Source organism: Pagrus major, chromosome 10 (genome assembly GCF_040436345.1).
Source record: "Pagrus major chromosome 10, Pma_NU_1.0".
Taxonomy (NCBI): Eukaryota; Metazoa; Chordata; class Actinopteri; order Spariformes; family Sparidae; genus Pagrus; species Pagrus major.
In genome coordinates, this window is record NC_133224.1 from 15,306,203 (window position 1) to 15,591,202 (window position 285,000).

At 40.8% G+C, this 285,000-nt stretch overlaps 6 protein-coding genes across 8 annotated transcripts in view; 3 read left to right on the forward strand and 3 right to left on the reverse strand.

Annotated features, from left to right (window-relative positions):
- Positions 1-4,088: 4,088 nt before the first annotated feature.
- On the forward strand, positions 4,089-124,217 carry zanl (zonadhesin, like). Its single transcript, XM_073474660.1, has 88 exons — positions 4,089-4,143; positions 19,810-19,959; positions 20,126-20,391; positions 21,769-21,853; positions 21,948-22,100; positions 23,783-23,950; positions 24,043-24,140; positions 24,231-24,309; positions 24,414-25,001; positions 43,590-43,667; positions 43,802-43,995; positions 44,144-44,285; positions 45,024-45,268; positions 45,422-45,570; positions 45,819-45,947; positions 46,878-47,016; positions 47,462-47,603; positions 48,609-48,805; positions 49,204-49,342; positions 50,023-50,139; positions 51,385-51,509; positions 54,481-54,626; positions 55,043-55,186; positions 55,697-55,804; positions 57,184-57,353; positions 58,000-58,202; positions 60,397-60,541; positions 61,056-61,249; positions 61,398-61,539; positions 62,277-62,521; positions 62,675-62,823; positions 63,072-63,200; positions 63,720-63,858; positions 64,304-64,445; positions 65,445-65,641; positions 66,040-66,178; positions 66,884-67,000; positions 68,248-68,372; positions 73,300-73,445; positions 73,862-74,005; positions 74,432-74,539; positions 76,312-76,481; positions 76,891-77,093; positions 79,543-79,687; positions 80,232-80,425; positions 80,574-80,715; positions 81,453-81,697; positions 81,851-81,999; positions 82,248-82,376; positions 82,899-83,037; positions 83,483-83,624; positions 84,625-84,821; positions 85,220-85,358; positions 88,465-88,581; positions 89,762-89,886; positions 92,594-92,739; positions 93,156-93,299; positions 93,804-93,911; positions 94,902-95,071; positions 95,718-95,920; positions 96,695-96,839; positions 97,656-97,903; positions 98,341-98,518; positions 101,020-101,128; positions 102,868-102,962; positions 103,216-103,392; positions 103,898-104,106; positions 104,242-104,386; positions 104,614-104,711; positions 104,897-105,043; positions 105,159-105,317; positions 105,519-105,646; positions 106,775-107,046; positions 107,133-107,341; positions 109,067-109,211; positions 109,437-109,684; positions 109,781-109,910; positions 110,007-110,208; positions 111,987-112,148; positions 112,551-112,681; positions 113,530-113,732; positions 113,836-113,971; positions 115,277-115,426; positions 116,528-116,621; positions 116,905-116,948; positions 122,826-122,973; positions 123,694-123,886; positions 124,050-124,217. The coding sequence occupies exons 1-88, from the start codon at positions 4,089-4,091 to the stop codon at positions 124,215-124,217; spliced, it is 13,950 nt and encodes a 4,649-aa protein (XP_073330761.1).
- A 70,230-nt stretch (positions 124,218-194,447) lies between these two features.
- On the reverse strand, positions 194,448-208,836 carry gal3st4 (galactose-3-O-sulfotransferase 4). The gene is made up of 4 exons (XM_073475363.1): positions 208,649-208,836; positions 206,611-206,727; positions 199,581-199,881; positions 194,448-195,622 (listed from the first exon to the last, which is right to left on the reverse strand). Exons 1-4 carry the CDS (start codon positions 208,669-208,671, stop codon positions 194,534-194,536), a joined length of 1,530 nt encoding a protein of 509 aa, XP_073331464.1. The 5' UTR covers positions 208,672-208,836; the 3' UTR covers positions 194,448-194,533.
- A 13,068-nt stretch (positions 208,837-221,904) lies between these two features.
- Positions 221,905-225,920, reverse strand: tm4sf21b (transmembrane 4 L six family member 21b). The gene is made up of 4 exons (XM_073474661.1): positions 225,729-225,920; positions 224,900-224,965; positions 222,271-222,422; positions 221,905-222,130 (listed from the first exon to the last, which is right to left on the reverse strand). The coding sequence occupies exons 1-4, from the start codon at positions 225,918-225,920 to the stop codon at positions 221,905-221,907; spliced, it is 636 nt and encodes a 211-aa protein (XP_073330762.1).
- A 13,958-nt stretch (positions 225,921-239,878) lies between these two features.
- mblac1 (metallo-beta-lactamase domain containing 1) lies at positions 239,879-247,986 on the reverse strand. Its single transcript, XM_073475074.1, has 2 exons — positions 247,554-247,986; positions 239,879-240,357 (listed from the first exon to the last, which is right to left on the reverse strand). Exons 1-2 carry the CDS (start codon positions 247,977-247,979, stop codon positions 240,118-240,120), a joined length of 666 nt encoding a protein of 221 aa, XP_073331175.1. The 5' UTR covers positions 247,980-247,986; the 3' UTR covers positions 239,879-240,117.
- Positions 247,987-265,675: 17,689 nt separating this feature from the next.
- Positions 265,676-269,656, forward strand: LOC141003932 (E3 ubiquitin-protein ligase TRIM39-like). 3 transcript variants are annotated; one of them, XM_073475412.1, is made up of 5 exons: positions 265,676-265,999; positions 267,082-267,210; positions 267,658-267,742; positions 268,055-268,081; positions 268,690-269,656. In XM_073475412.1, exons 3-5 carry the CDS (start codon positions 267,670-267,672, stop codon positions 269,232-269,234), a joined length of 645 nt encoding a protein of 214 aa, XP_073331513.1. In that variant the 5' UTR covers positions 265,676-265,999; positions 267,082-267,210; positions 267,658-267,669; the 3' UTR covers positions 269,235-269,656. The 3 variants fall into 3 exon arrangements, with proteins under 3 accessions (XP_073331513.1, XP_073331514.1, XP_073331515.1); XM_073475413.1 differs by having other exon boundaries at positions 265,676-265,941; XM_073475414.1 differs by having other exon boundaries at positions 265,676-265,920.
- Positions 269,657-280,804: 11,148 nt separating this feature from the next.
- mpdu1b (mannose-P-dolichol utilization defect 1b) overlaps positions 280,805-285,000 on the forward strand; it is an 11,193-nt gene continuing 6,997 nt past the window's right edge. Inside the window, exons 1-4 of the mRNA XM_073475185.1 lie at positions 280,805-280,950; positions 281,972-282,037; positions 283,686-283,818; positions 283,956-284,041. Coding sequence (XP_073331286.1) covers positions 280,824-280,950; positions 281,972-282,037; positions 283,686-283,818; positions 283,956-284,041 — 412 coding nt within the window. The 5' untranslated portion in view covers positions 280,805-280,823. The remainder of the gene's footprint in view (positions 280,951-281,971; positions 282,038-283,685; positions 283,819-283,955; positions 284,042-285,000) is intronic.

Below are 285,000 nucleotides of genomic sequence, written 5' to 3' on the forward strand. Positions count from 1 at the left end.
TCTCTTTCTACATCCCCTTTTGTCTCTGTGGTTATTTATCACCCTCTCACTCACGGTGATGTTGCTGATACAGACAATGTAGGAGCTCTCTGTGGCTGTTTGAGACTAAAGGTAAAGATAGCTTATGCTCTAACAAATAATGCAGACCTAAAGAACTAAAGATATAACCGTCTGCTATGTTTGCTCAGGTTTCGACGATGAGGTCATGTTCTGACCGTGGCTCCAGCAAGGTAACTCTGCCAGGACTGTAAAGATGTCTGGGAAGGACATGTCTGTGCATCCTCTGCCAGAGGAGACTTCAAGAAGTTCCTTTTCCCTCCTCCAATATTTGGAGCGCTTACAGTACAGTGACACCAACATTAATTTCCTGATTGCAGGAAAGGAGGAGTGGATTTTGCAGTTTTGGGATCCACACTAGCTCCAATGGTCCAAGTTAATGTCATGATATACTGGAAGCCAAGTAAGACTGTGGAGAAGCAAGCTAAAAAAAAAAATTCTCAATCACTAAAAGGATATTAAACTTATTTGATATTTATCACCTATACTTGCCTATGAAGCACAACAACAACAAATATAATATTGCACAGTATAATACCTGGTAATCCAGTCTGCTGTTCTTACTGTGTCACATGTTTTATGTCCTTTATTTATCAATTTTATTATACTATTGTATTGTATTGTATTTTTTATACAATAGAGAGTTACAACATGGTGTCAGAGTAATTGTAATCCACTTGAAACATTTAATATAAAAAAAGAAGAAGAAATGGAGGCTTTCGGAGTACCTACCTCAGGGATGGACTGGGAATCATCCAACTTACCTGATGCATGGTGCCAATTCAAGCAACATGTTCAGGGGCCCACTTAAGAACAAGATAGAGGAGGAAAAGTACAGTTTTCACCTGCTATGGATTGGGGATAAATGTCGGGACATAAGCAACACATGGACACTGACGGAGGACGATGCTAAGTTGCTAAAGTACTATGACGGATTTTCAGCTAGCTTGCATGTTTTGTGCCTGGGTGAGAGGACATACCTCTCCATATCACCAGTTGGCATTGTCATTTAAAAAGGCAAACCGGAAGACTCATGACAGCAGATATACAAGCTTGTCATGATAAAGTAGCCATTTATCACATAATTTCCATTTCTTATCTTGGAAATGGAACTGACAAAGATGCAGAGCAACCACACAAAATGTTAGAAATCATGGACACTACAGTGACAGGCTCAACAGACTCCTTTTTCTGTTTCTCTTCTTGTGCACTGGTTTGCTTAGCTGAACAGGTGGTCAGAGTGATTCAAGGTACAAGGTAAATTTATTGTCATTTTTTAAACCAGGGTTTAAAAAACAAAATAATGAGTCCTGCTACATCTATTTTAGACAATGGAGTGTTTTTCTGTGGTTTTATAGTGTACAATTGCATCGTACATCTGGCAACACTGTACTAAATATGTGTTTGTATTCTACCTGTGGATTTGGGTGCTGCATGCAGCTCTTAACCACACACTCCAGAAATTACCTGGAATTAATTAACTCTTTCCTCCACATCTTTTTGAGACTTCCACACACTCATGCACATGAATGACTCATGTCGATGATATCTCTTTATGATTGAAGTCCAGGTACCACCCATAGAATAGCTGAGGTAACAGTATTATTATTTTTAGTATGGGATTTTATTAGATCTAATCAAACAGGTTTCCTGCATGAGTCAAAATTCAAGGTGATTTACTTGTCATTATACGACGCAGGGTTGCATAACAAAATGAAGGTTTATGAACTCCTTTATGCTATACAAACACAGAACATATATACAGTGATTTATGTATAGAAACACTTAGGGTAACTGTGTACACACTTGTAAAATGGATTGTCATCATAGTGAATACATTTCTATTGCAATCGAAAATAACTTGTTGGCCAGTGATATACATGCGTCCTATTGTGCGCTGGTTATAAGGTTACAAATCAAGAAATGCAACAAAAGAAATGAAAGGAATAATAGTGTAATAGGGGAGTTTCCTTCATATCTTTATGAGACCGGGTTTCCCACACATGCACGCACATGATTGACTCATGTTGATGATATCTTTTTATGACTGAAGTCCGGACACCACCCACAGAACAGCAGAGGTTAAAGTTTATTGTTATCCATTATCTTTAAATGTTGCTTTCACAAATAAAAACAAGATTGTTTATTTAAGTGAGTTTACTTATTAAAATGATGCTCAGTATTATTTGAATTTTATTTTTAGCTGGGCATTTTTTTAGATGTGATAAAACAACTTTCCTTCAAGATTTAAAGTTCAGGGTGATTTATTTGAAATTTAACAACACAGGGTTGCATGACAAAATGAAGTTTGTAAATTCCTTTATGCTATACAACCACAGAACATATGCATGTAGGGCACTTTTTAAATTTATGTTGGGGTCAATGACAGGTCTCTGATCTCCTGTTGCTTGACCAGCCTGAGTCGCATTTGTCCATTATATTTCCCTGTGGACATTAGCCAGGAACAGCCTTAAATCCAAGATGGATTAGCATGGATCCCATTCTGGATTCCTCCCTGGGACAATCTGGCTGGTTAGGTTTGATGGTCAAAAGATGCCACGAAGCCAAAAAAGATAACTGTTAAAAAGCAAACATTTAGCAAAAAGGAGCTACCATCCGCTGCATCTGCATGTGCTATTGTTGCCATAGCAAGATATGTTTGTTAAGTGTAATCTGCAAAATCCACGCATCACTGAAAAGCATTTTGCACTAATGCCTGTTCAAACATAATGAATGAATGACTTCTTGCCATTCGTCACACCCATGTGACTTAAAGAAAGTCAAGCCTTCAGAAAAGATCAGAACAGAAACAGAAAGCACATTCCTGCAGTGTGGCAGACAGAGAAGTTCTTTATAGACATCTTACATTAAATCTGAATCGGAAATACGTTATTGATCCCCTTGGGGGAAATTGCGGAAATTACTGGCTTTTGAGTCTGGATCACCAAATGGGCAAAGCCCCAGTCCCTAAGGGTCCCACATAAATTGTTTCATTTCAATTCAGTGCAGTCACATAAATTTGATACCTGACAATAAATTAATAAAATAGTTCATTCGCATGCTTCCAGTCTTTTTGCTCATGTGATATGAAGGCATCAGCTGCTTTAAACAAACCAGGTCTTAAGGCCTGGACACACCAAACAGACATCAAATAACTAGTTGTGATAAAGGCCAACTTTTGCGTTGCCTGTGTCCTGGCCTAAAAGCTGCACCCACACCACAAAGACTACAGCCAGCAGTCAGCTAGCTCGCATGTTCTGTGCCTGAGTGAGAGGACATACCTCTCCATACCATCAGTTGGCATTGTCATTTAAAAAAGCAAACTGGAAGACTCATGACAGCAGATATACAAGCTTGTCATGACAAAGTAGCCATTTGTCACATAACTTCCATTTCTAATCTTGGAAATGGCACTGACAAAGATGCAGAGGAGAAAAATGAGCAACCACACAAAATGTTAGAAATCATGGACACTACAGTGGCTCAACAGACTCCTTTTTCTGTTTCTCTTCTTGTGCACTGGTTTGCTTAGCTGAACAGGTGGTCAGAGTGATTCAAGGTACAAGGTAAATTTATTGTCATTTTTTAAACCAGGGTTTAAAAAACAAAATAATGATTGAGTCCTTGAGTCTTTCTACATCTATTTTAGACAATGGAGTGTTGGGGATTAGTTCAGGAATCTCACAGCCTGGGAAGTAAAGCTGCTCTGTAGGCTGGTGGTATGGCAGCGGAAACTTCTGTATCTTTTGCCAGATGGCAGCAGGGTGAACAGACTGTGGCTGGGGTGGATGTCGTCTTTTAGTATCCTTTGGGCTCTGTGCAGACATCTCACCTCACCGATGTCGCTGATGCTCTGTGTTATGGTGGGGTTTTTCTTAGGACCCAAATGCAAAAATCGGAGACAGGAAGTGAGTCTGTAAAGGATTTATTGTATAAACGAGTTCTTCTTGAGGGAAACGTAGATGAGTTGGCCAGGCTGGCAGGCTGGCAGGCAGGCAGGTAGGCAGTTGGCAGGGTTCACTGGAGCCGGCATGGAGAAACTCAGGAGAGCGGGCGAGCAGGAAGCAGAGCGTAAAGGCGCTGGAGGTTCTGCAGAGGAGCCAACAAAGCCACGAGCATAAGCACAAAGCAATCACAGAAACACAAAATACTTAGAGCAATCTAGATACAATAACGAGCGGCACTGAATAGTCACCATACGGGATGGAATAATCTGGCGGCAGAGGATGATGAGAGACAGGTGCGCTTCTCTGCTGCAGCAGACACCGCCGCCACGCCCACAGACACACACACAGGGAAGGGAGAAGGGAGGGGGAAAAGGCAGATAGGGGACAGAAAAACAACCTGACTGCCACAGTAGCACCATGACACTCTGTATATGGGTACCAGTGATGTTTTGGGCTGTTTTAATCAAACATCACCAAATGTTTTAATAAAACATTACCACATTTAAATTTATCCATCCATAATTGTCTAGCTATAGTGTAAAATTACATGTCATGGAGGATTGGTTTTCCTCCTTCCTCCCCATTTTTTTAAGTCACTGGTCGCTATAAATGTGTTTGTCTGTCATTTAATTCCTCTAGTTTTATCTTCAAACTGAATTATCTGTCAACCAGTCATTTGTTTACGTGTCTCAAAGCTTTTCCGTTAATGGTGAAGGTATGAAAAATACCATCAATTAACAACTGATTTGTATGTGCATAGTTCTATCTACTACACAACTACTACTACTACTACTTCTTACAACTACCAACAGGGTGGACACACAGGATGCCTGTTTACTGCGTGGTGGCTGCATTACTGAGCTGCTGTGGCTCACTCACTTGTGTTTTCGCACAGGCTGCGTGGCGGCTGCGTCCTTGCTTCTCCTGCTTGCCCTATCTGTTTACATGGAGTTTGACTTTGATAATTACTGATAAATGTGATTTTCCTTTATCCCGCTGAAAGAGCAATAAAAGCCAGATGGGGAATGAGAGGGAGCGGGGGAGAGAAAGGGAAAGTGACAGAAAGAGAATGCACAGGAAAGAAAGCCCTTCACCTGTTGTGTGTATATTCTTCATGTCTGTGACATATTCTACACATACAGACATTAAAACTGTACTGAATTGCTGTTATGATGTCTATATGACTGTCTACAGGTTGTTTTCAGGTCAATTTTTGCTGAGAACCGTGCACGTGTCGTGGTGAGAATAGGCGAGACGTTGAATCTCTAGATCACGCGATGCAGCAGCCACGCTTGATATGCATTTTTAATTACCAGCCACCTGCTTCAACCAAACGGGAGGAAGTATTTCCCCCTTTCTCAAGATTTAGTTCAAACCCTTTTTGCCAATTATCTTATATATTTAGTTTCTATGCAAATTCATTATGGCATGTTGTTAAAATTGTAAAGACCAAAATAAATACTACTATGTATATGTTTATGTACCCATATATTCACCATTGCTCAGTTACACTCTTTTGTTGAACAATAATTGCTAAATAAAACTTGGAGGTATACATTGATACTAAATTCTGAGAACAGCTCATTCTATTGGTGTAACAAACACAGGTCCATGGAAGCAGTCATACTAAACAACCACTGCAACCTACCAGCACCAGCAAGTTATTGTCAACACAAACAGCCTTTCATGTTTTGCCATTTATTACAAATTTTACAAAAATATCAGCGCAATAGTGGACACTAAAATACCACTTTTCTTTTTTTTCACACTTTTTAGAGGAAGGAATTTGCCTTTGTGTCTGGTTCATAATAAATGAAGGCTAATTATTGAAACAGTCAAGAACATAAATATACAATGCAACATTATAATAAAAATAAAAGGAAATACTATAACAAATATAATTGCAAGTGTATGTTTTAGATTCACAAAGCCGTACAGTTTTGTGCAAACCTCTTCATCGTGGGATGTGCAAATGTTCACAGTATAGAGATTATGTCATGGGATGATGGTCATGGATGTCAGCTGATGTAATGTACAGAGACAGATGTCCTCTGGGGGGGCTTGTTGGTGAGACCAGCTGCAGATGAGAGTAAAGGGCAGGGTGATAATTCATCACTGGGTGGCTGGACTGGAATTCGGGATCTAAAAAGACAAAGATGTAGCAGGGCAGTTAGTTCAGTTAAGACACATTGTTTTTATTAGAACATGTCCGTACTGTGTTTTTTATACAGTGTGAACAGTGATGTGATCAGAATCAGATATATATAGTGCGAACACTGCAGTGTTTTGAATGTTTTTTGAAAAGCCCTTTGTATATGTAGGATCATCTAGCTCTGCAGGTCTGGTCGTTTCTTCATGAGGATAGAAGCCAGAGCTGCTCCTTGTTCATGCCTGGAGCAAGAATTTCATGGTTTACTGATTGTACACAATATCTAACTGTCACTGCTACAGTGAGACACACGTCATAAACCTTGTAATGTCCTCAAAAACGTATAGCCAAGTTACATAACAGTCTCATTACCGTAATGCCAAGTTGTTACAATATAATTCATTGAATGACAATATTTGGTAGACAATTGCAATTTAATGTCAGCTGTTACAAATAAATGCAATGAATAACTGACAGCAGAGCAAGAATACAGCTGGTCAAAATAAGACTGCTATCTTATGATCTTCACATGTGTTAACATTACAGCTGACTTAGCTCAGCTTTAGCAACGCCACAGTACCTAGAAAACTACTGCTACTACTACCACTTCTACTATAACAACTACTACATCTTTGACTGCTACTGTAACTACTGCTTTTACAACTATTTGCATTGATGGTATATTAATCATTGAACTGTGGGAAGCACAGAAAGTCTGTAATTGAAGGAGGATAGGCAGGACGGAGGTTCTCAGATGTTTCAGTTCTGCCATGGCACCTGTTCTGTCGATGAGAAGTAGCGAGAATATAATCTCCTGACAGCAATGGCCTCTCAGGTCGCATTGCTGCTTCCAACCTGTCTGATGTCCTTGGCACCAATGATTGGCTCTGCTGGCACTGGCATAGACCGACCATCTTCCCACCTCATAAAGTTGTGGAGCAGACTGTGGCTTTCACAATCTTCTCTGCCACCTCCGGAGTGACACCAAGCACCCTGGGATACAGCCTCCATGATGCCAAAGGAGCATTCAACCACTCTCCTGGCATGAGAAAGCCTAAAGTTGAACATGTCTCTTCTGAGAGGGAAGGCCTCATCAGCCACAAAGACATAGAGGACAGGGCCCAGGCATGCAGCATTCCTCCATCAGTGTTTCTCCCACATTCTCCCACATAGATAGTGGTAGTGGGCATCCACCATGGCGAGGAGAACAATTGATAAGGCTCCGCTACAATTAAAGAAAAGGGAACTGCTCCAAGGTGGGATGGATGATGGTGTAATTCCCATCAGTTGCACTGAGGCAGTTCAGAAAGGCCAGAGGGTACTGGAAATTCTGAGCAATCCTCTGCCAGTCTTCCTACTTGGGTACAGGCATGTGGTCAGACGGTAGCTCCATATTGCTTCACAGCCATCCTTCACTATATGTCCAACAGTGCAATACCACACCCGGTAGCTGAATCTCGCTTTTATTTTTATCTAATCAGTTGTTGAATTCTTACTACCAGAGAAAAAAAATCAATTTACTTCTCAGTAGGTTGGATAATATATTTTGTGCATTCCAAAATGTTTTCACTACTGATAAAATATATCCCAGTCATACTTAATAAAAGGGGATATTAAAGTGTGTACTTATTAATAATGTAGCAAAATTAGCATTTTTTCCAGCAAAGTGTTAAATGAGAAGTAACAACTAATAGCAACATGCACATTATAAGTTCTAACCCATAGACTGAAAAAATAAGGTCAAACCAAATTCATCCAGTAGGTGGTATAGGCCCATTGTTGGTCAAAGGTTAATGATGCTACCCAGAATGTTGTCTGTGCTCTGGAGATAGTCCCAGCAACATTCTGAAGCAGTAATTCAAATTGTTCCTTGGTTAGCTTAAAATAGGCTGGGAATTGGGCTCCATCCAACAGTAACTGCTAGACAAGGCGATGATATTCACCATATTTTTGTCTCTTACGAATCGTGTCATGCATCAGCATTAAGCTCGTTGTCATAGCAAGTATGAGGGCAAGCACCGTCCATTCGGTGCTCATGGTAAATATTATGTTAAATAGAAAACAAACAGATAGGCAAGTAAACACCAAAGAGGCAGTTTTGATCATACAGCAGCCACTACAAAGATATAATTGTTATAGATACTAGACACATGTGCAGCGTTTTTTTCTGTTTGAGCTCAAGCGCTTCATCCCAGCCCTCCCAAGCGCACAGCAAGTGCGTTTCTGCCCAAAAAAACACTGCTCTGTGCTGAATTCAGCTGAATAGCTGCGTCATGCTCCAGCATCCGGCAGAAATAGAAGTCCTGCAACGCAGCGGAGGCAGTGGCAGTTAACACATAGACTAGAGTGAAACCTATCAGCTCCACTGCCTTGGCGGAGCTGTGACGGAGTGGAGCCGGACTGGACATGTATCTGGTGGAATCTAGGGGTGAGTGAGGAGCAGTAGATATGGCATCCTCCATCCCAATGAGGGTCCTGGCTAGATTTCTTCGATGTGCTTGAAAACCGGTTTCTCAAAGAGAAATTGGCCAACAGCCAGTTGTCAGTGTGGTGCATCAGGGCCCATAAGACATGTCCTCTGATCATGTCTAAGTGTTTTCTAGCTCTTCTAATTGTTGACACTGGAAGGTGGGGTGAGAAGCCATCTTTCATATTCTCCTCCTGGCTGCACCAACAGCTGCCATCTCTCTCCAAGGATTCTGTTTTTGTGCGTCATTGTAGTCTCAGCATGATGGATTTTACAATGACGACATTCTTTCCAACAGTCTATCCTCAAACATTGCTGGACACAGTTCCCAGTGATCTTTTTTCTGTTGAAAAGATGTTTGTTTTTGCTTACTTGACCAGGTAATGAGATTGTGGTGATTTCATGGGTAGGAAAGGCCAAATGAGCCAGTGAGTGGGAGGTCACTTACAAAGTCCAGGAGGGACTTTAAAGTATGTCTTGTCTTGTCTTGTCATTAATGCACCAGTGTACTAAACACCAAAAGTAATAGTTACTGTTAGTTCCAGGAAAACACTCATTTAACACGGAGGATAATTTCACACAGCTGAGCAGTATTACGTACTTTTTCAATTTATATCAGTTCCAATTACTTTTCAAGCCATGTGAGGGCCTTACGAAAGCTTATTGCACCCTGTCCCTTTGATGTTGTCTCCATCTTCCCCTATTCTTTGGTTATTCAGAGGGAGAATCCTATCTAAGTCTTCCAAATTCCTGGAACAGGAGACAGATGCATTAGTAGCAGCCTGTCTGAGAATGTCTGGTTCTTCACTATGATAGCCTCAGACTTAGACTAGACTTAGACTTTATCGTCCCATGGGGAAATTCTTTTTCACAGCACCGTACCCATACGACAGCACATACAACAGAGAGTATACAAATCAGTACATTCAACAACACACCATAAAAAAAACACAGTACCAAACAGCAGTTACAAAACCACACTCAGGTCTGTTCAGCGAGACCCTTTTATTTAGGGCAGTTACAGCTGAGGGGATCAGGCTTTTCCCAAAGCAAGCTCTTCTGCACCTTAATACTCTGTACCTCCACCCTGAAGGCAGTAGGGTAAAGTGGGTGTTGAGTGGATGTGTGATGTCCTGTTCTATTGAAGTCCTAATGCATGTAATGGCCATATTATTCAGAACTGTAAGGTTGGGTGTGGGGACACCAATTATCCTGGCAGTTGTGTTGGTTATGCATGTGAGTTTGGCCCAGATTTTAACAGATAGCATATTGAAGAAGCAGGTGGAACAGTACAGTAGGATGGGCTTGATGATACTCTGGTACAAGATGGCTCCTAAGACCTACTGTATATGAGCTCACCTCTCATCTGTCCCTTTTTGTCTGTACTGTAAAATCTGCTGACTTCTTCCTCCACCTCTCACCTGTTCCTGAAATGCGTGACGATAGAGTTTTAATAGTTGAGATAAATTGGTTACTAAGTTTGGTGTGTCTAGGTGTGACTCTTGTAGATGGAGGGATAATGACTTTATAACTATGGCTTCTATCCATATCCTCCTCACAGATCTCTGATTTCATGCCACACCAAAATATTACAAAGATCAGGTCTGTCTGTCTGTCTGTCTGTCTATCCATCTATTCATCTGAAGTTAGAGGATAAGGAACAATGTGTGAGTTTAAAAATAATTTATTTTGTCGGTGTTGTAAAGGTTAAAGATTGACTGATTGCTTTTAACTAACAGGTACCAGTCAGGGTCTGACATAACCCATGGCCCGATGACCCGGGGCCAGTGAACGCTTATGCAGGGCAAGTTGATTGGGTAATAATTGGCCCCCCTGGGTGAGTGAGCACATATGAGAAGATCAGGGTTTTCCTTACCATTAGCCTATAATTTGGCTGCATGGCCTAAGCATTTTATTACAGTGCCTACAGGTGAATGAACAGGAAAAATTATGCTGATACACGTTTCTCGTCAGGCTGTGCTGTTTCTGTCCTCTTGTCTGCTTAGATAAAGTGTTGCTCGAGGCTCATGAGAGTTGTTTAGTGGAACCTTTGAATAATAACCAAACAGGTGTCATTCAAACTGAACATTTTACTTGCAAATGTGCTGCAGTTTTACAAAGAACAAGGTAAACCAACAGACTTTTGCACCCGACATCTCCTATTTATAACATCACTAAAGCTAGTGACAAAACCACTGAACAGGTTACTTCAAAATAAAAGCACTTCCTGTCACCACTGTCCATAGTAATTCTAGTAAGTAAATTAAAACACATTTTACTGTAAATAATGTATATAGTATAGTATGTTTTAACATGTCCTCTATAAACTGAATAAATTCTCTTCTCTTCTGCCTGTGTATGCCATACTATCAGACTTTACACAAAATATGGAGAAACCTACATTCATACACCGCATTCATTTACTGATCCAATATGTGCCTAATTTTATATTTTGTATATTTGTGTAATATAACAACATGACTTATCAATAAATAAAATCTAAAGGGAACTTCGCTGTTGTATATATTACGTATAATAAATCACCAAAATTATGGAAAAAAAATGTTATTTTAATTTTTTGGCTGCTGGGCCAGTGAAAATATACAAGGGGCCATTGAAACTCTGATCTACTGGCCAAGTGGGCTAGTGGGGAAAAATGTTATGTCATGTTATGTTATGCCAATGTTCTGTAATACCAGGGTAGAGATGACCTACTGAGCAACAACGGGACAGTAACATATAGGCTACAGGTCTGAAAAGGCCAAAAACCAACATCAAATGCCTAGTACTTTCGATCCCTCAGGCAGCACTGCAGTGAAATCAGGATATTACTACAGACCTGGGAACACAAAATCAGAATCAAAAAAGACTATTTTTTGTAAACACAGTTCGTCGATGAAATGACAGTTGATACCCATGGTAGGGTATTAACCTGTGATAGCCAAACATCAACAGCATCCATAAATGCTGGCAACTTCTCTGGGCCTAAGCTCATCTGAGGTGGACTAATTCAAACTGGAAACGTTTGCTGTTGTGGTAGTAGACTGCCTGCCTGGTCCAGGCTCCAATTTCCCATTACAATGTGTGGAACATTAGTAAAAAATACAACAACAGAGATCCAGAGCTGTTATACATCAAGCAGGAATGGGAAAGAATTTCAACTTGAACAATTGGGGTCCTCAGTTCTCTCGGTTCTCAAACACTTTGTACACATGCCCATGTGTCAACTTTTTTTGAACATGCTGCAGGCATTAAATTCATATTGAGTGTTTGTTTACAAAGAATAATAAAGTTTAAATTACCAATGTATGGCAGTAACAGAGGGGTCAAACGATGCAAGCAAACTCCCGCACACTGCCAACCCAGGATGCAGCGATGGTGCCCCTGCTAAATAGTGTAGAGGAAAAATTGATTTGCCTGTTGACCTCTCAACAAGTTTCATGCAGCGATTGGGATTTTGAAAACAGTACATACCCAAATAGATTAGATGCTAGGTTTAAGGGATGGGGGGCTCAAGGGTCCTTGAAGAGTGTTCAAGATCTGAAGTTGCAGCATGCATTGGATAACAGGATTTTTTACAAATCTCTTCAAGTTCAGCATTATATGGAACAATTTATGAAGATAAATAAACAAAAGTACTTGGAGAAAAGTGTAATTAAAGTCTTTATAGAGTCTTGAACTTAAACCAAAAAGCAATATAACCAATGAGGAATGGGAATGGAATTTATGTGAGTTACAATGGAAGACTTTAAGCTCAACTTTATGGAAAGAAAATCCTCATTAGGATCATTTCAAAAAAGTCATGATATCAAATCTTTCAGCTGCTGGAGATAGTATGGCCTCTCTGAGGTAAATCATTATGTATTCTGGTCCTGCCCATTGTTGATTCCTTCCTGGCAGGAGGTTCATGAGGTTTTGCAAAAAGTTTTCCAGGTGGACACTCAGTTCAACAATCCGCCCTGCTGTTAGAGAATGTTTCCTCTCATGTTAGATATTTTTATTTCAGATAATAAGTGCAGCTGGCAGGAAGGGTTCAACGCGAAAGTGTTTAAAACCAGGTATACCTACAGTTGATGATTAGATTGACATTGTCTGTGACATCTTTAAAATGGAAAAAATAACTTTTTCAATTAGACTGCAGAAGGACTTTTTGAAAGCTGGGACAGTTGGATTATGTACATTAAATAAATACAACCACTGTTTATGTAGTGTGAATTATGGTCTGTTAATTTATTTATTTATTCTCATTTTCTTTTGCTATCCTTTTCTGTGCAGTGATTGGATTATTACAAAGGCACACCCCAACAGTTTAGTTTGTTATTTGTTATTACTATTTTTGTTATTACTATTTTGTATTTAATTGCCTGTTTTGCACCTGTATTTTTATTAACTTTATTGATCCTTAGTGCCCTCTGTATTGTTTATCCTAACTGAGTAGTTTTACTCTCTTTTACAGCTGTAACCTACAGAGTACTTCAGTTAGGGAAATGAAGCCTTATGAAAATGTCAATATTGGTTGTATGGACCTTGAAGTAAGTCAATACAAAGAGAGTTTCAAAAAGAAAAAAAAAAGGAGGGGTGTGCCCATTTGGTCAAAGTATTCTGTTTATCACACAATAATCTCTATAACGTCTTACAGTACAACTTATTATTTGTCATATATTGTTTGATGGGCATCCCCACCCAGCAAATGAACTGCTGAAAGGTCAAAAAGCACACACACACAGGCTCAGATAAACACCTAGAAACTCACAACTAAAGAGAACACACCCTGTCCCTATCGCTTACAGTTACTCATTTACACATTTTGCAACTTTAGTAGTGCAGCAATTGGGCATCCACACCACCCACCCAACACATCCACCCTTGTTGCCACTGAGCACCCCCCCCCCCCCCCCCCCCCCAACCATCATAGCCATCTATATAAAGTCCCCTGCTCTGTCCATCTGCCTTCTTCTCCTGCAAACATGGAAACATCAAAGTTTCTAATTCTACTATTATGGATGTGTGGTTGCAGAGCAGGACAGGCACAGCACAGGTGAGTCATTCTCCAAAACAATCATTACAGAAATAATGACAAATCTCTCTTTTTTTGTTATTTTTACCTCAGTAAAACATTTTTTTTTGTCAAAATGTGTATCATTGACAGTTATTTAACCTATATAGTTATATAACCTATCAATGAATAAGAAAGTCCAAAAATGATCAAATCACTGATTTTTATTATGCCATACCAACACTTAAAAAAAAAAAAAAAAAAAAACAACAAAAACCACAACAACAACAGACATTTATATGAAACATGGTAACTTTCTGAAAGTATTATTCAACAATTGATGATAATGTATGACTGTCTTCAGTATTTATTTTAAGCTGAATTGAATTTTACTGCATTTAGGCCAGCAAGAAAAGCAGCTCATTAAGGATTTAATTTGACTGGGGCTAAATTGGGCACAGCCCCAGCGCATAGGCTTCGCCTCCCACCCTCAGTGGAGGGAAGACAGTGAGCAAGCAAGATGCTTGTCAGGCCATGTAGATAATGCACTAGGGTCCATATTTTAGAAGTAAATCTCAGAAGGCTCTTGGCCACACTGGTGGGTAAATGATTGTTCCAAGATATTCATGTAATAAAAAACTATGTTAAGAGTTTCTTCTGCATTTTGGTGTTGTTTACGGGCACACTGCTTCTGTCCTCTGTTGACAGGAACAAGGAGTTCATTTTACATTCAGTTGCACCTCATAAACTCTGACTGAGAAGTTTCCTTTTTTTAAGACTCCACGCCCAGAGGTGTTATGTTTTTGGGTTCTGTGCCTCCGTCCGTCCCAGTCTTGTGAACGTGATATCTCAAGAACCCGTTGAGGGATTTCTTTAAATCTCAAGACTCAAGGATAAACTGATTAGATTTTGGTGTTAAAAGGTTAAGGTCACTCTGAACTAATGGCATCCTATTCACGTAAACACGATATCTAAGAAATGTATTGAGGGGATTTCTTACATTTTAGCACAAACGGTTATATGCACTGAAGGATCAACTGATTAGATTAGATTGGCCTTTATTCAACAATACATTTGATAATTACTACAGCATTTGACACAAATGTAATATGATAATGTTCTGCAAAATATGTTCTGGACATGATTCAACGCCATAGCTCAGGAACAGCAACTTGACTGGTGCGCAGAGGCATACAACTGCAGGATAGTAATTCTTATTATCACTTTTTTGTTGAACTACATAGACGTACACAGATGATAATTTCCGAATTGTTTTACTGCACTTACTGCACTTACTGCACTTACTTGCATTTGTGGCCCTCGGATTTTTTCATCTAGCGGTCCCCTTTGCTGGTGATTCATATAATTAATTTCAGACTTTCTTTTGGGTGTGAAAGTCTGAGGGGTATAGGGTGTTGGACTCTTGACTTGTAATTTTAAATTCCGGGATACCGCCTGCATTTCTCCACAGGTGATTAGTTTAGTGCATTCAATCAATCAGGAGGTGCTTGCAAAAATATTGATTTTTATTTCTTAAACTGTTAATAAACTTGTAACCTCTAATTTATGGTTGAGATGTGATGCTGTTCTGTGTGAATTCTTATTAAATCCCAATCAACCAATCAATCTTTATTTTTTATAGCACCAATTTACAACAAAAGTTATCTCATGACACTTTCCAGTTGATGCAGGTCTAGACCATACTCTAATATATGTATTTACAGAGACCCGACATTTCCCCCATGAGCAAGCACTTGGCTAGAGGAGTCCGGTACATAACTCTATCTCTCATCTCTTTTACCGCTTTCTCCCCCACTAACAGCAGTGGGTTGATAAAGAGTAAATGAGAAAAAATAAATTAATTGTTCCAAATGGTGGTATTTAGGCCAACTGTGGAATGGCAGCAGAATAAGTGTGAACATTTGAACAAGTTTAAACTTTTTACACGGACTGTGCCTTGAACACGCAGAGAGAGGGAGAAAGAGGAAGAGAGGGAGAGACAGATGGAGGGAGGCAGAAAGGGGTTGGTAGGCATGGAGATGTACAGAAGCTACAACATAACTGAAATATGAATATTAGTGACACTAACAGCTGTAAAACGACTATAGTCGAAATATGATCCTTAATAATAATAATAATAATTATTATTATTATTATTATAACAATAATAATAATGATGATGATGATAGGAGTCTAGCAGGACCATAGCAGCAGAGCCAACCACAATCCATGAGAACCTGCAAGACGAGAAAGTACAGAGGACTACGTGGAAGAAGCGAAGTTAGTAACATGCATAAATGGGACATGAATATGGACTGATAGAGAGGAAGAGAGAGGAGCTCTGTGCATCATGGGGGTCCCCTGGCAGTCTAAGCCTATGGCATAAGGGCCTATGCAGGCCCTAACTATAAGCTTTAGGTTTTAAGCGTACTCTTAAATGAAGAGGGTGTGTAACTCCTGATCCAAAACTGGAAGATGGTTCCACAGAAGAGGAGCTTGATAGCTCTTTAAAGACTCTAGGAACCACAAGTACGTCTACATCCTGGGAACGTAGTGTTCTAGTGGGGTAAAGGGGCACTATGAGCTCTTAATATATGATGTTGCCTGGCCTTTGTATGTGAGGAGGAGGATTTTAAATTCTATTCTTGATTTTACAGGAAGTCAGTGCAGAGAGGCTCAAATGGGAGAAATCTGATCTCTAATATTCATTCTTGTCAGTATAGGCAGCAGCATTCTGGAAGTTTAGCTAACTGATTAGTGTCGTCTGACTTAATGGATAAGTATAATTGTGTATCATCTGCATAATACTGAAAATGAGTGAAGTAGCACAGAACCTTGTGGAACTCCATGACTAACTTTGCTGTATTGAGGAGTCATTGTTAACTGAGATCACTCTGATAGATATGACTTAAACCAGCAAGGCAACTTTAAGCAATGCTATTTCGGTGCTATGGTACTCTGAAACCTGATTCGAAATTCTCATATAAGCTACAGTTATATCGAAAGTTAAATAACTGATTGGCAGCTGTTTTCTCAAGGATCTTAGAGAAAAAGGGAAGGTTAGATATTGGTCTATAGTTGGCTAAAACCTCTTGATCAAGTGTGGGCTTTTTAAGGAGGAGGTTTAATTACAGCTACTTCAAAGGACTGTGGTACATCCCCCTTTAATAGGGATAGATTGATCATGTCCAGTAGTGAAGCGCTAACTAGATGTAGAACTTCTTTAATCAATATAGATGGATTGGGTCCAAGAGACATGCTGAAAGAGTGCCTTAAGTAATAATGAGTTCATGGGGACTTTGTTCCACTAAATGATCTTTTTATCTGATGCCAGAATGTAAAATCTAATAATCCTATTACATTTTTTACAGTTTTACTACTTTGTTTGTAATGTTTTAATTTACTAAAGGAATTGTATCGCTATTCAGTGTGAAATCTATTAATTGCCATCTTTAATTGATGGCTGTTTGTTCTTGTACTTACTGTCATTTGTTTAGTCCTGCTTTACAGACAGGTTACAGGGTATGTCACACTGTTAAGTAGTTAAATGGGGCCCGCTTCACAAAAGTGATTTGCACACACTGTAATAGTGGGAATGTCCTGTTTCACAAAGATCAGTCTATGAGTGCCACAGGGCTCTTGCCATGCATGGGTCGCAGTTCCATTGTTTGTTGTGATTCTTCGGACCTGTTAAAAATAATCAAGGAGGGAACTTTCCCATGTTGCTAATCACAACTTGCATGTTGGAAATTTGATGATACAGACCCTTGCTTTTGTTGACTGACTCTTAACATAGGATAATAGCTTAATGGTTGCACTTTGACTGGGGCTCTTTACCTGCAACTGCATAACAATGTAAACTGTAGTTTAAATGAGTGGTTTAGATTAATCTTTATATTAAATCCTGGACCTACCTTATACAACCATAGAGGTGTTCCTTGAAGTAGTAGTAATTAATAATTCATCCATGATCATAATTGGATATTGATACCTTCTCTTATTACCTTCTTTACTACAAAGAAAAACAAGCGGATAAGCGTTTAAGGAAGCTTTAACCTATGTTCATCCAATGTCTTTCTCTCTTTTACAGCTCGCAGAAATCATACAGAGAAGATGGTAGGTTGGTTTTAATTATCCAATAAATTCTGTGTATCTTTAGCACACATTCATACATTTAGACACAGATTTAATGGCACTTGGCAATGGCAATTAGAACAGTATATATTAAACAGTAAAAAAGTATAAATTAGATGGCATTTTCACTCAGACAGTAGCACAGCATGTGATAGCCTCCACCACAGCGGCCTTGGGATGGATGTGGACTTTACCTTTTTACAGCTCCTTATCTTCACTATCATTAGCCAATCGTGAACACAACCTAAAGATACACACAGCAAAGTGCATAAAGACATAAATTCTCACACAAAGCATTAAAATCACCATGTCAACAGTCCCCTGTTATGGGGAATTCTAGGTGTTGCTTTCACTTGACCTAACACACAGTCCCCAACTGAGATACAGTATCATAAGTAGATAAGCTTGTTTATGTTGTGTTACTAGAGGTAACAAGTAGATGCTAGCCTTTCTAGCTTTAGATTTCTTGAGCACAAAGAGTGGGGTCACATGTATCTCTCTTTACAAATTCCAATATTTGTCTCTCCCACTTCTACAGTTTGAGTTTGATTCACAAGAATGTTCACTACTGTGCACACTAAAGAGAGTGCGGATTACAGTTCTGCCAACTCCAACTCTTCCCTTATGTTTCCATGTTATGTGAAAATGATTTATTGTAAATCATAAAAGAATGTTACCGATATTTTGATTTTAATGTTCTCTTAAAAAGGTGCTCCAATCAATGGTTATCAATTAAACCAAATGTAATTTTCAGTGGAGAAAGTCAGTCCATTATCTATAACTGTTTAGCCTTTTGGAGGTCAGGGGACATAAGGCACAAGGCGGGTACACCAAATCATCACAGGGCTGACACATAGAGTTGCTGCATGTCTTTGGACTGTGGGGGGAAGCCAGAGCACCAGCCAGAGAGCAATCCCATGCTGACACAAAAAGGATAAAGATAATATACCCCTGATAAAATTGGGGCACTTGTGGATATAGTGCACTAATAAGACACCCCATTTTCATTGTGTCCCCTCCACTTCTGGAACCAAACCTATACTCATCATTCCATCAGTTTTTAGAACCACTGATCCTAGAGTGTCCCAGAATCCCAGAATGCACTGTGTGACAGTGATGGTACCCTCTGAACAATTCTCTTCTCAAGCACACAGCAAACACACATATCACACAACAATCACTTTCGCTCTTACATTTAAAGCTGGATTACCAACCAGGCAAAGTGTAGAACTGCATCAAATACAGCAGCCTGGGCAGCGGGCCTACACTTTTAAGTTTGACGAAGATTTCCCCTTTAGCGCAAATTCTTAAAACACCTCTCTAGTGCAGTAGCATAAAATGTGAAAAAAAGTCAGGGGGTTAGATATGTCAAACACTGGATTTTTCCTCTGGAGACCGGGGTTCACATTCCATTTGTGATCAGGAGTCAGGAGTAATTTGTTTCTAAGCTATGTTGCATAAGTAAGTTAACATACATTAATGATATAACATAGGGACGTGATGTAGCGATCTGACCTAGCGCTGTGATGAAGTGAGGTGAGTTACGTTGCGTACGTCACTTATGTTATGAGACTGAATGTTGTCATTTTAATTAAAAATATGGTCTTTTCGTCAACCTTTCCAAGTACTTTTTGTGCTTAAACCTAGCGAAACCACAACCATTTGACAAAGTGAATAACAGTTCAAAAGTCATAATATGTCATAATATGTGGAGTGTTTATCAGCAAACTTTATTTTGAAAGTCTAACCGAATGGTGTATATTATATATTAATACAAACTTTACTGCATGTCCCTTATTTTGAAATTCTAACCGCTAGAGGGGTAGGTAGAGCATCATATTTTGAAGCTTAAGGCCACTGACTAAGCCCTTCTCACATGAACTGATTATTTATCACATTGACCACAGAGATTTTGTCAGTGACTCGAACAATTCCTCACAAAATCTTGTGCGCATTTTATTATGTATCACAAATTTTTTGATGAAAAATAATATTACATTGCTATTGTCTGATTAACCCCCTACATACATTTATCTGTGTTGCATTTATGTTCCTCCAGCAGTAGTGCTGACCTCCTGTGACTTTAACCAGGACAGCGACCCATTCTGCAGGTTCAGTCAGGACAACACAGACAATGGTGACTGGACAAGACACAAAGGTCCAACCCCAACACCTGGCACTGGCCCTAGTGGAGACTACCCTGATGGAAGTCAGTCCTGGTGGTTTTTTGGATTATTCCATTTCTTTACCTTAATTACCTTATTGGTTACTAGGACATGACTGAGGTTAATTTAGAGTCCTGGGATGGAATCACTGAAATCTGACTCATGATTAGATAAATGCATGTCTTGCTTATGTTTTCCATTTGTCTGCAGACGGCTACTATATCTACCATGAGTGTGACAATGTGGCTAATGGACAGAAAGTTCGTCTGTTGAGCCCTGACCTCTCATCACCGGCCTCTCAGATCTGTGTCCAGTTTAATTACTTCATGTATGGCTCTGACAATCAGAATGTGTTGAGAGTTCTGACCAAGAGGCCTGAAGGTGAGGAGGAGGTCTGGAAGAAGACTGGTATCCAGAGTACATCCTGGCTGAATGGTTCTGTCACCGTATCAACACCCAGCAGTCAGAGCGCCACTGTGAGTGTTAGCAGGCCACTATAGATGTAGCTGTTAGCAGCATTATGGCAAATAGGATCCAGTCTCTGGTCATAAAGGGAGAAAAAAAGGATTTAAAATAATTCACTGTTAAAAAGTAAATCTTGATCAATACAGGGCATACAGGTGCATCTCAAAAAATTTGAATATCATGTAAAAGTATTTTTTTTCCCCCTGTAATTTAATTAGAAAAAGTGAAACTTTCATATACAGTATTCTAGATCCATTACTCATAAAGTGAAATATTTCAGGTCTTTTTTTGGTTTAATTTTGATGATTACGGGAAATGATTTTGTCATCGTGATTGTCATCACGAAGACACCAGAAAAACAGGGAACAGTAGAAATTAGCACCTGTATGCAACTCTCAACTCTGTTGAGAGTTGCATACAGGTGCATCTCAAAAAATATGTATATCATGGAAAAGTTCATTTTTTTATGTAATGTGGCACTGTTGAGGTGTTATGGAAGCCCAGGTCACTTTGATATCGGCTTTCAGCTCGTCTGTATTGTTGGGACTGGTGTCTCTACAATACCCCATAGATTCTCTATGGGGTTCGGGTCAGGTTGGCTGGCCAGTCAAGTCAATATCATGTTCAGCAAACAGTTACTAGTCCTGCTGGAAAAGGAAATCAGCATCTGCATACAGTATGGAGATGCTGCTTTCCTTTTCCAGCAGGACTTGGCACCTGCCCACAGTGCCAAAACTACTAGTAACCAGTTTGCTGACCATGGTATTAATGTGCTTGATTGGCCAGCCAACTCGCCTGACCAGAAGCCCATAGAGAACCTGTGGGGTATTGTCAAGAGGAAGATGAAAATTCATGCAAAATGAGCCGCAACCAAATATTGACTGCCTAAATGAACATACTTTTCAGAAGGTCTACATTTTTCATTATAAATCACTCCTTAGCAACTTCTTTTATCAACTCCTGAAGAAAATGATGAGTCCAATTCACAATATTATTGATTGATTAACAATTTTAATGTCTTCTGGATATAGTCTGATGAGGGGTATAATATGCTAATTTCTACTGTTCCCTGTTTTTCCGGCATCTTTCGTAATGACGAATGTGACAAACAAGGGGAAAGAAACAATAGAAAGGCAAACTTGCCTTTTTTTCACAGGCTTTGCATAAACCTGTGTATACACTTATATAATTTTGGTGTAAAAGCAATAAAGTCTATTGACAAGTTCATTGAATTTAAAACTCTAAACTGAAAAGGACCCAAAGAAGAACAGTATCAGTCAGGTGCCATTAAACAATTGCAGAGGAAATGGGCACAACAACATGAAATCAATTTAAAAAAAAATTAATCTATGAGTTAACTGCCATGAAAATGCTCTCTTTGTCTATAGATTGTATTTGAGGCTCAGAGAGGCTTCAGTCCTTCCGGTGACTCAGCTCTGGACAACATTGTCATTACTGAAGGACCATGTCCTTGTGAGTTTACACACTTGTTTGCGCACATTTATACAAAACACATGGACAAATACATATTGCTATGTCACTCATTGTCTAAATGTTTTATCCACAGCTTGTGTTTCTGGCTGTGATTTTGACACTATTGGTGACTTATGTGGATGGATAAGTGAAACAGAAAATCCTGACATATTTGGCTTTGAGCAGTGGACTGGGCCATCACAGAATGAAGACACTGGACCTGATGATGACTTCTCCAAACCTGGATGTAAGTTGTCCTTGTCTTCAAAATCTGTAAGGGAACTACTGTGTATCGCAGAGTCTGCCACTTCATGGAGTTAGTGTTGAGTGAAATTGTCATATGCATACTGGGTAACAAGAAAACAGAAGGAAGGATGAACATGCAGGTACACCCATGGAGGCAGTTTAAAAGGCTTATAGGAGAGATGACGCAGGAAAAGGTCAAATCTAAGTAAGGCAGTCATCATAGGGAGGAGCCCACTTCCCACTAGAGGGCTTCTCAGAAGAGGACTCCATGGTAGGATCAGGCAGGGTGGCCTTGTCGGAATCTAGCAGGCCACTGGCTAGAAGACTCAGGATGTGAAGTCTGCAGGAGCAGAACTGACTGGAGAGCATGTTGAGATGCGGGCTGAAGCTTAGCATGCTGGTGGCTTGCATGCAGGAGGCTTGACAGATGGAGATGGGCAAGTTGGATGCAAGCAGGCCGAGGAGAAGGCTGGAAATCAAGTTTTTTTGGTAGCCATCTGGGATGCAGGCTGGAGGCTAGCAGACAGGAGGCTAGCAGATTCTGAAGCAGGTTGTGAGTCAGGGGTGTTGAGGAAGTCCATGACCTACACAAGTATTATTTGGAATTCCTTACTCAAGGTTTAGAGGACACTGTCTTTCAGGCTAAAGACAAAGCTACTTCTCTGGGCCCCTCACAAGAAGCATTCTTCCAAAAATCTTTTATACAGTGTAACAAATAGAAAAACAAATGTAAGGGACCCAAAAGTAGACACTAGGCATGGGGCAATGGGAAAATTTCATGTCATGACTATCCTGGCAAAAGTAATCATGATTCATGATAATATCCCTATAATCATCAAAATATGCTTAAAACTCTTACAATGTCACGAAAAGAAAACAAAATCACTTAACCTTACATTTAGTTAAAAAACAAATATTTTTATTGCACCACAGAGAGAATACACATCTTTGTTTAGTGAACATCCTTATCAGGGAAAAACAACCAAACAAACCTAAACAAGGTAATAAAAAATCTTAGGGCCCCCCTGCATAAATGAATCTTTCTGTTGTTGTTTATTTGGAATCCATAGTATTTCCACAGATTTGATATAACTTTTGTGGGGGTTATAGTGGGCAAGCCGAGCCCTCAGCCATGTGGAAAAGCTACTGACTGAAGAAATGCTGGCAATTCCAAATAAATTAGTGAATCAATAAGGGACTGAACGGTATTTTCTTGTGGTGGCTATACTGTATAGCTCTATAAATATTCTTATCTCAATGTCTGTGAAATTGCCTAATTAGCTACAATTGAGAAGGACAGTGGGAGATTGTGAACAATGTGTATTCAGTTTTCCAGCAGTTGCTAAACAACAAATGGGAGATTTACTTTGGTCTTTGTCAGTGAATCAAGCTGCAGCCTTTAGTCACTGACAAACTACAATGTACACACCGAATGGTACACTGTCATTCAAGATTTTACCTTCTTAAGATATATGTCTACATTTTGCTTGCATTAATAATTTTTGATCAATGGTATGTATCATAATCAAACTAGTGTCAATTATTGACCTTTTGCTGTTAAATACATGCACATTATAGGGGTCTAGAGAATCTATCATAAACATGATAAAGTATTTATTATATTTTTGTTTGTCTTAATATTATCTGATTAGCAGTTGTTTTTTTTAATCCTTCCATATGTAGTGGGCACCTACATGTTGATGGATTCTTTTGAGGCTATCCCGGGAGTCAAGGCTCAGATCAAAAGTCCTTTAATAACCCCTCTCTCTGGATGTCTGGATCTCATCTTTCACTACTACCTGTATGGCACCAGCACCACCATGGAGCTGAGCGTCCACACTATCACCACAGGTAGATGACTGCATTAATTTTAATGGTCAACAGACTGGAACACAAATAGCATCAAAATGTCGTTTAGCTTGAGTTTATTTTCTATTTACCAGGTGGAAGCCTTGGACCTGCTCTTTTCTCTGTCAGGGGAAACCAGGGTCAAGGCTGGAAGCCTGCAGAGATCCGCTATTTGGGAACTACTGCCGTTCAGGTTAATACTAGAGCTCTGTATGACACTTTTTGTGTGTTTGCGTGGTCTTACAATGACTTTCTTATGTCATTTATACTGTATGTGTTTCAGTTTGTAATTGTGGGTACCTTTGGAGAAACTCCTAAGACAGACATTGCTGTTGATGCTGTGTGTGTCTTGGCCTGCACAGGTAAGAAACTAACCGGAGGGAATTCACTCTCTGCACCATCAAGAATACCTATAAACTGTGTCAATGACAGATGTTTCACAAAAATTGTTTATCTTCATTTATAGCTCAGCCAACAACTCCTCTACCACCGGTAACAACTCCAAGACCAACTCCACCTAAACCAACAACTCTTGGACCTTCCACACCTAAACCAACAACTCCTGGACCAAGCACACCTAAACCATCAAGTCCTGGACCAAGTACACCCAAACCTACAACTCCGGGACCAAGTACGCCTAAGCCATCAACTCCTGGACCAAGTACACCTAAACCAACAACTCCTAGACCAAGTACGCCTAAGCCATCAACTCCTGGACCAAGTACACCTAAACCAACAACTCCTGGACCAAGTACACCTAAACCAACAACTCATCGACCAAGTACGCCTAAGCCATCAACTCCTGGACCAAGTACACCTAAACCAACAACTCCTGGACCAAGTACACCTAAACCAACAACTCCTAGACCAAGTACGCCTAAGCCATCAACTCCTGGACCAAGTACACCTAAACCAACAACTCCTGGACCAAGTACACCTAAGCCATCAACTCCTGGACCAAGTACCCCTAAACCATCAACTCCTGGACCAAGTACACCTAAACCAACAACTCCTGGACCAAGCACATCCAAGCCACCAAGTATGAACTGTGCTGGTTAAAGTTTGGCTTTGGTTTCCAATAAAACTTATTTACTAATTCTTTCTTTCTTTCTTTCTTTCTTTCTTTTTCTTTCTTTCTTTCTTTCCTTCCTCCCTTCCTTCCTTCCTTCCTTCCTTCCTTCCTTCCTTCTTTCTTTCTTTCTTTCTTTCTTTCTTTCTTTCTTTCTTTCTTTCTTTCTTTCTTCATTCATTTCGTTATTATTATTATTATTATTATTATTATTATTATTATTATTATTATTATTATTATTATCATTATTATTATTATAATTCCTATTATTTCTGCTGTACAGACCCATGTCCGCCTGATGCAGAGTATATAGACTGTGGTCCAGCTTGTATCCCCACCTGCATGGAACCCTCCACCAACTGTTCTGGCTCCTGTATCAGTGGCTGCTTCTGCAAACCAGGGTTTGTCTTCAAAGGACGTCGCTGTGTGCCGCTGGACAAATGTGGCTGTTTGGATGACCAGAATAATTATTATGAGGTCAGATTTCCTAGTTGATATTTACATCTGCATAAATTCCTGGTCAGTACAAAGATACAATGGCAAGACAGTAAATAACAAGATTGTAATATATAGTTATAATCACATGACCCTCTTAGCATTGATCCTTTGTTAAATTTTGTTACAGCCTGGCGAGATTGTATTTGGTGATGGCTGCTCAAAGCTGTGTCGCTGTGTAGGGAACTACACTTTGGAATGTGTTGACAACTCCTGCGACCCTACTGAGGAGTGTCGTGAGGTTAATGGTGTTGCCGGCTGCTATCCTAAAGGTAATAATGTCTTGTAAATTGTCAATGAATTGGTACAGGAACTGCAGCTAGCAGCTCGAAATGATGTAGTTCAAACTACAGTATGTGTCCTCCAACCACATCTCAAGGCAAAAGTGTTTAGAACTCTTCCTAATGGCCAAACTCAAACTTAGTGAGATAGCATGATTGAATGAGGGTCACGGTGCACACATTTGGAGAAGTATTCCTTGAAAACATTTAGACACAGTCATACACAAAAAGCCAATTACTAGTACTAGTTACAAGACGAATGGAGATAGAACTTGACAGAGAGGGGCAAATCCTGTCCTTTTTCTAATCTCTGTACTCCTGGCCAGTCATTGCGCAAAGTGGGTGTGCAGGGGCATGGGGTTTGATTTTTTCATGACAGGAAATTAATTATGAGACAGCATTGACTAAAACCAACTGCCAACATAAAAAAATAGTCAAATTATCGTGTACTGTATCTGAGAATTTTTGGCATTTAATGATGGTTTATTGTACAGATGAGAGTTATCATACAAAAGTTAGCAAACATCTGGCCTCGCTGATGTTAATCTTTAAGGGTGCAGTCACACTGTACATTCCGAAATTAATCGCTTGGCCAATGCCATGTGATATACTACGTCTCTGGTAAAATATAAAGTGCAGTTCAAAGGCCCTGTGATGTGGTGATATGCAGTCAATCATAAAGGCAAAGCTGTGTGTTCACAAATGTGAACTCACCAGTGAGCTACCTCAAGTTGCTAGCTTGATAGTTAGCTTGCAGTGGCGAGACAAATTATTCACAGCACTGTGCAAAAATGTTTTCCGCTACACTTATCCTTCCTGTTATATCCAGTAGTTTATTGTGGCCAGTGTGGCTGTTAGATACAGTATGTTAGAAAACTTGCATATTGCTGTGTAAATGATGGCTTTTCACTACTTGTGCTACATTTTAGTATTTAATATTTACCTGTAATTCTCATTTGTGATCACAGTGACTGCTGTTCAGAAAAAGTTGCGTGATTTGTTGCCACCATCTTCGTATTTTCTGTCGATAGGATTAGTTAGGGCTTTGTTAATCTTTAACTGTTTAGCTTAAACTATTTGTAACCAAATGACTGCTCCCATGCCAAATCTTATTTCTCATTCCTGTAGGTACGTCAACATGCATAGCATCTGGTGATCCCCACTACACCACCTTTGACAAACGCAAGTACAACTTCATGGGTAACTGCAGTTATTTGATGTCTGGACCATGCAATGAAACAACTTTGCCGCACTTTGAGGTCCATGTGGACAATGAAAATCGCTTTAACAAGCCCACCATCTCCTATGTGAAGGCCGTACATGTATATGTACATATGGTGAAGATCTCCATCCTCAAAGGTGGCACTGTGCAGGTAAGACACGAGGGAAGGAACTAACAACAATGTTTAACATGCACCTTTTAGGTTACTAATGCCATTGTAACTCTAAGTGTGAGATTCCATACTCCATAGAGTTTTTGATAACTAACTAACTTTTTCCTCTGTTATTCTGCTTTCCCCATACAGGTGAATGGGACCAATGTTAACCTGCCAGTGACTCCAGTCCCTGGTGTCTCTGTGTTCAAGTCAGGAAAGCACTACACTGTGTCCATGAACTTTGGTGTAACTGTTCGCTATGACGGAAACCACTTCATGGACATCAAAGTGATCAAAGAGTAAGTGAAGACTGAACAGATGCTGACTCTTGATATGTGTTCTTACCCCAACCACACACTGCATCCTCTTTTTAATGGACGTTTTGAAATGATGCCAAAAACAAACTGATAATCAGCGAAAACACTACTTGGCTGGTATGAAAACAAGTGGCAGACTCACAAAAGTTAGAGATTTAGTTCTTACTGAGTCTTTGCTCCTCTTTCCACATCCATGTCTAACCTACGGATTTTTTTCCTGCAATCTGCAGCTATCAAAACAAGCTGTGTGGACTATGTGGAGATTACAATGGAGATACTAAAGACGATTTCCGCAAACCAGATGGGTCATTGACCAACAATGCCAATGACTTTGGACACAGCTGGAACATGGACCCAGAGTGAGTAGCATACATTAATATATAGGACACCCACATATACACTTTAAAGGTTTAGTCTCACTAATGGCTGATGATTTCTATATCTCCATACATCAAAATAATACTGAGCTGAGATTGTTTTAGATTAAAGCTGGGGTTGGTAAGATTGTAGAAACCAGCAAGAGCGAGCTAAATTTTAATAGTATCCAACTGATCAAATCCCACCCCCTCCCCCCAGACAACCTCTAGTGTCACTCCTCCAAAAAACATGAATGTGCTCTGCCTTATTACACTGACTGCCCTGTAGCTCTTGCTGGCCAGCTGGGAGATGGAAACCTCTCTGTCTACCAGACAGGCTATCCAGTGTGGCTGTCTTTTCATACCGGGCCAAACTAAACAAATGGATGGGCTTATTAGAAGCCTGCAACAGCCACAGATACTGAATTTTTTCCTTGCATTTGTCAGAGCATTTGATTTATTGATTGCTGTTGGGATTTTTCTTCAAATATAATAATTATAATAACTTACTAACCCGAGTTTTAATACTCAAATGATGTTCTCTTTTTATGTTTTATTTATAATGTATTTTTGAATTATTTAATGTTGAATACTTTAGAGCTCCATACTAAACAAATGGGTACAGATTAATTACCCCGTCATTGTAATTACTAGTGATAAAAGCTTACTGACACACACAGCTTCTTTAAACGTCTGTCTGTGTTGACAGGTGTAATAAGAAGCCCAACACCACCATCCCTGGGTGTGATGAAGAAGATGAGCAACAGTATGAGAGCTCTGGATACTGCGGCATCCTGCTAGACAAAAAGGGTCCCTTTGCTGCGTGCCACCCCAGGGTCAACCCCAATGTAAGTCAGTACACGTACTAAAGCAGGTGACAATTTCCATTTACTTTCTTCCATCCTTGTAGAAAGTCACAACTGAGTATTAGCCAAAGTTGGTTTTGTGGAACTGCTTGTCTGCCAACTCTGAAAAATATATAGATATGTAGATTCCCTGCCACAAAAGTCTTGATAGACTGTGCTTATTAATAACTGACACACACCAAACCCCAGTGGTGCACCATGAGTAACTGTTCGCCTTTCAGTTTTTTCAACCGTTTCACGTTTCCTGAAACTATAGATCTCTGAACTCTAAATACATGAGCTTCAAGGTTTTCAGTATTGTGTTATTGTGTGCATGGTTCAAGTTTTTGTACACATTGTAGATATGACTAATGCACCTTGGTAGATTTTTTTTTCACTTTGACTCAATTTTTCTGTGTGTGTGTGTGTTGGTGTGTGTGTGTGTGTGTGTGTGTGTGTGTGTGTGTGTGTGCGTGTGTCTTCAGAATTACTTCAGGGACTGTGTCTTTGATCTCTGTGAGCTGGATGGAGCCAAGCCTATTCTCTGTGAAGCCATCGAAGCCTACGTCAATGAATGCCAGGACCGTGGGGTCAACATTGGACCCTGGAGGAATGACACCTTCTGCCGTGAGTGCTGGGTGAACAGGATAGAGAAATGAAAAGTGGATGGAGGAATGTAGGGAAGGTATTAAGGTTAAAGTTTCTCATTTGATCTGGGCCGGTATTAATCAGCTTTGTCAAAGTAGGCAAACAATTCTGTGACACAAATTTGGAGTAAAAGCCAAAAGTAAGGAGTGGTCCAGATTGTTTGGAGTCATCAGGATGAAGATATTTCATGAGGAGAAATGTTTTGGGAACTCTTGATGACAATAAGCTCACTGCTAACAAGATTGTTTAAAAAAAACAAAAAAAATGATTTTTCCACTTTGGCATTGTGCAGGTTGCAGGGGAGAACACAATATGCCCCTGCAGAGACCAAGGTTCTCACAACCTTGTACATTTTTGCAATGGAAAAAATGCACATTGACAACAGGAATGATTCTGTCAGTAATAAATCAAACTTATTTTACGTAGGAAATGTATTTATTTACCTCATAAAGATAATGTGACGAGGGCCCTCACATTTCCAAAGTGAGGCCATTTCTCTCTCTGAGCAACACAGAGAGACTAATGCACACTTTTATACCTAGCAGGCTGACTATTGTAAAATTCTGCTGCACGAGTGCTGACTAAGAACAGAAGGAGAGCACATGTTATGCCTGTCTTAGAGTCTTTACACTGGTTGCCTGTTTTTGTACTGATTTCAAAATTCTTTTATGAGTTTATGAGGCACTACATGGCCTTGCACCTGACTACAGCTCAAAGATGCTTTTAGTTTATGAGCCAGGAGGGCCCCACAGATCCTCTGGCTCGTCTCTTTTAGCTGTTCCACAAAGCAGAACTAAAACATTTGGTGATGCAGCTTTTAGACAATTTATGTCAAGAACCTGAGGTAATAGGGTCCTCCATCCTAGATTTACAGAGAGGAACTTTAAGACACTTGATAAATACATGCCCAGATCTTAGCATACTGTATACCTCTTTGCATATATAATCACTGACTTCAGCCTCCCATCCACCCTCTAGCTCTGAGCTGTCCCCCCAACAGCCACTATGAACCCTGTGCAGACGCCTGTCAGGAGACATGTTCTGGAAAACCTCCGTCCTGCAGTGGGCCCTGCTCAGAGGCCTGTGTGTGTGACCCCGGCTACGTCCTAAGTGCTGGCAAGTGTGTCAAGAAGAATTCGTGTGGCTGCAAACACACCAATGGCCAGTATTATGAGGTATTATGGGGGGTGGGCTATTTCTGGGGGACCATTTTTAGTTTTAACCATAGTGAGGACATTTTGTGTCCTCACTACTAGAACAGACTTTTTGGGTTCAGTTGTCTCTGTGTTTGTACGTGTGTGTCCTGTCTTTGTCCATTCCTCAGCACATTTTTCTGTTTGCATGGTGTCCTCTTAAAGTGTAAAATTGGAAAACTGGAAAATCCTACTTACAAAACCAGCAGCTGTGCTCACCTTGTTAAGATATTGAACTGTCAGTTGTGTTGAAATCCATTTCCTCCAGTGACCCTGCATCTTTACTTATGTCAACACAATTTATATTCATCATTCATGATTTTTTATTTAAGCTACCTCCTGCTAACATACTTCAAATGTGTTTGTTTGTGTGTGTGCCAGCCTGGAGAGGAGTTCTATGTAGAGGACTGTGAGCTGAAATGTAGATGTGACGCTCCATTCGTTACCTGTGTGGCCTCTGAATGCCCTCCAATGCACGAGTGTGAAGTCCAGGATGGAGAGCTGGGATGTTATCCCACCAGTAAGTTAACAACCTTTGTACTACTAGCCGTGCGGTAACTGAACTCAATATGAATTATATGGTGCTTACAGTAAGAGTGTAGGATATAATCCCATTGCTACAGTTTAGCAGATGTTTTGAGATGTAGATCCAAAACCATCTTCATTAATACATTCAAAATGATCTGAAGGCCCCTGAAATAACAATATGTGACATTGTTTTTTAAAAATGAAGCATTCCTGTCTAGAATGCATAGTTGTTGTTTGTGTTGTTACAATGCCAGGTTTTCATATTTCTGGAACAGAATCTGGAAGTTCTGGTCTCACATTGGCTAAATCATGACACACAGTTGTCTGGAAAGTGCTTTTGTTACAGTTAAAACATCGGGCATACTCTGCTTTAGTCTACTTCTCTCCCTAAATATCTTTGAATCTTCCTGACACCATTTCTTTAATCTTGTTCTTAGAACTGAATTCATGAAAGTAACCTCGAGTTCTGTCAACTGAATATGTAGCTCTCATGAAATGCCAGCTAAAGCCAGAAGCAGAAGAGAACTGAACTCTTATTCAGTCGTTGCTTTGTTGAGAGTTTATGGTTTAGGAAAGCAGTAGCCATTGTTACCAAAGCCTCAGACTGTGAGTTCGGTTCTGTTGTAGTCTGATGTTCTAGGGTTGTTCAGGCTGCTTGTCCCTCTTTCTCAGGCTCTCAGGACTGTGTGGTGTCTGGGGATCCTCACTACACAACGTTTGACAAGAAGTTCTACAGCTTCATGGGAACATGTACCTACACACTGGCCAGAACCTGCAAGAACAACACAGGTACAGGTTCAGACATTTAGATGTGCACCTTTCATTCCCTTTCACCTGAACAGAACTACTTCATCTTCACCAACTTGGTTAAAGGAACGTGTCTCTGTCATTCTTTTTTTTCTTTTTCCTTTTTTGTCTTTTTATACGGTGGACAGATATTTCAAAGCCAATTTCACCATTTAAGTTGGAGTGCCATCTCCCAGCTACCAGTACCTCTGGATTAAATGTTAAATCCTTTCATTCTCAGAAAACCAGACAGCTAAGAAAAAAAGAAATTCAGTTAAATAAGATGTTATCAATACTGTTATCCAGATTTTACAATATGCACTAAAGGGTATATTTTGCCTCTCTTGATCCACCTATTTTACATGTTTCATTTATGATTTCGATATAATTTACACTTGACTAGTTTTATTAAACAGCAATAATAGATAGTTTTAGGATTTTATCTAAATAGTAGTTCCAATAGGCAGAATATACCCTTTGGCGCATAACATTCACTGAGTGGACAGATGTATTTTAGGCACAGTAAGATAAAGATGTACAAGAAGTTATTATTGATATCTGGGTTAAAAATTTCTCATACCTTTTTCATCTGTCTGGTTGTCGAAGCATAAAAGGTTTGAACAGGTATTCCTGAATCACTTTTTATACCACTGACGCATTTACAAACATATTTTCGGGGAAAATGTTATTGGTGTGATTTTCTACTTGTTTAAGAGTGAAAACAGACAAAAGAAAAATAATATGACTATGTGATTTAATAAGTCAGACATGAAAGGGTTAATGTCACCACCTCAGATGTTTGCAACATTCTCAACCTGCCACAACTCGTATGCCATTGTGAACACATTTAGATGACACATATGTCCAAGTGATCTGGTAAAATCTGATTTCCTGAAGGTCACAGTGGCACTACAATTACATGCTAGATTGAAATAACTAGTGGTCATTAGTGTTACTCATCCAACTTTTTGCACAATTCAGTTGTATAAAACCGTATTTCTATGCCAAACACAATCTTCTCATGTGGTTACATGATTACTGACGTTACTGCAGAATGTAAATGCACTGACTGTGTCAGAAGTTGGACACTGGATTACTGACCAACTGCATGTGAATTTGATCAGGCTATTGCAACATATGAAAGCTAGTTATCAGATATTTCTTGGCGTTTATTTGGTATATTTTTAGTATGAATACACAATATCCTTGGTTACGTTTGGTTTTGTGCTCTCTATACAGGTCCTTGGTTCTCTGTGGAGGCAAAGAATGAGGAGAGAGGAGTGTCAGGAGTGTCCTACCTGAGAAAACTCTACGTCACTGTGAATGGAATCACTGTGACCCTGATGAAGGCCAGGAGGACGCTGGTCAGTATGGACATCAACATACAATGTATTCTGTGCCTGTAGATCACTTTTACAAGCTGTCACTATCACAGGAGGATGACTGGGCAAAACATGTGCATATACTGTACATGTGCCAAACACACACACACACACACACACACACACACACACGCACTCACAGTACCTGTATCTATCAGTAGCTGTGTGTTTCTATCAATCTTAATCTTCTAGTTTAATGAAATTACAACTGAAAGCCTGTCCCTTGTTCTCGTCACCCTTTCCTTTGATCTAATCCTCATTCCTTGACTTTTATCTCTTTTAATGCCATAATCCCTGAAATCTGTCCACATTGGTCCTCCTCAGCATTTCCCACACTTGTTTGTTCTGCACACAGATTAGGCAGGTTTTCTCAGTGTCGATGCACTGTCATCCCCCAAAGCTAGACAGCAGGAGATCTAAATCCTTGTGCGCTTGGTTTATCCATCGATCTTCTGATCTCTGATGCATCAAATTGAAAAACTATGTAACGACTAGGGACCATCTTGTTACGGGATTACACCAGCCACAACACCCTTCAACATGTTGACATTCCGTCCCTTGATTACTCAGTGGTCATTACTACATTATTACATAAGTACTCAGTACTCATGGGTTGGACCACACCCATCATGTAATTCAGCCTTCATTTAGTGTGCCTGATGGACTATAAGCACATAGCACACTATATATCATTCATCATACTTCATCATTAGTGTGAATGCTGAGTCAGCATTGACATAATTGTATGTCTGGTATTATTATTTTTTTCCATCTTCCGTACGTTTTTCTGCACTTTTCAACTCCTTCATACTTTGTGGTCCAGAAAGTGTTCAACTATTAAAATGTTCAGCTTCTTCAGGACATGATGGTTATGACGTTTCACTTTTCACTTTTCTGCCTTTTACTTTTTAAAATATCAAACTTTTTAAACAAAAAAAATTGAGGTGAGTGGAGAAATCTTCCAATCCTCTTCAAACCCACCCACTCTGAAGTACTACTGCTTCATCATAGTTTGAGATACATATGTCATTTACACTTTAAACAGGTCACACCACTTTGCACTATCAAACTTATATTCAGCTTTTTAAGTTTTTTTCTTTTTTTTACTTGTTCTTTGTACATTCCACAATTTTCACTTCTCAAGCACAATTTAAACACACACGTAGACATGTAAATCGTGTCTTCTTTCAGCTATTGTGCTTATTATAGAAATAGGACTTACATTTTTGGCTGTACAAGCTGCCCACACTCTGTGTAGAACATCACGGTCAGCCGACCAATTCCTCCTCAGCATACCAAATCTAGGCTAAAAACAAGAGGTGATCGAGCCTTCACGGTCGCTGCTCCAAAACTTTGGAATAACTTGCCATTCTGCATTAGAACAGCTCCAAATTTAGAAAATTTTAAATCCCTGCTCAAAACCCACCTCTTCTCCCTGGCTTTTAACACTCCTAACTGACTAATGTTTTGTCATGACAGTTCTTATTGTTTCTTATATTTTATGTTTATTTTATTGTGCTTTTATCTGATGTATTTAATTGTAATTGTATTTGTTTTTAATTATAAAGCGCCTTGGCTAAAGGTGCTATATAAATAAAGCTTGACTTGACTTGACTTGAATACTACTATTATAGCTGGTACTTCTAATTTCAGCCATATGATGTACAGTTGTGCTCATTGTCCAATTCCCTCGTTCTCCTCCATCTTCCTCTTCTGTCTTCCTCCTCTCTCCATTCTGACACTTCTTCTTCCTCTTCCTCTCCTCTCTGTACATCTTCAATCCCCTGAATTTACTACACTTTCATGTTCTACCACCTATGTACACATCTATAAATCGTTCAACTTTAAAGATGTTCAGCTTTTTGAGAACATCTATGGTTTTGTATTGTTTATACTTTTTAAAGAATTTTCAACATTGACTGAAAACCGACTCCACCTAGAAATTCTTCTGAAGAAACCATTCAAATGTTAAAGATGCTCTAAATGGACTCTTAGCTTCTATTACATCTTTTTCTGCCTTTTATAATTTTTTAAAATATTAAGCTTTTTCAGCCTTGTTTTCATAGCAATATTGTGCATTTTCAGGCAACTCATTTGAACTTTCAACTTAACCTTCATCTCTTAGGTTCTTAAGCTAATGCAGTTTGACTACTGCAACCACCAATACTACTACAACTACTACTACTACTAGGGTAGTACTAATAATAAAACTACTACTATAACAGCTTATACTACTACTCCTGCTTTTACTACTACTACTGTGAATACTAAAATCAGAATATGCACCATGCATCAGGTACATGTACAATTTCTGGAGAAATGTTCCATTTATACTTACTTAACAAGCGTCAGGCATTTGCAACGTTTCTTGAGAAACCAGCAGCAGCAGTCACAGCTGGTAAATTTTAACTGTACCTGTAGCTTCTGTTTCTCATCATCTTTATGTTCTTTTTTTTGTCCTTCCCTCTGGCAGGTGAATGGATTGCGGGTGGCCCTCCCTCACTCCCCCTCTCCTCTCATATCCCTCAGTCTTGCCGGTCAGTACATCACGCTGCAGACGCCCTTCGGTCTCCGGGTGCGCTGGGATGGAAACCATTACGCCCAGATCTCAGTTCCCAGGTCAGTATATAGAGGTTGGAAGTATGGCTCCGGCTAGGGGTGTGCGATATGACGATATTAGATCGTGAAGGATTAGAGTGTGTAGACGATCTGCCAAAGTGCAGAGATCGTAGGGATCGTCTAGGGCACAGTCTATACAGTGCAGTTCTATTCTGATGCACCGACGCACCAACCGTATTACGTCGTCAACCTGACCGACCAATCATAGCGAATTACGGGCAGTGACGCGCCTTCTTACCCGCCTCCTTGTTTATGTGTGTAGCGGTAGCCGCATGCAGAGCCATGGCTGAAAGCCAAACGGCGGAGTTGGTCGCTTTTTAATAAAAACAAAAAAACAGCGTTTCACCATCTCTCATCTCTGCCAGTTAGCCCCTCCACCTGCTGCCTCTCTCGGGTGCGCACGCACGCACGCACACACACACGGGCGCATGGATAGGTCGCGCTTGGCCGCTAATAAACCGTAAATGCGCTAATTGTACTGTGTTCAAATTACCGCGACCCCCCCACCCCCCCATCGGTTAGTCCGACCACTGACGGACCCTTTTCAATAAGCTATTAAGTGTTTTGATATACTTAAATCCTGTTAAAATGACTGTGTTGAATAAAACAAACAGTAATGTCTTCATTGATATTTTACTTTCATGTTTATTGAAAGCTACCTTTTATGTTGCAAGAGTGCACTTTATCAGAGTGTTGTTGTTTACCTTTTAGTATGTTTACGTTGTTTGCACATGTTGGCAAAACTACAACTGTTTAAATTAAAATCTGTTCAGAAAGGTTCTTTGGCCTAAATTGTCTGTTTTTCTTTTTTTGATTTAAGATCGTGATAAAATCGAAATCGTGATTTTATTTTTAATAAATCGTGATATGATATTTTTGCCATATCGCCCACCCCTAGCTCCGGCCTACATTTAAAAGAACAGTTGCTTACATGTGACAGTGCATTCTTATGTGCATTCTCTTTTTTATGTGGAAATTTGTTAAGAATTTCCAATATAAATCAATATTGTACTATAATATAATAGAGATGAGAGAGACGATGACACGCAGCAAAGGGGCTGCAGGTCAGACTTGAACCCTGCAGCAAAGAGAGGGCCTCTGAATATGGGACGCACGCGCTAAAACTGAGCTACTGGGGCACCCCCAGATCTGCTATTTTTACCAATAATACTTTTTTCATCTTACAATGATAACCCCACTCTGTCAGTTTGTTTCCTGAATTACATTAATGGGCCAATCCTTATATTTTTTAAGTCTTCATCTTCATTCTCTTTGTCTTTGTCCCTTCAGCTCCTACTACGACCAGATGTGTGGTCTCTGTGGTGACTACGATGGGACTCCCGACAATGACTTCACCAAACCAGATGGTACTCTGGTAGGAAATGTCAATGACTTCTGCAACAGCTGGCAGACAGAAGAGGATGAGGATGACTCGTGAGTTCACATGCATTCATTTTTGTGTCATAATCTGAGAATTTGCAGATTTCTTTCAAACTTTCCTGGAATTTCCAGCATATGATTTAGCTAAATGTGATTAGCCTCATAGATGGAGCTTGGGAATGGCAACAAAATGTACATTATATAAACTACGCAATGTATGGATTTACACTTGTGTCCCAATTCTGAGTGCCCAATGGGACATTTTGAACACAAGGAATATGTTTTCTGAGACCATTAATTATATCATTTAGTGAAATTATTTATAATATGCGAATAATTCTGAGATAACAAATGTCAGAGATTATTCTGTGCTCAAAACATCTCATTGCTGCAGTCAGAATTGAGACACATATATAATGCTATACATGTCTGCAATTAGACATCTGCTCAGTGTCTAAATTCTTCTTGACATAATTCTTGAGGATAAATTCAATTGAAATTGTGTTGATTTGAGAAATGGAGTGTGACCCTGTCCTTACCCTGTTGTTGTGTCTTTACTGATCAGGTGTACCCCAGGCACCAAGCCTGACCCAGACTGTGACCCCAATCTTGAGGCTGAGGTGGTGAAACCGGACAAATGTGGCAAAATCAAAGACCCTGCAGGACCCTTCAGGTGAGAAAACAGCCCTTTTTTTCAGAATTATTGACCTGCTCCAACTGATGGACTACAGGGTGTTATCCTGTTTAGAGGGTCCTGAGTTAAACCCCCTGTCTGAGATACAGATTCTGAGTCTGAAAAACTACTTGCATGCTGAAATATGACTGAAATATGAAATAGGGCTGTAAATACCCTAGAGGGTATATTGTTTGTATATTGTATATTGTTTACACATAAATTTGTGTTCTAAAACTGAAAGACTTTTAGTCGTATGGGTAAAGTTCCAAAAACATCAGATCCTACATTTCCCATGACGCAACTCAGTAGCGTCTCCAGCCGGACTTTTATTGGCCAAACTGATAAATGGCCAAACTCCACTCCCATGGTTTGTAACACACACTTCCTGTTATGAATTTGTACTCGCCAAGCCCAGGTTGAGAAACCCTCTATGACACCATGGCATGATCTGGGATGTTGTCTGTGGAGTGCCCCATTAACAGTTTAAATAATATTAAAAATGTTGACAAAAGCATTTAGTCTTAAGTATTATATGGTTTTTGGTTATTAGCTGCTCAAAGATTTGGCCCTGTGACACCAATGGCCATTCCTTTGTGTTTTAGCCATCTGTTCATAAAAATATGATATGGGAGGGAGTCATTGAGGTAAAGTCTGAACAAGTGAGTCTTGAGTCTTTTGTGGAAGATGTTGAGTGACTCTGCTGTCCTGACATTGGTCGAGAGTTTGTTCCCCCACTGAGGCACCAGACAGAGAAAAGTCGTGACTTTGCTGAGCGACCTTTTTTTTGCTCTCAGCGATGGCGGTACCAGCCGGCCAGCTGATGTAGTGCAGCGAAGTGCTCACGCTGGGGCAAGCCCTTTAGCGACAGTGGCAAGAAAAAACTGCCTTTTATCAGGCAGAAATCTCGAGCAAAACTGGACTGGACCTGCCTAGACCAGTTGGATTCTTACTAAAAACTGACAACATCAACATGTAGTGATGTGTCTATCAGATTGTTATTTCAATGATACAGTGATTAAAATGAGTCTCAACTTACAAATACCTGGGTTTCCTCCTAGAAGAAACATCACAGTGGTGGGTAAAAACATCGATTCACATAAGGATCGCAATTTCTATCTGCCACCATTCAGAATCTATTCACAATTGTCCAAAATTGATTTTCTAAATGATAATTAGTTGTGGGATGTTACAGAATGAAAAAGGTGGAACTAAACTGCAAGGGTAGTGCAGCAGGACAATTTACAGAGCACACACATTAGAGTTATCTTGAAGTTCATCAAGGCAGGCGTTGCAAGTGTTTCTTTTATTTACTGACTGGATAATTGCCTTTTTGCTCAGCATCTTGTACAGTGATGGACCCCCGGCAGCTTACAGTGCAGCAGAGAGGCTGCGCTCACTAGTGGATTCATGACGTTAATAACACAGCAGAGCACTCCCCTTATTGTGTTATCCACATACAGCCATGCATGCTTGCAAATGAATTACTTAATTCATTATTGCTGTTAACTTGTTCAAATAAAAAGGCCGTTGTGACCGTCTATCTTAATTTCCACTTGTGTTTCATATTGTATTTCAGTACATTACGGACCCCAGTTTAGCACACAAAAAACTGGAGCAAAAGAATGAAACCTTTAAACCGAATCCAACCGGGGACCATCATTGCATGCGACTCCTTTACTGATCTTTTCTGTGTGTTGTTTGGACCATCTGCCGTCTTCTCACCAATCTGATGATATGAGTGTTTTCTCTGTTCCAGGGAGTGTATCAATGTGGTGAATCCCACTCCATTCTTCCAGAGCTGCGTATATGACATGTGTCAGTTCAATGGCCAGCAGCATGTACTGTGTGATCAGCTCCAGGCCTACACTGATGCTTGTCAGAGTGCTGGAGCCAAAGTCCACCAGTGGAGGACTCCAGACTTCTGCCGTAAGTCTTCAATATTTAAACACGACAAAGAGGATCATTGTCTTCTCTGCTTCTGGTTGGGGTACAGGACACCCTGCTAACAGGAGCCATCTTCTTAAGCCGTACTTTGGGGAACCTAAACAGTACATGCTAAACATCAACAGCATCGAGCGTCACTGGGAACATCTTCGTATGACAATCCAACAATTTTAACTTTTACACTGTCAAAACTGCTAAGCATCAAAAGAGGTCTGCAACTTATGATTATTTTCCCTATTAATCAATGTATTATTTGTTCTATAAGATACCAGACAGTCATGAAAAGTGTCCATCATAATTTACGTCCGTGCAACACTTCAAAACCCCCAAAAGAGAAAATGTTCAGAATATTTTGATTCAGAAATATCTTAAAGGCACTTGAACTGAGAAAAGCCAAGCATTCTGTGACATCTGGTAAAGGATAAAGAATAATAAATATCCCCTTCTCCTCATACAGCAAACACCTTAACAACTGAAACACCTCTGCAGAAATGTAGATGCTGGCTGTCTTAATCTTACTGTTCATCCTTCTATCTATCCCTGTGTCTGTCCTACCCTCCTGTATATTGCCCTTCCCTAATCCATTCATCTTACCCTTAAACCCTCCCCCCTCTGTTTCTCCATACAGCCCTGACCTGTCCTCCCAACAGCTCCTACTCTCTATGTGTGAGTTCGTGTCCAGAGACGTGTCTGGGTGTGGTCCGACCACCAGGCTGTGAGGACGTGTGTGTGGAGGGTTGTGAGTGCGACCCAGGCTTCATCCTCAGCAATGACAAGTGTGTGGCACTGAAAGACTGTGGCTGTATGGACACAAGTGGATCCTATCACCCTGTGAGTGGGAACAGCCTCCAAGTAACTTTAATCACATTCCATTTATCCTGAAGAAAGAAACGTACTTATCTCATGCTCGCTGTGCCATGAGGTGTAAGTCAGGATACAAAATGAAAGCTCATTTAGAGTTCTGGATAGATTACATTACATGATCACAACAGGAGCAGTATCAGAAGTGAAGAATATTAATAGTAATTGTACAGCTTACATTAAATGACATCATCTGAAGCTAATGCCTGCTTTACCTTGATTCAGTGCCTGTATACTACACATCACCGTCCTGTTGTGATACCTGAGTGAACATTTGAGGCATTCAGAGCTCAGAAAATTTTACAAAACAGTGTTGAAGACACACACAAAAGGGAAGGTGAACATCGCTGTTAGGTTGTACACATACATACATTATATACAATTAAAATGGTGTAAAGTAAGAAGAATGCAACTTATCTCCCAAACTTCATAAGATTTACTTTACTCTAATAGGCCTTGGTTTCATAGTACCTGCTTCTAAAACCCTGATTCTGAAAAAGTGTGGATGCTGCATATTGTAAATAAAAACAGAATGAAATCATTTGCAAACAAGCTGTGTGTACAGACAACTGTTTCACAAGGTGATGAACCTTGCTTGTGAATACCTGAGGACGCCCTCTTAATACCCAATACTATCACCTGTTTCCAATGTTGTGGAATGTTAAAAAAACAGGTGTTTATGGTGCATTTCACTATATTCCCAGTCTTTCTTGCCCCTGTCCCAACTTATTAGAAACATGGTGTTCATAATTCATTCAGAATAAATATTGTATATAGTTCATGAGACAGTAAAACATTAAACATATTGTCTTTGTACTGTTTTCAGTTGAATAAGTCAGACATGATTAGCATATGATTGCATTTTGTTACATTGTACACAGCATCCTAGCTTTTTGTGGAATTTGTTTATACTGTAAGTTGTTTTTTTTAGCATTTCTCTCTCTATAATTGATAAAATATGAGCTGGCAAGCGGAAGCTTCTGTCCAAAACTGTGAAATTTTGTTTTTGAGGTTATGGAGTGATATGAGGGAGAATTGATACAGAACAGCATGACAGAGGAATGATGAATTAGAGAAGACTGTATTATTTTTGAGATTGGAATGAGTATTGTTGATTTTGTTAACTAATTAATACAAGCACAATCTATTGAGGAGGAGGCAGATGCAGTAGGATGGGAAGGATAAACTAACTGGTCAATGGTGTTTAATAGAAACCTTTGGTTGTTTTTATTATTGATATTAATTTAGTTAGAGAAATATGCAGTTTTCACCGCTTTGATGTTTTGATTGAGCAGAGAAAGCATTTCTTTCAAACGGGAGAGGTGTAAGTTTGAATTTCTTCCACCTGCACTCCAGTCCTCTAATTTCCCTTTTGAGTTGATGAATGCCATCACTGATCCAGGGGTGAGGGTTCTGAGAAGAAAAGGACCTGGTCGAGTAAGGGGCGATGGTGTCCAACGCAGAGGTACATAGATTGTTAAACCAGGTTACAACTTCGTTGATATTATCGGAGAGTGGTGGAGGGGAATAGCTGTCGGAGAAACAAGCAGAAAATCTGGCAGCAGAGTGGGCATTGAGGAAGCATTAGTGGACTGTGTGTTGCTGTGGTAGAGTAGTAGACTGAAGCAGGGTAATAACACTTTTGTGGTCCAAGATAAAATCTCACATAGGGAGAGAGTTCAATGACAGCAAGGGTAAAAACAAGATCTAGAGTGTGACCATGTTCATGTGTTGAGCCTGATACATGTTGAATGAAGTTGAAAGAATTAGTAACGTTTAAAAAGTTGGTAGTGAGAGAATCTGAGGGATTATCTACATGTATTTTAAAATCACCAGCAATTACAACTCCATTATATTTTAGATCCACTGACGTAAGCAGACTGGGGAGTTCATTTAAAAGGGTATCACTGGATTTGGACGAGCAGTAAACCACCAAGCAGCACACAGGGACTTTGTCCTCAATTTTAAAGGAAAGTAATTCAAAGCTGTAAAGTACCCCATGTAATTTGATCACATGTAGAATTATTCTTCAAAACAACTGCAATACCACCACCACAACCTGGAAGCCTAAGGAGATGAAGGGTCTGGTAGATAGCAGGACAAAGCTCTATTAGGGGGCAGCCGTCTCCTCTCCAGTCTTAAGCCAGGTCTCAGTCAGTAGAAAGAAGAAGCTTTTGTCCAAAACTTTCAGTTTTGACCTTTGAAATGTCATATTTGTCAGAGCTTACCATCAGTTTAGAGTCAGTCTTTACATCCCGAATAGACTAATGGGCTGTGAATTTATCTCACCTGAACAATGACATTTTTATGGAAGCTTGATTCATTTAGATTTCACTGATTGTATTGTATCTACCTGTACAGTTCATCATTTGCATTTTGTGTTTGTGTATGTGTGTGTGTGTTTGTGTGTGTTATCGTCAGGTGGGTGATGACTGGTACTTGGAGGGTTGTGAGCAGAAGTGTGTGTGTCACAGTGGAGGTTTGATCCAGTGTCACAACAGCAGCTGTAAACCAACAACTGAAAGCTGCCAGCTACACGATGGAGAATATGAATGTCGCCCTCTAGGTATTTTAAACACACATACACACACATGCACGCATGCACACACACACAGGTCCTGTTTTAGAGGAGTCTTGTGTCAAAAATGAACTTAATGGCCTTAATTATCTCAGCTTATACTGTGCTGATATGGGGAATGTCCCTTTATATGTTTGTGCTTGATCAGAATATTACTTGATCCAGGTAGGTCTTTCTTTCTTTCTTTCTTTCTTTCTTTCTTTCTTTCTTTCTTTCTTCATCATTATTATTATCATTGCTATCATCATGAATAACACCACCAATAACAATAATAATTATTATGTTACGTTTTTCTTTCTGCTGTACAGACCCTTGTCCTTCAACCACTCCTGGACCAAATACACCCAAACCAACAACTCCTGGACCGAGCACATCCAAGCCACCAAGTACGACCTGTGCTAGTTAAAGTTTGGTTTTGGTTTCCAATAAAACTTATTTACTAATTCTTTCTTTATTTCTTCATTTAGTTATTATTATTATCATTATTATTATTATAATTCCTTTTATTTCTGCTGTACAGACCCATGTCCGCCTGATGCAGAGTATATAGACTGTGGTCCAGCTTGTATCCCCACCTGCATGGAACCCTCCACCAACTGTTCTGGCTCCTGTATCAGTGGCTGCTTCTGCAAACCAGGGTTTGTCTTCAAAGGACGTCGCTGTGTGCCGCTGGACAAATGTGGCTGTTTGGATGACCAGAATAATTATTATGAGGTCAGATTTCCTAGTTGATATTTACATTTGCATAAATTCCTGGTCAGTACAAAGATACAATGGCAAGACAGCAAATAACAAGATTGTAATATGTAGTTATAATCAAATGACCCTCTTGGCATTGATCCTTTGTTAAATTTTGTTACAGCCTGGCGAGATTGTATTTGGTGATGGCTGCTCAAAGCTGTGTCGCTGTGTAGGGAACTACACTTTGGAATGTGTTGACAACTCCTGCGACCCTACTGAGGAGTGTCGTGAGGTTAATGGTGTTGCCGGCTGCTATCCTAAAGGTAATAATGTCTTGTAAATTGTCAAAGAGTTGGTATGTTTATTTAATGGTTTATTGTACAGATGAGAGTTATCATACAAAAGTTAGCAAACATCTGGCCTCGCTGATGTTAATCTTTAAGGGTGCGGTCACGCTGTACATTCCGAAATTAATCGCTTGGCCAATGCCATGTGATATACTACGTCTCTGGTAAAATATAAAGTGCAGTTCAAAGGCCCTGTGATGTGGTGATATGCAGTCAATCATAAAGGCAAAGCTGTGTGTTCACAAATGTGAACTTACCAGTGAGCTACCTCAAGTTGCTAGCTTGATAGTTAGCTTGCAGTGGCGAGACAAATTATTCACAGCACTGTGCAAAAATGTTTTCCGCTACACTTATACTTCCTGTTATATCCAGTAGCTTATTGTGGCCAGTGTGGCTGTTAGATACAGTATGTTAGAAAACTTGCATATTGCTGTGTAAATGATGGCTTTTCACTACTTGTGCTACATTTTGGTATTTAATATTTACTTGTAATTCTCATTTGTGATCACAGTGACTGCTGTTCAGCAAAAGTTGTCATATGACAATAAGTCACCTCTTATTAATTATCAACTAATTTGGTGATTTGTTGCCACCATCTTCGTATTTTCTGTCGATAGGATTAGTTAGGGCTTTGTTAATCTTTAACTGTTTAGCTTAAACTATTTGTAACCAAACGACTGCTCCCATGCCAAATCTTATTTCTCATTCCTGTAGGTACGTCAACATGCATAGCATCCGGTGATCCCCACTACACCACCTTTGACAAACGCAAGTACAACTTCATGGGTAACTGCAGTTATTTGATGTCTGGACCATGCAATGAAACAACTTTGCTGCACTTTGAGGTCCATGTGGACAATGAAAATCGCTTCAACAAGCCCACCATCTCCTATGTGAAGGCCGTACATGTATATGTACATATGGTGAAGATCTCCATCCTCAAAGGTGGCACTGTGCAGGTAAGACACGAGGGAAGGAACTAACAACGATGTTTAACATGCTCCTTTTAGGTTACTAATGCCATTGTAACTCTAAGTGTGAGATTCCATACTCCATAGAGTTTTTGATAACTAACTAACTTTTTCCTCTGTTATTCTGCTTTCCCCATACAGGTGAATGGGACCAATGTTAACCTGCCAGTGACTCCAGTCCTTGGTGTCTCTGTGTTCAAGTCAGGAAAGCACTACACTGTGTCCATGAACTTTGGTGTAACTGTTCGCTATGACGGAAACCACTTCATGGACATCAAAGTGATCAAAGAGTAAGTGAAGACTGAACAGATGCTGACTCTTGATATGTGTTCTTACCCCAACCACACACTGCATCCTCTTTTTAATGGACGTTTTGAAATGATGCCAAAAACAAACTGATAATCAGCGAAAACACTACTTGGCTGGTATGAAAACAAGTAGCAGACTCACAAAAGTTAGAGATTTAGCTCTTACTGAGTCTTTGCTCCTCTTTCCACATCCATGTCTAACCTACGGATTTTTTTCCTGCAATCTGCAGCTATCAAAACAAGCTGTGTGGACTATGTGGAGATTACAATGGAGATACTAAAGACGATTTCCGCAAACCAGATGGGTCATTGACCAACAATGCCAATGACTTTGGACACAGCTGGAACATGGACCCAGAGTGAGTAGCATACATTAATATTTAGGACACCCACATATACACTTTAAGGGTTTAGTCTCACTAACAGCTGACGATTTCTATATCTCCATACATCAAAATAATACTGAGCTGAGATTGTTTTAGATTAAAGCTGGGGTTGGTAAGATTGTAGAAACCAGCAAGAGCGAGCTAAATTTTAATAGTATCCAACTGATCAAATCCCACCCCCTCCCCCAGACAACCTCTAGTGTCACTCCTCCAAAAAACATGAATGTGCGCTGCCTTATTACACTGACTGCCCTGTAGCTCTTGCTGGCCAGCTGGGAGATGTGTTAGCTGCTAGTTCGCTATGCTCCACAATCTCTCGTAGCTCCTTGAGACAATCAAACACTAGCAACAATAGACGTCACAAACATATCTGGTCTTAAGAAAACCTGCTGCGACAGTTACTTATTGCTATATTTGTGCGCTTTGTGCTAACTAATGTTAGTTTCTGAAGGAGGCTCAGGAGGCACAGAACGTGTGCAGGCAAGCAGGTACGTAGGGAGACAGTACAGGAAACCTCTCTGTCTACCAGACAGGCTATCCAGTGTGGCTGTCTTTTCATACCGGGCCAAACTAAACAAATGGATGGGCTTATTAGAAGCCTGCAACAGCCACAGATACTGAATTTTTTCCTTGCATTTGTCAGAGCATTTGATTTATTGATTGCTGTTGGGATTTTTCTTCAAATATAATAATTATAATAACTTACTAACCCGAGTTTTAATACTCAAATGATGTTCTCTTTTTGTTTTATTTATAATGTATTTTTGAATTATTTAATGTTGAATACTGTAGAGCTCCATACTAAACAAATGGGTACAGATTAATTACCCCGTCATTGTAATTACTAGTGATAAAAGCTTACTGACACACACAGCCTCTTTAAACGTCTGTCTGTTTTGACAGGTGTAATAAGAAGCCCAACACCACCATCCCTGGGTGTGATGAAGAAGATGAGCAACAGTATGAGAGCTCTGGATACTGCGGCATCCTGCTAGACAAAAAGGGTCCCTTTGCTGCGTGCCACCCCAGGGTCAACCCCAATGTAAGTCAGTACACGTACTAAAGCAGGTGACAATTTCCATTTACTTTCTTCCATCCTTGTAGAAAGTCACAACTGAGTATTAGCCAAAGTTGGTTTTGTGGAACTGCTTGTCTGCCAACTCTGAAAAATATATAGATATGTAGATTCCCTGCCACAAAAGTCTTGATAGACTGTGCTTATTAATAACTGACACACACCAAACCCCAGTGGTGCACCATGAGTAACTGTTGGCCTTTCAGTTTTTTCAACCGTTTCACATTTCCTGAAACTATAGATCTCTGAACTCTAAATACATGAGCTTCAAGGTTTTCAGTATTGTATTATTGTGTGCATGGTTCAAGTTTTTGTACACATTGTAGATATGACTAATGCACCTTGGTAGATTTTTTTTTTTACTTTGACTCAATTTTTCTGTGTGTGTGTCTGTGTGTGTGTGTGCCTTCAGAATTACTTCAGGGACTGTGTCTTTGATCTCTGTGAGCTGGATGGAGCCAAGCCTATTCTCTGTGAAGCCATCGAAGCCTACGTCAATGAATGCCAGGACCGTGGGGTCAACATTGGACCCTGGAGGAATGACACCTTCTGCCGTGAGTGCTGGGTGAACAGGATAGAGAAATGATAAGTGGATGGAGGAATGTAGGGAAGGTATTAGGGTTAAAGTTTCTTATTTGATCTGGGCCGGTATTAATCAGCTTTGTCCAAGTAGGCAAAAAATTCTGTGACACAAATTTGGAGTAAAAGCCAAAAGTAAGGAGTGGTCCAGATTGTTTGGAGTCATCAGGATGAAGATATTTCATGTGAAGAAATGTTTTGGGAACTCTTGATGACAATAAGCTCACTGCTAACAAGATTGTTTAAAAAAAAAAAAAAAAAGATTTTTCCACTTTGGCATTGTGCAGGTTGCAGGGGAGAACACAATATGCCCCTGCAGAGACCAAGGTTCTCACAACCTTGTACATTTTTGCAATGGAAAAAATGCACAATATAACAATATAACAGGGATGATTCTGTCAGTAATAAATCAAACTTATTTTACGCAGGAAATGTATTTATTTACCTCATAAAGATAATGTGACGAGGGCCCTCACATTTCCAAAGTGAGGCCATTTCTCTCTCTGAGCAACACAGAGAGACTAATGCACACTTTTATACCTAGCAGGCTGACTATTGTAAAATTCTGCTGCACGAGTGCTGACTAAGAACAGAAGGAGAGCACATGTCATGCCTGTCTTAGAGTCTTTACACTGGTTGCCTGTTTTTGTACTGATTTCAAAATTCTTTTATGAGTTTATGAGGCACTACATGGCCTTGCACCTGACTACAGCTCAAAGATGCTTTTAGTTTATGAGCCAGGAGGGCCCCACAGATCCTCTGGCTCGTCTCTTTTAGCTGTTCCACAAAGCAGAACTAAAACATTTGGTGATGCAGCTTTTAGACAATTTATGTCAAGAACCTGAGGTAATAGTGTCCTCCATCCTAGATTTACAGAGAGGAACTTTAAGACACTTGATAAATACATGCCCAGGTCTTAGCATACTGTACACCTATTTGCATATATAATCACTGACTTCAGCCTCCCATCCACCCTCTAGCTCTGAGCTGTCCCCCCAACAGCCACTATGAACCCTGTGCAGACGCCTGTCAGGAGACATGTTCTGGAAAACCTCCCTCCTGCAGTGGGCCCTGCTCAGAGGCCTGTGTGTGTGACCCCGGCTACGTCCTCAGTGCTGGCAAGTGTGTCAAGAAGAATTCGTGTGGCTGCAAACACACCAATGGCCAGTATTATGAGGTATTATGGGGGGTGGGCTATTTCTGAGGGACCATTTTTAGTTTTAACCATAGTGAGGACATTTTGTGTCCTCACTACTAGAACAGACTTTTTGGGTTCAGTTGTGTCTGTGTTTGTACATGTGTGTCCTGTCTTTGTCCATTCCTCAGCACATTTTTCTGTTTGCATGGTGTCCTCTTAAAGTGTAAAATTGGAAAACTGGAAAATCCTACTTACAAAGCAGCAGCTGTGCTCACCTTGTTAAGATATTGAACTGTCAGTTGTGTTGAAATCCATTTCCTCCAGTGACCCTGCATCTTTACTTATGTCAACACAATTTATATTCATCATTCATGATTTTTTATTTAAGCTACCTCCTGCTAACATACTTCAAATGTGTTTGTTTGTGTGTGTGCCAGCCTGGAGAGGAGTTCTATGTAGAGGACTGTGAGCTGAAATGTAGATGTGACGCTCCATTCGTTACCTGTGTGGCCTCTGAATGCCCTCCAATGCACGAGTGTAAAGTCCAGGATGGAGAGCTGGGATGTTATCCCACCAGTAAGTTAACAACCTTTGTACTACTAGCCGTGCGGTAACTGAACTCAATATGAATTATATGGTGCTTACAGTAAGAGTGTAGGATATAATCCCATTGCTACAGTTTAGCAGATGTTTTGAGATGTAGATCCAAAACCATCTTCATTAATACATTCAAAATGATCTGAAGGCCCCTGAAATAACAATATGTGACATTGTTTATTAAAAATGAAGCATTCCTGTTTAGAATGCATAGTTGTTGTTTGTGTTGTTACAATGCCAGGTTTTCATATTTCTGGAACAGAATCTGGAAGTTCTGGTCTCACATTGGCTAAATCATGACACACAGTTGTCTGGAAAGTGCTTTCGTTACAGTTAAAACATCAGGCATACTCTGCTTTAGTCTACTTCTCTCCCTAAATATCTTTGAATCTTCCTGACACCATTTCTTTAATCTTGTTCTTAGAACTGAATTCATGAAAGTAACCTCGAGTTCTGTCAACTGAAAATGTAGCTCTCATGAAATGCCAGCTAAAGCCAGAAGCAGAAGAGAACTGAACTCTTATTCAGTCGTTGCTTCGTTGAGAGTTTATGGTTTAGGAAAGCAGTAGCCATTGTTACCAAAGCCTCAGACTGTGAGTTCGGTTCTGTTGTAGTCTGATGTTCTAGGGTTGTTCAGGCTGCTTGTCCCTCTTTCTCAGGCTCTCAGGACTGTGTGGTGTCTGGGGATCCTCACTACACAACGTTTGACAAGAAGTTCTACAGCTTCATGGGAACATGTACCTACACACTGGCCAGAACCTGCAAGAACAACACAGGTACAGGTTCAGACATTTAGATGTGCGCCTTTCATTCCCTTTCACCTGAACAGAACTACTTCATCTTCACCAACTTGGTTAAAGGAACGTGTCTCTGTCATTCTTTTTATTCTTTTTCCTTTTTTGTCTTTTTATACGGTGGACAGATATTTCAAAGCCAATTTCACCATTTAAGTTGGAGTGCCATCTCCCAGCTACCAGTACCTCTGAATTAAATGTTAAATCCTTTCATTCTCAGAAAACCAGACAGCTGAGAAAAAAAGAAATTCAGTTAAATAAGATGTAAGCAATACTGTTATCCAGATTTTACAATATGCACTAAAGGGTATATTTTGCCTCTCTTGATCCACCTATTTTACATGTTTCATTTATGATTTCGATATAATTTACACTTGAATAGTTTTATTAAACAGCAATATTAGATAGTTTTAGGATTTTATCTAAATAGTAGTTCCAATAGGCAGAATATACCCTTTGGCGCATAACATTCACTGAGTGGACAGATGTATTTTAGGCACAGTAAAACGATGTACAAGAAGTTATTATTGATATCTGGGTTAAAAAGTTTCTCATATTTTTTTTTATCTGTCTGGTTGTCGAAGTATAAAAGGTTTGAACAGGTATTCCTGAATTACTTTTTATGCCATTGACGCATTTACAAACTCAAAATAACATATTTTGGAGGAAAATGTTATTGGTGTGATTTTCTACTTGTTTAACAGTGAAAACAGACAAAAGAAAAATAATATGACTATGTGATTTAATAAGTCAGACATGAAAGGGTTAATGTCACCACCTCACATGTTTGCAACATTCTCAACCTGCCACAACTCGTATGCCATTGTGAACACATTTAGATGACACATATATTCAAGTGATCTGCTAAAATCTGATCCCCTGAAGGTCACGGTGGCACTACAATTACATGCTAGATTGAAATAACTAGTGGTCATTAGTGTTACTCATCCAACTTTTTGCACAATTCAGTTGTATAAAACCGTATTTCTATGCCAAACACAATCTTCTCATGTGGTTACATGATTACTGACGTTACTGCAGAATGTAAATGCACTGACTGTGTCAGAAGTTGGACACTGGATTACTGACCAACTGCATGTGAATTTGATCAGGCTACTGCAACATATGAAAGCTAGTTATCAGATGTTTCTTGGCGTTAATTTGGTATATTTTTAGTATGAATACACAATATCCTTGGTTACGTTTGGTTTTGTGCTCTCTGTACAGGTCCTTGGTTCTCTGTGGAGGCAAAGAATGAGGAGAGAGGAGTGTCAGGAGTGTCCTACCTGAGAAAACTCTACGTCACTGTGAATGGAATCACTGTGACCCTGATGAAGGCCAGGAGGACGCTGGTCAGTATGGACATCAACATACAATGTATTCTGTGCCTGTAGATCACTTTTACAAGCTGTCACTATCACAGGAGGATGACTGGGCAAAACATGTGCATATACTGTACATGTGCCAAACACACACACACACACACACACACACACACACACACACACACACACACACACACACACACACACACACAGTACCTGTATCTATCAGTAGCTGTGTGTTTCTATCAATCTTAATCTTCTAGTTTAATGAAATTACAACTGAAAGCCTGTCCCTTGTTCTCGTCACCCTTTCCTTTAATCTAATCCTCATTCCTTGACTTTTATCTCTTTTAATGCCATAATCCCTGAAATCTGTCCACATTGGTCCTCCTCAGCATTTCCCACACTTGTTTGTTCTGCACACAGATTAGGCAGGTTTTCTCAGTGTCAATGCACTGTCATCCCCCAAAGCTAGACAGCAGGAGATCTAAATCCTTGTGCGCTTGGTTTATCCATCGATCTTCTGATCTCTGATGCATCAAACTGAAAAACTATGTAACGACTAGAGACCATCTTGTTACGGGATTACACCAGCCACAACACCCTTCAACATGTTGACATTCCGTCCCTTGATTACTCAGTGGTCATTACTACATTATTACATAAGTACTCAGTACTCATGGGTTGGACCACACCCATCATGTAATTCAGCCTTCATTTAGTGTGCCTGATGTACTATAAGCACATAGCACACTATATATCATTCATCATACTTCATCATTAGTGTGAATGCTGAGTCAGCATTGACATAATTGTATGTTTGGTATTATTATTTTTTTCCATCTTTCGTACGTTTTTCTGCACTTTTCAACTCCTTCATACTTTGTGGTCCAGAAAGTGTTCAACTATTAAAATGTTCAGCTTCTTCAGGACATGATGGTTATGACTTTTCACTTTTCTGCCTTTTACTTTTTAAAATATCAAGCTTTTTAAACAAAAAAAATTACAATGGAGGTGAGTGGAGAAATCTTCCAATCCTCTTCAAACCCACCCACTCTGAAGTGCTACTGCTTCATCATAGTTTGAGATACATATGTCATTTACACTTTACTTTTTTTACTTTTTCTTTGTACATTCCACAATTTTCACTTCTCAAGCACAATTTAAACACACACATGTAGACATGTAAATCGTGTCTTCTTTCAGCTATTGTGCTTATTATAGAAATAGGACTTACATTTTTGGCTGTACAAGCTTTCAAGTGACAAGCACTCCAGCCAACTCTCTCATGAGCTCCAAAGTTCATTTATTTGCCTCAGTTTCTGGAGGAAAGCAGACAGCTCCAGTTATTTAACTTGCTGTCATTCCCTCGTTTCTGACTCTGCACAACCAAAATCTACATCAGTGCGTTCAGCAACTTCTAGCGCTCATGATGTAATAATTGATCCAATACCAGTTACAGTATTTTCAGTAGAGGCAGGAGTTTGTGAGATATTTTTTCATATTAAATGAACTGAGCTCAATGACACTGATAGTCCGAATGATAGTTTCACTACTCCTTCTACAATTAATATTACAGCTTTACTAAGACTACTAAAGATTTTATTACTATTACCACCAATATTACAAGTACTACTACTACTAGGCTATTAATACTAATAGCACTACTACTATTATAGCTGGTACTTCTAATTTCAGCCATATGATGTACAGTTGTGCTCATTGTCCAGTTCCCTCTTTCTCCTCCATCTTCCTCTTCTGTCTTCCTCCTCTCTCCATTCTGACACTTCTTCTTCCTCTTCCTCTCCTCTCTGTACATCTTTAATCCCCTGAATTTACTACACTTTCAAGTTCTACCACCTATGTACACATCTATAAATCATTCAACTTTAAAGATGTTCAGCTTTTTGAGAACATCTATGGTTTCGTATTGTTTAAACTTTTTTTAAAAATGTCAACATTGACTGAAAACTGACTCCACCTAGAAATTCTTCTGAAGAAACCATTCAAATGTTAAAGATGCTCTAAATGGACTCTTAGCTTCTATTACATCTTTTTCTGCCTTTTATAATTTTTTAAAATATTAAGCTTTTTCAGCCTTGTTTTCATAGCAATATTGTGCGTTTTCAGGCAACTCATTTGAACTTTCAACTTAACCTTCATCTCTTAGGTTCTTAAGCTAATGCAGTTTGACTACTGCAACCACCAATACTACTACAACTACTACTACTACTAGGGCAGTACTAATAATACAACTACTACTATAACAGCTTATACTGCTACTCCTGCTTTTACTACTACTACTGTGAATACTAAAAACAATAATAATAACAATAACAATAATAATAATAATTATGATACTGCTACTGCTGCTGCTGCTGCTGTTACAGCTTGCACCATTACTACTACTTCCACTACACTAATTGAGCATTTTGTGGTAAATAAGTACCACTAAGTACTTCTAACTGTCAGTCAAATATCCGTGGCTGGTAACTCGGTCACCCATCTTTTTGTCTGCCATTTTCTCCCTCTCTCTCTCTCTCTCTTACACACACACAGTGTCTGGCTGATTAACCAAAATGACAGAGGTATCATTCTTAATACTTTGTGCTGGTAACATTAGGATCAGAATATGCACCATGCATCAGGTACATGTACAATTTCTGGAGAAATGTTCTATTTATACTTACTTAATAAGCGACAGGCATATGCAACGTTTCTTGAGAAATGTTCTACTTTTTAAGTACCCACCTGCAAAGTTTGTGACTGTATCTTGCACGGTTGTGACACTGTTGTGGTTCTGTGTTAGTTTTGCTCTTGCAAAAGGTGTCTCCAGCACCACATTTTGCCATGATGACACACACACACAAACACACACAGACTCACAAAGGGAAAACATTACCAGCAGCAGCAGTCACAGCTGGTAAATTTTAACTGTACCTGTAGCTTCTGTTACTCATCATCTTTATGTTCTCTTTTTTGTCCTTCCCTCTGGCAGGTGAATGGATTGCGGGTGGCCCTCCCTCACTCCCCCTCTCCTCTCATATCCCTCAGTCTTGCCGGTCAGTACATCACGCTGCAGACGCCCTTCGGTCTCCGGGTGCGCTGGGATGGAAACCATTACGCCCAGATCTCAGTTCCCAGGTCAGTATAGAGGTTGTAGGTATGGCTCCAGCCTACATGAAATGAACAGTTGCTTACATGTGACAGTGCATGCTTATGTGCATTCTCTTTTTTATGTGGAAATTTGTTAAGAATTTCCAATATAAATCGATATTGTATTATAATATCATAGAGATGAGAAAGACGATGACATGCAGCAAAGGGGCTGCAGGTCAGACTTGAACCCTGCAGCGAAGAGAGGGCCTCTGAATATGGGATGCACGCGCTAAAACTGAGCTACTGGGGCACCCCCAGATCTGCTATTTTTACCAATAATACTTTTTTCATCTTACAATGATAACCCCACTCTGTCAGTTTGTTTCCTGAATTACATTAATGGGCCAATCCTTATATTTTTTAAGTCTTCATCTTCATTCTCTTTGTCTTTGTCCCTTCAGCTCCTACTACGACCAGATGTGTGGTCTCTGTGGTGACTACGATGGGACTCCCGACAATGACTTCACCAAACCAGATGGTACTCTGGTAGGAAATGTCAATGACTTCTGCAACAGCTGGCAGACAGAAGAGGATGAGGATGACTCGTGAGTTCACATGCATTCATTTTTGTGTCATAATCTGAGAATTTGCAGATTTCTTTCAAACTTTCCTGGAATTTCCAGCATGTGATTTAGCTAAATGTGATTAGCCTCATGGATGGAGCTTGGGAATGGCAACAAAACGTACATTTTATAAACTACGCAATGTATGGATTTACACTTGTGTCCCAATTCTGAGTGCCCAGTGGGACATTTTGAACACAAGGAATATGTTTTCTGAGACCATTAATTATATCATTTAGTGAAATTATTTATAATATGCGAATAATTCTGAGATACAAATGTCAGAGATTATTCTGTGCTCAAAACATCTCATTGCTGCAGTCAGAATTGAGACACATATATAATGCTATACATGTCTGCAATTAGACATCTGCTCAGTGTCTAAATTCTTCTTGACATAATTCTTGAGGATAAATTCAATTGAAATTGTGTTGATTTGAGAAATGGAGTGTGACCCTGTCCTTACCCTGTTGTTGTGTCTTTACTGATCAGGTGTACCCCAGGCACCAAGCCTGACCCAGACTGTGACCCCAATCTTGAGGCTGAGGTGGTGAAACCGGACAAATGTGGCAAAATCAAAGACCCTGCAGGACCCTTCAGGTGAGAAAACAGCCCTTTTTTTTTCAGAATTATTGACCTGCTCCAACTGATGGACTACAGGGTGTTATCCTGTTTAGAGGGTCCTGAGTTAAACCCCCTGTCTGAGATACAGATTCTGAGTCTGAAAAACTACTTGCATGCTGAAATATGACTGAAATATGAAATAGGGCTGTAAATACCCTAGAGGGTATATTGTTTGTATATTGTATATTGTTTATACATAAATTTGTGTTCTAAAACTGAGAGACTTTTAGTCGTATGGGTAAAGTTCCAAAAACATCAGATCCTACATTTCCCATGACGCAACTCAGTAGCGTCTCCAGCCGGACTTTTATTGGCCAAACTGATAAATGGCCAAACTCCACTCCCATGGTTTGTAACACACACTTCCTGTTATGAATTTGTACTCGCCAAGCCCAGGTTGAGAAACCCTCTGTGACACCATGGCATGATCTGGGATGTTGTCTGTGGAGTGCCCCATTAACAGTTTAAATAATATTAAAAATGTTGACAAAAGCATTTAGTCTTAAGTATTATATGGTTTTTGGTTATTAGCTGCTCAAAGATTTGGCCCTGTGACACCAATGGCCATTCCTTTGTGTTTTAGCCATCTGTTCATAAAAATATGATATGGGAGGGAGTCATGCTATGCGGGGTTGAGGTAAAGTCTGAACAAGTGAGTCTTGAGTCTTTTCCGGAAGATGTTGAGTCACTCTGCTGTCCTGACATTGGTCGAGAGTTCGTTCCACCACTGAGGCGCCAGACAGAGAAGAGTCGTGACTTTGCTGAGCGACCTTTTTTTTGCTCTGATCAATGGCGGAACCAGCCGGCCAGCTGATGTAGTGTAGTGCAGCAGGACAATTTACAGAGCACACACATTAGAGTTATCTTGAAGTTCATCAAGGCAGGCGTTGCAAGTGTTTCTTTTATTTACTGACTGGATAATTGCCTTTTTGCTCAGCATCTTGTACAGTGATGGACCCCCGGCAGCTTACAGTGCAGCAGAGAGGCTGCTCTCACTAGTGGATTCATGACGTTAATAACACAGCAGAGCACTCCCCTTATTGTGTTATCCACATACAGCCATGCATGCTTGCAAATGAATTACTTAATTCATTATTGCTGTTAACTTGTTCAAATAAAAAGGCCGTTGTGACCGTCTATCTTAATTTCCACTTGTGTTTCATATTGTATTTCAGTACATTAAGGACCCCAGTTTAGCACACAAAAAACTGGAGCAAAAGAATGAAACCTTTAAACCGAATCCAACAGGGGACCATCATTGCATGCGACTCCTTTACTGATCTTTTCTGTGTGTTGGTTGGACCATCTGCCGTCTTCTCACCAATCTGATGATATGAGTGTTTTCTCTGTTCCAGGGAGTGTATCAATGTGGTGAATCCCACTCCATTCTTCCAGAGCTGCGTATATGACATGTGTCAGTTCAATGGCCAGCAGCATGTACTGTGTGATCAGCTCCAGGCCTACACTGATGCTTGTCAGAGTGCTGGAGCCAAAGTCCACCAGTGGAGGACTCCAGACTTCTGCCGTAAGTCTTCAATATTTAAACACGACAAAGAGGATCATTGTCTTCTCTGCTTCTGGTTGGGGTACAGGACACCCTGCTAACAGGAGCCATCTTCTTAAGCCGTACTTTGGGGAACCTAAACAGTACATGCTAAACATCAACAGCATCGAGCGTCACTGGGAACATCTTCGTATGACAATCCAACAATTTTAACTTTTACATTATCACAACTGCTAAGAATCAAAAGAGGTCTGCAACTTATGATTATTTTCCCTATTAATCAATGTATTATTTGTTCTATAAGATACCAGACAGTCATGAAAAGTGTCCATCATAATTTACGTCCGTCCAACACTTCAAAACCCCCAAAAGAGAAAATGTTCAGAATATTTTGATTCAGAAATATCTTAAAGGCACTTGAACTGAGAAAAGCCAAGCATTCTGTGACATCTGGTAAAGGATAAAGAATAATAAATATCCCCTTCTCCTCATACAGCAAACACCTTAACAACTGAAACACCTCTGCAGAAATGTAGATGCTGGCTGTCTTAATCTTACTGTTCATCCTTCTATCTATCCCTGTGTCTGTCCTACCCTCCTGTATATTGTCCTTCCCTAATCCATTCATCTTACCCTTAAACACTCCCCCCTCTGTTTCTCCATACAGCCCTGACCTGTCCTCCCAACAGCTCCTACTCTCTATGTGTGAGTTCGTGTCCAGAGATGTGTCTGGGTGTGGTCCGACCACCAGGCTGTGAGGACGTGTGTGTGGAGGGTTGTGAGTGCGACCCAGGCTTCATCCTCAGCAATGACAAGTGTGTGGCACTGAAAGACTGTGGCTGTATGGACACAAGTGGATCCTATCACCCTGTGAGTGGGAACAACCTCCAAGTAACTTTAATCACATTCCATTTATCCTGAAGAAAGAAACGTACTTATCTCATGCTCGCTGTGCCATGAGGTGTAAGTCAGGATACAAAATGAAAGCTCATTTACAGTTCTGGATAGATTACATTACATGATCACAACAGGAGCAGTATCAGAAGTGAAGAATATTAATAGTAATTGTACAGCATACATAAAATGACATCATCTGAAGCTAATGCCTGCTTTACCTTGATTCAGTGCCTGTATACTACACATCACCGTCCTGTTGTGATACCTGAGTGAACATTTGAGGCATTCAGAGCTCAGAAAATTTTGCAAAACAGTGTTGAAGACACACACAAAAGGGAAGGTGAACATCGCTGTTAGGTTGTACACATACATACATTATATACAATTAAAATGGTGTAAAGTAAGAAGAATGCAACTTATCTCCCAAACTTCATAAGATTTACTTTACTCTAATAGGCCTTGGTTTCATAGTACCTGCTTCTAAAGCCTTCTGAAAAAGTGTGGATGCTGCATATTGTAAATAAAAACAGAATGAAATCATTTGCAAACAAGCTGTATGTACAGACAACTGTTTCACAAGGTGATGAACCTTGCTTGTGAATACCTGAGGACGCCCTCTTAATACCCAATACTATCACCTGTTACCAATGTTGTGGAATGTTAAAAAAACAGGTGTTTATGGTGCATTTCACTATATTCCCAGTCTTTCTTGCCCCTGTCCCAACTTATTAGAAACATGGTGTTCAGAATTCATTCAGAATAAATATTGTATATAGTTATAATAGGTTATGGAGTGATATGAGGGAGAATTGATACAGAACAGCATGACAGAGGAATGATGAATTAGAGAAGACTGTATTATTTTTGAGATTGGAATTGGAAAGCACAATCTATTGAGGAGGAGGCAGATGCAGTAGGATGGGAAGGATAAACTAACTGGTCAATGGTGTTTAATAGAAACCTTTGGTTGTTTTTATTATTGATATAGATTTAGTTAGAGAAATATGCAGTTTTCACCGCTTTGATGTTTTGATTGAGCAGAGAAAGCATTTCTTTCAAACGGGAGAGGTGTAAGTTTGAATTTCTTCCACCTGCACTCCACTCCTCTAATTTCCCTTTTGAGTTGATGAATGCCATCACTGATCCAGGGGTGAGGGTTCTGAGAAGAAAAGGACCTGGTCGAGTAAGGGGCGATGGTGTCCAACGCAGAGGTACATAGATTGTTAAACCAGGTTACAACTTCGTTGATATTAGCGGAGAGTGGTGGAGGGGAATAGCTGTCGGAGAAACAAGCAGAAAATCTGGCAGCAGAGTGGGCATTGAGGAAGCATTAGTGGACTGTGCGTTGCTGTGGTAGAGTAGTAGACTGAAGCAGGGTAATAACACTTTTGAGGTCCAAGATAAAATCTCACATAGGGAGAGAGTTCAATGACAGCAAGGGTAAAAACAAGATCTAGAGTGTGACCATGTTCATGTATTGAGCCTGATACGTGTTGAATGAAGTTGAAAGAATTCGTAACGTTTAAAAAGTTGGTAGTGAGAGAATCTGAGGGATTATCTACATGTATTTTAAAATCACCAGCAATTACAACTCCATTATATTTTAGATCCACTGACGTAAGCAGACTGGGGAGTTCATTTAAAGGGGTATTACTGGATTTGGACGAGCAGTAAACCACCAAGCAGCACACAGGGACTTTGTCCTCAATTTGAAAGGAAAGTAATTCAAAGCTGTTAAGTACCCCATGTAATTTGATCACATGTAGAATTATTCCTCAAAACAACTGCAATACCACCACCACAACCTGGAAGCCTAAGGAGATGAAGGGTCTGGTAGATAGCAGGGCAAAGCTCTATTAGGGGGCAGCCGTCTCCTCTCCAGTCTTAAGCCAGGTCTCAGTCAGTAGAAAAAAGAAGCTTTTGTCCAAAACTTTCAGTTTTGACCTTTGAAATGTCATATTTGTCAGAGCTTACCATCAGTTTAGAGTCAGTCTTTACATCCCGAATAGACTAATGGGCTGTGAATTTATCTCACCTGAACAATGACATTTTTATGGAAGCTTGATTCATTTAGATTTCACTGATTGTATTGTATCTACCTGTACAGTTCATCATTTGCATTTTGTGTTTGTGTATGTGTGTGTGTGTTTGTGTGTGTTATCGTCAGGTGGGTGATGACTGGTACTTGGAGGGTTGTGAGCAGAAGTGTGTGTGTCACAGTGGAGGTTTGATCCAGTGTCACAACAGCAGCTGTAAACCAACAACTGAAAGCTGCCAGCTCCACGATGGAGAATATGAATGTCGCCCTCTAGGTATTTTAAACACACATACACACACATGCACGCATGCACACACACACACAGGTCCTGTTTTAGAGGAGTCTTGTGTCAAAAATGAACTTAATGGCCTTAATTATCTCAGCTTATACTGTGCTGATATGGGGAATGTCCCTTTATATGTTTGTGCTTGATCAGAATATTACTTGATCCAGGTAGGTCTTTCTTTCTTTCTTTCTTTCTTTCTTCATCATTATTATTATCATTGCTATCATCATGAATAACACCACCAATAACAATAATAATTATTATGTTACGTTTTTCTTTCTGCTGTACAGACCCTTGTCCTTCAACCACTCCTGGACCAAATACACCTAAACCAACAACTCCTGGACCGAGCACATCCAAGCCACCAAGTACGACCTGTGCTAGTTAAAGTTTGGTTTTGGTTTCCAATAAAACTTATTTACTAATTCTTTCTTTATTTCTTCATTTAGTTATTATTATTATCATTATTATTATTATAATTCCTTTTATTTCTGCTGTACAGACCCATGTCCGCCTGATGCAGAGTATATAGACTGTGGTCCAGCTTGTATCCCCACCTGCATGGAACCCTCCACCAACTGTTCTGGCTCCTGTATCAGTGGCTGCTTCTGCAAACCAGGGTTTGTCTTCAAAGGACGTCGCTGTGTGCCGCTGGACAAATGTGGCTGTTTGGATGACCAGAATAATTATTATGAGGTCAGATTTCCTAGTTGATATTTACATTTGCATAAATTCCTGGTCAGTACAAAGATACAATGGCAAGACAGCAAATAACAAGATTGTAATATGTAGTTATAATCAAATGACCCTCTTGGCATTGATCCTTTGTTAAATTTTGTTACAGCCTGGCGAGATTGTATTTGGTGATGGCTGCTCAAAGCTGTGTCGCTGTGTAGGGAACTACACTTTGGAATGTGTTGACAACTCCTGCGACCCTACTGAGGAGTGTCGTGAGGTTAATGGTGTTGCCGGCTGCTATCCTAAAGGTAATAATGTCTTGTAAATTCTCAAGGAGTTGGTATGTTTATTTAATGGTTTATTGTACAGATGAGAGTTATCATACAAAAGTTAGCAAACATCTGGCTTCGCTGATGTTAATCTTTAAGGGTGCGGTCACGCTGTACATTCCCAAATTAATCGCTTGCCAATGCCATCTGTTATACTACGTCTCTGGTAAAATATAAAGTGCAGTTCAAAGGCCCTGTGATGTGGTGATATGCAGTCAATCATAAAGGCAAAGCTGTGTGTTCACAAATGTGAACTCACCAGTGAGCTACCTCAAGTTGCTAGCTTGATAGTTAGCTTGCAGTGGCGAGACAAATTCTTCACAGCACTGTGCAAAAATGTTTTCTGCTACACTTATACTTCCTGTTATATCCAGTAGCTTATTGTGGCCAGTGTGGCTGTTAGATACAGTATGTTAGAAAACTTACATATTGCTGTGTAAATGATGGCTTTTCACTACTTGTGCTACATTTTGGTATTTAATATTTACTTGTAATTCTCATTTGTGATCACAGTGACTGCTGTTCAGCAAAAGTTGTCTTATGACAATAAGTCATCTCTTATTAATTATCAACTAATTTGGTGATTTGTTGCAACCTTCTTCGTATTTTCTGTCGATAGGATTAGTTAGGGCTTTGTTAATCTTTAACTGTTTAGCTTAAACTATTTGTAACCAAACGACTGCTCCCATGCCAAATCTTATTTCTCATTCCTGTAGGTACGTCAACATGCATAGCATCCGGTGATCCCCACTACACCACCTTTGACAAACGCAAGTACAACTTCATGGGTAACTGCAGTTATTTGATGTCTGGACCATGCAATGAAACAACTTTGCCGCACTTTGAGGTCCATGTGGACAATGAAAATCGCTTTAACAAGCCCACCATCTCCTATGTGAAGGCCGTACATGTATATGTACATATGGTGAAGATCTCCATCCTCAAACGTGGCACTGTGCAGGTAAGACACGAGGGAAGGAACTAACAACGATGTTTAACATGCACCTTTTAGGTTACTAATGCCATTGTAACTCTAAGTGTGAGATTCCATACTCCATAGAGTTTTTGATAACTAACTAACTTTTTCCTCTGTTATTCTGCTTTCCCCATACAGGTGAATGGGACCAATGTTAACCTGCCAGTGACTCCAGTCCCTGGTGTCTCTGTGTTCAAGTCAGGAAAGCACTACACTGTGTCCATGAACTTTGGTGTAACTGTTCGCTATGACGGAAACCACTTCATGGACATCAAAGTGATCAAAGAGTAAGTGAAGACTGAACAGATGCTGAATCTTGATATGTGTTCTTACCCCAACCACACACTGCATCCTCTTTTTAATGGACGTTTTGAAATGATGCCAAAAACAAACTGATAATCAGCGAAAACACTACTTGGCTGGTATGAAAACAAGTAGCAGACTCACAAAAGTTAGAGATTTAGCTCTTACTGAGTCTTTGCTCCTCTTTCCACATCCATGTCTAACCTACGGATTTTTTTCCTGCAATCTGCAGCTATCAAAACAAGCTGTGTGGACTATGTGGAGATTACAATGGAGATACTAAAGACGATTTCCGCAAACCAGATGGGTCATTGACCAACAATGCCAATGACTTTGGACACAGCTGGAACATGGACCCAGAGTGAGTAGCATACATTAATATTTAGGACACCCACATATACACTTTAAGGGTTTAGTCTCACTAACGGCTGACGATTTCTATATCTCCATACATCAAAATAATACTGAGCTGAGATTGTTTTAGATTAAAGCTGGGGTTGGTAAGATTGTAGAAACCAGCAAGAGCGAGCTAAATTTTAATAGTATCCAACTGATCAAATGGATGGGCTTATTAGAAGCCTGCAACAGCCACAGATACTGAATTTTTTCCTTGCATATGTCAGAGCATTTGATTTATTGATTGCTGTTGGGATTTTTCAAATATAATAATTATAATAACTTACTAACCCAAGTTTTAATACTCAAATGATGTTCTCTTTTTGTTTTATTTATAATGTATTTTTGAATTATTTAATGTTGAATACTATAGAGCTCCATACTAAACAAATGGGTACAGATTAATTACCCCGTCATTGTAATTACTAGTGATAAAAGCTTACTGACACACACAGCCTCTTTAAACGTCTGTCTGTGTTGACAGGTGTAATAAGAAGCCCAACACCACCATCCCTGGGTGTGATGAAGAAGAGCAGCAACAGTATGAGAGCTCTGGATACTGCGGCATCCTGCTAGACAAAAAGGGTCCCTTTGCTGCGTGCCACCCCAGGGTCAACCCCAATGTAAGTCAGTACACGTACTAAAGCAGGTGACAATTTCCATTTACTTTCTTCCATCCTTGTAGAAAGTCACAACTGAGTATTAGCCAAAGTTGGTTTTGTGGAACTGCTTGTCTGCCAACTCTGAAAAATATATAGATATGTAGATTCCCTGCCACAAAAGTCTTGATAGACTGTGCTTATTAATAACTGACACACACCAAACCCCAGTGGTGCACCATGAGTAACTGTTGGCCTTTCAGTTTTTTCAACCGTTTCACATTTCCTGAAACTATAGATCTCTGAACTCTAAATACATGAGCTTCAAGGTTTTCAGTATTGTGTTATTGTGTGCATGGTTCAAGTTTTTGTACACATTGTAGATATGACTAATGCACCTTGGTAGATTTTTTTTTTTACTTTGACTCAATTTTTCTGTGTGTGTGTCTGTGTGTGTGTGTGCCTTCAGAATTACTTCAGGGACTGTGTCTTTGATCTCTGTGAGCTGGATGGAGCCAAGCCTATTCTCTGTGAAGCCATCGAAGCCTACGTCAATGAATGCCAGGACCGTGGGGTCAACATTGGACCCTGGAGGAATGACACCTTCTGCCGTGAGTGCTGGGTGAACAGGATAGAGAAATGATAAGTGGATGGAGGAATGTAGGGAAGGTATTAGGGTTAAAGTTTCTCATTTGATCTGGGCCGGTATTAATCAGCTTTGTCAAAGTAGGCAAAAAATTCTGTGACACAAATTTGGAGTAAAAGCCAAAAGTAAGGAGTGGTCCAGATTGTTTGGAGTCATCAGGATGAAGATATTTCATGAGGAGAAATGTTTTGGGAACTCTTGATGACAATAAGCTCACTGCTAACAAGATTGTTTAAAAAAACCAAAACAAATGATGTTTCCACTTTGGCATTGTGCAGGTTGCAGGGGAGAACACAATATGCCCCTGCAGAGACCAAGGTTCTCACAACCTTGTACATTTTTGCAATGGAAAAAATGCACATTGACAACAGGGATGATTCTGTCAGTAATAAATCAAACTTATTTTATGCAGGAAATGTATTTATTTACCTCATAAAGATAATGTGACGAGGGCCCTCACATTTCCAAAGTGAGGCCATTTCTCTCTCTGAGCAACACAGAGAGACTAATGCACACTTTTATACCTAGCAGGCTGACTATTGTAAAATTCTGCTGCACGAGTGCTGACTAAGAACAGAAGGAGAGCACATGTCATGCCTGTCTTAGAGTCTTTACACTGGTTGCCTGTTTTTGTACTGATTTCAAAATTCTTTTATGAGTTTATGAGGCACTACATGGCCTTGCACCTGACTACAGCTCAAAGATGCTTTTAGTTTATGAGCCAGGAGGGCCCCACAGATCCTCTGGCTTGTCTCTTTTAGCTGTTCCACAAAGCAGAACTAAAACATTTGGTGATGCAGCTTTTAGACAATTTATGTCAAGAACCTGAGGTAATAGTGTCCTCCATCCTAGATTTACAGAGAGGAACTTTAAGACACTTGATAAATACATGCCCAGGTCTTAGCATACTGTATACCTCTTTGCATATATAATCACTGACTTCAGCCTCCCATCCACCCTCTAGCTCTGAGCTGTCCCCCCAACAGCCACTATGAACCCTGTGCAGACTCCTGTCAGGAGACATGTTCTGGAAAACCTCCCTCCTGCAGTGGGCCCTGCTCAGAGGCCTGTGTGTGTGACCCCGGCTACGTCCTCAGTGCTGGCAAGTGTGTCAAGAAGAATTCGTGTGGCTGCAAACACACCAATGGCCAGTATTATGAGGTATTATGGGGGGTGGGCTATTTCTGAGGGACCATTTTTAGTTTTAACCATAGTGAGGACATTTTGTGTCCTCACTACTAGAACAGACTTTTTGGGTTCAGTTGTGTCTGTGTTTGTACGTGTGTGTCCTGTCTTTGTCCATTCCTCAGCACATTTTTCTGTTTGCATGGTGTCCTCTTAAAGTGTAAAATTGGAAAACTGGAAAATCCTACTTACAAAGCAGCAGCTGTGCTCACCTTGTTAAGATATTGAACTGTCAGTTGTGTTGAAATCCATTTCCTCCAGTGACCCTGCATCTTTACTTATGTCAACACAATTTATATTCATCATTCATGATTTTTTATTTAAGCTACCTCCTGCTAACATACTTCAAATGTGTTTGTTTGTGTGTGTGCCAGCCTGGAGAGGAGTTCTATGTAGAGGACTGTGAGCTGAAATGTAGATGTGACGCTCCATTCGTTACCTGTGTGGCCTCTGAATGCCCTCCAATGCACGAGTGTAAAGTCCAGGATGGAGAGCTGGGATGTTATCCCACCAGTAAGTTAACAACCTTTGTACTACTAGCCGTGCGGTAACTGAACTCAATATGAATTATATGGTGCTTACAGTAAGAGTGTAGGATATAATCCCATTGCTACAGTTTAGCAGATGTTTTGAAATGTAGATCCAAAACCATCTTCATTAATACATTCAAAATGACCTGAAGTCCCCTGAAATAACAATATGTTATTTTTCATTCCTGTCTACAATGTGTAGTTGTTGTTTGTGTTGTTACAATGCCAGGTTTTCATATTTCTGGAACAGAATCTGGAAGTTCTGGTCTCACATTGGCTAAATCATGACACACAGTTGTCTGGAAAGTGCTTTCGTTACAGTTAAAACATCAGGCATACTCTGCTTTAGTCTACTTCTCTCCCTAAATATCTTTGAATCTTCCTGACACCATTTCTTTAATCTTGTTCTTAGAACTGAATTCATGAAAGTAACCTTGAGTTCTGTCAACTGAATATGTAACTGAATATATGTAACTGAATGTATTCTGCTTCTGGCTTTAGCTGGCATTTCATGCCAGCTAAAGCCAGAAGCAGAAGAGAACTGAACTCTTATTCAGTCGTTGCTTTGTTGAGAGTTTATGGTTTAGGAAAGCAGTAGCCATTGTTACCAAAGCCTCAGACTGTGAGTTCGGTTCTGTTGTAGTCTGATGTTCTAGGGTTGTTCAGGCTGCTTGTCCCTCTTTCTCAGGCTCTCAGGACTGTGTGGTGTCTGGGGATCCTCACTACACAACGTTTGACAAGAAGTTCTACAGCTTCATGGGAACATGTACCTACACACTGGCCAGAACCTGCAAGAACAACACAGGTACAGGTTCAGACATTTAGATGTGCACCTTTCATTCCCTTTCACCTGAACAGAACTACTTCATCTTCACCAACTTGGTTAAAGGAACGTGTCTCTGTCATTCTTTTTTTTCTTTTTCCTTTTTTGTCTTTTTATACGGTGGACAGATATTTCAAAGCCAATTTCACCATTTAAGTTGGAGTGCCATCTCCCAGCTACCAGTACCTCTGAATTAAATGTTAAATCCTTTCATTCTCAGAAAACCAGACAGCTGAGAAAAAAAGAAATTCAGTTAAATAAGATGTTAGCAATACTGTTATCCAGATTTTACAATATGCACTAAAGGGTATATTTTGCCTCTCTTGATCCACCTATTTTACATGTTTCATTTATGATTTCGATATAATTTACACTTGAATAGTTTTATTAAACAGCAATATTAGATAGTTTTAGGATTTTATCTAAATAGTAGTTCCAATAGGCAGAATATACCCTTTGGCGCATAACATTCACTGAGTGGACAGATGTATTTTAGGCACAGTAAGATAAAGATGTACAAGAAGTTATTATTGATATCTGGGTTAAAAAGTTTCTCATATCTTTTTTATCTGTCTGGTTGTCGAAGTATAAAAGGTTTGAACAGGTATTCCTGAATCACTTTTTATACCATTGACACACTTACAAACTCAAAATAACATATTTTGGAGGAAAATGTTATTGGTGTGATTCTCGACTTGTTTAAGAGTAAAAACAGACAAAAGAAAAACAATATGACTATGTGATTTAATAAGTCAGACATGAAAGGGTTAATGTCACCACCTCACATGTTTGCAACATTCTCAACCTGCCACAACTCTTATGCCACTGTGAACACATTTAGATGACACATATATTCAAGTGATCTGCTAAAATCTGATCCCCTGAAGGTCACGGTGGCACTACAATTACATGCTAGATTGAAATAACGAGTGGTCATTAGTGTTACTCATCCAACGTTTTGCACAATTCAGTTGTATAAAACCGTATTTCTATGCCAAACACAATCTTCTCATGTGGTTACATGATTACTGACGTTACTGCAGAATGTAAATGCACTGACTGTGTCAGAAGTTGGACACTGGATTACTGACCAACTGCATGTGAATTTGATCAGGCTACTGCAACATATGAAAGCTAGTTATCAGATATTTCTTGGCGTTAATTTGGTATATTTTAAGTATGAATACACAATATCCTTGGTTACGTTTGGTTTTGTGCTCTCTATACAGGTCCTTGGTTCTCTGTGGAGGCAAAGAATGAGGAGAGAGGAGTGTCAGGAGTGTCCTACCTGAGAAAACTCTACGTCACTGTGAATGGAATCACTGTGACCCTGATGAAGGCCAGGAGGACGCTGGTCAGTATGGACATCAACATACAATGTATTCTGTGCCTGTAGATAACTTTTACAAGCTGTCACTATCACAGGAGGATGACTGGGCAAAACATGTGCATATACTGTACATGTGCCAAACACACACACACACACACACACACACACACACACACACACACACAGTACCTGTATCTATCAGTAGCTGTGTGTTTCTATCAATCTTAATCTTCTAGTTTAATGAAATTACAACTGAAAGCCTGTCCCTTGTTCTCGTCACCCTTTCCTTTAATCTAATCCTCATTCCTTGACTTTTATCTCTTTTAATGCCATAATCCCTGAAATCTGTCCACATTGGTCCTCCTCAGCATTTCCCACACTTGTTTGTTCTGCACACAGATTAGGCAGGTTTTCTCAGTGTCAATGCACTGTCATCCCCCAAAGCTAGACAGCAGGAGATCTAAATCCTTGTGCGCTTGGTTTATCCATCGATCTTCTGATCTCTGATGCATCAAACTGAAAAACTATGTAACGACTAGAGACCATCTTGTTACGGGATTACACCAGCCACAACACCCTTCAACATGTTGACATTCCGTCCCTTGATTACTCAGTGGTCATTACTACATTATTACATAAGTACTCAGTACTCATGGGTTGGACCACACCCATCATGTAATTCAGCCTTCATTTAGTGTGCCTGACGTACTATAAGCACATAGCACACTATATATCATTCATCATACTTCATCATTAGTGTGAATGCTGAGCATTGACATAATTGTATGTCTGGTATTATTATTTTTTTCCATCTTCTGTACGTTTTTCTGCACTTTTCAACTCCTTCATACTTTGTGGTCCAGAAAGTGTTCAACTATTAAAATGTTCAGCTTCTTCAGGACATGATGGTTATGACTTTTCACTTTTCTGCCTTTTACTTTTTAAAATATCAAACTTTTTAAACAAAAACAAATTACAATGGAGGTGAGTGGAGAAATCTTCCAATCCTCTTCAAACCCACCCACTCTGAAGTACTACTGCTTCATCATAGTTTGAGATACATATGTCATTTACACTTTAAACAGGTCACACCACTTTGCACTATCAAACTTATATTCAGCTTTTTAAGTTTTTTTCTTTTTTTTACTTTTTCTTTGTACATTCCACAATTTTCACTTCTCAAGCACAATTTAAACACACACATGTAGACATGTAAATCGTGTCTTCTTTCAGCTATTGTGCTTATTATAGAAATAGGACTTACATTTTTGGCTGTACAAGCTTTCAAGTGACAAGCACTCCAGCCAACTCTGTCATGAGCTCCAAAGTTCATTTATTTGCCTCAGTTTCTGGAGGAAAGCAGACAGCTCCAGTTATTTAACTTGCTGTCATTCCCTCGTTTCTGACTCTGCACAACCAAAATCTACATCAGTGCGTTCAGCAACTTCTAGCGCTCATGATGTAATAGTTGATCCAATACTATGGAGTTATAATTGTTGCAAAACTATTTGCAAATGCGTATCTCAATCTGTGTGTGTGTAGTCAGATCTGTGTGTGCGTGCTTTATCATTTGTGTGTGTGTAATCAGATCTGTGTGTGCTAGTGATGGGATTTTCGGCTCCTTTGCGAGATCCGGCTCTAACGGCTCTTCTTGATGTGGAGAGCCGGCTCTTTCGGCTCCCAAACGGCTCACATACGCATTTTTTTACATTATTAATTAATTAATAGTGTAAACCTAATTTTACGTCATTTTGTTTCATTATTGACATTGTTAAGCACTTATATGAGTAAAAATGCAGCACAACAATGCTTTATGAATAAAACTTTTATTTAAACCAATTCAATTATCACAAAATAGCACCACTTCCATAAAAATAACTTAAAAAATAAATAGTTAAATATAAATAGGGCCTAGAAACACCCACCACAATACAAAAAAGTAGGCTGTCAAAGCAGCTTCATAACAGAAAAGGTGCCCCAATACAAATATTAAATACAGTGCTATTAAATTAAAGTATAAAACTATTAACATGTCACAACGTGAACAACACCAGTTTTGAACCACTATAGAGTTAAGGAACTTACTGTATCACTCAAAGACTTACAGATTGGCGTTCGAGAAGGAGGAGGGGAGGGGGAGGGGAGAGAGAGCAAGGAGGCACCGCAGGGTAAAAAAACGACGTGGGAAACAACAGAGCACACGCACAGTACAGGGAAGTGGAGAGACAGCGATATACTGAAGAAAAAAAAACGGCTCCCAACAAACGGCTCTCATTGGAGAACCGGTTCTAATCGTTCACGGCAAAGAGCCGGCTCTTTGAACCGGCTCGTTCGTGAACGACACATCACTAGTGTGTGCGTATTCAGATCTGTGTGTGCGTATTCAGATCTGTGCGTGCGTGTTCAGATCTGTGTGTGTGTAATCAGATCTGTGTGTGCGTGTTCAGATCTGTGTGTGTGTAAAAAAAATCCGCATGTCTGTGTTCTGTAGTCTGTAAATGCGTACATAAATCTGTAAATGTCTGTCATCAGTTACAACTCAGCCAGGAGCTCTCGATTGGCTGTCTTTTTACACGTGACTTTTGCTACAGTTCTGCCGTGGCAGATCTGCAAATGTGTAGAAAAGATTTGTGTGTAACGTCACTTTTCCTCTGCCCTGAGCTCAGGCTCACAGGCTCACGCTGCCTGGCTGCCAACCGCGGGCGCAACGAGCGGTTGTGATGTTGAGAGGCAGACCACAGTGGATTCTCGATTGTTTGCCGTCAGTAAAAGTTCATGTTTTAGCAGTAACTGAGTTGTCAGCTTCTGACAACTACTGCTAAAACATGAACTTTTACTTGCAGTAAGTTGTTGGGGTAACGATCATCTGTTACCCCAACAATGACACGCTTAACATCACTGGGTGCTACGTGCCAACTGGGTGTGTAGGCTGTACTGCTACTGCAGCCAGGAAGCGTGAGCCTGTGAGCCTGAGCTCAGGGCAAAGGAAAAGTGAAGTTACACACGAATCTTTTCTACACATTTGCAGATCTGCCACGGCAGAACTGTAGCAAAAGTCACGTGTAAAAAGACAGCCAATCGAGAGCTCCTGGCTGAGTTGTAACTGATGACAGACATTTACAGATTTATGTACGCATTTACAGACTACAGAATACAGACATGCAGATTTTTTTACACACACACAGATCTGAACACACACACACAGATCTGAATACGCACACACAGATCTGAACACGCACACACAGATCTGAACACACACACACAGATCTGAACACGCACACACAGATCTGAATATGCACACACAGATCTGATTACACACACACAAATGATAAAGCACACACACAGATCTGACTACACACACACAGATTGAGATACGCATTTGCAAATAGTTTTGCAACAATTATAACTCCATACAATACCAGTTACAGTATTTTCAGTAGAGGCAGGAGTTTGTGAGATATTTTTTCATATTAAATGAACTGAGCTCAATGACACTGATAGTCCGAATGATAGTTTCACTACTCCTTCTACAAATAATACTACAGCTTTACTAAGACTACTAAAGATTTTATTACTATTACCACCAATATTACAAGTACTACTACTACTAGGCTATTAATACTAATAGCACTACTACTATTATAGCTGGTACTTCTAATTTCAGCCATATGATGTACAGTTGTGCTCATTGTCCAATTCCCTCGTTCTCCTCCATCTTCCTCTTCTGTCTTCCTCGTCTCTCCATTCTGACACTTCTTCTTCCTCTTCCTCTCCTCTCTGTACATCTTTAATCCCCTGAATTTACTACACTTTCAAGTTCTACCACCTATGTACACATCTATAAATCGTTCAACTTTAAAGATGTTCAGTTTTTTGAGAACATCTATGGTTTTGTATTGTTTATACTTTTCAACATTGACTGAAAACCGACTCCACCTAGAAATTCTTCTGAAGAAACCATTCAAATGTTAAAGATGCTCTAAATGGACTCTTAGCTTCTATTACATCTTTTTCTGCCTTTTATAATTTTTTAAAATATTAAGCTTTTTCAGCCTTGTTTTCATAGCAATATTGTGCGTTTTCAGGCAACTCATTTGAACTTTCAACTTAACCTTCATCTCTTAGGTTCTTAAGCTAATGCAGTTTGACTACTGCAACCACCAATACTACTACAACTACTACTACTACTAGGGTAGTACTAATAATACAACTACTACTATAACAGCTTATACTGCTACTCCTGCTTTTACTACTACTACTGTGAATACTAAAAACAATAACAATAACAACAACAATAATAATAATAATAATTATGATACTGCTACTGCTGCTGCTGCTGTTACAGTTTACACCATTACTACTACTTCCACTACACTAATTGAGCATTTTGTGGTAAATAAGTACCACTAAGTACTTCTACCTGTCAGTCAAATATCCGTGGCTGGTAACTCGGTCACCCATCTTTTTGTCTGCCATTTTCTCCCTCTCTCTCTCTCTCTCTTACACACACAATGTCTGGCTGATGAACCAAAATGACAGAGGTATCATTCTTAATACTTAGTGCTGGTAACATTAGGATCTGAATATGCACCATGCATCAGACACAGGTACAATTTCTGGAGAAATGTTCTATTTATACTTACTTAACAAGCGTCAGGCATATGCAACGTTTCTTGAGAAATGTTCTACTTTTTAGGTACACACCTGCAAAGTTTGTGACTGTATCTTGCACGGTTGTGACACTGTTGTGGTTCTGTATTAGTTTTGCTCTTGCAAAAGGTGTCTCCAGCACCACATTTTGCCATGATGCCACACACACACAAACACACACAGACTCACAAAGGGAAAACATTACCAGCAGCAGCAGTCACAGCTGGTAAATTTTAACTGTACCTGTAGCTTCTGTTTCTCATCATCTTTATGTTCTCTTTTTTGTCCTTCCCTCTGGCAGGTGAATGGATTGCGGGTGGCCCTCCCTCACTCCCCCTCTCCTCTCATATCCCTCAGTCTTGCCGGTCAGTACATCACGCTGCAGACGCCCTTCGGTCTCCGGGTGCGCTGGGATGGAAACCATTACGCCCAGATCTCAGTTCCCAGGTCAGTATAGAGGTTGGAAGTATGGCTCCGGCCTACATGAAATGAACAGTTGCTTACATGTGACAGTGCATTCTTATGTGCATTCTCTTTTTTATGTGGAAATTTGTTAAGAATTTCCAATGTAAATCAATATTATATTATAATATAATAGAGATGAGACAGACGATGACACTCAGCAAAGGGGCTGCAGGTCAGACTTGAACCCTGCAGCGAAGAGAGGGCCTCTGAATATGGGACGCACGCGCTAAAACTGAGCTACTGGGGCACCCCCAGATCTGCTATTTTTACCAATAATACTTTTTTCATCTTACAATGATAACCCCACTCTGTCAGTTTGTTTCCTGAATTACATTAATGGGCCAATCCTTATATTTTTTAAGTCTTCATCTTCATTCTCTTTGTCTTTGTCCCTTCAGCTCCTACTACGACCAGATGTGTGGTCTCTGTGGTGACTACGATGGGACTCCCGACAATGACTTCACCAAACCAGATGGTACTCTGGTAGGAAATGTCAATGACTTCTGCAACAGCTGGCAGACAGAAGAGGATGAGGATGACTCGTGAGTTCACATGCATTCATTTTTGTGTCGTAATCTGAGAATTTGCAGATTTCTTTCAAACTTTCCTGGAATTTCCAGCATGTGATTTAGCTAAATGTGATTAGCCTCATGAATGGAGCTTGGGAATAGCAACAAAACGTACATTATATAAACTACGCAATGTATGGATTTACACTTGTGTCCCAATTCTGAGTGCCCAATGGGACATTTTGAACACAAGGAGTATGTTTTCTGAGACCATTAATTATATCATTTAGTGAAATTATTTATAATATGCGAATAATTCTGAGATAAGAAATGTCAGAGATTATTCTGTGCTCAAAACATCTCATTGCTTCTTGAGGATAAATTAAATTGAAATTGTGTTGATTTGAGAAATGGAGTGTGACCCTGTCCTTACCCTGTTGTTGTGTCTTTACTGATCAGGTGTACCCCAGGCACCAAGCCTGACCCAGACTGTGACCCCAATCTTGAGGCTGAGGTGGTGAAACCGGACAAATGTGGCAAAATCAAAGACCCTGCAGGACCCTTCAGGTGAGAAAACAGCCCTTTTTTTTCAGAATTATTGACCTGCTCCAACTGATGGACTACAGGGTGTTATCCTGTTTAGAGGGTCCTGAGTTAAACCCCCTGTCTGAGATACAGATTCTGAGTCTGAAAAACTACTTGCATGCTGAAATATGACTGAAATATGAAATAGGGCTGTAAATACCCTAGAGGGTATATTGTTTGTATATTGTATATTGTTTATACATAAATTTGTGTTCTAAAACTGAGAGACTTTTAGTCGTATGGGTAAAGTTCCAAAAACATCAGATCCTACATTTCCCATGACGCAACTCAGTAGCGTCTCTAGCCGGACTTTTATTGGCCAAACTGATAAATGGCCAAACTCCACTCCCATGGTTTGTAACACACGCTTCCTGTTATGAATTTGTACTCTCCAAGCCCAGGTTGAGAAACCCTCTATGACACCATGGCATGATCTGGGATGTTGTCTGTGGAGTGCCCCATTAACAGTTTAAATAATGTTAAAAATGTTGACAAAAGCATTTAGTCTTAAGTATTATATGGTTTTTGGTTATTAGCTGCTCAAAGATTTGGCCCTGTGACACCAATGGCCATTCCTTTGTGTTTTAGCCATCTGTTCATAAAAATATGATATGGGAGGGAGTCATGCTATGCGGGGTTGAGGTAAAGTCTGAACAAGTGAGTCTTGAGTCTTTTGCGGAAGATGTTGAGTGACTCTGCTGTCCTGACATTGGTCGAGAGTTCGTTCCCCCACTGAGGCGCCAGACAGAGAAGAGTCGTGACTTTGCTGAGCGACCTTTTTTTTGCTCTCAGCGATGGCGGAACCAGCCAGCCAGCTGATGTAGTGCAGCGAAGTGCTCACGCTGGGGCAAGCCCTTTAGCGACAGTGGCAAGAAAAAACTGCCTTTTATCAGGCAGAAATCTCGAGCAAAACTGGACTGGACCTGCCTAGACCAGTTGGATTCTTACTAAAAACTGACAACATCAACATGTAGTGATGTGTCTATCAGATTGTTATTTCAATGATACAGTGATTAAAATGAGTCTCAACTTACAAATACCTGGGTTTCCTCCTAGAAGAAACATCACAGTGGTGGGTAAAAACATCGATTCACATAAGAATCGCAATTTCTATCTGCCACCATTCAGAATCTATTCACAATTGTCCAAAATTGATTTTCTAAATGATAATTAGTTGTGGGATGTTACAGAATGAAAAAGGTGGAACTAAACTGCGAGGGTAGTGCAGCAGAACAATTTGCAGAGCACACACATTAGAGTTATCTTGAAGTTCATCAAGGCAGGCGTTGCAAGTGTTTCTTTTATTTACTGACTGGATAATTGCCTTTTTGCTCAGCATCTTGTACAGTGATGGACCCCCGGCAGCTTACAGTGCAGCAGAGAGGCTGCTCTCACTAGTGGATTCATGACGTTAATAACACAGCAGAGCACTCCCCTTATTGTGTTATCCACATACAGCCATGCATGCTTGCAAATGAATTACTTAATTCATTATTGCTGTTAACTTGTTCAAATAAAAAGGCCGTTGTGACCGTCTATCTTAATTTCCACTTGTGTTTCATATTGTATTTCAGTACATTAAGGACCCCAGTTTAGCACACAAAAAACTGGAGCAAAAGAATGAAACCTTTAAACCGAATCCAACAGGGGACCATCATTGCATGCGACTCCTTTACTGATCTTTTCTGTGTGTTGGTTGGACCATCTGCCGTCTTCTCACCAATCTGATGATATGAGTGTTTTCTCTGTTCCAGGGAGTGTATCAATGTGGTGAATCCCACTCCATTCTTCCAGAGCTGCGTATATGACATGTGTCAGTTCAATGGCCAGCAGCATGTACTGTGTGATCAGCTCCAGGCCTACACTGATGCTTGTCAGAGTGCTGGAGCCAAAGTCCACCAGTGGAGGACTCCAGACTTCTGCCGTAAGTCTTCAATATTTAAACACGACAAAGAGGATCATTGTCTTCTCTGCTTCTGGTTGGGGTACAGGACACCCTGCTAACAGGAGCCATCTTCTTAAGCCGTACTTTGGGGAACCTAAACAGTACATGCTAAACATCAACAGCATCGAGCGTCACTCGGAACATCTTCGTATGACAATCCAACAATTTTAACTTTTACACTGTCACAACTGCTAAGCATCAAAAGAGGTCTGCAACTTATGATTATTTTCCCTATTAATGAATGTATTATTTGTTCTATAAAATACCAGACAGTCATGAAAAGTGTCCATCATAATTTACATCCATCCAACACTTCAAAACCCCCAAAAGAGAAAAAAAAACCATTCATCTTACCCTTAAACCCTCCCCCCTCTGTTTCTCCATACAGCCCTGACCTGTCCTCCCAACAGCTCCTACTCTCTATGTGTGAGTTCGTGTCCAGAGACGTGTCTGGGTGTGGTCCGACCATCAGGCTGTGAGGACGTGTGTGTGGAGGGTTGTGAGTGCGACCCAGGCTTCATCCTCAGCAATGACAAGTGTGTGGCACTGAAAGACTGTGGCTGTATGGACACAAGTGGATCCTATCACCCTGTGAGTGGGAACAACCTCCAAGTAACTTTAATCACATTCCATTTATCCTGAAGAAAGAAACTTACTTATCTCATGCTCGCTGTGCCTTGAGGTGTAAGTCAGGATACAAAATGAAAGCTCATTTACAGTTCTGGATAGATTACATTACATGATCACAACAGGAGCAGTATCAGAAGTGAAGAATATTAATAGTAATTGTACAGCTTACATAAAATGACATCATCTGAAGCTAATGCCTGCTTTACCTTGATTCAGTGCCTGTATACTACACATCACCGTCCTGTTGTGATACCTGAGTGAACATTTGAGGCATTCAGAGCTCAGAAAATGTTACAAAACAGTGTTGAAGACACACACAAAAGGGAAGGTGAACATCGCTGTTACGTTTTACACATACATACATTATATACAATTAAAATGGTGTAAAGTAAGAAGAATGCAACTTATCTCCCAAACTTCATAAGATTTACTTTACTCTAATAGGCCTTGGTTTCATAGTACCTGCTTCTAAAACCCTGATTCTGAAAAAGTGTGGATGCTGCATATTGTAAATAAAAACAGAATGAAATCATTTGCAAACAAGCTGTGTGTACAGACAACTGTTTCACAAGGTGATGAACCTTGCTTGTGAATACCTGAGGACGCCCTCTTAATACCCAATACTATCACCTGTTTCCAATGTTGTGGAATGTTACAAAAACAGGTGTTTATGGTGCATTTCACTATATTCCCAGTCTTTCTTGTCCCTGTCCCAACTTATTAGAAACATGGTGTTCATAATTCATTCAGAATAAATATTGTATATAGTTCATGAGACAGTAAAACATTAAACATATTGTCTTTGTACTGTTTTCAGTTGAATAAGTCAGACATGATTAGCATATGATAGCATTTTGTTACATTGTACACAGCATCCTAGCTTTTTGTGGAATTTGTTTATACTGTAAGTTGTTTTTTTTAGCATTTCTCTCTCTATAATTGATAAAATATGAGCTGGCAAGAGGAAGCTTCTGTCCAAAACTGTGAAATTTTGTTTTTGAGGTTATGGAGTGATATGAGGGAGAATTGATACAGAACAGCATGACAGAGGAATGATGAATTAGAGAAGACTGTATTATTTTTGAGATTGGAATGAGTATTGTTGATTTTGTTAACTAATTAATACAAGCACAATCTATTGAGGAGGAGGCAGATGCAGTAGGATGGGAAGGATAAACTAACTGGTCAATAGTGTTTGATAGAAACCTTTGGTTGTTTTTATTATTGATATAGATTTAGTTAGAGAAATATGCAGTTTTCACCGCTTTGATGTTTTGATTGAGCAGAGAAAGCAATTCTTTCAAACGGGAGAGGTGTAAGTTTGAATTTCTTCCACCTGCACTCCACTCCTCTAATTTCCATTTTGAGTTGATGAATGCCATCACTGATCCAGGGGTGAGGGTTCTGAGAAGAAAAGGACCTGGTCAATAAGGGGCGATGGTGTCCAACGCAGAGGTACATAGATTGTTAAACCAGGTTACAACTTTGTTGATATTATCGGAGAGTGGTGGAGGGGAATAGCTGTTGGAGAAACAAGCAGAAAATCTGGCAGCAGAGTGGGCATTGAGGAAGCATTAGTGGACTGTGCGTTGCTGTGGTAGAGTAGTAGACTGAAGCAGGGTAATAACACTTTTGTGGTCCAAGATAAAATCTCACATAGGGAGAGAGTTCAATGACAGCAAGGGTAAAAACAAGATCTAGAGTGTGACCATGTTCATGTATTGAGCCTGATACATGTTGAATGAAGTTGAAAGAATTAGTAACGTTTAAAAAGTTGGTAGTGAGAGAATCTGAGGGATTATCTACATGTATTTTAAAATCACCAGCAATTACAACTCCATTATATTTTAGATCCACTGACGTAAGCAGACTGGGGAGTTCATTTAAAAGGGTATTACTGGATTTGGACGAGCATAAAACACCAAGCAGCACACAGGGACTTTGTCCTCAATTTTAAAGGAAAGTAATTCAAAGCTGTTAAGTACCCCATGTAATTTGATCACATGTAGAATTATTCTTCAAAAATACTGCAATACCACCACCACAACCTGGAAGCCTAAGGAGATGAAGGGTCTGGTAGATAGCAGGACAAAGCTCTATTAGGGGGCAGCCGTCTCCTCTCCAGTCTTAAGCCAGGTCTCAGTCAGTAGAAAAAAGAAGCTTTTGTCCAAAACTTTCAGTTTTGACCTTTGAAATGTCATATTTGTCAGAGCTTACCATCAGTTTAGAGTCAGTCTTTACATCCAGAATAGACTAATGGGCTGTGAATTTATCTCAGCTGAACAATGACATTTTTATGGAAGCTTGATTCATTTAGATTTCACTGATTGTATTGTATCTACCTGTACAGTTCATCATTTGCATTTTGTGTTTGTGTATGTGTGTGTGTGTTTGTGTGTGTTATCGTCAGGTGGGTGATGACTGGTACTTGGAGGGTTGTGAGCAGAAGTGTGTGTGTCACAGTGGAGGTTTGATCCAGTGTCACAACAGCAGCTGTAAACCAACAACTGAAAGCTGCCAGCTCTACGATGGAGAATATGAATGTCGCCCTCTAGGTATTTTAAACACACATACACACACATGCACGCATGCACACACACACAGGTCCTGTTTTAGAGGAGTCTTGTGTCAAAAATGAACTTAATGGCCTTAATTATCTCAGCTTATACTGTGCTAATATGGGGAATGTCCCTTTATATGTTTGTGCTTGATCAGAATATTACTTGATCCAAGTAGGTCTTTTTTTTTTTCTTTCTTTCTTTCTTTCTTTCTTTCTTTCTTTCTTTCTTTCTTTCTTCATCATTATTATTATCATTGCTATCATCATGAATAACACCACCAATAACAATAATAATTATTATGTTACGTTTTTCTTTCTGCTGTACAGACCCTTGTCCTTCAACCACTCCTGGACCAAATACACCTAAACCAACAACTCCTGGACCGAGCACATCCAAGCCACCAAGTACGACCTGTGCTAGTTAAAGTTTGGTTTTGGTTTCCAATAAAACTTATTTACTAATTCTTTCTTTATTTCTTCATTTAGTTATTATTATTATCATTATTATTATTATAATTCCTTTTATTTCTGCTGTACAGACCCATGTCCGCCTGATGCAGAGTATATAGACTGTGGTCCAGCTTGTATCCCCACCTGCATGGAACCCTCCACCAACTGTTCTGGCTCCTGTATCAGTGGCTGCTTCTGCAAACCAGGGTTTGTCTTCAAAGGACGTCGCTGTGTGCCGCTGGACAAATGTGGCTGTTTGGATGACCAGAATAATTATTATGAGGTCAGATTTCCTAGTTGATATTTACATTTGCATAAATTCCTGGTCAGTACAAAGATACAATGGCAAGACAGCAAATAACAAGATTGTAATATGTAGTTATAATCAAATGACCCTCTTGGCATTGATCCTTTGTTAAATTTTGTTACAGCCTGGCGAGATTGTATTTGGTGATGGCTGCTCAAAGCTGTGTCGCTGTGTAGGGAACTACACTTTGGAATGTGTTGACAACTCCTGCGACCCTACTGAGGAGTGTCGTGAGGTTAATGGTGTTGCCGGCTGCTATCCTAAAGGTAATAATGTCTTGTAAATTCTCAAGGAGTTGGTATGTTTATTTAATGGTTTATTGTACAGATGAGAGTTATCATACAAAAGTTAGCAAACATCTGGCCTCGCTGATGTTAATCTTTAAGGGTGCGGTCACGCTGTACATTCCCAAATTAATCGCTTGCCAATGCCATCTGTTATACTACGTCTCTGGTAAAATATAAAGTGCAGTTCAAAGGCCCTGTGATGTGGTGATATGCAGTCAATCATAAAGGCAAAGCTGTGTGTTCACAAATGTGAACTCACCAGTGAGCTACCTCAAGTTGCTAGCTTGATAGTTAGCTTGCAGTGGCGAGACAAATTCTTCACAGCACTGTGCAAAAATGTTTTCTGCTACACTTATACTTCCTGTTATATCCAGTAGCTTATTGTGGCCAGTGTGGCTGTTAGATACAGTATGTTAGAAAACTTACATATTGCTGTGTAAATGATGGCTTTTCACTACTTGTGCTACATTTTGGTATTTAATATTTACTTGTAATTCTCATTTGTGATCACAGTGACTGCTGTTCAGCAAAAGTTGTCTTATGACAATAAGTCATCTCTTATTAATTATCAACTAATTTGGTGATTTGTTGCAACCTTCTTCGTATTTTCTGTCGATAGGATTAGTTAGGGCTTTGTTAATCTTTAACTGTTTAGCTTAAACTATTTGTAACCAAACGACTGCTCCCATGCCAAATCTTATTTCTCATTCCTGTAGGTACGTCAACATGCATAGCATCCGGTGATCCCCACTACACCACCTTTGACAAACGCAAGTACAACTTCATGGGTAACTGCAGTTATTTGATGTCTGGACCATGCAATGAAACAACTTTGCCGCACTTTGAGGTCCATGTGGACAATGAAAATCGCTTTAACAAGCCCACCATCTCCTATGTGAAGGCCGTACATGTATATGTACATATGGTGAAGATCTCCATCCTCAAAGGTGGCACTGTGCAGGTAAGACACGAGGGAAGGAACTAACAACGATGTTTAACATGCACCTTTTAGGTTACTAATGCCATTGTAACTCTAAGTGTGAGATTCCATACTCCATAGAGTTTTTGATAACTAACTAACTTTTTCCTCTGTTATTCTGCTTTCCCCATACAGGTGAATGGGACCAATGTTAACCTGCCAGTGACTCCAGTCCCTGGTGTCTCTGTGTTCAAGTCAGGAAAGCACTACACTGTGTCCATGAACTTTGGTGTAACTGTTCGCTATGACGGAAACCACTTCATGGACATCAAAGTGATCAAAGAGTAAGTGAAGACTGAACAGATGCTGACTCTTGATATGTGTTCTTACCCCAACCACACACTGCATCCTCTTTTTAATGGACGTTTTGAAATGATGCCAAAAACAAACTGATAATCAGAGAAAACACTACTTGGCTGGTATGAAAACAAGTAGCAGACTCACAAAAGTTAGAGATTTAGCTCTTACTGAGTCTTTGCTCCTCTTTCCACATCCATGTCTAACCTACGGATTTTTTTCCTGCAATCTGCAGCTATCAAAACAAGCTGTGTGGACTATGTGGAGATTACAATGGAGATACTAAAGACGATTTCCGCAAACCAGATGGGTCATTGACCAACAATGCCAATGACTTTGGACACAGCTGGAACATGGACCCAGAGTGAGTAGCATACATTAATATTTAGGACACCCACATATACACTTTAAGGGTTTAGTCTCACTAACGGCTGATGATTTCTATATCTCCATACATCAAAATAATACTGAGCTGAGATTGTTTTAGATTAAAGCTGGGGTTGGTAAGATTGTAGAAACCAGCAAGAGCGAGCTAAATTTTAATAGTATCCAACTGATCAAATGGATGGGCTTATTAGAAGCCTGCAACAGCCACAGATACTGATTTTTTTCCTTGCATTTGTCAGAGCATTTGATTTATTGATTGCTGTTGGGATTTTTCTTCAAATATAATAATTATAATAACTTACTAACCCAAGTTTTAATACTCAAATGATGTTCTCTTTTTGTTTTATTTATAATGTATTTTTGAATTATTTAATGTTGAATACTGTAGAGCTCCATACTAAACAAATGGGTACAGATTAATTACCCCGTCATTGTAATTACTAGTGATAAAAGCTTACTGACACACACAGCTTCTTTAAACGTCTGTCTGTGTTGACAGGTGTAATAAGAAGCCCAACACCACCATCCCTGGGTGTGATGAAGAAGAGCAGCAACAGTATGAGAGCTCTGGATACTGCGGCATCCTGCTAGACAAAAAGGGTCCCTTTGCTGCGTGCCACCCCAGGGTCAACCCCAATGTAAGTCAGTACACGTACTAAAGCAGGTGACAATTTCCATTTACTTTCTTCCATCCTTGTAGAAAGTCACAACTGAGTATTAGCCAAAGTTGGTTTTGTGGAACTGCTTGTCTGCCAACTCTGAAAAATATATAGATATGTAGATTCCCTGCCACAAAAGTCTTGATAGACTGTGCTTATTAATAAATGACACACACCAAACCCCAGTGGTGCACCATGAGTAACTGTTGGCCTTTCAGTTTTTTCAACCGTTTCAAGTTTCCTGAAACTATAGATCTCTGAACTCTAAATACATGAGCTTCAAGGTTTTCAGTATTGTGTTATTGTGTGCATGGTTCAAGTTTTTGTACACATTGTAGATATGACTAATGCACCTTGGTAGATTTTTCTTTTCACTTTGACTCAATTTTTCTGTGTGTGTGTCTGTGTGTGTGTGTGCCTTCAGAATTACTTCAGGGACTGTGTCTTTGATCTCTGTGAGCTGGATGGAGCCAAGCCTATTCTCTGTGAAGCCATCGAAGCCTACGTCAATGAATGCCAGGACCGTGGGGTCAACATTGGACCCTGGAGGAATGACACCTTCTGCCGTGAGTGCTGGGTGAACAGGATAGAGAAATGATAAGTGGATGGAGGAATGTAGGGAAGGTATTAGGGTTAAAGTTTCTCATTTGATCTGGGCCTGTATTAATCAGCTTTGTCCAAGTAGGCAAAAAATTCTGTGACACAAATTTGGAGTAAAAGCCAAAAGTAAGGAGTGGTCCAGATTGTTTGGAGTCATCAGGATGAAGATGTTTCATGAGGAGAAATGTTTTGGGAACTCTTGATGACAATAAGCTCACTGCTAACAAGATTGTTTAAAAAAACCAAAACAAATGATGTTTCCACTTTGGCATTGTGCAGGTTGCAGGGGAGAACACAATATGCCCCTGCAGAGACCAAGGTTCTCACAACCTTGTACATTTTTGCAATGGAAAAAATGCACATTGACAACAGGGATGATTCTGTCAGTAATGAAATCAAACTTATTTTACGCAGGAAATGTATTTATTTACCTCATAAAGATAATGTGACGAGGGCCCTCACATTTCCAAAGTGAGGCCATTTCTCTCTCTGAGCAACACAGAGAGACTAATGCACACTTTTATACCTAGCAGGCTGACTATTGTAAAATTCTGCTGCACGAGCGCTGACTAAGAACAGAAGGAGAGCACATGTCATGCCTGTCTTAGAGTCTTTACACTGGTTGCCTGTTTTTGTACTGATTTCAAAATTCTTTTATGAGTTTATGAGGCACTACATGGCCTTGCACCTGACTACAGCTCAAAGATGCTTTTAGTTTATGAGCCAGGAGGGCCCCACAGATCCTCTGGCTCGTCTCTTTTAGCTGTTCCACAAAGCAGAACTAAAACATTTGGTGATGCAGCTTTTAGACAATTTATGTCAGGAACCTGAGGTAATAGTGTCCTCCATCCTAGATTTACAGAGAGGAACTTTAAGACACTTGATAAATACATGCCCAGGTCTTAGCATACTGTACACCTCTTTGCATATATAATCACTGACTTCAGCCTCCCATCCACCCTCTAGCTCTGAGCTGTCCCCCCAACAGCCACTATGAACCCTGTGCAGACTCCTGTCAGGAGACATGTTCTGGAAAACCTCCCTCCTGCAGTGGGCCCTGCTCAGAGGCCTGTGTGTGTGACCCCGGCTACGTCCTAAGTGCTGGCAAGTGTGTCAAGAAGAGTTTGTGTGGCTGCAAACACACCAATGGCCAGTATTATGAGGTATTATGGGGGGTGGGCTATTTCTGAGGGACCATTTTTAGTTTTAACCATAGTGAGGACATTTTGTGTCCTCACTACTAGAACAGACTTTTTGGGTTCAGTTGTGTCTGTGTTTGTACGTGTGTGTCCTGTCTTTGTCCATTCCTCAGCACATTTTTCTGTTTGCATGGTGTCCTCTTAAAGTGTAAAATTGGAAAACTGGAAAATCCTACTTACAAAGCAGCAGCTGTGCTCACCTTGTTAAGATATTGAACTGTCAGTTGTGTTGAAATCCATTTCCTCCAGTGACCCTGCATCTTTACTTATGTCAACACAATTTATATTCATCATTCATGATTTTTTATTTAAGCTACCTCCTGCTAACATACTTCAAATGTGTTTGTTTGTGTGTGTGCCAGCCTGGAGAGGAGTTCTATGTAGAGGACTGTGAGCTGAAATGTAGATGTGACGCTCCATTCGTTACCTGTGTGGCCTCTGAATGCCCTCCAATGCACGAGTGTAAAGTCCAGGATGGAGAGCTGGGATGTTATCCCACCGGTAAGTTAACGACTGTAGGAGATACACTAATAATAAATGTAATTTATTAATCAATGGCGATTAATAAAACACTCGTTAATGGGGCACCACCTCCGTTATTTTGTCTACTTGAATAATCCGGAGGTAATTAATCAAATTCGACTGGACAAGTTTAACTTGTATCAATTCTAATCAATTTCAGATCAATTTATTCAATCTCATAAATGAAGTAGTGAATTCTACACATATCCATCGGTTCTCCACATTAAAAACAAAGCTGCACAGACAACGACATACGGTTAAATATGTTTATTGACTAAATAATTTAGATTAAATAAATGAAATGGCAATTTAAATGAATAACAACAGGTAACAGGAAATATGGAATAACTAAGTAATGGGTTACTCGTGGAAATATGGGCTGATGGTGAGATCACGAGTTAGGTTGAAGCATTTAAATATTATGGGAGTAATTTTAATACTAACGAGACCCTAACTGAATTTCTCTTAAGCTAAAAGATCAGAATCAGAGCCATAGACACCATCTCATGTATCATGTGTGAATCCAGCTGTTGTGAGTGATGGAGAGCCTACTTTCTTAGCAGAGTTGCGGAGTCCGCGGCGGCGGATTCCCTCGGGTGATTTGCGGCTCTAGCTGGCAGTCCCGGTCCAATGGCCGAGGGTCAGCTTGTCCGGTATCAGTCGGTTGGGCACCTCGGTCCGCTGTCTTAGGAAGAGGGCAGCTGGTCCCGTACCGATCCGGTGCAGATCTTGGCTCAGTGCCCAGCGGGATGGTACCGCTAGCGAGCACTGGGGGCTTGTCAAAGAGTCTGTCTTTAGTTGGAAACCGCTTGCACGGTCTCGGACACAGCAAGTTGCTGTAGTGTCGTGATGATGATTGTGATAAAGATGTTCTTCTTCGTTTCTTTGAGTGGTTCTCAGGCTCTGACTTTGTAAACTAAATTTAACTTCTTGAATAAAATAACTGAGGATGATACGTTGATCAGGCGGATCTTCCGTTGTTAGTTAATGCAAGATAATCTAAATTAAGTTCACTTCTTCAAAAGCAGGTTACGATACTTAACTGTATAAAACAAATTAAAACAGAACTTCGTTCTGGTACAAACTTAATAAAAGAAGCTAATCAATACTGCGAAAAATATAAAAGTGAGAAAAATCTACGCGTGAGCACTTCTGCTGAGATCGCTGTCTTGGAGCGCGTTTCAAAGAGCGGAAAAATTAAAGACGAGAGTTTCAAAATTAAGTTACAAGAGTGAGAGTGAAAACTAAGTTACACTAACAAAAACTAAAACAAAACTCTAAACAAAAGAAAAACTGACTCGAGAGAAGCATGTCTCCCTGTTTTATTATCTACAAATCGAGGGCATGCCGTGGGCGGAACATCTGGCTTTTTGTCTCCAAGATTTAGTGGAAGTGTGAAAATTCACAGAAACTCACTAAACTAAACGTATAGTTTTAAACGTTTCAACACCGTACTTCACCTTTCACAGAATCTCACCATGGCTCAATAGATGTACTTTGTCTATCATGAAAAGGATTATGACGTGATTAAAATCACTTATACATATTTCTCCTAGTTCTAGCTTAATACTTGTTAAAACAAAGACATATCAGAGACATTTACTGGTTATAACCATAAACATATTAAACAGAATATTTCTGGTCCAACTGTACTAGGACTCACCATCAGGAGGTGCTGTGGTTCCACCGAACACAGGACAGATTAAACATTAAAACTTGATCTCAGTCAATCTTAATCGTAGAGAAATGGGATAAAGATCAGTTTTATGAACTTCTTTTACTGTTTCTTAATTTGTTAGAATTAAGAGGGTGAGATACTGACTTAATGGTTAATTAGAAATGGTCTGAAATCTGGAAGAATACAGAGGCCATTTGAATGGAATGTCCCACAGATAGTGAGACCAGATGTGTCGTAAATAACAAAAGACAGAGTAATAGCATAGAACAACAAGTCAGAAAGTGTCTGGTGTCCACTCTGGAGAGTGTGTTTGTGAATCAGAAGTCAGAGAGACAGAGAGGGTGAGAGAGAGAGGGATCAGATGTGTTACTTAATTTGCAAATGTAAAGACATTAGTATTAACACAGTCTCTGATGACCAGATGGCTCCGGTCCCTCCTGATGTGGAGAGAGTAGGTGACTCCATGCTCACTCAGACTGACCTGTGAGGGAAGAATTTATCTGTTTGGAGGGGAGAGAAAGTTCAAAAATGGGAGTTTTAGGTTGTAAATTAATTACAAGTGTCCTCATCTGAAGACTTTTATGGTCCAGGAAAACACTGTTCTCTCTGCCAGGAGATAAGGTGGCAGACTGGAAGGCGCCTCCTTCGTGTAAATCGTCTTCATCCAGATGAAAAGAGTTAACAAGAACAACAGGGCCTCAATGTAATGCAGAGGCGATGGACATGTGTTCCTACACAACCTTTGTACTACTAGCCGTGCGGTAACTGAACTCAATATGAATTATATGGTGCTTACAGTAAGAGTGTAGGATATAATCCCATTGCTACAGTTTAGCAGATGTTTTGAGATGTAGATCCAAAACCATCTTCATTAATACATTCAAAATGACCTGAAGGACCCTGAAATAACAGTATGTGACATTGTTTATTGAAAATGAAGCATTCCTGTCTAGAATGCATAGTTGTTGTTTGTGTTGTTACAATGCCAGGTTTTCATATTTCTGGAACAGAATCTGGAAGTTCTGGTCTCACATTGGCTAAATCATGACACACAGTTGTCTGGAAGGTGCTTTTGTTACAGTTAAAACATCAGGCATACTCTGCTTTAGTCTACTTCTCTCCCTAAATATCTTTGAATCTTCCTGACACCATTTCTTTAATCTTGTTCTTAGAACTGAATTCATGAAAGTAACCTCGAGTTCTGTCAACTGAATATGTAGCTCTCATGAAATGCCAGCTAAAGCCAGAAGCAGAAGAGAACTGAACTCTTATTCAGTCGTTGCTTTGTTGAGAGTTTATGGTTTAGGAAAGCAGTAGCCATTGTTACCAAAGCCTCAGACTGTGAGTTCGGTTCTGTTGTAGTCTGATGTTCTAGGGTTGTTCAGGCTGCTTGTCCCTCTTTCTCAGGCTCTCAGGACTGTGTGGTGTCTGGGGATCCTCACTACACAACGTTTGACAAGAAGTTCTACAGCTTCATGGGAACATGTACCTACACACTGGCCAGAACCTGCAAGAACAACACAGGTACAGGTTCAGACATTTAGATGTGCGCCTTTCATTCCCTTTCACCTGAACAGAACTACTTCATCTTCACCAACTTGGTTAAAGGAACGTGTCTCTGTCATTCTTTTATACGGTGGACAGATATTTCGAAGCCAATTTCACCATTTAAGTTGGAGTGCCATCTCCCAGCTACCAGTACCTCTGGATTAAATGTTAAATCCTTTCATTCTCAGAAAACCAGACAGCTGAGAAAAAAAGAAATTCAGTTAAATTAGATGTTAGCAATACTGTTATCCAGATTTTACAATATGCACTAAAGGGTATATTTTGCCTCTCTTGATCCACCTATTTTACATGTTTCATTTATGATTTCGATATAATTTACACTTGAATAGTTTTATTAAACAGCAATATTAGATAGTTTTAGGATTTTATCTAAATAGTAGTTCCAATAGGCAGAATATACCCTTTGGCGCATAACATTCACTGAGTAGACAGATCTGTGTTATCTGGGTTAAAAAGTTTCTCATATCTTTTTTATCTGTCTGGTTGTCGAAGTATAAAAGGTTTGAACAGGTATTCCTGAATCACTTTTTATACCATTGACACATTTACAAACTCAAACTAACATATTTTGGAGGAAAATGTTATTGGTGTGATTTTCTACTCGTTTAAGAGTGAAAACAGACGAAAGAAAAACAATATGACTATGTGATTTAATAAGTCAGACATGAAAGGGTTAATGTCACCACCTCACATGTTTGCAACATTCTCAACCTGCCACAACTCTTATGCCATTGTGAACACATTTAGATGACACATATATTCAAGTGATCTGCTAAAATCTGATCCCCTGAAGGTCACGGTGGCACTACAATTACATGCTAGATTGAAATGACTAGTGGTCATTAGTGTTACTCATCCAATTTTTTGCACAATTCAGTTGTATAAAACCGTATTTCTATGCCAAACACAATCTTCTCATGTGGTTACATGATTACTGACGTTACTGCAGAATGTAAATGCACTGACTGTGTCAGAAGTTGGACACTGGATTACTGACCAACTGCATGTGAATTTGATCAGGCTATTGCAACATATGAAAGCTAGTTATCAGATGTTTCTTGGCGTTAATTTGGTATATTTTTAGTATGAATACACAATATCCTTGGTTACGTTTGGTTTTGTGCTCCCTGTACAGGTCCTTGGTTCTCTGTGGAGGCAAAGAATGAGGAGAGAGGAGTGTCAGGAGTGTCCTACCTGAGAAAACTCTACGTCACTGTGAATGGAATCACTGTGACCCTGATGAAGGCCAGGAGGACGCTGGTCAGTATGGACATCAACATACAATGTATTCTGTGCCTGTAGATAACTTTTACAAGCTGTCACTATCACAGGAGGATGACTGGGCAAAACATGTACATATACTGTACATGTGCCAAACACACACACACACACACACACACACACACACACACACACACACACACACACACACACACACACACACACACACACACACACAGTACCTGTATCTATCTTTCTATCAATCTTAATCTTCTAGTTTAATGAAATTACAACTGAAAGCCTGTCCCTTGTTCTCGTCACCCTTTCCTTTAATCTAATCCTCATTCCTTGACTTTTATCTCTTTTAATGCCATAATCCCTGAAATCTGTCCACATTGGTCCTCCTCAGCATTTCCCACACTTGTTTGTTCTGCACACAGATTAGGCAGGTTTTCTCAGTGTCAATGCACTGTCATCCCCCAAAGCTAGACAGCAGGAGATCTAAATCCTTGTGCGCTTGGTTTATCCATCGATCTTCTGGTCTCTGATGCATCAAACTGAAAAACTATGTAACGACTAGAGACCATCTTGTTACGGGATTACACCAGCCACAACACCCTTCAACATGTTGACATTCCGTCCCTTGATTACTCAGTGGTCATTACTACATTATTACATAAGTACTCAGTACTCATGGGTTGGACCACACCCATCATGTAATTCAGCCTTCATTTAGTGTGCCTGATGGACTATAAGCACATAGCACACTATATATCATTCATCATACTTCATCATTAGTGTGAATGCTGAGTCAGCATTGACATTATTGTATGTCTGGTATTATTATTTTTTTCCATCTTCCGTACGTTTTTCTGCACTTTTTAACTCCTTCATACTTTGTGGTCCAGAAAGTGTTCAACTATTAAAATGTTCAGCTTCTTCAGGACATGATGGTTATGACTTTTCACTTTTCACTTTTCTGCCTTTTACTTTTTAAAATATCAAGCTTTTTAAACAAAAAAAATTACAATGGAGGTGAGTGGAGAAATCTTCCAATCCTCTTCAAACCCACCCACTCTGAAGTACTACTGCTTCATCATAGTTTGAGATACATATGTCATTTACACTTTAAACAGGTCACACCACTTTGCACTATCAAACTTATATTCAGCCTTTTAAGTTTTTTTCTTTTTTTTTACTTTTTCTTTGTACATTCCACAATTTTCACTTCTCAAGCACAATTTAAACACACACATGTAGACATGTAAATCATGTCTTCTTTCAGCTATTGTGCTTATTATAGAAATAGGACTTACATTTTTGGCTGTACAAGCTGCCCACACTCTGTGTAGAACATCACGGTCAGCCGACCAATTCCTCCTCAGCATACCAAATCTAGGCTAAAAACAAGAGGTGATCGAGCCTTCACGGTCGCTGCTCCAAAACTTTGGAATAACTTGCCATTCTCCATTAGAACAGCTCCAAATTTAGAAAATTTTAAATCCCTGCTCAAAACCCACCTCTTCTCCCTGGCTTTTAACACTCCTAACTGACTAATGTTTTGTCATGACAGTTCTTATTGTTTCTTATATTTTATGTTTATTTTATTGTGCTTTTATCTGATGTATTTAATTGTAATTGTATTTGTTTTTAATTATAAAGCGCCTTGGCTAAAGGTGCTATATAAATAAAGCTTGACTTGACTTGACTTGACTTGAATACTACTATTATAGCTGGTACTTCTAATTTCAGCCATATGATGTACAGTTGTGCTCATTGTAAAATTCCCTCGTTCTCCTCCATCTTCCTCTTCTGTCTTCCTCGTCTCTCCATTCTGACACTTCTTCTTCCTCTTCCTCTCCTCTCTGTACATCTTTAATCCCCTAAATTTACTACACTTTCATGTTCTACCACCTATGTACACATCTATAAATCGTTCAACTTTAAAGATGTTCAGCTTTTTGAGAACATCTATGGTTTTGTATTGTTTAAACTTTTTTTAAAAATTTTCAACATTGACTGAAAACCGACTCCACCTACAAATTCTTCTGAAGAAACCATTCAAATGTTAAAGATGCTCTAAATGGACTCCTAGCTTCTATTACATCTTTTTCTACCTTTTATAATTTTTTAAAATATTAAGCTTTTTCAGCCTTGTTTTCATAGCAATATTGTGCGTTTTCAGGCAACTCATTTGAACTTTCAACTTAACCTTCATCTCATAGGTTCTTAAGCTAATGCAGTTTGACTACTGCAACCACCAATAGTACTACAACTACTACTACTACTAGGGTAGTACTAATAATACAACTACTACTATAACAGCTTATACTGCTACTCCTGCTTTTACTACTACTACTGTGAATACTAAAATCAGAATATGCACCATGCATCAGGTACATGTACAATTTCTGGAGAAATGTTCCATTTATACTTACTTAACAAGCGTCAGGCATATGCAACGTTTCTTGAGAAATGTTCTACTTTTTAAGTACCCACCTGCAAAGTTTGTGACTGTATCTTGCACGGTTGTGACACTGTTGTGGTTCTGTGTTAGTTTTGCCCTTGCAAAAGGTGTCTCCAGCACCACATTTTGCCATGATGACACACACACACAAACACACACAGACTCACAAAGGGAAAACATTACCAGCAGCAGCAGTCACAGCTGGTAAATTTTAACTGTACCTGTAGCTTCTGTTTCTCATCATCTTTATGTTCTCTTCTTTGTCCTTCCCTCTGGCAGGTGAATGGATTGCGGGTGGCCCTCCCTCACTCCCCCTCTCCTCTCATATCCCTCAGTCTTGCCGGTCAGTACATCACGCTACAGACGCCCTTCGGTCTCCGGGTGCGCTGGGATGGAAACCATTACGCCCAGATCTCAGTTCCCAGGTCAGTATAGAGGTTGGAAGTATGGCTCCGGCCTACATGAAATGAACAGTTGCTTACATGTGACAGTGCATTCTTATGTGCATTCTCTTTTTTATGTGGAAATTTGTTAAGAATTTCCAATATAAATCGATATTGTATTATAATATCATAGAGATGAGAAAGACGATGACATGCAGCAAAGGGGCTGCAGGTCAGACTTGAACCCTGCAGCAAAGAGAGGGCCTCTGAATATGGGACGCACGCGCTAAAACTGAGCTACTGGGGCACCCCCAGATCTGCTATTTTTACCAATAATACTTTTTTCATCTTACAATGATAACCCCACTCTGTCAGTTTGTTTCCTGAATTACATTAATGGGCCAATCCTTATATTTTTTAAGTCTTCATCTTCATTCTCTTTGTCTTTGTCCCTTCAGCTCCTACTACGACCAGATGTGTGGTCTCTGTGGTGACTACGATGGGACTCCCGACAATGACTTCACCAAACCAGATGGTACTCTGGTAGGAAATGTCAATGACTTCTGCAACAGCTGGCAGACAGAAGAGGATGAGGATGACTCGTGAGTTCACATGCATCCATTTTTGTGTCATAATCTGAGAATTTGCAGATTTCTTTCAAACTTTCCTGGAATTTCCAGCATGTGATTTAGCTAAATGTGATTAGCCTCATGGATGGAGCTTGGGAATGGCAACAAAACGTACATTTCATAAATTACGCAATGTATGGATTTACACTTGTGTCCCAATTCTGAGTGCCCAATGGGACATTTTGAACACAAGGAATATGTTTTCTGAGACCATTAATTATATCATTTAGTGAAATTATTTATAATATGCGAATAATTCTGAGATAACAAATGTCAGAGATTATTCTGTGCTCAAAACATCTCATTGCTGCAGTCAGAATTGAGACACATGCTATACATGTCTGCAATTAGACATCTGCTCAGTGTCTAAATTCTTCTTGACATAATTCTTGAGGATAAATTAAATTGAAATTGTGTTGATTTGAGAAATGGAGTGTGACCCTGTCCTTACCCTGTTGTTTTGTCTTTATTGATCAGGTGTACCCCAGGCACCAAGCCTGACCCAGACTGTGACCCCAATCTTGAGGCTGAGGTGGTGAAACCGGACAAATGTGGCAAAATCAAAGACCCTGCAGGACCCTTCAGGTGAGAAAACAGCCCTTTTTTTCAGAATTATTGACCTGCTCCAACTGATGGACTACAGGGTGTTATCCTGTTTAGAGGGTCCTGAGTTAAACCCCCTGTCTGAGATACAGATTCTGAGTCTGAAAAACTACTTGCATGCTGAAATATGACTGAAATATGAAATAGGGCTGTAAATACCCTAGAGGGTATATTGTTTGTATATTGTATATTGTTTATACATAAATTTGTGTTCTAAAACTGAGAGACTTTTAGTCGTATGGGTAAAGTTCCAAAAACATCAGATCCTACATTTCCCATGACGCAACTCAGTAGCGTCTCTAGCCGGACTTTTATTGGCCAAACTGATAAATGGCCAAACTCCACTCCCATGGTTTGTAACACACACTTCCTGTTATGAATTTGTACTCTCCAAGCCCAGGTTGAGAAACCCTCTATGACACCATGGCATGATCTGGGATGTTGTCTGTGGAGTGCCCCATTAACAGTTTAAATAATGTTAAAAATGTTGACAAAAGCATTTAGTCTTAAGGATTATATGGTTTTTGGTTATTAGCTACTCAAAGATTTGGCCCTGTGACACCAATGGCCATTCCTTTGTGTTTTAGCCATCTGTTCATAAAAATATGATATGGGAGGGAGTCATGCTATGCGGGGTTGAGGTAAAGTCTGAAAAAGCGAGTCTTGAGTCTTTTGCGGAAGATGTTGAGTGACTCCGCTGTCCTGACATTGGTCGAGAGTTCGTTCCACCACTGAGGCGCCAGACAGAGAAGAGTCATGACTTTGCTGAGTGACCTTTTTTTTGCATTTCAGTACATTAAGGACCCCAGTTTAGCACACAAAAAACTGGAGCAAAAGAATGAAACCTTTAAACCGAATCCAACCGGGGACCATCATTGCATGCGACTCCTTTACTGATCTTTTCTGTGTGTTGGTTGGACCATCTGCCGTCTTCTCACCAATCTGATGATATGAGTGTTTTCTCTGTTCCAGGGAGTGTATCAATGTGGTGAATCCCACTCCATTCTTCCAGAGCTGCGTATATGACATGTGTCAGTTCAATGGCCAGCAGCATGTACTGTGTGATCAGCTCCAGGCCTACACTGATGCTTGTCAGAGTGCTGGAGCCAAAGTCCACCAGTGGAGGACTCCAGACTTCTGCCGTAAGTCTTCAATATTTAAACACGACAAAGAGGATCATTGTCTTCTCTGCTTCTGGTTGCGGTACAGGACACCCTGCTAACAGGAGCCATCTTCTTAAGCCGTACTTTGGGGAACCTAAACAGTACATGCTAAACATCAACAGCATCGAGCGTCACTGGGAACATCTTCGTATGACAATCCAACAATTTTAACTTTTACACTGTCACAACTGCTAAGAATCAAAAGAGGTCTGCAACTTATGATTATTTTCCCTATTAATCAATGTATTATTTGTTCTATAAGATACCAGACAGTCATGAAAAGTGTCCATCATAATTTACATCCATCCAACACTTCAAAACCCCCAAAAGAGAAAATGTTCAGAATATCTTGATTCAGAAATATCTTAAAGGCACTTGAACTGAGAAAAGCCAAGCATTCTGTGACATCTGGTAAAGGATAAAGAATAATAAATATCCCCTTCTCCTCATATAGCAAACACCTTAACCACTGAAACACCTCTGCAGAAATGTAGATGCTGGCTGTCTTAATCTTACTGTTCATCCTTCTATCTATCCCTGTGTCTGTCCTACCCTCCTGTATATTGTCCTTCCCTAATCCATTCATCTTACCCTTAAACCCTCCCCCCTCTGTTTCTCCATACAGCCCTGACCTGTCCTCCCAACAGCTCCTACTCTCTATGTGTGAGTTCGTGTCCAGAGACGTGTCTGGGTGTGGTCCGACCACCAGGCTGTGAGGACGTGTGTGTGGAGGGTTGTGAGTGCGACCCAGGCTTCATCCTCAGCAATGACAAGTGTGTGGCACTGAAAGACTGTGGCTGTATGGACACAAGTGGATCCTATCACCCTGTGAGTGGGAACAACCTCCAAGTAACTTTAATCACATTCCATTTATCCTGAAGAAAGAAACTTACTTATCTCATGCTCGCTGTGCCATGAGGTGTAAGTCAGGATACAAAATGAAAGCTCATTTAGAGTTCTGGATAGATTACATTACATGATCACAACAGGAGCAGTATCAGAAGTGAAGAATATTAATAGTAATTGTACAGCTTACATAAAATGACATCATCTGAAGCTAATGCCTGCTTTACCTTGATTCAGTGCCTGTATACTACACATCACCGTCCTGTTGTGATACCTGAGTGAACATTTGAGGCATTCAGAGCTCAGAAAATGTTACAAAACAGTGTTGAAGACACACACAAAAGGGAAGGTGAACATCGCTGTTAGGTTGTACACATACATACATTATATACAATTAAAATGGTGTAGAGTAAGAAGAATGCAACTTATCTCCCAAACTTCAACTTTTTTTTTTAGCATTTCTCTCCTATAATTGATAAAATATGAGCTGGCAAGAGGAAGCTTCTGTCAAAAACTGTCATTTTGTCTTATTGGTCAGAGCTTAACATCAGTTCAGAGTCAGTCTATACATCCTGAATGGACCAATGGCTATAAATTAATTTCACCTGAACAATGACATGAAAACTTCATTCATTCTCTCTCTCTCTCTCTCTCTCTCTCTCTCTCTCTCTATCTATCTATCTATCTATCTATCTATCTATCTATCTATCTATCTATCTATCTATCTATCTATCTATCTCTGTGTGTTATCGTCAGGTGGGTGATGACTGGTACTTGGAGGGTTGTGAGCAGAAGTGTGTGTGTCACAGTGGAGGTTTGATCCAGTGTCAGAACAGCAGCTGTAAACCAACAACTGAAAGCTGCCAGCTCCACGATGGAGAATATGAATGTCGCCCTCTAGGTATTTTAAACACACAAGCACATACACACACACACCAAAACAGTTGAATCCATGAGATAAAAACATAATATAAAAAGACATAAATAGATTTTAAAAAACATAAAAAGAATTAATTTTATATTATTTTTATATTATATTATTCATATTATGTTTTTATCTCATGATTTCAACTGTTTTTTTATGTCATGACATGACTTTTTATTTCATAATTTTGAATTTCTATTTTATAATTTTAACTTTCTATCTCATAATAAGTCAGTGTACAGCAGATCTGCTCGACAGATGGACCTTTCTGTCTCTGTTATGATAGTTTCTGTTTGATAAAGCTCAGGATAGATAGCCAACCCCCAGGACAAGGTTCTCCTCCATTTTCTTGGTTAGCATGGTGACAGGTGACAAATCCCACCTGATAGAATATAAAATATTATTGATTGCCCAAAAAAGAGCGACCATGATGACCTGAGGACCTTTCTGAAAATTTTAGGGATTTTCAGTCAGAAGCGCTTGAAAGCGGCCACAATAAAAAAGGCAGAGCAATGAAAAAACGCTGAGGCCATCACTTTTCCTCCAGAAGGGGTCATGCTGCTGCATATGCTCTCTCCTCGTGTGGATTAGCTAAAAAAAATCTGACACTCGGAAAAACACGGGCACTTACCAAGCTAACTAGGTAACAGCAGTTATAGTTAGCAGTTAGCACTTGCCCTGATATGCTGCCCCGCATTTGTTTAGAGCTCAAATTCAACAGGTGGCCAGTTCTTACAAGTTGCGCCAACAGTTCTCACACAATTCAGCTAAATTCTTATCTCTCTTTCTCAGGAAATGGCATCTGCGTAGTATCTGGTGATCCCCACTACACCACCTTTGACAAACGCACCCACCATTATATGGGAGCCTGCTCCTACACCCTGACCAAACCTTGCAACGTCTCCTCCAGCTTGCCATACTTCACTGTGGACACGCAGAATGAACACAGAGGAAGTTCTAAGAAGGTTTCCTATGTCAAGGCTGTGGTGATCAATGTGAATGGAGTGACTGTAGTCCTCGGCAAGGGCCGCACAGTCCAGGTATGGTACTTAACGGACGCAGTTGGTTCTTTCACAACAACTGTTGCACTAAAGCTTTAGTTCTACTTCTAGATTAGTAATCTACACTGTCCCCTTCGCTGCATCTTTGTACTGTCAGGTCAATTATTAAGGGAGAGCCAGCTGTAGAGCAACAAAGAGGAACATGTGCTTGAAATATTTAGTGCTGAAACGTTTTATCGATATTAGTAATATCTATTACTGCATTACATTGCAATGATTCCTGGACTGAGTCATCTTTAATGTTACTAGTTTCACTTGCTTTGACAAGTCAAAACACCTGTTGCGAAAAAGGTCTATGAACCATAAACATGACAGGAGAAGTTTGTTAACCCCTGGATGCCTCCAGATTCAGACATCGTCTATCCTCGTTTTCTTTGCATCATCCAATCATTGGAATAAATATCTCTGTTCTTTAGGTCAATGGGACAGTGGTTGTTCCACCTATCTCTTCCATCAGTGGAATTGAGATCTACTTGAGTGGCAAGTTTGTTGTGCTGGAGACATCCTTTGGCCTGAGGGTGCGTTTCGATGGTAACCACCACGCTGACGTCACTGTGCCAACCACCTACAATGGCCTTCTCTGTGGCATGTGTGGTAAGAAACCAGTATTATCATTTAGTTGTGTCCCATTTCAGGCTCTTAATACTGTAATAAACTACTTCCAGGCTCTAGGGGAGCCCAGATCCATAGTAAATTATTGTAGGTTATTGTATATAATTGATTGTATATATGGAAGAAAAAGGTTCCTTGTGCCTTTTAGCCAACATATGTAAATAGGTGTTAATATTAAAAACCACAATGCTTTCCTGAATGATCAGCACTATTATGATTGAAAATCATTGTTGTTGTTTGTTTATTCAATTGACAGATTCACTGTAAGGTTTATCAACATGCCACAATACTGGTGTATGTATTGTTTTACTGGAAACATTGGTACTGCATGGCATATTTCTCACCTCAAAGGTTTTCAGAGATGTGTTCTAGTGTGCTATTTATCTGTAATATTCAAAATGTTTTTTGTGAGGGTGGCCCACCATTTTGTATTCTGTTTGTAAATGGAGGATCACAGGCACCATTTTGTATCCTGCTGAAACTTAATTTAGATTAAACTGTCAAACTAGGCAGTGGTAATGAAATATAGGTCAAGATGTTGTTGCTGTTGCTGCCTCAAATGCGTCAGGTTACACAGAATGGGACCCAAATGCAAGACACACAAGCCGGCAGGTGAGGAACAACAAGCAAGCTTTAATGATAGCTGAAAACCAATTACAAAAACACAAAAACACAAAGTACAAAAGCTAAACAAAGTAAAAATCAAAGTCCCAACCAAAAGCAAAGTATCACATCAAAAGGCAATAGTACAAACTAGGAATGACACAGGGAATAAAAACCAGAAAGACACAATGGGCAGATGAAACTGGGAGACACAGAAGCAGAGCAGATCAGGACAGAAAGCTGAACAGACGAACTGACAAAGACAGCAGGGAGCACACAGACTATATACACAAGGGAGGTAGGGATAACTGGACACAGGTGAAACACAACAGGGAGGGGCAGACAAACCAAAGGCGGGAAATAAAACAGGAAATAACAAAACCACAAACTCAAATGACAACAAAATGTTTTTAGACATGGACTCATGGAAGAGGGAGGGACTTAAATGTTAACATGTATGGGGGTTGGATGTAATAAAAATGTATTGAAAATGAATAGTGAGCTATTTAATATATTTATTTTCTTAATAGAATATAATTTCGTACAAATTAAATAAACATAACCAATCATATAAAATTATTACCCAAAAAATTAAATTACATTTTAATTTAAATCATCAATGCATGGGAATTAAATGCAATGTAACTTTTAATATAAAACTATTACTCGCCAATTAAATGTTTTTAATTTAAAAATAATCTAACATTGCATCATTTCAGCTGATACAGTATATTGCGAGTCGAACTTCTTTCAGAGGACATTTCTATTGGGAAGAGATTTTATTTTAGCACTTTACAGGTAAATCCACCATCATCTTCATTTAGGTAGCATTTGGTTGTAGATTAGAGAGCTGCCTCTACCTGTCAATCATACACCACGGCTATCAGCGCAATCTGATCTTAATTTTCATTTTCCTGTGTCGCAAGTACAACTGGTTGAGGCACAAAAAACACTTGTTGACATTTAGGAAAAGATCATGGTTTTGATTAAAATAAGTACACACATTTTATGATCACGTAAGTTAAGTATGTAAATACCAGTCAGTCAGGAATGAGGGATCAGTTTGGGGTGGAGCGATTGATCACTTCTAGGAAACTCAGAAGAGAGGCCAAGGTATGCTTTCCATGTGGAGTGAAGCTTTATTAAGTCAAAGCATAATATCTGTCTTTTCCCTGTCCTTAAAAAATATCTCAAGATTATAAGGGCAAACAATACCATTCATCTGTGCAATGAACGAAGCACAATGCAATCTTTTGCATTCTAATTAGGTAGTGTTAATATGTTGTGGCCCTGGGCCACCACCATGGCTGTAGCTCAACTGAGGAGATGAAGAAGCAAAGCAAAATAAATTAAGATTGCACTGATGGGCATTGTGTTTAATTGTCAGAGGCAAAACCAAATGCTTCTTAAATGAAAGTGGTGGCGAACTGAACTGAAAGGCGCTAAAAAAACAGCTCCACAGAAAGAAGTTGTAATCACAAAATATGACCTTAACTGATGTAATAATATATTACTTTTAAATAGATACATTTAATTGATGTGTAATCATTCTATATTGTAAGTTACATTGCATTTAGTTCAGTTCAGTTCAGTTCAGTTCAGTTAATTTAAAAGTAAATATTTTTAATTGATAACTATTAATTTTCAATCATTTTTATGATATCCAGCCCTTCTAAATATGCTCTAACACGCAGCCAGACAAGTGACTGAAACAAAGAACAGAGAAGCTGTGATTACAACACACATACGGAAGTGTGACATCATTCTCTGCTCAGGATACCACTACCTCACTATATCTTGACCAAGCAAATAGTTCTTTGCTGCTATTTTGATGTTGAAAACCTCATATATTTAACCTCTAATGTTTGTTGCCCTGGCAGGAAATTTCAATGGACATCCCACAGATGACAACTTGAAACCAGACAATAAACCAGCTACTAACACCAATGAACTGGGAGACAGCTGGCAGGTTCCTGACGAACGGCCTGAGTGAGTCATATCGCAAAATAAATAAATACAGAGCCGCACTCTGTAATGTTAATCAAACATTGACAACTCACTTACCAGTAAATGTTGGCTTCATCTACTTCAATGGCAGAAAAGAACCAGGGGACATAGTCACAAAGCATCAGAGATACTCAGAACAGAGATATTCATTACACTGAAGTTTCATCAGTTAGAGTACAGTACGTTTGTGTTTTCTTGCACTTTATGTTCAAAATGCCACATCAACGGTAGTCAACAGCAGTTGAGCTGTGTTCCTTACAATACGAGTTAATGGTAACCGGTGATTTAGTTGAATATTTATATCTGCTTCGGAGACTATTTGTAATACAGTATGTTTGGGTATTGTGGGTGGGACATTTTGACACTTGCAGTAAAATAGGTTTATTTTTGTACATGTATTGATAGGTTTACGCTTCATAAGTAATTTCATGATAAGTTTATGAGTTACTCTAACTGTTGCAACTGAAAGTGACCACAATACCCATAATCTACTATGTAGCATTAAAATGTTCATATATCAGAATTAGAATGATACTACGTATGAGGCCATTAAATGTTAATCCTTGGTCTGACTGGCCAATAATACACAGTATTCCACCTGTGACACTAACAGTAGATTAGTGCCAGAGAAAGACATAAGAGTCATGTTACATAACCTGCTAACACATGTATCTTGTGTTTAGAGTGAAGAGAGAAATTAAAACTTACCTGGAAGAACATGGATGCTTTTCATCCTATGTAGGGCAAAGGGTAGTCATGCGCTTCAGCCTCTTGTGGTCAAAATTAGTCTTACAAAAACTAACACTTAAAAAAGAGCCTTACAAATCTCTACAAAAAAGTGTTTTTTTTTCCTGAATTGCAAGTCATAAACACAGGAGAGAAATTATTTTAGATCAGACCTAGAAAATGGATGACCAGGAAAAAACTCTCACGTGCCCCTCAGTTTACGCAAGGTAATGGTGCATTCCACCTGTCACTTTAACTTCCAGGAGAGTCAGGCAGAGACTAAATGTAACGAGAAAAAAAAATGACCTCATCCATGAACACTTGCACCTATGTCGGGTCAGATGATTTTCATCAGCAAAATCTAACTGACTATTATTGTTCAATGGTGTGTTCACCACCATCAGGCAAATTTTAGCCTTCCCATTACTTGCGAAAATTCGGGTTTGCATTCCCTACAGGAACATTTGTGATTTTAAGTGTTTGTCAAATAGCAAGATTATTTTTAAGCATATGCGTATGCATGTCTGTGTGTTTGAATCACCCATGTAAAACCCTGAATTTAGCACTCACTAGAGACTTCTCTTCTTCCCATCTCCTCTCTTTAACGTTATATTGATGAAGTCATGTACATTTCTCCTCTAGCACCTGTCAGCAGTCAACACTACAGAATATAAACACCTGACATGGAGGTCACCTCCACAAATCACTACTGCAGTCAGACTGATGAACGGGAGTGAAAATAAATCCATTTATTAATCCCAAAAGTGGAAAAGTAATGTCTGAGCTCTCCTCCTGTCTGTAGACAGCATGGATCAGAGCAGAATTTGATATGACTTCAGCTGTTTATTCCATAGAATGTCTGGCTCTGCACTTGACTCTCTCTCCCAGAGCTGGCCAGCTTTGAGCAGCTGAGCAGCAGCTATTGCACACGCTCAAGTGCACAACAAATAGCATGACTTTATTCCATTCAAATAAATCCTCCACCTTTTCACCAGCTGTACCAACGGTGGAGGACAAGAAGACTGTGATAAAGAGGTGGAAGAGGAGGCTAAGAAGCCCACCAGCTGTGGCATGATCACTGATCCCAATGGTATGACACACACACACACATAGACAAACACAAATACGCTCAGTTACATACACTGCATCATGTTGAAAATTACACTTTTCAGACCAGCCACTAGAATGTCCCAATTATTTGGCCTTATATCTTACTTGGTACTAGATTATGTAAGTCAGGCTAATAGAGAAGCCACTGGCCTTGTATCATTGTGATCACTGGGAAAAAGTAAGTTTGTCTGTCCAGCATTCATCTCCTCAACATCTCTGTATCTTAACCTTAGGTATCTTCAAGCCCTGCCACTCTGTCGTGGACCCCGAGCCATACTTTGGAAACTGTGTGTACGACATGTGTGCCACTGGAGGTCAGACTGTGGCTCTATGCCAAGCCATAGAAAGCTATGCTGACATGTGTGCTGCTGCAAATGTCCCCATCCCATGGAGAAACAATACCTTTTGTCGTAAGTCTTGTGTCTTTTTGTTGAGTGTGTCTGTAGGAAACAGAGTTCTTATGTATGGATGTGACTAAGTAAAATAAATTAAAACATTACTCTTAGATCATTGGCTCAAAAATATACTTAACTGAAGAGAAGAAGTACAATTTAAGAAAAGAAAAATGAAAATAACTTATTTCTTATTCCTCCTTCTGTCCTCCCCTCGTACTCTGTAATCCACAGTTCTGCTAACACATACTTATGACTATTTATATGCAGCGGACACAATAATATAACTTCATTTAGTTTTTGTCATCAGTGCTGAACCATTCCAGTATTACGTCTTGTGCATGTGATCTTGTATGTATGAGCTCCTGTCACTGACCAGTCATGAAGTGTGCAAACCATGACTACAAGACTCCTGTTAAAAGACAGAAAGTTGTGTAGTGTGAACAGTACAGCAATGTGACTACACTGAAGGTTGTGGAGTGTGACTACTGCTTTACTGCTTTTCCAAATGTCCTCCCTCCAGCTCTGAAGTGCCCCTCAGGCAGTCATTACAACCCGTGTGGCCCCGCCTGCCCCCAGCCCAGCTGTCAGGAACCTGCAGGCCCTGGTGGCTCTTGCAACCAGCTCTGTGTGGAGGGATGCATTTGTAACCCTGGCCTCGTCCTCAGTGGAGACAAATGTGTCACACTCAGTGAGTGTGGATGTACAGATGGAGATGGAAACTACCGGCCGGTAAGTCTGCTCAGGCAGAATGCTCAGAGGGAACGATTTTCACTTTTCCTTGAATTGTTTACAAAAAAATATCTTTGAACATGCATTGAACTTTTTTTGTATGCTCTATTTGCGTGTCCCTGTGTGTGTATGTAGGTGGGAGACACTTGGTTCACTGAGAAGGACTGCTCACACCGCTGCATGTGTAACCATAACCAGAACATCACCTGTGAGCCCTGGCAGTGCAGCCCTGCACAGGAGTGTAAGGTTGTAGAAGGAGTACTGGATTGCCACTCTACAGGTAATCTTAACAGTTTTAACAACAAGACTCTTAATATGTGAAGCTGTGTTAACATTAAGGATAATCATGATACAATTGTTTTCTATCATAAAATACATCCAAATCAAAGAATAATTTGGGTTTGTTGTAATTGGAGTTGTATAATTTATCTTTGAGCCAATTTAACTCCGTAAAATAAATGATCAAACACATTTTTTTATTTCACTGAGCCTCCTCTCCCTCCTCAGGTAAAGGAGTTTGTCATGTGGCTGGAGATCCACACTACTACACCTTTGACGGTGTGATGCACACGTTCATGGGCACCTGCACTTACACTCTGGTGGAGGTATGGGATGAATTTAAACTGTATTACACATTTCTCTTTTAACTTCATTCACATCTGTCATGTTTGCGCAACTGGCTGCTCTGCGTCTGTGCAGTGTGTCTGTTTAACAGTGTATCATTCTTAAGCTATTGGAAACATACAAAATAAAACCACATTGTTTCAAATTCTTTTTCTGAATCCCCTAGGTGTGTGACACCACTAAGGTAACTCCCTTCAAGATAGTGGCTAAAAATGAAGAGCGTGGTCAACCAGAGGCATCCTATGTTCGCTCTGTCAAAGTCTTCCTGCCTCATGACAGTGTGGTTGAACTGCAAAAGAGCCGCAGAGTTCTGGTGAGGAACATTTTTACTTCTTTAAGATTGAATAGATATTGGTTACAGTACTAGATTACAGTACATAGTGAAATGATCAGTGACTGACTGTGTTCTGTGTTCTGTCTTGTCTTAGCTGAATGGACGGCGGGTACGAACTCCAGTTGACTTTGCCGGAGCCAAGGTTATAACAAGTGGAACTTACAGTCTGCTGGACACAAACTTTGGTTTGCAGGTGAAGTTTGACGGAGTTCATCACCTGGAGATCACTGTTCCCGGAGAATACTTCAGCAAGGTATGAAAACAGGACAGTCTCCACCCTCAATAAAAATTCTCGGTATCATGTCAAACACTCAAAGACAAAAACTTGCATCATATCTATTATTCTAAATGTAATTAGAATTTCAAATGTGTTACTTTTTACTTAATTCTGATGCTACAAGATGTGCCTCGTGTATAACACTGTAAAAACCATGTTCCACCTCCCTCCTTCCAGCTGTGTGGCATGTGTGGAAACTACAACCACAACTCCTCTGATGACAACCTGATGCCTAACAAGAAACCAGCCAAGGATGTGATTGTACTGGGCAACAGCTGGAAATCTGATGGAGACAGTGATCCTGGGTCAGTGGGTTACAGCCTTTACACATCTCTATGATTATCTGGATAGTGTGAGGACTATCTTATAAAACTCAGTGTTCAGTTTACAATAACCGATTATCATTTGCACATTTTGTAAGTAAGAATTTCTTATTTCTTATTTAATTTCTCTTTCGCACGAAGTACAATTTCTAAGTAGTATAGCTTTGAATAAATTCTATGAAGATACAGAATTGCCTCACACCCTGGCACTGTGTTTTGACTCCTGTAAGTAACTTTACAAATGTGTGGCATTCCTTAAGTTCCAGGTGATTTATTTGTCATTATACAACATAGGGTTACATAATGAAATTAAATTGAGCAATTCCTTCATGCATCACAAACAGAAAGTATATATAGTGATTTAGGCTACAAACACATATACATACATAAAAAAATCAGGAAATAATTCTGTGGTGCATTTTTTCAAATTGCGGTGAATGCTAACAGCAGCAACAAGACAGTGATGATAATATGGTCGGTATCTTCATATTGAAAGTTAAATATCAGGTAACACTGTCCATCAACTTTGACTGTGTATGAGCACCAAGCATCAATGATGTATACAGTAACCTCCCCTCCTCGACTGTCGACTCAGAACACGTGTAAAGCGCAGCAACTTCATCCGAGTTTGTATACAGGTCTCTGTAAAGATATGAGCACAACAGTCTCTGAGTTTCTGATGCTTGTACCATTTTGTCCCGGACAATAGCCAGGAGCAGCCTTAAATCCAGGCTGGATTAGCTTGACTCTTATTCTGACTACCTCTCCTCCCTGAGGCAGTATTGGATGGTGGAAAGATGCTTAACTTATTTATGCCATAGGCATGCGTGGTTTAAAGGCAACAAGATGAATGTTCTGGAGTGGCCGAGTCAAAGCCCAGACCTCAATCCAATAGAGAATTTATTGCTGGACTTGAAAAGGGCTGTTCACGCCCAATTTTTATTTGAAAATAAAACAGAAAACATCAGTAAAATATCCTGATAATAAGCAGATGGAGTGTCTTACAAATTGTCATCTGGATAACATGAGTTTATATTTCCGCAAAGTCACTCAAAAACAACACTGCAACATGTGTGACTAAACCATTCATCCAAACATTCTCCTCTTTAGCTGTCAACCAGACACTCGTCCAGACATCCACCCTGACTGCACCACAGAAGAAGAGAAGCTGTATGAGGCTCAGTGTGCAGAGATCATCCTCTCTGACCGCTTCAAGCCCTGCCACTCTCTGCTGCCTCCTGAGGCTTTCCTGGGTAACTGCATCTATGACATGTGTGAGTATGATGGCATGCAGGCGACGCTCTGTGACAACGTGGAGGCGTATGCTCAGGCCTGTCAGAGTGCCGGGGTCACTATCAGCTGGAGGAACAACACCTTCTGCCGTAAGTAACAGTAACTCTGATTGACAGTTTAAAAGAAAAAGAGATTGTAGCTTTTGTCTCATACTTAATTCCTTCTCTCCCTGCAGCCCTGCCCTGCCCTCCAAACAGCCACTACTCCGACTGCACGAGCCCCTGCCCCTCCACATGTTCAGACCTCTTCCCCATCTTCTGCCACCTCCCTTCAACCACTTGTGTGGAGGGCTGCCAGTGTGACGGCGGCTACGTCCTCAGTGACAGCAAGTGTGTTCGTCTTGACAAATGTGGCTGTGTGGACTCGGATGGAGAGTACCATGATGTGAGTGAAGCAGAGTCCATGCTGCTGCTGGCTCATGACCCAAAAAAGGGTGTGGTGTCATAGAACATCTGAAATGCTGAAATCAGAGCTACATGCAGGTCATAAGTATGAAAGGTGCAGATGAACATTTGTTAGTGAGAACCCAGTGAAGCTTCACAAGATAATAAAAAGAGCTAAAAGTTTTTGGGAAGAATAGTAAAATTCTGCGCTAGCTGGATAAAATAGCTGTTGTTTTAAAAAGTTTAATAACTTTTGAACTACAAATCTTATCTTATATCCTATCCTTATGCTTTAAAAACTCTTGTTAAGTGGTGAAGTTTCTCAGCTTTTCAGTGGTATCGCATCTCTTGCTGGGTCATTCAGGGGCTACACAGTGAATGGAATTATGCTGTCACTCTCTGAAGTATTGATTCATTAGGGAAACAAAGGTAGTTTCTTGTTTTGGGTCGATGGGCAATGGTTGTAGCCAAGCTGCTTTTGTTCATCATGTTCAATGAATAATAATTTTCCCTGAAAAAAGTTAATTTAAATAATCCTTCTTTTATGTTTTGATAACAGTTTTAATTACTCTCTGAGCTTTTTCAGACACATATACATGGTCAGTATCTGAAATATAGGATTAAACCTGTTTTTCACAAGGATAATATTATAATAAATGGCAGTAAGTTGTTTAGGAAAGGTGAGATGTAGACAAAAAAAATCATCCGGAGGTCTAAAACACCCAAGTAAAACGTTCTGAACAAAAAATAAATTAAAAAAAACTTCTTGAGGCTCTGTCTGGGTTCACAATCAGAAAAAAAAAAAAAAAAAAAAAAAAAAAGTTTGACAGACATTTCTTAAAAAAAATGGTAAATCCATTTTTAAAAAGCAAATGTAAAATTTGGAGCCAGACTGAAATTGAATTTAGAATTGGGCAATATGGCCTTAAAATAATATTGGGATATTTTTAGGCTTCTCCATGATATACAATATATATCTCAATATTTTGAAATCTCTTCAAAAGCACTTCATAAATGCAAGGATGGGTGACAAAATCGAACATGTCTGTCTTGATATTTATATTGTTTCAATATTGCAGGGATGAATGTTGGTACTTTCACAAAATATGAACAAAATTAGATTTTTGATAAATAAGCTTTAGTAATGTGGATAGAAATGACAAAGTGGGTAGGGGAAGTATTAGAATTAGTAAAACTTTTCTCGTAAGTTCAAGAAGTAACATCACTTTACTGTAATGCAGCCTTAAAAACCAGGAAAAGAATAATATAATCTTTATAGTCTCATATCACAATAACAATATAATTTTACATTGCACAGCCATAATTTAAACCCAAGTAAATATGTATTTATTTTCTATAAATTTTTTTTTTTTTGTTCCCTATTCATATAATCTTTCATATTCCGCTCAGCTGCTGAATTTAATTTACGTGGTTCTTCATAGAAAACTTACTAGACAGTTATTACCTGTAATAACTGTCTAGTGTTTAGTCACCAGACTGAACTGTGTTCAGTCAAATCTAAGCAAAATTTTAAAAAATGTCACAAAATGAAGGTAAATTGCTGCAGAGGGAAAATTGTAGCCTGTGATTATGTCTCAGAAGCAAACTTTACTTACAAAAGTACTTTATAAAATAGGGGAAAATAATGAAGATAAGCCTGTTTCACGTGGGTGTGTGTGTGTGTGTGTGTGTGTGTGTGTGTGTGTGTGTGTGTGTGTGTGTTTAGATGGGGGACTCGTGGCTGACAGATAGATGTGCTGACTTGTGTACCTGTAACGTTGGTGGCATAATCAAATGTAAGGACCACAGCTGTCATTCCAACTCAGTGTGTGCCCTGGACGCATATGGAGAAATCTCCTGCAAACCCACGAGTAAGTCCACCACTATGAACAGCTTCATTGGTAATATCACAACATGTTGTATCTGCAAGGCAGTGTACAATGTAGAGACTTTAAACCTTAAAAATGTAAGTAAATTATTGGAGAGTACAAGACATCACAGAAAAGAACTAGTACGAGTTACTTCCCTGGTACAGAGTATTTTTTCTATTGTTTTGATAATTTTGAGCATTTAATTTATTTTATCATCCTTTTTAGAGTTCAACAAGTGCAGCATCTCTGGGGATCCTCACTACCGAACATTTGATGGTTTCACCCATCACTTCCAGGGTCCATATACCTACATCCTGACTCATGACCACATTCTGCAGGGCTCCATGTCACCCCTGGTGGTGAAGGGAAAGAACATCAGACGTGGGGGCAACAGGAGGGTGTCATTCCTTGATCAGATGTACATTGAGGTTTATGGTGTTGATGTTCGCTTTCTGCAGAAGAAGACTGTCCTGGTCAGTGGTTGTTTTTGCTGATGGAAAACACTATTTAATTTTGGTCTGTTTTTATAGTAAAAATGACATTTTGCAATCATATTGTAACTCCTCTAGGTGAATGGGGAGCGTGTTGCACCTCCTCTCAGTCCAGTTGATGGTTTGACCATCACGATGAACTCAAGGCAGGTCCAGCTCACCACTGACTTTGGACTCACTGTGCGCTTTGATGGCAACAGTCGTGGAGGTAGAAGAAGAACCATCTGTCCTCACTCACTAAGCCCTTCTTTGGCTTGTTTGAAAATCCATTCATTTCGCTCCTTTGTCTTTCTGTCTATTTTAGAGATCATACTGCCCAGCACCTATAAGAACTCAGTCAGAGGGCTATGTGGAAACTATGATGGCCGCACCGGTAATGAGTACATGAAGCCAGACGGGACAGTCGTTAGGGACCTGCAGGCATTTGGAGAGAGTTGGAGGGTCAATGACCGACAGGCTGATGGACTGAAGATCTTCAACCATCCTCCCACAGTCCACACCCACAGGTAGAACCACAACCAATACTGCTGTAACTGTAAATATAGTTTCTACTGATTGGTTGAGAGCTGAATTTGTTTATAAACATTAGAGTTAGAGTGTGGAGATTCATTCTTGCCCTTGGAGAAACCTATGATTTGTAGCATATTCAAAACTCTAGGTTTTACTCACTACCTTTTTCTGCACCTTTCGATCATATCCCAAAGCCTTCTTCAGGCCATGACCTTTGTCTTTTATGAAATGGAGATAATAACCACTTTCTTTATTTATGATTTGAGCAATTTCCATTCACTAAGGAAGGCTGTAGGATATGTTTGAAAGCTTTAGTAAAAACAAATAAGTGATCATTGATTTCTAAGTATTTTACCAAGGGTTAGAGTCATTATCTTGGAGACCAATTTTCACAGCCCAAGTCAAAGAGGGAGACCAGACAAGGTAGCCAAATTTACAATTATATTTATTTACAAAAATATAAGAAACAGAAAGAACATGGCAGTCAGTAATCAGTAATGTAAACAATGGTCAACAATAAAAACACTGGTAAATCAGTGGGCAGATAATAAGGTCGACATCTTAGCTTCAAACCCTATTAAAATGGGCCCAGAAAAGTAATCAGCCGTAATCAATCATAATCACTCAGAGGAAGTTAAGAGGCCATGCTATAAAGCAAATTTGATTCATACAACTTTCTATCAACACCAAAATCTATTATTCAATATATTGTATGTGTATTTTTTGACCCAGCAGATTTGGTCACATTTTAATGAATGTTTTTTGTGACAAAGTAGTATGTGTTCCACTCATTCCATCACAGAAACATGAGTTTTATTGAGTTGATATATGTACTTGCTCTTTACAAGTGTATGTCAATTTTTGACCATGACTGTATTCAGACGGATATATTTAGCATGATTAGTATAGGATATGTAAATATATAATGATATAAAAAATGCCCTTTCTCACCATGTTAAAAAAAGTGAGAAAAAAGTCATTTTATCTGGATCCACACCAAAAGTTAATGGTGTCTATTCTGGGCCGAGAGACCCATTCTCCATCCAAGTTTGGTGGAAATCCGTTCAGTTGTTTTTCTGTAATCCTGCTGAAAAACCTAACAACCAACACAGGTGACAGAGGTAATTAACATAGTGCCACCATACAACTAGACAACTATATTATGTAGGACCTACTCTAAGGCATATTGCCCACGTTTTCGCACAATATAGGAATAAAGGACTATGATTGATAAGACCAACACAACAATTTAGCTTCTATCTCACAGGAGGCTAGTGTGCAGCATATTTTGCCAAGCTGCTGCTGAGAGACTCCTGCTATGTTCTTCACACAGTATCCTCATTGCTCTCTGCTGCCACGCGTTGGGTGGTTGTGTGTAAATAAGCTATGTTCAGAGGCGCAATTGCCATTTGAGTGCTGGAAAAATATGCCCACAAGCTTTTGAGAGGAGCAAACTGTGTGGTCAGAGTATGGAGTTGTATGGTCTGGACCAAACTGGACTGACTTACTTTGCCATCATCAGTCCTCATTACTAAGGCAAAATGTCTTCCTTGAAACCTTGGTGAACATATTAATCTCAACAATAGCAATACAGTAACCTCCTCGGTCAATGTATTGTTAATATGGGGATTGCAGCAGTTTTCTTTCATTGCCATTGTGCGGTGACCTCGCCTCAGATCCCGATATACTGCCTTGACCTTAGTATAGACACAGCAACATTAACAAAGATCTGTTCTCTCTGTCTCTTTGCATCCTTTCTGTCCTCTTTCTTTAGACAAGCGGTGGAGACTGATCCAGATTCAGGATTTGAGACATCAGACTGCTCTCAGTCTCAGCTCAATGACTTTAACAGTGTGTCTCAATGTGGAGCTCTGTCTGACTCCAAGGGCCTGTTTGCAGCCTGTCATGAGACCCTGCCACCTCAAACCTACCAGGAGTGAGTAGTCTGAGAATGTTGATATGTGCAGAATATAACACGTTACCCTTTACACTACTCTAAATGTGAGTTAGCAGTCTTTGCTTATGCTCAGTCTGTGTGTGTGTGGACATGTATCACTCATATTGGTACAAAAATCTGTTTACACAGTCACATTGTGGGGACTTGCCTTCCTTTTCCAGAAAAAAAACACATTCTGATACTGTAATCATTGAATTTTCAGTTGATGATGGATTAGGGTTAGGGTTTGGTTGGGGTTATAGTCAGGGAAGTAGTGTTTAGGGTAAGGGTCTGCAGGAAATAATTGTTTGTCAATGTAATGTCTTCTGAAATGTGTGCGTGTGTGTGTGTGTGTGTGTGTGTGTGTGTGTGTGTGTGTGTGTGTGTGTGTGTGTGTCTCAGTGACTGTGTGTATGACCTGTGTGCTGAGCAGGGCAGTGCAGTGCTTCGCTGTGCCAGTTATGAAGTCTATGCTGTAGCCTGTCAGGAGGCAGGAGTCAAACTGGGATCCTGGAGGCAGCAGCTGGACTGTGGTAAGATACTAAATACACACAAAAAGTCAAACTGCGTTCATATAATGTGCTGAGAATGACTTCTTGTGCTGTTACACCTAAGGTGACTAAGATTTCTATGTTTTTTTACATAGTTATGGTAACGAGGTATAAGATATAACTATACACCACCTGAAATCTCCCAATATCCACTATTAAAGGAATGTATAAAGGAGTTAATGAGCAGGTTCCTTATAGAGTGGCTGGGAGGTAAAATCTAATTCATGAAGTATGGGGCCCATTCCTTTATCACGTGTTGAATATAAAAGTTTGGTGCCTACAAGAGTGTAATTTGCAATTGGAACATGATGTTTGTTCTATGTAGATTCAGTAGGTATTGTTTTTGTATGTGTTTTTTTGGCTCTTATTTATCTTTTTCTTGATGTTCTGTGTTTTGTTATGGCTCGATTTGAATTTTGCTGTTGGACTGCAGACTTTTTTTCTTTCAGTAGTTTAAAAAAATTAAAACACTGGACAGAGCCTGAAAGAGGACATGTTGTATATTGGTATTTCATTAACCGAAAACCCTAATAATAAAAAAAAGTGACAGTGGAGAGATTCATAGCACAGACATGTTCGAATGACGTCCATGAAAGTGATTGTTTGCATTTGTTTTACCCCATTTACATTATATCATGTATAAGTACTATGGAGGTCAAAGTAGCCTTGATCCCATATTGCCTTGTACATTCACATACTTTCCTACAACATACAATGCTTTACGTGTTTTTGGAAACGACAACTAGCTTGTTCAAATTAACTAACTAAATTCTAAAAGTGCAAATTATCAGACTTTATTCTAATCAGACGGTCTACTGTCTTACTCCTAGCCCTCTCCTGTGATGCCAACAGCACCTATTCCTACTGTATGTCACCTTGCCCTGCTTCTTGCGCTGATCTGTCAGCACCCACTGAGTGTGACACCACTTACTGTATGGAAGGATGCCAATGTGCCCAAGGCTTCGTCATGAGTGAGGGAATCTGTGTGCCATACACACAATGTGGCTGCACCTTCCTCAACAGATACTACCCTGTAAGAGCTCTTGTGTAACAGTTACAATAGTGAATGGGTGTCATTGTGTTATTATCTAATCCCATGTCATCCTTCCTCTCATCTCTCTACCTGCATCCTGCAGTTGAAAGAGACATTTGTGACTGAGGACTGTTCTCAGTCCTGTGAATGCACCAGCACCGGCGCTGTGTGCCAACCCAAGACCTGCCAGGATGGTTATGTCTGCACCATCTACAACTTAAAACGTGACTGCTACAGAGGTGTGGCTTTGTATTGATCTCTTTAATCATATTAAATGGAAAATCTGTGCCTTATTTCCAAAATATCCAATTATGAGAGCCCAATATATGTTTTTGGGGCCGATTCCAATATTAGGCAGTAAAAATTTCCAACATCGATATATTGGCAGATATACACAAATGTTTTTTTACAGCGGTCCTGCAGCGATGTAGCTATTAAACACTATTAAACACACTCAAATAGGTTATCGTGGCATGAGATTTAACAGTAGAGTTTAACAATAAACTTTACTGTCTAAAATTATTATTATTACCCTGAGCATCGTTTTCTGTACTGTGTTCATATAGTTTTTATATCGGCCAATATAACATATATGCCAGGGTACAGCAGATTTATTAACATGAGAGCACAGGAAAAATGTGTGCAGCAGCATTAAACAGAACTTAAATGCAACTTTTAACTAGTTATGATACAATCTCAGTGTAATACTGATGCCAGTATATGTGTTGGTCAGATTTTGAAAATGAAAAAAAATTATCATGGTGGTGTGCTGAGGATAAACTGAGTCTCACAGCCAGAGGAAAGAATCTGCTCTGGTGGTGCAGCAGAAGAACAACTGAATATACTGAGTTGTGTCTTTCTGTTGGCTTATCACTATGAAAACACAATATTATAAGGAAATTATAGGGAATGTTAATGTTAACTAAAAAAACACTATTACAGCGAAACTGAGTCTTTTAGCTGTCGTCTTAAATGTAACCTAGGTGTATGAACAGTACCAAAGCAACTTTTACTTTGTTTCACCATCATCATGAGACAGTTATTCATCTTGAATAGCCACAGATAGATACAGCTGCGTATAACAGCTGTGTTTAAAAAAGAAAATTAATCTTGTATTAAAAATAAGTTTCTTTTCATCACCCACTTCCAGAACAAATGTATGCATGAGTCAGATCACGATCTTTACTAAATGAGGTGGTGTTACTTTACATCTACAGGGGCAGCCAGAATCTTCTGTTACAAAAAATGAATGTTTCTTGTAGCTGCTTTAATTTGCACTCACAATCTGTGTATAATTAGCACCTAATTTACTGAGATACTATCTGTACCTAGTCTTCAAAAAGTTAGCTTTTTTTTTTCTGTGACCTTGTAAGCTTGTCTTGAACACAAGTTTTACACAGTTGTGTATTTCTTTATTCTTTCACCTTTGTTTTCACACTATAACACTTCTAATGTAATTGATGCAAAAACATTTAAATGCTAATTGATCATTGTGAAGGAAAAACTGTCTAAAAGCTTAGTAATGTCCTGTTTTTGTGTTGCAGCGAGTCCCTGCCTCACTTACCCCTGTCTAAATGGAGGAACATGTATGGGGACTAGCAACAACACGTACACCTGTCAGTGTGCAGAGGGCTTTGAGGGCACAAACTGCGAGGTGGAGATGGAGGTGGAGATACCACCAAGTGGAGGACTAGGTATGACCTGTTCAAACATCTTATCTTAGTTTGTAAATTCCATCAGTAGAGGAAATATGCAAGCTTTTTCATTTATTCCCAAAAGACTGAAAAAATATAAGCCTTTATTGATGAGTGAGTGGAAAATCAGGTGTTGCAGCATCATAAAGACAGAAATAAGTACAGATACATGTTGAAAAGTAAAAGAAAAATAGAAGTATATGAAGAAAATTAGAATGGCATGCAGTAGAGTGCAAACCTCCACCAAACAGCAGTCCTCTCTATACTCACTCATAGATACCAGCCAACTAAATAAGCCTGATTTTGGTCATCAAGTTCCATGCATTATTCCCTAAGAAATTAACAAAACTTTTGAAAAACGCCCAATCAAACAAATGCCCTATCAATGTTAAGAAAGGGAAAAAAAATAATGTCTGATTTTGTGTAATCCTGCTGACAAACCAACCAATCAACCAACCAACCAACTAACACATGGACACAGGTAAAACATTACCTCCTTGACAGAAGTAACTGTCAAACTCAAAATTACAAGGCAAGCAGTATACATACAGTGTAACCAACTAGTGTTGTACTTAAACTAATACTGCAGTACTGTCTCAAGCAAGTGGTTAAATGTCTGTACTGCAAAGTCAGCGAAGTACTGTGCAAGATATGATGCAATAAACTATAAGAGTGTATACCAGAATATTTTATAATATGGTTGTGTAATTATATTTAGAGTTGTCTGTGCTAAAATTGAAATATGATGCAGTACATAATATAATTACAGTATAACATTCTGCATATACGCACATAAAATAGTATACATAATACAGTATTCATAGTGTGGCATATAAAGCACAGTATAAGGTGAATTATAGTGACATTACAACATATGGTACATATAAATGATATTATAGTATGATCATAGTTTATAGTAGTGAAAATAAGAAGAAGAGGAAGAAGACAATGGAGAGGGCATTTACATGACATGTCAATTTAAGAAGTACTCAAAACAAGGACTTACTATCCCAACATGTAATCATACCTTAGATTTTTTCTATTTTTTCTGATATTGACCTTCTATGAAGAGGCAATTTAATTAATTTTTGTTTATTTCAGAAACCAAGTGGATTATTCTGATCGTTGTCCTGGTCGTAGTGGCTGTCACCATCATTGTGACCACCATTGTGTGTGTTTGCAGACGAAAGGCCAAGTAAGTCTCAACTGTCAATTGTGTGTAGGATTTGCTTGAGTGTCTCGGTATGCGGCTGTTCACAAGTGGACAGCTTTGAGCCTATTATCACACACCTGGCATTAACATGCGTTTCGACCTCAATGTCTTGAGTGACCACTTCTTCATAAACTTACTGTATCAACACTAAGAAGGGAGGGGTTTGACTCACTGCCTTCACTACCTAAAATTCCTTTGCACCTGTAGACAGAAATTATATAATATTCATGTTTAAGTCTCTCACCTCAGTTCTTTCTTTTCTCAGGAAAAATAAGAATGAGGAGAGAAAACTCAGCATGACGTCAACAGGTAAGAATTGTCATTATTGTTGATGGAGAAATAAGTTTTATTTGATTAGCTCTCTTAAACTGTTACACACAATGAATACATCTTTTTTTCTCTGTCGATATCTGTTTCTGTGTTTATATTTAATCATTATTTAAAACTTTATTAAAATTGCTTCTCATGTAATCAAATACAATTAAAACTGGACCCACAGTAACAGTTTAATTCTACTGGGTTTGTTTGTTGGCAGGATTACAGAAAAACTGCTGATTACACGTGGTTTAAGGGTTCAGCATAGGCCAAGAAAGAAAAATCTTTTACTTTCGTTAACTCGATAACTTCGATAACTGCAAAACAATTTAAAATCCAGTAGATGGTAGCAGGGGCATCACTTTGTGTTGAAAAGTGTGAGGCCAGAATAGAAAGTTACAAAAAAAATTGCATAGAACATTTATATGTGAAGTTAAACCCTAACTTCAATGTGCATCATATCATACTGCCTGACAAGGGAGATTAATTAGTTTGACCACCCGGGTGTTGTGTTTCCATCACAGCCAATTGCAGCTGGTGCCGATAATACCCTTGACTACTGCAGAGTCATTTGACGTGGGAGTGAATGCTAATTATACACATTCACATTAAAGACAAAAGCCTGATGTTAGTGGGTGTTTTTCGTCCAGTGTGATAGAGGCATTAGTATCCATTTGTGTGTCGAACACCTGTAGATCAATTTCCTATTTTACATCAATATCACAGCTGATCAATTATACATTTCTTCCTGTTGGTTCCTAATTCATCCTTTTTTTCTCTTCCAGGTATACCATATACAAACATGGACGACCAAAGAATTGAAAAAGTGTCTACAATGTGATGACAAATTGTTCACCCTGTTAAGTGTTTACCTGAATGAAATAACCACCTTCTGCTGAATGAGGCAAACATGCACAATCTGTTTGAAGCTTACTCAACATGCCTCCAAAGAAAATTAAAACTTTAAGAAATAAAGGAAGTAATTATTGTGTTGTGATTGTGAGTATTATACATTCCTATCCCCATATTTTGTTTTCTTAACTTATGCATTTGATAATGTACTTTTAATTAGATGTGTATACTTAATCAGCAAGTGTATATATGGTTTTGGAATTAAATGTATGCAAAACAAGAATATGTTTGAAAGTGTGTTTAATTTTGTTTAATAAAAAATAACCAACACATGCTAAGCACCATTATACACAGTAGAAAACGCTCCTTTAATTTTTACAGATTTTTGGCCACACTTGCCTCGAAATTCTGCAAAGACATGCATGTGTCCCGCATAATAATTTATAATAACCATGGTGATCCCCTCACTTTTCATGTAGTACCAGCAGAACATTTCAAAATGTATATTATTCAGTTACTTTATCAATAAACACTTGAAAGGGAGATTCTAGAGGGAATGCTAGATTAATGCAATATATTTTTTTTATCTCTTACTGTTGCTATTATTTCCACAACATTTCCATCTTCATCAGTACAAATAATGATTTCATGAACATGATTTCCTCTAAAGTGAAGTAGCCTGCAATAAGAATCCATCTATTGCTGTTGCATAGTATGAAGTACGTCCATTCAAATAGAATGCATTTTAAAATCTATCATAGCAAGAAAGACCAATTTACTGTGAGACAGTGCATCACAATCCCCTACAAGAACTATTTAGCATATAAAAATAAAAATCTGCATTCTCTTTGTACATCTTGGACATTTAGAAAAAAAAAATTAATTTAAAAGGACAGTAATATGCACAGTAAGACATACAGCTGGATCAGTGTATCTCTTGAGTTGTAAAGCATGGATTTTGAATCTTTCAAGACCTTTTTTTGTAACTGTATAATGTTTTCCATGCTGTTTTTCACATCTTTTGCTGGTTAATTTTTTTCTGATTAAATATTCATGACATGAAATATGTTGAAAGTACTTGAAAAACTTGGATCACATCGATGCAACCATCACCACAACTACCATGCCACTGCATGGTAGTTGTATCTAGACTCTATATCTATAATATCTAGACTCCACTGGGAGATATTCCTGCACAGCTCGTGGCATTAGTAACCCCATTAACTTCACAATGTGGTCTCATTGCACACAACACTATTCAGTTTCTTCAACCTTCCCATTGTGCACTGTCTGTAAATGTATTTTCTTATCCTTGATGCCTCAATTAAATTCAATTAAACCCGACCTGATTGAGTTATTATTTGGCTTTTGTCCATTAATTTTTGTTAAAATGATAAGAAGATGTCGTGTTATACACTTAATCTTGGTCTATCTTCCAGTGGCTGGTAAACTAAAAAGATTTTACCAGCTGAAATATTTTACCAGCCATATACTGCAGCTTAACAAATGTGCTGCTTTTTATATAATTATTTATCCCATCCCTCCCAAGCGTGTCTTACTTTTATTTTTACCCACTATTTTGCCTGCCAGTGACATGTACGAGGCAGGAAGATGAACCGTCAAGACACAATCAACAGTAAATTTGTCGCCGATTCTCAACATTGTCGTCTGTGTGAAAGTTTCAGATGCGGAGGGGGGGGGGCAGACTTGCTGCAGCTCTGATCCACCTCTGGAGGTAGTATCAGAGGCACAGCAGAGGAGAGACAGCATCTGTGTGAATGGAAAAGCAATAGTGTGTCAGTCTGATGGTGTCAGTCTGACAGCTCATCAAATAAAAGAGAAATGTCCCACACTTCAACCCACAAAGCAACGTTACAGGACCAAACAACAGTAATGTGGTAGCTGGTAGTGTCTTTGGCAACTTATATGAGGAAAAAAATACCGCAGTTATATGACATCCTGTCTGTCATCCTGTCTGTCCTACCGACACTTTGTCACATTTCTGCCTGAAAAACAGGGTCTGTCCCTGGCGGCTCACGCAGTTGATAGCAATGATTATGTGAAGCGATTCAGAGCAAAAAACTTCAACTCGCCATGTCTTTGTTTCCTTCCACTATTGTGTTGTTGTAGTAACTGTCTCTGGGAACTTGTATTGAAAAATATCCCTGCGACGGTCAACCCTCCTGACCGAGGCTTCAGTGAACTTTCCCCCAGACAACAGTATCCCTCCCCGTGAGTCAGAGCCAGACAGGGTCTGCTGTTTACTGATGTCGATTATGTAATTTAGAGCGAAAAACTTAACTTTGTCACTTTCCATGATGCATGGTGGGTTGCCCCCCATAGGCTGGAAATCATTTAGTACATTGGCACAGGTCTGATTATTGAGAATTGAATGATTTTGGCACTGTTCATGTGTCTAGGAGGAACTGAAACAATCTCATAAAATTCCTCTCAATTGAGGAGCCGTCTTTAAGAAGACAGGCTTTTAGAACATCTGAGCCAGTGGTTGTGTTTGGCTTCAATTTAAGGAGACTTGCAGAAACATGCTCATTAATAACTATACTTGTCATCCATATAGTGTCAATCAACAGTAAAAATTATTCAGGTCATATACAAAGGTTTGACTGTTAATTACAGGACTATCATTCTTTTTACCTGATCTCTTCATTAATATCTTTAGTTCCTCCAAGTCCTGTCTTACATTACCAGTTAGGAATTTGAAGTCATTAACCACTTCATTTTTAAGACCAATATTTGCCTTAAAGATTTCCCCGTTTAACTGTCTACTGCTCTCAAACAGTAATTTCATGTTACCAGTGCTGGAAGTGACTTTCCTTTCAGACAGCTATTCCATATCCCAATCAAGATTTCAAGAAAGGCATCACATTCCTTATTAGGTCATTCTGACCTATGACTTGTCGGAAAGGGCTGTCTCATGGCAAGATAAAGTGGTGAAAATCTTCTAAAAAGAGATTACACTTAATGCTATTGACGCCTGGGGACATGTAAACAGTGGCACTTTGCGGTACCTAAGATTGCAAAAATATGTTTGTTTTATTTTTTTTTTACATAATGAACCAGAATGGACTAACTCATTGACCTGACTCCCAACCAAAGATTTGGAATCACTTGAGAGGGTGGGGGGTAGACATGTTTGTTGAAGACATGTAATTGTATTTCTTTGTATTCCTTTGTTATGTTGTGAAAACAATAAAAAGAATGTTGGTAAAAAAAGATGCTATTGATTATTTACATAGGCCCTCTTTTAGTTGTCTAAATAAGTTTTGGCCCCAGTCCACAGCAGTACATTGCTTAGCTTCCTACCCAGGAAGTGCTACTAATCCAAACCAGGGGCGTGCCACCTGCCATCTACTGTGGGCTAGGCAGGATCTAGAGGTATGCATTTTATTCACATGCCTAGGTCCTCCTTGCCACTAGGAGGCCCAGACAAAGGACAAAAGAACATAAACTGCCTACATTAAATCATGTTTAACATATATCTTGAAATATTTTTAAAAGACATAAAAATCTAAAAGAATCTCAGATCTAAACCTTTATTTCAATATATATATACATTTGCTTATTCATTTGCATGAACATAAACAATAGCTATACTTTTCCTATGAATACAGGACTAACCAATTTTGTGTGAAGACAGAAATATGAATAGATAAGCTGAAATATATGCCTTATTAAATGAATTAGCATAATAATATTAATCATGTGCCATATAAAAGGCCCCTATTCAAATCAAATCAGGCCTGGCAGCAATAAGCACAGGGTTTGAGTGTGACATGGCTCAGTCATGCTTACTGTAGTACAACTAGAAATACTAACCAGAAATCCCAACTTGAAGAGCATTACAACACCAAGCAACAGCAGGGCGATCAATGTCTTTGTTCTCAGGCAGGTTTGCTTGGAAAAGTTCATCCTGTGCTCATGGAAAAAATGTTACTCTGTTTCAGAAGGATCAAACTATTGGCCTGCATCCAGCAAAGACAACAACTAAGGAGCTTGCTGAAACTACTAAAACTTGGTTAAGAACTATCCAACGCATTAATAAACTTCCTGAATATACTGAATGGCCATCAATGGATTTTTTCTTCCCTGATGGCAGGGCATATTCCAAGATGATGCCACCATTCATTAGGCTCAAATTGTGAAAGAGTGGTTCAGAGAATGTGAGACATCATTTTCACACATGGATTGGCCACCAGAGTCCAGACCTTAATCCCGTTGACAATCCTTCAGATGTGTGTTATTATTATGAATGAGCACAGGCGAAGACCAGCATATCCAGTGTGTGTCGTTTAATGATGTCCTCCCGTGTTACACATAAACATGTCCCCAGTACACCTCCTCCCTTTAGAAAGCAAATACATCTTAAATAAAAGTAAATCAATTCTTCTGCTGAGACCTACCTAGAATCTCATTCCTTTCTTTTATATTACTCACCCCTGAAAGCCATTAATAAACTGAAATATTCTTACCACATTACTGGAATAAACATCCTTTTTTTTTTTTTTTTTTTTTCTATTGAACACGAGCTGCTCCTAACTAATGTGTCGCACGGCAGAAGTAACAGCTGATTTTTGTGTATGATTTTATATTTTCCTGCATGATTTTATTATTGTTTGTAGTGATTTTATTATCTTTTTATTGTACGGTTTTAAGTGAAGTCAATTTGAGTGTTTACTTCTGCTGAGGCATTTTTTTGATTACCTTGTTAACCTGCACCTGGGAAGCGCTTTACCTCCATAGACTGACCAATAGGTCTGAAGGATGAAGCGGCGAGCGACCAATTGAACGCGAGGAGGAGGGACTCAACGGGCCGCACACGGAAACAAGAGCAGAGGAGAGTGAGACGGATTGAGACGCGGCAGACAGTGCAGACACACGAGCAGTAAGCAGTGACGGGAGAACGACGACATTGACGGACGAGCAGTGGAGGGACCGCCCGAGAAGAGCTGACTAGAGACCAGCGGAAGTGGTGGTAACAACTGAGCCGAAAAAAACCAGAGTGTTACGACGCGACCTTACGGCAGCGGCAGAGTGAGGAGCTCTGCCTAGCCGCGTGTCCTCGCCGATGGTCCGCCCCCCTACGGAGTGAGTCAGAGGAGGAGACCAGAGAGCGGTGTGGCGTCGGACACGAGCAGGAAAGCCGCTGGTATCCGGTCCCGCTCGGGCCTGTACGTTGGGCCTTGTCCCCCTGTGTTGGACAGACTTCTTGGACTTCTAGCCGTATGTTGAAGACAGTATAAAGGACATTTTTCTTTCATATTCTGCTACTTAAACAAAAAACTGTTGACGTGTCTGAGCGTAATAAAAAACAAGCTTGTTTTAACTGAGAAGTGGCAGTTGCCTCCTTGGGGTTAACACAGTGCTCACCACTTGATTTTAAAGGACCAGTACAAAGTTTTAATAATCCCACAATTCTCATTTTTTAACTACCTACATTACATACCCAAGTTTTTGGCGTTGTTGGCAGGGTCAAGTTAATGAGCACGTGTTTAACCAAGGGGTATACAATGATGATGCCTGTGTATCCCGGCGCCCCCTGGCTGCCTAAGTTTAAAGGGCCAGGTGACGATTTGAGATACAGTGATTGGAGAGAACAAATGCAAGGGCTTCTTGGTTCTCAGGACTTACCTGAAATCAGAAAGCTTGACATTGTGTTGGGAGCATTAGCAGGAGAGGCTAAGCGGCAGGTCAGTGTTCTTGAGGAAGATGAAAGGGACCAAGTGCGTAAAATCTTTGCATATTTAGACTCTCTTTATGGCGACCGAACTCCTATTCCAGTGTTGAGATCACAATTTTTTAGCTGCACACAAAAAACAGGTGAAACAGTCCCTTCATTTATATTAAGGTTGCGAGAGGTATATTGCAGGTTGCGGCGGCACGACCCAGACGACGCCCCCTCCGATGCATCCCTACGAGACCAGCTGCTGCTGGGGCTGCGTGAAGGTCCTCTGAGACAGGCCCTGAAGGTTTATGCCCGCCGTAATCCGGACGAAACCTTTGCTGCACTACGCCAGGAGGCTCTAACACTGGATACTGAGAATGGAAACCAGCAATCAGAGGTAACATGTTCTTCTGTAAATAACTCTCGTGTTCCTCCTAACCCAACACAGGATGCCAGTTGGAAAGAAACACTGAAACGAGAAATCATGGAGGATGTTAAAACACAGATGCAAGGGTTGACACAGGAATTGATGAGGGAAATCAAACCACTCCTTCAACCAGCCACCGCTACCCCACAGCCCCCAACGCAACCACGGAGGGAACGACGGCAACCGCTTCCAGCTGCTAATGATTGGGATGAACAAGGTAGGCCCATCTGCCGCCAATGTAGACAAGCAGGACACATTGCCAGGTTTTGCAGGAGGCCAGCTGCCTCCCAGCCGGCTTTAAACTAGCCATCCCTGCTACTGAGGTCCGAGGGGCAGGGGTTACTAGTCCACCAGAGGAGATGAGGGCCACGGATGCATTTATAGGGCAGTGTCCCACAATAGGAGTTACCATTGAGGGAGTTGGACTGTCAGGGCTGCTAGATACAGGGTCCCAGGTTACATTGATGCAGCAAAGTCTGTTTGAGAAACATTTCACTCAAGCTAAGCTTGGAAAAGCCCCTGTAGTTTTTAGGTTGCGGGCAGCCAATGGACTTGAGATCCCCTATACTAGCTACGCTGTGTTAGATCTCGAAGTAGAGGGTATTGAGATACCCGGACGGGGCATTGTGATAGTGAAGGATGAACACTGCACACACCCACTAATTGTTGGCATGAATGTGGTGACAGCCTGTTGGCATGCTCTTTTTAAATGCCGTGGAAAGTCTGCTCTCTCCCCACCGCAGCTGAAGAACCGGAGGGTCTGGAAGGATGCCTTTGCGACTTGCCGACGTGTAGAGGTCACCATGGCAGAAGATGGGCTGCTGGGATATGTTCGTCCAGTCAGCCGACACAACATCCGGGTCCCCCCGAAAAGTGAAGTGCTGGTGTGGGGTCGAGCTCGGATGGGCCCAAGAGGAGGTGACTACTGTGCCCTGGTGGAAGCGCTGCCAGAGGCTAGCGATGTGGGAGTGGCCAGAACGCTAGCAGTGGTAAGGAAAGGCAGAGTGCCTGTGCGTGTTTGTAACCCACACCCCTATAGTCTGTCCATAGGCCGGTACCAGAAGCTAGGGAAGCTGTACCACGTGGATGAAGCTGATGTGCATGGACCTCGTGACTTGAGCCTGTCCCTAGAGGATGACTGTGTGGTTGAAGTAGCTTTGGTGGATGCTGCAGCTGTCCAGGAGGACCAGAAACTGCCAAAGGAGGTGAGCGAATTAACTAACAGATCTGATCTGCCTGAGCAACAGCAGGAGGAGCTACGCACCCTGCTGTTGAAATGGAATAAAGTGTTTGCACAACACGAAGAGGATTTTGGCCGGACGGACCTGGTGCAGCACCAAATCCATACAGGCGACGCCGCACCTGTCAGAGAGAGGTATCGACCCCTTCCTCCTTTAATGTATAAAGAGATGAAGACTCTGCTTGCAGGTATGCTTGAGAAAGGAGTAATTAGAGAGAGCTGTAGCCCATGGGCAGCGCCCATAGTTTTGGTAAGGAAGAAGGATGGCAGCTGGAGATTTTGTGTTGACTACAGAAAGTTGAATGCAGTAACCCACAAAGATGCTTTCCCCCTGCCTAGGATAGAGGAGACACTTACCAGCCTGACCCAAGCAGAGTGGTTTACGACCCTTGACCTGGCCAGTGGCTACTGGCAGGTCGAGATGGACCCCCAGGATCGGGAGAAAACCGCTTTTACCACACCTCTTGGACTGTTCGAGTTTGAACGAATGCCTTTTGGTCTCTGTAATGCGCCGGCTACATTCCAGCGGCTGATGCAGCAGTGCTTAAGTGGACAGCTGGCAGAGTCCCTTTTAGTGTATTTGGACGACATTATCATTTATTCACCTGATTTCTCCTCTCACCTGCAGCATTTGGATGAGGTATTCAAGAAGCTCTGGCAGCACGGGTTGAAACTGCGCCTGGATAAGTGCAAGCTCCTCCAGCACGAGGTGAAATTCTTGGGGCATGTGGTGGATCAGTATGGGGTAAGACCTGACCCAGATAAGACCTCAGCGATATTAGACTGGCCCATCCCTAACACCATAAAGCAGGTACGAGCTTTTTTAGGACTGGCCGGCTATTATAGGCGTTTTGTGGCTGGTTTTGCCAAGATTGCACGCCCCCTAAACCAGCTATTGACAGGCATTCCAGCTAATAAGAGGTCCGAAACCCGGACAGTGCAGTGGTCCGCTGAGTGTCAGAAGTCTTTCGATACACTAAAAACAGCTCTAACACAAGCACCTGTTTTAGCGTATGCCGACTACTCTTTGCCTTTTATCATCTACACAGATGCCAGCAACCAGGGGTTAGGAGCAGTCCTGGCCCAAGTTCAAGAGGGGCGTGAGCGTGTAATCGCTTATGCCAGCAGAAGCTTACATCCAACTGAACGAAATGATGCGAACTATAGCTCATTCAAACTGGAGCTTCTGGCCCTTAAGTGGGCAGTGACTGAGAAATTTAAAGATTATCTGACTGGAGCACGGTTCACAGTATTCACTGATAATAATCCTGTTGCTCACCTACAGACAGCCCACTTGGGTGCAGTGGAACAACGCTGGGTTGCTCAGCTGGCATCGTTCGACTACGACATCAAGTACCGCTCAGGTAAAAGTAATGTGAATGCTGATGCACTGTCCAGGTGTCCAGTTATCCCCAGACCTGCTGACGCCCCAGATGAAGGAAGTGCGATTGCTGCGGCTCCCACTTCAGCAGCCATTGAACTCACCCCAGAAGGAGGAGACGAGGGGTGGGTCAGCAGTGAATGGGAGGAAGCACAAGCACATGACCCTGACATTCAAACCGTTAAGAGGTATGTGGAGACACGAGTAACACCTAAGGGACCAGAGCGCCAGGCGTTATCCCACGGAGCAAGGAAATTGCTGCAACAATGGAGAAAGCTCCAAGTTGAGGGTAACTTACTGTGTCGTAAAGTGATTGACCAACACACTCACGAAATATACTCTCAGATTGTGTGTCCAAGTGCCAGGCGCGAAGAGGTCTGGAGAAGAGTCCATGAAGCTGCTGCCCATGCTGGAGTGGATAGAACCTTGGCCCGGCTACGTCTGCGATTCTACTGGGCCGGCATGGAGGGGGAGGTACGTCAATTCCATCAGGGTTGTGTTGCCTGCAGCCTGCAAAGGGAGAGAGTAGAGCCTAGGGCCCCACTGAACCCTATTTCTGTGTCATACCCTCTAGAAGTAGTAGGCCTAGATTTCTTATCTTTAGGCAGACCCACAGACACCTACCAAAACATTCTGGTTGCCACTGATTTATTCACCCGTTTTGCTTGGGCCATCCCCACACGCGATCAAACAGCCCAGACCACAGTTAGAGCCCTATGGACGCATGTAATACAGCCCTTTGGCTGCCCGGCCCGGTTCCATTCTGACCGTGGACCCAATTTTGAGTCAGCATTAATGAAACAGCTTTGTGATACCTATGGGATAACCAAAAGCCGCACAACACCATATCATCCCGCAGGAAATGGTAGTGCAGAGCGTTTTAATCAGACCCTGTTAAACATGCTCCGCTCCCTTGAAACAGCTAAACAAAACAGATGGCCAGAATACCTGCCTGAGCTAGTACACGCGTACAATAACACAACACACAGTGCAACCACCTACGCTCCGTCTTTCCTCATGTTTGGGAGACACCTGCGGCTTCCAGTAGACGTGGGATTAGGTGTCGGCCCCCAACAGAAACGACATGATCTAGGGGGGTGGGTCCGAGATCACCAGCAGAAACTGTCGCTAGCATATAGTGTCGCTAGACAAAAAATGTGTACTGCTGCCTCCCAACACAAGCTACATTATGACAAGCGGGCCAGAGCCTTGCCACTGTTACCTGGAGAGAGAGTCTGGGTACGGGATAGGAATAGGCAAGGAAAAGGAAAGTTGTGTACTTGGTGGAGTTCAGAGCCACATGTTGTTTTGGAGCGGGTAGGGGACACTGGGTTAGTGTATAAGGTGCAGCCAGAGAAGGGTGGCCGCATACAGACCCTACACAGAAATGCCCTGAAAGTCTGTGTGGCCCCCCCTCCAGAGGTTTTGCCTCCAGCCGACAAACCGGCTACAGAGACTCAGAGACTGAATGTACCGGTGTTTTATGGCTTTTTACCCACAGCAGCACCTGGGCCTGCTCAGAATGAGGAACAGGACGCTCCACGACGCTCCATAAGAGCAAATCTTGGCCAACTTCCTCTGCGTTACAGAGACTAACAGACTGGACTTAGGTTGCAGGGACTGGCAACATTAAAGGGTGGGAAGATGTCGCACGGCAGAAGTAACAGCTGATTTTTGTGTATGATTTTATATTTTCCTGCATGATTTTATTATTGTTTGTAGTGATTTTATTATCTTTTTATTGTACGGTTATTAAGTGAAGTCAATTTGAGTGTTTACTTCTGCTGAGGCATTTTTTTGATTACCTTGTTAACCTGCACCTGGGAAGCGCTTTACCTCCATAGACTGACCAATAGGTCTGAAGGATGAAGCGGCGAGCGACCAATTGAACGCGAGGAGGAGGGACTCAACGGGCCGCACACGGAAACAAGAGCAGAGGAGAGTGAGACGGATTGAGACGCGGCAGACAGTGCAGACACACGAGCAGTAAGCAGTGACGGGAGAACGACGACATTGACGGACGAGCAGTGGAGGGACCGCCCGAGAAGAGCTGACTAGAGACCAGCGGAAGTGGTGGTAACAACTGAGCCGAAAAAAACCAGAGTGTTACGACGCGACCTTACGGCAGCGGCAGAGTGAGGAGCTCTGCCTAGCCGCGTGTCCTCGCCGATGGTCCGCCCCCCTACGGAGTGAGTCAGAGGAGGAGACCAGAGAGCGGTGTGGCGTTGGACACGAGCAGGAAAGCCGCTGGTATCCGGTCCCGCTCGGGCCTGTACGTTGGGCCTTGTCCCCCTGTGTTGGACAGACTTCTTGGACTTCTAGCCGTATGTTGAAGACAGTATAAAGGACATTTTTCTTTCACATTCTGCTACTTAAACAAAAAACTGTTGACGTGTCTGAGTGTAATAAAAAACAAGCTTGTTTTAACTGAGAAGTGGCAGTTGCCTCCTTGGGGTTAACACAGTGCTCACCACTTGATTTTAAAGGACCAGTACAAAGTTTTAATAATCCCACAATTCTCATTTTTTAACTACCTACATTACAAATGCAGCAGTGTAGATAAACATTCTACAATCCTTCAAACCCTATCAACTCCTCTACTATACATCCAGTCTCTCTGGGGGTCTCGATTCTCTCCCTGAGCAGGTGACAGTGGCATGTCGGGTGTCTGCCTGCTGTGGGCACGGGCGTGGCACAGGTGCCTCAGGGGGGTGTCCCACTGCACGCAGGTGAATGCGGTTTCGCCTGAACACACCTCTGTCCGTCTGAACAAGGAATGATCTAGGAGTCTCTGCTTGCCTGACAACAGCGCCAGGAATGTGTTCAGTTGTGATCCAGACCTTCTGTCCTTGTGACAGCTCTGGAAGTGGGCGTGCCAGGTGACGGCGGTTGAAGCGTTTCTCCTGCTTAAGACGTCCTTGCCTGTCTGCCTTCTTAAACTCTTTCAGGTTAGGCCAATGTGGGACGAGTGATGTCGCAGGTTGTGGAACAGTTGTTCAGAGGTGCCTCCCCATCAACAGTTGGGCTGGAGAGTAACCATGTTCCAAGGGTGTTGCACGGTAAGCAAGGAGTGCTTCGGTTTGATCAGTCCCTTTCTTCCACAGGCTTTTCACCGTGCCTACTGTGCGTTCAGCTTTCCCATTAGCTTGAGGATAGCGGGGGCTGCTGGTAACGTGCTGAAACTGGTAGGCTGTGGTAAACTCTTTGAAGGCCTCTGAAGAGTATTGGGGCCCATTATCAGACACCACTATGTCGGGGATGCCATGCCTAGAGAAGACTTCTTTCAGTCCGGCTATGACAACAGCTGAGGATGTGACTGTGAGACGGGCTACCTCTATGTATCGAGAAAAGTAGTCCACAATCAAGAGGTAGGTGTTCCCTTTCCAGGTGAATAGATCTGTTCCCACTCTCCGCCATGGACGATCTGGAGTGAGGGTGGACAGCAGAGGCTCGCTGTGTGGTGTCTGGTGGATTTGGAAAGACTCACAGTTCATGACCAGGTCTCTGATTTGACTTGACAGTCCTGGCCACCACACTGCCTGCTGGGCACATGCGCAACATTTAGTGATGCCCTGGTGACCTTGGTGGAGCTGCTGCAAGGTTTCTGTCTGAAGAGCAGAAGGTATCACTAACCTCTCGTCTTTCAGAAGCAGGTTGCCGACCAGGTGCAGATTTCCTCTCTCCGACCAGAAGGGTTTAGCCTCCGGATCCACTTCACTTTTCTCTGGCCAACCCTGGAGACAGTATCGGGTCACGCATCGACAAGCTTTGTCCGCACGCTGGGCCTCACTGATCTGCTGAAGGCGTGACTCTGATGCAGGCAGTGCAGCACGCACTGTTTCCACGAAGACCTGAACATCCTTCTCAAGCTGACGTTCTGTGGCTGTAGGCGTATCGTTGATGGGTGCTCGTGAAAGCGTGTCGGCCGTGATAAGAGACTTCCCAGGGACGTGCTGGATCTCGTAGGTGAATCTGAGCAGTCTCAGGCGGAACCGTAGTATCCGCGGTGGAAGTTCATCAAGGCCTCGTGAACCAAGCAGTGGTAGTAAGGGTTTGTGGTCGGTTATGAGTGTGAACCGTAACCCAAGGAGGTAGGAGTAGAGGCGCTCACAAGCCCATGTGACGGCTAAGGCCTCCTTTTCTATTTGAGCGTAACGTTTTTCGGTTTCGGTTAAGCTCCTGGAGATGTATGTTATGGGTCTCCATTTCTCATCTGCTTGTTTCTGTGTGAGGATGGCTCCGATGCCATAAGAAGATTCATCAGCTGCAACTCTAGTCTCCGCTGTCGGCGAGTACTGTGCCAAGACTTGTGGAGAGCTCAGAGCCAGCTTCAGCTTTTGGAACGCCTCGACTTAGCTTGTTCCCCAGCACCACTCGTTCCTGTCGCTGAGAAGTTCTTTTAGTGGTGTGGTGATTGTTGCGAGTTGGGGAATGAATTTAGTCAAGTAGTTAGCCATCCCCAGCAGCCTGCGCACATCAGCTTCTGGGGCTCCGGCATTTCCATTATGGCTTTCACTTTTCCGGGGTCTGCCTCAATCCCCGTAGCTGTGACCTTGTGGCCGACGAAGATCATGCTCTCTCAGCCAAACTCGCACTTCTCGTTGAGTGTCAGCCCTTCCTCTTGCATTTTTTGTAGTACCTGATGTAAGCGTGTGTTGTGTTCTTCTTTGTTTCTTCCAAAAACCAGAATGTCGTCAGCATGGCAGAGCACGCCGTCCTGTGACTCCAACATCTGAGACATCCGGCGCTGAAAATGTTCAGGCGCTGAAGAGATGCCGAAAGGGAGCCTGTTGAAGCAGTACCTGCCATAGGGAGTTATGAAGGTTGTCAGCAGCGCTGACTCTCTGGCCAGAGGTATCTGCCAGAATCCAGATTGTGCGTCAAGCTTCGAAAAGACCTTCGCTCCGGAGAGTTGTGCCAGAGTCAGATCGACGGATGGTAGAATGTGTTGCTCTCGTTTCACCCATTTGTTGAGGTGGGTGAGATCAACGCAGATCCGTATTTTGTCGTTCGCTTTCGGGACGACGACCATCCCCGCACACCAGTCTGTAGGCTGTGTGACTTTTGAGATAACTCCCATTGCTTCCATACGGTCGAGCTCCTCACGGACTTTGCCTCGTAGAGGGATTGGAACTCGTCGTGGCGTACAGAGGGCATATGGAGTGGCGTCCCTCTCCAGCTCAATTGTGTAGTTCTCCTTGAGATGTCCCAATCCGCTGAACACTGTTGGGTATGCAGCCTTGAAGTCCTCTTGGGGTTCTTTCGATTCTTTGGTCAGGTGTAAGGTTTCAATTGCAGGTAAGCCAAGTAAGGGTTTTGAAAGTCCTGTCACCACAAACACCTCCTGTGTTGCACTGTGACCTTTTGCTGACAGCGTGCTCTTAAAGCAGCCTTGGACCTCCAGCACATTGTTTCCCGGACCATATAGGACTTTGCTGGGTTTTGTGAGTGGTCCGTCGCGCTCCGCCTTGAATTCCTCCTTTGGAATGGCTGTCACTGCCGCGCCAGTGTCTAGTTTGAATGTGACAGGTTCTCCGTTAAAGGACAGTGTTTCTGTCCACTCTGTCAACAAGCGTGTGCTGACTGTCACTGACCCGAGGAACTCGTACTCCTCCTCGTCTTCTTCCAGCAGCCTCTGCTGTGTGACAGTGTGGACTGCTCTCGCGGACCGGCAAACCGCAGCGTAGTGGCCCTTTTTTTTGCACTTCCTGCAGCTTGCGTCCCTTGCTGGACAGTCCTTCCATTGGTGGCGCTGTGTTCCGCCACACCACTTGCACTCTCTCTCTGCGCAGTAGCTGTCCTGCTTGTATTGAGGCGGCTTCTCTCCTTTGAAAAATTTCCCCTTGCCTCCTTGAGGTCTCTGCCCCTTTCCTTTGTACCTGATACTGTCCACATTGTGTTCTGTGTTTTCGCCATGCAGCTCCGCCTGCTGTTTCTTCAGGGTCTCATTTTGACGTGCACATGTGATTGCTTTGGCCAGATCTAAATTTGGGTCTAACTGTAAGCGTTCAGATAGCTTTCTGTCCAGGATCCCTACAACAATCCTGTCTCTTATGAGTTCGTCACGGAGTGCGCCAAATTGGCAGTACTCGGCCAGAGTGTGTACTGATGTTATGAAGAATTCAACACTTTCTCCCTGCTCCTGGTGCCTCATGTTGAATTTTGCCCTTTCATAAATTACATTATGTTTCCCTACACAATGTGCTTCAAAGGCCTTTTTCACCTTTTCATATTTCTTTTTGTCTTCTTCGGATAATGGCAAAACGCTCAAAATATCATCAGCTGCATCTCCTAAAGTATACAGCAGAGAGTTCACTTGGTACTCCTCAGATTGATCAATGAGTCCTGATGCCATACGAAAGCGTTCAAATCTCCTTATCCATTTAGGCCAATTAGCTGTGTTTGAAAAATCAAAACTATCCGGTGGAGATATTTGTACTGCTGTGGTAGCCATTGCGTGTGTTTCTCTTGCTCTGATAGGCTTACACTATCCTCTTGCTGCAAGAGCAAATCCTCTGATGAACTTTCACTTTCCACGTCACTTTCACGGTTATCTGACTACTACTACTGCTTACTGAATGTCCATTCCTTTTACTGGTGAACCGCTGATGGGTTATTTGATCACTTTCCTCTACTCACGCTCCGCGCAGCTTCGAGATAAAGTCCGATCCGTTTTTTCCTTTCCAGCCGATGTCCGTAGGATGCTAGCCTGCCTGGCTTTAGCTAGTTAGCGACACGCTAGCCTGAATGGCATTCACGGTCGTGAAGGTAAGTCCTTTTTCTTTTCACACTTCCTCCATCCTGTGGCAAGGCTCCGGAGTTAAAATCTTCTTCTTTGAAGATTGCACTAACTCTCGTTAACTTCTGACACCATGTGTTATTATTATGAATGAGCACAGGCGAAGACCAGCATATCCAGTGTGTGTCGTTTAATGATGTCCTCCCGTGTTACACATAAACATGTCCCCAGTACAAGATGTTCTGGAGAAGACTTTATGCAGCAGCCAGACTCTCCCATCATCAATACAAGATCTTGGCAAAAAATGAATGCAACTCTGGATGGAAATAAATGTTGTGACATTGAATAAGCTAATCAAAGTGATGAATACGTGACGCAATCAAAGCTAAAGGCAGTCCAACAAAATATTAGAGTGTGTGACCTTTTTTTTTTTGCTGGGCAGTGTATATTATATTTATATATATTGTATTATTATATTATGTGTCTTTGTGTACATGATCATTATCTGCAAATAAAAGCAAGCAGTATGACTGAACTTTACTTTATTATTATGAATTTAATTATCCGCTTTGGCTGTACCATGGCCAAGATGCCATAAATGGTGTTAACAAATTAAACATCAGTGTGAGTGTTATGGCGTCATTTTAGTGCTAAAATCCACGCGCATAAAAACCATAATCAGCGCGCATAAAGACCACTCTCTGCGCGCTCGTGGTCTCTGTAAACACGCTCGCCGCCACTCTGCGCACTCGCCATCACTCTCTGCGTGCTCGCCGTCACTCTCTGCGTGCTCGCGGTCTCTGTGTACACGCTCGCTGTCACTCTGCATTCTACGCGCTCGCCTTTGCTGAGTTTTGGCACTCTGGGGGCGGGCTTGAATAGACAGCCCCGCAACCCCCCCTCCTTTCTGATTGGTCACTTTAAACGCCTACTGTCTCCAGGTCAGAGCCAATCCGAGGGACCAACGGACCGGAGTGACAGCGGACAGGTGAGTAACATCAGCTCTGCTGCGCTTCAGATAAAAAGTAGCCTAATGTTACCTGTCTGGATATTCAACTTACTGTCTAGTTTGTCAAGATATGCTGTTATTGTGATGTTAGCTGTAAAGTAGCAGCAGAGTTGTTACTACAGCTGTCTGACTCTGCACGTTAACACGGCATTTAACGTTAGCAGTGTGCTAATGTACAACCAAACATTAGGCTCGTTCGAGATGAGCCAGGCCTGCGCAGAATCGATCACCGGCAACCACCGCACAATGCATGCCGGTTAGATTTTTGTTCAACTTGATCCCTACTTGCTCTGACGTCATGCACGTGCCGGCAACGATAACCTCACGAGATCAAGGCGGCTGCAGTTTTTAGAGCCAGGTGGCGCAGTTGCTCTCCACCGACTGCAAGACCGCAGGGTATGATGGGAAACGCCTGGCTGTCGCCTGATCAAAGAGCTGATTGGCTCTTAGTTAGGACTACAAACACTACGTTTTGTTGAAATTCCTAATTTTCTGTGTAATTGTTATATTTAATGCTAGATTATATGAATCTCATGTTGTGCAATGAAGGTTTAATCTGTTAACAAATATATTTTGTGTGGTTGATAATAATAATAATAATAATAATAAAGGTTATTTATATAACACTTATCAAAATGAGCAATCAGTGCTCTACAAGGCAGACAAAAAGAACAAAGGATAGAATACAATGCCAGATACACACATATTCCCACATATATACTGTATATAATTACATATATATATAGCTATCCAAACGTGTTCTGCAAACTACAGGTAGCCTACAGATGGCTCTAACAGGATGTAAATATTTCTGTGACTTCCTGTATATTCTTTGATGGCGGCTGGAAACTGTCCGACTTGACTGCAGCTTTTTGTCACCGCCCCCTGCTGCTGCCGCCTGGTCTCGTCCACCTTCCAGGCGAGGCGCAGTTCATCTCGAACGAGCCTATTAGCTGATGTTAGCTGCATAACTTGCTGTGCTGTGCAGGTGCTCTGTCTATCTGGTGTTTGTTAACTGCTTTCAAGTGTTTACAACCATGAAGACCTATAAACACAGGTTTCCTTAGCTGTAACTCTTACTGTAGTTTTGTAAAAATCAACCTGAACAGTTAAATCCTGATAGTTTTTACTTCGTTGTGCGTTGTTACACATACAGATTGATGCGTATAAAAATAGATATTGAATCCAAATTTCTTGGAAGATCTTGACTTACAGCATCAGGCATTGCATAAGAAAAGAATATATACAGTAAATCAACACTAAAATGTAGAAATGTATGTTTAAAGAAAACAATAGCTCAATACTAAAACATAATTTTGGAAAACCTGCATGTTGTTTGTTAGATGATGTTTAACATTATGTTTGTTTTTTATTCAGCTGGAAAAGAAATCAAGGCCTGATGACCCAAAACTTCTTGCACCTCAAGCTGCCGTGTTAACGTGCAGAGTCAGACAGCTGTAGTAACAACTCTGCTGCTACTTTACAGCTAACATCACAATAACAGCATATCTTGACAAACTAGACAGTAAGTTGAATATCCAGACAGGTAACATTAGGCTACTGTTTATCTGAAGCGCAGCAGAGCTGATGTTACTCACCTGTCCGCTTTCACTCCGGTCCGTCGGTCCCTCGGATTGGCTCTGACCTGGAGACAGTAGGCGTTCAAAGTGACCAATCAGAAAGGAGGGGGAGTTGCGGGGCCGTCTATTCAATGCCCGCCCCCAGAATGCCAAAACTCAGCAAAGGCGAGCGCGTAGAATGCAGAGTGACAGCGAGCGTGTATACAGAGACCGCGAGCGCGCAGAGAGTGGCGGCGAGCATGTATACAGAGACCGCGAGCGCACAGAGAGTGGTCTTTCTGCGCGCAGCATTTGGCACTAAATTGACGCCATAGAGTGTACTGCATTATGATCATTTTGATGATCGTTAAGGGAGGAAGCCAGGCTTGAAAAGATGCTTCAGCATATAAGTATAAAAAGCAGGCTTTTGACAAAATGAAGATTATTTTTATCTTTATGATTCTTGTTTTTGGGATTATATGTCAGCATGACATAGCTCAGAATCAGAATTCATTTTATCAGCCAATCAAGCATAGCCAGAATATGTCTGCTCTCAAAAATGCTACACAAAATTTTAAAAAAATGACAAAAGTAAAGTAATAGTAATCAGGGGCATCGCACCCGTGGGGGATGTGGGTGTTTTAACACTCACACTTTTCCCGGTTAGAGGGTTCAACACCCACACTTTTTCTGCAGTTTTCCCGCAGTTTTGCACAAACGCCTTACTACAGTCGCTCAGTTTCTCTGGCCGCTCTCTGTCTGCGCTGGCTGCGGATGCCTCCTCTCCCCCTCCCTCTCCTGTTGTTGCTTCAAACATGACACCGGCTTTCAGTGTGACCAGCTGATGATTGGCTGTTCTGCCTTAAGTCCTGCCTCTCTTGCTGTGTTAGATTTATCGTTCAGCTCGTCCTGAGGAGGCGGGAACTAGCCATAGATATACATATATACACTGAACAAAAATATAAACGCAACACTTTTGTTTTTGCTCCCATTTTTCATGAGCTGAACTCAAAGATCTAAAACATTTTCTATATATACAAAAGAACCATTTCTGTCAAATATTGTTCACAAATCTGTCTAAGGCCTGGACTACACGAATACGATATATTCCTAAATGCACATTTTTCTGTCCAATTGGGCCTCTCAACCACACAAACACGGCGATTTCACCCACATAAACGGAGATATTTTTAAACGGATAAAAAAGTGGAGAAATAAAAAAATATCCGATTGAGTGGATCCGTGTAGTGATGTTAAACGGACCTGGTGTTGATACGATGACGTCAAGCGCCTAGTGACAAGCCGTTCGCACATGCGCATTGAAGCAAAACGGTTGTCAACAACAATGGCAGACATGTACCAGGCTATCTATGTGTGCTTTGCACTTTTAGGTCTCATCTCAGCTCTACATATGAATGTAACGTTGTTGCATCAACTGCACTCCACCGGTACGCAAAGGCGTCTGCTGCGCCCAATATTACTGGATAGCCCCAAGCATCCACGGTTTAAAATCCGCCAGAAACGCCGGTTTTGGGTCAGACCTGGTCGGACCAGCAAATGGTGGGACAATTTCGTGGCTGGGGATGTGGTTGATGAGGAGTGGAAATTAAACTTTCGCATGTCCAGGGCATCACTTGTTTCTTTGGCCGAGCTTCTTCGCCCTCATATAGAAGGGGAATCAACAGTAATGAGATCTCCAGTAGACGTATTGAAAAAGGTAGCCTCTACACTCTACTACCTCAGTGACCAAGCGAGAATGCAGAAGACAGCTAACGCCTTTGGCTTGTCCCCACAGTGCGTCTCCAACATAGTGCGGCAGGTAAGGAGGGGGAGGGGGTGCCCCCAGACCCCTGTACCATAGTTTGGTATCAGACTTTTTCATTCTCCTGAGTTTGCTGTTCTGTATATACTCCCAGAAATTTTAGCGAAAGAAAGCAGCCCGCCCATTTAAAATTCACTCAGCCTCCCCCGTCCCCCGTGACACTGTAGCCTTTTTTACTCTGAGGAGTTTGCAGGTCTGCATTGCCTCTTGAATTTGTGCTTCTGTAGTGTATACTGAGCGTACTAATAACTAATTCATTCATTCATTCAGGTCTGCAGGGCTATAACAGACCATCTTGGTCCAAAGTACATCAGGCTGCCATTCTCGGAACCTGAAGTAGAAGAACTCATCACAGAGTTTTACCATGCCCATGGTATGCCACAGTGCCTAGGAGCAATCGATGGGACTCATATTGAAGTAAAACAACCAACCGCTAATTCTATGGATTACATCAATAGAAAGGGGAGATACTCGCTTAATGTCCAAGCCGAATGCAACTACAAGTATCAATTCATCGATGCTGTGATCACATGGCCCGGGAGCGTTCATGACGCTCGAGTGTTCGCCAATTCCGAGTTGAACTAGTCATTTCAAGACTGGCCGTCTCCCTGCCTTAAAAAAACGGATTGTGGAAGATGAAGGCCCTATCCCAATATTTCTGCTTGGAGACCCGGCTTATCCGCTAATGCCTTACCTCATGAAGAAGTACGCAAGTGGTGGCTGCACCCCTCAAGAACAGTACTATGATTTGTCTCTGTGCCAAAGCCGAATGACGATTGAATGTTCTTTTGGGCGTCTGAAGGCAAGGTTTGGAGCACTTAGAAAGGCTATGGACATAAACATGAATGACCTCCCTTCAGTGATTTATGCATGCTTTGTTTTACATAATTATTACGAGGCCTGTAAAGAGACAGTGGATGACAGCAGAGTGATGGAGGCCATTCAGTTCGACAGGGAATTCCAGCCTCCCACAGAGAGTAACCATTATCGCACAGACTGTAATGAAGCTGAAGGGAAGAGAGTCAGAAGTGTGCTTACAAAGTTTCTTGACCCTTAAAACTTGTGACATCACCAGTGGTGACATGCAATTGTTTTTTTTTCCTGTTCTACAGATGTATTGAAAAGCATGTCTATGTAGTTGTTTTCCTCACGTGAGTCAAAAGCTGGTCATGTCTGTTCCTCTGCAAAATCAACATGATAAAACACTCAAATAAATGCCAATTTTGCACAAAGTGTTTTAATTTACTCACCAAACTCTACATTTACCCGGCTGTCCTGATAGGTCAGTGACTCACAGACACACTCATCCATCCAAAAAAGTATGTCTTATTCTTAACCATTAAAAGTTAATTAACTGTAAAAAAAAAAAATAATAAAAAAATAAGGCATTTAGTGCACTATTAAATAACATAACTCACATAGGACATACATTCTGTGGTTTTATGTGCAACATAAATTATAACAATGTATAAAAGACTGTAATAGTGCAATCAAATAACTGAACTCTCACATATAGGATATGCACAACTATACATTCAATGTTGTCTTGTGTGCAACATGAGTAATAACATATAACGCACCAGGAACAGCTGATAAACATCGTTGAATATTTAAAACTGCTGACTCACCGACAGGATTGGTTAGTATTTCATGTTAAACAAAAGGTCACACACAGTCCAGATTCAGTAAGATACAGTAAAATTGTTTGGTGTGAAACAGTTGTCCTGAACATATTTATTTTAGAAGATAAAAGTTTGTTTGGAGAGTTTACAGCTACAGCTTTCAGTTCTGCTGACTGAATCTGAACCACAATACTTGCTACAGCAACAATACTGTGTTCAGTATGCACGTTGTGAACCCGCTCGTGTAGGAGCATCTTACTATCTGAATTGTGCACTCTTTAAATAGCAGGAAACAGACTGCACTTTTTGCTTTTTACACAACGTGGGCACTGGTCATGAAAATGACAACTGGGAAACTAGCAATAGAAATTGCATGCCTTGGACCAGGCGTAAGATAAAGCCCATGATATCACTGAAGATGTACATTCCTAAAGACTGATGTTCTTATCCTGATTGGCGGTATCTCTGAACATTTGTGCACTCAAAACAGTTCGTTAGGGCTGTTGTTGTTTCATCTGTCCACACTTTTAACAGTTTTAACTAATGATTTGCCCCTTTGATTTGGGCATTGTAGCTGTCAGGGATATTTTTTTTCTTAAAATGTTAATGTTTTTGTTGTCTCTTTCACTGTGATAACAGGGGGATTCTAGGGGGAAATGGTATAAGTGTGGATTTTAGAAAACTGCATGTCAACACAAAAACTGGCTCTAAGCAGCATAATCCCAACAACCACCTCTACTAACAGTTGGACCATCCTTTGCAAGCACACGAGGCTCATGTTACACATGCATGTAACTGTCAGCTATTATTTATGATACACAGTTGGGCTTTCAATTATAGGACACTGAAATGAGGGGACTACACTGTAAAAGGTGTTTGTACACTACTGCACTTACAAGAGCATGCACTCTATGTGACAAAAGCAAAAACATCCATTTAAAATCTAATTCTACAGAACTGAAAATTAACAATCCAACATTAACAATAAATAGACAGCATTAAAATAATTAGATCGAAATAAATCAGCCAGTGTAAAAACTATATTGGCCTGGATCACACTCACATTCAAATTATATCTTAGTTTAAATATATTTTTTCCTTTCCAAATCACTTCCCACCAGGAAAGGTGAAGTTGTAGCTATGTAGCTGTTCTCCAGTTAAAAAAAAGCATTCACAATTAAATTTTAACTGCTGTAACCTAAAATCTATCAATATTAATATCACCAAGGCTAGGCTTCTTTACATTTGCCAAACAAAACACAACTACTAGATCCATCCAGCTTTATTTGTGCTCCAAGGCCTGACACAAGCAGACAATCTGGCGTTTCTAATGATGCCTTACATACTGTGTGCATGTAAATGTGCAAATCACCTCATGAAAAAGTCAGCCACTCACATTCAGCACTGTGTACTTTGTCCACAAGGATATCTTTTGACTTATACCAACCAGTGCAAAGTAGGGTGGGGTATCTTAATATCGTAATATTCCAATACTTGAGTCAAAAGGATACCTTAGTTACAGAAATATTTTCATTCACCAAAGGAAAATAAATTTCTCAAATAGTCATATGACAACCATTCATTCAAAAAGTATACTTGAAATGATAACTTGACTAACTGATTTTAACTAACTTAATATTTTTTTGTCCAAAATCCCAAATTATTTTCCAAAACAATTGATGGTTTGAGCTTCCCCAATATGAGATCTGTTTTATATTACTGTAAACTGAATATCATTTGGACTGTTGGTTGGAAAAAGCAAGACAGATGAAGATGAGCATTAAATGTGTTTAGCTTATCTGGCGGTACTGCTTTCATAGCCTGTGATGTGTTGGATCACCTGCCACAAAACATCTTCAGTGCTGTTGGTGCTGAGGTCACTCTTCAGTCTCTGCGGATGTTTCCTTGATGCTAGCTTTCAGTCTTGCTCTGGTGGTATGGTATTTCCTTGTCATCTGACTGAAAGGCAGCTTTTTTGGCCCTCACCTCTCCATTCATCCAGGCCTTGTCATTGGGGAATGATCTTGATCTACCGTCTTTGTGAGGACCACATCAACACATTTGCTGGTATATGATGTCACTGAAGATGTATTTTTCTCAAGACTAATGTTGTTATGTTGTTATGGCACACCGCCAACACCGCTCAGGAACAGCTCAAGGAGCACAATAAAGGGCCCAAGGTGTTGACCGGGCCTCCAAATTCCCCAGATCCCAATCTGATCGAGCATCTGTAAGACGTGCTGGAGCAGGTCTGATCCATGGAGGCCCCAGCCCCAACATACAGGACCCAGAGGATCCACTATAAAACTCCCTGGTGCCAGACACCACAGGACACCCTCAGAGGTCTTAAGTCCATGTCTTGACAGGTCAGAGCTGTTTTGGCTGCACAAGGGGAACCTTCACAATATTAGGCAGGTGGTCATAATGTTATGCCTGATCGGTGTGTGTATAAATATATATAATATTTTTATTTTTATTTTTTTTCTTAAATCTTACTGCAGAAGGCTTCATTTGATTTTTTTCTCTACTGTAATCACAGTGTTCAGCCATTTGAGTGGGAGAATTTCTGTCAACATGTTTACTTATGAAGCCCTTGATCCTGCTTTTTAGACTTTGTCACAGTTCATCTCTGCCTCACCACTCTGCACCTGCCTGCTTCAATCTGCCAATCAGACACACCCCTCTCATCAAGCCAACTCCACTCACCTGTGCTCTCTGCTCTGCTCTGGCTGCATTTAAGCCCCAGCTCCACACTCACTCATTGCCAGATTGTTCTCGATGCCTGCACCAGATTCTCCAGCGTTTCTCTGCCTGATCTCCCGGTTTCGACCCTGCTTGCCTCCGACCATCCTGCCTGACCGATCTCCTGGAAATCACCTCAGCCTTCCGTCCCCGACCACGATCCTCGCCTGTCCCTTTCTGGATTCTGCCTGTCTGCTCCCTTGGCTATCCGGTGATTACCGGATTCAGCTCTGCAGAGTGAGTGTCACTCTCGTCTCCTCTGTGGCTTCCTGCAGTTCTGTGACTCTGATTCACTCTTCACTGAGTGAGTACAAGACTGAGTTTCACGGACGTTACTCACCAGTGTCCTGGTTTGGTTCGGCTGAACCTGATCTACAATCCCCACCAGAGACTGTTAAAGGCCAGCGGCCAGAAGACAGACTGTTTTGCCTACTGCCATTGATTTCTGCACTTGTGCCAATAAAGTTTGTTACCAACGATACCTGCCTGTCTTTGTGCTGCTATTGGGTCCAAACCAAACCCATTACAGACTTAGACTTAGACAGACTTTATTGTCATTCAGTGAGCAACAAGTGAACACAGAACGAAACTTCGTTTCAGAGGCTCAGCATAGATTAAAATATGAAGTATATCAAAATAAGAATAGTAAATATCAAACAAACATATTGAAAGTACAAATTATTGAAAGTGACATTGTTGGGTTAGGTAGTGCAAATATTTTGAGGAAACAAGGTATCCAGAATAAATGACAATTGCCACTTAGAGTTCAGCAGTCTGATATGGGGGGAAAAAGCTGTTACAGAGCCTTGTGGTCCTGCACCGAATGCTGCAGAACCTCTTTCCAGAGGCCAGCACAGAAAACAGTCCATGGTGAGGGTGGGAGGAGTCTCTGATAATATTCCCAGCTCGGGACATGCAGCACTTGGGAGCAATGTCTTGAATGGAGGGGAGAGAAGTCCCAATGATCTTCTCCGCTGTCCTCACCACTCTCCTCACATTCTTCCAGTCAGAGGCTTTGCAGCTTCCACACCACATGGGGATGCAGCTGGTCAGGATGCTCTCTATGGTGCTCTTGTAGAATGTAGTGTTGCCTAATGTGCCTAACGATACTGTTTTTATTTGATATCACAATAGTTATTAGGGCTATAGAACCATCTTTTCTGTGTTTTCCTAGTCAAAATTGTTAATCACCCCCTTATTCTCTGTGGATTTCTTTGAGCACATTTCAAGGTTTTTTGGCATCAATTGTTTAACAGGCAAGAGTCAATTTTCTTGAGCTTTTTTTTCCTTCCCATGTGGATTTTACATTTTTTATGTCATGTCTTTGAATGTCAGGTGTATTAAATGTACATTTACGTTTACATTTAGGGCATTTAACAGACACTTTTGTCCAAAGCGACTTACAATAAGTACGTTTGTCACCAGAATGAAACCACAACATATGACCGTCGATAAAGTAGAAAAGATAGAAACTATTTTCAAGCCCTAATCTGAGCAAAGTAGCTGCTATTTATTAAGGATACCATAAGTACAAAAGTGCTATGATGTAAGTGCTAAGGGTAAGAACATACAAGTGCATATAAATCAATTTTTGTTTTTATTTTTTTTTTAGGGATATCACCAGGAAGGCGATCTTCTTGTTGTGCAAAAGAAGTGAAGCTGTTTTAATTTTACTTCAGGAAACACATTCTTGTGAATCTCAGAAAATTCTAGAAAACATAATAAGGTAACACAGCTCATTTTAGCCATGGTATGAACCATTCAGCTGGGGTTTCAATTTTTTTTTAGGCAGTGTTGGTGAGACAATGCATTCTAGCAATAGTAGATGGATTATTACAATAATTGAACAAGACAATGCTACTTTTTTGTTTGGGTTTAATTCCAATGCTTATCTTAGATTTGCTGGATTACGCAGAAGCAGTTAACTCCCAGGCATTTTTGTTTTTAGACTTTTAAGGCTTTTGACAAAATTGACCACAATTTTCTTTTACAGTCCCTCAAAGCATTTGGAATTTGGTAATAACTTTGTGGACATGTGGTATGTTTTACAAAGACTGTAGCAACTCAGTTATAATTCATTTTAATACAACCAAAAGATTCCAATTACCAATTTCTCCCTTTTTACTTATCTTCGTCACCATATTGGTGTCGATTAACATCATAAATGTATTTTGAAGGTATCTGGTAGATATTAGGTATTTGGTAGAGAGTTAAACATTTCCCAACTGACAGATAAAAAAAAAAAAAGGACAAGAACCAATTGGGTAACATCAGCTTACAACTGAATATGTTCAAATGTGAATTGTCTCTGCATGACTGTGTATTGTAAATAACCACATTAAGTATTTGGGAATATCTATAACAAAAAATCTCACAGATGACATTTAAATTTTTCAAACTGAATGAAAAAAACTGAGGCTATTTTTAATAATTGGCTTCAAAGGGATCTGTCTATCCTAAATATCCTCTGCTTTGGAGAGGAGAACTCTGCAAAGCAGAGGATATTTAGGATGCCTGTCCTGTTTATACATCCCTTTCTTTATTTGAACATGATTCGACAACCTCAAAAGTTAATTGAATTTTTCTAGATTTCATTTGGGAAAATAAATTGCATAAAAAAACAGTACTCTCAGTAAGTTAAGCAGAAGGTGGAGCTTGTTGATACTGTTACTACCTTTAAAGTTGACTGGTTAAGAAAATGTCTTTTAAAAAAAAACAATTCAATTTGGTATTTCATTCCAAATCATATATTCAACAAAGCTGGAGGTCCGTCGTTTCTTTTGACAGGTAATTTTTTGCCTAATAGATTACCAATCAAAGTGTCAAAATTTAATCAATAAACAAATTATAGACACGATTACTCACTTGTTTTTGACTGAAATATCCCAAAAATCCTTGAGACCTTGAGCCTACTATTTTTGTCTACTCTCTTGACCTTAAAGATATTGTTTGTATAATAATTCAGATGATAACCCTCTTGAGTAAGTGATCAACATCGTCATACTATATGCAAAACATTTTTATTCACAAACAGAAATTCTGTAGATCACTTCCCAAATTTTCACTTTCTTTTAGAACTAAACTCACTTAAGTCACTTAAGTTAATAAATAACAAATTCAACAAATAAATTCATGAGTAATTAACCTGGATTCTGTGAGGGCACTCAATCTTGCTCTGTGAGAGTGGTGAGAGAATCAACTCATTGCAATCAGGTGTGTGTGTGGCACTGATTGGCTGTGATTAAGCCCCGGTGTGGGGTGTTTATGCAGTGTATACTGGTAGATTCTTATTGTGACTCTTATTGTGAAAGGTCAAAATGGAAGGAGTCTGTCTGTAATGCCCTGCATGTGAGTGGAAAAAAAAAGTCTGCTGCTCTGGTTTAGACAACAGAGCCTTATCCTCAAAGTAAATGTGCAGTTGATAACACTCGGCTACAATGTTTTCTTTACCCAAAAGAAAAACGGTGCAACAAATCACAACACATCCTGTCGTTGACTAGAGTAACGTCCCTTTTTTCTGCTCCATTCCTTGTCTGTTTGAACTCAACTTTCTTTGTGAAACACAGGGAGGAGGAGAGGAGAGGAGAGGAGAGGAGAGGAGAGCGTGCAGAAAGTGCACATATTACGGGTAAATAAACAATATTTAGTTTCTCTCTTTCAGTTCAGGCTGGCGGACTTCTTGGGGAATGGGCAGCATTGTGTGTAAATGTGACCAGCACAGAATGGGATATAGCTGACACTGATAGCCAGTCATGCTGAAAAATCATCTGATTCCAGTCCCTGGTTCACCTCTTCCAATGACAATATTGTGTAGTGGTGCACTTCAGCCTCTTGTGGCCAATATGAATATAACAAAACAAACACTGGAATGAGTAAAAAAAAAAAATCGATCCTACCAAAACTGTTTCAAAGTTGAAACAAAATAAAGAACCCAGAATGATTATCCTGGTAAAAACTTTTTTCCTGTTACCATCTGAACACAGGATAGAAAGCAATTTACATCACACGAAAATGTATCATCAAGATGTTTTTTCTCACTTGCCTATCTGGGCTGTGCACGTGTGTACAGTATATTGGGTGAAGGGAAAAAAAGTAAAAAAATACTTGTAGAATTGCCAATTCTGCATTTCAAGTTCTATAATCAAAATTGAAAGCTCATTTAAATCTTTACTCTAATCTAGTCTTATCTAATTCTTTATGTAGCCCTCTCACTCAACTCTGTTTTAGGATTTTCCTGACTACCCCTTTAATGTATCAGCTTGCATGGGAACGAATTGGTGAGTGCTACTAAAATTTATAATTTAAAGATGTTTTAACATAATTAACACGCGTTGAAAATGACTGGCTAATTTGCAGAGAGGCCTGGTTAGATTATTAATTTCAACTATACTGTGATTGAGCATTAATTTTCCCATGCAGTTTACTTCAACCGTAACTATAGCCCCTAGTCAATATAGACAGCATCAGCATGAAAAACAGTTGGTGATGGTGGAACATCAACCAGCAGGCTTGGCAGATTTTTACTAACTAAGAACTAACAAAATATAAATGAAAAGAAAGGCTGTACAGATATCCTCACATTTGATCCATTTTAGATGACAGACTGCTGCAGCAGCTAGCTCTCAGGCTACAGCCAGTTCAACTCGCCCATTAGAGATTGTGTTCAGGCTCTGACATAATAAAACTGTTCCATTGATGCTGTAAACCTGCGTAGGCCTACTTTTATTCCATAACAAATACTGATGAGGAATCAGTCCGAATCAATTCTACTCACGCCTGTGATGGCCAGCATGTTGTAGGCCCTGCAGCAGGACTGGCTTGTGAATTCTTTGCATCCTCCCTTTGTGGACTTGCACCTCACTTGCCACCCGTTGCTTTGGCATTCTCATTCTTCTACTATCTCAGCATATTCTTCCCTCTCCCTTATACTGGCCTCCCCAATGTGGTCCTCCTACAAAACAGTGAGCTCTAAAACAATGGTCTTGGCTCCCAAGATCTACCTCATATCTGGCCTAAGTGAGAGCATTTGTAATATGAACAGAATGATTAATTAATTGCAAAATGTTTTAATAAAAATCAATAATCAATAAAAATCATGCAAAAGATGCACTATAATCGCATTTTAAAGTTGAACACATGCAGTGGATATTCTAAAAAGTTAGAACAGGATCATTATTTTAATAGAAATAACTTTAAGTACAGGAATACTAAACAGACAATTTGGTTGGTACCCAATAAGTATTGAGTCTGGCAGACAGACAAGTGGAGGCTGGAGCTGGTTTAAAGTCCTTGATATGACTACACTGTCACGTCTGGACACATCTGGAGCACAATACTTACTGCAACAGGCAGAATTAAGGCTGCATGTGATTGTCTCAGAGAGAATTAAATAAAACAGAAGAATCAAGAGTATGGCCTGTGTAGAAAGGAAGTACACGGCAGTGATTTGGTTTCTTGTCAACACAGGAAATATGTAAAGGTTACTTCCTATTATCACCAGGTGAAGGTGATGACAATGAGTTTAAAGGTCGGAATTATCCTTGATGTCCTCTTATACATTTATTCTTGCCTTTGATACAGACTTCATACTCGGCCTAAATACAGTAAAGAGCAGGGGGAAATGTGGGGAAAATGGGCCACCAGGAATCCCCCGTCTCTTGCTTAATATTATTATTACTAACTAGGGATGTCACGATTACAGTTTTCCTTAGTACGATTATTGTCAGAGAATTTATCACGATATTACGATAATCACGGTTATTATGCGTTGATTGATTTCACAACTCTATTCATATGTAAAATCACATGAACACTCCTTAAAGGTCTTAAAGTTTCCTTTATTTCTATCTTTTGATGGCAACATAACAAAAATATATAGCAACAAAGTCAAGTAACCAAACAAGAGCTTTGTTTGGGCTGTAATGACTTATGTTGACCGTCAAAATATAATTATATTACTAATTATATGACCCAATATTTGTATTTGTATATTTAAGTGTCACAGTCTGCTCATCTCCTGGTATTATTCCACTCACCTGTCTCTGCTCCACTCTGCCAGTCAGCCACACCTCCTCATCAGGCCAACTCTCCACACCTGTGACAGCCCTGGCTGCATTTAAGCCTGCTCCTGTCTCTGCTTCAGTGCCAGATTGTTCTCGATGCTTGCACCAGACTCTCCAGCGTTTTTCTGCCTGATCTCCCGGTTCCGACCCTGCCTGCCTCTGACTATCCTGCCTGACCGATCTCCTGGATATTACCTCAGCCTTCTGTCTTCGACCACGAGTTTCGCCTATCCCCTCCTGGTTACACACCTGCTCGGCTCTGCGGCTACACAGCTCACCACTGGACCTGTCTGCCTGCTAGGTAATCCACCTGTTGCTGGCTTTGCCTTCAGTCAGCGACGCCAGACTCACTCCTTCTCAGACCTCGCAGATCACTGTGAGCCAAGACTTTTCTCCCCATCACCGTATAAACTGTTTGAGACTCCTGTGATAAATAAAAGTCATTACCGACTGATATCCTGTCTGCCTGTGCTGCTTTTGGGTCCTCACCATACCCGTGACATTTAAGTATCTATTTATATAGGACCTATCATTAATCCCCCAGGAGAATTGTTTAAATTATTTAAGTCATCAATTGTCATCTATACCAGATGTTTAAGTTTATTTTTAATCATTTTAATCATTTTTCTAATTTTATGTAGCCACATATAAAACGTATCTATTATTTTGGTTAATTTATTTTTATGTTTAAATTACAGTGACATAAACAAATTAGTAAAACATGAAACGGACTGGAAGCACAAGTGTACAAGCACTGGATCGAGCTGGAAGCACAAGCCCAATGTTTACGCACAGATGGGAGAAAGCAAAAGGAGGTAATGCTAAATGTTCACTGACTGAGTGAGGACCTTGACTACATGGCGTTTTCTTCTACAGGTCACTGCACACTGACACTGAGACTGTCCGACGACAAAAAAAAAAAAGAAAGGAAAAAAAAGCGATCGACTTCACACTGCACTGAAAGGCAAACCCGTGTCGTACTCGTACACAATTTACTACCAATTCAATGCAACGTTAGGAAAAGATTGACGTATTTTAATGTTACTGTGTATTTACCTTTATTTTGGCAAACAAAGTCGGGTGGTTGTCCCACAGGTGGTGAAACATATTAGATGGGTTTTATAACATGATTTACATGCTGGCAAGCCGTCCTCAAAAACGACACGGCTGACTTAACACGTTTGGTTCGGGGGGAATAACTCTTCTGCCATTTTCCCCACAGGTACGCCTCTCTTCTGCAACTTGCAGGGACCAAAACAAAGCAACACAATTAATTGTGAAATCGAGTAATCGTGACATCCCTATTACTAACTACTATGTTAACTACTTTTACTTTCTTTTTACCCTCACTGGTTCCCTTGCACACTGTTGCCCATCATTGGCCGAGTTGCTGTGAGAAGCGGGCTGCAATGTCTGAATCTCCAGCTGCTGTCTTTTTCTGCCGGTGTTTGAGGATCCAGGCTCTCATTCTCCGGGCTCTACATCTTCCTCACCGTCCTCGCTGTGACTGCTGTGGAGGTGTGACTGGTTCTTACCGGGTCACTGCTGACGGCTCTCTGCGATGCTCGCACTCGCCAGAGCCGACAGAGACCTCATCAGGTCCTTCCAAGGTAAACCACCGAAGCTGTCATGCCTCCCCACTGCGTTCCGGGACCGCAGGACCAGCAGGAACTGGACGGTCTCCCCGTGGTAGATGTGTTTTCGCCTCTAAGTTTGTAAGCAAACTGAGAGCAGATTGATATCAATCTGCTCTAAGTTTGTAAGCAAACTGATATGTGCTCTGTTTACCAACCGCTGCATTTCATTCTCAGTGTGTCAAAAGACAAGCTAACTAAAACATTCAGATATTTTTATTACCGAGAACAGCATGATTTAAAGGGGACATATTATGCAAAACTCACTTTTTCCTTGCTTTAGTATGTATATTTGTGTATCCGGAGTGCCTCCCCACCCCTTAAGCATGATTTTTCGACAACTAAGTCAATATTTAGTACCTGCCGGAGTCAGGAATTGAGTCTCTAAACGAGCCGTTTGGATTTCGACCGGATTGTGACGTCACAATCCGGCCTTTTGCATACTCCAGCCCCTCACGCTGGCTATCTCCTCCCACACTACGCCAGCTACCTGGACGAGGATCCGCCATTTTCTCGTTCTCGCTTCACTTGTACGCGACAGCCTGACCGCTACCATGTACAAGCCGAAAGCCATGCACTGCTGCTCTGTCGTTGGATGCACGGATCGTCATGTGTCGCTACATCGCCACCCTACCAAAGAGGATATCAGAGCGAAGTGGCTACATTTTATTTACCAGGGAAATGTCCCAGCTTCAGTGAGCAAAAACCTTATGGTCTGTGCGAATCACTTCACGTCGGACTGTTTCATCAACCAGGGTCAGTATAACGCTGGACTGGCAACAAGACTGCTCCTAAAAGATGGATCCATACCCACTGTCTGTGGCAACGCCACAGATGAAGGAACTGTAAGTATTTAAAAAACAGTGTAGTTTGTGTTACTTTGGCCGTTTAGCACATGAGCTAATGCTAACCGTTGATGTAAATATGAGGCTGAACTAACGTTACATGTTATCAATGTTGGGCTTACTGGCCATAGGATTCACGATAATGTTAATGTTACCAAACGTTAATTTGTCATATCAGCACTCTTTTAAAACATGACAGTGAATTGAGAAAATGAATTAGGATAATGAGATTTTATCGCTTCTAACTGGCCGGTGAACCACTGCTCTGCCGTGAACATGGGGAGGAGACGGTGTGAAATGTCTCAGTTGTTCGCGGCCGGTGAGCTGCTGTTCCGCCGTGAACAAGCAGAGGAGATTGTATGAAATCGTCTCAGTTGTTCGCGGACAGTGAGCTACTGTTCCGCTGTGAACACGCAGAGGAGACGGTATAAAATGGTCTGTTATTCACGACCAGTGAGCTACATTAATTACTTAGCATGTTGTGCTAAAGGACAGTGTGTTGGCAGTCGAACGACTTCCTGTGTGTTGGTATACATGTAATACGTCTGTAGCGTTAGCTGCTGGCATGAGAGACCAGACCTGAGAGTACCAACACGTTATCTGCAGTAAAGCAATCACTACTTTGTTTTGGAGCCGGAGACAGGGGTTACCTGCAACATGTCTGCTGTGCTACTATCAGTTATATGCAGGCATGGACACAGAAAAGTTGCTTTGCAAATGTGTATAGCTCACTTACTAAATCTAATGTGAAATAAGGGATTTGCATGGGTGTGCTCGGATTATGATTTGCCAGAGTTTGCCTTTATCAAATTGAGTTTTTAATCATCATTTCTGTCTACATAGTTTTATTGTTTCATGTAACATGAGAAAACAGACACATAACTTATTACTTCCTTTTGTGTTTAGACAAGTACATCTGTACAGCAGCCTGTGGTGCATCACGTTGCCTGCCAGACAGACCGACCAGTGACATGCACAGTTGGAACACAGCTTTCCATGACAACTCTCAAGCCTCACTTCAGAAGCACAGGTTTGTTGCCCAAATGCATATCATGTGATGTTAGTCACTATGTTTCTCTATAATGTAATTTTTGTTTTACTCTGTTATGAATATGGAGTGGCTAATGGAAATTATGTTTTCATCTATCAAAGGCACACAGAAATCAGTGTCCTGTGCTGATGTTGGTGTTGGCACCTCAACCATTGCCTTCTCAACTTCTCAACCATTCTTTACATCAACGCCAATAAAGAGACCACGTAAAAGGGCTCGCTTGGAACTGGAGGAGGAGGAAGAGGAGAATCCATTGGAGGGCAGTTCATCCATGGACATTCCCGACCCCAAGGATTCTACATATGATCCCGAGGACTCTGTCACAGTTTTGTCTGAGTCAGCAGATGTGACATGAGTTAATAACCTCAGAATTTCCTTTTTTTCCCTACATTTTTTTTTACATAATTTGTCTCAAGCAGTATGGAAGTTACTCATTTATCTTTGAAATTTTTGTTTTTCTACTAGACTGGAGCCTTCCTGCCCTGTTCAGAAGACACCAACATATATTGTCTATGAAAAGTGTCTGCTGGAGCTGTTTGAGGTGTGCCCTGTCTGTCAGCGTGTTTCAGACGTGCAGACAAAAAGGATCGGCACATTCCTCTCTGTAGAACAGACATGCCCACATTGTCAGTTCTTCAGAAAATGGAACAGCCAGCCAATTCTGGGAAGCACACCTGCAGGAAACCTCCAGCTTTCAGCTGCAGTATACACCACAGGTGCATCTTTCTTCAAACTTGAAAAGGTAATGGATTAAGACTTCACTATGTCATTTTATTAGTTCTGCATATCATATTGCTAAATGTTGTATAGAGCAGTACTTATGACACATATTGTCTGTCTGTCTGTCCTCAGATCTTCCGGGCAATGCAGCTGAAGATATTTCAGTATGACACTTTTCGGTGTCATGCACGGACGTACATAGAGCCTGCCATCATACACACGTGGAAGACTGTGCAGGACGGCATGATGGAGCAGCTTAGTCAGCAGGAGAGTGTTATCCTAGGTGGCGACTAAGGGCTGACTCACCAGGTATACAAGACTCTGATACATTTTACTCTGATGTTTTTGTTTAGATAAGTGGTTACTATGAAGCACAAAGAATTGATATGTAAAATGTAATTTTTGTGAAATGATACATTTATTTTTGAAGGCCACTCTGCCAAGTTTGGCAGTTACTCAATGATGGACCTGAGGAGCAACACTATTGTTGACATACAGCTGGTTCAGGTGAGTTAAATGGTGTGATCTGTATTCAAGTCAACTAATCTGTGTTTAATGAGTGCTTTTAAAAATCATATTGTTTAATAGACTTTTATGTTCTGTTTTTCTGATCAGAGCAACGAAGTCGGTGGAAGTTACCACATGGAAAAAGAAGGTCTGAAGAGGAGCCTTGCTCTCCTGGAGGCACGTGGTGTTACATTGGACAGCATTGTCACAGACCGTCACCCTCAGATCCAGAAGTTCCTGAGGGAGGCCAAAGTGACACAGTACTACGATGTCTGGCACATGGAAAAAGGTATTCGTTACTGTGTTTGTGTGTTAGAGGGGGAAAATCAGGATAAAATGCCCTTGCTCACAGGTCCACATGGTATATTTTCCTATTATTATAATTACTAATGTGTTACATGGGTTAGGGTTAGAGTTATTTTGTATTCAACATATACTGTTTATCTGAACGTAACAAATATTGTTTTATTAGGACTGTCCAAGAAACTGGTCAAGATAGCCCAGAACAAAGACTGCGAGAAGCTGAAGAAGTGGCTTCGCAGCATAAAAAAACATGTGTACTGGACAGCAGCCTCCTCTACGTCAGGGCCAGAGAGAGTGGCTAAGTGGACCTCCATTCTTAACCATGTCCAAGACGTCCACACACATCAAGATCCTGCTTTCCTCCAGTGCTTGCATCCACAGTGCACCTCAAGGGATAAGAGCAAATGGTTGACAGCAGGTAGATACACAAACAAAATTGTGTATAAAATGTGTTTTTTTTTAATATCTAAAAGATGTTTAAACAGTTTGAATTCATGTGATTTTTTTTTTTTTAGGAACACCAGCTTTCTGCAGGCTAGAAAAGGCGTTGACAAATAAGAGAATTCTGAGAGATGTGGAAAAGCTCCGCCCTCACTATCAGACCTCATCGCTGGAGGCATTTCACAGTGTCATTCTGCGGTTTGCACCCAAGAATGTTGTCTTCCCATACCTTGGAATGTTATGCAGGTAATAAAACCATCAGTATCTGTTTATCTCATTATAATTTAGTGTGCTTGCTATCATTTTTAAAGTACTATTCTTCCACCCAAGACTCTACCTGGCTGCCCTGCATTACAATGAAAATGCTGGCCGACCACAGGCAACATCTACAAGAGGAGAGCTGCTGTACAGAGTCAACTTCCCCAAGTCAAAACACGGAGAATGCACTGCAAAGCTTGTGAAAGCAGAGCCAACATTCCGTAAGTTTTACAATCTTTTATTTAAACCCCACAAATTAAAATAAACATGGACACACAGGCATAACACAGAAGGTTGAAAATAAACACAAACAAATAAAATCTGAATTCTTTTTAGATGGTTTTCAAAATAAATAATAAATAAGGAGAATGTATAAATAAGAAGTAATTAGGCGAAATATGAAGAGAAACTTTACACACTGCAGCACAAGGCTTTTTGGTTCTAGTGCAATTTTCCTGTAAACATTATTTTTTGTTTATTGCACTGCAGACTATGTTGATGCACTGTTGGACCTGATCTTCGAGAAGGTTTTCCAGGACCCTGCCCCATATGTGAACGAGGTGCTGAAACTGAAAATCCCTGAAGACCTCTCGGCTCAGTATGACAGACCTGACAAGCTGGACGTTATAGCCAGTTATGTGTCACGGTTCAACCAAGGACAGGTCTGAACCCAACATACTGTCCTTCTGCGTCAGGGAACTCTGCACGAATCGTCAGCACCACGCAGGCGGGCAGCACAACTCTCACTCTCAGCCCCAGAAAGCCTCAGCACCAGCTTACAAAGCTTCTGTAGGCTTCACAATTCAATATAAAGTCAGCACTGAATGTTCACATCCATGGCAATAAGATACTTTCTTTGTTATTATTTTCATATTGATATTGAAGTATAAAGTTCAACTGTTCCACTTCAGATATTTATTTTCCTATTGTTATTATTATTTCATACATGTTAACACATGTTTACAAATGTTTCTTACAATAAAAAATCTTCACTTACTGTTCTGTGTGTTTTCATTGTTTGATATGTAATTTTCATGTTAACAAGATAGATAGATAGATATACTTTATTGATCCCAAGCTGGGATCTAAGTAAAAGATAATAAGGATAAACTATAAGCAATGTAAAATAGAGGAAGCAGTTATGTACTTTTCATCATAACACTTTTGCGATAAATTAATAGTATGTATGTGACTTAAAGCTTACTGCACTATTCCCCTCAGACGTAAAGGCCCATAGTCTGCCCGAAAAATGTTCATTGCATTCTGCAGTGAAAATACATTCAGGCAGGCAGGTTCTAGGCCTGGGTCCACCATGCATGATGTTGGCTCAGGAAGCTGCTGTAGTCTTCGTGTAACCTATAAATTATGAAAAGTAAGTGAGTGACAATGGATTACAGAAAAGATAGACTGCAAAATGACAACCATGTTTGCCCAGTGTTCACACTTACTTGTGATATTTCCATACAGCAGATATTCTCGTGTTCTGTAGGCATTTGTTCACAATTGCCACAGGAACACCTGTTTTTCAGCAGAATTTTTATTATTCATTGGAAACTACGATAGCTAAACAATCACGTCGTGTTGTTTCTTTTGTAATATTTATTTAAAGTTTATAAACCGTTGTATGTCGAGGTAACAAACTTAACTACTAACCACTGAGAAACATCCATGTTCATTCTTGGCTGCTGACTTTCTTCTGGAGCCTCTTCTTGTTCTGGGTCGGACTGCGGCTCGAACATGTAAGGTTGCACCGCAGTTTGTTGTCCAGCAGCCATTTCTCCCCCAGACTCAACCGTTGTCATGGTCACGCAATGCCGTCCTCACGTCTTCCGCCCGGCAGGAAGAGGTGGGCGGTGCAAATACCGTCTTTGGGCGGCGCACGCGGTAGCTCATTAGCATTAAAGGGAAAGGCACTCAAACCGGTCGCTTAGAGCAGGGCTGTGAAACTGGTGTGTAAACAACCCTGCTGTGCTCAATCCTTTGTTTTTTTCGACCAAAGCATGTTACTATCATTCCATTTAGACATCAAGGAACCATGTCAACAAGCAGAAATGAGCATAATATGTCACCTTTAAGTCACATTCAAGCAGTGGATATCCATCTTCCCTGTAGTTTCCGTTCAAAAGAGGCTAAACAAACAGCAGGACAGTTAAACGATGCTCGAAACTGAACCTTCAAGAGACCACACTAATCAATCACCAAAAGGCAAAACATAGCATAGATTGGCATCGAGAAGAGAGAAGAGAAAGTAGCCTACAATGACCCCCACGACTTAATTAATAATTGATACAAATAAACTATTTAAATAACAGAAATAACACAACATAATTGGAAAAATGATTAGCATAGATAAATGTACAACAAGGCAGCATACTCTGTGAGCTGATCATATTTAGTAGGCTATGTAATCTAAATCTGCAAAATAACTACAGTTGTCAAATGTAGAAGGGTATAAAGCACAATATTTTCCTCTGAGATGTAGTAGTTCTTTCAGTAAAGAAACATTAAAGGCACAATGTAAGAATTATCCACCAGTCAAATTCATACTCAAAGCATATCTGGGCAGGGGTGAGTTATATAGAAAAACTAGATACCAGATGGAAAGATAGTGCCCATTCAAACTATTGAATTGCTCACCTAGTGCATACACCCAAAAAGTTTTCTGGCTTCCGCGCTTACTTCCTGGTTATGCACAAGGAACTAAAAAAAGGTCATTACATCACTTAATCTTCCGTTGGGGCCAGACTGTGGTGATAGTTGTATTGGAGTCATTGGCAGATGCATAGAGAAACACACTAAAATCCAACATATCAACACCGGATGACCTCTGATGAAGAAACGCCTCCAGAAAATGAAAGAACAGGAGCAGAGAAGTTGTAGGACATGTTTCATGATGGCTTCTCCGAAATGTGATTTTATATCAGATTATTTTGCAAGTTATTGGAAGATTTCCTAGCTCTAGGCTCTGTAACCGCGTACTATTGCATTTGTACGATCATATTTGTACAATTTGTCACAGGGGCGGAACTAGACTTTTATACAAGGAGTGGCCAGAGGGTGGGCAATGCTTTATCAGGGGGTCCATATACTAATAAAGGAAAATATTGTGTTACTCTAACCTGATACCTAAGGAACATGCCTTCTTGACAATTTTCATGTACCCAGATGCATCTCTCTCTCTCACACACACACACACACACAAACTATTGTGATCACTGTAGTCATCAGCAAGACATGGGTCTCCCCATCGACCTGGTACCGGGTCCGGAATATAGGTGACATAATTAAACTGCCTGTACAAAGTTAATAAAATAATAAAATGCTGTGACAGACAGACAGACAGACAGACAGACAGATAGATAGATAGATAGATAGATAGATAGATAGATAGATAGATAGATAGACTTTATTGTCTGTCATGAGTGACAGAAATTCTTCTTTGACAGGCTCGTATAAAAGAACATTAAAAACAAACATAAAAAACAACATTTAAGTGCAATCATGCGAGAAAAAACGGAGGAGGGGGCTGTTAAAAGCAGCAGCAAAGTGTTCATTTTTGATTATTCAGGGTGGTTATTGCAGAGGGGATGAAGGATTTTTTATAGATGTTTTTCCGGGCCAGTGGAACCTTATAACGTTTGCCTGATGGCAGCAGCTGGAAGCAGTGGTGGAGAGGGTGAGAGAGGTCTTCTGTGATCAGGGTGGCCTTCCTGATCACAGACTGGCTGTGCAGTTCTGAGAGGGGGATTTGTGCTGCTCCGATGACTTTGCTGGCCTGGTTACCTGTGCAGGATAGTTTGGCCTTGTGTTTACATGAGAGGAAGCTGTACCAGGAAGAGATGTTGAAGGTGAGTATGGATTCAATGAGAGACTGGTAAGCCAGAGTTAAAACGTGTGCTGACGTCGAAAGTCCTTAATTTCCTCAGCAGGTAGAGGCCAGTTGTGATTTTTTAAAAATGGTGTCTGCATGCTGAGAGAAGAAGAGGCAGTTGTCCAGGTCAGTTCCAAGGTATTTAAAAGACTGGACCTGCTCCACAAGCTGACCCTGGATGCTAAGTGGTTTGAAAAGAGCGGTTGCTGACTCTCTTCTGCCCCCGCAACACAGTTCTTTGGTTTTTTGGATATTTAACTCAAGACAGAGCTGGTTAAACATCTGGGCCAGGTTTCCAACAGCCTGCTGATACCGGTCCAGAGCAGTTTTGTCAGTCAGGTGAGCCACCAGGGCCATGTCGTCCGCATATTTAAAAAGGCTCATTCCCTCACTGTCACAGGTGATGTTGTTCGTGTACACAGAGAAAAGAACGGGAGATAAAACACAACCCTGGGGTACACCTGTGTTTAAAATCAGCTTGTTTGATTTAAAACCATTAAAAAGCACCTGTTGTGGCCTGTCATTTAAAAAATTCCTGATTTTGGTCATTCACACATAACCATGACACATTATCACAATGAAGACAGTTACAACATTGAATATAAATGCTTAGGCTACCTAGCAAGGAAACATCGGATTTATAAATGAAAATGAGCCAGGCTAGTACAAAGCACTGAGCAGGACACACGTGAACTCCACAGCAGCAATGACCATCTGAGCCCGCGATCCCTACTAGGAGCACCATAAACTTGGCAGTCGTAACACTGCCGTAATATGACATTGTAAACTTGTAAAAGGGCATTTCACAAAACAATACTAACATAAAGCATCAGCTGACTGAAACTACAGCTGGATTACATAATAAATATGTCAAATTGTGTGTTTGTGTCTCAATATTCCATCAAATCCCAAATCGATTGCAATCAAACGCAACTTATATTGTTTCCATACCTTGTCATGGTCATTTTGAGTCAGTGCATGCATTGCTAAGAGCTCCCTTTGTATACATCGACACCATGTTGTCACATGACCGACAATGTTAACAGAGAGAGGACCCTGCTCAATTACTCATCAGGAAACCACTTTAAAACTTACTTCAGAATGATGTATTTACTGAAAGTAGGTCTTCTCGATCCATTCCGGTGACTTGAAAGAAGTTTATTCTGCCTCCCGTGTTTGCCTTTCCATAATCGCGCTTCCTCTCCTTGAACCAACACCTTACCGTGGTGGAGGGGTTTGAGCACCTGAATGATCCTAGGAGCTATGTTGTCCGGGGCTTAATGCCCCTGATAGGGTCTCCCAAGGCAAACAGGTCCTAGGTGACAGGTCAGACTAAGAGCGGTTCCAAAGCCCCCTATGATAGAAATAACAACAAGGAAGTTTACGTCGCCCGGAATGGCGTCACCGGGGCCCCACCCTGGAGCCAGGCCCAGGGTTGGGGCTTGCAGGCGAGCACCTGGTGGCCGGGTCTTTGCCCACGGGACCCGGCCGGGCACAGCCCGAAGGAGCGACGTGGGCCCGCCCTCCAGTAGGCCCACCACCCGCAGGAGGGTCCAGAAGGGGCAGGTGCGGTGCGATTTGGGTGGCTGTCCTGGGTGGGTGCCTCGGCGACCCAATCCCCGGACGGTGACTCTAGCCATGGGGACATGGAATGTCACCTCGCTGGGGGGGGAAAGAGCCTGAACTGGTGCGGGAGGTTGAGCGCTACCGGCTAGAGATAGTCGGGCTTGCCTCCACGCACAGTCTGGGCTCTGGAACCCAACTCCTTGAGAGAGGCTGGACTCTCTTCTACTCTGGAGTTGCCCATGGTGAGAAGCAGCAAGCTGGTGTGGGCTTGCTCATAGCTGCCCAGCTCAGCCGCCATGTGTTGGAGTTTTCCCCGGTGAACGAGCAGCAAACAGCAGTGCAGAGTACCCGGCCTTCTTGGAGTCCCTGGGAGGGACTCTTGTCTTGGACACTTGGGTGAAGAGAGGGGCTGAGCTGTCAACTGATCACCACCTGGTGTTGAGTTTGATCCGCTGGCAGGGGAGGAAGCTGGGCAGACTTGGCAGACCCAAACACACTGTGAGGGTCTGCTGGGAATGTCTGGTGGAACCCTCTGTCGGGGAGGTCTTCAACTCCCACCTCCGGGAGAGCTTTGACCAGATGGGGACATTGAGTCCGAATGGACCTTGTTCTCCGCTTCCATTGTTGACGCGGCTGTTCGAAGCTGTGGCCATAAGGTCTCCGGTGCCTGTCGTGGCGGCAATCCCCGAACCCGGTGGTGGACACCGAAAGTAAGGGATGCTGTCAAGCTGAAGAAGGAGTCCTATCGAGCCTGGTTGGCTCGGGGACTCCTGAGGCAGCTGACGGGTACCGGCAGGCCAAGCGTGCTGCAGCGCGGCTAATCGCGGAAGCAAAGGCTTGGGTCTGGGAAAAGTTCGGGGAGGCCATGGAGGAGGACTACCGGTCGGCCTCGAGGAAATTCTGGCAAACCATCCGGCGCCTCAGGAAGGGGAAGCAGCCCTCCACCAACACTGTTTACAGTGGAGGTGGGGAGCTGTTGACCTCGACTGGGGATATCGTTGGGCGGTCGAAGGAATACTTCGAGGATCTCCTCAATCCCACTGACACGCCTTCCATAGAGGAAGCAGATGCTGGGGACTCGGAGGTTGATCCATTCATCACCCAAGCCGAAGTCACTGAGGTAGTTCGGAAGCTGCCCGGTGGCAAAGCACCGGGGGTGGATGAGATCCGCCCTGAGTACCTCAAGTCTCTGGATGTTGTGGGGCTGTCTTGGCTGACACGTCTCTGCAACATCGCGTGGCAGTCGGGGACAGTGCCTCTGGACTTGGAGAAGGCATTCGACCATGTCCCTCATGGCATTCTGTGGGAGGTGCTTCGGGAGTACGGGGTCGGGGGCCCTCTGCTAAGGGCTGTACAGTCCCTGTATGACCGGAGCAGGAGCCTGGTTCACATTGCCGGCAGTAAGTCAGACCTGTTCCCGGTACATGTTGGACTCCGGCAGGGCTGCCCTGTGTCACCGGTTCTGTTCATTATTTTTATGGACAGAATTTCTAGGCGCAGTCATGGGCCGGAGGGGATCTGGTTCGGGAGCCACTGTCTTGTTGACCTCCAGCATGTCCTGGGGCGGTTTGCAGCCGAGTGTGAAGCAGCTGGGATGAGAATCAGCACCTCCAAGTCTGAGGCCATGGTTCTTGACCGGAGAAAGGTGGCTTGTTCCCTCCGGGTTGGGGGAGAGTTCCTGCCTCAAGTGGCGGAGTTCAAGTATCTTGGGGTCTTGTTCACGAGTAAGGGAAGGATGGAGCGCGAAATTGACAGGCAGATCGGTGCGGCGGCCGCAGTAATGTGGTTGTCGTATCGGTCTGTCGTGGTGAAGAGAGCGCTGAGCCGAAAGGCGAAGCTCTCGATTTACCCGTCAATCTACGTTCCTACCCTCACCTATGGTCATGAACTTTGGGTCGTGACCGAAAGAATAAGATCCCGGATACAAGCGGCCGAAATGAGTTTCCTTCACAGGGTGGCAGGGCGCTCCCTTAGAGATGGGGTGAGGAACTCTGTCACACGGGAGGAGCTCGGAGTAGAGCCGCTGCTCCTCCACATCGAGAGGAGCCAGCTGAGGTGGCTCGGGCATCTGTATCGGATGCCCCCTGGACGCCTCCCTTGGGAGGTGTTCCAGGCATGCCCCACCGGGAGGAGGAGACCCTGAGGAACACCCAGGACACGCTGGAGTGACTGTCACTTGGATGGCCTGGGACAGCCTTGGGATCCTCCCAGAGGAGCTGGAGGAAGTGTCCAGGGAGAGGGAAGTCTGGGTGTCCCTGCTCAGGCAGCTGCCCCCGCGACCCGGCCCCGGATAAGCGGAAGAAAATGGATGGATGGATGGATGGATAATCGCGCTTCTTTCAACAAGACGTGCAGCGACCTGTCAATCAACTGGGGTGGCACCTGAGGTGTCCATTAAGGTTCCAGAGGTGGCCAGTGCTATCCTGGCCACCCCTCTAGCTCTGCCCCTGATTTTTCACTTGTACTTTTAAAGTGCTAACATTAGGATGACTGGTCGAGGCAGATCCAACACGGTGGAAGCAGGCCCTCAATCCTCGAGCCTCTCCTGAGTTAGAATCACCACCGTCGTCAGATGCTAATGAGGCCCTGCTAGCAAACACCAAAGACATGATGGATGAGATATAATCAGCAAATTCAACTTGGTCATTTCAGAGACCGTCAGGAGGGAGGTGTCGGCTGTCTTGGAGCCCATGGAAAGTAAATTGTCTGCACAAGGCCATGTTGTGGCAGATATTGAACACTCAGCTAATAATCATGCTACCAAACTAGCCGAGCTCCAGGCTAAGGCTGCAATGCTAATTACTCAAGTTGATTCTCCCTTGTAAAAATATGAGGACCTGGAAGGTCACTCGAGGTGGAAATATGTGCGACTGGTGGGTTTGCCTGAGGGCACAGATGGTCCTCATCCCACCGAGATTATGCCCCAGTTTCATCGGGACCTACTCAAGGTGGACAGTGAACCGGCTTTGGATCAGGCCCAATGTTCCCTACGTGCTGGACCGAAGGAGGGTGAATCCCCTTTGTTATCAGTGTGAACGTTTTTCAGGACACCAAATCCTATGGCAAGCGGGTGAGTTATCACCTCTCTATCACAATGGCAACAGGATCTCCATCTTCCCAAACTTTAACCCGACAGTGGCTAAGAAGAGGGCCTTTGCCTCTGTGAAGAGGGAGCTTCATTCCTGCCTAAATGTGAAGTTGAGACAAAGTTTTCCCATTCATTTTAATGAAGGTAATCCGGTTTGGCTGCAGTGGTGCAGGCTGCAGGGGGCTCCAAACAAAAACGCAGCTGGCTGCGGCGAAAAAGTTGAAACTTTTGGAGGAACACAGCCCGTCGTCGGGCTGCATTGCAGTGACCAATCAGATTATTACTGAAGCCACTGTGCAGTGTAATGCGTTGTGTGTATTCACTCAGTTTGGCATTGGCCAATAAGAGAGACATTTGGAAAGCTGCAGCTAGCCACTCGGCACAATAAGTGATAGATTAAATGTCCTGAACTGTCCCGTTAAAATCATGCCTAAATAGATTGCTCAGGAGGACTGTATAATTCTCTCTCAATACTCTCCTCCTCTCTCAGTTACCCCCGTGATGCTGTCACTACTCCTCATTTTGCATGACAGTTAGAGACATGCAGTTTGGGAACTTATAATGTGAGGACAAAGTGGCCAAGTTAGTTAGCCAAGGTCCATAAGTAGCACTTGCAAAATCATTGCTAGCACTGGCCTTGTAATGTGGGAAAACAGTGAACTTGTTTATTTAATTAGGTTTTATTTATATTTGAAAATTCTACTGATGTCAACGTTTTAAAATGTTAAAACATTTTAGATTTCGTACATTCATCATAAGATTATTTATAAAATGATGGGGATGAAAGCTGGGAATTTTTGCCAAGAGCCCCAAAACACTATAGGATTGCCACTGAATAGGGGGAAGCATTATTACCAGAGTAATGGCATACTGCTGCTAACTGTAGCTGCCGTTAGCTAATAAGCTCAGTTAGCCATGAAGCTAGCAGTTCAGACTGGGAGCTCGGGGACCAGGGTTAGGGTAGTAATTAGTATAATTGTAAGTAATTGTGTTTCCAGTGTTAGCACAGCAGCTTTGAAACATGACAGAGCAGGGAAAGCAGCTTAGCATGCTAACTTCAGTAGATATTTACAATACATAGACATAACGTCAAAACTGCTATTTCTTTACATTCTGTTGATCATGTTTTGTTAATTTTTCAAGGTTTTCATGTTATGTTCGGTGGTTTTTAGACTCAGGAGCAGAGACCAGAATGAGTGAAAAAATAAGAAGGTTTATTGTAGAAATGGCAAAATGTGATGATCCAGGGAAAGGAGGCGCGGGGGTGGTCGTGAGGGGGAGAGAGCTGTGGGTGGTTTCCTCGGGAAGGCACTGGAAAAAAGACACAAGAGGGCACGTGAAAAACAAACACAAAATACGTCCAAAACACTGAGAGATAAAGTTCAGATTCTTTCTCTAAAGTTGCACTAAGGGCCTGGAGCTGAATTACCAACGGTGTGTAGCAAACAAGACTCTGGCACAGTAGAGAGCGTCTCCAGGCCTCTTGTAGGAAGATCAGATTGACTGATAAGACACAGGTGTGACTCTCTGCTGCGCCGTGACGAGGGAAAACTCAAAACAGGTGTGTTAGTTTACCAAAATGCACGGGGGAAACACAGGAAGTGAGGAACCAAACAGGAAGTCCAACCAAAATAAAACCAAACAAAGACCAAAACACCACATTTCAACTGAAATTATTATATATTGCCCCCACTGTGCTTTAAAGAGGATATAATGGGTTTGGTTTTAAAACTGGGAGGAATCCAATTTAATCAGTGTTGGCTGGGATTTTAGTTAGGTTTTTAATGATTGTGATTGTAAAATATATCAGTTATGAAGAATACATTTATTGTGCTATCATAGAAATGTAAATATTTTCAGCGTTTTCTGTTTTATATAACGCCTGATTAAAGAATACATATAATTTCCTTTTATAAAAAAAACTCCAAATGATTATGTTTGTTATCACAAAAAGTTGTAAATCGTGTTAGCCATGTTTATAAGTAAGTCGTCATGTGTGTTTCCTCCTACTTAACGGTGATGTTTCTGCTTGAATGTGAACATATAGTTTTGCAGGCACATGTTATTTGTATAAAATGTGCTATATAAATAAAGTGTGATTGAATGATATGAGTCTGACTTTCTATTTTCAGTGGGTGGTGTCATTGAAAGGTGCCTACCTAAATATGATACATGTTATTCAAAACACATTAGTGACAGTTTTCATCTGCAATCTGTAGGAGGAGTTAATGAAATGTATGCCTGTGTTATGTGATAGAGGAAGTGCGTGCGCGCGCGTGTGTGTCTGTGTTTGTGTGTGTGTGGCTTTCGCCGTATTGTTTTGACACTTCACACACAGCCAAGCATCTCTGGCATAAAAACCCAAACAGAGTGTCATTCACACAGCAAGCCTGCGCTTGTCCTCCAAAAGAGGTGTCACGGTACACGTCATGATGATGATGATTTTTTTCAAGGTGTTCCCCAGGTTCCTTCTGGTAATTTAAACATTTCCCCACTGAGCGTTTGTAATCATATGGATGCTGTTATAATGTGTTGTGACTGATATCCCCACCCACCATGCATTCTGGAAAGTGACAAAGTTGCGTTTTTCGCTGTAAATTACATAATTACATAATCGGCATCAGTAAACAAGACACTGTCTGACTCTTTCGGTCACTGGAAGGTAGGTTGTTTTCTGGGAGAAACTTCACTGAAGTGAAGGGAGGGATGACCGTCGCGTTAAGTTAGAGTGAGTTACAGTTTTATGGCGAGGATAGATGATGTTTTTCGGGCAGAAATGTTACTAAGAGTCTGTGTAATCGACAGGATGACAAACCCTTTTCCACGTACAACTCCGGTATTTTTTTCCTCATAAAAGTTGCCAAAGACATTAGCAGTTACTACGTTAGGCTATTGTTGTTTTGTCCTGTAAAGTTGTTTTGTGTGAAATTAATCTTTATGTTGTTGAGTGAATGTTTAGTTATCAGACTGTCAGGTCGACTGCGTGTGATACCTCTGGATGCGCATCAGATTCACAGTGAAATGTCACTCGTCGCTGCATGTGAGACTTTCACACAGATGCGCATCTCCGCATGCAAACGGCATTGTGGATGGGGTGACTGTACATTCCTAACACGCTAAATGTCTCAAATCTCACAAATTTCTAAAGTCAGTATCGCCAGCTCCTCCCTATCGCTTCCTCTATTTCGTCTACGTCACTCCAACAACTTTGATCTGTTACTCAGCAACCAAATGCCGCAGGCTACACTGCCATATAATATGTTGATTGATTAAAGTGTTGCATTTCTCCAGGAATAATGTCAGTAATCAATCAATTTCGATTGCGAGCACTGTCCTGAGAATATTAATCGTTTCTTCCCTCACCAAACGCACACCAAACGAATATATTGTAATTGTGAATTACATTTTAGAAGAGTGGTTTTACTTTGCAGTAAAAGTTTTGAAAGAAAACGACTTGGCTGCATGAGGCTGCTTCATGCTGTTACGTCAACCTAAATGTGTGATGTGATTGTCACTCAACGTTGTCTCCATGGATTCCAGAGATTTCTGATTGGTTGTTTTGAAAATTTCTCCTCCCATACACTAGAAGCCTATAAAGTCAACGGAAACTTTGCTTTGCCGGTCTTTTTTTGTCTGCGACAACACGTAACTACCTCACGTCTCATTCACTTGTAAGACAACAGTTAATATGATGACACTAAACGGTAACAACAAAACATAGCTATTAGCCACACTGATAGTTGTCAAGCTACGTTGTTTTACCATTCAGGCATTGTGTAGAAAGTGTCTTCAGATGTTGCAAGTTATTGCTGGTTAGCTAGCTAGCTGACTAACGTCAGCTACAAAGTGGCAACATAAGCGTTGGGTGAATAAAGAAATTAAAAAGTGCATGTTACAAGTAATATAAATATTGGTGTTGTTAGTGCTGTGATTGAGTGATATGTAATAATTGTGGATGGGTTGTGTGTTTCTATAGAAAATGGTGTGTTCATCTTCACCAAAGAAGTTCCCTGAAATTGATGACCCGGAGCATTTGAGGCTCAGGGAGAGGCTGCAGATTTTCTGTGTAAGTATTTAATGGCGGGCCATTTGAAACAGGAGCTAAATGACAAAAAGGAGTTGATCCTTCAACTGGAGGCGCAGGTGCGGCGGCTAAAGGGAGCGCAGCAGAGCATTAGTGCTGGTAAGTAGAGTTACTGTGCAAGCTCGCAGTATAAGTGTATGGAAATTAACTTTGGGAATAACTGAAAGACTTCATGTAACAGAATGGTGATTGTGGGTATTTGCAGATATCAGTGATGCGGATATGCTTGCAGCATGTCAGGATGGTAAGTCTTAAATGTGCCTTTATATGTGAGTGTAATTGAAGTGTAATAACTTATTTGACTGTGTTGTTTATGTTGTTTGTTGTAGGAGCAGAAGGTGGCAGGCCTGACGGAGTGTAAATGTTGTTTATTTTGTTCGTTCGTGTTTGTGTTTGAAGTTTGTAGTCAGTAAAGTTATTGTTAAAAATTTGGATGCGTGTTTGTTTCCTTTTGTATACATTTTGCATGGTGTTGAGGGTGTTTGAAATTGACATACATTTTCCCACAGAAAACAATCATAATATTAAAGCTGCAAGCAGCGATGAACGGGCCCTCGCCCCACGTACGTCGGGCTGTGGCGCCGTCGGAGATTGTGCGCCCAGATGTGTTCTCGCCTGTTACCTGTGGAAATTTCCTACCTAAGTGGCGCTACGGATATGACGCAGTATTGATGCAGAGACGTATTCAGGGTGAGCCCCTCTACATGTGTGACCAATTTGGTGTAGATGGGCCATTGTTATAAGGACTTCCTAGGTGATGGCGAAGGATCAAAATTGACCGCACCACCACGCCCACCAGGTACAACACAGGCTGTTGAAGGTATGAGGATGCTACTGAGTGAATGTGAAGTCTGTGGTGTTAAATCTGTAGGACGAGTTAAATAAAGTACAAGGCTTAGAAATTGGGTTCACACAGAATGGGAAAAGTCATAAGGGGGTCATCAAAATGGAACGCACCGCCACACCCACCAAGAACAACGTAGGCGAAAGCTTTTGACAACTTTTCCTTCCAGGTATGAGGATGAGACTTAGTGAGTGTGAAGTCTGTGGCGTTAAATTTGTAGGCCAAGTTAAATAAAGTACGAGGCATAGAAATGGGTATGTACAAAATGGGAAAAGCCATAAGAGGGGCGTTAGGGGGCGCTACTGAGCTGTCGTGCTGCGCATGAGGGCAGTTATGGTATCGAATTAACGTACTCATGGGTTAGAAGCTACGGGCCAAATTTGGTGAGTCTGCGAACATCCGAAAGTCCCAATAACAGCGTCGGAATAATGAGAATCACCACACGGCATTCAAGATGGCTGACTTCCTGTTACGGCAAAAATTCCAACAAAAATAATTCCGGCCTAAATCCTTGAGACCCATAAGTCCTGGAAATTTCATGACAATCCGAGAAAATTTTTGGTCATATGACCCGACGTTAGGTGGCGCTATGGAGTCCCCTGGCCACACCCACCCCCAATCATTTTGAATTCTAATAGCAGCACACCAATGTCACGTATGTTCCGAGTTTAGTGAGTTTTGGGGTATGGTCAGGCCGCCAAATATGCAGTCGAATGGAAGAAAAAAGAAAAAGAAAAAAAAAATTAAAGCTGCAAGCAGCGATGAACGGGCCCTCGCCCCACGTACGTCGGGCTCTAGCGCTGTCGGAGGCTGTGCGCCCAGATGTGTGCTCGCCCGTTGCCTGTGGAAAGGTTCCTACCTAAATGGGATATGTGTCACACAAAACACAACAGTGACATATTCAGTGACTTCTTGTGTCCAGTGGGTGGCGCTATAGATATGACAGTATTGATGCAGAGACATATTCAGGGTCAGCCCCTCTATATGTGTGACCAATTTGATGCAGATCGGCAATTGTATGTTGAAGTTATAAGGACTTCCTGCTTGATGGCGAAGGATTGAAATTGACCGCATGGCCACGTCCACCAGGTACAATGCAGGCTGTTGAAGGTATGAGGATGCTACTGAGCTAATGTGAAGTCTGTGGTGTTAAATCTGTAGGACAAGATAGTTAAACTACAAGCCATAGAACTTGGGTCCGTATAGAATGGGAAAAGCCATAAGGGGGTCATCGAAATTGACCGCACTGTCACGCCCACCAGGAATAACGTAGGCGAAAGCTTTTCACAACTTTTCATCATCAAGGCATGAGGATGATACTTAGTGACTGTGAAGTCTGTGGTGTTAAATCTGTAGGACGAGTTAATTAACGTACGAGGCTTAGAAATGGGTTCCTACAGAATGGGAAAAGCCATAAGGGGTAAGGCTAAATCCTTGAGACCCACGAGTCCTGCGAATTTCATGACAATCCGAGAAAATTGTCGCCGGGAAAAACTACGTTAGGTGGCACTATGGAGTCCCCTGGCCACACCCACCCACAATCGTTTTGAATTCTAATAGCAGCACACCAATGAGACGTATGTTCCGAGTTTGGTGAGTTTTGGGGTATGTTCAGGCCGCCAAATATGCAGTCGAATGGAAGGAAAAAGAAAAAAAATAATAATCCTCACAGATACAATAGGTCCTCACACGAGATTCGTGCTTGGGCCCTAATAATCCTTACAGATACAATAGGTCCTCACTCTAGATTCATGCTCGGGCTCTAATAAATAATCCTCACAGATACAATAGGTCCTCACACGAGATTCGTGCTCGTGCCCTAATAATCCTTACAGATACAATAGGTCCTCACACTAGATTCGTGCTCGGGCTCTAATAAATAATCCTTACAGATACAATAGGTCCTCACACTAGATTCGTGCTCGGGCCCTAATTATAGGTAGCCTACTAGTTTCAATAGTGAGTGTAAGTCTTTATTTATGTGTTTTTTTTCTTTCTCTGATTGCTTTATTCTTTTAAATTGTCTGTCTATCTTTGGGTACGTCCCATTTCACCTAAATTGCATCCACGTTCCATCTTCTCAGAGGAGAGAGGAGACGAGGAAATAAGTTTTGAGACAAATGAGACGTTGTTTCCTCCGATGGCTGCAGCTGGTCACAGCTGGAGCAGCCATCAGTGCGATTTAACAGCTGTAGAAACGTTAGATAAATTTGTGCCAAAAATGCCATTATCTATATGTCATTTAGTAATAACACAGAACTTATAATTGTCGAGAGATTTACATAATCAATAAAGTCAAACTGATGTGTCCTGTGCGTAATTGGACACACCTCTGTTAACTGAGAAACGTACTGATATCGTTTCTTATAGTGCAGGTATGTGATTTTGGTGTCCTTGGACACTGGAAACTATTTTCGAGCTAAATATTTCAGGGAAAAATCAAATGATGTAAGATATCAAACCCGATACTCAGGAATGATCACCCTCACATGCGTAAAACAGGCCATGGAAAGAAAAACATTACTGTAGAGCTGAGGTGCGCAATCTTCTTATTGCGTCTGGGTGATAAGTAAAACGTGGATGCCTCTTTAGCCATCTTTAGGCATATTTATTGGAGCGATAAACATGCAGACATGGCATTACATATTCAGCCGATGGCTATCCAGTCTCACACTGCAGAGAACAGACTGGCACGCTGCTCTGTTGTGGAGCATAATGACGTCACACCGTATAACTCATAACAGAACAATAATACTGCTACTACCGTATTATCATGAGTATGCCGCCATCAAATAACAACAGTTAATACCCCACTCGCACTTAGCTCATTGGGTTACCTGAAACAAAACAACAATAACAAGGTTTTCCCCTTTTTACCATGACAATATAAACAAATACACTCTTTGCACTTCTAAGTGCCAAACATATCCTGAGCAGACCTCTTCAACTTCAGCTTGGTGGCTGGCTTTGTCATCAAATCGGCGATCATTTGCTCAGTAGGACAGTATTCTAAGATTACTCTTCCATTATTTACATTTTCCCTAATGAAGTGGTAATTAATATCAATGTGCTTGCATCTCTGCCTGTTTACTGGGTTTCTGGCTAGTGCAGTAGTACCTAGGTTGTCTTCGTACACCTTTGTTTGTGCATACTGGTATTTGTCTATACCCCTGAGTAGCTGTTCCAGGTAGATACATTCCTGTATGGCTGATGCTAAGGACATGTACTCTGCCTCGCAAGTTGATAATGCTACTGTCGGTTGTCTTCTAGTTTTCCATGAGATCAGAGAGCTTCCTTCCCTTAGACTGACACAATATCCTGTTGTGCTATGTCTGTCTGTTACATCTGATGCCCAATCAGCATCACAGACCTAGTCTTTCTGTGTTACTTCTTTTGAAGCATAACCCCTGTTCTGCTGTACCTTTGAGGTATCTGAATACGTGTTTTACTGTGTTCCAGTGTTCTTCTGTTGGTTCAGCAAAGTGCTAAGATAGTTTACTGACCACAAAACTTAAATCTGGTCAAGTGCATGTAGACAAGTATATGAAACTTCCCCCTGCCTCCCTGTACTTTCTTGGTTCTTTCATTTTTTCAGCATCTTCTGTGTATGTAAGTTTTGGCTCACATGGAGTCTCTCTGGACTTGCAATCCTGCATTTCAAATCTCTCCAGTATTTTGGTCACATATCTTTTCTGCGACATTTTAACCTGACCTTCTGTTTGGTTAAAATCTATCGCCAGGAAACATTTTAACTTTCCCAGGTCTTTCATTTCAACTCTCTGCAAGCATCTTCTTTACATTTGTCAGTACTTCCTCGTTTCTAGCTGCTATGATCAGATCATCAACCCATATGATCCAGATTCCTTTTCCATTCTGTTCCTCTCTTGTATACACACAGTGGTCAGCAGGGTTCTGTACAAAACCCTTCTCACTCAAACATGCATGTAACATAGCATTCCAGTTTTCTGCCCAACTGCTTTAGACCATAGAGGGACTTGTGCAACTTACATACAACTTTTTAACCTGTTTCAGACTTTTTCTCATTGCCTTCTGGTTGCTCTATATAGATTTCACAGTCAATTGGTGCATGCAAATAAGCTGTCTTAACATCCATCTGGTGCAAGACTAGGTTCTCCTGTGCTGCCTTTTGCATAACTACCCTCACACTTGTCATATCAGCTGTGGGTGAGAATGTCTCCTCATAGTCCGTTCCTGGTTTTCGACTGTAGCCTTTTGCTACAAATCTTGCTTTGTACTTATCTGACCCGTCGATGTCACTCTTGAGCGCATAGACCCACCTACCCCCCATTGCCAGTTTACCTGGTGGCAACTGGGTGAGGCTGAAGGTCTCGTTCTCCTCTAGTGATTGCATTACCTCGTCCATGGCACTTTTCCACTGGCTTGACTTGGTTGACGTTAAAGCGTCCTGGTAGGTTTTAGGAACATCACATACTGCTCTATAACAAGAGTCAATGCACGTTTGCAGTTTGTCCTCTATATCTTCAGTCTCAAACTCCTCGTTTCCTCCTGGTTCTCTGTGGGTTCCTTCTGACTACAGTCTCTGTGTCTTTACCTGGTTGTGTACATTCAATGCATTCAGGTAAAGCCCTGGAAACACCACTTTGAGTACCTTGACCTGATATATTTTCCATACTTTCATCAACAACATTTTCTTCACTGTCATTGACCCTGAGATCTACCTTCCTATCACCATATTCTACATATGGCTCAGATGTTTGTGTTTCTTTTTCTTTGGCTGTCTTGGTTGTGAATTTCACCAACCTGTGCTTTTGGACCCTCTCTGTGTCTGGATAGTACACTAGGTAAGCTGGGCTGTTTTTGTCATAGCCAATAAAAACACCTTGCTCGCACCTAAAGTCTAGCTTCCCTTTCTCTTGCTTGTAAGCAAAACACACTGATCCAAATTTCTGCAATTTAGGTACGTTTGGTTCCTTGCCTGTGAACAGCTCATATGGCATTGTCTTTGTGCGCCTACTGTAGCACCTGTTCCTCACATAAGCTGCTGTCTGCATAGCATAGTTCCATAGCTTATCTGGTAACTCGCTTTCTAACAGTAAACATCTGCTCATATCATAAAGTGTACGCCAACCTCTCTCTGCGGTGCCATTTTGGTGGGGTGAATAAGGTGCGGACGTCTCATGTCTAATCCTATTTCTGGTTAACAGTGCCTGGAAGTCTCGGCTTGTAAATTCAGTGCCGTTGTCTGAACGGATACACTTGACTTCTCCATAAGGTGCTATGTATGCTAAGAGCCTTTCTGTGGCCTGCACTGCATCACTCTTTGACTTTAGGAAATACACTAGTATGGTGCCCGAGTAGTCATCTGTAAGAGACTGTGCATATCTGTGCCCCTCTATGCTCGATGTTTGCATGGGACTGGCTAAGTCAGTGTGAACTAGTTGTAAGGTTTCTTAGCCTTTCTGTCTGGCTCCCTTTTCCTAGTCTGGGTGAATTTTCCCTGTGTACACACTTCACATAACTGAGCTGGCCTGACTGCACTTACTTTTGCCTTTCGCCATCTTCATAGTTACAATGAGTTAGAATTTCATGCCAAGTTTGCATATCATGACACACTTTACATTGGTCAATATTTTCCTCAACAGTAGCTAAGTAATACAAATTTCCACTCTCGTGGATGTCAAACCTGCTACCGTCCTTGGTAACCATACCACTGTCTCCTTTCTTGAAAGTGATTGTCGCCCCTCCGTTTGTTGCCCTTGCCACTGAAAAGATGGTCCTTGTGCTATTCCCTTGCACTCTGTCCCAGGCACATCTACACATAGGGCCCAAGGGGTGCTTGAGCCCCTGACCTTTTTGCCTCGTATTAAAAAGTGTCCTTTTTGTGTGTTTTTTAATGAATAAATAAATTCCTGTTGTGCATAGGGATGTAAAAAAAAAAACGGCGGTATAAAACGCCACGGTTACCTACCGTACGCATTTCCCTGTAATACTGTTGTTCTGGCACCTGAGCGCGTAGCAAGGCACACATCACCAGACAGCTAAACACTTTTTAACTTGACTGAAGTGGCTACGTAGCTTCAATGATGAGTAGGCAGGACGTGCGTGAACTCCGTTTATTGAGGATACAGCGTTTCATGCCAAGCTGTTTTAATCATGTGAAACTGTAAATACAATAATGAAATAATGTAAATAAATATTATATAAGGCAATGAAATATGAGCAGAAATGTTTTTTATAATCACAGATGAGTTAATCTACTCACACACAAAGCTGCTCCAAGCTCTACACAGGCAGATGAAACCAGATGAAAAAAGGAAGACTCGAAACTCAACCATGCGGTCCTCTAGCCTTTTGCAACTAATCATGAGACTCGATAGCGGAAGATCATGTGACCTGAACAACCAATGAGGATGCGAACATAAAAATGTTGTGGAAAGGCTGCATTCTTCCTAAAGACCACAGGAGGCGCTATAACACTTCACAAAATAAAACACATGCAACATCACACTCCCCGCCTGGTATTTAACACAATACCACTATGAAAGATAAACACTAGGGGAGTAAAACAAAGGTTCATGTCACCTTAGGGAGACATAAGCACCACCACCTCCGTGATGGGGCGAAGAAAGGTCTTGGTGGTCTCTCCTCTGACGACCTTGAGCTCCACTTTCCTGACCTTGCCATCGCTTGAAGGGAAGGTTTTTGTGACCAGCGCCATAGGCCACTGGTTCCTCTCCACCTGAGGATCACGAAGAAGCACTATGTCTCCTTCCTTGATGTTGGGGCGGCTCCTCAGCCACTTGGACCGACTCTGGAGTATCGGGAGATACTTGCGCCTCCACCTCTCCCAAAAGATGTTGGCCAAGTGCTGGACTTTCCTCCACTGCTGGCGGTGTAGATCTGCATCGACGAAGCTCCCTGGAGGAGGAGGAGAACTACAAACCTTCTGGGAAAGGATCATGGCTGGAGTAAGGAGCGATGGAGCACTCACATCTGTAGAGATAGTCGTCAGAGGTCTAGCGTTAATTATAGCGGACACTTCCGCCATGAATGTAGACAAAACCTCATGAGAAAGATGAGATGGCTGACTCTGCGACAACATGGAGTCCAGAATCCTCCTGGAGATCCCAATCATCCTCTCCCACACTCCACCCATGTGAGAGGAATGTGGTGGATTAAAGATCCATGTACAGCCTTCTTTGCTGAGGAACCGGAAGACGTTAGGCTCCTTGTCATCTCGAAGGAGTATTTTCAGCTCCCTACATGCTCCCTTGAAATTTGTGCCGCAATCAGAGCGTATCAGCTTCACCGGACCCCGAATGGCGAAAAATCGTCTAAGGGCGTTTATGAAGCTCGATGTATCCATGGCCTCAATCAGCTCGATATGAACTGCACGCACACTGAGACAGGTAAAGATCACTGCCCACCTCTTGCTGTAAGCAGCACCTCCACGTGTGCGTCGGGTAGAGATAGTCCAAGGCCCAAATATGTCAATGCCTACGTTGGTGAAAGGTGGCTCTGTGCTTAACCGGTCTGAAGGGAGGTCAGCCATCTTTTGCTCAGCTGTCCTTCCTCTGAGCTTGGTACACGTCACACACTTGAACAAATGTCTCGCAACGCACCTCTTGACGCCAATCATCCAAATGCCATCAACGTGTATCGCTCCCTCCGTAAAGATCCGGCCTTGGTGCTTAACTCTCTCGTGATAGTAGCTGATGAGCAGACCACCGATGTGGCTGCGACCAGGGACAATGAGAGGGTGCATTTCTTCTGTCTTGAGAGTTGAATGACGAAGTCGACCCCCAGTTCTCAAGAGTCCATCACTGTCAAGGATAGGATCCAACTTCCTCAATGGACTGCTCTTCGGGATGCCCAGTCCTTGCTTCAGACAAGACATCTCAGTGTGATATGTTTCACTCTGGACACATCTAATGATAACCTGTCTTGCTTTCAGCAGATTGTTGGATGTATGGATCTTTGAACATTGATGCCAACCTTTACATTCTGTTTTTCCTTGTGTGCTCTTGGTTCTCATGGTCTCAGCGATGTGAATCAGAGTGGCGATAGCTCTGATGAGAGACTGCCAGGTTGAGAACCTTTCAAATCGCTGAGAGTCCAGATTTATGTTGGTACATGTCGTGAGGTGACAGCACACTTCTACATCAGAGTCTGGGTTCACAAGGCCATAAGATGTCTCCATAGGTGCATCTTCTTTCATGGGTAGCCGCAGGAACTCGGGCCCGGTGAGCCAGCTGGTGTTTGACAGAAGTGCAGCAGGAACTGACCTAGTTGCTACATCTGCTGGATTCTGACTGGTGGATATGTAGTGCCACTGTTCGGGGCTCGAGAACTTCCTGATGCGCTCCACCCTGTTACTGACATACACGTAAAATCTGCGGGTAACATTGTGAATATAACCCAGCACGACTTTGCTGTCAGTGTAAAACTTCATGTCATCAATCTTGACATCCAGTTCTCTGGACACCAGCTCCGCAATTTCGACAGCGAGGACCGCAGCTCCCAGCTCGAGCCGTGGGATGGTATGGACAGACAAAGGAGCTAATTTAGCCTTCCCAATGACAAATCCAACGTCCAAATCCACCTTCAAGTAGGCCACTGCAGCGATGGCCTTCACGGAAGCATCCGAAAAGACGTGCAGCTCTACGCGCTGGGCGTTAGAAATGGATATACTTGTGTAGCAACGAGGAGTCTCAAAGTGTTCGAGAGCTTGTAATGAATCTCTCCAAGCGATCCACTCTCCTTCCTTATCTGCTGGGAGGGGCTCATCCCAGTCGGTGGTGTCTTGGGTTAGTTCTCTCAGCAGAAACTTTCCTTGAATAGAGATTGGCGCTACTAGGCCAAGCGGATCGAATAAACTATTCACCGTAGCAAGTACACCTCTCCGTGTGAAAGGTTTTTCTGTGCTGGAGACCTGGAAGGTGAATGTGTCTTTGCGCAGGTCCCAGTTCAGTCCTAAACTGGACTGCATTGGAAGAGAATCACTCTCTGGATCGAGTTCTTTCAAGTTCTTGGCGTACTCAGAGGCCGGAAACGCTTGCATGACTGCGGGACAGTTGGATGCAATCTTGTGGAGGCGTAGGTTAGACATGCCCAGCATACCTCGCGCCGCTTTGAGTAAGCTGACAGCTTCATCTTCTGATGGCAGTGATGCGAGGCCATCGTCTACATAGAACTCTCTATGTATGAACTCTCTTGCTGCAGAGCCAAACTCTGGTTTACCATAGAATGCAGCTCGTCTGAGGCCGTAGGTGGCCACAGCCGGAGAAGGGCTGTTGCCAAATACGTGAACCCGCATCCGGTACTCGACAACCTCATCTGTAGGGTCATTATTCTTGAACCACATGAAACGAAGAAAGTTTCTGTGATCTTCCCTCACGAGAAAACTATGAAACATCTGTTCGATGTCTGTGGTGACAGCAACCCGTTCACGTCGAAAACGCATCAGAACTCCCAATAAACTATTGGTCATGTCTGGCCCGGTCAACAACACATCGTTGAGAGACACCCCGAGATGTTTTGCGCTGGAGTCGAACACGACTCTGATGTTCCCAGGCTTGCGCGGGTGGTACACTCCAAATGTGGGGAGGTACCAGCACTCTTCTCCTTCCGCTAATGGTGGAGCCAGCTCTGCATGATGCTGATCGAAGATCCGTTGCATGAAGGCGACAAAGTGTTGCTTCATCTCTGTCTTCCTATCAAGAGTGCAAGAGAGGGATTTAAAGCGAATCTGAGCTTGCTCCCTGTTGTTAGGCAGACGTACTCTTGAAGGACGGAAAGGAAGAGGAGCTACCCAGTTGTTTCCTTCGTCGATGAACGCCTCTTTGTCCATTAGTTCGATAAACCGTTTGTCTTCAATAGAGGGGGCAATCTCATTGTCCTCCTCTGTGCGCTGGAAGACATTACTTCCCAAAGAATCGCCTTCAGAGCGTTGAACTGATATGCGAGCGAGTGGTGAGCTCTGCAGACTGTGAGGACTGTGACACTTCTGATTGCTCACAGTGGGTTTCTCCTTCAAAGTGAGATGGTTTGGGCAGGGCGTGAAGTGAGAGTGGCGTCCATTCTGAAGGACGTGAGTACGGAACACGTTTACCTCTTTGGGTTTGTGTGCTGTGCCTAAACAGGCTTCCCCGACGATGACCCAACCGAGGTCCAAGCGTTGGGCGTATGGCGCACTGTTAGGCCCGTTGCGCTGCTCTCTCACTTTGTGGACTTGTAGAACATCACGCCCGAGGAGAAGGAGGATCTGAGCCTCAGGATCAAGTGGAGGAATGTGCTTGGCAACAGAGTTGAGGTGAGTGTGATACTTAGCTACTTCAGGAGTAGGTATCTCCGTCCTATCCTCAGGGATGTAGTTACACTCTATGAGAGTCGGGAGGTTTATGCTGAAGCTTCCATCCAGAGTTTTTGCGACGAAGTTTGTGGCTCTCCTCCCAGACATCTCAGTGAGGCCAGCACATGTCCGAAGTGTGTAGAGTGACTCTGTGCCCTCCAGTCCAAAGAGGTCAAAGAACTCAGATCTAGCGAGCGATCTGTTGCTCTGATCATCAAGGATGGTGTAGAGTTTCACCGTCCTGTCTGGCTGACCCTTGGGATGAACTGTGATGAGGCAAATCTTTGAGCAGGAGCGCGGGGGATTACCCTCTCCACAAACCTCCGTACACTTTGAATTCACAGTAGGAGACTGCCCACCCTTCTCCTCCCCGCCGTTCTCTGACTCAGGGGTCTGGCTAAGCCATGGGGCTGGTCCAGGATGAAGAGCCGCAACATGTTTGTCACTGCTGCACTCTTTGCACTGTACTGTGATTTTGCAGTCTTTGGCATAATGTTTGCTTGACGAACAACATCTAAAACATATGCCAGCTTCTTTAAGGTATGCCTTGCGTTCTTCGATCGTTTTGGATCTAAAGCCTCTGCAGTATTTAAGGGGGTGAGGCTTTTTGTGAATAGGACATTGCCTACTAACATCTGGCCTAGCACTAGGGGTCCCTGTATTATCAGAGTCAAGCATGGGAGAGACCTCTGTCTTGTGTGAGGAGATGAAGCCTCTGGAGCTATTCATCTTCTTTACTGTGTTATTTGGTTTCATTATTGTGTCTGCTGAAGAGGACAGAGAGAAGCTTGGGTCGTTGCGAATGAAGGCCTCTCTGCAGACGAACTCAACAAAGTAGGAGAATGGTGGGAAATGTACCTGGTAATGTGCTTTGTAATTACTACCATGAGTGATCCATTTTTCCTGGAGACTGAATGGCAACTTCTCTACTATGGGCGTCAGACCTCTCGCAGTATCCAGGCAAGCTAGTCCAGGTAGGTTCCCCTCGCACTGTGCTGATGCTAGCTCTTGTAGCAGGTCGCCCAGCTCTCTGAGCTTTTGCGGCTCTTTATTAGAGACCTTGGGAAATTTCTCCAGTCTGTCAAAGAGAGCTTTCTCTATCATCTCTGGCGATCCATAACACTCATTAAGATGAGTCCACACCATTCTCAGGCCTTGAGCTGGGTCGCTGATGTGTACAGCTCTAATCCTCTTCACATGCGCTGAAGACTGTGGACCCAGCCACCTGGATAGCAGGTCGAGCTCCTCACTTGAGGTAAGGTCTGTTCCTTCAATGGAGTTTAGGAAGCTCGACCTCCATGCCCAATAACTTTCAGGTCGATCGTCGAATTTGGTGATGCTGGAGCTAAGCAGTTCCCTACGAACGAGGAATCTTGCAATATCACCAAACCCTGTACGGTCAGCAAAGGGAGTTTGAGGAGTCTGCCTGCTGAAAGTAGGTGTGAATGGCTGTTTTGGCCTCGTAGTGTAGAAGTTATGAGGGTCATCATCAGGACCTGGCTTCAGCATTGGAGTGGTTGGGATACGTGGTCTAGTGTCTGTGTGACCATCATAGAGGTTTGGAGTTGCACTGTTCAACTTAGCGGGATTGTATAGTTGAGGCTGACTCTGTGGCGGCTCAGTGAGTACAGGGTTACAGCCTTCCTGTGAATGACGCTCAACATACTCACTGGTCCTTTCCTGTGGCAATTGAGGAGGAAGGGCCCCGACGTTGGAAGCTCTGGAGCCTTTTTCTAAATCTTCTGCTGTAGACTCGAGAGCTTGGGCTTCTGCCTCTGCAGCTGCAATCTTTTTGTCTAGCTTCAGTGTAGCTAGAGCAGCCTCCATCTTAGCCTTTTCTATTAGCAGTTCATTTTCTTTCAGAACAAAGCATGTGCAGGCACGTGCAGCTAAGACTTTAGCTCGCGCCTTAGCCGCTGCTAAGCTAGCAGATGAACTTCTTGAGCTTGAGCTGGACTCACTAGAAACTGACCTGGCAGCAGCACCCTGTTCCGCTGATGAGCCTGCCTTCTGTCCTTCTTTGGGAGGCGCAGCATCCATCTTGAAACGTACAGGGAGATCAGGCTGGCACTGCTGAAGCTTCTAATGAGGAGTGCTTCTCTTTTCGTGAAAGTATTTGCCGTGCAGAACCCGCTGAGTTGCTGTGTTTTCACTGTTCTGGCACCTGAGCGCGTAGCAAGGCACACATCACCAGACAGCTAAACATTTTTTAACTTGACTGAAGTGGCTACGTAGCTTCAATGATGAGTAGGCAGGACGTGCGTGAACTCCGTTTATTGAGGATACAGCGTTTCATGCCAAGCTGTTTTAATCATGTGAAACTGTAAATACAATAATGAAATAATGTAAATAAATATTATATAAGGCAATGAAATATGAGCAGAAATGTTTTTTATAATCACAGATGAGTTAATCTACTCACACACAAAGCTGCTCCAAGCTCTACACAGGCAGATGAAACCAGATGAAAAAAGGAAGACTCGAAACTCAACCATACGGTCCTCTAGCCTTTTGCAACTAATCATGAGACTCGATAGCGGAAGATCATGTGACCTGAACAACCAATGAGGATGCAAACATAAAAATGTTGTGGAAAGGCTGCATTCTTCCTAAAGACCACAGGAGGCGCTATAACACTTCACAAAATAAAACACATGCAACATCACAACTGTGTTGTGTGTGTGTTGAGCCTGAAGCCGCTTCTCTGTCTGCCGCGGCTCACAGAGGGGCGAGAGAGAGAGAGAAAGAGAGAGAGAGAAAGAGAGAGAGAGAGAGCTATCTGGAACATTGGAAAGAAGAAACTAAAAGCCAAAGTAGATCAGAATGTTATCTCGCCCTAAAAAGAGATTATGAATTAGCAGAATATCTCTCTACTGTCAGAGATAGAAAGCAGAGACAGATCCTCACCAAGTACAGGCTCAGTGACCACAAACTGACAATCCAAACAGGAAGACACAAACAATCATGGCAACCAAAAGAAAACAGAACATGTGGTCACTGCTCGACAGGTGAGGTTGAGACAGAGATGCACTTTCTCTTACAATGTAAAACATTCAATGAAACAAGGAACATTTATTTTAACAAGTTCAACTCTGTAATCTCAGATTTCAAAGAGCTGAATGACCTGTCAAAATTAAAAATACTCCTGGTAGAAGGAGACAGGGCATATCTTGCTGCCCAATATGTGTCAACATGCTACAACCTGAGGGACAGTGAATGACCGACACACATACACACACATACACACACACACGCACAGGCACACGCACACACACACAAGATATACTGTATAATTCATGTAAATCAATCTTGGTGTTGTGTTGGTGTTCATGTTGTTATTTGTTGTGTTCTGTCCGAGTGTTTGGACAAATGCTTTGGCAACATTGTTGTTAAAACTTTCATGCCAATAAAACCCGTTTGAATTGAATTGAATTGAATTGAATTGAATTGAATTGAGCGAGAGAGAGAGAGAGAGAGAGAGAGAAGCCGCTGCCTCATAGAGAACTCCACCACGCACAGATGAGACGTGACAGTGGAGCGACTTGAACCTTTGTGAGTTATAAATCCATTAACATAACTTCCTTGTGGGGGCTAACAAGTCGCCTTCCACTTATTCAACGTGCTTAAATACGAGTCATATTTCAGAAAAGCGCCCATTTGTGCTTGTTAAGCTGACTGCTTGTTAATGAGAGTTGTGAATAATCTAATATGACAGCTGACTGTGTAGGTTGTTTATCTTGCCACAAATCTTAAACTTCTTCCAGATATTGAGTTTATTGTGACTTTGCTGTTGTAAACATTGCTGTTCCTACTAACATTCACAGTAGCAGTCACAGTAGTAATTTCTTGGTTTTGTCACATTTTTAGATGTGTAGCCTGTATTAGTTTGCACTTGCCCTCCCATGATTTTCTTTTGGTTATGCAAGCTGTGTTAATGTGCAACCTTGGAAAAAATATCTATATTAGTCTTAGCCGAGCAGTTCGGAAGTCATGACTCGGTTTTGGGAAGTTGGGAAATTGGTCTAGCTTATTGTCTAGCTAATATAGGTCTCAGGCTACGTTAGCTATGTGTGTGTGTGTGTGTGTGTGTGTGTGTGTGTGTGTGTGTGTGTGTGTTGCTGCTGTAAGGGAGGAAGGAAGGACACTGATTTTCAAATTTAAGTTTTTTTCCATTATTCATTTTTGTATTTTTTTCAATGTTCAATGTTTCACTGTTCAATGTTCAATGTTTAAGTCTTTATCTTCAACAATAAATAGCCTAATAATAAACCAGTGTTTTATTGCATGTCTTCCAAACCTCTGTATTATGATAATGTGAATAAACTCATGTTGACAATAATTTGTTGACACAAAAGAAATAGCAATTGCATATCACTCACAGCTACACAGGATACACAGCTAAGTAGTTAGCTTTCTATAAGTACTTTGTTGATTAATTTTACATTGATCTACATATTGTGTTATTAAGGCCTGAAAAGAAATTTGGCACACGCTATGCCTTTTCTGACTTTGAGCCCCTGCCCCTCTATAATCATGTGCACGTCCCTGCTCGGTCCCATCGGCTAACTCCACTGAATGGGTCTCAGGCTGGAACGAGTTCATCAAAGCTCTTAAACTTTTATTCCACACTTGTAACAAGTCACGTTGGCATCTTCATCTTTTCTGTTGCATGTGTTTTGGCAGGTCCTCGGCCTGATCTCACAAATGTCTTCATTACATTATCTGTCAATTCTGCCGTGTTCATTTTCTCCGACTCTTCGTAAACCCGTAGTCTTCTTTTGAAGTCTGAGAATGTAACTTTATCTTCGTTTTGTGTTACGTGGATGGCTAGAAGCTTGAATGAGTCTGGTAGCCCGCCTAGTACCATGGCTATGGTTAGTCCATCACTCATGGTCTCAGCTGCATCTCTCAGAGCCGTAATGGCGTTCTCCTCCCTTATTATGTAGTCAGTAACACTCTCTTTGTCTGCCATGCGTAGCTCAGCATAGCAGTCAGCGTTCTTCCCACCATCTGTTGCAAGCTCTTCTTCATTATCGCCAGTGGGCGCGTACAAAATAGTCTCAGGATGTGTAAGTGGCCAAGAAATCTTGTTTCCCACAGTTCATACTCACTTCGGATCCATCAAACAAAAGCTGTGTGGCCATGACTCCTGTTGCTCTGCCCGCCATCCTGACAATGCGCCAACCTTACCACGGCTAAGTACTAGCTTGTTATACTTTCCTTGCTAAGCTAAATTGTTAGCCTTTGTTGGCATTAAACATGCAGACATGGCATTACATATTCAGCCGACTGCTATCCAGTCTCACACTGAAGTGCAGAAGAACAGACTGGCATGCTGCTCTGTTGTGGAGCGTAATGACGTCACACCGTATAACTCATAACAGAACAATAATACTGCTACTACCGTATTATAATAAGTAAGGGCGCCATCAAATAACAACAGTTACCGGTTTCCATAAATTAATGACGTTTTTTGTAGTCGTTTTGTTCACCTGCAAATCAACAAAAATGTTCAGGACCAAATGACTGGCCAGCTGCAGCCTGAAGTAGCATTATTCGGATAATCATTGCTGAGGTCTGCAGCAGGCATTCTGCTACACATAGATACTTCATCTAATTATTAAATGGCCTCTTACATTATATTAATGTAATGCTTTCTGAGATCTGCAGCAGGCATGCTGCTACACACTTGATATTTCATATAATCGTAGAATGGTCTCTCAATTGGTGCATGCTTGCACATTTAAGCATGCATCATGCAAGAGGCCATTTTACGATCATGTCAAATATCAATATTTATCAGCATACCTGCTGCAGCGCTCATAACTTTTGAACATAGGTTATCTCATTTATTCCAGTGCAAATGTAATGTTCTAGGCTGCAGATGACCAGTTCCTCTATAGCTTTCAGAGTGGATGCTTGGACCAAAGGAGCAGCACCAATGTGGAAGGAGTGAGAGGTGTACAGCTGAGGAGGATGTTTTAAATCAATTTATTCTATCAGCAATCTTACAACATACAGAAGATCTGATAATCGACCAGACCGATAATCTAGCAACTCTTAGTTACAGTATGGTACAAACAGGACTTGGGAGGCGGAAATTAGACTGGCTACGAGAGGACCCAGTCTTCATTTTGGTGGTTGGCACGGATGTCTGGCTGTTTTAGCCAGGGTGCTAAGTTAGCTGAAGCAGAGGTATTAACAGCTGAGCAAGAGCAGTCCTTTCTCTTTGATTAACTTTTCATGGAGATGGAGGAAAGAGCGACACACCTATGCCAGAATCCTACTTATTGACTTCAGCTCAGCCTTTAATACGCTCATTCCACAACAACTGGTGGAAAAGCTGAAGATGCTACAGGTGGACACTGGCACCTGTAACTGGATTCTCGACTTCCTGACACAGTGGCGGCAGGCAGTCAAAGTGGGCAGTCAAACATCGAGGACCATCTCAGTGAGCACAGGCTCTCCTCAGGGCTGTGTTATGAGCCCTTTGTTGTTCAACCTGCTGACCCACGACTGTGCTGCCAGACACAGTACCAACCACATCATCAAGTATGCTCAACAGTGGTGAGGCTCGTCAGTGACAATGATGAGTCTGCGTACAGGAGGGAGGTGGGGCTGCTCACTGCATGGTGTGAATCCCACAACCTTGTCCTTAATGTGGACAAAACGAAGGAGATGGTGATTGACTTCCGGAGGGGTGGCAGACAACATGCACCTATAAACATCCATGGTGCTGCTGTGGTGCCTCTACCCCCTCCGGAGGCTCAGGAAGGCAGGTCGTCCCACTTCTCACCTCACCACCTTTTACAGGGGCACCATTGAAAGCATTCTCACATACAGTTTCACTTCCTGGTTTGGGAGCTGCAAGGCATACAAACAACAGCAGCTCAACCGGATAGTGAAAACAGCCAGCAGAATCATTAGTGCCCCTCTGCCCTTCCTGAAGGAGATCTACGAGCAGCACTGCATCCATAGAGCTGCCGCCATCATTAGGGACCCTTATCACCCCTCTCATGGACTGTTTTCCCTCCTGCCGTCCGGGAAGAGGTACAGGAGCATCTGCTGCAGATCCATCAGGAAGCTGAACAGCTTCTTCCCACACGCTGTAAAGCTGATGAAATGGACTGCGCAGCGCAGTCTGCACCCCCTACCCACACACACATTCACACCCAACCCTCCCCCTCAGTAGGTCAGTCACCTCGCACTTAAAGCACTTTATTATGGACACGCTCCCAAACTGCTGCTGATGTATGAATGCCATGGTTTCTTTTTTGTCTAAATCATTGTCTATTTTTACTTGATGCGAATTTAACTTGTTTTAATTATTTATTATTTTAAGTATAGCACTGCTAGAAGCTGGTGAGAAACAGTATTTTCGTTTCAGCCTATGTATGAACATACATTTGTAAGAAATGACAAAGTGTCTTGAAGTCTTGAAAGGAGTAGCTGCAGTCAACTCTTGAATCTTGAAGGAACAAAAAACACACACACAAAAAAAAAAACGGAAAAGCTTCCTTACTGATCGATCCATCATCCACCTCAAGATGAGATGTGAAGAGCACAGGGGATGGTGAGTAAAGAAACAATAAGCAGTAGCAGCCTATAGCTTTCATACCTTGATATCAAGCTTTCCACAGCAGCAGCAGTGCGTAGAAGCGAGGTGTGAGTGAATGAGGATGCCATATTTAAATGGCCGCCTTGTGGTGAGAATAGCTGTGATTGGTGTGAGACTGATTGGTAACTATGATTCAATCGCATGACTTTTTTTCTTATGCCAATGCCATTTCTCACTCTCATCTTGCAGGTTCCCATGGATGGTGGTTGGCCCTGCTACTCTTGACTTCAAGTTGATGATGCCATCAACAATTTTATTATCCAGCTGCTGAAAAGTGTACATTGGTAAACATGTACAATTAAAGAGATGAGTTAGTGAAGTTAAAGAACCGTTGCTTTTATTCAGTACAAGAAAAAAACAAAGAAAACAAAAAAACAAAGATCAACTCAATGGATGCACACAAAGAGCGTGGTCTACTACACATTTTAACAGAAATACACAGTTTCAAGTAAGAGCCAAGCCAAAATACACTGTTGCTTTCTGAATAAACTTGCACTTCCAGTTAAGTCAAATCTGTAACAGCTTGAGAGAATATCAGAACACTAAAGTACCTCCTGTCAGTAATAATTCAAGGTGTTGGGAATAGAATAACAGAAATGAAAATTATTTAAATCAAGTGTGCATGAAAAAAGATTAATCACACTGTGTACCAGAGCTTTTGCTCATTTTGACCCCTGAAAACTAGGATTTAAAGAGGTTTGACACAAGATGTAACTTTTATTCCTATACAGTCTTACACGCATAGGCTACATACATGTCCACGTATGAAAACTTTAAAACTAGTAGCAAGCTAAAAAAAAACAAAAAAAACAAAAAACAAACACTCACTACCATATCAGAAAAACATTTTAACCAGATTTATCCTGGAAGAATAAAAAGAACGCTTAATGGTATGTAGGAAGACAGGTGCATCATTTTACTTTTTGTTACCTATCAGCAAAGAGTGTGTTTGTGTAACTGGGAGTGTAAGAAGGAATTTAACACAGATGTGTGTACACAGTGGAACTCACCGATGAAAAACTAATTGGAGACACTTGGAGCACAACAGCGACCGCCCACTTTTTGAACAGCCCTGGTTCTCGAAGTGAATTTCCCTTTCACTCATGTTTCAGAAAATCCTCCACGAATGTATGGTACAGAGTCACTCAGCCTTAGTTTCCAAATTTTGCCCAGTGGCCACCTGCAGTAGTGCAGTGAAAAATTCCACTGCAGCCCAAAAAGTGTTTTCTCCATAGAGCACCATAAAGATAAGTCATTTAAACTGTTGACAGGACACCCGTTTGAAAATAATTCTATAATGATTTTTTGATTGATGTAGGTTTTATATCTGTAAAACTTTCCTTGAGCCTCAAAATGCAATTGAAATATCTATATCAGCACAGTGTAAAGCCTATGAACTGATCAGGAACTTGCTGGTGCAGCTGGCATGAGAAACACTAACCAGCGAGTAAACCCGGACATTAGGAGAATTTTCTGGTGTATGTGCCAGGCAAGCAATTCTCATTAGACTAAATAGGCGGTATATTTGCATTCAGTATCTGGTACCTTGTTTAAATCTATGCTTCAAACTCACAAACACTAGTTCATGGCCTGACTTGTAGTGTATTTTCTTTCTGCTTAAATTCCATTTTGTAAAACAATACCATTATATGGCCGTATAACCACACTACAATGCCAGTGAAATCAATACACTATAATACTGAATCATGGCCCAGCCATAATTACCCAGTGACATTTGTCGTAAGCGTTTCAACACTATCTGGACAAATGGATTAGTGTTTGCAGTTTCAAGCTTTTCTCATCAACATCAATAGTAAAACCATACTGTGATAGACGCACTCTTCCTCACATCATCAAATACCTCCAAAGGGAACAAACCCTGATTAAGGCAGTATATACAAATTGCAATTACAATAATAAATACAGAAGGACATTATCTTTAAGTCCTGGTCAATAATATGACTGCATCCTAAGGCATGAAACAAACCCTATGGTGTTTCTATGACTGCAACTGTTCTGTGCATTAGTGTTTCTCCTACAGTTCATTGAACAGTACGAGGCCAGAACAGCAGAAATCTTCTAGATTTAGCCCAGGTATTCACTGTGAAAGAAGCATGTGTGGCATGGTTGTATCACAACAATAAATGATGGTATTGGAGCAAATAAAATCCTTATGTCAGATAAACATACTGATGACTTTGCTGTTTGTAGAGCCTTAGCAATGGAGCTAAACGTATAAAGTTTGTCCTGATGGGGGCATTAAAGGAAAGGTCATAGGGTCATTTTAAATCAAAAGGTGTATGTCTTGGGAGCATAAGAATGCTAAGTAAAGTTATAGCAATCAGCATTAAGATGAGATATCTTGCATCCAAAGTTGACATTTTAGACATTTTTTGAGGGTGGTGCAAGAGAAAGCTTAACAACTGTCCAACATTAGGATTCTTAATGACTGCCCAGGAAATTTCAGGGCAATTTACACAGCAAAATGTTATGTGCTGAACAAATGAAATTTCTGACCTGGTCGTGGCTCTGTAAGGAAGGTCAGAACTATACACAAACATTTCATGGAAATAACCCAATGGTTTTGTATTACATCCTGGCCAATTCATTGACATTTCATTACAGATACATTAATGTTTATTTTGGCTGACAAGGAAATAAACAATGCAGAAATTCCGAAGATTTGTTTGAGGTAAATTATAGACAATGTCTCCCCCCACTTTGTCCACCAGAGAGAACTGACAAGTTTGTTATTTGATTTTTTTCAATGCACATTGTCATATTAGTCATAATTGGCTGACTTCTTAAATTCTTAAATATTAATATCTGTATGGTATCAGCCTAACAAAACCTGGGTTTATTAGCTATAGTTGACCATGCCATGTAATCCTGACATTTCCTTCAAGGAACAGCTCATAAAAAACATTAAAGGAAGAATGCTTCAGCTACAAACTTGCAAGATGGTAGGCAATCCTCTATCAATTGGAAAAAGTCATTCTGGCAGGTGCAAAGTTATACGAATCAAAACATACTGAAATAAATATGAGCCAGTGTTTGCCTGGATAGAGGAAAACATAAGAAAATAATTTTAAAAAATACACAGGCGCATCCCTTTCGTTTTATATCTTAGTTAATTCTTCCCTTTCACTCCCTGTCTAAACTACAGGGGACTGTAAAACCTGATTAGCAGTCTCATTTTCACCAGAGGAAACAGAGGAGGTAGCCATTAAAACACAATAGAGTAAACCCAATCCCCCCATGAGGCTGTCTGCTGTAACACAACTCCATTCAATTTGCACAGGATGAAGAACACACTCTGCTGTTCTGTGTAAGAACTCTTTGTTTGCGTCACTCTGTCTAATGTTGGAGACTTTAAAGAGACCCACAATCAGAGCCCCAACACATTTTAGGATGTTTCCAGACCTTCATTCCATAACCTGAAGACACTGAGCAGCCTGTGCTCATTTTTCAGTACAAGCTGAACTGAAACACTTTGCAGTTGGACCAAGCTCCTCCAAACCTTCACACCTATTGCAATACTTTCATTACAATATATATCTTGATATTTTGAAATCTACAACAAAGCACTTAATTAATGATAGGATTACTCATTCAGGGCGACAGAATCAAATCTTACAATATTTTTGACCAGATACCTCAATGTTGATTATGTGAGGATAATGAAGAGGTGACTATTGATGCTTAAACAAAATATTAACAAAATGTGATTTTTTAATAATCACCAGTTATTTGGATATATTGACTAAGTCAGTAAAGGCAAGTAGCCCTACTAGAACAAGTAGAACAGTCTTGTAAGTACAGGAGATGACATCACTTTACTGTAATGCAGCCTTTAAAACAAAGAAAAGACAACACTTATGACGTATCACCTATAACCATATCCAAAATCTAAGACCATATATAATCATATATCACAATAACTATATAATATCAATATACTGCTCAGCCCTAGTGATGAAACATTTCAGACTCCATGATGGCCTTATTTTTTAAAAACCCCATGGTTCGTTATGGCTATTTTCTGACACTGGACACAACATGCCTGTCACCTGCCCTACCTAAGCCCACACCATGTCACCAAATCAAATCAAGCGATTGCATGGCTGAAAAAATAATAATAATAATAAATAAATTACCATGGTTCTTTATGTTGCTGTTTTTCATTGTCACAGGAAAGACTGTGTTGTGTTGTATTTACTGATAGCAGTACATGAAAACCAAAGCAGACTGATGGTGCTCCGACTGCTCATTCACACACCAGTTTTTCATCTACCCAATCCATAAGAGCTACAGAGGTGCTTACATGGGTTTCAGGTGTGCTCCGCTTTCTTTCCACCCCACATGACATCCAGCTTTACTAATAGGGACTCCCTAAAATGTGTTATTTCACGTGGTTATGCTGATTTATTCATTTAATCTTTTCTAAAACCTACTGCCTAAACCTAATCAAGTAGTTGTACTACCTAAACCTAACCAAGCTGCGACTGAAAATTGGAAATATTCTTTGAACTACTGGAAAACCATAAATTCACAGATCTAATGGTAAAACGCTATAAAATTAAACTCTTCTTCCATGCGGGATGCGAACACTGGTCGCCCACATAAAAGTCAACTGCATTAACCACTCTGTTATCTCCTTATTCTGATACTTTTACTAATTGAGCAGTTTTATAATATATCACCTAAATAACTTCCCAGAACACTTCACAACAGCCTGACAAGGCAGAATATCACCTTATATACAGAATATACACCTTTGCAATAAGTCATAATTTCCTTCGCTAGGAACTATTTACCCTCTGGAGCGTCCTTAAACCTCTTAAGAGTTGCATTCTGATGTTCCAGTTGTCTAGACTTGTACCATTGCAACCACCTGAGGGCATTGGGGCACTGTTCCTCAAAAATGTCATATGTTAATAAGAAGCCTCAGATTTGCTGTTCCTGTTAATCTGCTCCTGGTGCTGTTTATTAAGGCAAGCAACGCCTCCTCAATGTGTATCTGTTGTCCTATGAAATCATCTTTTTCCCCTCAACAGTTTAAACACGAAACTGCACCCACTCTTTAGTCATGTGTGCTTACAGATCCAAAGTGCAGTTGCAGAGTTGTTTCAGAATGAACTATAGAACCCATATTCATCAATTGAAAGAACATGTCACTCAATGCAATGGTGTGGCTCACTGATGTGTTTTTGATGATGACGACAACAATGAAGCTCTTGGCAAAAGCTGTCTAGAAAAAAAGTCAGCAACACAAATGCACATTTCTATGTGTGTGCAAATTTACCAATTCTGTATCCATGGACTATAGGTGTACACAAGACTATTGAGTGAGAACCTGTCTGCCATCATGTCCCTGACAAAGAGGTAGAGATGTTTTTTTTCCCCGTTATGTCGCCAGTGACTATTAGATTTCATTTGAATCCTCATACACTAGAATGTTAGTGATGAAATATATATATGTATATATATATATATATATATATATATATATATATATATATATATATATATATATATATATATATATATATATATATATTCATCACTAACATTCATCACCAATTTTATATAAATATATATATATAAATATATATATATAAATATATATATATATATATGTGTATATATGTATATATGTGTATATATATATATATGTGTATATATATATATATGTGTATATATATATATGTGTATATATATATATGTGTATATATATATATATATATATATATATATATATGTGTATATATATATATATATATATATATATGTGTGTATATATATATATATATATATATATGTGTATATATATATATATATATATATATATATATATATATATATAAAATTGGTGTTCATTTGGAGGAACTTACAGCATCACCAGTCTGGTGTACCCATCATTTCCGCCATGGTCTCATTTTTCACAGCAAGCTATCACAGGTCACTTTATAATAATATATATAAAATAAATTATTCACAGGTTTCTGCCCTCCACACAAGTAAAGTCAGGTCTAAAGAACAGTCTTGGAAGGACTTATGGGCAACTTTGGACTTTTTCTCAGTAATTCAATAATTTAACGTCACATGAGCATGTCAAAAGATGTGACCAGTTACAAATACCCATATGTTTTGAAGCTCTTTTGTGCCTTAAGAAGTCAAACTTAGCAATGACAGGTGATAAGTGCTAATTTTCTGAGCTATGAGTCCTATCTTTTTTTTTTAACATAATTTAAGGATATGCATTACTCTGACTGACTTTTAATTTTAGTTTAATATTATGTTGTTTTTTGAAGTAGTGGCTAGGTGAGTTCCTGACCAACACTAATATCATTTCAGTTTAAGTGTGTTTGTGTATGTTAGTGTTTAACTGTATTGACATTGTGTCTTTATGTTTGTCTGTTGTAACCTGTCTGACTTTTGAATTAAGTTGTTTAATCCAATACACTAAATCTATAAAAGGGATCACTTTGTGTCATGCAGCACCCTAAAATTAATTTAAAAAAATACCTGCTGACAAATTGTTCAAAGTCTGGTACAAAACTATCATGTCACATCATGACAAACAAATGGATTTCCATGGGACTGGGAGTGCACGTGGCAGACAAATGGATACATTCCATCTACTAGCAAATAGTGGAAGGAAGGAATGTGCCCAAATGCTGACATTAACCAGCTTCCTGCGGGTTGGTTAAAATAAAGCAGCGCTGAACAGAAACACAGGCCTCAGATGTTTTTCCCCTCTTGTATTATTAAAAGATTTTTAAGATGCTGTTCGAGTTAGTGGTTCTCGATGGAGTTCAACACTGACTCTGAAGCTGAATGGTTTCCTAGAGAGAAATAGTAGGTTTATCAAAATTATTTTTGTATTCAAGTACCAGCCAATACAGACTTTAAACCATAAAACAATAGATCTGTTAACATACTCTAACCCCAGTTTGTGCCTCTCATGTATTAACATTGAGTCAGAGATCTAAGCATATACTTTTCTGAAAAATATCTAGCAATTTTTGAAAAACCAAGACATTGCTTTGACATTTAGAATCATTACAAAGTCTATTTTTTTAACCCATTTTCCAAGTTGCAACTGTACTTCCTAATTCAGATGGAAATATACAACACCTTTCCCATTTTGTAAATTACTGTATATACAGTGCCTATAAAAATGATCACCCCCTTTTATTGCTTTATAAATTGAATCGTGGTCAATGTAATTCGGGTTTTTTGACAAGAATTGCCCCCAAAAAAACCTTTAATGTCAATGTGAAAACAGATTTCTACAAAGTAGTGTCAATTAATTCAAAATATATAACGCAAAATAAGTGATTGCATTAATATTCACCCCCATTAAATTGACTGACCTAATTCAACAGAGGTCCAGCCAATTGGTGCATGTAGAGAATGGAGATCACCTCATTGCAGTGAATGCGTCGCAAGTGATTGTAGTATAAAGCCACCTGTGTTTGGAAGTTCCAGTGAAGACAAAAGAACACTCCAAGCAACTCCGTGAAAAGGTTATTGAAAAGTATAAATCAGGGCATGGATACAAAAAGATTTCCAAGTCACTGAACATCCCCCTGAGTTAAAATCCATCGTTAACAAATGGAAGGAATATGGCATGTGTAAATTTGCCTAGATCAGACCATCCTCACAAACTGAGTGACCGTGCAAGAAGGAGACTAGTTAGGGAGGCCATCAAGACACCTATGACTATTCTGAAGGCGTTCTAAGCTTCAGTAGCTGAGATGGGAGACTGTGCATACAACAACTGTTGCCCAGGTACTTCACCAGTCAAAGCTTTATGGGAGAGTGGCAAAGAGAAAGCAACTGTTGAAGAAAGCTCATATTTAATCTTGACTAGAGTTCACCCAGAGGCATGTGGGAGACTCCAAGGTCAACTGGAAGAAGGTTCTGTAGTCTGATGAGACCAAAATGGAGCTTTTTGGCCATCAGACTAGACACTATGTTTGGGGGACACTGCACATCACTACAAACGCACCATCCCCACCATGAAGCATGGTGGTGGCAGCATCATACTGTGGGGATGCTTATCAGCAGCAGGCCCTGGAAGGCTTGTAACTTGGGAGAAGATTTATTTTCCACAAGGACAATGACCTGAAGCATAGAGCAAAAGTTACACAGAAATGGTTTAAAGACAACAAGGTGAATGTTCTGGAGAGGCCGAGTCAAAACCCAGACCTCAATCCAATAGAGAATATGTTGCTGGACTGGAAAAGGGCTGTTCATGCCCGATCCTCGTTCAACCGCACAGAGCTTGAGCAGTCTTGCAAAGAAGAATGGAGTAAACTTCAGTGTCCACATGTGCAGGCCTGATTGCGACCCATCCACACAGACTCAGTGCTGTGATTGCAGCCAAAGGTGCATCTACTAAATACTGACTTGAAGAGAGTGAATACTTGTGCAATCACTTATTTTACATTAAATAATTTTAATTAATTCACATTACTTTGTAAAAATCTATTTTCACTTTGACATTAAAGAGGGTTTTTTTTTGTAAAAAAGCCAAATTATATTGACCATGATTCAATTTCTAAAAGCAATAAAAGGAGAAAACATCCAAGGGGGTGCATACTTTTTATAAGCACTGTACAATATAAATTATTCAAAAGGAACATCAATATAGGCATATGACTGACAGTAAATGTTTTTCAAATTTTTGCACACTGAGCAAGGAAATATGACATTTTTCCCCCTTACGGCGGAAATGTTTTAAAATGGCCTGTATCTTTCAAAGACCACCAGGTATGTTTTAGAAAAAAAACTCAGTGACTCAATGTAGGAGTAATGCATAAGAAGTAAAAACTGGGGCTATATTTACCTTCACACTGACAAGTTCAAAGTGTGTGTACCCAGATGACTGTGACAGTCACAACTCTTAAAAGTATTATTATGAACAGGGAATAAAACCTTGTGTCTGCTGTCACATTTGACAGTATTATAAACAGCAGCAGAGTGCTTCTCCTTATAAAAACAGTGGTCCTTTCTGTTGAGACAAGAGATACAACTCTCCACAACTTGTTACTGCAGTAATAAAAGCATCCCAGGTGCTCAGAGGTCAAGGGTCAAGTCCACAAGAGTTAAATTGCTTAAAACAAAAACATTTTTTAAGAAAACAAGCAAATGATCAGGAGGAACTGTTTGTTTTCTCACGTGTAAAACACACTCAGCTCAGTTTCCAGTTTCATTGGTCCATTTATTTGAGGACCAAAGGTACCATACTGGTTAGGACTTACCACAGATTATCTCAACCTTCCTTTTTCTTGGCCTCGTATCCAAGTCCGGTTGCTCCTGATTAAACGGCTTCCATCCCAGTCTCCCTCCATTGTTCTTCCCCCAGCCTCTCCCCCTATTAGCCTCTCTCCTGTCCGAGACAAGTCTTGTCTTAAAAAAGAGCCAGCAGCTGCAACCATCAGGCCTTGTTGCTCTGGCTGGGCTTGGATTGCCGGAGCCCGTGGGAACTGTTTAGCATCTAGCACGTCTTTGTACTGGATCTCTGGCCTGATCATTCGCAGACAGGCTGTCCTGGTGGCGTTGTCTAGTCCTGGCTGGAGTTCATACCCAAGAATCTTGATTAATCCACTCTGGAAAGGCCGGATGTTTTTGTCTCGGATCCGGTGTGCCTCCACAGGCTTCCCACCATCCCTAAGACAAACCCGGGCCAGATCTTCCCGCCGCATCCTGAGAAGAGCTACCTCCTGCTCCATCTGAGCGTGACCGAACCTGTCTATTTCCTCCCAGAAGGTCTGGTTGAAGGCTTTGTATAAGTACCAGTCCAAGGCATTCCACTGCCGCAGCTTCTCCCGCTGTTCCTCTGTTAGTGATAGGTTGGGTAGCGACTTGGCTTGTAAACGTCCTCCTCTACCACCGACACCAGCTGCTGCTGCTGCTTTGCCTACCCAACTCCCACTTATCCCCCCGATGCCACTGGGCTTCTGCTGCCGAGCATTGAGGCTGAATGAGACAACAGCATCCAGCGGCCAACAGAGGGCATGTCGCAGCAGGATCATGGACTGGTCAAAGTATTCCGATACCAGAATCAGCTTGAAGGCTTGGCGGATCATTGCCTGGCCACGCTGAGCCAGAGAAATAGAGAAATTAGCATTGTGGTCCAGACCAAAGTCAAACCACAGCAGGTTCCGGGCGTAGTGGTTGTTGCGAAGGCGAGGGTCGTAGTATTTCTGAGGGTTGTCAGCAAAGTCACCCAATCCTTTGGTTTTCCGAAAGGCAGGCGCTACTTCTTTGTAGTAAGCAAAGGAGGACTCAGCAAGAGCGACTGGGTCCCTGATAATAGAGAAGTAGAACGTATCTGCAGGCATAACCTTCTCCACCTAAGAAACAAAAGAGGAAAACATATAAGTATGAAAATGTGCTTTTAATATGATGCAATTAAAATACAACAGCCATATATTTTACATTTAGTTTAGTTTTATTTAGCAATAGAAACCTAATGAAGAGTGATTTTGTACTTTGACCAGTCAACCCCTTTAAGAGAAAAATTCTTTAGCAAGGGGTTGCTGCTGATGTCCCCCTTTTTCAAATGTAAACAAGACCACAGTAATGCCAGGGAGGACAGAGGCAGTGTCAAAGATAGGGGGTTCTTTTCATTTCTCTGTTTTGCCTCCTGGTCCCCTCTCTCCTTCGTCCGCCTGTTTGTGACCCAGAAATCAAATAACGCTATATCTTGAAGGTTGTCACAATTCCTAAAATGTACCTGGCATTGGCCCAGAAGTGTTGAACCAAATGCAAAAGCCACAACACAAATACAAAAGCCACAACACAAATGCAAAAGAAACAACAGGAATGCAAAAGAAACAACAAAAATGCAAAAGTCACCACACAAATGCAAAAGCCACAGCATCACAACAGAAGTGAGCAATAGCAGAAGTGATGGAGTGACAGCGGAAGTCAGCAACAACAGATCTTGACCAAGCTCCCAGGAAGAGCGCCAGGCTTTGAAGCCAGTTTTCGTAGTGCCAAACCATGTAATTACGTTGTCATGTGATGCAATTTGGCCCAAAAAGACTTTTTCCATTAAGCTTACATTGTGACAGAAGCATCTGTAAAACAGTGAGTATCACACATCATCACAACCCCCACAACTTGTTTCACCATCATAATTTGATCCATTCCGTCCAATTGAATTGGAAAGTCTAAGATATAATGATTTTATCCCTATTCAATTTAGTCGAGTGCTAAACTGAAAGTTAGCCAGCTTGGTTGGGGGTAAGTCTCTAGTGCACACGCTCTATGGGCCACACAACACGGAAGAAGTTGAGCTTTTTCGGCTTCAAGAGCCACTGAGCAGCTTTCATAGGACTGAACATGACTCAAACTGTTGACACACACAGTAGCTCTGGTAATGTCTGTTTTTGACAGTTTATAAACTGCTTTATAAACTTTATAAAATGTTGTGAGTAAACCATAGATTCATCTTTGGTGTAACACACTGGCCTTTTTCTGCCTCTCTCTTGGTCTTCTGCTTCTCCTGTCTGGGTCACTTAGCCTCTCGAGACGCTCTTCATTGCTACTCTCGTCCAATGGACTACCAGGGCCACAGAAATCTATGTCAGCATAACTTACACATCATTTCCTAACTGTATGTTCAGTGGCTGTCTGGTGTAAATGGGCTGTGCTTGTGTTTTTCTCACAGTTGCTTAAAACAAATAAATAGCCAAGGAGCTGATGCAGCGGACTTTGATCCATTGTTGCCCCAGTAAACACACCACCATGACTAGCTGATGCAGCTGCAGTGTCTCTGGGCTCGTTAGGTAGAGTGGACAGGCTGTCTGACAGAGTGGCAGCGGGGCAGCCTGGCGGCAGCCTTTCTATCTTCTCTACCTAACGAGCCCAGAGACACACTGACAGTGGAGACCTTTGGAGGATGAGACAGTGAAATGAAACATTCACATTAATGCGGCGCATTGATGCACATTCTCGTTGGCTCACGTTGGGTGTTTTGTCACTTCAAACAGAAGTCGTCCCTTTCCCGTGTGAAACCAAAAGTGAACATTGACATATTAAATTAAGCCAAACCATGATCTTTTCCAACACCTTGTCAAATATTTTTATTGCCTAAATCTAACATAGTTTTTTTATTTCCTAAGTCTAGCCAAGTAGTTTTATTGCCTAAACCAAAGCAAAGTGCAGCTGAAAAGTGGAAATATTCTTTAAATACCTGAAAACAATGCATTCACTAGGTCTAATAATAAAAGCCATAAAAACAAAACTCTTAACTGCACACTAACTCCGGTCGCCCACACATTAGGCATTTGCATTTTTCACTCAGCTCATCATACTTCAGCATCCCTTATTGAGTGATTTTATACATATCACTAAAGACTTATCTTTCCAAAAGGTTTTCCAGCAGAAAACTCTGCATAAAGAAGGGGAACACTAGGGGAGCTAGTGAGCTGTTAAGAATCCTGTGGTGTGTGTGGCTGTGGCATTTTAGCAGCACATGGAGAAACTGTCTCGTGTGTTGATCTGATCGGCTCTTCTGATTGGGCCTTAAAGAGTCCAGCAATCAAACTTTTTACAACAAATATCGGGGAATAACCGGGAACAATCAGTGACAATCAATCAGAGCATCATTAGTTTACGTCCTGCAAAACCATGCCCATCTGGGTGAAATACTGAGTTTTTAGGGAGTCCCTTAATGCAGAAGTAATATTAATCCAAAAACATCAGATATGATAGTGAAATACTGACAGGGAAAGTTTTACTGGACAACGATTACTTTCACTGTTTTTATACTTTCTAGACCCTTAATACCAAATTGAGCACCATTAGTGTTTGCACTTCAGCACCAGCACATTAGTTCAAACCAAACTGTCGTGTCAGCCACACAGACCCTGTCCCCCACACGCCCCACCCTCTCTACCTCCACCGTTCTCAGCAGCACAGAGGAAGGAATAAAGCTAACCTTTTGTGTACCATGTCAAGTGACCATGTAAGCACATTAGGCAAGCGAGAGGATGTACATATTGGCTTTTATTTGCTTCAGTAACTAGCAGATTTGGGAACATGAGGCAGGCGCCGGCAGGCCTCTGCCTGCCGGCAGGCAGAGTAAAGGCATGATGAGTGTGTGTTTGTGTTCTGACTTGTGCCACTTTTGGTGACAAGCACCAGAGTCAAGGCCACATTTGCATTCAAATACTCCGTAGCCCAAGTCCGCAGGTAGACCTATTTTCATGCTAATGTGGTCTTGATTCTGGTGTTTGTCCCCAAACTTGGCATATGTCAGAACACACACACAACCCTGCTAGCTGTGTCTATAAATGGGGTGGTCCAATGGTTCCAAAGAGAGGGGGTTCACATGTACTAACACACACATGGCCAGTGGCTATCCAAAACAAAAGCAATAATAATACATAATAATAACAACAACAATAATAATAATAATAATAATAATAATAATAATAATAATAATAATAATAATAATAACACACAGAGATGGAGTGTGGCGTCATTCTCTCCTCAGGACATCTTTACTCCACTATGTCTTTACATAGCAAATATGTTGTTTCCTGACATCTAGTGAGGCTGGAATATAGGACTTTTTCTTGAAGAGTATTTTCACAATGTTGTATTGATACATTTACCGGAGTAACAGAAGAGCCTACTTTATCCTTCCCCAGCTCAGCACTTCACAATCTTGACCTTGATTATTTCAGTATTATTTCTACATTAGTAGAAATGGAGAACTGGGGTGCCCCGATAGCTCAGCTATCACAGAGGCTGTGTCCTCACCGCAGTTCCCAGGGTTCAAGTCCAACTTGTGGCCCTTTGCTACATGACATTCCCTGTCACACTATTATCCTGTGTCCTGTCATTCTAAACCTGTCCTGTCCAATAAAGCTGAAATAATAAACTAACTGTCAGGTTAGGGGCAGCTGTAGCTCAGGAGATAGAGTGGGTCGCCCAGTAATCAGAAGGCTGGTTCGAATCCCCGGCTGCATGTCGTAGAGAGTATTCTTGAGCAAGATAGTGAACCCCAAATTGCTCCTGCCTTGCATGGCAGCCTCTGCCATCAGTGTGTGAATGTGACAAGTGTTGTAAAGCGCTTTGAGCATTCAGTAGACTGGAAAAGCATTATAGAAATGCAGGTATTTTAATTTGCAACCTGGTAATCGGTAAATACCAAATTGCAAATTTAAATACCACTGCTACACAAAGATCTGCTGCCACATTGTATCTAAAATGTATCCACATCACTACAAAATATCCCATCATATTATCCCACTCTCCTTACCTACTCCTTAAGAGTAGCTCCTTACCAGAACTTACCTCAAGCTTGTTAAATCTCATGTGATTTCCCATGATGTGGAACTCCACAGCTCTGGGACCTCGGTAACCTTTGACCCTGTGAGCATTGAAGGGAAGTGGGTAGCCCAGCTGATAACCAAGTGGCAGGGCGAAGTGGAGGTCGCGCTCCTCTCCAAAGCGGTACAGCATGTTGAGCACTGTGCTACTAGCAGTCTTGTGGGTCTTGAGGAACATTATATGGGTATGGGGCTGACAGGAGCCCAGAGAGGGTCCCTGAGCATCAGGAGACGAAAAGATGGAGCGAGCAGCTGGCTGGACACTGCTGGAGGACAAGTAAAGGGAAGTGAGCATTTTAATTTTAGATCAAATTTCAAACTGTTAGGAGTATAATAAACAAAAAAAAATCATTCTACACTGCCTGCCCAGCACCAAAGAGACACAAGAAAGTATGCAGTGCTGATCAAATATGCATCAAGATGCTGTTACTGCATTGAATATTTCTTGCCGCAAATGTTTTCAGAAACAAAATTTATTGTACCATTAGATGCAATATGAGGAAGTTTATGACCCGCTCCGTTGAAAACAGACCGTTGTAATGCAAAGCAGTAGGGATGTAACAATATACAAAATTTTGTGATATTAGGGATAAAAAAAAAAAATTGTTTGGGGGCCGTTGTGGGGCTGTGACGATATCTACAAACCTATGGCTCTAATAAGGGAAATCAGTATGAATGCAATCACCTGTGTCTCCTTGTCACTCAATTGTTCTGTCTCTAGGTTCTTTAGGTGGAGCAAGCAGGCCGGTCTGTCCTGTAGCTGCTCCACCACCCGTCCTGTTTGCTTCACCTAACAAGCCCAAAGACACTGCAGCTGTGGCAGCCAGGTAGTGTGCTTACTGGTGGCAAAACAACGGCTCACACTGTAGTCCAATTGCAAATGTTTACATATTCTTAGGTCAAGGCCAGCTACTTTTATTATAGTATAGAAGGAAAGCAGAAATACCTCAAGTAAAAACAAACTGTATACAGGGTTTCCGCTACATGTAATTGATCGTGGCGCACCGCCACGGCAAAATAAAAGCCGCCACACCTTCAGAATGATGATTTTTTTTTTTTTTTTTTAATGTTAAAACAATGTAAAGCAGGTTTTCCACTAGAGGTTGCACAGACTAGTCCCCTGCTCCACAATGACGTTTTGAGCTTGACGTCGACTAGTCGCTGATCATGTAACAGTAGGCTACAAGAGTAGCGGCTTGAAACAACAGCTGAGTGCGCTGAATGAAAAAAATACGAGCGCAGTCAAGCTGGATAGAACGAGCGCGTACCAGACAGGAAGTCGGGCACAGAAAAGGCGAGAGAATCCGGTCAATTTTCAAAATAAAATAAATGATGATTAAGTTTGCTTGTCCGTCTATAAGTATTTGTCAGTTGCGTCTGCACACAAGACACATCCATAGGCTACATACAGCGCTAGAGACAGACCTGTGTTTGGAAAACCGAGCAGATACAGACGGGTTGATGTTTGACCGGCGCGGAGAGAGAGAGCAGGAGAAACTGCCGCTTCCGCGGGCAGTGTGTCCAGGCTGCCGGCAATTAAAAAAAACAAAAAAAAAACTCCGCTCATATCGACAGCTTTACGTCGCGCACAACAACAACAGCAGCAACCAACCAGGAAAAACTAAAACTGTGAGTGAAACTGTGACTGAGCAGGACTGTGATGGTGACGAGGCCTGTGTGTCCTTTTCCTCCCTAATTGTTTAATGAACAGTAGCTACAGTATTTTCTTTTGCACCTGTAGGCTATATGTTACAAAAAAACAAACTGATTTACAGCTTGTTGTTTATAAAGCTGCTGTACTGTGGACTCATTTCTGTGCATGAGCTGTCAGTCAGTGAAACAGATTGTTGCAGAGCATTTCCCTCCTCCTGGGATTTTAGTTATGATGGGAAAAATATGAATGATGTCATCAGCGACTAGTCGACGATCCGGTCGCGCGCCCCCCCCCCCGTCGATCAGCCCACCCTCGCCGCCACTCTTTAAAAAAATCCTGGCGGAAACACTGGTATATGAATAATATATACTGTACACATCACATTCATTATTGAAGGATATTGTTCAAGACATTGTTTTTTTTTTTATAAGTATTGTGATAAATATCGTACCATGGACTTTATATTGTGATGATGTCTGATAAAAGGATGCAAATGCCACTGGCAAAGTAAAGCCCCACTAAATAAGTGAAATTATGGATACTACAGCGACAGGCTCAAGCTTTCCCTTTCTTTTTCCATTTCTCTTATCGTGCAATCAGAGTGATTTCTCCCACTGATGGCTCTGCTGTTGATTCTACATGCCAACAGATCAGGACACACCACAAAAACTAGGGCCATAGATATGTGTCAAGACCCTTAAATGATAAGTTCACCTAAAAATGAAAATTCAGTCCCGCTAACCCCATGTCAATGTAAAGTCGAGTAAAGTTTAGTAGTCTAGTAGTTTAGTAGACATTTCTGGAGCTTCTCAGTAAAACAGCATTGTAGAATTCTCCTAAATGACTGAAGTAGCTGGGGACTTACAAAACAACTGAAATAACTGAAAGAAAACATAAAAAAGGCTCCATACTGCTTTTTTCTGGAAACCCAGAGATCCAAGATTGATTTAAAAAGACGTTATTTATACCGTTTTTGAGGCCATCTAGTATTAATGGACAGTCAAGAGAAATTGTGTGAATGTTGAGCCTCATTTGAAGCTGATCAAATAACCAGAGTAGTAAGTTAGATGTGGGAAACTGCGTTTTAATGTTGCTTTGTGGAACTTAAAGGTGACATATTATGCTCATTTCTGCTTGTTGACATGGTTCCTTGATGTCTAAATGGAATGATAGTAACATGCTTTGGTCGAAAAAACCGAAGGATTGAGCACAGCAGGGGTGTTTACACACCAGTTTCACAGCCCTGTTTTAAGCGGCTGGTTTGAGTGCCTTTCCCTTTTATGCTAATGAGCTACTGCGTGCGCCGCCCACCTCTTCCTGCCGGGCGGAAGACGTGAGGACGGCATCGCGTGACCATGGCAACGAGCTATACACATTTGCGAAGCAACTTTTCTGTGTCCATGCCTGCATATAACTGATAGTAGCACAGCAGACATGTAGCAGCCAACCCCTGTCTCCGGCTCCAAAACAAAGTAGTGATTGCTTTACTGCAGGTAACGTGCAGGTCACTGTCCTTTAGCACAACATACAAATGAATTAACGTAGCTCACCGTCCGCGAACAACTGAGACATTTCACCCCGTCTCCTCTGCGTGTTCACGGAGGAACAGCAGCTCACCGTCCGCTAACAACCGAGACATTTCACCCCGTCTCCTCTGCGTGTTCACGGAGGAACAGCAGCTCACCGTCCGCTAACAACCGAGACATTTCACCCCGTCTCCTCTGCGTGTTCACGGAGGAACAGCAGCTCACCGTCCGCTAACAACCGAGACATTTCACCCCGTCTCCTCTGCGTGTTCACGGAGGAACAGTAGCTTACCGTCCGCTAACAACTCAGACGATTTCATACAATCTCCTCTGCGTGTTCACGGCCGAGCAGTGGCCGGTTAGAAGCGATAAAATCTCTATCCTAATTCATTTTCTCAATTCACTGTCATGTTTTAAAAGAGTGCTGATATGACAAATTAACGTTTGGTAACATTAACATTATCGTGAATACTACGGCCAGTAAGCCCAACGTTGATAACTTCACGTTAGTTCAGCCTCATATTTACATCGACGGTTAGCGTTAGCGTTAGCTCATGTGCTAAACGGCCAAAGTAACACAAACTACACTGTTTTTTAAATACTTACAGCTCCATCATTGACAGTGGGTATGGATCCATCTTTTAAGGGACAATCTTGTTGCCAGTCCAGCGTCCAGTCCTGACCTGGTTGCTGAAGCAGTCTGGCGTGAAGTGACTGGCACAGACCATAACGTTTTGCTCACTGAAGCTGGGACTTTTCCCTGATAAATAAAATGTAGCCACTTCGCTCTGATATCCTCTTTGGTAGGGTGGCGATGTAGCGAAACAGGAGGATCCGTGCATCCGACGACAGAGCAGCAGTGCTCGGCTTTCGGGTTGTACATGGTAGCGGTCAGGCTGTCGCGTACAAGTTAAGCGAGAACGAGAAAATGGCGGATCCTCGTCCAGGTAGCTGGCGACGTGTGGGAGGAGATAGCCAGCGCCAGGACTGGAGTATGCAAAAGACCGGATTGTGACGTCACAATCCGATCGAAATCCAAACGGCTCGTTTAGAGACCCAATGCCTGACTCCAGTAGTTTACGAAATATTGACTTAGTTGTCGAAAAATCATGCTTAAGGGGTGGGGAGGCACTCCGGATACGCAAATATACATACTAAAGCAAGGAAAAAGTGAGTTTTGCATAATATGTCCCCTTTAAAACTGGAATTCTATAAGCAGAAATGCAATATTGTCTTTTAATGTTGCCATGTTAATGGCAGCACATATAGATGAGGCAGCCAGTTGCTCCCTTAAACTACATTTAGCTATAGCTTTCGCTTTCTCACGGATGTGAGAAAAATTCAGCTGAGAGTGAATATAAATAAGGCTGCTGGTCGTCCAGATAATATAGAGATGTTTCTCCTTTCAGAGGATGCCCTTGCTGCGGCGTTAAAAGTGCCACAACACGGCAGAAAGGGAGGGGGGACATTTATTTTATCCAGCTGATTTTGCATTAGCTACAGGCACACTGTCATGCTTTTTGGTTCCGGAGCACAGCTTTTGGTTCAGTGTGAACAAACAAAGGCAGAGAAAAGGCGAGCCTTCGCTGCGGTGATAATGCAAGGTCTCTGTGTGTAAAGGACTAATGTTTCTGGTACTGGGGTCCATTGCAGGTTATGATATTAATATGTATAGTAGTTAATAATTAAATAAAAAATTATAATCTCACCCACCCACACTCCATCCCCTATAAATCAGAACGGTAGTTCTTATGAACTCTACTGTCCTGTCCTGATTGATGTCTCTGTTCTGCATTCTCTAAAAATGTCACTCAGTATTTTGATGTCAGGTATATTATTTTATTGACAGTCTAGGTTTGTTTTCACTGAGGTACTTTTGAGTGAACGTTGATATTGCTGTTTAAGTATTACTGTTGCTGCTCTAGACACAATACAGTTTTATTTAAAACTAGGACTGGGGCAACGTGGAGAATATATGCAGTACTACCACCATGCTCGCGCACTTGAAGTGGAAGCATTCAGCCGGTTCCAATATGAATCCAGCTGCCGGTTGGTCGGATGCTACACAGAGAAATGTCTGTTGTGTTCCCTCTGTAGTATTTATCCATGCTAAATAACATGCCCTGCTACTGACCCGTTCTACTCCGGTCCGATCTCCGGTCATGCCTCTGCAACAGTAGGTTAAGCATGCTGGTTACTACTGTAGTCACTGTCACTACCACTACTACTACTATTACTACTACTACTACTACGTCCCCACCCAAACATAATATATATTAGGATTACACAGATTACCAGTTAAGAATGGGCTACTTTTGTTGGGGAATAATGGCCTGCAGTGCATATTTTTGCCGTATTTGTTTGTTGATGATTGAAAATTATTGAATATTGAAATATAAATGACAAGTTTAGAAATGTTATTTTGGGTAAATTTGTTGTGATATTAATCAAGTAATACAAAAATAATAGTTAGATGAATCAAAAAATAATCATTATGTGAAGCTCTATTTAAAGCATTCAATTCTATCCGCTTTTCTGAAATTCTTTTTTTTTATAAAGCAATTATTTAAAAAAATAACTTTACTTAAAAAGAACTGATCAGAATACCGATAAAGAACCTATAATGAGTATCAATAAGAGTAGTATCAATAAAATCATAACTATACCCATCCCTAGTGCTGACGGACAAGGAAATTGTGACTAAAAAAGTACAGGTATGTCAGGATTTTTAGTCCAAGAAATATCTGAACACTGTTGTGTAAATGCTGCAGGAAGCCCATACAGACCAAGACCAGATAAGACAACAAACTTATTTTATCACCTTAGCGGCTTCCACCCATTGGAGTACACAACAAGTCTGTCAGTCAGTCATGATTCCTCTACATCTACTGCATCTGCTACCAAATTTCAAGAAACGATGTCCAAGATGAAGAGGTACTCAGCTGCAACACTGTATGGCAAAACATCCAAACAATTCAAAATAAAGACTTTAAATTGAACCTTTTCCACCTGGTCTTTACAAATGATGAAGATAATCAACAACTATTGCCATCAATCAAAATCAAACTTCACTACTGTCATAGACTTTTCAGTCATATCGCCAATGCCAAAAGTATAGTATGTTTTAGATTTAATGAGGCATCATATGCAGTTTCTAATTACAGCATTATTTAGGTGTATGTTTTATAATTTGGGTGTAACAGTTTGTTTACTCTTATTTCTAGTTTTTATGTAATTAAAGCACGGTGTATTACATCTTATAATTGTACTATCAGATAAAATGTGCCCATATTTTTCTGAGAACATTTTAGGTGAGAAATAGGCAATGCAGTAAACAAATTTTGGTTAATATTTTATAAGCACTGCCTAGTTTGATAGTTTGATCTGAGTTTTTTCAGTCTCTGTTTTTAACAAAACAGGAAAAATGTTGTCCCCACTTTCTGTTCACAAACGCTTGTATTACAGCTTAAAATGATCATTCTGAAGATAATTTAGGCAAGAAAAAGAGTTACAAAATCTTGGTTTATATTTGATCAGCAGTGCCTCTTTTTACAGTTTGATCCTAGTTTGGTCAAGGTTTCAGAGTACATGCAAAAAAAAGCCAGCTAAAATCATCCAGATGAGGCAAAAAGTGTTTACTATTTACCACTGTTGATTTCCACAGACCCACAGTTCAATGATACAAATCTGGCTGAAAATTTGCAAAGTTTCCCTTTAAAATGTTAGTGCAACCAAACTGGAAGGTTAACAATTGCAATTCAATGGTTGGAACTGAAACTTGCTTAAATCAAGATTAAAGAGATTGTGCCAGATACCTCTTGTTGAAGATGACCCCCAGCAGCTGGCCAGCAAATGCAATGGCCACAAAGAGCAGCAGTGCTTTCCACATCCAAATTGGACCCACCCGACCACACACCAACCATCGCAACATCCTGGGATGAGGGGTGGAGGAGGCAAGATGAGGATGGTTGGATGGAGGGAGAGAAGGGGGATGTGAGGGGGCATGAGGGATGGAGGCACAAAGGGGTGGTTGTATGGGTTAGGAGAGGCAATGGTTTGAGGGGGAAGAGGTCATGAGATCATGTCAAACAAAAGCAGAAGAGATGGAGAAGCATGGGAGAGAATGGTGGGGGGGAGTAGGGGAAGGGTAGAGAGGCAAAAAGAGGGATAGAGAGAGGGAGAAATTTGGATGAGTCATACAACTTACATTATGGAGGCATCATCATGATCAGGGAAATTACAGGAAGCAAAGCAGCCTGAAAACATCCAAAGACAACAGGGCCTGCTCCATTCCTTAAACATTGTATACCTATACTGATTGTTCAGAATTTTATTTTCTGATCAATATTTCTGCTGGTAGTTGTTCTTTTTTACGTTATCTTTTCTTGTAGATTTTTTCTGTAGTTTTTTACATCATAAAAAGGAAAATATGCATTAAGTGTGAGGACCATGTACAAAATTAAACATAAATGTAACCAAATGATACATTATTTTGGAGGTAGACTAATTTTCATCTGCAGTCCTCATGAAGGTTGCAATAACAACATCCAGACAGTAACAGAGCGGTACTGAGCAAACTAGACAAACCACATTTATTTTGTTAAAATAATATAAGTGAACCTAAACTACGGGCCACAAGTTCTCTCTCTGAAAGAAGCCTAAAAATGGTCAAATCATTTTTACAGCCAATGTAACTCAAAAATCAAGTTATATATTTGTTAATATCCAAAGTGTTCTTGGCTAGGTATTTCATTTTGAAACCTTTCCACAAGAAATTCTAGCTGAAACTCACAAATTATCAAGTAAAATGGCCTTTTGGTTCTTTCTGGTAAGAGCTTCTCAAATGTCAGGACTCCCTGATTACAGTTTTGTTTGATTTCATACTGTCAAATTGTGATTAAAAATACATTTATTTATATTTTATGCTAAATACTTAATTGAAAAAATAATATTTGTGTTGAAAAACAACCATTCTCTGGTGTCAGATGTGCTACTTCTCTTCTGGTTTTGACTTTTGATCAGAAAAGATTGTCAACCTGGAAACATCTCTTCTTTAGGCCCTTGGAACCTGTGATGAGCCTTTTCACAATATTCTGATGATTAGTAGTCTTAACAATGAATCGTTTAAGAAGAAAAAAATCAACATATTACTCCACTTTTTATTGCTGCCCTATTAGATTAACTATATATAGCAATGTGATATTGTGTAATAATAGTACAAGCATTGTAAAAAATTGAAAAAATATGAAAACTGTTTTTTGCACAACAGAACAAAAACAGTATGAATAACAAGCAGGCCCCTTCTGAATGCATTCATGTGTTTCCACTGTGGCCTGATGGTAATCACTGGCAGTGAATCACTGGCAGTGATTACAGTGACCCCCTCCTCTTATAAACACCAGGCAATTATTAACGTGTTAGAAATATATGGAAAGCTGAGGTAAAATCGTTATGTAACTGTTTCAGAAGTAGATGGGTGTATGAGCAATCAGGGTGGTGATACACAGAGGAGTCAGCAGTGGCCACCACCCCACAGTCTCCGCCATAACACAAAGAGGCATTTACTTTCTAACACAGCTTTCATGTCCACACACACACACACGCTCCGTAAAAGACACTGGATCTCGCAGATGAACAGAGTACATGTAAAGCCAATGGCTTTTGCGTGTAAAGGAGCCCCCTCCAGCCCTCCCACACCTTCTACTCGTTCTCTGCAAGATCACGGCCCAGCGCCACCCTTTATTCACCACAATCATTGCATTCCCGTCGATGAAAACCCCCCTTTCCATCATGGACTGCTGTCTTTTCCTCTTTATTCCATTCTGAGGGCTCCTGTAAACTAGCTAACGTTACCTTGCTCTTCGCCTGAAAAGCATAGCTGTGTCCCCGGGCCGGTATCGGTGACAGTGTTGTTGTGCAGCTGCAGAGAGCTCGGAGCATCTCGAAGGCTTCAGCTGCAGCTGATCCGTCGCTGGCACAAGTCAGGCCATGGACCCGTCGCAGCCCTGCTCACCGACGCGAAACCTGAATCAGTGCTTGTGATGTCGATATACTTCCTTTATTCCTGGCCTAGTCTTAGCGAAATTCCTCTGCTGTGCACCGACAGCTCGACTTCTTATTCTGCAGACGACAGTCAGGGAGTGCAGAGAGGGAGGGGAGGGACGGGGGTAGTTTCCGGGCGCTTGCAAAATAAAAGCTTTTTTTTTTTAAATGGCGTTTCAAGAAGAGGGGCTACCTCCAAGGCAGCAGACGGGATTTTAGAAAGACTTAAACCACAAAGTCTGTCGAACAATTCTGACCTAAAATCAGTTAAGGGCAGGTCCCGTTGTAGGTACCAGACGTGCTCAACTTGTCTCTGCAGATCGGAGACTTTGAATGGGCACGGAAGCAGTCAATCCTTTTTTAATTTGGACCTTCAGAGACATACAACCATCTGCAAATCAAACCGAATTTGCCAATAAATGTTCCTCTCAGATTAAATTAACACAGTTCTAACCAGAGAGCAGTGCTGATCTGATAGTTAGCATTTGGATAGATTCATTCCTGGTCAGAAGGAATTATCTATCAAAATGCTACAGAGACATTAGAGCTAGAGGTAAATCACCTAAGAGCTCAACACATCATCTTCTCCCCTACTTTCCCGAAAAAAAGAATAAAACTTAGAAAGTGGATAATTAGAGTGAAAATTACAACAGCGTTTAGCCTGGAAATAGAGAGCCAAAGTCACATCCCTTCTGCTGGACCCCATGGGATCTGAAAAAATATGTATGGTAGTGAATGGAGCGAGACAAATATTTTTTTGATCCCGACTGAATTGTGTACACAGATGATGTTTGTCAATTTTAAAAAAATAATTTTCAAAGTCAAGAAAGTCGTAGTTTGTTATAAGACTAGTGAAATATCAGAGTTTGCGGCCATGTTGGTGTTGGTGGTGTGTGTTGAGCAAGACATGCATAAACAACCATCCTATTACAGTTCTTTCACTTTACGTGATGCACTAATAATAACTGAATTAGGTAAGACTCTTGTTTATTGAATTTTTTGGAACACATGTAAAATAACACTACAAAAATAGTATACCTTTTATCAATTAGACAATATACAGTACAATTAGCATCAACAACTATATACAGGAAGGACGTCCAGAGGTTTCTTGACTGGTTATAAACACAGATCAGTGTTGGCTAACAGGTGAGGCTGTTGATGTTGGTGCTGTCTCAATCCTCGACTGTTTTGGCAGTGATTGCCCTGTAGAAACAATAGCACAATTACTTATCTGACAGTAAATGCAGCTTTTCAAGGACCTTGAAATTACTTTCAATTTATTATAACACCACAACTTGAGTTGCATTTTATGCAGTGACATATATTCCTGAAAACAACCAGAAATAGCCTGTTACATCAGAATTGTGCCATTTACAGTCATTTCATATTTACCAATTCTACTTTTTGGGGGGTTAGCAAAATGTCACTTTCAGAGTTTTTTACATAGTTTCACATTCTCATTATTTTTTCTATGCATTCTGACAGAAATGTGTACAAGCTGTACTTGCTGGACCTTCTGTTGTACACCTTGGGGTATCTGGCCTAAGAGAAAGGAATTCCATCATCTCTGCAAAAATTATAATAATTACAGAAAACTGGATAAGGATGGAGAACTAAATGTGTTTACAGGACATAAAGTTACATCTGAATGTGTTTATGGGGCATAAAAATGTTATTGATTCTGTCAAAGACAGCACAGGACTGTTGCTATGTTATAAAAAAAAAAGGCAAAAATAGAAGTCTGTGGTTAGATGGGTGATGGGAAGCTTATGTGATGGGTGAAAAGCAACCATTTATAGAGATTGTTAGGTGCATTCTGTTTCCCACATTCTACTGTGGTCAGCTGACAGTCAAATCACAAATTGAAATGCAAAGTCTATTTTCTTAAAAAAAATGTCTTACTAATATGCAATAGTCTCAAGCAGAAGACTAACATGTGACTGCTAGGACCAGTACTTGAAGCATTTTCCTGGTGCAGCTAATGAGATGATGCCATTTTATTTTCGTATTGTATCCCTGCTAAGGAGCACATTCATGCACATAAAGCAAACCAACTTGATATGAAAGAAGTACACATGCATATATGAAATGTATTCATCAAAGATACATATTACATGAATATCAGTGGTCTGATCCATGTTGCTACCAGCATCAAGTTACACTCACCTGTCAGAGAGAGACTCTACAGAAATAGTGGAAACATCAGGACATGGTTCTGCTGTGAACTGACGCTTCAAGGCTGGAAGTTGATGCGTCCCTCTCATAACTATAGAATGCAGAAATAGGCAACATCAGCACATTTGTAAATGTCTAGTTCAAAGTCTATATGCATGAACATCACATAAGTACCATCAAACAACATATGCTCACAAATACAATGCAAACTATGTTCACAGATATATGTAATGTTCCCAGGACCTCTGAACAGTGGACTTGGCCTTTCACACGTATAGCACACAAGAATTAGTCCACCCCTCACATACAGCTCGTCTGGCTAATGTCCATACAGCCCAGGGTAGCACTGCATGTGTGAACACTGCTGTATGGGTTAGATCCACAGTTTGTGTAAACGTTGGCCTGCGTGTAAACGGTAACGTTACATGCAAATACGTTTCATACAGCAGGAGTCTATCATAGCCTGCTAGCTAGCTAGCGTTAGTTACAAGCTGATGAGGCTAATGATGGGCGAATGCATATGACAGCAACATAAGGAGCTAACGTTAGCTACGTTGACTACATAATGCAAAGTTAAGTAATACATTTCCCCCAACCAAAACAAACCAGTTCATTACCTGTCCAACAGAGACACAGCTACCAAGGCGTCCGTTTTCAGGCCTTTGACTCCATCAGTTGTCACCATCTTTGAACTGCCACTCTAATATTGACTCTTGTTTCATCTCTTGAGCTATCCAACTTCTTTTTGTTTGTAGCCTTCTTCAGTTCGGTCTTTCTTGCTCTGTTCAGCAGTGTAAGCTGCTGTAGGTACAGCTGGTGATGAGAAGTGTGGCTGTACTTTCTCTGCCATTCTTGTGGTAAACAATGAGCTCACTCTGCCACAACTCCAGCCGTGTGTTTAATAGACCCAGTAGCGCAATGAGTGATGGGCCGAGTCAGCACAGGGTGGGCAGGGTGGTCAGGGAAGGGCAGACTGATTGACAGGTAGTCTGTCCATACAGAATCTTCGGGCCGCTAAAATTGATTGGATGAAGTTATTACAGCCCTGTTGCTGCCACAGACCATGGATTTTTTTCGGGGTTTTTTTGCCAAATCATTTAATATTTTGAATGCTGTCTGGACGTTAAGGAATTTTATACAATATGATAAAAAATGCTTTCGAATAGAATTACCTACCCCAGCTTTAAGAATCATAACCAAGATGAAAGGCATCTTGCAGTCAGTAGAGATCACTCCGTTTTGGTGACTGAATATGCAGCGTTTTTCTGTTGCATGTGTTTTCAGGGTTTATGTGTTTTTGACTTTGCATCGTAAATTTTAACATAACTCACTTGTTTAAATTATATCAAGGCTTAATGTTGCTCATAATTAGGGGCATGGCTGCTTTGAGTGACAACTAGTCACAATCTTTTAGCCCAGTTTCACCTCTGCTAATTCCTGTCACTGATCTTGACCTCTCAGCCAAATTTGTGGTGTTGATGCCTTTTGCATATTTTCACTCTTATCTGCAGTAACAAGAAATGGCAGTGCCAAAATTTATTGTAATGTACAAGAACTTACTACTTTGGTAAGACTGATCACAGAGACGCACACAACCAGTTGTCAGTTGTCGCTCGCTATCTTGCAGCTAGTGTATAAGGTGTTTTGGCTCTAAATAAACCATTGGAGAACATTGCAATACAAGCCTGTAACTATAGAGGGCAACAACATTGTGAACCTTTGATTTGTGATTTCATTTTATTCTGTCATGACAGCCAAGTTAGGAGTTTCCTCTTGTATGCTATTATGTAAAAGTCAGTTGTCAGATGTGCTATTACCATGTATCACCAGTAGGACGCACCAAAGCACCCTACTTGTGCAGCACACCAGTCTATTTAAATAAATTAAAATTAAAATACTCTGCTTGGAGCAGTTATATTTGTCTGATATGGTTTTTCCACAAAAATGTATAATTACCACATTAAAATGACCCTCATCAGAAACTCAAGGAAAACATTTTTTTATTTTTATTTAAAGATTCCCAGAGCCCTGCTTGTCAAACCATCAGTCCAAAACCTAAAGACTCTTTGTTCACTATCATAAATAACAAGAAAAACAGCAGCGAAAAAAGACATTCAAGAAGCTGGAAACAGCAAATACTTTAGATTCTAGTTGAAAAATGACTAAAATTACATAAAACAAACTCAGCAATCCTGATTTCTTCAATGGTGTGCTCTCTCAAGACTGAGAGCATGCAGTCAAGGAGTTAATTCTGTGCTGTCTCAGCTGTTCCTTTAAACACAGTGGCATTCTGCAGATGTTCTTGCACTGCTGCATCTAGTGATGCTACAAAATCTACCAGTCCTCTGAAAACGCCCAGATTTTCTGAGCATTCGCTTTCAGTCTATTATTTTAGACAAAATGTGCCTGTTTTTGTCAACCTCCTTGTTGTCTTCGGATCCCTATCCTGTAACCTTCATCAAGCTGAGCAGCAATATTTACTTTACCAAACATGCCAAGACCATTTTCCATGTGGCTCTTGTTCATGCCTTTTCACATTTTCTGCAAAGTGCTTCAAATCAATCATACCTGACTGGATCCATGCTGGTTCACTGCATGCAGTTAGCTTCGACTTCTTAGCAAACCAGCCTCATGAAAAAGACCGGGTGTACCGTCTTGTGCTTGTTGTTTTATTACAATGTCCGGCTCTTTCACATTAAGCTTTTCCTGCAGTGTTCTCCTCCCAAACGGCTCTGTTTTCAGCGATTTCATGGAATTTTCTTTCTCCATTTAGATTTATTCTCTGCATCTCAGTCTGTCATACAAAGTTCATCCAACTCTCTACGAACTTCTACGTCATCTGATCCTACGTCAACTCCTTCTTGTGCATTTTAGCACGGCCTTGGGGCAGTGAGAGTCAGCACCCAGCAAGCTCCATCTCTTGTATTACAGCAAGTGAAGTGTACATGTAGAACTTATAACGACAGCTGTGGCCAAAGATCTTTGCACCCAGTGCAGGAAATATGTCACCTCTCAGTAACTTTACACAATGTTGAACATTTTTAATCTACGCTTTTATTTCAGATTATACATGTTACTCCTAACTGTATAATATTTAGGTTGCTCATTTAAAAATATATAGTCTTATTCAATGAAGGTCGTATGATTCTACTTCATGTGGGACAGGTGGGGGGCACTACTGATGAGCCGCCACTGCAATCAATCAATGCAAAGTTAATTTTGTCCAACAACTTAAGACAAAGTAGCTTGATCAGTATTGATGCAGATTCAGCAGGAGTCAGCTCTGGTACTAAATTTAGAGGTAAAGCCTCTAATCAGTTAACTGGTGTCTTTGTTAAGGAGAACCAGCTGCTCCTGACAAGGCTCCTCCTTGTCTCCTAAACCATATCCATATGGTCCAGTCCAGAAAATAGCACTGTGTCAAAACCACATGGGCAGGTGAGTATCAAAGCTTATCAATGGTTAAGTACAGAACAGTATTTTTGCAAAACAAGAACACTACAAATTACATTTTAGAAAGATAATCTACCTTGAATATGTTACAACAGACTTTTTTGATCAACAACTTTTTGCCAGAGATGCCTGGAGGGTACAATGAGACGTTCTTACTCAAAAGAATAAGGCTTCATTCAGACTGACAGTATTTTTTGATATCCCTGACCATCCCTGCTTAATACTCCTACTTTTCATGGTCTCAGCATGGTCCTTGCATAAACGTGTGTGCCATCTCTTGCATGCTATACTCGTACAACTTGCTCTCTGACACTGTTGTGGGCAGGACACAAGAAGGCTATTGTTCAAGAAGAAAGTAGAAATAGCCTCACATAAGCTTTCTTTATCAAAACGTTTGCAGTGGCTGTATTTCAGCTTTGTACAGCACATGTTAAGGTTGGGTGATGTATAGGCTATCTTATATCAGAAAACCAACTTGCTAAAGCGAAGAGGGAATATGTTTACCAGCTCACCACTGCCACATTCCACTGTCACTCAGATGGCAACCTCCAAGTGTCTCACCCAGCTGAGAAAACTTGCTCCTGTCATCACGAAGAGAGCAGGCTGATCAAACCTCACATTCCTGCCGGGCAGACGTCAAACATACATCCCCATGCCAGATTTAAAATTCTCTTTGCCTCCCGATGACACATCCGTTACTTTGCCATTTCCAGCCTTTGAAGCATGACACAAAGTAAGCCATCTATACTGAGGAAGCTAACCAAAGAAAACCATAGCGTAAATAACAGGGGCACAATTGAAAGAATCACATTAAACCGAAGCCTGCAGAAAAAAAAACACTACTACTACGGGCTGAGCAAAGGAACTAAGATTAATACTTTGTCTAACACAGAAAACAAGATAGATTATCTAGTATGCAACAAACCAAACTATTGCAAGTTGTGATTTCTAAATTTCCTGATCCCAGTAAAAAACAGGCTCAAGTGGTATATTGAAGTTCTGATACAGTGTCTATGAAATAAACCACTGAATTTAATATTTCAGCTTTGGGAAAGTATGAAAAATTAGCTTGAAAAAATTATTGAAATAAGGAAGGAGTAATAATAACATCCAATTTTTTATAGATGTATGCAATTAATATTAACACTTGAACATAAAAAGTTTTAGGGAAATTAAATAATCCTTCTTGGGTAAATCTAGAGTCAACATATCTTAAAGAGAGGGGTTTTCAGCCCTGAAGCTATATTTAGCTATATTTAAATTTTAAATATATTTAAATAAAGGACCAAAAAACTTTTTGTGCCTTTACTTGGCAGGACAGATTGAAGAATTGACGGGAAAGTGGAGAGGGAAAGAGAGGATGATGTGCAGCAAAGAGCCCCAGGTCAGATTTGAACCTTGGGCAGCTTTGGCAAAGACATGGAGCTCTACCAAATGAGTTACCAAGGCACCCCTCCTAAATACCTTTTTTATGTAATAGAATATTAATACTACACAGAATCAACATTTGGTTACAACAAAATGAAAACTAGTGAAGATCTATTGAAGTCTATTAAAATTAAACATTCTTTGTTCAAGTTAAAAAAAAATTTAGTGTGTGTTAATAAAAATAATAATAATAATATTTAATTAAATATAAAGTTTAACATGATTGTTCTCAAGATAATCCATGTCATGAACTGGAAAAAGTTATGAATTATGGGTGAGCTGGTATGGAATGACCCATTTGCTATCTGTCAAGATAGATTGCTTCTTTACAAAAGCCAACCATCAACAAAGAGCTGTGGGCCAAAGCCCAAAGTGTTTCAAATGTCTAGATGCACACACACCAGGTCTTACTTATTTGCAAGAGATTGCTGGTCATATGTGAGCTTGCTAAGCCCATCCATCCTCTGATCCTCCTCTGGACGTAGTATCAGAGCCGCAGCAGAGGAGAGACGGTGTCTGTGTGAATGGAAAAGCCGGAGGCACAGATCAGGAGTGTGTCGGTCTGATGGCGTTCACAGTCTGACAACTAAACAGATCCTTCACTCATCAAATAAAAGCCGATGCTGCTTTGTTCGGTGTGAACAAACAAAGGCGGTGCAAATGCAGAGTCTCTGTGTGAAAAGGGCTATAGAGTAGGTACACATGAAAGTATATTCAATCAAGCTAAGAAGTTTACTCTGGGTCATCTCAGGGATTTTGAGGTGTCATGATAAGTATATCAGAATTATTGACAGTGTCAGGAGGGGAGGGAGACAGCTTAAAAAGGTATGTGGTTGAGAAGGGTTAAAGACCTACTGCCACATTGAAACAAGAACCAATAAAGGGACAAAGTGGAGTCTAACTACCAGGGCTCCAATACCATCAGCTGCACTACTTTATGTCTTAGATAATAAATAGATATTTGTTTTCCACTGATATTATTGGTTGTAAATGCTGGAGGCATTCCACTACGCACGGAAATTCTTATTCTTCCGTCACTTTTTTGCTGATTAACTCCTTCCACATTTTTCAACATATTCACTCCATTGAAACATCAAAATATTCATCTCATTTAGGACATTATTGCTATATCTTTTCTCACTTTCATAATTTCAGGAATATTCATTGTTTTCTTCAAATTTCCCCTCAATTAAATGAATAGGGGATATTCAAAAATCATCACATATTCAGTTGAAACTCCATTCAAACGTTAAACAAGTCATAAGACTTCAAACTATGAAAACTATGTTGTATGTATCTTTTTAAAAAAAAAATGTTTTGGAAATATTACATTTGAAGTTGTATGTTTTTTTAGTTTGTCTTCAGATTTTATAATGGGTGTGTATTACACTTGTTAAGGTGAGTGACAGCACCTGTGATGTTGCACACATTGAACTCTTCTCCCTGCCTGCCTTTAATTAGTTGTTTTTTTTTTACTTTTTACTTTTTGGTCTGTACATTCCACAATGTTCACTTATCATACACAAACTAAACAGAAAAATGTAAAAATCTTCTCTTCTTTTCGGCTTATCTCAGCAATAGGACTTACACTTTTGGTTGTGTAGGCTTTCAAGCAACAGGCACTCAGCCAACTCCCTCACAATCCCCAAGTTTAATTTTGAGCCTAAATTTCTGGGAGACAGCAGACAGTACGAGTTTTTTATTCACAGTCTTTTCCTTATTTTTTGACTCTACAAAAACAAAATCTACACAAATGTGTTCAGCTACTTCTCCTGTCACTCAGGATGTAGCACCAATAGCAGTAGTAAAAGCACTTGCCTTCTTTAAGTGGATTTTTTTCAGCTCCCTCCCAAATTCTCAATGACACAGCCATGTCAAGCCTTACATTGACCCTACAATCAGGGTTCCTCCTTTCTGATTGGTGGACTGATGTTAAGGACTTTCTGTTGAGTTTAACTATTAATAAGTTCAAACCTTGATCTGTTTCAGGTTTAAACTCTCTGTCTTTCTGTCTGTCTGTTTGTCTGTCCTTCTCTCACAAACTCCTCCTCTTTTGTCTTTGTCCCCCTCCTCCCCCATCTCTTCCTCCTCCTCTTCATGTTCTCTCCACCTCCTCCCCCTTTGTCTTCCTCCTCTTCCTCTCCATTCAAATGTCACACACAATTTAAAAATCAATGCAATAGATTTAAATATTAATCATCCCCATCTTTGATACATTATGAGATGTATTCAACTTTTCAGTCCCTTTCAGAGTATTTGACATATTCCCACTGTAGCATCTCTTTATACTCAAAACGCAAATTATTCAGAACTTGTCTTCTCTAGTCTCTTATTATCTATGTTTTTATATAAACTGTTGTTATCGGATAGTAATTATCATGTTGTCCAAAGCAGTTATCATTTGAAAAATAACCTTGTGTTTCTGACAATAATTGACTTTTCGTAAATATTTATAATGGTTTTTGATTTCCAGATTGTTTAAATGTTACTTTTCTTTGTGTGTCCATGTTTGACAGTTACACCACGTTGATGTGTTTGATGTCAAACACAAAAACTTGAATTTGATTCATGGATGTAAAATGGATGCCTCATGTTAGAGATGTGGCTATTCAGGTACTTTTCTACAGCATATAAAATATATGGTGAAATGTAAAACTACTCAGATAGGCTGTCTTCTCTGTGACAAATCCTGAGCCTACTCAATTTCCATGCACCCTTATCCTTAGTATACAGTTGGCTATTGGCTAGTCCTACTAGGTTTCCCCTGGCCTAGTTGGGTTGGGTAATGCTGTAGGATCAGCCAAACAAGATTACTCCTAAGTGTTGGATCAAATGCCTGCACAGTAAACCGACAGGTGCCCTGTGCAAACAATACAATACAACAATACAGCTGGGTTTAGCCTACATGGAAATGACAACAAGAAATGCACTTATCCGTTTTTTTAAAGAGAGGCAATAAATTGATTTGTTGTAAAAGTAAACCTCAAGTTGTGCCCACATTACCTCGCTACATGACAATTTGCTCTTACCGGCTGCAGCCGCCCGGTGTGACAGGAACACGTTACCGTTGCAAATCGCAACATTAAATATGCGACTTCCGGCTACAGCTTTCGAAACAAAACCACGATTTTGGGCTTTTCAGTAGATGACTGCATATTATTTTAATAATTAGGTCTTGAAATTCTAGGAGAAAGTAGGCAAATACGTCCTAATAGGACTTCATTGCTGGAATCACTTTTTAAAAACATAGAGCGTCTTGTGCTTCAGCGTATTCGCTTGACGCTGCTGACCATAACCCAATGTAACACTTCTGTTTAACGTTTAAATATTAATAACACTCACCCTCCGTTTCAAAATGTCGTCGACATGAACTGTCTTGTTGTCTTAAAACTGGCAGCAGTGTGGCTAGACAAACTCCCTCCGTTCTTTTTGTGCTCCTGTTGGACCAGCGGAATTCCAGCAACAGACGGCGGGTAAAGTCTGTAGATCCCTTCTTAACTCAGCTCCCGGACACAAACATCCTACCGTGTACGTTTGGTCCCATAAACCGACTATTCCCTGTTCCGTCTTTCAGCCTAGAGTAGAAAACAGCGCATGCAGCGCGGTTAGCTGATTTAAAACCCCCACTGTGATTTCATCAATTCCTTCCTGTGCTGCCAGCCCGACTCCCCTTTCCCCCCCTGCTCCATCCTCAGGTCGGCAGTGCCTCCAGATAACAGTTCACCTGACCTCCCTCAGTGAGACACTTCTGCCTCCGCCACATTCCACCAAATATCCACATAGCTATGTTTCGTTCTTTGACAGACATTATTGAGATACATTCCCAGCAGGTAACCCTCAAGGTAGTACAATGACAGAATAAAATAAATCGTATATTACAGGTTTGTAGCTGGTATATGCGTCTAAGTTGCCTCTACCGACTTCATTTACTGTTGGGTAAGCCTTATTTAGTCTGTAACACTGCAACGTATTGTTTTATAAAATGGTCATTTATGTTGCTGTAAAATGTCAATCAGCAAAGAAACCAATGCCTTTAGTTGTCGATCTGAGCTCACAAACTATTAACCTACATTAGGCTACTTGTAACGTGAAATGTGTAGGCTAATGAAACATTTTGCATACAGTCAAAAGTTACACTGCAGCCTCTTTGAATATACAATCAGCCTAAATTACTGAAGTCTGTTATCGTCCTCTCCCAAAGTGGCTCGTAATATCTTGGCTATGGCCCTGAATGTAAGTTCTTCAAAGTTGTACCCATTTACTTCCACATTGTCTATGTGTTTAATTTGCTGTTAATTAATCCTTTATAATTATTAAACTCAAAAGTTGAATAATTCAGATCATCATACTGAAATTTAGATGACTTTGTGATGTGGATGTCAGCATCTCTTTGATATCATTTGTTCTGTCTTCAGAAACAACAATTTATTTTACCTTGTGTTCAGAGCTTTATTACAAAATGTTTTTAAACATACACATGGAAACAGTCTTTCCATGTAATCAGTGTTAACAGAGAATAATGAAATAATTAAGAAAGCAATATTAATCGATAATTCCAGTCATTCCTCATGAAAAATGTATAATAATAATGATGATTTGGGGCAAAAAGGGAAAACCAGAGGACACCTGATTAATGGGTAATCTGTATTCATTAGGACTCTTAATCTCTATTCCCTCACCAATTGGAGCAGCAGAATATGATAATGAGGATGATACAGGTAATAATTATGATTTTGCTAAAAGGGTTGATGATGATCCTTGTCATTTCTTCTCCGAGATGTCATGGTGGGTTGTAGTTCAGTTTACTGATGAGAGAAGACAGAGAGAAAGAGGATTTTTCACATGCCTGGACCATCTCTCACTTAGGATTGAGTTAATGTGCTCAGTTTAAAGGGTTGCACCAACCAACAAAGTTTCAACCGAGTCATAAATTACAACTTAAATTTAACACCTAGCCCTTTGTAGGTATAGAGTCCTCAAAAAAGCAGTTGGCATGGTACATCAGTTTAAATTCAGGACAATTTGGAGGGTGAAGAGTAGCAATTTATGATAAAAAAAAAAAAAATTGTCTTTGCCTAGTCAGACATGGCATAATTCCTGTAAGAGTAAACAAACTAATGTAACTAATGTATGTAATAAACTTTAGCTATTTTCAGTGATTAAGCCTCTTTGCTATTGCATAGCAAAAGATAACTGGGCATGTGAGACAACACGGTAACAAACACTTAATTTAAAATTGTGCTTTTCGTTGATTGGCCACAGGAAGTGAAAACTTTGCTTTCTGCAACAATATATTGCCAAGTTTGGACTTGCCGTGTAGTTAAGATTAACCTTATGCCTGCATGGTGCAACCAAACATCGACAAAGCTTTAGTACCAAACAAACTAGTTTCAACGTATTGTTGAGTGTGGACTGACCACCCTAACTAAAATGCACAGAATATAATTTCTGCCACCAGGGGCTTCTCAATCAACCAATCAATGGTGTTTTTACTTTTTGGATATTAAGTAGATTTAACTTCTTTCATGTTTATCAGCCTGACAGCGGGGTGATCTGTGGAGCTGACCTTCATGACCTGAAGTCAAACAGACATTTGCCACCTTGACTTCCTTTATGAGTCCAGGACTCTATCCCAGAAGTTATAGCGACAGATGACCAAAAGAAATTCACAGTTTTTTGTATCTACTATACAGCTGTACTCTCTGGAATTGCCATTTTACTGGAGTATTTTGGCTTTAGACAAATCTCCTAGCATGTATGCTACCCGAGGTAAAACCACATACAAATCATGTGGTGATTGGGCAGTTCAAAACTATGTCTTCATTTATTTTATGCAGCCTGTTACCACATTTTAACAGCCATACACCCTGCAGGTTTACATACAGTTGTGGTCAAAAGTTAACATACACTTGTAAAGAACAGAAGTACATGTTCTTTACAAGTGTATGTAAACCTTGGACCACGACTTTACAAACATTTTTGCCTTTAGTTTATACAGTCTGTTATGTCTATGGCATGCTGGACCCTTTGGTCTGCTCTGGTCTCACCTCTTTGCCGCCACAGGCACCACAGATACACCCAAACAGTCCATTGACCATCTGGATGAGACAGAGGACGAGCTCCACACATGCTGCCACTAGCAGAGTGCTGAACAGCCCCACGTTGAATTCCACCACATTTTCTGGTAGTATACACATTTTCCACATTTGCTTGTCAGTCAGGTAGCTCCCATTACTGAAAATGTTGAAAATGAGAAGCGCAGTCATTTGTAAATAACAGAACCTATTAAGTATTGTTTTATAAATACAGCTTACGTAACACTTTCAAGTTAAAAGATTAAATGTATGACATCTGTCCATAAAGACAGCCTGTACCTGTTAGCAAAAGGTGTCCCCCATTGTGGAATGAGTTCAAATTGATTTTTCCAGAGGCACGTTGGCCCATTCGCAAGGCCCAGTGAAGAAACACTCAGACTGTACACGGCACCCACCACACCAGCTGCTGCAAAACCAATGGACAGGAACATCTGCGGGGAACACACACACACAGACCTGGACACTGTAACCGACCAACTTTTTGGAGATAATCTGACATTTTTCATGTGGAGTCTAGCTCAACTATATATTAAGAAGCCATCTTACCAGCTGGTTTGGAAATGTCACTAACCATTAGGAGTTCAACACTCAAAAGGTCTTTGATGGTTTTTCTTTTTTTCTTGAATTTTAAGTGTTTTTATTTATTATGTGGCTTGTTTTTTTGCAGCACTTTCTTCAATCCTTGAGGTTTCCCCTTTGAAAACCTAATAAAAACTTGACCTTGACCATATACTTATCATCACTGCTAACCATTTCCAAAGACACACAGAGAAGCTGATTTCCATTTATTTCACTGTAGTATGAAAATCAAATTGCAGAGATGCTTGAATTATGTAATCAAAGTTAACATCTGAATTTATTCCTCTGATCAAAAGAAAAGCCTTTTTTGACACAACCATTGGGGGTCCCCAGTAGAGATAGACCGATATGGTTTTTTCAGGGCCGATACCGATACCGATTCAAGGATTCAGTCAAGGAGGCCAGTAACCGATAGCTGGAGCCGATATTCATTTGCAGTAAAAGGGAAAATATTGGCCTTGATGCAGTTACATTATGTCTTAAGTCTTGAACAGCAATATCCTGCTCCTCTCTACAAGAAACTGTCAAAGACAGCTTCAGGACACACTTCATCTAACAATATGTCATTTTCTGCTGCTTGGGATCTCTCAGTCAACATAGAAAAAGGTAAAGTAAAATAACTTGGTAGTTAAACAGCCATTATTGCCCTACAGTTTTCTCTCAGATAGACGGTGCTTTGCTGTCAGTTTCTGCAGCTTCTCATGTGGCTTACACACACACACACACACACACACACACACACATGCACACACACACACTATTCTCTAGCCATCCCCTCAACGTGCTTCCCTGCAATAAAACTAACTGAATTTTACTCACACACACACACAAACACTTCTTACTTTGATCACTGACTATTTCCCTATCAATATTATCAGCAACCTTGTTTCAAGTGATTAAACCGTTAAAAACACTAAATAGCCTGCAGCATCTTCACTTTAATAATCAGTGTTTATCATAGGAACAGACAGCTGCCGTTAACGTATTGGGCCTCACAGTAACGTCGTGAGTTGTAGTTTTGCTACAGTCTGTTGAGCATCTAGAGCCAGAAGGAGAAAGCGGACCGGTGGGGCTACCGGCGGGCTACGTTACTATCACGGACTATTTCCATATCAATATGATCAGCAACCTTGTTTCGAGTGATTAACAAGCACGTCTGGAGAGACTGCTAGCGGAGAGGAGAAAAAGTTTTGCCGAACGGAACCGGCGCTGTTCCTGGGGGCTTGGTTTCGAAGGTAAGTTAAGGCAGCAGACTCTCCCGAAATTGTAATAAACATCCCAGTCCTCTACACTCAACCACTACTAGTAACATTACTGTGAGCCCATTAACGTTATATAAACATAAGCGGCAGCTCTGCTCGCTCGCAGTCCCTCCAGACGTGCGTGTTAATCACTCGAAACAAGGTTGCTGATAATATCAATATGGTATCAGATCAGTCCAGTTTTATTGCAGGGAAGCACGTTGAGGTGAAGGCTGATTAGCATTAGCGTAACGTTAGCCCACCGGTCCGCTTGGCTCTACACGCTCAGCAGACGACTGTAGCGAAACTCTACAACTCACGTGAGCACTGTGCATGCACAGCTTTCACTGCTGATTGGCTGTTACCTGTGCCGTGGCTCTGCGTGTAACCAGAGTGTGTAACCAATCAGATGGTGCTGTGGGTGGGACAATGCTGGAGACAGAGTAGCGACAGCAGACAGAGAGGTGCAGCTGCATCAGAGCCAAAATAACCCAGTTTTAAATTGATCTCTTATCGGCCATCGGATTAAAAAAAAAGGCCGATGCCGATATGCTTCAAAATGCCGAATATCGGCACCGATAATCGTCCTGGCCGATAATCGGTCTATCCCTAGTCCCCAGAGTCAGAACCTTTCTAGCACTGACTGAATTAAAACTAATGCATGTATCTTAATATCTATTCTGAAATGTTTAAGAATACCAATTAGTTTTCTTCACAGAGAAAAGTTTGCTTGACAGAACTCTTTCATCCACATAGTATTTCAGCCACAAGATACTGTATCTTTTATACTTATTTATATTTGATATTTATTTGTCAAACTAAGAGCTGCTATCTATGTTTTGTTGTTTTTGAAACAATGACAATAAACATCTATTCTATTCGATTCTATTCTATTCTATTCTATCAATATCAAGGTTTATTTAAAGTTGTCTTTTTACAACACTAAGTTGTTCTTAGAAACTAAGTAGCAAAAATTGCTAACTACAAACGTCGGTGTACTCTGTAGAACTGTTTGGTCCAAAACGTGCCTTCCATGGCAACAAAAGAACAGCAACATTAGATGGTGTCCATATACTGTAAGTACTTACCCCACAACGGTTGGCACAGCACTTGTTAGCACTGGTTAGATGAATGTGTATAGCAGGAATGAGGACCTGACGGCAGAAACAGAGAGAAGCAGAGGAAGGAAAAAAAGACAAGAGAGCAAATAAATAAGAGATATGACATAGTTGTAGGGGGGGAAAAATGGTAAACTACTATTATTAATCAAGGAATAACACAACATAGAAGCAACTTTTATCTTCTAACCAAACAGTTTTAAGTGAACATATTACAGCTTGTTGCCTGCCATCAAATTAGTTTATGCATGCTCAATTATGCATCATATCCTGAACTACAAGCAAAGATTTAAAAAGAACAAACATTTTACAGTAGACAGAACTGAAATGAATGCAAAGTTAATGAGATCAAAGAAAGCGTGACACAAATGGATTAGGGTGGAGTGAAGTGAACGGGACTGAATTTAGAGGTACTCCAGCACCTTAAATTTCCATAAACTTAGGGAACTAGCCAAGACAAATTAAAAAGGAATGACAAAATCAGTGTTGCACAGTTTTGTTTTTTTAAAGGCAATGATATATGGCAGCTTTAAGGCCATATGTGCGGATCAACAATTACTTAAAAACACCTGTTAAGTAGAGGCAAAGACTGGACAAAAAAGGATAATAATGTAATGCTGAGTAGAACTTCACAGAAGTGACCCTAATGTTGATGAGAAAGGGAACACAATGCAGATTAAGCCTGGACAAATTTACTCCCACTATTGTCATTACACTAATTGTTTATTTGACCAGTTTTAACCTTTTTTGAAGTCTTCATATTAATCACACTAAATTTAATCTCATAAAAAGTACTCACCATGATTCCTCCCCCTATGAAGCCTCCCATATATTTGACTTCTTGAGTGATTCTTGGCATTCCTTGCCTGTCTGCCTCAGCATACTCTGTCTCAAAGTCAGGAAAGAAGAGCAAGATGTTGCAGATGATCGACACAGCAGCCAGGACATAGAGGGGAATGGCAACAAACTTTGAACATGCTCCAGTACACATGATGTCTGCAGATTGAAGAAAAAAAGTGCTATCAAAAACAGTAAAAAGTCAGTTCTCCTCCAACCAAAATATTCAGACACTCCCTACATTAACTGTCAATGTTTTCATCTGAGACACCTGTAAAAATGTAAAAATTTGATGATTGTTAGCTATCACACGTCAGGTGCAGCTTCATGCATTAGATGTCAGAGAAAGGGAAAAGCAGAACTGTTTAAATACAAGGAGGTATATTAGGGGTGGTGGGGGGTATAAAGACAGAGCTACAAGAGATAAAGTTTTACCACCTGATTATCACCCCCTATATGACCCGGACTTAATGTCTTGTGTGTGCGTATGTGTGCGTGTGTGTGGGTGTTTCCATTCCATGAAAGCCATTAAAGCCAGTGCAGTTATGTTTTTGAGCTTACAGCATAACCTCTTATTAAATACAAAGGAGAAAATCACAAAAAACAGTTTTTCTAATAATATTACAGATGTGAGTACTTTCCCCTCATTAGCACAAAATTATAAACAATATTTAAGCTTATGTTACGAATACTTAAAGTTAATTTAAGGTGTGTTAAGACTTCAAATGTGAGTCGACATATAATAAGGAAGATAGAGGAGCAACAAAGGACATTGTCTGCATTCTGCAATAATAGTGAATAGTAATATGGCACTTTATCGTACAACATTCATAGTAATTCAATTATATATGTAGAACAATCAAGAAAACATTAATCAAGAGGATCATTTTACTGGGTTTTTTTTCTCCAAACGGTCAATTAATTATTTCCCTTTAACCTTAACATGACGTATCTTTTATCACAACACAATCACAGAACACTAATAAAAAAAATGTGTGTGTGTGTGTGCGCGCGCGCCCGTGTGCATGTGTTTTATGATGATCTGATTACCTTATCATGACGCTATACAAATGAGTGAACATGTGGAAATGGACTCTGGACTGAGTACAGAGTGATTCTGAAAATCATAACCACGTTATTGTATTTCGCCATGGTTTTGCAGTCCTTTTAATGTTGTATCCCTTAACCAGTTGGTGCTGCTTGGAGGAAAGTCACATCTGACACCAGAGACCATCTTCGACCAGAGACTAGATGTACAATTTTCTCTTCATATACAGCCACTTGCTATTGTATGACTGAAGTAACATACTTTGATTATGTAATGCAGGTAAACCATATCCATGGCAACTGCACAAACTCCACTGACTTATTATTTAGTCACACTACTATTTTGAAGGTCATTTGTGAACGTTATACAATAGAAAATAGTATATTAAATAATAATTAACAGACTCTGGAGCTTAGACCTGAACATGTAACCAACTATTTTTTGTTTATTCACTTATTGAAGGTTTAGTACTCCTTGGTATAGAACTAATCATGGATCACAGATTTTCAAAAGATGAAAATGTTACAACCCATCTACTTGGAAGTACTCTGTACCACCAAATCTGAATTACAGAGCATCTTGGACCTCCATTCTGTACAAAAGTAATATTGAAAGCACCTGGACTTAGAATACAAGTAACAGACAGGAACATTTGCAAAGCTCGTTTCTATATTTCACACACTTGTCTCTATAGAAGGTCCTTTCAGAGTTCAACAGATGCAGTGTTTCCACAATGGTCTGACTGACCGACCGACCGACAGACAGACAGACAGACAGACAGACAGACAGACAGACAGACAGACTTATTTTTTTATTTTTTACCAGGGATCTCTGTGATGTTGATTTCCAGGAACCTAACACGGTTCACCTGCTCCACCTAGTTCCACTGATGTGACTCGGTGTTTATCTTTGCCTCCTTTTCTCTAAATCAACAATCAGCTCCTTGATTGTGCTAACGTTGAGCAGTGGATAATTCTCTGTGCACCACTCTGCAAGATTTTTGATTTCTTCCCGATATGACCTGTCATCATTGTTTGTAATGCTGAAGATGATGTTGGTGTCGTTTGCATACTTCACAATAGAGTCTTCTCAAACTAAGTTTAATATTTTCTAGAGAAACGGGGAACAAGATAACATCATCTAGTATGCAACAAACCTAGCCATTACAAGCTGTACTTTGCAAATTTCCATAACCCAATGAAAAACAGTCGTACTGTCAGTATCGCAAATATGGAAATGGAAATGGAAAAGCTTGAATTCAACACTGATTGCAATATTACAGCCAGTGAAAAGTAGAAAGAATTAGCTATTTTTTAAAAACGTATAAATGATTGAATAATATAACATCTTTAAAGTTTTACAGTTGTGCTCATAAGTTTACATACCCTGGCAGAATTTTTGAAAAACTTTTCTTTCACTCATGGTTAGTGGTTGGGTGAAGCCATTTATTATCAAACAACTGTGCTCTTTTTAAATCATAATGACAACAGAAACAGCCCAAATGACCCTGACCAAAAGTTTACATACCCTGGAGGTTTTGGCCTGATAACATAAACACAAGTTGACACACATGGGTTTAAATGGCTACTAAAGGTAACCATCCTCACCTGTGATCTGTTTGCTTGTAATCAGTGCGTGTGTCAGTCAGTGACTTTCTGGACTCCTGACAGACCCCTGCATGTTTCATCCAATGCTGCACTGACGTTGCTGGATTCCGAGCCATGGGGAAAGCAAAAGAATTATCAAAGGATCTGTGGGAGAAGGTAGTTGAACTTTATAAAACAGGAAAAGGATATAAAAAGATATCCAAGGAATTGAGAATGCCAATCAGCAGTGTTCAAACTCTAATTAAGAAGTGGAAAATGAGGGATTCTGTTGAAACCAAGCCACGGTCAGGTAGACCAACAAAAATTTCAGCCACAACTGCCAGGAAACTTGTTCGGGATGCAAAGAAAAACCCACAAATAACTTCAGCTGACATACAGGACTCTCTGAAAAAAAGTGGTGTGGCTGTTTCAAGATGCACACTAAGGAGGCACTTGCCAGAAAAATGGGCTGCATGGTCAAGTCACCAGAAGAAGCCATTACTACGCCAATGCCACAAAGCAGCCCACTTACAATACGCCAAACAGCACAGAGACAAGTCTCAAAACTTCCGCAACAAAGTTATTTGGAGGGATGGGACCAAAATTGAACTTTCTGGCCATAACCATAAACGCTACATTTGGAGCTGAGTCAACAAGGCCTGATGATGAAAAGTACACCATCCCTACTGTGAAACACGGAGGTGGATCACTGATGTTTTGGGGATGTGTGAGCAACAAAGGCACAGGGAACTTGGTCAAAATTGATGGCAAGATGAATGCAGCATGTTATCAGAAAATACTGGAGGAAAATTTGCACTCATCAGCCCGAAAGCTGCGCATGGGACGTACTTGGACGTTCCAACATGACAATGTTCCAAAACAAAAGGCCAAGTCGACCTGTCATTGGCTACAGCAGAAAAAAGTGAAGGTTCTTGAGTGGCCATCTCAGTCTCCTGACCTCAGTATCATTGAGCCACTTTGAGGAGATCTCAAACGACCAGTTCATGCAAGACAGCCCAAGAATTTACAGGAACTGGAGGCTTTTTGCCAGGAAGAATGGGCAGCTTTACCATCTGAGAAAATAAAGTGCCTCATCCAACTACCACAAAAGACTTCAAGCTGTCATTGATGTTAAAGGGGGCAATACACGGTATTAAGAACTATGTAATGTAAACTTTTGATCAGGGTCATTTGGGTAGCTTCTGTTGTTATTATGATATAAAAAAAAGCAAACACAATTGTTTGATAATAAATGGCTTCACCCAACCACTTACCATGAGTGAAAGAAAAGTTTTCGTATTATCATTCATATTCTTTGAAAAATGGCCAAAAAATCACAAATTCTGCCAGGGTATGTAAACTTATGAGCACAACTGTATATATATGCAATGAATACAAGCATTTTAACTTAAAGAACTGCCTCCCTAACTTGTACTTAACTAACTAATCAAGTGTAGGTGCAGCTGAGGCAGTGAGTATAACTTCAATGGTCAGATACAAAGCACTCTCGAAAAGTGCCTGCTCTTACACCTGACACTTATAAAATAAAATATTTCTTGTTGAATGTTAGGCAGGTGTGGCAAATCAGTGCAGGTTTTAGCATTAGCTCAACTTAAACTGAAATTTTATTTAGCTCAGCTAAATTCCTGGGCAGGCAAGGGATGCCACTCAGGCGACACAGTCCTGTGGCACCTGATGCAGGAGAGAACGCACTCACTTCTGAAAGCTAGTAAATGGCTCTTACGCAGAGAGAATTGGATGTCAGATACAATCCAAAACAAAATACTTGAAATGTTTGCTCATGCCGTACAGCAAGAGATCATCTCTGAAATTCAACACTACTATTTCTTTGGATTCACAGCAGATGGAACGACAGACATTAGTGCATGAGAGCAGTTCTCATGCTGTTCGCAATTTGAGGATGCATATTTGACACCACAGAATGCATTTCTCGGACTTTAAAATGCATGTGACTCATCAACAAAAACACTATTGTCATGCATCAAGGACATTTTTCTGTTTAAACTTACCACTCGAAAGGCTACAAGGATATTGTTTTGGCGGTGCATCAAACATGTCTGGAAGTTTGAATGTTGTCCAAGCGAAAGTGTCCAGGCACCTTTTATGTCCACTGCAGTAACCACGCATTGGACCTTGTTCTGTAAGAGGTAGGGTGGGAAGTGAAACTCATTGCAGAGACATTATATTTTGTTCAAGGAGTTTCTGTTGTCATCAGAGAATCATATAAATGCAAGGCTTTGTTCCAGTCTCTTTTTGGCTCAGATGAGGTTATGTGCAACTTTGCTGGGGCTATGCCTGACTCGATGGTGCATTCGCACCAGTGCCATTTCACAAGTCATCACTGCATACATAGCACTCCTGGAGACCTTGAAAACATTGGAGCAAGATAAACAATGAGGGGTTAGACAAAGGCCAAGATTTCTGGATTGTACAAATTAGCCAAACAAGTGAGGACATACTGTATTTTGGACTGCTGTGCAGTGAGTCTCTTTTTGGGCCTTCGGAGGCAGTGGCCATAGCCCTGGAGTGCATCCGGGTCCTTTGGCAATGGATGCAGACACTAAGGAAGGATGATTCTGTAAGGAAACTGTGCAGCCAGCAACAATCTCGAGATGTCCTCTACCTCTAGAATAAACAGAACTCCGGCTCGCCTGTGTAACACCACAGAACCCGAATCTCTGCTGTTGGACACGGGGGAGGCTATAAAAAGGCAACTTGATGCAGAACTAGAGAAGGCAAGGAACTTGCGGTTGTGAATACTGGCTGTTGAAAAGCTGACACCAAATGTGCATTGCTGGCTGTTCAAACTTTAAATGGGGGGGGGGTGAATGTACAGATGATACCTCCACGTAAAAAGTGCCCTGAGAGACAAACAGAGACTTCTGTTATGATTTAGTGTTATATAAATAGAATTTACTTGACTAGATCTCAACCAGATATTGTAAGGGTTAGAAAAAGGCAAGACACAACGGTGACTCTGGGGGCAGAGATAATATATTGGACACAAACAATACTAAGGAACATACAGATTGTCTGCTGAATCCAGTCCTCTATTTTCCAGTCCATCAGGCCTCAACAACTATGAGAGCAAGAGAGAAAAAAACAAATAGAATTGTTTTCCCTTCATCTTCTGTCCAGGATTGAGCTTGGTCTCTGAAATTACTTCATATAGGCTATACATTAACATGACAAAATCAAACATGTGGTTATATGTAATGTAGATCTGCAAAATAAGCTACAGTACTGTATATAATACCTGTGAAAAAATGCCTGGACACTGTCTGGTAACATGTATTGTGGGGTAAAAAGGCAGGTGGGACGGTTTAGATTACAGTTTAAGATGATCTAAAATATATAAAAAGGGTAAAATAACGAGTATTAAACAAGCATTTACACTGACGACAATAGGCTACCTCTGATTTAACATAGTGTACGGACACGGATCAACATGCTTTTATCATTCGTTGAAGTTGGTTAGAAATAATTATAGTACTCATTAAGTCAACAATTACACTAAGACACTAAATTGTCTTAGCGTAATTGTAACAACACACAACAAAAATGTAAAACAAATAATTGCACTAAAATCACAACTAGACCTTAAAGACAGACATGGACAATGATCATATTTGACTTTTTAATACTTGGCACAAGGACATTTTGTGGCCATCTATCTATCTATCTATCTATCTATCTATCTATGCAAAGCATGTGAATATTTTTTTAATTTAACTCTTTATGAACATTAAAAAGTGGTTCATATGGTCACGACCTGTTAGTCAGTGGTCCATTGTGTGGTCCTTGCTGTCCGGACCAGAGTTGTCAGTGGATGTGGTTAATAAGCAATATTGAGGCTGTTAATTATTAGTTGATACACTCTTTTATTCTGTATGAAGTTCAATTCATGACCTTGGACATAGTAGTGTGACTAAATAAGTCATTGTCCTTATCAGAGCATGAGCTGCAGGGCTGTCCATAGGAAAGCATGTGAGTATTTTTAAGTTAAATGTCAATGAACATGGAAAAGTCTTCCATACGGTCTGTGTTCTCCGGACCAGCTGGTCACTGGCATTGTCCTTGTATGCCAGTGTCTATTGTGTCACTAGTGTCTAGTGCCTATTTTGGATGGACTATTGATCAGTGCACTTAAGGATGTCCCTTTACAGGAGTCCTGTTCTATCCAAATCCATTCTGGGGTCTTATTATCATTTTCTTCACCAAGCTATATTATGAGTATTAGGTGCCCAATTGTGCTCAAAGTTTAAAACAATTAAACATTTTAAACTGGTTCTAAAATGGAATAATGACATATGAATATAGTGGAATCTGGGAGTCATACGTCATCCTCCAATAGGGGTTATAAAAGCAGAATGGCTCCTTTAAGAAACAGGGCAGTGCCTAGTGTGTGAGTGATTGAGCAAGAGAAGGAGAGATAGCTCCAGTGGTTGCCTTAGGGGCAGACTGGTGTTAGCAACAGGAGCAGAGGGTAAAGTTTATCAGAAAAGTTGTCTAGCAGTATTGGGCAAGTTACTTTCAAAATGTAATATATAACATATTACTAGTTACTTTCATTTTAAAGTAATATATTATGTTACAATATTACTGTCTGTGTAGACTAATAAATTACTTATTACACTACTTTTTAGATACTTTCAACAAAATGCCCACATAACCTATATGGAACAATGAAATAGCCTAGATCTTTTTAAATAAACAAATGGCCTTGGACACAGGGATGAGCAGACAGACAAAGGATCAATGGCTGATTTATTATGAGATAGAATACTATTTTGAATTGCAGGCTTTGTCATATGTAACACAATAGACCTTTACTTTCTATAATGTAGCCCAGGGGTAGGCAACCTTTGGCACGCATGCTCCCATTGGCATGCATGACCTTAACCAGTGGCAAACTAGCAATAAGTCAACGAAATAGTTTTTGGAGAAAAGTGCCCTTTTGCCAAATTACCTCTCTCACAGCTATTGTCAGTTGTGCAGCCTGTTACTTACAGTAATTTGATTATACATAGGCTATATGTCATATATTTGTTTATGTTTTATTTTCTTTTGTGAAGCTCTTTGTAGCTCTGTTAAGAAAAGTGCTATATATAAAAAATTATTATTATTATCATTATATCATTTTATTATTATATAATTATAATGTCCTGATTATGGGCTAAAGATGTTTTTGTTTAAATCGCCATATTGATGAGATAAAATTACAGGTCCGTTGGATTTAAAATTTGATGTGGTGTCATAATTAAACTTAATTTGAACCTTAAGGTTGATATGGCACACTGATTAACTGATACGATTTTGAAATGGCACTTCATATCAGAAAGGTTGCCAAACCCTGATGTAGCCTAATGACATGACAAGACAAAAATCACTTTTCCTATGCTGTTTTATTTTAGTCCACAGGACAAGGACTGCATGGGCATATGTGATTCAAAAATGTAAATTCAAGTGCGCTCTAAGGATTATGCTTCATCATTAGGCTACGAAATACAGCTTATTTCAGTCACACAGAGACTGAACAAATAATTTATAGGCTCAACTATTATAAACACATGTATAGCCTATAGTATTAATATGGTAATGCGCGGTGTGAATGAGTTCTTAAAAAAACAACAATAAATGCTTCACTTCGGTCAGTAACATGGATTGTAATATGTTACATAACATAACTGTAGTTATATATTACTGAAATATTATTAGTAGCACGTTATATTAATACGTTACCGTTAAAAGAAAGATATTACTGTAACGTCACCCCCAACACTGTTGTCTAGTGGCTGTAAATTTACAGTACAGGTTACAGTTTGACCATGAATAAACTCTGCAGCTCCTCAAGAATAACTTCTGTGTGAGTGACAGCTAGCGCTATCCCTGCGAATATTCAGGCAATATTCGGCTAAGCCCTGCTTTCCCTTCCTCCTCCTCCAGATCTTCCTTGAGGCCGACTGAAAGTCATTCTCCATAGCCTCCCTAAAGTCCTCCCACGCCTCCCTCACTGTGGGTGTCAGTTGACAGCTCTGCTCCTTTCTTCACCTGAGTGTCGATTACATACGGACGCAGATCAGATGATACGACCACAAAGTCAATCATCAACCTTTGGCCGTAGGTGGCCTGGTACCAAGTACTTATGCTCGAACATGGTGCTCATTATGGACAATCCATGACTAGCACAGAAGTCCATTAACATAGCACCACTCAGGTTTAGATTAGGCAGGCCGTTTCTCCCAATCATCATCAGATGGAACCCTTTCCAGAACACCAGAATACCAGAAGGCTGGAATACCCAGCCTTCTTGGAGTATTTATTTATTTGCAAATACATAAGGGGACAGGGCATCCCTGCCTGGTCCCATGAAGTAACATGAAAGGAGCTGATACTGTCTGCTTTGTAATTAACTGAAGTTGTTGGTTTGCTTGCCAATTTTATAAAACTTTTTTCAAAATCCAAACTTCTTGAGGGTTGCAACCATACTGTGTATGGCCACTCAAATTTATCAAATGCTCTGTGCATCGAGCAAGATAAAGCATGCTGTGTCCTGTTCTCTATATATTATGTTAAAGAGTCGTCTTAAATTAGATTGTTTGTTTGCTAAAACTTTGCTCCCTGTTTTAGTCTCAATTGGAATAAGAGAGACTGGACGATAGGAATCCACCTCCAGCTTGTCCCTCCCTGGTTTTGAGATTAAAGATATATTCACTTTGTTTAATATTGGTGAGAGCTCTGATTGTAAAACAGAATGATTAATCATACAAAGCAAAATGGGCCTATGTATCTCTCTGAATGCCTTATAAAATTCAGCGATGAACCCATCAGGTCTCACACACTTACCATTAGGCAGCTTGGTGATTACCTTAGTTATCTCTTAGAATGTAATTTTGCCAACTAATAAATCCCAATCAGGGAGATTTTTGTTTGTTAAAATTTGATTTAGTGCAGAGGTGTCTATGTCTCCTCTTGACAAAACGTTGCTGTAAAGTCAGCAAAACATTTGTTTAATGTCTTGTCCTCAGTTAAAATACTGTCATTTTATGATCAAATCTTGAGAATACCACATGATGCCTGAATTTTTCGAAATTGTCGGGCAAAGTAATTTGTGAGACTTGTTGACCAATTCAAAATGTTTTCTTCTTTCTTCTTTAATCTTTTTTAAGGTATGTGGGCTTACGTTTCATTTATGATCTCTCTCCAAATCTGTAATCGGACATTACATTTCGAAACCTCCCCTTTTCTTCCTTATTTGGAAGGATATCACATCTCCTCTGCTTTAAATGATTCCCATAAAAATTGAGTCTGTACATTTTTTTCTTTAAGATATGAACAAAAAGAATTATCATTCAATAATGAACTTTCAAATTGCCAATTGTAGGCCCCTTCTTGTCTATCTTAAGATTGAGCTCTAATGATAAAGGGGCATAATCAGATATTATTCTGTTATTCTGTCTTTACCATTTGTGACAACCTAGAATCAATGACAAAGAGATCGATTCTGGAACATGATTTATGTTCTGCTGAGTAGAAGGAATTTTCACTATCTAGTGGGTACAAGCTTCTCCATACATCAACCAAGTTAAGATTCTTCAGGTAATTATTCATGAGAATAATCATGTCCTTCTCTTGGAGCCTCAACTAGCGATTCGACTCTCATGTGCGCCCGCAGGCGGTTAATTTGCCATGATTCTACTGGTGATGTCTGTCAAAGAGATCTATACTTGTGTCAAGGTCTTTACGTCACTAAAGGCCAAACTTAAGCCCAAATGTCATCTTTAAGCTGGACATTGCATCCATAATGTCTCTGGTGCTAGGTGACCTGTAATTAGCCCCGTGGCTTTCACCGGACCCCTTCCGATTACTGTGACCTGCTCTGGGCTGGTAGGTTGAACTAACTCTTCTTTTTCTAACTTAAGCTGACTCAGACTTAAGTATATGGGACTTTTCAAAGATTTAATGATGATGAAATTGTTTGGGGTTGAGACGAGCACTCAGTAAAACCGCTCACTCCATGCTTACCGGAAACAGCAGTCCCCTCAGTCCTTATCTTTACTGATGTCTCTGTCAAGCAGCACTCAAACATCGTTCAGTAAATGCTGAGTTTGATAGAGAGACTGAAGTAAAAGATATTAAAAAGTAACCATTGTATTTCAGCTTTTGTGTGGTCTGTGCAACTCTCAACGGAGATCAGAAAGAAGCAAGATGTTACGGCTCGCGCCGTATTCGTTAGTGTGTGTGTTTTTGTTTTGTGTTTTCTGTACAGCGTGAGAGCTCCTGTCTCCTCAGAAGATCGTGTGGCTCCCGCACCTCATTGGTTCCGCATCCCGGCGGTGGCAGAGAGGGATTGGCTGCTCCCGGAAGCGGGACTATAAGAGCCGGCAATGCCAAGAGGACGTGGTGGATCGCTATCGTGCCGGCATCTACCCAAATTGAGAGAATTTCGTATTGTGAATATTAGTGCTTAGAAATCGTTAGAGTGTGTTTGTGAGCCCGAGTGCGAGAGTGTCTGTGAGAGTGCGTGTGCTCTGGGTAAAACCAGAGCAAGAGTGTTTGTGGTTAGGGAAGCAGTAGGGGTGAGCTGCCTTTTTCTTTGCTTCAGTTTTCTCCTGTTTTTGGTTAGGTTAGGGAGTTAGGTTCAGTAATTGTCTTTTTGTTTCTTTCCTTTGTTATAGGGCTTAGATAGATTCGGACCCCGGAGTTTAGATCTGTGTTTTGTTTGTTGTTTTAGGCCTGAGCTCACCCTGAAGCCACGCTTCATCACTTGTATATAGAGCACCTATTCACTGTACATAAATTGCACTTATACCCTTGTTGTAAATAAATTGTTGTATCACATAACTCGCCTTGTTTGGGTGTCGGCTATTTATGTTAGGCTCGGCTCCCTAGGTCGAGCGTAACACAAGATGTCTCACTCCATAGCACCTCCTGTTATCAGCTCCGAAAAAAAATGTGCTTCTAACTCAGAATATCATTAAGACTTTTGCAAACAAGTTTAATGTCTTCTGGATGTATTTTGATGAGGTATATGATCTGATGCCTTCTACTGTTTTTCTGGTGCTTTCATGTTGGCGCAAGGGACACACAAGGGGCACACTTGTCCACTGGCAATGTGAACAGAGTTAATTGGCAATTATTAGTGGGTTTCCCTGCGTATAAAAGACTTGCGTATACTAGAGATAGACCGATATGGTTTTTTCAGGGCCGATACCGATACCGATTATTAGTAGTCAAGGAGGCCGATAACCGATATTTGGAGCCGATATTAATTTGCAGTAAAAGGGAAAATATTGGCCTTGATGCAGTTACATTATGTCTTAAGTCTTGAACAGCAATATCCTGCTCCTCTCTACAAGAAACTGTCAAAGACAGCTTCAGGACACACTTCATCTAACAATATGTCATTTTCTGCTGCTTGGGATCTCAATCAACATAGAAAAAGGTAAAGTAAAATAACTTGGTAGTTAAACAGCCATTATTGCCCTACAGTTTTCTCTCAGACAGACGGTGCTTTGCTGTCAGTTTCTGCATCTTCTCATGTGGCTTACACACACGCACACACACACACACACACACACACACACACTATTCTCTAGCCATCCCCTCAACGTGCTTCCCTGCAATAAAACTAACTGAATTTTACTCACACACACACACAAACACTTCTTACTTTGATCACTGACTATTTCCCTATCAATATTATCAGCAACCTTGTTTCAAGTGATTAAACCGTTAAAAACACTAAATAGCCTGCAGCATCTTCACTTTAATAATCAGTGTTTATCATAGGAACAGACAGCTGCCGCTAACGTATTGGGCCTCACAGTAACGTCATGAGTTGTACAGTTTCGCTACAGTCTGTTGAGCATCTAGAGCCAGAAGGAGGAAGCGGACCGGTGGGACTACCGGCGGGCTACGTTACTATCACGGACTATTTCCATATCGATATGATCAGCAACCTTGTTTCGAGTGATTAACAAGCACGTCTGGAGGGACTGCGAGCGGAGAGGAGAAAAAGTTTTGCCGAACGGAACCGGCGCTGTTCCTGGGGGCTTGGTTTCGAAGGTAAGTTAAGGCAGCAGACTCTCCCGAAATTGTAATAAACATCCCAGTCCTCTACACTCAACCACTACTAGTAACATTACTGTGAGCCCATTAACGTTATATAAACATAAGCGGCAGCTCTGCTCGCTCGCAGTCCCTCCAGACGTGCGTGTTAATCACTCGAAACAAGGTTGCTGATAATATCGATATGGTATCAGATCAGTCCAGTTTTATTGCAGGGAAGCACGTTGAGGTGAAGGCTGATTAGCATTAGCGTAATGTTAGTCCACCGGTCCGCTTGGCTCTACACGCTCAGCAGACTGTAGCGAAACTCTACAACTCACGTGAGCACTGTGCATGCACAGCTTTCACTGCTGATTGGCTGTTACCTGTGCCGTGGCTCTGCGTGTAACCAGAGTGTGTAACCAATCAGATGGTGCTGTGGGTGGGACAATGCTGGAGACAGAGTAGTGACAGCAGACAGAGAGGCGCGGCAGCATCAGAGCCAAAATAACCCAGTTTTAAATTGATCTCTTATCGGCCATTGGACTAAAAAAAAAAGGCCGATGCCGATATGCTTCAAAATGCCGAATATCGGCGCCGATAATCGGCCTGGCCGATAATCGGTCTATCCCTAGCGTATACACACTAATTTTGGTGTAAACATGGTATTTTAAGAGCTCATAGAAACCATTTATCCCACTATAGTGCTGCGCTCCACGGGATGCAGGGTTAGTCACAATTCCCATAGTTTCCAAAAATAGAATGGGAAGGCAGAGCATTTAGCTATTAAGCACCTCTCCTGTGGAACCACCTTCCAGTCAGGAGGCAGACACCCTCTCTACGTCTAAGAGTAGGCTTAAAACCTTTTTTCAAAGTTTATATCCTTAGCTATGCTTCCATAGGCTCAGAATACTAGGGGACTCCCCATTATACACTGAGCTCCTCTCTCATCTCCTGTTTAGACTATAGCAGTTTTGCAGCTGTTAGTATTATTAATAGTCATATGTCAATTATTATAGCTGATATTATTGTTGTGGTTGCTGTAAAAATGTATACAAACTGCTGTTTGCATTTATGTATTATTATGTAACTTGCAATTGCACTGCACCCAATATGAAACAAGTTCTCTTAGTTACTGAGCTGAAGTTACAAAACGTAGGAGCGCCGAAGAAAGAAACAAGTGACCCAGTGTAGAAGCAAAGAAGAGAGAATAGTCAAGTATGAAACTCGTGCTCATAAACAGTGCATTATCTGTACCAGATACTTGTTTCAGCCGAGTGCTCGGCTCATCCCTATTAAATATTCTCTTGAAAACAATAGGCCTACTTACATTTTAGGAAGCAGAAGGGACTGTGTGTAATTTTACTTTTAAACAGACAGCTAAAACCACAGAACTTCATTATCAGGTTTCACTTTAAAGACCATTTATTAACATGATTTCACAAATTACTGTTGTAAACTAAATGTATAACACTTTTTTGTTATGACGAGTTCAGTTTTTTGTGTTTGTAAGATGACACAGTATACACTTTGGGAACAAGTGAAGCTCAGAACAAGTGAAGCTCTCAGTACTCAAGTTGTACAATTCCACTGACAATAAAGTCAGTTCTTAATATAATCCAGTACTGATCTCCAGGGTTGGTTCTTCAGTTCCTGAGGACTCTAAATGGGAGACCATGTCCGGGTATGATGACATCCGCAGTGCATAGTGCCTCCTGCCGGCTGACCTCCTGTACTGCAGTGTTCATACTCAGATCCCGCCAGCTGTCCTCATCTGAGCAGCACTCAAATAAGTCCCCTGCAACAAGCACTGTGCCTGCTGACGTTCCCTTCACCTGGACACTGACATCTTGTCCTGTGTGGCCTGGACTTGGAATTACAGATACCTGTGGGAGAGAGGCAGAGAGAGAGAGATACTGACACTGTCAGACCCCAAAGGAAAACCAGGATAACAACACATAAAGCTACCAAGCTCCATCAAACTGCTTTTTTTAATCTCTCTTCCTCTATCTAGTGTTATAGGCCCTATTTTCAAGCCACCTGTTTCAATTGAATAGGGGGCAGTATTTCTCCCCCTTCTCAATGTTTAGTTTAAACACTTTTTGTAATTTATTTTAGATATGTAATTTGTCTCTATGCAAATTCATTATTGTAAAATGTTAAAATTGTAAAGACTGACATGGGGTTGGGGGGTTGATGATATCAGCTGCAGATGAGAAAAAAGGGCAGGGTGGTAATTAGACACATTGTTTTTATTAGAGCATGTTAGGACTGTATTATACAGTGTAAACAGTGATATCACCAGGCTAAGATACACGGTGTGAAATCTTGAGAGAGTGACAGATGGGCACAACTTGCTACTTACACAACAGTGGTACTGGGGTGAAAATAATAACAATGTGTCAGAAACTAGAAACGACACTTGTGCTGCACCCTGCACCACTATTACATCACTGAATGTGTCTCTGATTCCCCAGTAACGCTAGGAAGAGATGCGTCTCTTGGCCTCTCGCTTGATGTCAGACCATTTTGGTCAACTCCTCCAAAGTCTGTGGCTCTGAATTGTTTCTGTCACTTTCTGCCACTTCACTTGCTTCATTTTGTTGCTAAAGCTAGAACTGAAGCCCCCAAATAATACTCCTTTTCATCTGTCAGTTTGATCAGTCATTACTTTAAGTTCATAGTCTGTAAAATTACACTTCCTGTTCTTCAACAGCTTCTTTGCTTCTAACATTTCTTCTCAATACTAAACTAAATTCTGGCCTTTTATATGCATACCAGGTAATTGGGGGAGGTTTAGGGCCGTTTACAATAAATTATGGGGATGGTCAGACAGCTTGCGCACGTGCATAGAATTTCAGCATGATTGACATATATGAGGAAAAGACACGTGGGACCAAACGTTAGGGGGGTTTTATAAATCTGACGAAAAGACTGCTTATGAATATTTCCTGTTTTGTGTGTACACAGATTTCTACACCTGAATATACAGAGTTTTATACATTTAGCCCCAGATCTGCTGTGTGTTTCCACTGTGGACAGTATTCTTAAATGGCAGTGGAATTATTACCAGCCGGCTTCGGGAAACCGCTTTACTTTCCAGCAGATGAAAAACAACACTTCATAAGCAGCTGCATATATTAACTGACACACTGGGACCTAAACTGTACATTAGCCAGACTGACAACATATACAAACTGTTAACCTTATTTTCCTCTCACATTCACCATCTCTTTTCTGCTGCTTGCTCACTTTTACTTGACCACTCACTCCTTACAATCTGCCACTCTCTTTTGCTCAACCACACAATCTCAACAGTACAAACAACACACGTGTAGTTCTTTTTTACAACGTGGAATCAAGCTTCACTTTAAAAAGGCTGCAGGCAGCAAGACAAAAGACTGCTGTAAAAGCAGGAAGTTAAATCTAGTGATGGTATACTCGATTCCTTTTACTGACTCGAGTTTGTATGAGTCACTCACTAAAGTGAATCGGGTTTTCGAGTCACTTGAGTCACTTGAGTCAGTCACCCAGAGTGTGTGCCATGGAATGCGAGTTTCTCAGGTAGGGAGGGGCTCTACGAGCTGGGAGGGAGAGCGAGTGAGCTGGAGCTACTGGGTCAGTCAATTGTTCTTTTTCTGTATCAGCCTGTGATACAGCTCAGCTCAGGGCAGAAAGAAGAGGAGACAGGGGAGTTGAGTTGAAATAATGACCAGAGCCGTTGCTTCAGCCACGAAGCTAATACAGCAATTAGCTTGATACATTTACGCTATTGCAGTTAGAATAACAGTTGTGTGGCATGTCTCCTCTTTGCAGTTAGCTGGCAGTAGCAGCGGTGAGTCAGTGAACGAGTTAATGGAGACAATGACTCGTAACTCCCGAGTCAGTAAAAAGAATCTCGAGTTTTGAATGATTCGTTCATGACTCGCACATCACTAGTTAAATCCTATTTCACAGCGCAGAGGACGAGATGACTCTGACTGACTTACTGACAATCAGTATGCTGCACAGTTTTAGCTTCACCTTTTGGTATTGCATAAATGTGCCTCAATGCAAAAAACAGAATGGTACTTTGGTACCAAAAAAATTGTGAGTTGATCTACCCCAGTGCATGCACGTGGGAAATGGACTTGCATTTCTACAGCACTTTTACAGTCTACTGACCGCTCAAAGCGCTTTACAACACTTGTCACGTTCACCCATTCACACACGCATTCATACACTGATGGCAGAGCCATGCAAGGTGCCAACTGCTCATCAGGGGGATTTGGGGTTCAGTATCTTGCTCAAGGACACAGCTGTGGATTCGAACCAGCAGAACAATGTATAATTATAATTTTTCAGCTGTTTTTCTTATTTTGAGTCTTGATGGTTTTTCTCTCTGAATGCAGTGGCAGTGGCACCACCTAATAAACAGATATAGCCTGAATGCTATATATAGCATTTTTCACATATTGTCCAGGATGAGAAGCTGAATATGCTAGCCTATGTTGCTAACGTTTGACTTGTTATGCAGTGTCCATCTACTACATAAGCACTTACAGATGCAGCTGCTGCACAGATTGAATTATAAAACAAAGTCAGATTGTAGAAGTCAGACTATCACTGCAAAATTGATTAGCTGAAGTCCCCTCCCCTGCCCAGGTAAGTGCATACTGTGAGTCTGGAGGAATTGGTGCTAAAGGCTACATGTCTACAGGTTTCTGTGGCAATGCTCCAGCAGCTTAGTGATGTTTGATCTGTAGGGGTCACAGTTTGGTAAACTGGATCAAATGACAAAAAATTCCAAATGTAAAAGGCTAGGTTTCTTTTCATTTATTTTCAATAGTGCAGTTACAGCTCCTAGATATGACGTCAGAAATGTTTAATAATGCATTTATAAAGACAATAAAACAAAGATAAAATTAGCAAATAAATACTTTAAAGAAACTGCCTTTAAAACACATTAACAAAAGTAAACAAATAATTACAGATTATAATGAGGTTATGTACCTTATTTATTGGAGCCACATTTAAACAGTAATGATTTTTAAAAAGTCACCACGGTTGCAGATGGATTTGTTCTGACGTGTGCAAAAATAAAGGTCCATTGGCCGTCCAATACCATACAACAGAGTACCACTTTTCTGTGATTCATTTGTTAATCATAGACAAAAGATAATCTAACATTTCATTTGCAATCACTGCTGCATGGTCAAAAAGTATTTGCCTCTTCCCAGTCAGCAACACCTGTTTCAAGTGACCCTGTGAATATACAGGTGAAACTTGAAAAATTAGAATATCGTGCAAAAGTTCATTTATTTTTAACTTAAAAGGTGAAACTAATACATTATATAGACTCATTACATGCAAAGCGAGATATTTCAAGCCTTTATTTGTTATAATTTTGATGATTATGGCTTACAGCTTATGAAAACCCCAAATTCAAAATCTCAGAAAATTAGAATATTACATGAAATCAATAAAAAAAGGATTTTAAATACAGAAATGTTGGCCCTCTGAAAAGTATAATCATGCATATGTACTCAGTACTTGGTTTGGGCCCCTTTTGCATGAATTACTGCCTCAATGCGGCGTGGCATGGATGCTACCAGCCTATGCCACAGCTGAGGTGTTATGGAAGACCAGGATGCTTCAATAGCAGCCTTCAGCTCTAATAATGCATTGTTCGGTCTCATGTATCTTATCTTTCTCTTGGCAATGCCCCATAAATTCTATATGGGGTTCAGGTCAGGCAGGTTTGCTGGCCAATCAAGCGCAGTAATCCCATGGTCATTGAACCAGGTTTTGGTACTTTTGGCAGTGTGGGCAGGTGCCAAGTCCTGCTGGAAAATGAAGTCAGCATCTCCATAAAGCTTGTCTGCTGAAGGAAGCATGAAGTGCTCTAAAATGTCCTGGTAGACGGCTGCATTGACTCTGGACTTAATAAAGCACAGTGGACCAACACCAGCAGATGACATGGCTCCCCAACTCAACACAGACTGTGGAAACTTCACACTGGACTTCAAGCATCTTGGATTGTGTGCCTCTCCATTCTTCCTTCAGACTCCGGGTCATTGGTTTTGAAATGAAATGCAAAATTTGCTCTCATCTGAAAAGAGGACTTTGGACCACTGAGCGACAGACCAGTTCTTTTTTTCTTTAGCCCAGGTAAGATGCTTCTGATGTTGTTTGTTGTTCAGGTAACTCATGCAGTAACTCCAGCCTCAGTCCACTCCTTGTGAAGCTCCCCCACACTTTTGAATGGCCTTTTCCTGACAATCCTCTCCAGGCTGCGGTCATCCCTGCTGCTTGTGCACCTTTTTCTTCCACACTTTTCCCTTCCACTTAACTTTCTATTAATGTGCTTTGATACAGCTCTTTGAGAACATCCAACTCCTTTTGCAATGACCCTTTGAGGCTTACCCTCCTTGGGTGTCAATGATGGTTTTCTGCACAACTGTCAAGTCAGCAGTCTTCCCCATGATTGTGAATTCTACTGAACCAGACTGAGAGACCATTTAAAGGCTCAGGAAACCTTTGCAGGTGTTTTGGATTAATTAGCTGATTAGAGTGTGACACTTTGAGTCTGCAATATTGAACCTTTTCACAATATTCTAATTTTCTAAGATTTTGAATTTGGGATTTTCATAAGCTGTAAGCCATAATCATCAAAATTATAACAAATAAAGGCTTGAAATATCTCGCTTTGCATGAAATGAGACACTTTTAGCCGCCTCCATTGCTATGTAAATGACATGTGCACTGTTGTGCGACCCACAGCCGGGAGTTTTAAAAGCAGGAAACAGCTGATCACAGCTGTCAGTTCATCGCTTCATCTGCGGACGTCAAGATGAGCAACTGGAAAGCCGCTGAGATCCGGGAGATGCTAACCATCACAGCCGAGAGAATCATTAACAACCAGATCACATGGACTGTGAAAGATGGTATTTTGTACAAAAAGGTCGCCGAGGAGCTTAGCCGACGAGGCTTTTGCCGGGAGAAAAAGCAGTTGTTTTACGTCACTGTTCACGCCCAACTTCGTGCTTCACCTCACGTCACATGTTTACGACTACCCCAGTGGCGGCTTTTTTGCAAAGGAGGAATATTACACCTCCGTTTCACATAGACAAGGCAGCAGATTGCAGCCTTTACCTGACTGCAGATGTGGCGCATTTTTTATCTAAAAGGGGCTAGTGGCACCACTCCCTCAAGTGGTGAAATGTTTACAAAACAAAACAGAGTAAGAACAAAAATGGCACTTACACAGCTGATTTGAAAGCAGGGGGTGGGTCCACTAGCTCCACTGTATCTTGTGAATTAGCCATAGCGCATCAGCGTGTGTGTCTTTTGGCTGTATTCAGACCAAAACAGACCCATTCTACTCTGCCTCTGATCTGTTGTAATGCCTCTGCCAGCGTAGGTTAAGCAATGCAGGTCCTTCAGTAATCGTCAGCATCCACAGATGAAGATGCACACTCCACTGTGTTTTCAGGTATTCATGCTGCTAGTCTGATCGCGAGCTTATGTGTTCGGCCACCACAACATGGCGTTGGGCTGCGTTTCTCCAAAAGCCTTCTACTTCATCTTCACGTATCTTGTCTTCTTATTCTGTTTTTGTTGTTTAATGGTAGTTGGAAAACAGCATTTAGGCGCATTAGCATCACTTACTGGGTTGGAGTGTGGATCAGGACGGTTATAATCTCGTCAATTAACATGCTCTCACCATATGAGAGTCAGACATATTGGTCGTATGAGTGTGTGCATCAAAACCGTGATGTCAGTTTGGGACAAATGCATGAACCGTTACACCCCTAATCTGAGCTGTTGAATTAAACTCTCTTTTCCCTCACATATGTCCTGTAGTGCTGCTGCCGTGTTCACCCTGTGGTTCTCCTTGTGGTTCACCCTGTGGTTGTTCTTGTGGTTCACCCTGTGGTTGTTCTTGTGGTTCACCCTGTGGTTGTTCTTGTGGTTCACCCTGTGGTTCTCCCTGTGGTTCTCCCTTTGGTTCTCCCTGGCTATGCAGCTGCTCCCTGCCTGCAGATCCTCTCATACTCCTCCAAAATAACTTGGTATTTACAGCTGTCTTTATCTAAACATGTCTTCACACAAGTTTGTCGATCATTTAGCCGAGAACCAATGTATTGTTGTTACACATAGCTGCCACGGTTACCCATCCCTTGTTCTTAATATTTGTTTTAATCAAATCGTTACCGAAAACAGTTGTTACAGCCTCTGTAAGACACCTCAGTCCAAATTTGTTTGAATTTTTACTCACATGAAACTACAGTGTCAGGCAGACACAACCTCAGGTTTTGTACAGCATTTTGCCAAATAAAAAAAGCAAAAACAAATGGAATGATGCCCTGCGCCATTTCTTTCATCTTGTTCTGAGCCTAGTTCAAAAGCAGCTTTTTTCATTTTGTAACAAGTTAAGTTAGAGATGATAGCATTAGGTTTAATTAAATGTGTATGACTGATATTCTCACTTTCTTGGTAAGTGTGGTTAAGACCAAAGCCCCATTTCCTCAAAGCATCTTATAAGGACAGTTCAGGTTTTTTGAAGTGGGGTTGTATGAGGTCCCCCAGAGCAGCAGCTGGAGTGTAAGAAGCTAATGTACAGGGTGGAGAGGGTCTAACTTTTACTATCTGACTTCAGTCTGTGCAGCAGCTGGAGTGTAAGAAGCTAATGTACAGGGTGGAGAGGGTCTAACTTTTACTATCTGACTTCAGTCTGGGCAGCAGCTGCAACTGTTAATGTTTATGAAGTAGATGGACACACTGCATCACAAGGCTAACGTTAGCTACTCATGCTAGCATATTTGGCTTTTTCTTCATAGACAATTTATTTCGTTTTCCACTTGTTCTTAATGTGATGTTCCTTTTAAAATGTGATAATGTAAAGTGTCTTTGAGTATTATAAAAGCGCTATGTAAACATACATATGTATTATCATTATTATTAGCTAGGGCGCGAGCTCTGAAAGGTATGTTTATGCTAGAACACAGTTAGCTCTTCTCTACACAGTGATACAAGACTCCATCGAAATCCCTAGTGTTTGTTGTGTGGATACGACAAGTGTGAAATTACAGATACTTACATGCTCATCAATTGTATAAGCTTGTCCCTCTGCCATCTGGTTGATACGATATGTGTCCCCCTCACTAATATCATATCCTACAATTATCACTGCTGTTGGAAAAAGACTCAGATTTCCTACGTGGTCTGAGTGTCCGTGAGTGCACACGACCATGTGAATGTCTCCCGGTTCCAGACCCCTCTCTTTCAATGTCTCTTTGAGAAAGTCTCGGTCCCACGGTCCACCGGTGTCCACCAAAATAATCTTGGGTCCCGTTATGAGCGTGATGGTACCGTCAGCCCTAAAAGTCCCGTCGGTCTGAGGGATACAGTATCCGACTTTAAGGACAGACACGGAGTACGGCACACCGAAGAAGTCCGATTCAGACTGTGATAGAGGGACTGTACGAAATTGGCCATGGGCTTCTTTGCTGTCTGTGTCCATCATGCGAGGAAAGTTCACATGAAGTGTCACTAGTCATCTCAAGTGTCACCAGCCATCGTAACTTTATAGTTGCATACTGCCCCCTAATGCATGGGAGTGTAGCCTGTAATGAGACTGACTGAAAAACAATCTACATTGACCTACATTTTCAGTTGTGTTAAATGTTACTAGATTTGGTATCCACTTTACAGTGGTTTTGGATTGGGTCTTCTTGTCAAATATAAATTCACACACACAAACGTGGGGCCGTCCATTAGCCTATTCAAAACTACAATTGATCATTATTTGATTATTTAAAACGGCAGTTTGGCATTTTCGGCAGTCTGACGTTCCATTGAAATTACCAGCATTCAGCTGTTCATAACTGAATGGTATAAGTTTAAAACCTGACCAAATATGATAATGATCATTTGTTTGTAATTACTTTGTAACCAGCCTTTACCAATAATGCATTGTTTAGGTACTAAACAATAACCAAAAAGGTCCGCTAATCATTAATAATCAGTTGAAACTGTATTTTGGGTGGGCCAGTGCAAAATTAAGTGGGCCATCTTTCCCAGAAAAAAAGAACTTATAAAAACTTAGAAGTAGAAAAAAGGACAAACATAGACAAACTGAAAAAACTGCGACAATCTTACATTCTGCATTACAAAGGCAATAACAGCAAAACATTGCCTATAGGCTACAACATGCTCAACCAAAGAGCTCAGTCTATAAAGGCTGTACACAACAGTATAGACAAAAACCTGTCTATTATATCCTAATTCAGGCTAAAATATATATATACACTAGCAGAAAGAACAGCGCATTGCCTCTACAGTGCATGGCACTGTTAATGAACCAATTTATTGCACAAAGTGACAAGACATAAAACCGAACAGCAGAGAAGGTGTCAACATACTGCATGACAACATACATCAGACAGAAATCACACATGTAACACATCATTACAGCCATTGTTGTTTCAGTACCTTGGTCAGCTCATGAATTACAGCAAATATGCACGCAGCTCTCACATACAATGAAATCTGGTTGAAATGTAACTTCTGTACGAAAAAATTAGTAACTAATTTTAAATAAATAATGTAGCCTTTTAACAGTAGGCCTATGTGGCTAATACACATTACTTCATGTGAAATCCCTTCACGAGCAAATATGAAGCAACCAAAAATGAATTAAACAACAGGCTTACCGTTGTTATTTTCATGGCCTTCATAGCCTAGGTTTAGTGTTGAATATAGAGTTTATTTCATCATAGTCCAAACAAGTGCATAATAGGTGCCTGGTTCACAGCCTTGATCTTGCACAACAGCAGGACGCAGCTGCTCTGGACGATTTTGGATCCGTGGATTATATTTGCATATGAACTTGAACAGTTCGAGAAAGTTTCCTTTATTGAGAGTGTCTACACTTTCCCTGTGTCCAAGTAGGGGGATGTCCTGCTTGGCACAAAACAGTACAATATCCAACATGACTTTTAAATGGTCCTGATTCCTCTTAATAAATGAATAGTCCATGGCATCACGGTTCATTTGATTGAACACATTTCCCCGGCCTGCAGTTTGGTTGGCCCTGTAGCTCTGAAACCTGTGAGAAATTAAATAGTTTTGAATTCAGTGATCATTGTATGGTACAGAACATATCAGGATGTGAGAGGAGGGGAGATTCCCCTTTATGGTGTAAGGGTCAAAAAGTCATATGAGGGGCAATTCTCTTTGTCTGAGGTGTTTACAGGAAGGTAGATAGGATAACATTTACTGTCCAATGGGAAGATGATTAATGACTGTCGTAAAAGTATGTAACCCCTATTCTGTTCTGTTCTGTATTTAAGTTGGAAACACTTGGAAGACTGCAGAGAACACTGGGTCTTCTCTCCATGCTGCATGTATTAAAGAGCTCTGATTCATCACGCTAAAAGTCTAAAATTCTTTGGAGAATTAGCAACTCTCTAGCTCAACAAGGACAATTTCCCTAACACTAGCCCATCTTGTGTTTTTTCGCATGCCTGATGCAGGTGCTTCAAGTCCACAAACCCTTCTCTCGCAAATGGGCCATCAGCTCTGCTGTGGAAATGTCTACACAGCTTACAGAAAATGCATCTTTATTTACACTGTATTCCAACCAAGCAAACTGTCCAAACCACTTTGATGAGAAAGACCTTGATTTTCCATTCCTGCAAGGCACAAAATCCCCCCCTTTTAACACTGGGTCTGAGTACTTTGTTATATGTTACCTATACATAACAGTCTTATTTCAAAACTTTCAAATATGACATTAGAGGTGCTATTTGTAATTAAAAGATGATTTTTGAGTCTCATTCCCAGCTCCTCAAAAACTGATACTTTGGCAATGCAGGACGGGTCGACCGCCATCACGAGGTGTCATTATTTGACTAGTCTATAACACTAGATTGTTCATATAGTGTCTCTTTTCGGTCTGCAGCAACTGTGTGCATTGCCTGTTTGTCTCCTGTGTTACAGGCATGCAACCCTGAGTCCAGCTTCAGGTGTCCTGTTCATCTACAGATGGAAAGGTTTTCTAATGTGTTCTCTGTAGATACTTTCTGTTTCTGTTTGATCTTAATCATCTCCTCCCAGCTTAAGCCACACCCTCAGCAAACAACAGCATAAAACAAGACACTAGCTAAAATACTCAGATAAAACATATGCAGGAGTGACCTGCTGACATCAAAAGTACCTGAGCTTCCTGAGGAAAATTAGCCTGAACTGGGCACTTTAAATATGGCATTGGTGTTGTTTTTCCGTTCCAGCCTATCATCCACAATCACACAGAGGTACTTATAAGAGGAAACCACCTCAGTGGTCTCATCGACATCAGCTAACTGATTGGCACATGTTTTTTATTACACTGTTTTTATTTTCCACTGGAGGTGGAGTAGAGTTTCCAGTCTTTGTTGAGGATTTCAAAGCAAGCATAAAATGTATTCAGCTCATTTGGCAATGTTACTTCTCACATGATGCTCCTGCTTTTGTTGCCTGTGACATTTTAAATCACCTGCCACATATTTTCAGTGATGTTGGTGTTAAAGTCCTCTCTGACTCCTCTTTGCCTCCTTGATGCCAGCATTCAGTCTTGCTCCGGTGCTGTTTTTATGGTTCCTTGTCACCTGACTGAAAGGCAGCTTTTTTGGCTCTGGATAGAGCCCATACCTTTCCATTCATCCAGACCTTCTGGTTGGAGAATGATATTACTGCCTTTGTGATCACCACGTCATCAACATATTTGCTGATTTCCTCTCTTCCTTGTGTGGTCCCAAACAACACTGAAGATGTGGCTCCTGCAGTAACTGCTGCACTATCTATATAAAAATATTGCAGAGAGATAACCGATGTTACTAACTCTGTCTGTAATAATTCTTTGTTTCTGGATAATCATATTGTGGGAGGCAGTTTAGACCATATAACTCAGTTGTTGTAGGCAATTTAAGGTCTTCAGTTCAAATTTAGGTAAGTCAGTTCAGTTTAGACATTTGGTTGTTAAAGTGTGTTGCAAGAGTGACTGCCGCAATAAAAAATGTTTCCTGGTAAGGCTAAAGTCTCAAGTTCAGACATGAATGAGGAAGTCACCTGTTACTGCTTCACAGATAGACAAAGGACACATTTCAGGCAGCAGGTAAGTTATTTTAATCAACAGCTGTGAAATATAAATCACAGTTTTGTGTAGGCCTGTTTACGGTTTACTGAAAGCTCTTGATCTATAAATTAAGAATGACCGGTAAATATTTGTGTTGGAAAGTACTTTATCGTTCATTGTTCATTGTTCATTGTTCATTGTTCATTTATTTGGATCTCCATTAGCTTTGGCAAAGCCATTGCTATTCTTCCTGGAGTCCATATCCAGCACAATAATCTTTTCACTGCAGTACACAAACACAGAAAACACATCACACAGCACAAACACACACACACACACACAAAAACAAAACAGAAAAAAAAAAAGATCTACAAAACAAAAATAACATTCACATATTATAGGACCTAATTCAAATTAACAGTACCTCCTCAATGTAGCTTTTAACATAATTCTTAAATAGTCCAATGGTCAGGTATATCAACATACGTTCGACATAATTCCATTATATTACATTTGCAAAAATAGATTTTAAATCATACTAAGTGATTGTACCAAGTAGCCTCTGCTAAACATCAACAGACACCGAGAGCTGTTTGGCTAACAGATGCTCTTTCAGTAGTTCTTTAAATCTGTATTTGTTGTTCTCTTGAATAATATGTCCTGGCAGAGCATTCCATAAAACCATGGCTCTGTACATTACCATACTTTTCATCTTGTTTGTTTTCACTTTAGGTAGAATAAATCTACCTTCTGTAGCATGCCTTGTATTGTAACCATGTTCCTCCGAACTGAACGACAGACATTTGTATAAAACCCTTGGCAGTTTAGATACAGATATTTTTCTAATAAAAGTAAGTAATGAGGCAATAAATCTGTTCTTTACACTCAACCAAGCAAGACAGTTGTGCATTTTACTGACATTAGTTCGATATGGACAACAAAGTAAACATGGTGCTGCCTTATTCTGAGCTATTAGCAGTTTCTTTATAGATGATGTGGCAGCGCACGACCAAACCTCTGAGCAATAATCTAGGTGTGATAACACAAGACTTTTAATGACACTTCCCCTTACGTTTAAGGTAGAAAATCCCAGCATCTCCTTATGGTCGAAAGACTCTTGCCCATTTTATTTATTACTTTCTCAATTTGTTAGGCCATGTTAAGTTATTATCAAATATTATTCCCAGAAGTTTGGTTTCTTGCACTTGTTCTACAGCCCCATCATTTACGTATATCCTCAGTTTTGGCTTGTTCCTTAACATCGTTTTTGTCCCAAATACAATGCTATTTGTTTTAGCGGTGTCAAGAACTAATTTATTGTTGGTTATCCATATCACCACTGCTTGATGTTCCTGATTTAGAACACTACTAAGTTCATCAGCTGTGGGTTTTGCTGTGTATATTGTCGAGTCATCTGCATACATTGAAATTTGATTGTTCCTATGATGGTTGTTAAAAATTGATCATGACAGCTCATGTTTAAAATCAGTGAGATTAATAAGTCCAAAATGACTTTATGTAAAACGTTTGTTTTTTTGATTACCAGCATAACTTACATATGTTCACTTTGGTTCATTTAAAAATTGGTCTAATTGGTTTAATGATATTCTAGATCTTAAAGCCCATACAAGTGGGAAAAGGGCTTCCTAATGTCTGTTCCAAACTCCAGATCTTGGTTTGAGTTATTATTAATTATAATGAACTATTGTTATTATTAATTGAGTGATTTATAAATACTAGTGTACTGTATTGGCACATGAACAGGGCTTGAAATCTATCGGCATTAGTGTGGACTGGCCACAGGGGGCACCAATATGAATATACTTTGTGATCACAACAGACAATTTACTTTAATGTTACTTGCTTTTACCAGCTGCATGTATCTCAGCCAACACCGGATGGACAATGGCAGCGAACATACCAAATTCTTCAGAGACCCTGACTAAACCCACACTCACCAAGAAGCAGGTATAATTGTTGTATGATGGCACCTTACTACATGTTCCTCTATATAATGCAATCAAATATATTTATAGATTATGAATTACTATTGACATGACCTCACACCTCTGAAAATAGTAAAAAGAAAAAGTATAATGCTTTAATTACAGGCCACAAATTAGGCTACCATGTAAATTTGTTGTACATACACAAAACCAATGCTGCTTGCTGGAAGCTCCTATATATATAAGAACCTATATATTCTTCACATTGGGCATGTAAAGAGTCAAACTTGTGTGGCACATTCACTAAGTTTGACCCTGGTGCAGTCTGAACATTTTCTATACTCTAAGGTAAAAATGATCCACCTTCACTGAACCCCTAAAAAAAAGAAGCTTAAATGAATCTTAAAGCTCAGATCCATTTTGCTTAAAGAACATCAGTCATTTATCACAAACTTTGTGAATACATAATAATAATAATAATAATAATAACACTACTTTTAATTTTAATAATTCTAACAATACCATTAATTGCAACAATCTCATTATTATATACATCACCATCTTCAGCACCATCAACATTAAATTTTCATTATGATGTATCTAAAATTAATGATATTAATAACATATTATAATGTGGTCATATATTAAAAACTAAAGTGACAGTATAAGATAATAATAATAATAATAATAATAATAATAACAATAATAATAATAATAATATGATAAAATGGAAGAGAAAAAAAAAAAAAACATGGCAAATATATAATATATATTATAATATATAATAATAGACTATAATTATTTCACCGCAATGATTAAATAGGTATATAAGTTAGCAAATAGATAATGTATATTAATATAGAAATAATATTACAACTATAATATAATAAATTATAACAATAACAACCAAAACAAGATTATTAATAACAACATTGTTATTAATAATATAGTCATTGATGTTATTTATGAACTACTTTCCCTTATTTTAATTCCATGTGTGTATGTATGGTTGTGTGTTGTATGAATGTATGTTTGTTTTCAACTGGTGTGTATGTTAATTATGATTGATATGAATTATAAACTAGCCTATTGCTATAGCTATAGAGGTTTGCCCTACCAGACAGACTTAACTTAATGTTTTGTTTCACAGCAACAGCAATAATATGCATTATATTACTAATAATAAGCAAGTACTCTTTAAATACTTTTAGTATTTTTTGCAAAAAATGTATGTCATAATTTTAAATTACTATGATACCACAACTAACTACATTGAACAATCAACAATCTTACCTTTTGTCACCAGTGTTCTTGGCTTGTTATTAAAGAACTAAGTATGTAAATCAAAAGATTATTAAAAACTTAACTGTGTGATGTATTTACCCCTCAATACCAAGCCTCTATTCTTATTCCTCTGTGCTTACATTTGTATATATAAAATTACACACTAAATTGCAGGATTGAATCTGTATGTGGAGTACAATTCATAAGGGTCTCTGAGTTAGTTATTGAGCAGCTTTTATATAAGTTTTGATTTCATTGTGCAGTTGCTTTTATGGAGTCCTCTCTCTATAAGGCTGTGGATTAATTTGTAGTAATCACATTTTATATTCTTTTTACATAGTCTAAAGCTCTCGAGAAAACCAGTACTTCCAGCTCGGAACCATGGAATAAACCCTCCCTCAGTAAAACCCAGGTGAACTAATATCACATAGCATGAGGATGACATGAAAATTGATAAATTCATAAAAACATTTCAGTTTTCACTGAAAAGGTGTCTTTTCATTCTGCTCTTGCAGATTAAGGATTTTGAAGGATTATCAAACAGTTGCCCGCTTTGGAGTTTACCTGCAAAAAAGGTAAATGTGTGGTTACAATCTGCTAATGGATGGAGGAAAGTGAAATGGAATGACAGAAAGGAAGACCCAGGATGAAGCCACAGGATTACCATACTTTCTGTGTTTTCTTTCTTTTCAGCCTGATCTAAAGCCAGTGCTGAGTCTGACAGAGTGCCTACAACTTCTTCAGAAACTGGCAGATGAGGTGGACAACATCAGCCAGGTAATTGCAATTAGCCCCACTCCACTCCTGAAGTGCAGACTCTGGTTTTAAAAGGTGCTATTTAAGAAAAAAAAGTTACTTACTTACTTACTTACTTGAGGCATATGTTATTGTGCTGTTAATCAGTCAAATTACAATACTGCTGTACTTTAGATTTTTAACAATCCATGCCAACTAGATGGTTTTTCTATGCCATTAATTATAGATATATTCTTTGAGTGAATCATCGGGATTCTAATTGATTCAATCATGAGGACAAAATTGCTTTAAACCTAATACTTGTCAAGTCAGCATACAATCTCAGAGGAGGCACTGCCTGGAAGGCCCAGTTCATGGTAAACAACAATCAAAACTCAAACTTAATAGTCTTTGAGAGATGCTGCCAAAAATGAAGCGCACAAAGAGAAGACAAATTAACTGTTAGAATGTACAATCAAAACATCCTAAAAATCTATAGCTAATCTATATATATAGTATAGTATATATATAGTCATATATATATATAAGCCACATTATATATATATATATATATATATATATATATATATATATATATATATATATATATATATATATATATATATATATATACAGTATATATATATATATGATGTGGCTTTTTTTTAAAAAAGGATTTACAAAAAAAACTCTTTAATGTAAAAGTGAAAACAGATTTCTACAAAGTAGGGTCAATTAATTAAAAATATATAATGCAAAATAAGTGATTCATAAGTTTTCACCCCCTTTAAGTGACTGACCTAATTCAACGGAGGTGGAGTGCAATGAATGTGTCTCAAGTGATTATAGTATTAAGACATGTGTCTGGAAGGTCCAGTCCCTGGTTAATTTGTATTCTTGGCTACAATTACACCAACAAAAGAACACTCCAAGTAATTCCGTGAAAAGGTTATTGAAAAGTATAAATCAGGGGATGGATACAAAACATTTATAAGTCACTGCACATTCCCCTGCATTCAGTGAAATCCATCATTAAGAAATGGAAGGGATTTGCCGGGGGGCAGCCCATCCTCACAAACTGAGTGAAACTGCATACAACTTTTGACTACATGCTATGTTTGGCGGACACCAAAACATACCATCCCGACCATGAAGCATGGTGGTGGAAGTATCATGCTGTGGGGATGCTTCTCAGCAGGCCCTGGAAGGCTTGTATCACATATATCACAAATGAATGTAGCAAAATATAGGGAAACCCTGGAGGACAACCTGATTCAGTCTGCAAGAGAACCAAGACTTGGGAGAGGATTTGTTTTCCAGCAAAACAATGACCCGAAGGATACAGCGAAAGCTACACAGAAATGGTTTAAAAACAACAAGGTGAATGTTCTGGATTGGCAGAGTCAAAGCCCAGATGTCAATCCAATTGAGAATTTGTTGCTGGACTTGAAAAGGGCTGTTCACGCTCGATCCTTGTGCAACCTGACAGAGCTTGAGCAAAATTGCCAAAAACAATGGAATAAACTGCAGTGTCCACATGTGGAAGCCTGATTGAGACCTATCCACACAGACTCAGTGCTGTGATTGCAGCCAAAGGTTCATGTACTAAATACTGACTTGAAGGGGGTGAATACTTATGCAATCACTTATTTTAAATGAGATTTTTTTAATTAATTTACATTACATTGTAAAAATCTGTTTTCACTTTGACACTAACTTTATAAATTTGTGGTCAAAAAATCCAAATTATATTGCCCATGATTGCATTTATAAAAACAATAAAAGGGGAAATAATTAAAGGGGTGAATACTTTTTATAGGCACTGTACATTCATGTTTACTAGGAAGCAGTTGTGTGTCTTTTTTGGTGATACTGCATATCTAATACCTATACTACCATCACCTGTCAGTGGAATAGTGTGACACCAGTGGCAGACTGCATATACTTGCTTGGACTTGGATGTGGATGTACTTTCTGGATGTGGATGTTCTGGAAACACATAAAACAGGCATCCACTCACAGAAAAGCTTCTACATAGTGCTGCTATAGATGAAAAAGTCCAGGGAATCTCTTAAAAATATAATTATTGCTGGCAGCATTTTAACATTTGTTTTATTCTCTACAGTTTTTTAACTGTCATCCACAACCTCATATTCTAAATTAATCTCAAATATATAGTCAAAACGTTGTATTGAGCCTTTATGTATGATAGGCTAACAAACAAAATATGCTCACTTTTTATTTATAATTATAGCTTTAGAAATATGTATGCAAACATATACTTATAATTTAAATCAATAAAATGTAAGGGGCAGAAAATAGCATTTACCCTAATGAAGGAAGCCAGTACTGGTTGATTTAAAAAAAACACACACAAATTTCTAGATCCTGTCTATCATCACTTTACAATTTCAGAATAGACACATTTGAATTATGAAAACATATAATTCATATCCATTTCCATCTTCTCTTAATCTAGGTGAAGTGTGGTAGTAAGAAGGCTATACCAGAAGAGAGCACCAAAGATCCAGGCAGCCTGGAGATCAGCAGGAGTCTGATCCTACAATGGGCCAAGGAGATGGAACAAAACATGGTCCTTAACCCTTGCTAAATTCATGAATTCCCCTTATTATCTTTTCTGCCGTCTTTATCTTCAATTGTATACATCAATGACACGGTGTTTTCACATGTTAAGTATCCAATAAATCTAGAAATGATTCCATTCATAACCAAGTGAATGATAAATGATGTAATTTTCCAATCATATACACTGGAGATTTTACTAGTGACCAGGTCTCCATGATGGAGACACATCTTGTTGACATCAGATTTGTGACTGAACTACAACACCTCATTTGAAATGGTCAATAATGGGACACTGCCTGAATATCAAACAGTATTAGGCCATTCTTAGATAGATGATTGTATGTCTCGGAAAACAAAGTATTCTCATTATTCTATTTCCAGGTGAAAAGGGAAACCAAGCCAATGGATGAAAAGACGCTGAAAAGAAGAGATGTTCCAGGAGAGAGAGAGAAAACTAAGCTTGAAAAATACAACAAGCTTCAACAGTGGGCAGTGGAGCTCAAGAATATCAAGGAGGTGAGTTTGTGTGTGTGTGTGTGTGTGTGTGTGTGTGTGTGTGTGTGTGTGTGTGTGTGTGTGTGTGTGTGTGTGTCTGTCTTTTCTCAAATAGCCTACTCTTAGGTACTCTCTTATCCAGATGAGATTTTTTAAAGTTTTTTTTAAGTCAATTGGTACTGAGTAGGACTAACATAATTCGGTCTGTACCCTTAAAAGTACAGAGTTCGCAGCTTTTTGAAGGAGAATATAAGGCCCTCAGCATCAAGTCAAGAGTTGATTTTGGTTGCCTGCCCTCTTGCCAAGGCTAATTCATCCTGCACATCCAGCAGGGGAACTATTTAGTGGCCTGCTATCAGCGGGCAGCTGAGCCAAGCCTAAACCATATAACGGGATTTGGGGGGAGACTAAAGAAGGAGAAATGTTGGAGCTTGTCTGGTCTGGTGGACCAATTCTGCCCCCATCTCAAGAGGGTCCTCACCATGGTACTCAGAATGGGGCGGGGCTGGAAGTCTAACCACACCTTGTCACTGCTCTGATTGGATGACCTTTCCATTCCCAAATTGCACTCAAAATCAATTTAGCAAGAACCAATAAAACCAAAAGGAGTAGAAGAACAGAAAGAAGAGAGCTATGTTGTGGCTGTGACACCAAAGATGCTCAATAACAAAGGAAATGATTCCTCAGTGTGCATCTTGTTTTCGGAACAATCTCTGGTGACATAAGTAATCAGTTTTAATAAAAATTAGTATGCAAAAGATTGTTCTACACAAAGTAGATGTACTTCTGTTTCCTCTGATGATCACAGGATATAAAGAAAAGAAAAAAAGAAAGAAATTGTGGTTTGGGATAAAACAACTTTTAGTCAGCAGGAAGCCAGCAGTAACTCTTGACGTGCTGCTGCATAAATGTCCGATCACCACCTGACGCTTTGTGTATTATCTTGTGGTATTAATAATGACTTAAAATAATGACCAAAAGAACAGGACTCAACATGTAACTTGCTAAAGTCGCTACAGCTGCTAGTATGAGGAATATTATATGCCAAGTTTAGTGCCTGTGGTCTGTCTGCTGAGAAGAAGAACCTCATGGAAAAATTTTCGTTGTATAAACAAACAAAATTCGTTAAAGCCAGTCATTTGGCATTTTCAAAGTCACTCTATGAAGCTGAGGCGGATTACTCTGTAAGCACTCAGAGGCTGCTGGTGTGAGTTTGAGCCATCTGTCATTCCTCGGTTACAGTTATCAGGTCAGTTTCTCTCCTCTCCACCTCGTCAGCAGGTTCAGTGGTCAGAGAGATGGCCTGCTGCAGGTTTACCACCAGGTTAGACTCACTGTCACCTGTTGGAGTTTCAGCACTCGGAGATGCTGCTTGGCTCTATGCATCTCTTTGTGTTCTGAACTTGACCTGGCCTCTCCACCTATTAAAGATCAAGATTCAACACATCCTTTTGGGGTCCTTAGTGATTTGAATTAAGTGGCTTTGTGTTTATCAATTACAATAAGCTTTAGTGTGTGTTTTCCACAGGCCCCCGCACAAACAGCTGCTACATATATTTTGAGAAGGTAAGCTGTACGCCTTAATTGGGTTCCAGGAATTAAACCCTCACATGCATTGATATTTCATCCTTTTTGGTCTTAATTTCTTATTTCTTTATTTAAATGAGTGCTAAACAGGTTCTGTTTTATTCTACACCGATTTATTTTTAACCATGTATTACCCCAAATGTGTTAAAAAAAAAAAAAAATCATCTATCTATCATGCCCACTGGACAACCAGAGGTGGAGGCTAGAAATCCAAACTGAAATGGCCTGTAGTTCTTCCAAGTACTAGTGATGTCACTGGTTCTCGGAAGGACGCCAGATTTGCTCATTGGTATGTCCCTCAGCATTTACTAAATTCCAATAGATAAAGATTAAGGTTGGAAAAGTTACTCTTTAATATGTGGGCAGATGAAACTACAGCAATCCTACAGGATCTTTTTGAGTGTACAGACTGGAAAATGTTGAGAGATGCTGCCATCTCTCAACATTTGAAAGATGGCAGGTTCCCTGTTGGAATATACATCTTCAGTGGCATTTAAAGCATTTAACTGATGAACAGTGCTATGACTTTAATTTTGAAGTAGGCTAGTCACAGTAAATGCTATGTAGTTAACACTTACCTCCTGCTCCTTAAGTTTCAGCTTGAATTTGAAAGTGTCTGTCTAGATGCACCATTGCAGGAATCTTAAGAAGTCTTGCTTAGCAATGCAGAGATTGTTTGAAAGGCGGTTTAATTTTATAGTGCCCTTCTTGAAGCTGAACAGACAGGGCCAGCTCTAGCCCATTTGGTGCCCCAGGCGAGATTACTCCCCGCCGCCCCCCCAAAAAGAAAAGAAACCATCATACAACTGAATGACAAAATCTGAACCATCTGAACACTCACAACAGTTTTATTTGAACAACAATGAACTTTCAAGTCACTCTTTCCAGCATGTGTTTCAACTAAATTCTACACGCCTGGACTTCCTTGCAGCAAAGGCATCTATTGTGTCATTAAATGACAAGTGCCTAGACACCTATTAATCCTTCAGTAAGGTCACACAGTGATTTACAAATAACAGCACATCGGGCAATAAACACATCTGAAGCATAAATTATGAATAACCATAGTATTGTTCAGTAATGTGACTGCAGCTGTAACATGCAATTACATAACTCACCTGCTTCAAGCTGACTTTCATGAGGTGCGCTGCTGCTGCATGACGCCTGACTTGTAGCTGTATTCAAACAGTACATCCATACTGTTAAGTTTGTTGTGTCATTTTACTTCATTTAATAAATTAATAAGGTTTGATAGTAAAGTAGGTACTGTAAAGGGTTTGGTTTGGACCCAATAGCAGCACAAAGACAGGCAGGTATCGTTGGTAACAAACTTTATTGGCACATGTGCAGGAAACAGTGGCAGTAGGCAAAACAGTCTGTCTTCTGGCCGCTGGCCTTTAACAGTCTCTGGTGGGGATTGTAGATCAGGTTCAGCCGAACCAAACCAGGATACTGGTGAGTAACGTCCGAGAAACTCAGTCTTGTACTCACTCAGTGAAGGAATAATCAGAGTCACAGAACTGCAGGAAGCCACAGAGGAGACGAGAGTGACACTCACTCTGTAGAGCTGAATCCGGTAATCACCGGATAGCCAAGGGAGCAGACAGGCAGAACCCAGAAAGGGACAGGCGAGGATCGTGGTCGGGGACGGAAGGCTGAGGTGATTTCCAGGAGATCGGTCAGGCAGGATGGTCAGAGGCAAGCAGGGTCGGAACCGGAAGATCAGGCAGAAAAACGCTGGAGAGTCTGGTGCAAGCATCGAGAACAATCTGGCAATGAGTGAGTGTGGAGCTGGGGTATAAATGCAGCCAGAACAGAGCAGAGAGCACAGGTGAGTGGAGTTGGCTTGATGAGAGGGGTGTGTCTGATTGGCAGATTGAAGCAGGCAGGTGCAGAGTGGTGAGGCAGAGATGAACTGTGACAGGTACTGTACTAATAAACTTTATTTTATTTGCTCAAAACCTAAATGTACTCTAATTGCTAACAAGCTTGTGCCATTCAGTCACAACAACAACAATAATGATAATAATAATCATAACAACAACAACAATAATGATGATAACAATAATCATAACAACAACAACAACAACAACAACAACATAGCAGTGCGTAAGAGACCACAAACAATTGGCTAAACTTCCATGCTTCAGAGAGTGGTGTGGATGTTGCATCAGAAGGTCCCTCTCCAGCAGCTGTTAGGGGCGTCTGGAAATATTAAATGAGCGCATCTAGACAGATATAGAGTAGATTCACTTATTACTGTACAAGCAAAAAAAACAAAAAAACAAAACAACAACAGCAGACAGAATAGGACAAACAACTGTTGCAGCTTGCAGCAGTTATTTGCATAAGTGGTGTGTTCAACATAACATTTATAATTACCTTATAATAAAAGATTCACTACCATTCCACAATAAACAACACAGAGTACAACCTGCGGCCTCTACTTTGATTCATGATTCATTTATCCTTCTTAGTAGCTATCAGTGTCATTGTCTAGCGTGTTAAGCCAGCGTTGCTTTATTTCAACCTAGCTAGCAAGCTAATACACATGAAACGTCTTAACACAAAACGGCATTTAAAAAAAGATGACATAATGTTACCTTCATATTGGGACTTCTTCTTCTCCTCCTCTTTCGGTACTGCGCACCCGAGGGCTTTGACGGCCGTTTCATCTCGCAAAATATCAAAACATAACCTGTCTGTCACTTGACGTGACGTGACCTGAACTTTGTGACACATATCTGACCCTCTGAGGTGTGCAGCCAATGACCACACTTCACGTGACTCAGCACCACAAGTCAGAAACATGTCATTGTTTCTGTTTTTTTTATTTTGTTAATATTTATTATTTTCAAGACAGAGCCCGAAGGGAGGGCGCCAATAGGCCTCGAGGGTGACTGGCGGCGTCCCTCCAGCAGATGGCGCTCTAGGAGACCGCCTATATCGCCTATGCCTAGAGCCGGCCCTGTGAACAGAGCTTTCCACAAGTTCAACAAACTTCTTTTCCTCTCTTGACATCTCTTCTTGGTCTTTAGAGGCTGAAGTCATGATTGTACTGGTTGGTTAGCAATACCTCTATCTTGTCAACAACAGTCCTGTTAACAGTAACTGCAGGACAGCCACTCCAACTCTGCTTGTCATTGCATCCTTGTTATGGACGATTAATCACCCACCCCAATAAGGTTCTGACAGCATATGATCCATCTCCATGACTGTTAATAACCTCCCAAGGTTCCATCAGCTTAGAGGCATTGGTGCCAATTAGCAAATCAACGTCACCTCTGATACGAGGAATCTGAATGCCTTTGAGATAACTCCACTCAGTCAGCTCCTCATCACTGATAATGTTGTCTGTGGACACATGCATCTCTTTCTGGGTAAACACATCAGGAAGTTCATAGAAGTGCTTGCCAGAAAATTCTAAGATTTCCAGGCCATTAATGCAGCTTTGTATTGCTTCATTATGACCCATGGTGTGTAGATGAATTTTAGCTCTTCCTCCTTCAGTGTTCAACCTGTCCACCAGTTTTTCAGGACAGAAGGTACCTGTGCTTCCTGGATCCAGAAAAGCATATTTCCCTTTGCGCACTTCACTTGTACAGGCAAAATGGGAAGAATGCCAGTGCTGTTGCCAGCCCCTGTATGACAACAAGTTGAGGTAGTTGTACAACTTTCAGAACTTTTCTTTGGTTGTTCAGTATTTCCGTCAAAAACCCTTGTCTTTTTTTTGATATCCAAAACGCTGGGATGTGTTTGGTTGCATTGTCTGCAAGTAATGTGCCTGTCGCAATTCTTGCGTAAGTGCCCTGTGCACAAGCAACCGAAATAAAGACCTTTCTCCTTAAGAAAGTTTAATTTTTCCCCGTGTAACTTTCTGCCCAGTTGTGGACATTGCTCCAATGCATGACCACATGCACAATACAGACGGGAAGTAGGGTTTGCCTTTGCACAGGAGATAACTTCCTTCTGAACCATTTCATTCTTGCAAGCATCTGCTTTAAATCATCAGTAATGGACACGTGAGTTGCAAAACCGTTTCTTTTGAACTGTGATTTCACTTGAGATTTGCTTTTGATTCCTCCTTTAACCAGCGGAGTTGCTCAATGAACTTGACAATGGTCTCTGATTGTCTATGTCCAAAATTTCACATTATTCTCCATTTTTCTGAGTTTTATATGGAAGTTTCTGAATAACAGTTTTCATATTTGCCAACATGTTTAGCTTTTGCAAGAACTGTAGTTCCTCCATAGCATTGGAACATTCACGTGGGTAAAGTGCATATGCTTGGAGTCCTCCAACGTCCTCTGCCTGACACTTGGTTATCTAATGATCTCCATTAAGGCCGCTGTTCCATTTAATCCATTTTCCAAAATGCTCCTCAAGCAGATGCTGGGTGACATTGTAACCTTTCTCTGGAGTCATGTGAAGGCAGCTGCATACCAGATCCCTTGGCTGTCCCCTTGTAAACTGTTCAAGATAATACAAACAATCCCCTTTACTGCTAGTTTTTGCTTCACACAATGCTCAAATGCCTTTATAAATGGTTTGAACTGCAGAGGCTCTCCACTGAAAACTGTAATTTCCCTGTGAGGCAGAAACTAAGAGGTTTCCATTTGAACAAGGAGCGTTCTCTCGTTTTGTTGTTGCAGCAAACTGTAGAGATCTCCTGATGTATGATTATTGCCTTGAGACGGTACAGAGGTTTAACTGACTTCTGGCCTTGTTTGCCACTCCAGAGGATCCAATGGTGTCATAAAGGTTTGCATAGCTTGTTGAGGTTTAGCATCATCCAGCTTACTTATTGTGAGCTGCATCCTTGAAGCTGTGGTGATCAAATGCAACAGCCTTTTCCACCAATGAGTATTGTCTTGCACTGAATGAAGAGAGTTGTGCTTTTGTGAGGACTGCTCATACAGAGGCTAATTTTTTTGCCATGTAGTTTGAGAGATGTAGGAATGTCTTTAACTTTGGCTTCTTTCCTGAAATATGACTCCATTCCATCAGATTGTCCATCTAAGATACTGCTATTGTCATAGGCCTGGAGCACCTCCTTAAAATCTCTGCTTGTTCCTGTAAAGTGTGCTTCTCCTTTAAAGGCATGTCTGCCTTTGCTTTAATGCTTGCAGACGAAGTAATAGAAGATTAACTGCTTTGGGAGCTTTTATGACTTGAGCCTTTTCTGGAGGAATATGAGACAACATATATGCAACTTTGAGTTTGAGACAACCACTTAGTCACATCAGCAATAAAATCACTGACATTCAACATTTTGACGAACGAACTGACAAACACATGAGGGAGAACAAAGACTATATACACAGACACTAACGAGGGGATCAGGAACAGGTGGAGTGAGGAGGGAAGAGGAACAGGTGAGGAAACGAGTGGAAAAGCACTGGGAGGGAAAAACACACAGGAGGAACTGAAAAGCAAGAAGAGACACAAGAACAAGAACAAAACACTGAATCATGTGTAGCAGACTGGACTGGTCCTTTCCTCTTCCTCACAGCAGAGATTGCTGTGAGGGAGAGGAGGGGCTGTGGTAGAGTGGGTATGGCAAAAGTTATGTAGTGAGTGCACACCTGTGGGTGAAAAAAAACAGGAGAGTGTGTGTGAGGACAATCAGAGACTGGGAGCAGAAGCAGAGGAAGAGGGTCTGGAAAAGAAGGAGTGTTGGGAGATAACCACTGGAGAGACCAAGTCTGAGGACCAAGGTTCACCTATCATCAGAGCGGGTTTGAGAAAGTTTACCTTTTTTGCTGCTGAGTCAGGTGTGAACTACAGCTCCTGACTGTGAGTTTTTAACAGTGGATCATTACTCTTCATTTGGACACTTAGTAGAGACTGCCTTCCCTGAATTCACCACTGCTCCCCATTTCACACTAGCCCACATCCCCTTACCCTTTCACAAACCTGGGAAATCTCCACATCTCCCAAGTTCTTCCCCCTTCTGTCCCAGTCATACCACATGGACTGAACACTGAAGGAAACTCTATGAGGTCTATGTCATGATGTGTGATGCCTCTTTCTGCATGCATTAAGCTAACTTGAATTGAGTTAACTCGCCTTGCATTTGCCATAAAGTAGTGGGTGGTGATCACAAAGATTATTAATCAGTGTTTCCTCCTTCCTCAGCAATTTTTTTTTGGAACTTTCTGCAGATCGTGTGACCACCTCTAATCAAATTTCCATTAGCACTCTTATACAAAACAAAATATAATCACACTTGACTAATTCTCTTTAAAGGCTGAGAAATATCCATCATCATCCTTTCACTGCCATGTTTTCATTGACACAAAACAAACCCATGTTGCATGCTGTGCCTGCGCATACAGTATGTGGCTGTTGCTAACTTGTTGATGCTGGATACTAACCATTGGGAATTTGATTGTGGTTTATCATTGAATTGGTAATCCATCCTTTGTAATCTCGCAAAGACACAAGCAACACTTACAAAGAGACGATGTAGTCTGCCATTGTTGTTCCTGTTCTTGAGCTGGCAGTAGCGTTGTTGACCGAGAATATACACTGACCTAATGACGTGGTCCTCTCTCTCTAGTCCATGGAAAAGCAAACTGGTTCTTAGAAGGTTGCCAAGTTGAAAAAAAAAATTAACTGGCAGAAGCACGAACCCAGAACTAACACTAAGTTTGCATTGGTGGAAAGGAGTTAAATGTGCTGAGAACAATTCCCCCCCCTCTCTCAGACATATTCTGACCAGTCTCACAACAACAGTGCCTTTCCAAAAGTGTGTGTGTGTGTGTGTGTGTGTGTGTGTGTGTGTGTGTGTGTGTGTGTGTGTGTGTGTGTGTGTGTGTGTGTGTGTGTGTGTGTGTGTGTGTGTGTGTGTGTGTGTGTGTGTGTGTGTTTAACAGGCTAATGGTGTGTCTGATGAGGAACTGAAGCAACTGTTGTATCCCAGAGGACCAAAGGAATCGAGGCTGGCTGCCCTTCTTCCCCTGCTGGAGTTTGTGGCTTGGTCGCTATTGTCAGAGGATACTGAGGTGATGTGTGTGTTTATGTTTGTTTGTATGTGAGTGTGCATGCATGTGTTTGTGTAGTGGTGTAGACTTTAGGCATCTATGGAACAATAAACAAAGAGGGTTTATTTTTAATTCTAGTTTACCTTCGTGATTCCTGGATAGATTCTGGGATGTTTGATAAATACAGAACACAGTATCTGCTGTTGAAATCTAGCTGTGTTACTCCTCCTTACTCCTTTAAACCTAATAAAAAAGATACTGTTTTGACTTCTTGACTGCCCAATTTACATTGTTGTTTCTGTGGTTACATTCCTGCCAAAAGTGGAAGGAATAACCTGAATAGTTGTGTATGTAATACAGGACATCTGGATACTAAGACATGAGATATAGAGCAGATTCTATCAAAAATAACAACAAAAGCTCTTTAATGACACTAGTCGATATTGTTTCATGAATATTACCCTACAGGAGGCTGTGTCGATGTTGTGGCTGCTGACCAAACAAAAGGCCTGGAGGACAGCAACTGGAAACTCCAAATACATACCTAACTCAGGTGACTCAGCTGCTGCCTTTCCTTTTAATAAATAAATCATTGTAATTTGTAAGCTTATATTCGTGTGCAAAAGGGGATACTTTTTTTTACCTATATGTTAGTAGTTGTGTTTGACACACAGACATATTACACCTGGCAAAACTGCTTTTGTTGTAGTGAAAACTTACCTGCCAATGCTGTCATGACTGTTACTGTGAATCACAGCATTATATCCTATTATGTGAAAATAGCAGCCATAAACCAGAAGCTGAACACAAGACAATATAATGAATATATATATATAATATATAATAAAAAGTTTTTGTTTTTCAGTGTGGCAGTGGATTCAGGGTGCCTCAGGTAATCTTTATTTCTTAATGCATTTCCTGCCAACACAACAAACAAGGCCTAGCTACTAGCCCCTAGAGTGCAGTGTTCATTACATACACAATATATACAATGCCTGGCCAAAAAAAGTCAGCAAATTAATTTAACTAAGCAAATAGGTGAAAGCCTTCCACTGTCCAACGCATTAATAAAACCTGGAAGGATAGTGGTGAACCATCATCTTCAGGGGAAAAAATGTGATCGAAAAAAAATCTTGAATGATTGTGATCAGAGATCACTTAAACATTTGTTGAAATCAAATCGTAAAAAATCAACAGGCTGTGATTAATAGTGAAAGTAAGAGCATTTCCACATCCACAATGTGAAGAGAGCTCAAGGGACCCAAACCTGGAGCAAAATACATTAAAAAGAATTTGTTTCACTTGCATGCAGGGGCAGTATTCAACATCTTTTGACAATATGCCAAATTTGATTTAGAAAATAGTTGCCCTTTGCTCTTGCAGTTGCAAGATAATAAATTGGCAAGGTAATAATAATACAGTACAGAATGAAATTGAAATACAATTGCTTGTGGCACCATTATGATCACTATTGACAATTATACTGCACTTGAATCCTAGTGTCAGTTCGATTCGATGTCAGCACTAGCCATCCCTGGCTGGCTGTGTCCTCAGACTGCCTGCAGGTCAAGGAGGCAGCAGCACGCTCCACTACCCTCTCAAACAACAACCAACGCTTTGCTGAGTGGCCCTCCGTGCTGGGTGACACCATCATCACTTCAGGGAGACACTATTGGGAGGTGGAGGTTTCTCCTAGTGGTAGCTGGAGAATAGGTGTGATGTCACAGTATGCTCCGAGGCAACAAAAGTCCACCATGTCACCCAGTAGAGGATACTGGACTCTGTGGAAGGGCTCCAGTTTGTGGGCGTGTACCAACAAGCCCACAAAGCTGCAGAGGGCAGCTATGCCCCGACTGATCGGGGTGTATGTGGATGTTGGGGAGGGTCAGGTGTCCTTTTATGATGTTGATCGAAGGGTTCACATTTACACGTTCTCTGACACCTTCAAACACAGTCTGATCCCTCTCTTTGTCTGCCTGGATGGAGACACGGTCCTTAAAATCATACCAGCAGATATGTCAGTCACTGCTGATAACAAAAACTAAAGAATGATGCGGCCCTATTGGTAATTGGAATATTTCTGGGCCCTCCCAAAATTTTCATTAAAACTCTGATCAACACACAAGACTAAGATGAAGTAGGGCCCACCTGCAGTAGCTTCCCGCCCCACACCAGTAGATAGAGCTTAGTAGATAAAGAACAGCATTCTGTTCAGTTCTGACAGTTCCGACAGTTCCGATTGAAATATGTTGTCGTCTGTCATAGCTATTTTCCTTTCATTGGGAAAAACTGACCTATAAATCACACTTGATCAATTTTGTTCATCACAGAATGAGAATATGAGTCACCGCACTACTTTAAACTGATGAAAAGTTTAAAAAGAACATATTCATTTAAAATTCTGAATGATAACTATTATTTTTTGTCATTCATTATTGTATATTTCTTTCATAACTGCCCATGCCAATGTCTGTGCTTTGTTAATTTAAATAAAATGAATGGAATCATAAAGACTTTTATGCATCTTGATTTACAGAAATACCCTGCTTCACACCGACACTGTTCCACACATTATAAATGGTTACCTTCCAAATACGCATTTTATTTTTAATCCATATTACTATTCCATACATAACTTCCAGGGCAATTTCTAGAGTCACGGGAGACTGGAACCTAGCCTGAGAGGGTACACCCCATATGCAGACAGACAACATTCACACTCACAATCACATCAACACAATTTCCCCAGTAGGACCTGTGGAAGGAGACAAGAGCACTAAGGGAAATGTCTGCTGCTGCCAGTCAGCAACAGCAGCATGGGTAGTTGGATTACAGACTTTTGACAGTGGCCCCTAGTTACTGTTTAACGGTATCTATGTATGGTATATATGTATGTACATGTGTATGTACATATTTATATATATATATATATATATATATATATATATATATATATATATATATATATATATATATATAAATGTATATATGTATATGTAGCGTTATATTAAGTTATAGTAAGATAACTGTACTAGCAAGCTAGTTTAATCAATTGAGAACTCCAGTTAAAGCAAGATCAACATCACCAGCATGGATTAGCGATATCATCAATATTAGCATGGACAAGCAATAGCATGAATATTAGCAGGGATATTGACAACTGAAGTTCTTCTTTGGTATTGAGGAGCTGCATAGTTTATTAATGCTTAACCTGTAATGTACATTTACTGCCACTAGACAACTTCACTCCTGATTTTTCTCTCTGCTCCAGGAATACTATAGCAAGTATGCACGTTTTATACTCACAAAGCTGTACAGTTTTGTGCAAATTTTAATATTAAACAGAATTTAGATTATGTCAGTACTCATAATATATACATTAAATTGTCATCTGCCCTCTTTCAGGAGAAAAGTAAAGAGTTCTGATCCAAACTAATGATTTCATATAACCTGTTCATCAGACATGGTTTTCACAGGGCACACAGTTTAAAAAGAACAAATAAATGAGATCTTCAGCCACTGAAGACTTACTTGTCACTGTCACTCGGTCCAATGGTTGATACAGCAGGATCTTCCAGCTCTGCAGGCCCTGGTCGTTTCTTCAAGAGGGTAGAAGCTGGAGCTGCTCCTTGTTCATTCCTGGAGCAAGAATTTAATGATTTATTGACAATATCTAACAGTGTTATTGCTAGAGTTGGACACAAAAATGTATAGCAAAGTTACACAACAGTCTCATAACTGGAATGCCAAGTCGTTGCAATATGAAGAATTCAATGATAATAGTCCGTCTACTACTGGGTCCATACAATTGCAATTTATAGACTGTTTGTTACACCAATAGAATGAATTGTTCTCAGAATTTAGTGTCAATGTATACATTGTCGACGTAAATGTCATTATATATGGGCCCTTTTTAGGCGGTCTAAAGCGCAGCACGCCAGGGCGTTAAGGGCATGTCCAAGTGCTAATTAATTGGCAGATAATCTGGGCGCAAAGTGTGGCACACGGGGCAAAGAGGTGGTATTTAGACTCTGAATTATTCATGGGTGTGATTTGGGCGTAACATAAATCAAATCAATCCGAGGGTCATCTCCCATTAACTTTAAGCACATATTAACCAGTGGCACTTGTCTTCGCTAAGGGAAAGGGATGTGTGTCCTTTATATATCAGGAAACAGACTGCACCTTTGACTTAAGACCGGCTTTATGTTGGTCTATGGCGCTGCCACTTTCCGCTGCCTCAAGACAGCAATCCACCATCAGTGCACCTGACCACACCTTATTTTAAGACCAACACGCCCAGGGGCGCACAGGTACATTTGCTATTCACACAACGTGGGCGCTGGACATGAAAATGACAACTGCCTCAGTCTGAAACTAGCAATGGCACTTGCGCTGCACTGTGTGGCGTTCTGCGGCTGGATTTTCTGGGGAAAAAATCATGTTGAAACTTCTATTAAATTCATGGGACCTTGTAAAAATCCTATAGCTGTACAAATACTCATTATCACCGACCTACAACGCAGTATTGAGTTCCCTCCCCAGACAGCTTAACAACCATTCACACGTAAACTCACCTAGCCCTAGCAACCCACATGAAGGCCGGTTAAGGCAACGACCCAAGTGGCCCTAAGGACTCTGGAACTCAGAACTCACATGTGTCCTTAACTACTCTGTAAGGACACTCCCACACAGAGTTTAAAAGCCTGCAACTCCCCTCCAGTTAGTTAGAACTGAAGAAGCCTCTTGGATGAGAGGTGACATGTCATCAAGAAACTGAAACAAGTCCAGTTGCCTACGATACAGCACTTAGAATTACCACGACCTGGATGACTGAGAACCTTCATCAACAAATGGTCCATGCATGAAGTATAATGAATCTCCACTGTTTACGTTGTATAATGAAACATCCCATTTTGGGGGGTATTTCCTATTTCATTGTCGTAAGACGTGTAATGCAGCTTTTTCCTTTATCCAACTTGTACAATGAACATTGAAAAAGGAAGTCGAGTGTCGGAAACAGCCTTCAAAGTAAAAGTTGGGCTTTTTGAAGCGTGTTGGCCAGAGCTGTCAGTTTAAGGAGAGCGAAATGAAATAAATACAATTTAACAACAAATAGCCTAAATAATTTAGATAATTCATAACTGTTATACAGTGATATTTCCGCCACTTTCCCACAACTGAGAGAGATAATCACCGGGATTTTCAAAGTAAACACACCGTGTTTGAGACGGAGACTGAGCCGCTGCTGCTGCAGTCGTCATGAAGTAAGTCAAACTTTTTTTTGTTGTTGACCTTATCCACCAAACGTCTCCAACCAAACACGGTTTAAATTTGTTGACCTGCAAGGAACGTAGTTAGCTGTTAACTTCAGAACATAGCCAATGCTAACAATGCTATTTTGTTTGCAGGTAAAGTTGCTAGCTGTTGTAGCTAAACAGCTGTTGTAACGTTATGCTAACGTTACTCCTTTGTTATTATCAGCTGTTTTGCACGTCATTTTAATATTTGTCCATCTTAGTCTGTGTGAAATGCCTACAATTATGCTAGAAGTGAGTTAACTAGACCCTGCCCAGTCATATAAGTGAGGCTTAGGGGTGTTTTGATATTAACTTTGATGTATTAAAGTGTGGTGTAGTGTGGTCTGTGTTCACAAATGTATGTTACCAGCAGAAATATTCTAAATAATATAATTAATGTCATGTATCCCTATAATTAGTGAGTAAAAACTAAAGCTACAATTAATACACTGTTCATCTGTGGATGTACAGTTGACACCATCAAAAGAAAGAGGAAAGATGAACTTCAGCCATATATTTTCTTTATGCAGTCTTTATGTAAGACATCTGTTTTTAAACCTAACAAAATATTACCTTTTATTGCAGAGTTTCCAGGGGACCAGAGTAGAGAGCTTATGAGACCCTTGGAGAGGCAGATGTCTGAAAACTGCCACCATAATCCCTGTACCCAAAACCTCAGCCATCACAAGCCTGAATGATTACCCTCATGTCAGTGATTATGAAAATGCTTGGAGAGACTACTGCCCCACATTAAGACATGCATCCCTCCTGACCTCGACCAACACCAATTTGTATACAGGACCAATAGATCCACTACACAGAAAACTGACTGACAAACTACAAACACTGGGTCTGGGAGACCTTCTCTGCAGGTGGATTAAGGACTTCCTCACCAACAGAACCCAGTGCGTCAGGATCAGCCACCACACCTCCTCCAGCATCACTCAGCATACACCGGCCTCCCCCAGGGCTGCGTCCTTAGTCCAGCAGGACACCTCGCACCCTGGACACTCCTTGTTCCCCATCCTCCCTTCAGGCAACAAATACTCCAAATATATAAGTAATGGATTTTTTAAGTTTGGCTCTCAGAGCTTATTTCGCATTTTTGTGATTCTGTGTATGTGTTTTCTAAACCTCAGCAATCATCTATTGTTCACTGGGTCAAAGAGACCCTAAGGAAATGTGGCAACATTTATTCATTTAAATAGTTGTCGTTGAATGGTTACAGTTATCAAATTAACATCAGGAAGTCAGTTTTTCAAATTGTTAGTTTTCACTTTCTTGCAGTCAAATTTTGATTCTGCGTAGTATTAATGTAGTTCTGTCACATCTAGGGGTAATTTAGTTCTGCATATAGAACATATATATATATATATATATATATATATATATATATATATATATATATATATATATATACAGTATATATATATATACAATGATATGATCATCTCATCACAATGTGATGTTCTGCTGGGAAACCAGTGAACAGTGAACACTTGTGGGATCAGCTTGGGCGTGCTGTTTGTGCCAGAGTGACCACGCAACCACGTTGGCTGACTTGCGACAAATGCTGGTTAAAGAATGGGATTCCATCCCACAGCAGTGTGGGATGGCATAAATAAAATAATAAATAATAATAAAATAAATAAAATAATTTTACAAGAAAATCCATGACATGAACTGGGAAAAGTTCTGGATTTCAGGTGAGTTGGCAAGGTAACAACAGTGACAATTTTCATGAAAAATGCTTTTTTACAGAATGGCTGCGACAGGGCATCAAACCACATGTTGTCAATAATTGTCTACTCACTAAATCATGTAATTTAGTCCTTTTGAACTGATTTTTATTTCAAAATAATAGGCTCTTGTCACACGGTAACACCAGTGGCGTGATTACTTTCATTATATGTTTTATAATATTTATTTGGAATGTTACTTTTTTATGTCATTTTTATCATTCCGACTTGCAGACATAGTTCACCTGTATGCCCAGCGCCTGGAACAGCTGGGTGTTGATGCACCTGCTGTCAACTCCACAAGACTGAAGAAAAAACTGCTGTCAGAAATACCTGAGTTGGAAGCTCACAAGCAGGGACGGGATGTTCTTCTGGTTTTTCAGAAAGATGTGGGCTTTGTCTTGTCAGAAACCTCTGACTATTATAGTGAAGCTATTATCCTTGGAAAAGCAGCTAACATCTTGCAGGACATATGCTGGACCACAAGTCCACATTTGATGGAACCTTCCATGAGGGGTGCATCAGGTGGGCATCCTCTTCGGGTGCACGTTCCTGTTCCAGTCTCTTGGTGGCTCTGAGGTATGACCTCTCTCTATTGTACAGGTCTGTCAAGCATGCAATATGGTATTGGAACTCCTGTGCAATAGCATCTCCACCACTGAGTCTTGCAAGAAGTTTTCCATCATTTAAAGTTTTGGCACATTCATTAACTCTCTTATTGAGATTCATCGTCATAGCTTGTCTTGTGAGTTCAGAGGATGGGGCTTCTTTGTCACAAATGAAACACGTTTGGCCTTTAGGGCTGGTTCTACGCAGCTTGGTGTGGCTTTCCACTGGCTGAGCTCTTCTTTTTGTGGCTCTCTCCAATTTCGTGTTGTTGAACATAAGGCGACAACTGTGGTGATACTGCGCCTTGTTCCTCCTCAGAGTTTCTTCAATGCCACCACCATCATCAAGTCTGGCTGGATCCAGAACAATAGGCATCTCATTAATTGCGTGAAAGAGGGTAATATTAGTCGCAATCATAGTGTAGCCATCATGTTGTTGTGGTTGTTGTGCACGTGGTGACTTGAGCTCTTCACTATTCTTCTTCTGGCAAAGACAACACTTGCTCCAGTCAGTCCGGAATTTAGACGGTCCTGAATCTGTATTTGCCATCTTGATGAATGGTAATCAAGTTATCACAGTATGATAATTATCTGTATTCATTGAATCAAGGCCGAGGGGTTATCCTTTTACCACATTGCACAATGCGCAATCATGCACAATAAGGTATGGGATACCATAGGGTTAGGGTTAGGGTTAACCCCCTAGTACAGGAAGATGCTACACATACTGAACCTCTAACACTACTACGATATACACTACCATGCATTTTAGCCAAGTCAGACGTAACATGAACCTCTAATTTAGCAGAATATTAGGATTCTGGGACTGATATATGGTACAAGGAAGCCAGTGAGTAAGTTCATGGGTCCAAATTCGGATTCTACATAGTGAAAAATGTATTATTTGACACCAAGATCATTCAAATAGGACAAGTCTTTGCGATTGTATTCCGAAATGCAATCTTACTGTATATTCAATGGTGGCCATCTTGAAAAATGGCCGCCATCTTGAATTTTTGGTGGCTAACGGTGCCAATTTTGGTGCTTGTTTCCAGAAATGAACGATCCTCCTGTAATTTGCAGTTATCTGCCCCACTAGTCTGTGTATTTTGCAGCAGGCATGACGATCGCGGCAGGTGTGTGGCACGCCCCTTACCGGCACCTGTAGTGTAGCCGCGTCACTGGCCGCTAATGCGGACCTGTTCATATACCCCCACTGTTTGTTTAGTCTCTCTCTCTCCTCTGCCGAAGCGAGTGCTGGCCGATGTGCAGCTCATGTCACAGTCTCATGACGTTGTCAAGATGTTATAAGGTGCCGTGTTGACAGTCCTCTGTTGTAGGTTGGCGTGTTGGGCCGAGATGGTGTGTGTGTGTCCCCTTCTGGTTAGCCGCCGTAGCTGCTAAAATAAATAGCCGCTCTGCCGCTCTGCCTTCGTCGTTTAGACACTCTTAACGTTGTGTGTTGTAGTTCAAGTGTGGTCAGCCCCAATCAGACTCGTTGGTGGGGGGTTAGTACAGCAGTTGTAGTGGAGGACCTGCCAAACTTATGCATGTTTTCTTTTGTTTTTCTTTCGTTTTGATTTGAGTTTGCAGTTGATTTGTATATAGATATATTGTTTGGTTTCGTTTTGATTATTTGAGTGTGCAGTGACCTCTGCTACAGCTAGCTATTGAAGTTGCCTCTCTTCCTAACTGAACCGCTGTGGGTTATTGTGTTGGCTGAACATAATATTCTTTGGAAATAAAAATAACTATATACATGTTTTTTTAAGAGAAACATAACTTAATAAATAAATTTTTTTATTGTGAGTAATAAATAAATAAAATCTGTTAAATGACCTTACATTGTGCCTGTATTCATTTGTGTACTGACCTGTGCATGGGTTGTGTTTTTGGGAAACCCTCTCTGAGAAGTTAAAGTTAAAGGAGTATACTCTTTAGGTGCAAGTCCTAAGGTGGCATTGTTGGTGTTACATAGATTCTCTAGATCTGCCACTCGCAGTTCAACTGAGATTGCCACATCTATATGACTGTGGGGACAAGAAGCTATGTGGTGCCTGGAATGTTAAATAACTGATTTAAATACAAATATTGCCAAATTGATGGCACAAGAGGAAGTAATTGTTCAAATAGACTGCAAGACTGATAAAAACAAAAAACAAGACTGCTCTCCACTCAGCTAGGTCTGCGCTCTCAAAGGGAATCAAGGCTGTGAGAGGCACCTATGCAGAGAAAATCCAGGGACACAGGAAACACCAGGGAGTCCAAGCACTGACGGATTACAAGTCCAGGCAGGGGGTCAACAACGATGATGCTTCTCTTCCAGACAGGCCCAACAACTACTTTGCACGCTTTGAAGCACCAAACCTGACATCCAGAGGGTGGGCTGGTCCTTCTCTACCATCTATTAGGGCCAGCCCTCACCATCAACGCAGCAGACACACGCAGGGCCCTAACCAGGTTCAACCCACGGAAAGCGGGAGGCCCAGATAACATCCCGGGATGTGTGCTCAGAACCTGCGCTGGTGAGCTAGCAGATGTCCTGACTGACATCTTCAACATCTCCCTCAGACAGGCCATCGTCCCCAGATGCTTCAAAACATCCACTATAATACCAGTAGCAAAGAAATCAGTTGTATCCTGTCTGAATGACTACCGCCCCGTCGCACTGACACCAATTGGGATAAAGTGTTTTGAACAGCTTGTCAAACCACACATCACAGCCAGCCTCCATGCATCACATGACCCACAGCAATTTGCTTATCGTCCCAACCGCTCCACAGAGGATGCAATATCCACCACTTTGCACTCAGCCATCACCCATCTGGACCAGAAAGACACCTACGCCAGAATCCTGTACATTGATTTCAGCTCAGCATTTAATACCATCATCCCCCAGAGACTAATGGAGAAACTCCTCCTACTCGGCCTGAACACCGCCACATGTCTCTGGATCCGGGACTTTCTGACAGAGAGACCTCAGTCTGTCCATGTGGGAAATAACACCTCCAACTTCATCACGCTGAGCACGGGATCTCCTCAAGGTGGTGTACTTAGTCCATTGTTGTTTACACTGCTAACACATGACTGTGCATCCAGACACGAGGAGAACCAGATCATCAAGTTCGCGGATGACACCACAGTGGTGGTGAGAAATGAGGAATCAATGTACAGAGAAGAAGTTAAACACCTAGAGGTTTGGTGCAGAGAAAATAATCTGGTGCTCAATGCAGACAAAATGAAGGAGATGATTATCGACTTCCGGACAATAGGCGATTTGAGGAGAAGGTAATGGCTGCAGCCTGCGGGAAGGCTGGGCTGGACGGTCCAGCCCCGCCTTGAAGGTCCAGCCCCGCCGACAATACCATTTTAGGATCCGTGTGCCGGTTCCGGTTGAGAAGAAGGAAGACTATGAAAGTCCATCATGTCGGTGAGTGTTAAATGTTAAAGCCTCATTCAGATGTAATGAGGAGTGAAATAAGTTTTATTGCAGAGAATTGTTGTTACATTATGAAGCTAAACTGTAGTACAAAGTCAATGCAAAGACGCGAATAAGCGAATTTCACGCCATTCGCGCTGCACCATCAGCCATTACCTTCTCAGTTCCAGGCCCCAAGCACGGAACATTAGCCCCAGTTAGCACAACAATAGAAACTGTCTTTTCTCGCTTGTTGTGTCGTTCCGAGCCGGGTCTGCTCCCCGAGCTCTGTACCACCATACCGCTGTACATGCATACAGAGACCAGACAATAAAGGAGAGTGCTTGGAGAAAAGGATCTGAGGGGGGATGAGGGGGGATGCCGTCCCCCTTGTTAGCAAAATTACCAAAAAAACATCCCCCTTGTTAACCTGCCATCACTCTCCATCCCCTAGTAGCAGATAGTGTGTTACAAATCATAAGTGGCCGCGATCAGCTCCGGCGCACAGTAGAGTCAAGCCGTGCACGGCTGTTTTGCGTTCCAGCTGCCTGGTCTATTTTGACGGAAGCCGCAACAAGCTGCAAAGAGCAGATCACGCCGGCAGGAAGTCAGAGACACAGGAACGGCATAGAGCATCCAGTCAATTTTCAAAATATAACACCCTGTGCAGACTCCCGATTGTATAAAAATGAAAAATGACTAGATCAACAAAATCGGGCAGACAAAAGGCTAGGCTTCTGAAATGTTCCTGCTGGGGTTCTCTCAAATGATTTTCACAGAGAACACAGAATTGTTCTTTATTCATAGACTCCACTCCCTTTGCTGGTTATATCAGGGGTGCAAATATTTCATGTTTATTTTCAGTAATATTCAAGTTTTTTCAGAGATGAGTTTTTTCTGAGTTTTAATATCAATAGTAACTTTGCTGTTTATGTTCTAAAACTAAAAGTTACTTTTTGTAAGTTATTTTAGTGTGTCTGTTCAGAACATGGTGGCTTATGTTATGTTGGTAATTGTCATTTTTGTGCTGGTTTATAGTTTAACCATTAGTGAGGTAGCTGTTACATTTCCTGACACCAGCTGTTTTATCCCCATTGAAGCGCGCTCTGCTGGACAAACTATGTCATTACACCAATTTTAAATTACCCCAAACATGTTTTTCTGCATTATAGTTTTTAAATATAAGGTTTTCATTTTGGTGCATATCGGACAATATTATGCCGATACCGATATATCTGTGATAGGCTAATATCGGCCGATAAAATCGGCCTACCGATAAATCAGTCGGGCTCTAGGTAGTATTTTGCACAATGTTCATTGTGTGTCCTTTAAGGAATTTAGATGGTGAAAAATTCCAAGGGGTCATGTAACTTCAAATGACCCTGCTTGTAGTGTATTGTGAGAAACATGAGAAAACCCTGCCTGAATAAACTCAGTCCACTGCATACAATTTAAAGGTGTATTTACTCATTACTTTAATACAGTTATAAAAAGACAATTGTAGTAGGAGGAAGATAACTGGATCAAATGGAATTGTAGAATTAGAAATGTCACAGTTGGGGCGCTGTTTAGCTCAGTTGGTGGAGCAGGCGTCCCACGTACAGAGGCTTTGCCCTCGCTGCAGCAGCCCTGGGTTCGAGTCCCGGCCTGGGGCTCTTTGCTGCATGTCACTCCCCCTCTCTCTCTCTCATCCTGATTCCTGTCTATCTTCAGCTGTTCTATCAATAAAGCCATGAAAAGGCCAAAAAAATAATTTAAAAAAAAAAGAAATGTCACAGTTATGGTTAAGGCGTCCTGCAACAATGTCCTTTGGGAGGTGTATATAGGTGTGTCAGGGCAGGTTGGTGCTCCCATTGGGCCATCCCCCCTGTTAAAAATTAACAAATCACCTACTGCTTCCGGAGGTGTCAGCCCGAGCCGCTCCTCTCAGCATCAGTGACCGCACTAAACTGAACATCGTCAGGGACCCCTTCCACCCAATCCAAACACATTCTTTGAACTGCTCCCATCGGGAAAATGGTTCTGGAGTCTAAAAGGCCGAACAAACAGACTAATCAACAGCTTCCTTCCACAAGCTGTTAGATTGTTGAACTGCTGATCTGTGGCATGCACACTAAAAAGTTTTAGTTTTAATTTATTATAGTAATATATTGTGTGTATTTATTGTGTTCGTGTTATGGGATCCCGGAGAAACGCAATCTCATTTTTGCTGCACTACTTTTGTAGGTACAGCTAAATGACAATAAAGCTTTGATTGATTGATTGATTGATTGATTGATTGATTGATTGATTGAAATAACCTATTGCTTTATCATAAAATATGGGGAAAGAATTAAGTCTCAAGTGTTTTTCTATTTTTTCCTGAAAAGCCGGGTAGAGAAAATTATAATGATAATAATAATAATAATAATAATAATAATAATAACAATAATAATAATAATAATAATAATAATAATACGCTTTTCAATTGTGGTTCTGTTCACCAGCGGAACCTTTATATAGTCATGCGAACTGGTGGGGCTCCTTATGTGTGACACATTGAACGGCAACGTCACATCTGACCTCCAAAATGGCGGAGAAAACAGTCGTTGATAAAGGATCATGTTTTATGGATCCTTTTAAAGGGCTTTTGTTGACATATCTTATGCCCGAATCGTGTTATGACGAGTTTTTTCTCAATGTCAACTTTTTGGACGGTAAGTGTCTCATTTGAGTTGAATACCGGTAGGTTTTATCACTTGGAAGATGTGTAACGTCACCTTAAAATTAGCGTTAGCTGCGTACATTTTCTGTAGATTCCACTTAAAATGTCAAAAGACTTAGGTTTTCCGGGAACCGTAGCGGACTGCTAGTTTGTTTCTATGAATGCCAAATTCAGAATGTTTGATGTCATATTAAAATGTATGTAACTTTACTATAAACAAAAATACTCAACCTATCCGAGAGCAATCGAGCAACCCGTCTCTCCCCCTTTTTGTCTTTTATGTTAAGGGTAGTGGGAAATTGTGTTTTTAATCTAGTGCATTGAAAAGCACACCGTTGGATCATTTACAATGAAATGTTTTTGTTGCATTTCAAACAGACATATGTACAGTGCAGTATTATAGAGTTTGCTTGAAAAAGTGTTTGCATGCTCTTTGGCTGGTGGTGTGATCGTAGTGCGGCTCACAGCAGGGCTCGCCTATGCCAGGCATATGGAAAAATATGTTTATCAGAGTTCAGGAGCTTGAACATTATGAGTCTGAAGTGATCACAGTAACACGTATTGTGCGTCTATAAAAGCCACTGTATGTTATTTCTCTGTGCCATAGAGCTGCAGTGTTGTCCAAAAACTATTACAGCCCAACCGTTACACTGAGTGAAATGTTCCCTTATTTCTATGAATATACAAATGAAACTACTTAAACTATAGGTTTGTGAGCCTGATTTAAGTAGCAGTTAGATTGGTAGGAACCAATTGGCTTGAACCTCGGTGCCACATGCGGGAAGTCAGAAGGTATTGAGACTAACACATGTAGTTCACACGCATCACTAATTTGCCATAGTATTTAACTCCCAAATAAAGTTATATTTTACTTCTGTCTTGCTTGCAGATCCATGCGTATATTTTCTGATCCTCTCCAACTAATGACTGATTTGATGTGGGTGTGTGTGTATACTTTGATATGATCTATGACAGCCATCTGATCAATGTTTCTTTTTAATCTTTTGTTACAGTACCATGTCTGAAGATTGTACTGAGCAAAGGCCTGGGTATTGGCATTATCCTGGGATCAGTGATGGGTAAAACACTTTACTTCCTCTTGTTTTTTTTTGTTTTTATTTTTTTTAACTTTATAACAGCCTCATCTGCCCAACATTTCTCTTTAATTGCATGTCTATGGGTCCTGTGTATGCATGTCTGTTTTTCAGGCCACACTGCAAAAACTGCTGAAGAATGGTGTGAGGAATGTGACAAAGACCAGGCCTCCCAATACCCTAGATCTCAATCTGTACAAACATCCGCTGGACATTCTGGAACAAATACAATCCATAGAGACCCCACTGTGAATTGGACTTAGCTCTGACCCATGAAGACATGGACACAGGCGCTTTTAGGGGTGTCCTGTCATGTCTGAGTTAGGGCATTGGCTGTGAATCCTTAAAGTCCTGTCAGTTGTGAGGTGGAGTCCATTGATCGGGCTTGATCAAATTGGGATCTGCAGAAGTTGGAGGCCAGGTCAACGCCTTGATGTTTATGTCTTGTTTCTTGGACCATTCCTGAGCAGTTATTGCTGTGTGGTAGGGCACATTTTCCTGCTCGGGGGGCACTGCCATCCAGGAATGCCATTACCATGAGGGGTTTGTACTTGATCTGCATGTCAAAGCTGCATCCACATAATTACCAGGACCATAGGTTTCCTAGAAGAACGTTGCGTTGTAACAAACTGATCAGTGTTCTTCACTTTAACTGTCAGTGGCTGCAATGTTGTGGCTGATCATATTGTGTGTTAGCACATTTGCAGATAGATGCCACTGAAGATGTATATACCTCAGGACTGATGTTGTTATCCTGAGTGGCAGTCTGTTCACTCAAAACAGTCCTGTAAGGCTGCTGTAGCTTCATCTGTCCAAACTTTGATAAGTGATGGTTTGACCCTCTTTATCAACTGGGAATAAGTAGGCAGTAGAAGCAGAGAAATATGATCTGATAGGCCAAACAGAGGATGTGGGAGGGCTTTGTAGCTGCCAAGAATATTTGCATACACATGACCCAGGATACACTTCTTCTGGTGTGGCTGTGGACATGCTGGTGGAATTTAGGTAAAACAGTTTTGAGGTTGGTTGATTAAAACCACCAACTACAATAAGAATTCCATCCAGTTCTTTAGTCATGTTGCTGGTGATGACATAATACAATTCATGCGGTGCATTTTTTGAGTTTGCATCCAGGGGAATGTGCACACCAACAATAAAAACACTGGTAAATAGTTTGGGCAGATAATATGGTCGACATCTTAGCATTTGAAATTTGACATTTGTTGAACACTGTCCATCCACACTGACTGCATTTGAGCACCGAACATTATATATGTAGCGACAGAGCCCTCCTGTTCTTTCCTCTTTTCTTGTGGCGATCACATCGCTTTCGTGACATTTTGTCCCACTGGTCTGGCTGGCCACTCAGCAGATGCCACTGAGGGAAATCCTTTGCTGTTGTCTGCTGCTCTTAATCCAAACCCCACACTTCCTTTTCCAGTGTTGATGATTGCATCTCTATTGAAGATAGTGTGTGCTTCAGTAGAACAGGGCATAAAGGTGAAACATACCAAAAATGCAGTGAAGATTAAAGGAGCTACTGGCCGCCGTCATTATAGCAATATAGCATAGTTGTTTTTTAATCACATAAATTAAGCAAAATTATGAAAATTTCCTCTCTCCTTTTTAACAGTAAAGCTGCCTCAGATCTTAAAGCTGATGGGAGCAAAGAGCGCTGAGGGGCTGAGCTTCAAGTCTGTGCTGCTGGAACTGCTGGCCATCACAGGAACAATGGCCTACAGTATCGCTAACAAGTTCCCTTTCAGGTTGGGCCATATTCAAATAATTTCTGATGTTGAAATGTACATTGAGCTCTCTAAAATTCTACTGTTGCTATCACTGTTAATCTGCACTATGTGTCATACGAGTAACAAATTGAGTAATGTACTGAATGTTACCTCAGTGCCTGGGGGGAGGCTCTGTTCCTCATGCTGCAGACAGTCACCATTTGCTTCCTCATTCAACACTACGGAGGACAAACCAGCAGAGGTAAGACTGTATAGACACCCAAGAATCAGTCAAAGAATAAGAGTCTAATTTTTAAGACCAACACTGAATTTGATCCCTTTCATTTGGTTGTGGATAAGATAAGATGGCAAAAATAAGCATTGAAACAGTGACCTGTATTATCAAAGATGACAATACATTTTGAAAGGTAAACTTAAAGTGCAGGTCGATACAAATTTTCTTCAGGGTTTTTGAAATGGATACTCGAACTCAGCTGTTGGTAAAGGCAGGTTACAGCACTGATATCTGTCCCTACCCTCCCGTTCCCACATACACAGAAGTTCACTGATGGTGAAAGCATGAAGAATGACCAAAGTTAGCTGGAAGATATGAGCATGGAGATTAAACCTTTAAACCTTTAAACCTTAATTCAGAGGCAAACTGTACCGAATTTGTCGGTTGCTGCTTGTTAAAAGACTATTCAAAGTTGGAAACTTTGAAGACAGAGAGCGACAGTGGTCACGCAAGCTACAGAGTGATCAAGAGAGTGAGCGACGGTAAAACAAAAAAATAAAAAATAAAGTGGTAGTTTCTGAATGTGTCACAGCAATTACATTCCTTTTTTTAATTTAGTGGTGCAAGACAACAATTGAGACAAGACACACCAGGAGACAGGATAAACACATTATGGGAGTACAAACAAATATTGAAGACAGAGAGGGGGAGATTTTTGCACTACAGTCATGGTCAAAAGTTTACATACACTTCCAAACACAGTACATAATCATAAACAACAATCGCAACATCAGACAACTTCACAGTTTTTCGTTCTTTTTGATACAGTTGCCGGCAAAAGTTTACACTTGTAAAGAACATGTATATCATGGCAATCTTGAGTTCCAGTGATTTCTACAATGCTCATTTTTAGGTGCTTTTGATAGCCATCCACAATCTTCCGTTAGTCCTCTGGCTGAATTAGCTTCCTGGCACGGGCTTGTTTC

Bases quoted from the DNA above. Each gene is read 5' to 3' on its own strand.
- tm4sf21b (XM_073474661.1), bottom strand. From the start codon at position 225,920: ATGTGTACTGGAGCATGTTCAAAGTTTGTTGCCATTCCCCTCTATGTC. The intron at 222,423-224,899 runs GTAAGTACTTAC...TGTTCCCCGCAG, and splicing joins GCTGTGCCAACCGTTGTGGG to ATGTTCCTGTCCATTGGTTT. The intron at 222,131-222,270 runs GTACAGGCTGTC...CAACATTTTCAG, and splicing joins GGGACACCTTTTGCTAACAG to TAATGGGAGCTACCTGACTG.
- zanl (XM_073474660.1), top strand. From the start codon at position 4,089: ATGGAGAAACTCAGGAGAGCGGGCGAGCAGGAAGCAGAGCGTAAAGGC. The intron at 50,140-51,384 runs GTACAGGTTCAG...CTCTCTGTACAG, and splicing joins AACCTGCAAGAACAACACAG to GTCCTTGGTTCTCTGTGGAG. The intron at 79,688-80,231 runs GTATTTTAAACA...TCTGCTGTACAG, and splicing joins ATATGAATGTCGCCCTCTAG to ACCCATGTCCGCCTGATGCA.
- gal3st4 (XM_073475363.1), bottom strand. From the start codon at position 208,671: ATGCTTTTCAGGCGAAGAGCAAG. The intron at 206,728-208,648 runs GTAACGTTAGCT...CCCTCATCCCAG, and splicing joins CTTTTCAGGCGAAGAGCAAG to GATGTTGCGATGGTTGGTGT. The intron at 199,882-206,610 runs GTATCTGGCACA...CTTGTCCTCCAG, and splicing joins GGGGTCATCTTCAACAAGAG to CAGTGTCCAGCCAGCTGCTC.
- LOC141003932 (XM_073475412.1), top strand. From the start codon at position 267,670: ATGTTGTGGCTGCTGACCAAACAAAAGGCCTGGAGGACAGCAACTGGA. The intron at 267,743-268,054 runs GTGACTCAGCTG...TTTGTTTTTCAG, and splicing joins CAAATACATACCTAACTCAG to TGTGGCAGTGGATTCAGGGT. The intron at 268,082-268,689 runs GTAATCTTTATT...CTTGAATCCTAG, and splicing joins GTGGATTCAGGGTGCCTCAG to TGTCAGTTCGATTCGATGTC.
- mblac1 (XM_073475074.1), bottom strand. From the start codon at position 247,979: ATGATGGACACAGACAGCAAAGAAGCCCATGGCCAATTTCGTACAGTC. The intron at 240,358-247,553 runs GTAAGTATCTGT...TCTCTCCCACAG, and splicing joins CTTATACAATTGATGAGCAT to GTATCTGTAATTCCAAGTCC.